The sequence below is a fragment of the Malaya genurostris genome, chromosome 3 (assembly GCF_030247185.1).
Source record: "Malaya genurostris strain Urasoe2022 chromosome 3, Malgen_1.1, whole genome shotgun sequence".
In the NCBI taxonomy this organism is placed as follows: Eukaryota; Metazoa; Arthropoda; class Insecta; order Diptera; family Culicidae; genus Malaya; species Malaya genurostris.
In genome coordinates, this window is record NC_080572.1 from 89,845,161 (window position 1) to 90,096,872 (window position 251,712).

The 251,712-nt window shown below is 36.6% G+C and overlaps 5 protein-coding genes across 14 annotated transcripts; 2 read left to right on the forward strand and 3 right to left on the reverse strand.

Moving 5' to 3' along the window:
• Window positions 1-23,745: 23,745 nt before the first annotated feature.
• On the forward strand, window positions 23,746-217,410 carry LOC131438203 (uncharacterized). 3 transcript variants are annotated; one of them, XM_058608059.1, is made up of 7 exons: window positions 23,746-24,513; window positions 50,698-51,352; window positions 194,046-194,248; window positions 194,321-194,735; window positions 194,790-194,893; window positions 194,963-195,398; window positions 206,555-217,410. In XM_058608059.1, exons 2-7 carry the CDS (start codon window positions 51,203-51,205, stop codon window positions 206,678-206,680), a joined length of 1,434 nt encoding a protein of 477 aa, XP_058464042.1. In that variant the 5' UTR covers window positions 23,746-24,513; window positions 50,698-51,202; the 3' UTR covers window positions 206,681-217,410. The 3 variants fall into 3 exon arrangements, with proteins under 3 accessions (XP_058464042.1, XP_058464041.1, XP_058464043.1); XM_058608058.1 differs by having other exon boundaries at window positions 23,746-24,050; XM_058608060.1 differs by lacking the exon at window positions 23,746-24,513 and adding an exon at window positions 36,460-36,726.
• Window positions 64,197-154,073, reverse strand: LOC131438204 (phospholipase A1). Of its 8 annotated transcripts, none has more exons than XM_058608069.1 (6): window positions 153,897-154,073; window positions 139,828-140,002; window positions 84,472-84,571; window positions 84,135-84,292; window positions 83,678-83,932; window positions 64,197-64,771 (listed from the first exon to the last, which is right to left on the reverse strand). In XM_058608069.1, exons 2-6 carry the CDS (start codon window positions 139,880-139,882, stop codon window positions 64,314-64,316), a joined length of 1,026 nt encoding a protein of 341 aa, XP_058464052.1. In that variant the 5' UTR covers window positions 139,883-140,002; window positions 153,897-154,073; the 3' UTR covers window positions 64,197-64,313. The 8 variants fall into 8 exon arrangements, with proteins under 8 accessions (XP_058464052.1, XP_058464046.1, XP_058464047.1 ...); XM_058608063.1 differs by lacking the exon at window positions 153,897-154,073 and adding an exon at window positions 145,097-145,377; XM_058608064.1 differs by lacking the exon at window positions 153,897-154,073 and adding an exon at window positions 145,097-145,377 and having other exon boundaries at window positions 139,828-140,089.
• A 3,688-nt stretch (window positions 217,411-221,098) lies between the features above and the next one.
• LOC131436633 (lysozyme-like) lies at window positions 221,099-232,124 on the reverse strand. Its single transcript, XM_058605462.1, has 4 exons — window positions 231,914-232,124; window positions 227,315-227,491; window positions 221,723-221,796; window positions 221,099-221,419 (listed from the first exon to the last, which is right to left on the reverse strand). Exons 1-4 carry the CDS (start codon window positions 231,993-231,995, stop codon window positions 221,273-221,275), a joined length of 480 nt encoding a protein of 159 aa, XP_058461445.1. The 5' UTR covers window positions 231,996-232,124; the 3' UTR covers window positions 221,099-221,272.
• A 6,248-nt stretch (window positions 232,125-238,372) lies between these two features.
• On the reverse strand, window positions 238,373-240,406 carry LOC131438787 (mini-chromosome maintenance complex-binding protein). Its single transcript, XM_058609051.1, has 3 exons — window positions 239,126-240,406; window positions 238,813-239,059; window positions 238,373-238,759 (listed from the first exon to the last, which is right to left on the reverse strand). Exons 1-3 carry the CDS (start codon window positions 240,298-240,300, stop codon window positions 238,388-238,390), a joined length of 1,794 nt encoding a protein of 597 aa, XP_058465034.1. The 5' UTR covers window positions 240,301-240,406; the 3' UTR covers window positions 238,373-238,387.
• A 5,291-nt stretch (window positions 240,407-245,697) lies between these two features.
• LOC131438227 (ubiquitin carboxyl-terminal hydrolase calypso) lies at window positions 245,698-247,463 on the forward strand. The gene is made up of 2 exons (XM_058608099.1): window positions 245,698-246,318; window positions 246,378-247,463. The coding sequence occupies exons 1-2, from the start codon at window positions 245,813-245,815 to the stop codon at window positions 247,318-247,320; spliced, it is 1,449 nt and encodes a 482-aa protein (XP_058464082.1). The 5' UTR covers window positions 245,698-245,812; the 3' UTR covers window positions 247,321-247,463.
• Window positions 247,464-251,712: the final 4,249 nt, after the last annotated feature.

The following is a 251,712-nucleotide window of genomic DNA, read 5'->3' on the forward strand; positions in this document are numbered from 1 at the left end:
TGCATGAATGACGAAAATTTCGGAAATTCCCTTCCAAAAGCGACGAAAATCCGAGAATTTCAGTTGGTTCAGTTTGCCGTGCACTATGCCGTGGATTATGCCGAGATTCGGAAAGAAAATGGAAGTGTGCACAAAAGAAGTTAGTAGGTTAATAGAGACACTAGGTGACGTAAATACGAATGAAAATGACACGTTTCTCTCACATTTCCGGTGAAACTTAGGAGAGCAGTAATAATACTATTAATACTTTTAAAAAATTTTCTTCGCTGATCAATTTGTTATTCAAATTTTCAAATTAAAAATAATCGCATTGTTCAACTTATTTCATGTTCAACACGCTCGATTGTCCCTAGTGTAAATCCAGGACGGCTACTCCTGGTTGCAAAAGCAAAGCTTAGTTTTAGCATTACATTTCTTTGGAATTGTTTTTTTCTGTTTCAACAGACTTCGTAATCGATTCTTAGCGTACAGAATCATTGCATCGCTAGTAAAACGATCATGCTTACACTAAGAATCCTTCCAGGTCGGAGCTCGAACATACGACAACTGACTTGTAAGACCAGCCCCCTATACATTGAACCGTCAACCCGGGCTCCTGCTTGTAACTTATTGTATTAAACTGCTGGTGCTTTTCCGTCTAACGCACAAGAACACCATGTTTGATCGATCGAATTATTCGATTATGGTGTTTATTTAATGCTTGAATACAATTAAACAGTACTTAAATACAATTTTCAAGTTGGACATCACAACTAACACCCGAATGCGACCGAAAAGTAAACAAGAAAAGTTAGTTTTAATTCACGTTCATTCCGAAAGTCCAGGGAAGTAAGACATATTCATATAAAAAATGCAAATTTTATGTTGCAAAACATACATGTCGGATAATGTCATGATAATTATTTTCCGAGTAATGCAGATATTTGTAATGAGATACGAAGAGATCTAATCGAGTTTTTAGTGTCGTGGCAACATCATTGCGATAATTTTCGAAAACTAATTCTGTTCATATTCACAACACAATTCTTTCTGAACCCGGATGTCAATCTGTTGATTAATATTTCAACACCTGAAAAAATCCAATTTCATATGCAATACCAGGACAACGACAGGAAATTTTCATCCTCCTCGTCATCCATCGATCCATTCAACGGTTTCATACGCTAGCTATTTTATCCGCCCGCTAGTGTGACTTGACCGAAAAGGCCCATACAGTGCCAAATTCAATTATCTGTTATAGGATTTAGGACTCTGGCGGACACGACCAGTATGTCGGTACGACTTGGTTAGAATATACCTCACATGTAGTAACGAATGATACAGCTTGTGGACTTGTCCTATCCTCATTCCAGAAACCTTGCTAGTTTCATGTCAGATGTTGTGGAAACTGATTTGCCGGTATGCATCGAACGGAGAAGATTATACTCTGCATAGCACCGCACTGTACAGCATGGCTGTCAGTAGGATTCCATTTGTTTTATATTACATGTTTGTGCATACCTTTAGTTCGTGCGCGATGTGTTTATGCAGTGGCAATGACAACAATTGCTGCAGAAAAGCGACTAGCTTGTATCCAAAGAGCTCTAAACTTTACAACAATAAAATTTCTACAACAACCATTTGTGCATATTCTTGGCAATAAGATTTAGATAGCATAAAAAGTGGGTTATTTTTGATAAAAATACATATTGATTTTTCAATTTCTCTTTTGCGTTTCGTCTTCTATTCATCAGTGCACTAGCACTATTTGTATCGGTTAGCATCATCGTCACTAATTTACATTCTAGTGTAGTTTATGTGTCTTCTTTGCAATTTAAGAGAAGTTTCTACTGTAAAAAATGATTTTTGCAAAAAATACAATGATTCAAAGTGGGATAAAATGTTTTTGGCATTAAAAAATGCCTTACTCTTCACTATACGGGGCCGGGTGTCAATGAAAAGTTTCAGAAATAGTCGCGTAACCTTTTTCTGTCATAATTTTGAGCGTTAATAACTCAGTCATTTGTTGATGAATTGATATAATTTAACAACCAATCGATTCGGTAACTTTTAACTTAACCATGTATGGCAACGTCGTTTCAGTATTTCAATAACATACTATTGAAAATCAGTTGGAATCAACCTATGATTTCATCCGCCAATCCCAGCTGACCAAAATGATGTCATTTTATTAATTTTTCGTGCACGGTCGACGGTTCTGATCATTCCCTAAAAATATGCTATCTAACAATTTTAACTTCAATTCGCAACCAGCTGTCAACGAAACAGGTGCTTGTCGCTCGTTGGATGTTTGCTTTTTGTTTCCATCTGCTGCACACCGTGTTCGCTTGAGTACGTTGAATCTGTTGATTCTACGGGAACCCGCAGACCAATTCACAACTTTCGAACCTAATTTGATGCGCTTGTATATATCTCGGTAATTTATTGATGGATTTGCCACATTTAACATGTGTACAGTGCGGCGCTGTATGCCAAATATGTGCTCGTTTATGTGACTGTTCACTGCATTTGATTTACCGGTGAGCAATTGGGTTGCTAGGGTTACCACCATGTTGACTTCTCTGGCCCGACAAGCAAAATAAACAATTTGCATGTGAACTGGAGAAATGTTTTTTTTTCTATTGCGTTTATTTAAGCCCGGTTTTAACCATGCAAGGTCGTTCGCCGGGAGAAATGTTGAATGAGTTGAGGAAAACTGAAACTGAACACCAATAAAACTGTTAACAATTAGAAATGGCTTGATACTCAACACGGAAAATCTAATTGTACTTGAATGACTAGGTGATTTGAAGATGGAATTATATGATTTCTCAATGAACATTAGTTTACCCAAGTAACAATTCGAATGCCTTATGGTTTTGATTATAATTTATAGGAGTTTTGTAATTGATTTTTCAATCATTACCTGTTTTATGACAACTATAATAAGTGTCTCTTTTGAAAAGTAATATCATAGTTTTTAAAGCTTCTTCAAAACCCTTTACCTAGACTAACAACTTGACTGAAAATAAAACAATTTGCACTAGAATAAAACCATGCAAACGCTCTTAATATTGCTTTCAAACATTTTCGTTAAAACATTATTGTCAGTTAAATTCTTCCATAAATCTAGTCTTGTGTGTGTTCATTGAATGACAGTTTCACTCAGAGCAAATTTGAGGGTTCTAAAGTACATTTATGACATATTTGTTGTGGCCTATTTGATTTATTGCATCTTACGTTATGTGTAATTTGCATTGAAGGAAATTTCATGGCCGCCATTATGATGTTTTTTGCCGTAGCTTTTATTGTCATCAAATGAACTTCGAAATGCAAAAAAGAAGGAAATATGATGGACTTTCATGATTCATTTCCAGGACGTATGCACAAGTTTTAACGCCACGAAATAGTTTTATACAAAAACGACGATGAATCACAGAAATTAATGTTAATAAATTATGGAGACTTTCGCAAAAACCGCATTTATCTCAAGGCGATTAGTTATAATTCATATTTTTATCCATACATTCACGATAAAAATAAAAACGCATGAAATTTCTACATTCGGAAAAAGCCTCAAACTCGTAAATAAAATCTAATAAATTCTTACTGATTGCATTCAAAGCAGACATGACAAACACATAGTCAAGAAAAATATGATCAAAACGACAGTTTATTCATAGCGGAATTCATTCCATCCGAATAAATTTAATATTGATCGTAAAGCTGGTTTCAAAATTTTCTTGAATTTGGAATTTTAACGCAGGTTTATGCTGATTCTTCACTTTGCTTTATAAACCTCATGAAGAATGGTCCACTTGGCAGGAACATGCTCTTATAAAGGTTTTCAGTAGGCTTTCGTGGAGTTTAAAGTTTTAATGCAAGATTTATTATGAAGCATTGAAGACAGCTACAAGTATTTATTAATATTAAAAATGTTACTTGGGTTAGCAATCCTTCACTCCATCGTCGTTTTTGTATAAAACTATTTCGTGGCGTTAAAACTTGTACATACGTCCTGGAAATGAATCATGAAAGTCCATCATATTTCCTTCTTTTTTGAATTTCGAAGTTCATTTGATGTCAATAAAAGCTACGGCAAAAAACATCATAATGGCGGCTATAAAATTTCCTTCAATGCAAATTACACTTAACGTAAGATGCAATAAATCAAATAGGCCACAACAAATATGTCATAAATGTACTTTAGAACCCTCAAATTTGCTCTGAGTGAAACTGTCATTCAATGAACACACACAAGACTAGATTTATGGAAGAATTTAACTGACAATAATGTTTTAACGAAAATGTTTGAAAGCAATATTAAAAGCGTTTGCATGGTTTTATTCTAGTGCAAATTGTTTTATTTTCAGCCAAGTTGTTAGTCTAGGTATAGGGTTTTAAAGAAGCTTTAAAAACTATGATATTACTTTTCAAAAGAGACACTTTTTATAGTTTTCATAAAACAGGTAGTGATTGAAAAATCAATTACAAAACTCCTATAAATTATAATCAAAACCATAAGGCATTCGAATTGTTACTTGGGAAGAGTACCGTAATAATCGAAAGGGAAAGTAAACAAAGAGAATTTCTCATTGTTACATTCGTCGTTTTGAACATTTCATACAGAATTATTATTTGAAACAAAACAACAAGCGTCGTAACTATGACAATATTTTTTTCATGTAGAATTAATCCTAAGCTGCAATATGAGAGAAATCGCGGTATTTTGCTACATATCGAATGGATCTTGAAACTTGAAAAATCAATTAAATTATTATTAAGAACATATTTAATTTATTATAATCTTATCTTACGAAGCATTAAAGTTAATGGAAGTAACAATATATTTTGTGTGATATATTTACATAGGTTTACTTCCCTCAAAACTTGTATTGTTACTATGGTATTTTACCGTCATTTTCAAATGTTTACGCTATTAAAAATATCGGATCAGTAATCGTGAACCAGTGATTATATATACCATTAAAATATGACCCCTCGAAGAAATCGGTTCACCGTCAGTCGCAGTTCAATGATTAGTTGAACCGAAACAACCAACGCCCAGTCGCTCTATGCGTCGTAACTCTGATGATGTTTGTTTTCATGTTAGTAACAAATCGTGTTCAAATATGCATAATATCGAACAATCTCTGTACTAAAAAACAATTCATTTGCATTCGATAAAATACTCTCTCAGTGCTTTGACGTAATTATTCAGACCGGTTACTACCCTGATTGCCTCAAGGTGGCCAAAGTCATTCCTGTGTTCAAATCGGGTGACCGTTGTGATTATAATAATTACCGTCCTATATCTACATTGTCCGCATTTAACAAAATATTTGAAAAACTTCTAGTCACTAGACTTATCGAATTCCTAAGTAAGCATAATATCCTCTTTAAATTCCAATATGACTTCAGACAAAGTTCTCGCACACAAACCGCTATAATTGAATTAGTTGAAGAAATTATAAGCGAGATCGACAGTAAAAAATATAGTTGCTGCATTATTTTTAGACCTTAAAAACACTTTTGACACATTAGATCATAGTATACTTTTGGACAAACTCGATTGCTATGGTATCAGGGGCATTGCTAATTCAATTATCCATAGTTACTTGACTAATGAGCAATTCCAGGAAAGAGTAGACGAAAAAGTGACAAAATCAGAATCGACCTTCTCCGATTTGGATGAAACTTTGCACATGGCTTCAGTATGGCAAACCAAAAGTTTTGAACAGATTTTTGCATTTCACAAAAATTGCCTTTTTCAAATCGTTGTAACACGGAAACAAAAATGGCGTTCAGGAAGAAGTTCTAGGGAATCGATTGGGCCCACTAAAAAAATATACACCGAAAAAAATTTTTGATTTTTTTTCTCAATAATTACAAAATAATCCGAAAAAGTTATTAAAAAAAAGAATGGTTTTAATTTTTTTCTGATAATTTCTATTTTAAAGCTGTTATTAAAACCTACAGATTGATGGCTATCCCATCCGTGCCTTTTAAAAAATGAATAAGTTACAGCTAAAACAATTTACAGATATATTCGAAATTTCAAGTTCTCGTTGAAAGATAATCATTTAAACAGTAGAATATTATTCTACAGGTTAAAGGCAATAAATTTGTTCATGATATCTCGACCTCTCTGCTCTGCCCAGTCATATAATTGTTTTGCAGATGTGATTGGGTGTTCGTGTAGTTTAGCCAAGCTTTCACGTCGTGCCATTCGCTTTAAATTACCCCCGAGTGCATCACATGGTCCTTTACCATGAGAAGTTGCAAAAAATGCCACTCAGCATCAATGTTATACATTGATTTAAATTTACAGAGACTTGCCAATTTTTTTAAGTTTTAGTACTGCGAGGCAGCTCCATCAGTCATAAATAAAACCTTAAATATAATTAAGAATTATTCGTGTACATATAATAACTGTAGATATAGCAAGCAAATAAACAATTCAAGGAAATATAAAAAATGGTGATATAATTAAATATCCAAGTATCTCAAGAACAGCTACTATTAGAAGAAAGGATATGATGAACAAATTTATTACCTTTAACCTGCATAATAATATTCTACTGTTTAAATAATTATCTTTCAACGAGATCTTGACATTTCGAATATATCTGTAAATTGTTTTAGCTGTAACTTCTTCATTTTTCAAAAGGCACGGATGGGATAGCCATCAATCTGTAGGTTTTAATAAGAGCTTTAAAAGAAAAATTATAAAAAAAAATGATTTTTTTTAATATAATTTTTTTTGTTTATTTTGAATTTATTGAGAAAAAAATCAAATTTTTTTTCAGTGTATATTTTTTTAGAGTGCCCTACAACTTCTTCCTGAACGCCATTTTGGTACAATTAACGGTTTCCGAGTTACAACGATTTGAAAAAAGGCAATTTTTGTGAAATGCAAAAATATATACGCCCTTTTTAAAAATCAGTCGTGAGTCGGATTGACCTCTCCATCGGTTCAAAACTTATGGTTTGCCATACTGAAGCCATGTGCAAATTTTCATCCAAATCGGAGAAGGTCGTGTCTGATGATCTGCTAAGCATTTCTAGAATTGCTCATCTGAAAAAAAATCGAGGGAAGGTGTTCTTATTACTGTTTTAGCAGAATTTGACGCCGAAATGATAACCACTACGAAATTTAAAGAAGAACAATGTATGGAACACTTGTAGAACTAATATGATACTATTATTTTGCTGAAGGAAGTATGTTGATACGTTAAGGCGTTTAAGAGTTATGTAATGTTTTTGAGATTTTTGAAGGTAGGTGACTATTTTAAATAAGATAAAAAAATAACACCCTTCCAATTTTCTCTTAAATTTTTACCTATATTATGAACTTTCAGGAACCGTATAGGATGCATTTTTATCGATATGGCATCTAATGAATATTGATATTTGAAGCTTGACTAGTTTTTGATGAAAAAACAATCATAACATTTCACTGGAAGCTCATATGAAAAAGCTTGGTTGAGCAAAATTGTGCGCAATGATTAGTTCAACAACTTTTCTGAAAACAATTTTTCCGTAGAACGTTTCACAAAAAAGTTAGAACAAAAAAAGTGATTTTTCAGGAGCCACCCTACTTTTACTCAGGAAAATTGATGTAACTCGATCAAATGAAAAGCTAGAGATGTGCTTTTTACAGCAAAGTAGTTGAAAATAAAATTTTCTATAACGTTATTGTACAACAAAATCATTTTTGAGTTCAATTAAGAAAGTTAGATGGTAGATTTCAATCTAAATGAGGACCACCCTAGTAGCGTTTTTCATCAAAAGGAGCGCCGTTTGATTATAAACAACTTTTGTGAAGACACTAACTACAAAACACTAATATTTAATAGTGAAAATATTTTTGTCACGCTAATTTCCCGTTTCGAACCATATGTTAGTGCAATGCCCAAAAAGACACACATGAAAAGTTTCTGCATATTGCTGATGAAATCATGACTAAGCTTCCATCGGAAGTTAAAGTTCATATATATATGGAGACTTCAATCAGCACAATATCGACTTTATTCCAGACGCTGAAAATGATAGCATTTTACTTCCTCTCGTTGGGGAGAATGAAAAACTTCATTACTTATTCGACAAAATATCCGTTTAGGTCTTAATCAAATTAATCATGTAAAAATTCAGCAAAACTGTTATTTATGATTTCTGTGTAATAGAATCACCAACTCCATTGTGGAAAAATAAAGCTTTTCATACAGCAATAGAATTCTCAATATTTATACATCAGATTAATAGACCCGACGACTACAAGTATGAGGAGATTTTCGATTATCACTCAGCAAATAATGATAGTATTAGTCGTAAGCTACGAGAAATAGATTGGCAAGAACTCCTTAGAAACGAAGGAAATGTCGAAATTTCTGTCGATATTTTATAAAAACTGCAGTACGATATAATAATTGAAGATGTCCCATTGAAGGAAATTTGGCGAAAAAATAATTCAAAGTATCCTGTTTGGTATAACGAGCATAATAGAAACCTAAGAAATCGAAAACAAAAAGCTCATAAAAAGTACAAAAGAGAAAATAACAGTGACCATTTATCGAATTACATACACATCTGTGACCAACTAAGTCCAGCAATTGATACTGCATTCAACGAGTATAACTCAAAAACTGAACAGGAAATAAAATCTTGCCCAAAAAAATCCTTAGTTATGTTAGAAACAAATTGGAATCAGAAAACTTTCCGTCAAGAATGTATCTACAGGAAAACATTGGTAATAACTCACAAGAAATTTGTAATCTTTTTTGAAGATGACCGAGACCGTCAATGTTTCAATTTCTTTCCAGAGTTTACTGAAGATATTAATGTAAATCAGATCGAAGTGCTAGACATAATAGATGCCCTAAACAAATTTTATGTCTCTAAAAGTGCCGGACCTGATGGGATTCCACCCATATTTATGAAAAAAAATAGCATTAGATCTTGCAACCCCTTTGTGCTGGCTTTTTAATAATTCGCTTCAGGTTGGAGTTTTTTCAGATACGTGGAATACTCTTTCCTTATACCAATTTTCAAAACTGGGAAAAAAGCAGACATATGCAACTATCGGGGGATTGCCATTCTTTCTTGCATTCCGAAGCTCTTTGAAGCGATAGTTAATGACAAACTATTTAGTCAAATAAAAAATAGAATTACTCACATGCAACATGGATTTTTCAAAGGACGTTCCACTACTACTAATTTACTTGAATTCGTCCACTATACACTGACCGCTATGGACAAGGGAAATCACATTGAAGCTCTATATACAGATTTCAGCAAAGCATTCGATCGTGTTGACATACCCATGCTTATGTTCAAATTACAAAAATTGGGAATTTTATCAGGTCTTCTTAAATGGTTAGATTCCAACCATTCTAACAAATCGTCGACAAATTGTGAAATTTAAGGGTAAAAAGTCAAGCAGACGATATAAAACTATTTTTAGAAATAGAGACAAGTGAGGATGCGAAGGTTTATCAAGAAGATATTCTTGCTTTTTATACATGGTGTAACAAAGGTCTTCTTCAACTAAATGTGAAAAAATGCAGTAGAATAACATTCAGTAAAAAACGAAATACAGCTGACTTGATACTTACTCTTTGAAGTCAAACAGTTCAAAAATGCGAAAGAATTAGGGACTTAGGAATAATACTAGATTCTAAAATGACTTTTGTTGACCATTATATTACAAGCATAAACAGAGCCAATAACATGCTAGGATTCATAAAACGATTTTGTTACTGTTTTCACGATCCATATACAATCAAAACATTATGCATTGCCTATGTTCGGTCAGTACTAGAAAACTGTAGCTTAGTTTGGTCACCTTACTTAAGCACATGGAAAGATCGAATAGAATCAGTTCAAAAACAATTTTTACTATTTGCACTTCGTAAATTAGGTTGGACAAGACTTCCTCTTCCGTCCTATAAAGCCCGCTGTATGCTGATCAGTATTCAAACATTAAAAGAACACAGAGAATTTTCAATGGTCTCATTTGTAATTGACATTGTATCAAATCGCATAGATTCCAGTGAACTCCTGTCCAAACTAAATTTTTACATACCATCTCGGCCTTTAAGAAATCGAAATATTTTCATTACAAACTACCAGCGAACAAACTATGCAAAAAATGCGCCAATAAATCAATTGATGGCTGTGATTCAGAAGCTGTCGTTTTTATAATGTCAAAATAAAAACAAACTAAAACAATATTTCAACTTCAAATTGAACAAACTTCAATTTCAAAACAATATTTCAACAACTCATGCTAAATTATACATTATTTAGTGATCTATTTAGATTAGTTTACTAATTTAAGACGATTATTGTAATTAATCCTATGGTCTACTTTTGATTGATGACAAATAAATAAAAAAAAATTCATGGACATATTTTTTCGAAGGATATAAATAGCCAGAGAAAATCATGTCATTAATCCTTTATGTTTTTTAGTTCTTCTGAAAGGGCAACTCTAGTTGATCTATACCATTCACAGAAAACCAATTTTTATTGTTCTGCATCATACTTAAATTCTCTTTAAAAATTAAATAATTCACTCCACTACCTCGCGGTTTGCGGTTGAAAATATTAGACCAAAGAAGCATGCGACAACCCGCAGCTAAACATTTGAGTCGTGTTCTAAGCGAACCAGTGACTAAATGTTAAACCCGAAAACCAAGCCAGATCGGTGGGAAAAAAACAAACGTTCGGGAAAGTGGTAACAAGCAATAAAAAGAAAATTTTCCATAGTTCTCAAAAACGAAAAACCAAAACTAATTTGCTTGGAAGCAATCCAAGTCGGGTTCAACCGAACAAATGGTTTACGTACGGTTTTACAGGCTCGAGGCTAACGAGACCGTGGATGCTGCTCCTATGCGGTTTCGCAAGTTTTTCCGCTCCCAATGGCAAAGCAACATTTCCGTTGGTGGTGTCTCCTTCGACGTCACCAGCGTCAACACGTCCGTCCGTCGTCGTTAGCAGGGGACAATATTGGCATAGGTTCAACAGGGAATGGTTTTCCACAAAGAACAAAGGATGGCTTCAGCGTACGCTTCGGTACGTGTTTCCATCAGAGGTAAGCAGGTGGTCTGTGTGGGAACAGAGCGGGTGGCTAGGACAGGAGAGCGCGGTTACAGTTTTCCCACGCTTCATACTGTGCGATTCTAGTACTGCAAAACAGGTACCGAGTGAGCAAAAACATGAAAATGAGACAAAGCTCACTCCAGTCGTCTCCATTCCTGGCACAAATAACTTCGAGCGAGAGCCTTGGAAGGTCGGGTTGAGAATGTGTATAGCAACGAAGATGAGATATGTTTTTAGATTTGGGTTTCGTTTCTATCGTTACGGCATTCTTGCATTACAAAGTTGGGTTTTCATTTCGGTCCAGTGTTGCCAGGTTATCTGGATATTCGACACACATGAATATACAGAACCCAGTGGTATTTTTCGAAAATATTTTATATAATACAATTCACATTCGAACTATTTATTATATCTAAGTCTAATAACAAATGTTGTTAATAACAAAGAATCTTCAATGAAATTTACATATGTTTATCAATTTATTTCATAAGGCAACATACATTAGTTTTTCTTCGCCGTAGCATCCACCATATATAGTATTTAAAACCTAAAATATTTCGAATACAGTCACAACGGTGAGTACTTTATAAAACATATTATTACTAGTTTCCTTAAATATCATATTAGATTCATGAGTTAATCTACTTAAACATTAAAGAAAAATCTCGATTTGCTATTTGTTCGCCGGGATAGCATCAAAGCTGTGTTCATTGCGGACTTAATCCAATCCCGTATTGATTGCGCAGATCTCCTAAAACTGCTGAATTTTGACATCCGTCGTCGTGATTTGCGATTCAATCCTTTTCTCCGAGTTCCTCGCGCTAGAACTAACTACGGTTTCAATGAACCAGTCTCCAGTATGTGTCGCTTATTCAACAGTTATTTATTGGGTTCTTTTCCTGCTAACTTTATTAGTTTTACTATTCGAATACCATTTAAACATACATGACTAACATTAGCGTTGAAGTTTTAGATTAGGTTAGTGATAGGATAAGATAAGATAAGATGATTATCACCTGTCATATTAGGATTTGTCTGGAACCGTTAATATTTTATTTTCATTCAACCCCCATTCCGTTTCTCTATCATCTTCATTTGAAACTAACTAGATTCGCTCGCCCAAATTAACCTGGTGTTTCCTCTTTTTTTCTGGTCTTCCACCATCCATTTTGATCACTAATTAGATCTACATGCCGATTCTAACCTCGTCGTTTTTTCTGTCTTCCACCATCTTTTTGATAACTAATTAGATCTACATGCTGATTTCAACCCCGTCGTTCGTTTTCGCCCGTTTAGCACCCCCTCCACCAACCCTTGTTTTCAATTTACCTAACTACTTTTCTCCTCTCTCTCGCCTTCTAAGTAAGAGTACTAATACTGCTATGCTTGGTGTCATCAACTAGTTATAGTGTTATAAATTTAGTTTTAACTGTTAGTTTTTATTGTAGTGTTAGGCCTAAATTTATCTTTTGGATCATTGTAATCTGTTCATACAAATGATGGGGAGGTTTTATGCCTATGTTGGAGAGAGAGATTGCTAAATTTCATCTCCACTGGGCTTCACGCTGCTCCAAATAAATGAATAAATAAATATTTTAAAAAATAAAAGAATAAATGGTTGTATGCAAGACACGACCGAGCACGATTACATTAAAAATGAAATAATTCTAGGGTATCAATATAAAAAACGATAAAGATGATGGTGGATGCACTAAACAGTGACGAATTACAAACTTACTCTTTTTTTAATGTTTAGATTTTTTTGCGAATGATCAAATTGACAGTTAGATTTATTCACGACAATTGATTCTACTCTATTTTGATGCCTTCCATAAATTTTAAAATTTTAAAATTTTTGAAAAATGTCCTTTAAATGAAAGTCAATTATGATGATTTCAAAGTTACTTGAAAAATCAATTTTGGATACGAACAACCTCAGGATATAAATCTGGACAAATGAAACGATTTTGTATCATAATAATTTTCAAGACAGAGAACGTACAAACTTATTTATTTTATAAACAGCGATTAGAGAAGATTTTATATGTTTTGATCGAAAAGAGTAAATGTGAAAAATGTGAATAACCGTCAACCAATAAACTCAGTGAAAGTGTAATTTTAATTATCCTTCGTTAAAAAGCGTCGATAATCTTCGGAAAGTGTCTGAAAATAGAATGGCAGCAGTGCAAGGAAGAAAATATGTGACACAGTCCGCACAACTTATTTTATCAGTTCGCTTTCATATCTCATCCAAGTCAGTCGATAAAACAAAACCGCTTACGTTCGGGACGAAAGAAACCAAGTACAGAACGACCTCGAAAATGAGTGAACCAAACGAACAAAAGCTACCGCCGACACGAAAGAATACAATTGTTGTTGACTTCAGGCAGTCCAAAATTCGACCTTCGATACGAGAACTTGAAGGTTTGCTTAAGGAGCAAATGCATCTTGACATTAAACGTGTGCAATTACTTCAATGCAATAAGACAAATAATGTTGTTTACATCCAGTTTTATAAAGAGTTGGATGCAATTCAATTCGCAAAAGACAATAAATACATAGCACTATGTGGAGCACGAAAACATTAAGTACAACATTCCAGTATATATGGTAGATCGTGCTATAGAAGTGTGTGTGCATGATCTTTCCTCAAAGCGTCACCGATTCATATATTCGCAAAACTATGTCCCAACACGGAGAGATTCTCTCTATCGAAAAAGAAAAGAGAAAGATTTTTCTCCCCGGTATTCTAAATGGCGTACGTTTGTTACGCATGCACTCTTTCACATTTATACACCACTGTTGTGTAAAGTGTGCACGCATCATGAGTGCGTTTGTTTATTTCCTTTTACCTCTTCCACTGAATCGCACCAAAGTGCTAGAGCATTAGCTAATAAATTCTCTGAGGTGGATGCAGATACTTTCACAGAGGTGTACACGCCGGTGAGCACTCTGCTGTATAGTTTTCGTAGATGAAGCGTGGACACGCAAAATCAGCAAAATAAAACAATTTATCGTAAAATTTTCGGTTTTCCTTGCAAATTTTTCATAGCAAGGCCAGATCTACTCTCTATTAATTGAAGTTCACAGAAGTGTTCGCTCACCATCACGCGCCAGTGGTCACTTGGGTGTATTTAGACGAGAGCGCGTGTGAGCGATTCATGCGAAGAGAATATGTTTCACTCGCGCCAGCTGCTTTAACCACAAGCACACACTCAAATGCTGTCTATTCGACACTGAGAAGAAGTGTGCTTTCCTCTTTGTGCGGTGCTTCGTTTTTTGCATCCTCGGTGTGGCAAAAATCTGACTCTAGCGTGTATCACTCTGGTGAAATGCCATCTCTGACCCCAAGAAACCCCAGTACACCTGTGACAGCCACCAACAACAGTGAAGTATCCCCTTCAACGATACCATCCAACGTATCCTCTATAGAACAAAGTACACCAGCTGCAGTTAACAGCTTACCATCCAATCAACCAGCAACTGCAAACAATGTGCAACAAGGCGAATCTACAGCAACTAGCAACGAAATCAACAACAATACCACTGATGCGGCAATGGATGACGAGACGAAACACGAAGAAAGTGCCCCTCAATCCTCGCAGGATGGAAATGGAAGCTCCTTCTCCCCCTAGAAAAAGGGTGACAGCGAGATCCCATACAAAAATTTTTTTTAGCTAAAAACTCAGCTCAATCGGCCACGTAAAGCTTGTACGCAAATAGGCCTGAATGAAAATATCTTTTATAAGAAAAAAAACATATTTTATTACTTTCATTGATTTCACTTTCGCATATTAAGGAACCAATGCATACGCAACCAAATTTCTCAATTCTGTTCATATTGTAACTTGATGTTATTAATACACGAACGAACATTGCCATAGTTAACGTGGTAGTTGAATTATATAAATCCATCAAAAAGATTACACGGTTAGTTTTGCATTTTTTAAATTGACACCCAGCCTCGTATAGTGAAGAGTAAGCAAAAGCGACAATCTAGTCGTCACCTCACTGGACGAGCTACTTGTTTCATTCACAGTCAAGCATCAACTAGGCAAAGAAATGATTTGCAGCATATATTTATAGATGCCTCTTCATACTGCGCAGAACGATGCGGTGTTTTTATTATGACGCGAAGCCTTCTATGCCAAGAAAGTGACACCACTTTGGACAACTGGGATTGGTTGGAACTCTCAATTAACGAATTGTGGTTAAATTGAATGCAATGTCTTTGCTCCTGCTGAAAGCAGCAATACCGAAGAAAAAATAGTTGTGACATAGACAATTGTGAGATACTGCTGCGAAAAACAAAAATACAAAACATCTACTCGCCAAACGCGTTACCCATAACTTAATATCCAACAAAATAAAAAATTCATTGTTTACGAAATTAGAACTATTACTACATTGAATGTCTCAGATCTCAGAACATAGAGCTAAATCTTAATAATACTTTAGTGGCTTACAAATGCCACCAAGAACTGTGTCGGAGATACTCTTCAAAACAATTCTCATTCCTAGTTATAAATGCTTAGAACTTCATATACTCACCTTCGCTAGATATTATAAGAAATATTTTATCAATCATCTAATAGATCTTGGAACATCAATACACTTTCCCGAAGAAACCGTCAAACTAAATCTGCATAATTTTGAGTTACAGGAATTTCGATTATTTCATTGTACTTTGACTTTACCAAGTAAGACAAATCTCTTATAACTGCTGATTATTAGTTTTGAACGCCCGGAATTGCTTTCGAGAATCGCCGATGTTTTAATCGTCACGTTTCAGAGATACATGGTAATCTAAAAACTTCTATCAAAAATCTCCGAGTGCATTAGCACCACTTGGCGAATGAGTTTTTAACTAATATATTCTTCATAATGTAGACTTTGACATCCCGAACCACTTTCCAGAGAAAAAAAAGCTTCGAAAATTTTAGCTTTTGAATCAGATCACGATTTTAAAATCAAAAATATATGTTTTACCATACCAGTTCCATCTACTATAATGGCTTAGAAAACTTGAGTATTAATAGTTCGATGTTATAATGTTCGAATGCTACAGCTTTGGATATGAGAAGGACAAAGAGAACATGTTCATACTGTACTCAAATAGCCACACTGCAATTCACGGTGGATGCGGGATGGAAGCGACGCAACGAATGTGCACTGACAGAAACTACCTGCATACAACTTTGTGAAACAGCACTACTTGTCATATAATCGAGCATTTTCCATCTTTAGCACTTGCAGTCCATAGCAATCGCATAAAGTTCACATTCTAAAACACCTAAGTTCAAAGCCGGATTTCTCCGTGGTGTGGTTAGTGGGTTGCTAAAAATCGCTTTTGTTTTGTTTGCAAGTAATATCACCTTGATGTATACTAACCCAAGCCTTCTTTGGGCTGTCAATTTTATGCTTATGCTAGCAACGGGTTATTTTTCAGTGATGTCTTTTTGGAGCAAATCATTAACTGATTATACATGCCTTATTTTCGTTGTTTTGATTTCGAGAAAATCTACATCATATTAAGTTTTCAATGTGTTTTCACTGAGAACAAACAATTCCAACAAAAGTCTTTTTGCCAGATTGGGCAGATTCTTCACCAAGTTGAATTCAATTCTGTCCAACCCAGGAGCGATATTGTGGTAAGACAAGAGTGCTATAGGAAATTCCATCATTGAAAAGGGGTTATCAATGGAACCATTATTTGAAAGAGACTCCCGCTCTGCGTAGGATCAGAAAAGGGGCAAACTTTCTTAGCAGAGTGAAATATCCATCGGTTCTAGTATTCATCACTCTCGTTTCCCACATTGAGATTTCTCTTGACAAACCTTCGACAAAATGTCTCCAGTGTAGCTTCTTGAACCGTAGTATGCTCTTGGATTTGGTTTCTAAAACCAAGAATTTTTCAAAATTCTAAGGTGTTTCTTCTTCCCGTTTCAGAAACGTTTTGCAAGCATTAAGTTTTGCCAGTTTTGTCTCTGAGCACTATTTGTCTCACCAAAGGTTGGAAGGCCTGCTGTTAGTCGTCTAGAAATCGTTTGGTTTGGGCTGGTACTGCGGCCTCCAGAATCGAGCGAACCAGGAAGTCATATCCTTCAAGTCGAGGGAGCTCTTTCATTGAATTTGAGATACTTGAGATATTACTTTGGTATTTCATCCAGTCAATATTTTTTGTCAAATCATACGGAATTTTAACTGAATCAGCAATGCAATTGCTACTACTTCTTGAGGTGATGATTGATACATGATCGGTCAGGAAATATTTTCCAGGTGCAATCTAGTCGAATTAAAATCGAACACAGAGATAAATCTAACGAACCTGGACGTGCTGGAGGGCTTGGAATCCGTGTCATGCTACCCATATTCAATACTGTCATGTTGAAATTATCGCAAATATTGTATATTAAAGCTTATCTATTATCATTGTGGAGGGAGCCCCAAGTGATCCAATGCGAGTTAAAATTTCCTAGAATTTACAGTGGAGCTGGAAAGGCTTCTACTATTTCATTAAACTGTCGTTGTCCAACTTGAGCTCTTGGAAGAATATATATATATATATATATATATATATATATATATATATATATATATATATATATATATATATATATATATATATATATATATATATATATATATATATATATATATATACCGAAGCTATACAAATGTCTTTTCCTTTAATGTTTATTGGACAACGACAGTTTAATGAAATAGTAGAAGCCTTTCCAGCTCCACTGTAAATTCTAGTAAATTTTAACTCGCATTGGATCACTTGGGGCTCCCTCCACAATGATAATAGATAAGCTTTAATATACAATATTTGCGATAATTTCAACATGACAGTATTGAATATGGGTAGCATGACACGGATTCCAAGCCCTCCAGCACGTCCAGGTTCGTTAGATTTATCTCTGTGTTCGATTTTAATTCGACTAGATTGCACCTGGAAAATATTTCCTGACCGATCATGTATCAATCATCACCTCAAGAAGTAGTAGCAATTGCATTGCTGATTCAGTTAAAATTCCGTATGATTTGACAAAAAATATTGACTGGATGAAATACCAAAGTAATATCTCAAGTATCTCAAATTCAATGAAAGAGCTCCCTCGACTTGAAGGATATGACTTCCTGGTTCGCTCGATTCTGGAGGCCGCAGTACCAGCCCAAACCAAACGATTTCTAGACGACTAACAGCAGGCCTTCCAACCTTTGGTGAGACAAATAGTGCTCAGAGACAAAACTGGCAAAACTTAATGCTTGCAAAACGTTTCTGAAACGGGAAGAAGAAACACCTTAGAATTTTGAAAAATTCTTGGTTTTAGAAACCAAATCCAAGAGCATACTACGGTTCAAGAAGCTACACTGGAGACATTTTGTCGAAGGTTTGTCAAGAGAAATCTCAATGTGGGAAACGAGAGTGATGAATACTAGAACCGATGGATATTTCACTCTGCTAAGAAAGTTTGCCCCTTTTCTGATCCTACGCAGAGCGGGAGTCTCTTTCAAATAATGGTTCCATTGATAACCCCTTTTCAATGATGGAATTTCCTATAGCACTCTTGTCTTACCACAATATCGCTCCTGGGTTGGACAGAATTGAATTCAACTTGGTGAAGAATCTGCCCAATCTGGCAAAAAGACTTTTGTTGGAATTGTTTGTTCTCAGTGAAAACACATTGAAAACTTAATATGATGTAGATTTTCTCGAAATCAAAACAACGAAAATAAGGCATGTATAATCAGTTAATGATTTGCTCCAAAAAGACATCACTGAAAAATAACCCGTTGCTAGCATAAGCATAAAATTGACAGCCCAAAGAAGGCTTGGGTTAGTATACATCAAGGTGATATTACTTGCAAACAAAACAAAAGCGATTTTTAGCAACCCACTAACCACACCACGGAGAAATCCGGCTTTGAACTTAGGTGTTTTAGAATGTGAACTTTATGCGATTGCTATGGACTGCAAGTGCTAAAGATGGAAAATGCTCGATTATATGACAAGTAGTGCTGTTTCACAAAGTTGTATGCAGGTAGTTTCTGTCAGTGCACATTCGTTGCGTCGCTTCCATCCCGCATCCACCGTGAATTGCAGTGTGGCTATTTGAGTACAGTATGAACATGTTCTCTTTGTCCTTCTCATATCCAAAGCTGTAGCATTCGAACATTATAACATCGAACTATTAATACTCAAGTTTTCTAAGCCATTATAGTAGATGGAACTGGTATGGTAAAACATATATTTTTGATTTTAAAATCGTGATCTGATTCAAAAGCTAAAATTTTCGAAGCTTTTTTTTCTCTGGAAAGTGGTTCGGGATGTCAAAGTCTACATTATGAAGAATATATTAGTTAAAAACTCATTCGCCAAGTGGTGCTAATGCACTCGGAGATTTTTGATAGAAGTTTTTAGATTACCATGTATCTCTGAAACGTGACGATTAAAACATCGGCGATTCTCGAAAGCAATTCCGGGCGTTCAAAACTAATAATCAGCAGTTATAAGAGATTTGTCTTACTTGGTAAAGTCAAAGTACAATGAAATAATCGAAATTCCTGTAACTCAAAATTATGCAGATTTAGTTTGACGGTTTCTTCGGGAAAGTGTATTGATGTTCCAAGATCTATTAGATGATTGATAAAATATTTCTTATAATATCTAGCGAAGGTGAGTATATGAAGTTCTAAGCATTTATAACTAGGAATGAGAATTGTTTTGAAGAGTATCTCCGACACAGTTCTTGGTGGCATTTGTAAGCCACTAAAGTATTATTAAGATTTAGCTCTATGTTCTGAGATCTGAGACATTCAATGTAGTAATAGTTCTAATTTCGTAAACAATGAATTTTTTATTTTGTTGGATATTAAGTTATGGGTAACGCGTTTGGCGAGTAGATGTTTTGTATTTTTGTTTTTCGCAGCAGTATCTCACAATTGTCTATGTCACAACTATTTTTTCTTCGGTATTGCTGCTTTCAGCAGGAGCAAAGACATTGCATTCAATTTAACCACAATTCGTTAATTGAGAGTTCCAACCAATCCCAGTTGTCCAAAGTGGTGTCACTTTCTTGGCATAGAAGGCTTCGCGTCATAATAAAAACACCGCATCGTTCTGCGCAGTATGAAGAGGCATCTATAAATATATGCTGCAAATCATTTCTTTGCCTAGTTGATGCTTGACTGTGAATGAAACAAGTAGCTCGTCCAGTGAGGTGACGACTAGATTGTCGCTTTTGCTTACTCTTCACTATACGAGGCTGGGTGTCAATTTAAAAAATGCAAAACTAACCGTGTAATCTTTTTGATGGATTTATATAATTCAACTACCACGTTAACTATGGCAATGTTCGTTCGTGTATTAATAACATCAAGTTACAATATGAACAGAATTGAGAAATTTGGTTGCGTATGCATTGGTTCCTTAATATGCGAAAGTGAAATCAATGAAAGTAATAAAATATGTTTTTTTTTCTTATAAAAGATATTTTCATTCAGGCCTATTTGCGTACAAGCTTTACGTGGCCGATTGAGCTGAGTTTTTAGCTAAAAAAAATTTTTGTATGGGATCTCGCTGTCACCCTTTTTCTAGGGGGAGAAGGAGCTTCCATTTCCATCAGCAATGCAATTGCTACTACTTCTTGAGGTGATGATTGATACATGATCGGTCAGGAAATATTTTCCAGGTGCAATCTAGTCGAATTAAAATCGAACACAGAGATAAATCTAACGAACCTGGACGTGCTGGAGGGCTTGGAATCCGTGTCATGCTACCCATATTCAATACTGTCATGTTGAAATTATCGCAAATATTGTATATTAAAGCTTATCTATTATCATTGTGGAGGGAGCCCCAAGTGATCCAATGCGAGTTAAAATTTCCTAGAATTTACAGTGGAGCTGGAAAGGCTTCTACTATTTCATTAAACTGTCGTTGTCCAACTTGAGCTCTTGGAAGAATATATATATATATATATATATATATATATATATATATATATATATATATATATATATATATATATATATATATATATATATATATATATATATATATATATATATATATATATATATATATATATATATATATATATATATATATATATACCGAAGCTATACAAATGTCTTTTCCTTTAATGTTTATTGGACAAGCAACAACTTCTATACTAGAAGTCGAAGGAATGTTTAATTTATTAAAGGAATAGCATTTCTTAGCTCCGAAAAATGACTACACCATACGGAGAGTTCCTAAAAGCACAAGATTGAATCATTTACGGCGGATGGTGAATTATTCATCAAATGATACAAACCCTGATAGAATTGGCCATAGAGCTAATAACTGCTTTAAAAAAGTCCTAGCTATTGGAAGGAATGCCGATATGAGGGTTTTTAGGGGTTCAGAAAAAAAACCCACAAGATTATTGTTTTTTTTTGTACTAGTTCCTAGATTGGTTTGTGAATTTTACAAACCAGGAGGCACAGTCTTTGGTTTTGAATTTGACTTTTTTGGTTTTGAAAGTGGGTCTTTTTATGATGGTGAAATTTTAGGTTCCTTTTTGGGTAATTTCTTTCTTTTAACTGACCCTTGAAGTAGTAACAAACGATGTACCTTCACTATTTTCATCAGAGTCGGAGTTTTCTGTTTCTAAAGGGTGGGGGATATCAAAGACAGTTTCAAGCATTTCTGCATATGTACGACTGGAACCGTGCTTTTAAAGAAAGTTTCATTTTGTCTTTGCGCAACTCAAATGCAGCGCGTGCTGAGAGATTATGAGAACTCTGCCTACAATAAACACATTTTTCAATGTCTTTATTGCAAACCTTATCAGCATGGGGTTCTCCACATCTAATACATTTAGGCTCGTTACTATAATAAGTAGCTGTGTGGCCGATTTTTTGACAGTTCATGCAATTCATAACATGCGGAACGAAATGCCGAAACAGAAGACGATCTTTTTCGAATAAGTCTTGTTTCCATCATTAAGGACGATAAGTCTTGTTTTCATCGTTAATAGATACTGAGTACAATTGTTTGTACTCGAGTATCTTAACTCTTCCGAGCATAGAGTTTTTGAAACGACCAGCTTCATTCTTAAGTAAGTCATCGACCTTCAAACTCGCTTCAGTGACAATACCGTGAATTTCTACACTCCAAAAAATCTGAATATTACAGGTGACTTAATCCCTCATACGATGTAATTCATAAAGACCAAATTAGTCAAACGACGGAAAATTTCATTTTTAATGACTTAGATTAGCTTGAATTTTACTGGTTCCGACTGTAACTTGCATTTTGTTAGCACTGTATGAATTTAAATGCACCTTTTACCAGCCAAGCAGTTGTGTGCTTTTGTGGCTCAGTCAATTAACAGACGTGCTTTGCGATCCAATGGTTCTCGGTTCAAGTCGCGGCTCGCTATCAGTATTCATTTTTTTGTTTAAATGAATTTCATGTTATGGAATTTTGGACACAATATGAAATGTTCTTCCACGTAAAATTGCGTGAACTGCGACGCTTCATTTATGTGCATCTAACAAGATGTAAAATCACAGGGTTTTTTCGAAGTGTGTACATATCTCGATGGAATATAAACTTGATATTCTAGAACGAATAATTCACAGATTGCCGTTTGGATATCCTGTTTCAAATCGTTAACAACAACTCGAATTTTATCACTATTAATTTAAGAGATGTTTACGACTTCTGAAAATTGTGCTCTCAGATCTTTTGTAATTGACTTCAAATTCAAAGGCTTTAATTTGCGCCGAAAATAGACTATCCATGGCCCAGAAGTACCCTCCGGATAATGCTTTGCCTGCTTTCAAGTCGGGATCGCCCCGAATATTGGCTTTGCACCAGGGCACCATCCGGTTTTTTACCTGCAGCTATAGTTGTCTTCGTCTCGGTAGCAGCCGCTAACTCACGAGTCAGTAATAACGATACACAATCCCTAGAATGCATTTTACTGAGTGAAATAAACATTTGTTGACAGCAGTACCTGAAGACACCGCTGTGATGAAATGTTATTTTTGTTGACAAAATAAGCTACCAAAGTTCGAACAACTGAGATCAGTAATTCAATGTAGGTGTGCAGATATGAGACATGACCTGTTTAGAAGCACTATTAATCGAGTTTCAAAAATCGTATAGCGTTTTCGTTTTTAGCGGTGGCCCTATACCGTTCTAGGGTAACAAAGAAGCCTTGAATCCATCCAAATTGGAGTGAGTACAGTCGGTGCTACACTACACCATTGCAGCGATGAAAAGAAAAATGGAATGAATCATTTGACAGAACTCTCATAAGCAACTTCGATCAGCTCGTTTAAATGATGACAATTCTAATGTTCCTATGAATAAAATAGCAACACTGCTTCTCACTAGAAGTAAATCCTCATAACGAAATTTCCCGGAATTTCGGTACAAGAACGGAACTAGCATAATCAATAACAACAACAACATCATCATCAAATCGTCGGGAGTTTGCTTTTCGCCGGGTTAAACGTGAGCAGAAAAATTTCCCATGAGAAACATAATTGGCTCTCTAGGTTCGGCAAGCGTTCGTTCGGGTGGCGCGTTTGCTGCCGCTGTCGTATGTTTTCCAGCTCCCGTGACCATGCAGCATAGCAAACCGAGTCAGTTCCCATAATTTCGCGAGTGAACGAAGGTCGACGTCGGTGGCCGTTCCGGCTGTGGAGAGAAAGCGAAAACAAAAAGAAAAAAAAAAAACAAACATACTCAGTGGGTGTCGCGTTTTCCCTGCAAATCCGAGCAGTGTGTGAGTGTTCTGTGTAAATCTTTTCGCAAACTCCCGTGCTTTTATGTGGCAGAGAAAATTCAAAATTCTAAGTGAAAATTCAATGAAAAGTTTGTGCCCAGGCGAAGATTTGATCGCTAAACCAGTAAAGTGATGGAATTTCGGTGCGGCGGAACTCCGAAGGAGAAAATCTAGCAAGTAATCTTCATGCACATTTAGGATAGTTAGATAAACGGAAAATATCTGCAGTGTGTGGGGTCAAATTTGCAAGAGAGAGGCCAACTGGTGCATGACTGCGGGTAATGGGATTTATTGCGTGAAAATGAATATTTCAGTAAGGTGAAAACTTTACGACAGTTCCGTCGGCGGAAAGGCTTGGATAAAGGGCTGCATTCACTACGACGAAAAACGAAATCAAATAGGACTATGTACTCTATCCCCCGGTTGATGCGGATAACGCGACTGACGAGAATAAGAGAAAAGGAACTTGACCTGACTCGTCAGTTCGATGTGTTTGCAAATCGAGTATCCGTTTGATTGAAGGGTGTTGTGTGGCAAGGATTGAATGACAAACAAAACACAGTTCAGCTGTAAATTACGATTTCGTTTTGCTTTGGTAATTAGGAAATAGTTCGATCAGTGTGTTTACTTTTTAAAACAGGTTTGTTGACAATACTTGTTAACAGGGTTTATTTCGTTGATTACTGTGAAGGTGGTTGAGATGGTTTGTCAGGAAATGACGATTTTAGAGTGAAAAAAAGTCAGTAGTAGGCGAGTCGGGTAGCCGGCTGCACAATACGCTGATCTAACAAGCATATATTCGACCCCAAGAAGTCATATATTCGACCCCCGACCTAGAATTTCGCGTACATGCATAGTGTATCACCGCATCACGAACGATGTTAGCTTCTTGGATATATGTTTTATGCGTAAAAAGGCGGGTGGGTAATGTCAGAGACATAACTGGATGTCGTGAATACAAAAAAAACTGGCACACTTCATTCACACTTCCAAATATAAGTTAGTTGGTCGATTGTTCACTACTAGAATTTGAAACGATGCCCACACTAAAGTACAGATTAGTTACATTAAACGGTTGCTATTCCAAAACTGTATATTCTAAACTTGAAACAAAAGGCTAAATTTCATAAAGAATTTTGAAATAAAGCTTGCTTCAGGTAGAATTGGAACAAAGACAATTGCCTGTATTTCAGTTATTTATTATTGAATTCAAGACCTTTTTTTTATACAAATGTAGCATTTTCTTCATACTTTAAAAAAAATACGGATAAAATTATTCGTCACGGTTTCGAAGAAATTCTCGAATTTTCCTGTAACACCAGGTCGTCATCTGATTGGTGTTTTTGACAACCTTTCCCTTTGCCTTGAGTCTCATCTTCATGATTGCCCAGTATTTCTCAATAGGGCGAAACTGCGGGCAGTTGGGTGGGTTAAGGTTTTTCGCAACAAACTGGACCCCTTTCTCTGCATACCATTCTTGAACGACTTTTCTGTAATTACAGCTTCCCAAATCTGGCCAAAACATTACGGGATGGTCGTGGAATCGAATTCGTTTTTAGAGACACTCTTTTTGGTATAGTTCTGATGTCATTGTCTTATTTGTAACGAAAAATTTCGTTTTTTGCCACAGCTGCAAATGCCCTGCCAAATCATAAATTTTCTTGCAAATTTGTCGGCATAAACAAATTTAAATTTGGCTGGAACATCTCCCCGAGCCGTTTCCAAGTTAAATTTTTGATCCGAGATTTGCTCGAAGTCAGTCTTGACATAGGTTTCATCGTCCATCAGAAGACACCCGTCGAACTTGGTCAGCACCGGGTCATATAGTTTCCGAGCACGAATTTTGACCACACTATTCTGTTTTATGGTTCGATTCGGCTGTTTGCTAGCTCGATACGACTTGATTCCTTCCCGGAGTCGAGTTCTCCTCACGGTACTATGGGCAGCACCGAATTTTCTGGCCAAATCACGGTCCGACAGATTAGGATTCCTCTTAATCGTCTTCAAAATCTTACCACGCAGTTTCCGGTCGACAGTTCCACTCCGACGATTGGCTTGAGGCTTCCGAATCGTCGTCAATGTTTCCTGCTACCGTTTGATAACGAGCCAAATGGTATTTCTGAGCAATTTCAGCTATTTAGCTAGCCTAGATGCAGACCACAATGGATTTTCCAAATAACTGTGCACAATTTTTTCCCTTCTTTTGGCTTGCAAGTTGAGTACAGCGCTTACAAACGCAGCGCTACCCAGCGCTTACAAACGCATGGTATGGCTCAAGCTTGTCTTCGATTAAACGAAAAAGGGATAACGCATACAAGACCTTCAAACGTACATCGAACACAGAGAACTGGCAGCGCTACAAATTGTGTCGTAACAGCTACGTTAGAGCAATCCGTTCTGCGAAGAACAATGCAGTGCAGGAGGAACTTGCAAGTTGTACTGGCGATTCGAAACGGTTGTGGAAGCGGTTGAAACAGCTCATCAAACCAGGAGGTATTGCTCGTGAAGAAATAAAATTCGATGGAAATGGTGCAGCGTATAGCGACGAAGAGACAGCAGAACGGTTGAATACCTTCTTTATCCAAAACGTTAAGACTATTTATGATTCTATTTCACTGCCTAGCCAGACCCCATTAGTGTCTGATGCAACAGTGCGTTCTCCAGTTGACGCTGAGTTCCACCAGTTCCAGCCAGTTACCATGCCTCAGCTTGTAAAGGTGGTTACATCCCTAAAGCCTTGCTCTGGAGTAAATAAGGTTACCAAACGAGTTCTCGTCGACGCACTTGACGTGATTGGTGATAAACTACTGGATATTATCAACATGTCTCTGACGCAAGGAGTTTTCCCAGACGAATGGAAGGAATCGATGATAATTCCAATACCGAAAGTGCCAAATTCAACTCGGGCTGAAGATCGCAGGCCAATAAACATGCTGCCTCTCTACGAGAAAGTGCTAGAGATGATAGTGAAGGAGCAACTATCAGCCTACATTGAGGATGCGGGAATAATAGTAGAGGAACAATCAGGATTTCGGAAACAACATTCCTGTGAATCGGCACTGAACCTTCTCCTGCTCAAATGGAAGCAGGCAATCGAGCAAAAGAAGATAGTGTTGGCTGTTTTCGTAGACTTGAAGCGTGCGTTCGAGACGATAGACCGGAGAAAGCTGATTGGAGTGCTACAACACTATGGCATAGGAGGAACTGTACTGAACTGGTTCAACAGTTACCTGGAAAATCGGACACAAGTGACTAGATACAATGGGGCGCTATCCTCGGCAGCAGCGGTAGACCTTGGTGTTCCACAGGGAAGTGTGCTGGGTCCATTATTGTTCGTGTTGTACATAAACGATTTGAAAAAGACGTTGAAAAAGGCACAACTCAATCTCTTCGCTGATGATACCGTAATATACGTCATCTGTGACGGTTTCCGTGAATGCTACGACGTGATGAACGATGAACTAAAAGTGTTCGCTGATTGGCTGAAGTGGAAAAAACTGAAACTGAACGTCAGCAAAACGAAGTGCATGGTGGTGACTACGCGATCAAGGAATGAATGCAACGGAGTGGTACAAATAGATGGTGAGATAGTCGAGAGGGTCGATGCGATCAAGTACTTGGGTGTAATGCTGGACGAAATGCTAAATTTCAATGAGCATGTAAACTACACAATCCGGAAGGCTGCCCGGAAGTTCGGCGTGTTGTGTAGAATCAACCGCTACCTCACATTCGACAACAAAGTGATGGTCTACAAAACATTGATTGCCCCCCATTTCGACTACTGTGCCTCTATTTTGTTCCTGGCTTCCAAGCAACAACAGCGACGTATGCAGATTCTCCAAAACAAGGCCATGAGACTGATCTTGGGATGCGATCGACGAACACCGAGAATTTTTATGCTTGACTCTCTACAGTGGATGTCGGTGAGACAACGCGTGGAGTATAATACAATGATTTTTATTTTCAAACTAACGAACGGAATGGCTCCCCGATACCTCTCACACACAATTGTGTTCGCGAGAGATGCCCATCGCTATGAAACAAGACGAGCCGGAGACCTAAGATTGTTGAATTTCAGAAAATCCTGTACACAGAACTCGCTATTTTACGCTGGATACAAAATGTTCAATGAGCTGCCTAACGAAGCGAAGCGGACCAACAATCTTAGAGTATTTAAAGATCTCTGCAAGACTTTTGTGAGACAGAGACCCTTGGATTAGCGATGGAAGAGAAATGGATGGGTACACGGAAGTGCAGTAGATGAAACTAAAAAAATATCGAAAGATAACAGCTGGTAAACCTTCCCTCTACAAATGAAGTGTATGGGTGTGGGTGGGCCATCCAAAAAAAAAAAAAAAAAAAAAAAAAAAAAAAAAAAAAAAAAAAAAGTACAGTCAATTTGCGGAATGTCAAAAATCATACGTGAAGCTGACAAAATTCCCGACACGTGGGCGCCAAGAACTTCCAAATCCGTTCACCAGGAGCGCCACAATATGAGCAAAAGTTTGTTCCAATTCTAAATGAAGCAAGCTTTAATATAATCAATTATTCAAAATATCGATTATTTAGCGCAGATTCAAGCTGATCAACAAGATGAAAAAGATTCCGTTATCCATAATATTATCACTAGTACTTCATATCTGGCACGAATTCAAAATATAGGAAAACCAACAATGATAACAACAATGATATCTTATGATTATTACTTCATTATTATTACGACTTTCTTGAAAAAAAAAACATCAGAAGTATGTTTAAGATAACTACACAAACCGTTATTATCAATAACTATATTAATATAACATGCCAGACATGATAGAAAAATTTAGCATGAACATACCATGTCGGCTTCTAATCAAAACCGAATTTTGAATCCCGCTCACTCCAAACACTTTTTAAACAAATGTGCATTTTTTGCGTTGTTTTTTATTTCTTTTTTTTCCCCACATCTGAATCTGTATATTTCAGGAGAAATAAAATACAGAATAATCTAAATATGTGGCAACCCTGTTTCGCACGGCATATTTCGAAACGACACCCATACTAGCATAAAGATGTGTTCTACATCAATACTTTCATTTTCACATTGCGTGAGTCGTAATCGTTATTGACGGTGCAACGTTTGTCTACTTCCATTTGGGTGAATCTGATTTGGTACGAAATAGAAAAATTTCAATTAATTTTCAATGATGATCTGTAGCTCTGAAAAGTGATTTGACTTGTCACGACCAACAGGATCTGCATTTAGATCCGAGATGGTTCTTGGAATGTACACTGATGACTTCAGCTGGCAAGCTTCTGGTGTGAGTGCCGCTCGCTGCATTTCAACGTGAAGTCTTCGATGTTGCTCCCACAACCTAACTGTGCAGCTCTCCCTTTACGACTGATGACTTCAGCTGCCAGACTTCTGGTGTAGTAACGCTGTGTGCTCGGCCCGATGTTACTCTCGTGTGTATCTTGCTTCTATAACTTTTGCTAACAAAATGATAGAAAAAGTGAAATAGTCAGCTTTTATATCGCTGAAGCTGCACATATTTTGTTCTCTTCCTCTGAACGCGTTCTGATTGGCTGGTGCTGAAATGGGTCGTATCAGACAGGTTTTTTAATAGTGTACTATAGAAAAACTTCAATGTTGTTGCAATACACGTTCAAGTTGAAAAGTTTTGATTGTATTGGTAGTTAGATCGAGCTGAGCAATGTCTCTCTCTCTCTCTCTCTCTCTCTCTCTCTCTCTCTCTCTCTCTCTGTGAGTGTGTGTGTCAAATAATCTCACTAGGTTTTCTCGGAGATGGCTTAACCGATTTTAACAAACTTAGATTCAAATGAAAGTTCTCACTGTCCCATACTAAATTCCTGAATTTCATCCGGATCCGACTTCCGGTTCCGGAGTTATAGGGTAAAGTGTGTTAAATATTGTACACCGTCACTTAAACCGGCGAAACAAAATACGTAAAAAAATTTCTAAACTGGTCTCAAAACTACACAAATCGATAGTCATTATCAGTAGGCAACTACACAAACTGATTCCGGCTATCCTGGATCCCGGTATCCGGTTCCGGAAGTGCCGGAAATAGTGGTCATATGTACCAAAATGGATCTCACTCACTTTTCTCAGCGATGGTTTGACCGATTTCAGCAAACATAGATTCAAATCAAAGGTCTCGTGGTCTCATGCAGAATTCCTGACTTTCATCCGGATCCGACTTCTGGTTCCGGAATTATAGGGTAAAGTGTGTTCAATATTGTACACCGTCACTTGAATCGGCGTAACAAAATACGTAAAACAAATTCTAAACTGGTCTCAAAACTACACAAATCGATAGTCTGGTTCCCGGTATTCGGTTCCGGAAATATCGGAAATAGTGGTCAAATATACAAAAATGGATCTCACTCACTTTTCTCAGCGATGGTTTGACCGATTTCCACAAACTTAGATTCAAATGAAAGGTCTCGTGGTCCCATACGGAATTCCTGAATTTCATCCGGATCCGACTTCCGGTTCCGGAGTTTTAGGGTAAAGTGTGTTACATATTGTACACCGTCACTTAATCCGGCGAAACAAAAAACGTAAAAAATTTATTGTTTTTACGTTTCGTCTTTGACTCATCAGTGCAGAGCAGTTCAAATTGAACTGCTTAGTGCTAAACTCGGCAGTTCAATTTGAACCGCTAAGCAGACGTAAAGTTTCTGCTACTTACAGAACATTTTTTGTTTTGCAACGGAGTGCAATGTCTTTTCTGACGTGCCGAACGAAAACGTGTTTTCGACTATTTCTGTCCGATGCAGGTATGGTCATTTAGGGGTTATCCAAATTTTGTGCTTGGGCACATATCCATTCTTATTATTTTTACGTTTCGCACTACACTGATGAGTCAAAGACGAAACGTAAAAATAATACAAACGGTTTTGCGCCCTAGCACAAAATTTAGCGAACCCCTAAATGTAAAAAAAATTCTAAACTGGTCTCAAAACTACAAAAATCGATAGTCATTATCAGTAGGCAACTAAACAAACCAAATGCGGCTATCCTGGTTCCCGTTATTCGGCTCCGGAAGTACCGGAAATAGTGGTCATATATACTTTTCTCAGTGATGGTTTGATAGATGATGTGATGATGATGATGATGTGAAGTGAAGCCACCATCAGTTCAAGGACTTGCCAGTGGATGCGGGTAGACTTACAGTAGCCCCGATATGACATCCATTCACCTTCTTACTATAGCTGTTACCGAAAATCGAACAAAAAGGGTTGGGCGGATACGTTAGTAGAGTCACTTACTCGTATTCCGCGGGAATAAAAGATGCTCTTCCAACCATAATATCCAGTGCATGGATGAAGAATATCGCTATACATGCTTGAACCCGCCTGATGGTTTGTTTGAGAAGGGCGCGTCAGACTCATATCAAACCTTCAGAAGGAAACAAGTTTCCTTCAAGCGACTTGGGCTGGCTATCCACAATCCCTCGTCCAGTCATCAATTCGTCCGATGCCCTGATGCTCCCTCCCCTTTACGCCCCCGTGCAAAATGTTTTATATTGATAAATACAATGAAACATAGTGTAATGAAATTAATATAACATAAAATGATATAATAGATTACGAAATAATATAATACAATGTCATACAATATAATATAATATATTATAAAACATGATATAAAATAACAGTTAATGTAGAGTGTCAGTTATGCTCTTCTATCTTCGCAATACTGCAGGAAGTAGAATATTTCTACTTTCTAATAACAATAATAATATCCACATCTATAAAAATAATATATGTTATTATTATTGATGACAAATTAATAATAATAACAATCAATATAATAATGAAAATAACAATAAAAAACAATATATTATAGTACAATGAATTATATAATAAATAATAGAATAAATAAAATGATATGTTGCGATATGCTATGATATTATATTACTTGAATTTATATGTCATTTCTCATCCTCTCATTCTGCCATCAACGCATTCCATCGACCATTTGTCACCACAGACACACGTGTAGGCATGAAACAGGATCCAGTGAGGACCAAGCTCACCTTGTGACGACCTTGATATTTAGTTGAAAGTTACTTTAAAAATGATAACTTATAAGGAAAACAAATTTATATTTTGCGCAGAGGTACGTAGTATTACTCATAATAAACCCTACAATATAATATAATATAATACAACATAATGCGATACAATATAACATAATATAATAAAATATAATATAATATAATACAATATAATATGATATAATGCAATGCAGTATAATACCATACAACATATTATATAATAACATAAAATAGTGTAAGACGATAATATATGAAATAATATGCTATGATACAATATAACAGGAAATGTCGCAGTGTAAGTTACGCTCTTCTAATAATAATAATATTAAAAATAATAATAATAATACATGATGTAATAAACAACACAATTATATGTTGTAATATACTATGATAAACACTGCACTTTAGGATGGGCTTCAACCTACAAGCCATTTCGCACCCTCTCATTCTGCTACTAACGCAGAAGGCGATAGCACCCAGTCGACGCCGTTCTATTGACCAAATGTCATCATAGACGCTCGGGGAGGCATGAGATAGGGACTTGTGAGGACTTAGTTATCTCACCATTTGACGACCTTCTCAGTGATGGTTTGATAGATTTCCACAAACTTAGATTCAAATGAAAGTTCTCGTGGTCCCATACGAAATTTCTAAATTTTATCTGGATCCGAGTTCCGGTTCCGGAGTTATAGGGTAAAGTGTGTTACATATTGTACACCGTCACTTAAACTGGCGGAAAAAAAACCGTAAAAAATTATAAACTGAACTCCAAACCGTTATTCCCAATCTTAGGGTCAATTAAAAGGTCTTATGGTCCTATCAAAAATTACTGCATATTTTCGGATGCAACAAACATTTAAATCGTAATTTAAAGTGCGTACTAGTAGAGTTTATATGTCATGTTAGTTGGTGGCCGTACGAACCGACTTTGATTATACCGGTTCTCGGGTTCCGGTGCCGGAAGTGCATAAAATTGTGAACCCACTTCGTTTTCTTAAGGATGACCTACGCAATCAAAGCACTGTTTTATTCTGTATATTATGCACAAACAATCTCTTGGTTTCTTTCAAAAATCGAAGAGAAAATTTTTGAATAGAATTCCATAATATTGTATACATGAGAAAGACATCATTACACCGCTAGGTGGATAAAAACAGGTTTTTCAGTGTAATTTTATCGAAAACTAAACCGATAAATGTCATAATCGACTAAGAATCCAATTTTTCGACTGCTAGTTGACTGTTTCAAATGAGCGTGTGGTCGTTACTGGTGGACACAATGTGCGTATATGTTCAATCCATGAAAATCTAATCAATCTATTGAGTTCAGGAATTGTGTCACAGGAATAAATAAAAGAAAAAATGCTTTGTGATAAAACTACTAGAACAAGTGATTGCTTTTGAAAAGGAACTGCGAATGCGAATATAATCAAACGATTTATTGTCATAATGGCTGTAAACTGATGGGTGTAATTTGAAAACCATTATTAAGCCTGTTGATAAATTTGTAACCGTGCCTCGTTGATAAAATTGACAAACTTATAACTCATTACTTTATTTACAGAGAACAGTCATCGTTTCTAAGATATAAAAAAGATTCATCGAAAGAAGACTCTTACGATTTGCGATTTTTCTGAAAATTATTGGCGGGTGGAGCAAAAGTTTCCATCTGAGTTCAGAAATAATGTTTTCATCCGATCTCGCTGTGTGAACGGGTACATTATCATACTGAAAAATCATTTTCTCATATCTTGTGGAGAATTCTGATCGTTTTTCCTGAAATGCAGGATTCAATTTTCACAGTTTCTTCTGATTCAAGACGCTCGTAATACTAGACACCTTTTTTGATCCCACCAAATGCACAGCATCGCTTTCTTTCCTGAACGATTAGGTTTTGCAGTTGAGATGTCAATGATTGACCAGTTTCGTCCCATGAGTTTCTGCTCTTGGGATTCTATTTCTTATCTTCCATCACGATCCGGCGCAGAAAAGCCTTTGTTTTATGCAGAGAAAACCAAATTTCGCTCACCGATTTTCGCTTTGAATACTGTCTATCATTGTGTTCACGAGGAACCCATTCTCCCACCTTTCGTAACTTTCCCATGGCGTGTAGACGTTCAGAAAATGTTTGGCGACTAACGTTTTAGTCTCTCACACTGAAATTCTCACTTTTAAATTGTTTAATCCAAGGTTCACTTGTAGCGAGCGCATGTTCTTCGTAAGCCTTAGCAAGAATTCAAAGGGATTCAACATCACTTTCATGTCAATCAAAGTAATGATGCATGGTTTTTACTTGGCAAAAATTTCAACAAATTCGTGTAGTGAAATGTATGTGGTACTAATTTGCAGAAAAAACAGTAAGGGTTTTATAGAACGTGATGTTACTGCAAGATATTGATGCAATAGTTTCAAAGGTGAACTAATCCCTGTTTGCAGAGACATCTCTTGAAAAAAATCCGCATTATTAACTAGGACACCTGGTAAACGAAAAGCGAATGGCCGGTTATCACAAGGCAATTTTCATCTAAATCCTACAGTCTTGATTTTTTTAAGGAAATAATAAAACAGCAGCTAGAAGCATTTCGCTTCAGAGAACGTAGAAAAAAGGGGATATTAGAAAAGGTGAGCATGGTCTCTTGTCTGAACTGGTGTAGCCTTAGATTGCCCACCGTCGAGCCGTCTATTCAGTATTCAAATACGTCAGCCATCATCGGCACGGCTGTTTTCTTTATCGTAGAGCCTATTCATCGCTTCACGTGGCTTATGACTTACCAAAAATAGGAAACTATTTTCCCAAGCCAGCATGATGGAATCTAGCGAGATCCAACGAACGGGGGCATAAAAACTAGAGCTATAGAAATGCCAGTCATCTTTGCACCTTGCCGTTCGAAGTCATTCCCATGGAGGGCGGCTTCATGGTAGAGTGTGGAAAAATCAATTTATACTTATAAAAGTGGCAGAGGTTCTCAGGATCGTGGTCATATCACAAAAGGTTAATTAGTATTCATCAGTTCCATTTCTGAGCTTCTTGAGTCCGTCACAAGCAAAATATTTCATTTCGAATGAATGATGGATTCGTTCGAAATCGTTTCGCTCAAACCATTTTGGAGGTAATGAATCGTAATAGCTGGAAAAATGATGGTACACTCAAACTATTAAGTGAAACCCGTGTAAATCGATAATATTTTGTTTAGTTGATTATTTGGTTCAAGGTCTGCGCCGTATATCAAATTATGTTCTCCAAAAATAATATTCACTAATGGGCGGATTTACATGGACATTGAATGTGATATTGATTTTTCGAGTTTACTTCCATTCGTCATATTTCCTCTTGATTGTCTTACCAAAATCAGGCCCACTGTCAGCTGTACAAAAACTATGCTTTTCAAGCTCTACTAGAGTAACGGCTCCCTATTTCATCTGAGCTCCTATTTCCATCTCATCCCGTCACCTCATTACTTTGAACATGAATAATATTTTACAACCTACCTGAAAAAAAAAGTGAAATGTTTTAAAATGATTATAAAAGCTATTGTCACACTTTCCCATTGAAAGAAATTGTTTTAAATTCTTCGGTGATCGTTTTTTTTTCATATAAAATAAACTCACTTTTCAATTTAGGACACATTTTCGTTTCAAGATTTACAGATCGTTATGTTTCTGATTATCTACTAATCGATTCGCCTCAAAGTATGATCACTATTTCTCACAATTACACTACCATTGAATGCTGGATGACTTCATCATTAGTAATGTTCACTTGCCACTTGTTTAGTTAATGATTAAAAACTTCAAAACTTACCCGACTAGCAATAAAAGTCTTCAAAAATATGAGATGAAAATTTTACACTTAGTTCACTTGATTGCGCTTTGTTTTCATCTCATTTGGTTTCGCAAAGTTGCCAAGTTATCTCATAATGTTATAAAACAAAAATTGTTTTTCTTCTTCAAATTATCATCAAAAAGTATGTTTTTGGTATCCGTGACATTAGTTTAATTATATTATTGTCTATATCTTCTCTATATGTTTTCACTAATAAAATAGTGTTAATCATAATCAATTATCTGCATAAAAGATTTCCACTTTAACATGTGATTTGTCCGTTGATTAAAAAACTTTTAAAGAACCACTGCAATCAAATACTAATAGATAATACTAAACTCAGAGAGAAAAGTGTAATTTTTAAATTCTCACTTTTTATGAACCTGCATTATATATGCATTAAATTTAGGAAATCTGTATAAAATCTGCACATTGATTTAAATCAGTATGCGAACGCAAAAATCTATACAATACAGATAAATCTGTATAAATGGCATCTCTGGCTCTGCATATTGTTTTTAGAAGGGCTATTGCCTAAATAAAAACAATTCCTTTTTTGTTTTGTTGTTAAATTTACCAAATTTACTGTACAGTACAATTTTAAATTTAAAACGAAAGGTAACGAAAACGATACAAAATTTTTTAAACGTGGAAATAATTCAAAACTGATTCTAAAAATATCGTGTGTTGTCTTATAGTTGGCATCAGTTCGGACATTTTGAGCCTGAGAGTGTAATAGTGCAATGTTTTGTTTTGATTGCTGTCGCCATTACTAATTTATAGAATTTGTGACGTTCACTTTCAATGCAATGGATGATGGCATCCGTGTAGAAACATTATACACTGATTTCATTGCAAATGTCAAGGACAAGGATATTTGATAAGATCATATCTCGCCTGCATACGATCGCAGACGAGTAACTCAACCACGGTATGAAAGCTCTTTTGAAGTAGTTTAATAGGTAAGTAGTATCATCTGCACCTTCCTGCGCCTTTTGTTAATAGACAAGTTAAAATTTTATTTAAAAAAAACATGAAAAATTGCTCTATTTCATTAAACTGAAATGATAGCAGCATAGTATGTTTGAGAAAGTTGTGTAGTTTTTGAAGGTGAAAAACTTTGTATAGCATGAAAAACTCATACATATTGAAAATATATGTGTTTTCTTACAAAAACTGTTTTTTGACACCCTTTTCTGAAAATACATTATATCATGAATTACACTCAAGTTGCGGGAATAGTACCTTCAGCAAACTTATTTCAAATAACTTTCTGCATAACTTTGTCGAAGTAACTTAGCCCCTATGTTGGCCCTGAGCTAAACTAAAATTTTTATCTCACTTTTAGGGGAATTAATCACATAAAAAAAATTTGCCAAAAGATGGCGTCTATCATTCTGAGCAACTTTGCTGAAGATACTGTACCTCGAAAACCACGTTTTTAATAAGTTATCAATCAAGAGCGTGAAATTGCACTAATTTGTTTTGTACGCTCTTCGTAGACTAAATTGGACCACATTTCCCCTTCCGCCATAGGGACGCCGAGAATAAGCAATGCTTTATTTCATTACCGACATATTTTTTGCATTGTGTTTAATTAGCAACGTTACTTTCACGAATAAAATTTGTTTGCGCCCATCCAGTAGTTAAGAAATAACATAAGTAACATATTTTTGGAAAATAAAAAGCAAAGTCTTGGCTTTACATTCCTTTTGTGGAATTTGGCCTTTCTGTCTCAACAGACTTCGCAGCCGATTCTTAGTGTATAGAATCATTGCATGGCTAGTACTAGTACTATGGATCCTACTGACACTAAGAATCCTTCCAGGTCGGGGCTCGAACATACGACAACTGGCTTGTAAGACCAGCGTCCTATGCATTGAACCGCCAACCCGGGACATTTTTGGAAAATAACAAATCATGCAAAAATGATGATGCGTAGTTACAATCGGAATTGTAATATAATTGAATTCAGTATATCAATCAATCAGTTAAAATTATAGCTAAATTTTAGAAATAATGCCTAGTAAAGATCAGAGATGCCAGGTCATTTTTTCAAAAATCTGTGGTCAAATCCAAAACCAGTCTGTGAAAATCTGTGACTGTTTTCCGTACCCCGATAGCAGTTCAAAATCAAGTTTGGTGAGCAAACAAAAAAAAAGGTCTCACCACCCTTTTTCCGTCCCCATTTCTGCTGATCGAATTCAATTTAGTGATCAAAAAAAAAAAAAAAAAAGGTCACACACTGTACTCGATTTCCAAAATCTGTGAAAATCTGTGATTTATTCAAGAATCTGTGAAAATCTGTGAACATTTTCAAAAAATCTGTGAAAATCTGTGTCAGTATTAAAATCTGTGCAGAAAACTCAAAATCTGTGAAACACAGATCAATCTGTGAACCTGACATCCCTGGTAAAGATTGTCCCAGAAAGTATGGACGCAACCAAAAACCGCTGCCTTTTCGCAATGGTTCAGAATCTGTCAATTTTTATGGTTGCATCCTGTTGTTTACACTCTTCTCTAACCATTTGTGCAGTTGTTTTTTCGTTTTCATTAGTTTGTGTACAAATGGTGCACAGAACGCGGACTGTCACTGAGAGAGATAGCAAAAATGGTAGGAGTAAGTAAAAAGCCGTGCGAAATGCAATCAGGAATTTCGGTGAGGATAACACCTTTGAGAATAAACCGAAAACGGGTCGACAGAAAGGTCCTGCTAACCCTCAATTGGATAAACGTATACTGAAGGCGTTCGAGCAAAAGAAGGAGGTTCCAGTTCGGGATGTGGCCAAAAAAGTGGGCAATTCGAATTAAAATGTTCTTCGTGCTAAGGAATGTTTGAATCTTCGAGTCGCAGAAACAACCAAAACGTAGTCCGAAACAAGAAGCATCGAACAGGCCGAGGGTTCGAAAGCTGTACAATACGATTCTTGCTGGAAATTTGAATTGCATAATCATGGACGACGAAACCTACGTGAAACTCGATTACAAATCCTTGCCGGGAGCACAATACTATACGGTGCGAGAAGGGCAAGTGTTAAACCAGTCCGAGACATCGATTGAAGTCGAAAAATTTGGTAAGAAAGCTATGGTCTGGCAAGCAATTTGTAGCTGCGGTAAGATTTCGAAACCCTTCATCATCACTGCTTCAATGAACAGCGAAATATACATCAAGGGTTGTTTACAAAAACGACTTCTACCCATGATTCGATGCCACAAGGATCCTGTTGTCTTCTGGCTAGATCTTACTTCTTGCCACTACTCAAAACTAACGGTAGAATGGTATACTACCAAAAATGTCACTTTCGTCCCAAAAGACATGAATCCACCAAATTGCCCACAACTTGAGGAATTTTGGGCATTAACGAAGGAACATCTTAGGAAACATGTCTCGGCAGCCATAACCATTCAACAGTTCGAAAAAGATTGGAAAAAACTTTCTGGAACAGTCTTTATATAAGCAAACATTGTGAATTATTAAGGGTAGTCTACATATGTTTGTCAAGTAAATAAATAAATAGGTAGCTTTCAAACAAGCCTAAGTTTATAAGGCTCGGTTCAGAGTCTCCGAGAAAATTGTGCGGAGAGAAAATCTTTAAAAAAAGTGCACACACAGAAATTTTCTTATCTCGTCGGGCTGAGTCGAATGGTATAAAACACTAACCCGACCGACCAGGGTGTGCTTAATCGTTCAATAGTCAATTTCAACGATTTCGCGATTTCGGAGCCTGACTACTTCGAATTTCGAAGTTGGTTTTCTAAAATCTCAAGACTTCCATCAAGTAAAACATCTCTAAAACGAAACTTTTTCTTCTTATGGTTGGCGTCTCGTCACTTGAAATGACGACGTGCTCACTCGTTGTGAGTTTTGAGGAACGAAAAGCGGAAACATGCACGGAAAGACCGAAATCAGCTCTTTGGCGAAAAAATTAGTTGATTTTCTTATTTTAGTTAGTTAATTTTTGAGACAACTAAAAATATCTTACTTTTGCGAATTTAGATTTTTTAATTCTAATTCCCTAAATAATAATAAAATATTTGTTGAAATCACTATTTTTTCAGTTGAATTCACTAATTAAACGTGCTGTCATTTCTTAGCTACGACACACTTCATTTCCATTCAACTAATTTTTTAGTTGAATTATAGAAATAAAACGTTGTTTTCAACCAACATAAATGCTTCCAAATTCCAGTCGCGGTTGTCTTTCCTATATTGGCAGGTATAAATACGATGTTGTATTGGAGAAAAAGCCATAAACGAAACATAGACTTCTTTTTAAAAATTTTTCTTCTAAATCGCTGTTTTCTTCATTCGACTTCGCGAAATCGATTCATTCACTGAAAACTTCGAGTACTCGGAAAACAAAAATCGAATACAAGTAGTACACCGGACGGCGTCGCCCGGAATGTTAGAAGATACAAAAAAACATCATTTGACGTGTACAATTAGAGTGCAACATTCGAAACTTACTTCACTGTTCCGCGTAAACACATTACTACGCACAATCGCTTCAAGTGTGCACAAATTCTAAATAAATACACTTTCCACTAAGAGCTTACGTCATTTTTACATATCGGTTTAGAAATTTATATATGGATATATCGTAACACATGCGAAAAACTTCTAAACAATTTTCAAGCAGTTTCAACAAGACTGTCCTTTTTAGCTTTTTAATGGAATGTTTTGCTTTGACACGTCTCATGAGTTTTTGGCTAATAAACTTGTTAATAAAACCATTTTTTTGTTCTCTTTGTGCTGTGCTTCAGTAATGATGGTGATAGATAAATAGAAACAAATTTTCGGATTTTAATAACAAAATTTGTTGTCAATGAGAATTTCGTTGAGGATTGAAAAATTGCTGGTTTGTGTCCAGGATATTCGCCAACTAAACACATTCTCTAAAAATAAGACTTTTTTCAGCAAAGTAAATTCTCAATTTTAACTAATTTTATAGTTATTTTGGAAATTTTGTTGTTAAAATCAACTAATTCAAAAACAGTAATACGAATTAGGCGCAGATCTAATTTCGGTCGTTCCGTGTGTCAAATCAATAGCTGTCAAAACATTCCAGATCCGAGAACTAGGAGCACTACAATAAAATAAACTGTGAGCCGTATGGAGCTACTTTTCGCAATATGTTTACTGGAATGGACATTTATAAAAAACGAAATGGAGGCCATTTTTGCTCATAAAATCCATTGCCTATACGAAGATTAAGAAATCTTGAATATTAAGGACCATGTCTTCTCATGAGATCATACCTATTATTATTAATTTTATGAGTAAAATGGTAAATGTAAATGTAAATTTTTATGTAAATCCAGGTCGGCATTTGATTTTTTGGTTCGGAAACGAAAGTATGAAGCACTAGTAGAGCTTAATGGAAACCATAAACGCACTTTCTGCTCCTTTCGCCCCGCACAACACACAGAGCAATCACCGTTAGCTGCTTCCGTTCGGTTCTGGCCAAGGACGATCGGTTCATATGATAAGCGATCGATTGGCGTTTTCAGTGATGGGATTCCATTTTCCCCGTCTTCTTAGGCCAAATTTTTTTTTTCGATTTACTTCAGTGGCATTCTCTTGTTGTGTAATCGAAGTAGTTGTTGAGTTGAATAAGAGTAAAAATAGAAAACAACTATTGGTTGAATGGTTTGACATTGGTTCAAAATTAAAGCATCTGATGATAAAAAATTACATTCCTATATGCTTTCCTCTACGTAAGTTCAACTTTACGGAATCACTTACCAGCTGAAATAAACCGTACGACAAAGAAATTTAACACCATTGAAAACCTACTAAAGTGAATACATCATATTTCCCAGTTTGTGTGCAAAGCAAAAGACACTCAACGTTACACAATTTATTACTCCATTAGCATTCGGAATAGCACGATGAAAAACAAAATCCTCTCGGCAAAGGGAGGACAGAACAGATTTCCTTTTTATCGTTTTCCGTTTTATTCATTCATCGGTGTAATCGTATAAATTCATTCTCTTGACATGAATTGTTTTAGGTTTCGCGTTTTCTTTCTTCTTCATCGAGACGCTAGACCGCCATCCGGTGTATTGTGCCAGTAGTGGGTACCTTGGTATCAGCCATGAATACGACACAGTTTTCCCGATGTCCTTCACACCGTACTGAGAATAAATGTCCCTTCAGTAATCGCGTTCCTTCGTCTAGAGCGGTTATCTGGAACAGCAGTTTTTAAGCCGTTAACTTTTCGAAACAATGTTGTACACTAAAAGTAATAGAAATAATTTTGTACCTAATTAAAATAACAAATGAAAGTCAAAATAAAATCGTTCTAATTGATCAACTATTACTATGGAACGCATGTAACATTGGATATCGCTTTAAATTGACGAGTAGTCGTTAGGTGGTTTCAAGCTAACTGTCTTATGTCCAAAGATTCTCATAATTTGGCATCTTGTACTCTCTCACTCATTTGCATCTTGAGATTGTGAGGGTCGTGACATTATTCCACAATTTCCATATCTTCGCCAGGCGCGTCCGTGTTTCTCATCTACAAAAAGGGAGATAAGCGAAATGTTGCCAACTCTCTCTTTGTGTAGAATCGAAGCTTTTCGAGATCTTAGTAGGTGACGTACTGTTCCGTGAAACAAAAGCTTAAATATCAAGAGATCAAAATGGATTCTTCTCAGGCAGATCAACAATTACCATTTCATCCCAACTCACATCGTTTTGTATCAACGGTTTACACAGACCTTAAAGCTGCATTTGATCGTGTAGATCATTCCCTTCTGCTGGCGAAAATTGATAAACTTGGTGCATCGATCGATTTCATTACCTGATTGAAATCCTATTTGGTCAGTGAAGCTCGGGAACGCAGTTATTAGAGATTTGAGTGTACTTTTAGACTCATAACTTTGAGATCAATATTCATTATTTTTGAAGAAAATACTTACGTTTAGTCTTGCGACAGGATATATTTCAATAGTTTGGCAGGAAATAATTGTCAAATTTATTTCGAAAGGCTGTCGAGACACTTATGAGGAAGCAAAGAGTTTCAGGCCTATCAGTCTTAGCTCATTTCTTCTTAAAACAGTGGAACGCATAGTCGATCACTATATCAGGAATGTTAGTCTGGGCGTGCATCCGCTACATGGAATGCAACATGCTTACCAGCGTGGAAAGTCCATTACAACCCTGTTACACGATGTAGTGTACAGCATTGGAAAAGTTTTCTCACAAAAGCAATCCTGCTTGGGAGCTTTCCTAGATATTGAAGGTCTTTCAATTCATTTTTGAAAGCAGCCCGTGGTAATGACATACCTTCAAGTATACCAATTTGGAAACACGGAATGTTTAGCAATCGACTTTTTTGTTCAGCGCTTGTGCAAGCAGAGATTACAAAACAGAGTGTCGGTGGGTATCCTCAAGGTGGTGTTCTATCCCCACTTTTATGGAACCTAGTCGCTGATGGTTTGTTAAGAAAACTTAATGACCTTGGATTCCCGACTTACGGTTTGGCCGACGATTATCATATATTGATGATCGGTATAAGCATTACAACTCTCTTTGATTTAATGCAGCAAGCCCTGCGATCTGTTGAAAAATCGTGTTGTCAGGTTGGATTATCTGTAAATCCGGGCAACACATCACTCATCGTAGGATAATCACAGGAGCTCGTCCGTTACAGGTTCAAAGGTTACTGTGATTGATCATGTTAAATACGTCGGGATTATTCTTGATTCAAAACTGAATTGGTCTGCAATTTTAGCATATGGATGTCGTGTATGATGGCAGAAAGGAGAAGTTGCGACAGTTCAGTCAAAGCTAAATCATTTTCGAAGGATGGTCCTAATGGCGATGACAGGAGCACTCACGACAACTTTCACTACTGCTCTAGAAGCGCTACTGTGCATTTAACCACTACATGTGTTCCTAAAACAAGAAGCATTATCTTGTGCATACCGTCTTAAGGTTACAGGGCTTTGGAACAGTAACCGTATAGACTATACTATGGTAGATACTGTACTGTGTTCCAAGCAGGAATCTACGCAATTCAGTGTGGAATACAATCGGAACTTCAGCAGAAAATCTGTTGTCGACGAATTTATTTCTGTTCCGACAGTCAGGCAGTCTTAAAAGCACTCAGTTCGAATGATTCTCGGTCGAATCTAGTGATCGCATGTCGAACTCAAATTGAAGACCTCAGCATTTCAAATGTTGTTTACTTCTTATGGGTACCCGGCTATTTTGGTATTACTGGAAATAAATGGGCTGATGAGTTGGCTAGAGCTGGTGCCACGAATGATTTCGTTGGTTCTGAACCAGCTTTACCACTTTCAACCAGTTGGATAAAGCACAAGATTTATTCTTCTGCCGCATCCAAACATGCCAGCAACTGGCGCAGCTTGCAAACTTGCGCTCAGACAAAAGCATTTTTACCAGATGTGAATCTGAAAATGTCAAAATGTCTACTGCATTTTTCCAAGCATCATTTCAGTATTCTGATCAGAGCTCTGACTGGACATTGCAAACTCAATTATCACATGGCTACTATTCAACGTGCTGTGTATTATTCGTGTGATTTGTGTGAATGCAATTATGGTACTTCATATCATCTGATATGTAACTGTTCCGCATTGACGCAACTACGTATCCGGGTTTTTGGTTCTCCATACATGGTTGAGTCTGTGTATGCGGAGCAAAAATAAAGGATATTCTATCGTTTCTCACCTAATGTGGTAAGGAGCTATAGTTAGAAATGTTCATCGTTCTTTCTGGAGTGAATGAATCCTTTCTGTATTGACCTTAAATAGGTTATAGCAGATTATTTGGCATCCTTTATGGGGTACCGAATTCACTCCTGCCCGTACATACTCGTACATTCTTCCGGGAATGCAGAATCATGTCGCTTTTGTAAAACCTCTAAATCCTCTCGGAGGCTGGAGGTTTAATAACTGTGCATTTTTGCACCTGCAGATCGTTCAGCATCCTTTCGGGGATGCAGAACGATTTGTTTCTTTATGTTTTGTGCTATTTTCCCTCCTCATTCACTTCACAGTTCCCTTCCCATCAGAAAACCGATGAAAAGCTATGGCAAGGCACAAATCTCCAAATAATAAGAGGAACTTGCCTCTTGAGCCAATTAGTTCTAATTCCTGATGTCCGAAAAAAAACAGAGTTACGAGTTACGCTATATCTAGCGAATCTCTCGAAAGAGTGTCAGTTATTAGAGATTTGAGTGTACTTTCCGTGTTACAACTTTAAGATCATTATTCACATATCATACAACGGGCAAGAATTCTCCGACCCGTACCGCTTACGAGCTCTATACTTTTCGCTGGTTCGTTTTATCTTAGAAGCATTATGACCCATCTGGTGTCCTTACAGAAGTAATTCGATCGACAGAATCATTTCAGTCGTGCAATCGAGATTCATTGGCTTTGCTCTTAGATCGCTAAGCCAGCTAAGCTTCCACCTTACATTGAGCGTTGTCGTCTCCTAAGCCTTGCCGGTCATATTGATGCTCCTAATATTCTCTCGCAAATCCAAATCAATGTACCCTCACGAATTCTCTAAGATCTCGCAGCTTCTTGCGACTTGATTGGCGATGTGTAAAGTCTTTAACAACGTGTATGGTCATTTTGACTTTGTGACGCATTTAAAAATAGGCTTAGAGTATTGACGAAGTTCAGAGGAATTTTATTGTAAAAATATAATGTATTGTTATTTTTTTGTGCTATGTGAGCTTGTAACAATGTTTTTAAATCAGTACTTTAAAAGATGTGAGGGGTGAACCGGGCTAGTACTGTCATTTACATTGTGTGTACTTGAATCGCAGAAGTTTTCTACGTAATATAGAGCAATATTGATAGGTCGTATTGGATCTGCTTCAATATTGTAAGTCAGAATATCACTTAAAATTGGGTTTAAGAGATAATTGGGGTGAAACGAGGTAGAACGATTCGATCGATCATGAAAACTATCTGTTAATTAATTTGTGGGATTGTATGCAAAACATAGAACTTTCTTGATTAGCCATAATTGGCCCAAAAACCAATCAGAAGAACTTTGTTTTCTATAAATTTATGGAAAAGGAGATTTGTTAGTCAGGAGTACCTTTTGATTAGTCGAAATTATTCTTTTGCAGTTTTACAGTTAATCTTCGAAGTAAAGTCAGAGAAGAAAAAGAAATTGAGCTAAAACGGGCATGATAGGGAATTTTGCAACTATTCTAATTGTCATCAATCGATTTGGCGTTGTTTTGCCTTTTCCATAGAGGAAGGTTATGCAATCACTTGAAAAATCGACCAGTAAAAATGTGTCATATATTATTCAACACAGTTCGTCGAGCTGAGCAATGTCCTTTTATGTACGTATGGATGTATGTGCGTAGGTGTCAAATAATATCACTATTTATTCGAGCGATGACATAACCGATGTTGACATACTCAGGCTCAAATAAAAATTCTTCAAGTCCCATAGGCTGAGTTTTATCCGGATCCGACTTCTGGAATTGTAGGGTTAATTGTGTTTAAAATTTTAAACCGTCAAAAATTCATATTAATTTGACATAAGTCTCCACAAATCGAAAAAGTTATGATGGTTTATTCTCCAAAGAAATTTTCCATTTTTATTCAAGTTTGAAGAGGGGATAAATTTGGTGACAGAATTCTCTAATGATATTTTTGAAAATAGAAGTAATATTAAAAAGGCATCATTACACCACAAGATGGATTAAAACTGTTTTTTGCATAAGAAATATCTAATTCGAAAATATGTACTTGGATTTGTATTAAAACTATTGAGTAAAGTCACGTTTTAAATTCTTTTTTTCCCGCTGTGCATTGTCTTGACAATTTAGGCTATGCATAATATTTACAATGCAATAAAATTCATTGCATGTAATACTCAATGCCGACGAAAAGGATCTACTATGGTCTTAGCCAGCCAGAACAGAATACAAGTACAAAAAAAATTCAATGCACTTTGCTTTGAATTCATTTAATTTTATTTTATACACAGAAAAAAATGTCTTTCCGTATTCCTCTACATAACAATTGATTTTGTCTGAGTTTCACTCGTTGATACGAAAATACAGATTCAAACATCTCAATTCAATTTTACGCCTATGATGATTTTTAATGAAAGTTTCGATTCAAAAATTATTTATGCATTTGTCGTGCAAATTTTCATATTTTTCTCGGTCTAACATTGTGCATCTTAGATGATGTATTTCTACAAGTTTATGTTCCAATTATCAGTAATAATCGTAATCATGTCTGTTCGGTTACGTCTCTGATATTGCCCATTCGCCATCTTCTTTCATTTTTTGTTCTTCCGATTTTCATTGCAAATCATCCTAATTTTTCGTTCAAAGCGAGATTTGCTTTTGCTTTCATAGACTACACATAAGTTAAATATATGTTTGTTCAACTTTATATGAAAATTTCCATGTAAATTGAAATGTAGAACTGTATATGAAAAAAAACATATGTTTCCAGAAGTGTGAAGTGCCCACCCTAGTGCAATGGTGGTGTACATCCGTCGTATTCTTTCTCTCTTCTATCGTCCTGGTCCGACATCCGCGGAAACTACGGGATAAAGAGCGGATAGAATCAATGCACACAATGGGCGTTCAGGTTTAGTTATTTGACAGGCATGAAGGTTTTTTTATTATATAAAGCACGATTCAAAGACCGGCTATTTTTGTATTCGCTGTGTATTGATAAAACTTTGTCTGGATGAGAAAGCTTTCAGTAAAAGCTATGAATGAATGTTTGGTGGATTGAAGGATGAGTACGAGAACACTCGCATTGTTTACAGCTGTAAGCATGTTCTAATACGCTTTCCATGCTGTTTTTTGAATATATGTGAATATTTTGTTACTCGTAGTAAAGTGAAGAAAATTATTTTTTATTTAATAATACAGTTTTAAAGTCACACTGCTTAAGAACGATATCAAACGATGCCAAGGACAGAAGAAAATTATTCTGTGGTGCGCAAAGGGGAACTTTTCATCATTTCTTATTATATGGTTGAACTTCAGCATAATTAATCCGTAATCGTTTTTGGGCCACCCCTGTCATAAGCTGCCAACTCTGTTTACCTCATTGCCACAGACCAGAGATCGCTCCGGAGTTGGTTAATTGATTAATCGCTTCTACACTCAGACAAAATGATCTTCGAATGTCACAACAATTTGTTTTTTAGACAGAGCTTAGAATTTCTATTTATAAGAGGATATAAACATTTAATATATTTATTACACTTTGCCTGGATTCCTTCAATGTGATCCTTAAAAGTGAGTTTTTTGTCATACGTTAAATCTAAGTATTTAGCTTGATCAGACCATGTCAATTCCAAGCCATTCAGTTTGAGAATAGGATTATTGTTTGGTTTAAGAAAAGAAGCTCTTGGCTTATGAGGACAGATAATTAATTGCGTTTTTGCTGCATTTGGTTTAATTTTCCATTTTTAAGGGATAATCAATGAAAATATTTGGGCTTCTTTGCAGACGACTGCAGATCACTCTTAGATTTCTAACTGTGGCTATATTTTGTTACTCCTTTTGTTATTTTGTTACTTATGTTTCTGTTGGGTTTTTATCAGGTTTGAGGATAGGAATTACTTTAGCGTTTTTTCCATCTTTTTGGGAAGTAAGCTAATGAAAAACACTTGTTGAAAATTTTAACCAAGAGTCTCAAGGCAACATCGGGAAGATTTTTAATAAAAATATTAAAGATTCCATCATTACCAGGAGCCTTCATGTTCTTAAGTTTCCTAATAATTGACTTAATTTCATCAAAATTCGTCTCAATAATGTCATTTGGTAATAACACTTGAGTTGAAAGTTCAAATTAAAATTGTGGACACTCTCGAACTGCTGAGCAAGTTTTTGAGCTTTTTCGCCATTTGTAAGAAGTATTTGATTTCCTTCCTTGAGAGCAGGAATTGGTTTCTGAGGTTTCTTAAGAACCTTAGAAAGTTTCCAGAAAGGTTTAGAATATGGTTTAATTTGTTCATTTCGCGAAAGAGTAAATCTATGTTTAATTTCTTTTTGTTAGCGCTCACTATGTTTTTCATAGCTGGATCACGAGAACGTTGATATTGTCGTCGACGAACATTCTTCAACCGAATGAGCAGTTGAAGATTGTCATCGATGATAGGAGAATTTAATTTAGTTTGAGCTTTGGGAACTGAAAGATTTCTAGCTTCGATAATGTAATGATTCAAATTATCAATTGCTGTGTCGATGGCCGCAGAATTTTCTAAAATAGTTTCATGATCCACATGATTTTCAATGTGAGATCTGTAATCCAATCAATTAGCTCTATGATAGTTGAATATAGAACTAATTGGATTAATTAAAGCTTCGTTGGAAAGCCTGAATGTTACAGGAAGATGATCTGAGTCAAAGTCAGCATGTGTAATCGGTTCACTACAAATGTGACTTTGATCTGCTAGAACCAGATCAATTGTAGACGGGTTTTTCACGGAAGAGAAACAAGTCGGATTACTGGGATGAAGAACTGTGAAATAACCAGCTGAGAGTTGATTATGAAGTATTCAACCATTACTGTTATTTTGCCTACAATTCCATTGGACATGCTTAGCATTTAAGTCCCCTATTACGAAAAAATTCGGTCGATATCTTGTTATTATTATTATTGTTATTATTATTATTATTATTATTATTATTATTATTATTATTATTATTATTATTATTATTATTATTATTATTATTATAATTATTATTATTAATATTATTATTATTATTATTATTATTATTATTAGTATTATTATTATTATTATTATTATTATTATTATTATTATTATTATTATTATTATTATTACATTCTTTTATTCTTTCGGTCACAAAAATATTTTTTCATCAACCGCAGTACCGTCTTTTACCAATATCACACACTAGTAGCACACATCCGTAACCGTTTTTTCTTCTTCCACGTTGCACATACCGGTGTTGTACATATTGTCATTCTATATGGCGGTTTGAAAACTTTGACACTCATCGCCCTGACTCTGCGGAGCCGGAAGTCGGATCCAGATGAAATTTCACAGCAGCTTTGAAAATAATATGAGCTTTTATTCATAACAACATTTGTGAAAATCGGTTCAAGCATCGCAGAGAAATCAAGTGAGTTCAATTTTTGAATCTAAATTTGTGAAAATCGGTTCTCTGAAATAAGTGAGTGCACATTTTTTCCATTCTTCTAGTGCATATCACCCTGTATCTCCGGAGCCGGGAGTCGGATCGGGATGAAATCCAATTGTAGGTTATGGGACCATGGGACCTTTCATTTGAATCATAGTTTGTGAAAATTGGTTATTTTTGTTACATACATACACACATACACACACAGACATTTGTTCAGTTCGTCGAGCTGAGTCGAATAGTATAGGGCATTCAACCCTCCGGGCTTCGGTGAAAAAGTCGGTTTTCAAAGTGATTGCATAGCCTTTATATATGAGAAAGGCAAAAATGAAACATCCTCAGATACCATTTTGTTCTCCCTTTTTGATCGGGTAGTGGTATGATCCTACTGATACTAAGTATCCTTCAATGGTCGGGGCTCGAATATACGATAATTGACTTATAATACCAGTGTCCTACGCATTAAACCGCCACACCGAGCGAAGACGAAACATATAAATAAAATCTGTAGGATGTCTCTTATGAATGCTCGAGGAATTTTCTGTTAGTGACGCCATCTGTCTGTCAAACAGGGGATCTATTGACCGACGTGTGTTAGGAGTGAAAAATCGTTTCAAAAAGGAGACATTTAAAACAATAACAACTTTGTCGTGAGCGAAATTAAAGTAATAATAAAACAAACGATATTTTTCTGCCAATTTGATCTGCTTACACACATTCTGTTAATCAAAGTTAGTACATGATAGATTCAATTCTTCTCTTATTTTATTGTTATTTTCAAACTAGGTACGCTGATCCGCAACTTACGATGAAAGCGCTTACATAACAAAAGTAAACGTCGCTAAAGCAGAAATTAGTTCTACTGAGCCTGAACGTGTCACAAGGAATCCAATCTTTTAGTGCACTGTGCTTCCATAGAAACGGCAAGCAGCCGATTTTGCCTCAACAAAAGTGTTATTTTGCTCATCAAGTCCATGTCAACGATCTTCCCTTCGAAAAGGAGTCTGGAAAAAGTAGTGGTCTAATGATAGAAACAAATATCGTAATTCTACTAGTTTCAGCTACATAATAAGTGAGTGAAACGGAAAATCCGAACACTGCATATCAGCAATAGTGTGAATCTCGTGTGTCTGCGTATCTCATCAGAAAATAAAGTGCTTAGAAGGATCGTAAAAAAAGTTATTCCAGTGGTAACCATAAAAAATTATCGAAGAAGAAAAATAAGTAATTCACTGTGTACGCACAGAAGAAAAAAAACGGAGCATTGCGATAATAATAGTGTCCCATTAGGATGCCATTCGGTCGGAAGTCGCCGCTGGAGGCACTGGCCATGCCCGGGGCCATTATCGCCTACAAGTACAGCCAATACCGGCAGCGTCGGCGCGAGGCTGCTAACCGACGAGTCACTGAACGGGAGCTGACGGCGTTGCACAACAAAATTGTAAGTTCAGTTTTTGGGTTGTTGCGTGAAATTGTTATTTTTAGTGTTATTTATTTATTTGTTGTTTTTTTTTGCGCTGAGGAATGTCATCCATATGGCACAGAACACCACCACAGCATATTCGTGAAGACGGTTTTCGTTGATCGATTTCCCAGCGGGCGGATTTCGGGTGTTATGTAAATGCTCGATAATTTCAGCATGGATTTCAATCGATGGAAGCACGTTGAGGTTTGCAAACTCGTCATGCTCGTTTCTCCTTCATTCTAATTGATTGTGATGGAGATGCCGGGTTTCTCATGTTACGTAAACTCTTTTCTACGTCGGACCCAAATTACAACAGCTCCAACTTCCAAACTTCAAACAGCATTTAATTTAATCTTATCCTTGAAATGTACTACCGCATGGATACTTGCCAAAAAGCGGATTTTCCTGGTACGAGCTTGAGTCTGTTAAGAAAAGTTCGCGCGACCTTGATGAAGGATTTTCGCTCCCTCTCCCGACGGTACACCGATTCTGTTGAAGGGCCTCACTGCGAAGCTAGAAACTCATCGTTATGAAATTATTGCTAGCCTTAATGGGCAGGTGAGCTGCGTGATTGTTGTTTCTATTTTAGGATATATTCAACTACGCACCAATCGGTATCGGGTCGCGCTCGGTCTACAGTGAAAGAAATTTAGCAAGTAGCAGTAGTCAAATGAATCCACTGAGATTTGGCAGTGAAACGCTCATTGTCATATTCGAATAATAACCCTGGTCGGTTCTGATCAAAACCTTGAGAACCGGGTCGTTTACGAAAATATTGAATAGGTACTTTGTTTCGATTTGACCTTGCGATAGCATATTGAACAATTTTCCGATGTTTGTGTCAGTTATTACCGAATCAAGATACAATTGCATTGTACATGGAAGCGATTTTACCAACTATGCTAACCCTTTTGTTTTGATAACCCATAAACAATTTTATGAGTGAACTTGTTTGGAGCTGATTTTTATTTCGGTCTTCCAAACAGCAGTGTTTTTCATTCATAAATTTGATCCTAAAAATCCTGCAAGCAAATACACTGTACGGAAGACCGTGGTAAATATGGACATGTTTTGGGAAATTTATAGTGTGTTTCCTGAGGAACAAAACTTGCATTTGAAGTAGGGTCGTATTGGTATTCAGAGAACGTGCAAAGAAATATGCACACCAATCGGAAAAACTTTTTTAAATTCCAGCATATCGGATGAAAGTATTAGGTAACAACATTTCAGACGCTAAATACATAGTTTGACTTTTGCTTTTACGTGGGACTTGGTTTGTATTTTCTATATAGGGGTGCAGTGGGTTTGAATATCTACAGCTAACAAAACTTTATACAGATTTTCGAAATCATTACACCGACGACACGACCAGACACTCCGAATAAAAATCTTCTTTCAAAGTGATCGTTCACGATTTACCGCCAGTTACCAAAATATGAGCGACCCCTTGTTATTGATGAAATTAATCTTCTCAAGCAACACTGTTTAAGTTGTTCGCAAGTTACTAAGGAGCTTGAGAATAAACAAACATTTTGAAAGCGCTCCAGATACGTATAAACAACACAAATTAAAAATGTGAAACAATTTGTATATAGTAGAAAATATTGATTAGTGTTTCAAGAATAGTTGTAATGACTCCAATAAGAAAACCCTATGAAGGTTGACTATAGTTCACTATATAGTTACAAAAATAAAGTTGCAAAATAATTTACACAATACAAGTAGGTTTAGAATTTTCCCTACACAAAAATCTCAGAATTGCGGAAGCAAATGATGTCTTCATGGTAATAACCAAATCATATATATAACAGGGCTGAAAAGTCACCACTTGTGGCTGAACACCCAATTTAAATCTTAATAATTTAATTTTAACTCATATTCCAATAAATAGTTATTTAAAAAAAAAAAAAAAAGTTGCAAAATAAATTTGTGTGTTTTAAAATGTCTCGTATAGGTCAGCTTCTTTATAAATTTTACGTGAACGACATTGACGGTATCAGTTACTGTACTCAAAGCTATTAATTTGCAAAATCCCTTGTAGTATAAATTGGATGATTTGTCCGTTTTGGATGTTCAGCAAGGTATCGAATTTTCTGCGGAGAAAACAGAGATGGTCGTCTTTTTAAAGAAGCATGATTACGCTCATCTTCAACTTCATATAGTATTCGTCCAGATTTTGACTTTCAAATACATCGGAATGTAAATCAATTCCAAATGAATCTCATAATGACTAGGCCCAGCAGATCATTTTTGTCCGGAATAATTAGTTGTAAATTTTGGCTTTCCTTAAAAAAAGTCGACTGCTTTTCTATTATTCATGAAAGATAAGGAATATTCAAGTACACGGAAAAGAAAAATAGCGTACCAAATGATTAGTTTGAGTAAACTCTATATTGTATCTTTTTCATTCTGCCATTTTGGTGCTTTTGGCTCAAACCTTTCTATAAGAATAAATTTCAAATCTGCTGTCAGGTCAGCTGCTCTCAGTGGTGCGGTTTCATGAGAATATTAAATACGATTCCGTCAATATCAGGTACCTATGTAATGAATTACATCTTTGTAATTTTTTACAATGCATTATTCTTTATTTGTAACTAACCTGATTCACCTTAAATTCAATGGGAGCCTCTATCGGCCATCTCATATTTTCAAAATCGGTTTATTGGCAAATTCTACCAGTGGCTTGGGTGGGCTTAGAGTAGGTAGTCCAAAACGGGTTCCATATTCACCGAGTAAGATAAGCGCTTGGCCCATGACTTCTCTTTAAAGTACCTCTGAAACACAATGAGGCTTGAGTCTTTGCAACTTACCTTAATATTCCACTATTCTTTGCAACCTTACTTAATATTCCACTCGATCTAGTGGGAATTAGTTTTGTTTACATTCCTTATGCTTTCCACACGCAGTAACCAAGGTAATAGTAACTGTTATTCGAAATCAATAGTTTTTCAACTTGTGTTGCCAGTTTCTAATTTTTTTAAAGCGATTTCATTTTGACATTATCAGTTATTGAGGGGTAGTTTCGAATAAATAACTTCACGTTATTCATAGGCTTTTCGCTCTTCAGTGCATTTAAGAAAACTTCATCACAAAACAAGAAATATTTTCAAACAGTTGGTATAATGCAAAAGAAAATCTGTATGAAAACGGTTGGGCTGTAGGAGTTTAACACCCAAGTAACAATTTTTGTTACGCTAGCTTGTTTGTGACTAGTTTGCAACCAGATATTTAAGTGATTGTTACTAACATCTAACCACTTGCATGACTCAAAAAGCGCAGTTTCTACTAGTTGTTAAGTCGGTTAAAAATATGTTGTCGTTACGTTGTAATGCCATAATGAAATAACTTATCTTTTCATAACATGAACTTGTTTTCAAGTAAACTAGTTGAAACTTAGTCACCATATAAATATAAATATATTAGTCACATTATAAACATTGAATGAATCCAGAATACTTTTCTATCATCAATAAAAAAGCAGAAGAGTACTTTAAGTCACAAACTTGATACAAGGTACAAATTTCACAACGATCCAAAAACTGTCGAGTGGAATTCAATTTTACTTTACTGTTTTTTATGCGCCTTCAATCAAAATCTGTTTATTAAGATATAAAAAATAAACAACAAAATAACCCTATGTTCAGAATGCTCAAAATTTTTCCAAGTAGAGTGATTTCTCATCATTTTAAATTCATATATCACGAGAACTATAATATTATCACAATCGTTGTTCAATCCCTATATTATTTTCTCCGTGTTTATGAGAGTGCATAGAACAAAAATGACTATTCTGCCTTTCACTATTTTCGGCAAAAAGTAGTTTTGAAAAAAGTAATATCCTGGTTTTATTTACGTTTCATACACCTCTTGAGACTCCATATTGTGTTCGCCATATTCAAGCTAACAAAGGTTGTTTTGTTTGCATTTTAGTTGTCATAACGTTGGGAAAACTTACCGATAACTATCTGAATTAATGAAAAAATTATATGTTATAATCTTATAATATTCAAGTTATTGCTATGTCAATTCATAGTAACGATTCACACATACGTTAACGTATTTATAATGGTTTCGCAACGGAAAATAAACCTTTTTTCAACTAGTAGCTTAAAACATAGCTGTGATTAAAGATATGTTAGAATCAAGTAACGATAACTTACAAATGATAGTTAGTTTAATGTTTACGTTATAAAGAAACACTACTGTCACCTTGTTTTAACCAGTATAACATAAAAAACATGTTCGTGCTCTTGTTGCAACACAATTGAATTAAGTGGTATCAAAACTAGTTATGGGTTGCTAATATTGAAGTCAAATATACCTATTTTCAACTAGTGACTAGAAGCATTGTTGTGATTAAAAATATGTTTGGATTAAGTAACGATAGCTTATAAATTATATTAAATTCAATATGACACAAAGATGTTATGATTGGAAACCTAAATAACTATTTCGTAACTAGTTATGTTATGATAAAACATTGCTGTCACCATGTTTTAACCAGTATAACATAAAACACATACTCGTGCTCTTGTTGCAACATAGTTTGGACTTTGTCGTATCAGAACTAGTTGCGGAATGCTACTTGGGCACCTTCCAATGCCTTACGGTACTGATTATAGTTTATAAAAAACAATTGTAATTGACTATGCACTCACTACCAGTTTTATGACAACTATAATAAGTGCCTCTTTTGACAAGTAATATAACAGATTTTAAAGCTTCTATAAAACCTTCTATCTAGATTGAAAACTGAACTAAAGCAACTTGGACTAGAATAAAACCATGCATACACCTTTAATATTGCTTTGAAACATTCTGTTTAAATCTTTATTGTCAGTTCAATTCTTTCATAAATCTAGTTTTGTGTGTATGCGTGATCAATGGATGACAGTTTCACTCAGAGTAAATCCATGACACATTTATTGTGGGCTGTTTGATTTATTACTTCTTAGGTTAGGTGTATTTTGCATTAAGAAAAATTTAATGGCCGCCATTCTGACGCTCTATATCGTAGCATTTATTGACATCAAAAAAACTTTGATTAACAAAAACGAGGAAACATAGTAGATTTTTAATGCATTTTCAGAACGTATCAACAAGTTTAGACGCAACTAAACATATTTATGCAAAAATGACGTTGAATCACAAATATTAATTTTTATTAATCATGGAGACATTAGCAAAAACCCCGCAAGGCGATAAGCTATTCACTGCCTCAAACTCGTAATTGAAATCTAAGATATTTTTATTGGTTGCATTCAAAACTGACATAACAAGCACATATTCAAGAAAAATATAATCAAAATGACAGTTTATTCATTGCAGAATTTATACCATCCAAAAAAAATTAATGTTGATCGTAAAGTTGGTTCCAAAATTTTCTAGATTTTAGAGGTTTAACGCAGGTTTATGCTGATTCTTCTCTTTGCCATCGATAAGGTGGAAATCGGACGATAATTGCAATATTTGATCATTGATATTTCCGGACTTAAAAAATAGACACTACACGAGCAATCATTAAACAGTTTGGATAAACATCAGTGTTCAAAATTTTGTTGAAAACTTGAGCCAAAATCAATGCTAAAGGCCTTGGATAGCTTTTCAGGAGTTTTACTGGAATATTATCATAAGTGTTACAATTAGTAGAACCTATTTCGTTAGTGTTGGTAATGATTTCGTTTGTAGAGGCTGGGCGAAGGAGAATTGAATTTGTTACATAGGTCACAGTATTGATCGGATTAATATCATTCGAATTCAAAATTGCATCTCCAGTGGTTGAAAAGTAAACGTTGAATGATTCACATATTTCTAAGTCACTGGCTGTCTGGTAATGACAATGAATGACATGTAGTTTTGAGTAGGTTTTTGTTATAACTTTTTGCTGGTTTTCTTTCTGAGTAATGTGTTTCAGTCGAAATCGAAATCGAAATTGAATATAATGGCTTTGTTTTGTAATCCAACGAATATTTAATTCACGGTTCATAATGGTAGCCATAAATAAAATAGTGAAGCGACGTCGAAACAAGGTGCAATTTTTTATAAAATTTACCAGTAAATTCATTCAGTATAAAGTACTTTAAACGTAATACATTTCGAATATCATATTAGTATTCATTAGTTAATCTAAACACTGAAATACATTTATTTTGTACATGATCTTATAACTATTTCAGGTTTGTTTGTATCAGTTCATCACTTTTATTTAATATAAGATAGCTGGCTATTGGTTAAACTCATGGAAGAGAAAACAGACTAACATAAAATAAAATTTAATTTGGAACTCCAATTGACTTAATGAAATAATAAAGAAGTTTCATGTAAGGAAGGTCACGACATGCAAGAATGTCGCGAACTGAGACATTAGATAGTCTACCTTGGGTACGCAAGGAATTTATTAGTTGAGATTAGAGATGTCGGAAATTTCGAATTACTCGATTATTTAATAATCGAGTATTATTTTGAAACAAATCGATTGAAATTTATTCGATTATCTGTGTTATTAATCGATTACTCGATTACTCATTCGATTATTACTATGGGAGTTCTTTATTTACTCGATTAGTTCAATAATCCGATATTAGTTTTAAGCTAATCGATTCAATATAACTCGATTATCTGGGTTATTAATCGATTACTCGATTAATCGATCGATATTACGACATCCCTAGTTGAGATCTGACATCACGATACTCCACGCATGTGCAAACAACATGGTCAATATCGCGGTAACCTTCGCCACAAGCACAATGATTAGTCTCGGAAAGTCCAATTCGAAGGAGATGTGCATCTAACGTGTAGTGATTGGACATGAGTCTGGACATCACACGAATGAAATCTCTACTCACGTCCAGTCTCCTGATCCATGCCTTTGTCGATATTTTAGGAATAGTTGAGTGCACCCACCGACCCAGATCATCTTTATTCCAAGAAGCTTGCCAACTGGCAAGTGTTCTTTGGCGAGACGCGCTATAGAATTCGTTGAAAGCAATCGGTCTCTCATAAATTTCACCCTCAATAGCACCACGTTTGGCTAAAATATCGGCTCTTTCATTGCCTGGAATGGAGCAATGAGCCGGGACCCAAACTATTGTGATTTGATAATTATTATTCAATATGTCGTTCAGGTATTGTTTTATTTTGCCCAAGAAAAACGGTTCATTTCTGCCAGCATCGTTTGAGCGAATGGCTTCAATTGCACTCAGACTATCTGTGAAGAGAAAATAATGGTTTGGAGATAATGTGACGATTAAACTCAAGCTATAATGAACTGCTGCTAACTCTGCTATATAAACAGATGCAGGTTCTTGAAGCTTAAATGAGACCGAAACATTATTGATGAATATAACAAACCCAGTAGCCTCTTCAATTCGTGATCCGTCCGTGTAAAATATTTTCTCAGAGTCAATATGCCTGAACTTACTTGTAAATATTTTTGGGACTTCCAACGAGCGTAGGTGTTCCGGGATTCCACGCACTTCGCGCTGTATGGATGTGTCGAAAAATAAAGTTGAGTCAGGGACATTCAGGAGGCTGACACAAACAGGAATATATCTTGAAGGGTTGATTTCCTGTGACATATGGTTAAAATATACTGTCATGAATCTTGTTTGAGATTGAAGCTCAACTAGCCTTTCGAAGTTATTAATAACCAGGGGATTCAGTACCTCACATCTTATTAGCAGTCGCGATGAAAGCTCCCAAAAACGATCTTTCAATGGAAGAACTCCCGCCAGAACTTCAAGACTCATTGTATGTGTCGAATGCATGCAGCCTAAAGCAATTCGCAAACAACGATACTGAATTCGCTCTAATTTGAGAATATGCGAGTTTGCAGCGGAACGAAAGCAAACGCATCCATATTCCATCACTGAAAGTATCGTTGTCTGATACATATTTATTAGATCTTCCGGATGAGCACCCCACCAAGATCCTGTTATTGTTCGAAGAAAATTTACTCTTTGTTGGCATTTTGTTATCAGAAACCTAATGTGTCCACCCACGTGAATTTGGAATCAAACCACACCCCAAGGTATTTGAAAGTCAAAACCTGTTGGATCATTCTTCCCATCATATGAAGCTGAAGTTGCTTTCTTAAAAAGACGATCAGCTCTGTTTTCTCCGCAAAGAATTCGATACCCAGATGAACAGCCCAAACGGACGAGTTATTTAAGGTATCTTGCAATGGTTTTTGCAGATCAATAGCTTTGGGTCCAGTAACTGAAACCATGCCATCATCTGCCAATTGTCTTAGTGTACATGGGGTTGCTAGACAGCTGTCAATGTCATTCACGTAAAAATTATAAAGGAGCGGACTGAGGCATGAGGCTTGCGGGAGATCCATGTAGCTAATTCTGAATGTTGCCAAATCGCCATGTGAAAAATGCATGCGTTTCTCTGACAAAAGGTTGTGCAAATAATTATTTATAACCGCTGGGAGTCCATGTTGGTGGAGCTTGTCTGAAAGAACATCAATGGAAACTGAATCAAATGCTCCTTTAATGTCTAAAAATACAGAGACCATTTGTACTTTTGAGCGAAGGCAATTTGGATGTTAGACGAAAGTAATGCAAGCAATCATTCGTCCCTTTATTTCTACGGAAACCAAACTGAGTATCTGACAACAAACCGTTCGTCTCGACCCAAGTGTCGAGACGTCGTAGAAGTATTTTTTCGAACAATTTTCTGATGCAGGACAACATCGCAATGGGTCTATATGAGTTGTGATTGGAAGCTGGTTTCCCCGGCTTTTGAATGGCGATAACTTTCACTTGTCTCCAGTCAGGTGAAACAATATTTTGCTCAAGAAACTTGTTAAACAATACCAACAAACGTCTTTTTGCGAGGTAGTGCAGAGTCTTCACCAAGTTGAATTTAATTCTGTCCAACCCTGGAGCGTTATTGTTACAAGACATGAGTGCTATAGAAAATTCCATCATTGAAAAGGGGCTACCAATGGAACCATTATTTGGAAAAGATTCCCTAATAATACTATGCGTAGGAACAGAATCTGGACAAACTTTCCTCGCAAAATCAAATATTCATCGGTTCGAGTATTCCTCACTCTCATTTCCTACGTTACGATTCCTCATTCGTCTGGCCGTATTCCAAAGATTGCTCATTGTGGTTTCTCTTGACAAACCTTCGACAAAATGTCTCCAAAAGCTACATTTCTTGGCCTGAAGTATGCTCTTGTACTTGGTTTCTGAAGTCAAGAATTTTTTTTAAATTCTGAGGAGTTCCTCCTCCTCGTTTTAAAAACGTCTTGAAAGCATTTTGTTTCGCGTGCTTAGCATCTGAGCACTCTTTGTCCCACCAAGGGTTTGGAGGCCTTCTGTTAGACGATGGACCAAAAAATCGTTTGGTTTGGGCTTGTTCTGCGGCCTCCAGAATCGATGTGCTGGTGTTTTGTTCAATTTGGTATAGCGTGCAGCGTTACCACATTTAAATCTATATTTTTCAGGAGAATAATCTGTAAATCTCTATCGGGGGATCGAGATTCTGTATTAAAAATCTGTATGTGAAAATGATAAATTAAAGCGCAACGAAATGAAAAAGTTACTAAATCGAATCTGAAAATGACAGTAACGTTTTGTTTAGAGATATCGAATTGTAATATAATTGGCAACCATTCCTTTTTACTATCCTACATTATGACCAAGGCCACCATCTTTCCAACTTATCAGAAGAAATGTTAGAAAAATTCTTATTAACTTGACATAACTGTTTACAAATGGAAATGGTTATGTTAGTTTATACCCCCTGAAAGTTTCTAATTTTATTCAAATTTGAAAAAAAATTCTTGACTGAATCTTCTAGTGATATTTTAGAAAATATAAATAATGTGGGAAAAGCATCATTACACCACTAGGTGGATTAAAAAAGGTTTTTATGTTATTTATACTAAAATCGAATGGAATTTATTAAACCTTTCTTTACGCGAAAAATTTAGAATAACGTGATGTTTTATTCAATTTAAGCGAAATTTAATTTACGCTCCTTCAACTTTGCGCTTAAATTGAGGTTTCAGTGTACAGTGTAAAATGTAAGTCTCAAAACATATTCAGATATTGTAGAATAACTGTAATTTTTTGCATGAAAGTTCGGATAACTCGGGCAGTATTCATAAAATCTTAAAAACAAAAACGTAAATACTTTTCAGAAAAACATCATCATTTTCAACCAGTTTCGGTCTAGTCATCTCTGAGAAAGCCTTTTAATTTTGCACATACATACATACATACACACACAGTCAATTGCTCAGTTCGTCGAGCTGAATCGATTGGTATATGGCACTAGGTCCACTGGGCATTGGAAAAGTTTTTTTCGGATTTATTCGTGAAAAATCGTAGTTTTGGTTTTGAACAATAACGAAAAATTGAAAAAAATTTAAAAAAAATCAAACTACAATGTTGCGTTCTAGAAAAGCATCTACTCTATCTATGCTGCTTTGATTTGTTAACTTCTGATTAGTCTGCGCTGAGATACAGTGGATACCGCAAATCATGATTTTTAAGAAGCCTAAAAAATACGCAGAAATAATCGCAATATTTTTCCACGAAATAAAAACAAAATGTTGTTCAAATCATGCTTGGTATTATGCAAAACGTTTGAGTTCATTTTGTAGAACGATAATTCTGAAGAAAAAAAAGGCAGGTGGGAAATGTCAGAGACATAACTGGATGTCGTGAATATGAAAACAACTGACACGTTCCTTAACACTTCCGAATATCAATTAGTTGATCAATTGTATGTATTATGCAAGCATTCCCCTTTTCCACATATTTTCGCAAAAACAAAGCAGGCTTCACTTGATCTCGATTACTGTGAATTTCACACAGTGAAAAGTGCACAAATCTAACTAACTGTTCTAGATTTGCACTAAACTGAGGATATTTTCCTTCGATTTGCGAACAACAAATCCTAATAGTTCCTTAGAAAGCTTTTAAAGCCATTAGAACGGCTGATTTTGTGTAATGCTCTCCACCGTTGCTTTTTCACCAATGCAAATGACTGGCAGCTGTGTCGTAATCGCTCTTGCCGGAAGCGAAACTAGCTTTGCAAACGACACAAAATACATCTGCTCGCAGTGGCGATAGAATTCAAACTGATCCAATTTTTGTTGAGAGGTTTGTTTTTACCTGATTCCGTTTGTAGCTTTTTCACTAATAGGCGGCTCATTCATTCCTGCCGGGATTCATTCCTGCCTTTCAGAAGGACAAAATTGTGGAACTCACTACGATATTAAACATTTTTTATTCACGCTTAAGTTAGATTATAGAAATTCTTTCACAGATCACTGAGCTATGAGCTTTTAAAATACGAGAAAGGCAAACGCGCCTTATGAATTATCCTCCTTGACACTCGTTTATACCAAACATTTCAGAGAAGTTTAATTTTGAATTATTTGAGATTATGTCACACAACTGAATATTTTATCATAAAATTGTGATCATATTTTCGATGGCATGTAGCAAAAATTAGGTTGATTCGTTAGATACAACAAGAGATATTCACGATCAAAAACTTATCACTCTCTCAGAGGGTAAATTTTGAAAAGGCACCCCATAGTAAAGTAAGTCGTATTCACGACAAAAAATTTCGTTAGTGCCACATTCCTGCCAGTGTTGAAACTAAGCTGTTCTCATTATATACCACTATCGTACATAGTACGCAAAATTTAGATTTAGTACGTAACTACGTTTAGTATTTTCATCGTTTATGCCATCTCTAAGGCATAAACTGTTTCACTAAACACAACAGAAATACAGGTCTCTATGCCACATAAATAAAAGATTTTGTTTTAAGCAATACAATCAGAAAATGCTTGCATTAGAGCAAAACGGTTTGTTATGGCTTGGATGTGTAGTGACCATGCAGTACTGGTGGAGAAGAAGGGTCAAAGGATTTCTTACCCCAATGCAACCGAAATGCTTTCAAAGACAGCCGACCAATTCAGTCCTGTTTTTATTTTTGGCACACATTCGAAAATTCTCCATCAACAAAGATTTATTGCCTGACCTAGACGGTATTCAAATTAAAGCGTACATTTAGGTATGGATGCCCAAAACCAAATTTTGATGCTGAACATGAGAATTCCCATCATAGACAATTGTGCCGAGACAGGGAAGCGGAGAATGTGACCTCTACTCAAGGGGATATTCAAACGAAATGGTCAATTGAACGTTATGCAAGTGGCATGTGATAGAATTTATTATGACATGCTTAAAAGACGAAATAAGAAATACACGTCAGAAGAGATTTCGTTCGGATTTAAGACTTTTACAGCACAACTCAACAATATTTTACCACGCACATTTCGAGAACCACGCGGTTTCCCAGCAAACATACTATACTAAGTACTGATATAAGGGGTATTGAAACGACAGTCCTTTTTCTCGCACATCGTTTGTTGTGGTTGGAAAAAAATACTAGGCGCGAAAACCACAACCCAAAATCCAGTGGTGAATTGGTTGCTATCAATAAATCATTTCAATAATGAAACCGATTCGCTTCCGAACAGGGGTTACCGTTTCGCCGAGGGTCGGTCGCATTGCGGAGCGCAATCAATACCCGTGGCACGTACATGGCCAAGGACTACTGGATTAAATTGTGGTACTATCTGCAATATTCACAATTTGCGTTTAAAATGCACAGGGTCGTCTCGAATCGACCGAGTTAAAAGATAGCCGTTTTCATTTCGACCGAATCCGAAGTATTATACTTGTTTTTTCGGGTGAATAATTCAGCACAATGAGTAGGGTAACCACAAGCCAGAGGGATTTTCTTTTCGTTTCTTATGCTGATTAAAACGGAACACTGTCACTGTATGTACAGATAAATTTAAAGATTCTACTTAGGCCTACAGCTAGTTATACTATCGCTAGAAGTTTGTACACTTGTGGAACACACGCACTTTTGAAATGCTGGAACTGGCTTAGTCCAACGGCAGATTCTTTCCGAAGGGCGGCTCCGGATTCGTGCTCAGATAGAACTTCCCTCGTAAGCTCTTGTCGATGTCCATTCCCATGTACACCTCCTTCGTCATCGTGCAATTGCTGCCGTCCACACCCGATGAGTCGTCGTCACTATTCTCGCACCGATCACACAGGAAGCTCCTGGGCCTGGACAGGGACTCGGCAAAGTATTGCCAAGCACGTGCGTGGCTGCAACCAATGATTACACCCAACCAACGGTTTTTCGAAAGCTCTTGCTGCGCACATCCCGGCTGAAGCGGAACTCCCCCGTTGGGATAGAAATCTACGTGACCCAGCGGCCACGGATAGCCCAGAAGTCCACCGTCGGTGTGAATAACGTCCACGAATTCGGCATCCTTGGGACTGAGCCTCTGCGAAGCTCGTTCGAACACGTACAGCGGAAAGGCCGGGTCCAGTCCTGAAAAAACGTGAAAATTGCATATGTTTTAGAACTGTGGTTCGTAACTGTCAGACTAATTAATTTATGCAATGCTGAAAATTTCCAATTTCAAATTTTAATTTAATAAACATTAATCAATTTGACATTCAACGTTATGCCCACGAAGGTGGGTTGCTACTTATGATTCAAGTTCCGTTGTATTAGTATGTAAAAACAGACTTCCACAGAATAATTAGTTGAAAGGTCTGTACAAGAATAGCTTAGTTGGTATGACATCTTCTCGGTAAGGAAAAGGTTGCAGGAGGATCCTGCCTCTGGTGCAAATTTTTATGTTTTCGCAATTTCATTCATTTATCTTCCCTCTTGCTACGTTTATGTCTATTTTGTTGATTGATACCCACATGAGCTAAATTCGGTTATACCGATCTTCGATTTCCGGTCCCGAGAGCCCCGGAAGGAATGAATGAAGCCCTAAAAATAAAAATTAAATAGAATTCATGTGAAGAAAAACAAAATACATTGGTGCTCTAATCCGTTTTGTTAACCCAAAATTGTACATCGGAAATTCTTCCTGATACATAACGGATTAAATAATTCTGTTATGGAAGAGTACTCTCTGGATTGAATTTTCTAGATGGTAAATGCTTATTGACCTCACACTAAACATAAAGCACAAAGCACTTGCTTTGGTGTATAAACCATGTAATTTTTTTTGGGTTAAGTACTTTCCCGTGAACTGAGCGCAAATCACAAATTAAATAATGTTGTTTCACTTTATCATTTCGATGTAGTACTACGTCTTTGTTCTCTATATTGGAGTGCGCATTCAAAACTCGGAAAATAAAAGCGTACAAACAGTGGACAGGTGTTGATAATCTTTAGCTCAATCAATTTTGAACAGATTTCCGATATTATTACACCTGTTTCTATTTCTACGCGTCGATTAGATTCAGAGATGCCAGATTTGCAGATTTGTCTGTAAATCTGTAGAACTCGTACATAGTGCTGCAGACATTTTTTGTTGTGCAGACTTTTGCAGACTTTTGAAAATCGAGATTTTCGTCGAAATTTACAGTTTTTTGAAAATGTCACGACCTTTTTGCCTTTCTCTATACACAGATAAAAATATTTTGTGAATTTACATCTATTTTCATGCACATATTTGGAGCAGGGAATTGAACATAAAATGACTTTACAATTATGTACGTGTCAATATAATTTAATCGCAAAATAAGCGTTAATTGAAAGATACAGTTATATTAATTGAAAATTCAATGCAATCCAATTTAGTTTTGCACCGATGAAGGTTTTCAATCAAAATTTCGATTCAACCCATGTCTATTCCATGTTACTAGTGATTTACATCTCGTGTAAATTTCATTATTTCTTTCTGTGTAGAAAGGTATTAGAATTGCTGGAAAACCCGACTTTCGAACGGAGCCTCGGAGACCCGTGTGTGTGTGTGTGTGTGTGTGTGTGTGTGTGTGTGTGTGTGTGTGTGTGTGTGTGTGTGTTTGTGTGTGTGTTTGTGTGTTTGTGTGTGTGTGTGTGTGTGTGTGTGTGTGTGTGTGTGTGTGTGTGTGTGTGTGTGTGTGTGTGTGTGTGTGTGTGTGTGTGTTTGTGTGTGTGTGTGTGTGTGGGTGGGTGCGTGTGTGTGTAATATATTTGAACGCGCTCAATTTTCTCTGAGATGGCTGAACCTATTTTAACAAACTTGGGCTTCTTTGAAAGCTACTGTTGGGCCATTGATCAAGTTCAAATATCAAACGACTGTGACTTTTGGTTCCGGAGATATGATTGTATAATTGACGTAACCGACAAAACGCGTTTTTTTGTCACTCTAATGTATACAATGGTGCCAATATTTTGGGATCACCTCTAATATAGTCAAGCGCTATTGTTCAAAAGTTTAAGTACCTCGAAAAAAGTCCCCATGCAAAATTTGAGCTAAATTTGGCATAGGGGTGCTACCCAGCGGTTAAGGTTTGAAAATTTTCGATTTTGAAAAGTACACGAGATTTCCGAAATGAAAATTTTTTTTTGATGTCAAACGTCTTGAAATTGTATGAAACGTCGAGATTTAGTATCATCTCAAGATTATTTTTTTTCGAAAATATCGGCTTTTACCCCCAAATAGATTTCAGACAAGTGTTTCTTTAAATGTTTTTAAAAAAACTCGATGACTTAGGGATAATTGTCAAACTCAGGAAATTATAATGTGAAACATCGATAAAAAGTTGCGCTCTACTGAAACATGAATAACTTTTTTTTAAAGAAACTCTGAAGAAAGCTAAAGCTAAAGTAACTGTTCAGTCAGTCACGTCGAATGACATTGACAGACTGCCTAAAATCTTCGTCAACTGTAATCTGTACTGTGAAATCAGGCCATTGATCAAGTTCGAAGCTCAAATGATTGCGTCTTTGGGTTCCGAAGATATGATGGTATAATATTCATGAATTTTGTATAGGACCACAAGACCTTTCATTTGAAGCTAAGTTTGTGAAAATCGCTTTAGCCATCTCTGAGAAAAGTTAGTGTAAAAAACGTTACATACACACATACGCTAATACACACACATACAAACACAAACATTTTGCGTACTCGACGAACTGAGTCGAATGGTATATGACACTCGGCCCTCCGGGCCTCGGTTCATAAGCCGGTTTTCACAGTGATTGCATAACCTTTCTATATGAGAAAGGCAAAAAACAAAGAGAGTACTGACAATAAAGTTTATTATTCTTTGCTAAAAGTCATCGGACTAGAAACTTAATGGAGCAATTGAAGATATTTCAATATTTATACTGTTCGATCGTTATTTAGTCATATCGTAATCAAGCAGTGACAAGAGAAATTGAGACAATATCAATAGCATCGGCAATCAATGAGCGTCCTCACGAGTGAAATATCGAGAAAATTTTAGGTTTGACATACCGGCTCTCAGACACTCAATACATGGTAATTTTAAAAGCCTGGTTGGCAGCTGTTAAGTGACTTAAACTATTAAATCTTTATCGTACAACGTTGCACGATAATCACAGATATCAGCTCTGTTCCGAACTCGACAATCGGGTTTGAGCGTGTGATAGCAGGTTTGTATGGATGCTGTCAGAGAGAGCGCGTTGGAGCATCGAATTCGTTCTGACAGGTTTGCTTTGTTCTAATGTAATTTGCTCACACGGGCGTCATTTTTTTTTTTTCATAAATACGTTTATTTCTTAAGGCAGTTTACATAAGTTTTTCTTCGCCGTAGCATCACTTTTACATAATATTCTTATCCTAATTTAATTCTAACATAGTCACAACGTTTTGCATTTATTAAAACATATTCTCTTATTACTTAAATATCATCTTAGGTAACTCGTCATTAATTATGAAATCTACTCGGAAATATTATTTGAACCAAACGATTAACTTCTATAAATTATAAAATAAGCTGTTATTTTCAGACATTTTGTTAATAATTTCATAAACTGTTTCGAGTTTGTTTGTATCGTTACATTATTTTTATTCTAATTTAGCTATTGGTTGAACTCATGGACGCAGCTGGGATCAGAACTATGTCTTGAAAGGGGCCTTTATTAAATTGAAACTCCAGTTTTCTTTATGAAATGATAAATAAGTTTCATGTATGAAAGGTCACGACAAGCAAGAATGTCTCGAACTGGGATATTGGATAGTCTACCTTGGGTACGCAAAGAATTTATTAGTTGAGATCTGACATCACGATACTCCACGCATGTCCAAACGACATGATCAATATCTCGATAACCTTCGCCACAAGCACAATGATTAGTCTCGGAGAGCCCAATTCGAAGGAGATGTGCATCTAACGTGTAGTGATTGGACATGAGTCTAGACATCACACGAATGAAATCTCTACTCACATCCAGTCCCCTGAACCATGCCTTTGTCGATATTTTCGGAATAATTGAGTGCATCCACCGACCCAGATCATCTTTATCCCAAGAAGCTTGCCAGCTGGCAAGTGTTCTTTGGCGAGACGAGCTATAGAATTCGTTGAAAGCAATTGGTCTCTCATAAATTTCACCCTCAATAGCACCACGTTTGGCTAAAATATCGGCTCTTTCATTGCCAGGAATGGAGCAATGAGCCGGGACCCAGACTATAGTGATTAGATAATTATTGTTCAATATGTCGTTCAGGCACTGTTTTATTTTGCCCAGGAAAAACGGTTCAGTCTTGCCAGTCATGTTTGAGCGAATGGCTTCAATTGCACTCAGACTATCTGTGAAGAGGAAATAATGGTTTGGAATTAATGTGACGATTACACTCAAACTATAATGAACTGCTGCTAGCTCTGCTATATAAACAGATGCAGGTTCTTGAAGCCTAAATGAGGCCGAAACATTATTGTTGAACATACCAAACCCTGTCGCTTCTTCAATTCGCGATCCGTCCGTGTAAAACATTTTCTCAGAGTCAATATGCCTGAACTTACTTGAAAATATTTTTGGGATTTCCGTCGAACGTAGATGATCCGGGATTCCACGCACTTCGCGCTGCATGGATGTATCGAAAAATAAAGTTGAGTCAGGGACATTTAGGAGGCTGACACGGATAGGAATATATCTTGAAGGGTTGATTTCCTGTGACATATGGTTAAAATATACTGTCATGAATTTTGTTTGAGATCGAAGCTCGACTAGTCGTTCGAAATTATTAATTACCATGGGATTCAGCACCTCACATCTTATTAGCAGGCGTGATGAAAGCTCCCAAAATCGATCTTTTAATGGAAGAACTCCCGCCAGAACTTCAAGACTCATTGTATGTGTCGAATGCATGCACCCTAAAGCAATTCGCAAACAACGATACTGAATTCGCTCCAGTTTGATAATATGAGAGTTTACAGCGGAACGAAAGCAAACGCATCCATATTCCATCACTGAAAGTATCGTTGTCTGATACAATTTTATTAGATCTTCCGGATGAGCACCCCACCAAGATCCTGTTATTGTTCGAAGAAAATTTACTCTTTGTTGGCATTTTGTTATCAGAAACCTAATGTGTCCTCCCCACGTGCATTTGGAATCGAACCACACCCCGAGGTATTTAAAAGTTAAAACCTGTTGGATCATTCTTCCCATCATATGGAGCTGAAGCTGCGCGGGATCATGCTTTCTTGAAAAGACGACTAACTCTGTTTTCTCCGCAGAGAATTCGATACCAAGATGAACAGCCCAATCGGACAAGTTATCTAAGGTATCTTGCAATGGTTTATGCAGATCAATAGCTTTGGGTCCAGTAACTGAAACCACGCCATCATCTGCCAATTGTCTTAGTGTACATGGGGTTACTAGACAGCTGTCAATGTCATTTACGTAAAAATTATAGAGGAGCGGACTGAGGCATGAGCCTTGCGGGAGACCCATGTAACTATTTCTGAGTGTTGCCAAATCGCCATGTGAAAAATGCATGTGTTTCTCTGACAAAAGGTTGTGCAAATAATTATTTATAACCGCTGGGAGTCCATTTTGGTGAAGCTTGTCTGAAAGAACATCAATGGAAACTGAATCAAATGCTCCTTTAATGTCTAAAAATACAGATGCCATTTGTTGCTTTTGAACGAAGGCAATTTGGATGTCAGACGAAAGTAATGCAAGGCAATCATTCGTCCCTTTATTTCTACGGAAGCCAAACTGAGTATCTGACAACAAACCGTTCGTCTCGACCCAAGTGTCGAGACGTCGTAGAATAATTTTTTCGAACAATTTTCTGATGCAGGACAACATCGCAATGGGTCTATATGAGTTGTGATTGGAAGCTGGTTTCCCCGGTTTTTGAATGGCGATAACTTTCACTTGTCTCCAGTCAGGTGGAACAATATTTTGCTCAAGAAACTTGTTGAACAATTCCAACAAACGTCTTTTTGCGAGGTTGGGCAGATTCTTCACCAAGTTGAATTTAATTCTGTCCAACCCTGGAGCGTTATTGTTACAAGACAAGAGTGCTATAGAAAATTCCATCATTGAAAATGGGTTATTAATAAAACCATTATTTGGAGGAGATTCCCGTATAATGCTCTGCGTAGGAACAGAATCTGGGCAAACTTTCCTAGCAAAGTCAAATATCCATCGGTTCGAGTATTCATCACTCTCATTGCCCACGGTACGATTCCTCATTCGTCTGGCCGTGTTCCAAAGAGTGCTCATTGAGGTATCTCTTGACAAACCTTCGACAAAATGTCTCCAATAGCTACCTTTTTTGGCTCGAAGTATGCTCTTGTACTTGGTTTCTAAAACCATAAGTTTTTCAAAATTCTGAGGAGTTCCTCCTCCCCGTTTTAGAAACGTCTTGCAAGCATTTTGTTTTGCGAGTTTAGCCTCTGAGCACTCTTTGTCCCACCAGGGGTTGGAAGGCCTTCTGTTAGTCGTTGGCCCAGGAAAGCGTTTAGTTTGGGATTGTTCTGCTGCCTCCAGAATCGAACAAATGAGGAAGTCATATTCTTCAAGTGGAGGGAGCTCTTCCATTGAATTCAAAATACTAGAGATACTACTTTGGTATTTAATCCAGTCGATATTTTTTGTCAAATCATATGGAATACTAGCGGAAGTAGCAATGCAATTGCTACTGCTAATTGAGATGATGATTGGTAAATGATCGCTACCGTGTAAATCAGGCAGTATTTTCCAGGTGCAATCTAGTCGAATTGATGTTGAGCAAAGAGATAGATCTAATGCACTTGGGCGTGCCGGAGGTTTTGGGATCCGTGTCATGCTACCCATATTTAATACCGTCATGCTAAAATTGTCACAAATGTTTTGTATTAAAGATGATCTGCTATCATTGTAAACGGAACCCCACATAATACCGTGCGAATTTAAATCCCCCAGAATCAATCGTGGTGCAGGATGGGCTTCAACCATTTCATTAAGCTGTTGCTGTCCAACTTGTGCTTTTGGAGGAATATAAACCGAAGCTATGCAAATATCTTTGCCTTTAATGTTTATTTGGCAAGCAACAACTTCTATACTAGAAGTTGAAGGGATGTTTAATCTATAAAAGGAATAGCATTTCTTAATTCCCAAAAGCACTCCACCATACGGAGAGTCTCTATCGAGACGTATAATGTTAAAATCATTAAAATTTAAAGCTATGTTTGAAGTAAGCCATGTTTCGCATAAAGCAAATACATCACATTTTTGACTATGCAATAATATTTTAAATGAATCAAGTTTTGGCATGATGCTTCGACAATTCCACTGCAGGACAGTGATTGTATCATTTGCGACGGGTGATAAATTATCCATCAAAAGATACAAAACCTGAGACAATTGGCCATTGAGCTGATAACTGCTTCAAAAAGGTTCTAGCTATTGGAAGGAATGCCATTATGAGGGTCTTTAAGGGTTCAGATATATTGAATGCTGAGAAAATCCATTCAACAATTTCCGAAAACTTCAGTAATCCTGTTGGTGGCTGTGAAATGGAGCCCACTGGATTATTATCTTTTTCTGTACTAGATCCTGGATTGGTTTGTGAATTTGACAAACCAGGAGGCACAGTCTTTGGTTTTGACTTTTTTTGTTTAACACGGGGATCTTTTTTTGAAGATGAAATTTTAGGTGTCTTTTTTGGTAATTTGGAGGAAGACTTCTTTCTCTTAACTGACCCTTGGGTAGTGATAAACGAATTACCTTCACTATTTTCGTCAGAGTCAGAGTCCTCTGGTTCCTCTAGATTTGAAAACCCGTTTTCGGTTTCCAAAAGAGGGACATCAATGACCGTTTTAAGCATTTCTGCATATGTGCGCTTAGACCGTGCTTTTAAAGAAAGCTTAATTTTGTCTTTGTGCACTTTAAATGCAGTGCATACTGAAATATCATCATGAGGACTATTCCCACAATAAATACATTTTTCAATTTCCTTGTTGCAATCATTATCTTTATGAGGCCCTTCACACTTAATACATTTTGGTTTATTACTACAGTAAGTAGCTGTGTGGCCGAATTTTTTGCAGTTCGTGCAATTCATTACATTTGGAACAAAAAGCCGAACAGGGAGGCGAATTTTATCGACATAGACATGGGACGGCAACGCAGACCCGGCAAATGTCACTCGAAACGAGTCTGATGGGCGATAAACTTTTTTTTCCTCTTCATGAACTACTGAGTACAGTTGTTTGCACTCCAGTATTTTCACACCCTCAAGCATAGAGTTCTTGAAACGACCAACACCATGCTTGAGTAAATCATCTACCGAAAGACTCGCTTCGGTAACAACACCGTCAATTTCGACATCTTTGGAGGGTATGTAAACTTTATACTCTTTATTGAAATGTTCCGAAGAGACAATATCATTCGCGTGTTTCAAATTATTTACCACAACACGAATTTTATCGTTATTTACTTTTATGATCTCTTTGATTGAAGAGTATCGTGATGTCAAACCTTTATTAATTTGAAAAATGTTTAATGGCTTTGATATACGTCTAAAAAAGACTATCCAAGGCCCAGAAGAGCTCTCCTGATATTTTTTCGTTCGTGGGGGTATCGGATTCATGCTAGGATTTACGTCCATTAAAATTTTTAACTAAACTTTAAAATAAAATTTGAAACCAACACTACACAGTACTCAATCAAAAGGAAAAGAAAAAACTTCTACCTTGAAATTGTTGTCTATCTCCGTTGCACTGCCGTGTAGATCCTCGTTGCTCTAGATGTTCTTGTTGGATGTATCTGGACGTTGATACAATGCTGAAGCTCACTGTAGCGATAGAATATGATGTGATGCTACTGCTACCTGACATCCAGCACCACTCGATTTCCGATTTACTTTTGTCTTCGCCAGCTGCAACCAGCGCAGGTCACCGGTGTATACCTGCGTGTTGTATGGCAGTGGAAAGACCGAGTTGTCTTGTCTCCTTCTTCCTAGTGCTCCGCACCGATATGCTTCTGCACCGAAGTGCCTTCGCACCGGTGTGCCTTTGCACTCTCCTGCTTCTATGTGCCTTTGCACTCTTCCTCTTCGATGTGCCTTTGCACTCTCCTGCTCAGCACTTGTGGCTGTATATTGCGCCCTGGGTAGAGTTTGGGAAACGCCCTTTGTTGTTTCCTTCACCAGCTTGGCCCAGCACTAGGGCTCTCTTATGCAGCACGACTATACGTTTTAACGGCTGCTGCCAACAGGTTTCTACCTGTAGTTCAACCGTTGTCGTATTTAACGCGTGTAAACCAACCAGCGTTATTAAACTGTACGCTTCTATACACAACCTTCTCGGTTGAACGGCTATTACTGAATGAACGGGCGTCATTGTTTATGCTCAAATATGTCGTTCTCAGAATACGTAAATTCAATCGATTTTTGCTAAGTGTGTATAACCGAAACAATAAAAAAACCTTAATACTCAACAATATTCGATTCATGTTTTCAATCTGGTTTAAAGACTGTCCCAGAAAGTATGGAGGCACTTTGATTTCGATGTAAATAATTCACAAGTGTTAGATATTCTAATTTTATTCGATATACTTATAATATTAGGCTACAACAACAGAATATTTTTCTCAACATTTGCTACTTAGCCATTGTAGACTAGCTGGCGCACCTTCTTGCGAACGTTCCTCATTAAATTCCGTACAGACTTCTTGCCGACAAGTTTTAACACTTTTTTCCAATCTTTTTCGAACTGTGCCTTCGTTAATGCCCAAAATTCCCCAATTGGTCGAAGTTGTGGGCAATTTGGTGGATTCATGTCTTTTGGGACGAAAGTGACATTTTTGGTTCTATCGTTGATTTCGAGTAGTGGCAAGAAGCAAGATCTGGCCAGAAGACAACAGAATCCTTGTGGTTTCGAATCATGGCTAGAAGTCGTTTTTGTAAACATTCCTTGATGTATATTTCGCTGTTCATTGAAGCAGTGAACATAAACGGTTTCGAAATCTTACTGCAGCTACAAATTGCTTGCCAGACTATAGCTTTCTTACCAAATTTTTCGACTTCAATCGATGTCTCGGACTGGTTTAACACTTGCCTTTCTCGCACCGTATAATATTGTGGTCCCGGCAAGGATTTGTAATCGAGTTTCACGTAAGTTTCGTCGTCCATGATTATGCAGTTCAAATTTCCAGCAAGAATCGTACTGTACAGCTTTCGAACCCTCGGCCTGATCGATGCTTCTTGTTTCGGACTACGTTTTGGTTGTTTCTGCTTCTAATAGGTTCGAAGATTCAAACGTTCTTTAGCACGAAGAACATTTGACTTCGAAGTGCCCACTTTTTTGGCCACATCCCGAACTGAAACCTCCTTCTTTTGCTCGAACGCCTTCAGTATACGTTTATCCAATTGAGGGTTAGCAGGAACTTTTTTTCGACCTGTTTTCGATTTATCCTCAAAGGTGTTATCCTCGCCGAACTTCCTGATTGCATTTCGTACGGCTTTTTCACTTACTCCTTCCATTTTTGCTATCTTTCTCAGTGACAGTCCGCGTTCTGTGCACCATTTGTACACAATTTTTCGACGTTGTTCTGTTGAAAGTTCACGCATTTCGAAACAAACTAATGAAAACGAATAAACAACTGCACAAATGGTTAGAGGAGAGTGTAAACAATAGGACGCAGCTATAAAAATTGACAGATTCTGAACCATTGCGAAATGGCTGCGGTTTTTGGTTGCGTCCATACTTTCTGGGGCAGTCTTTATCAGACATGTTGGCATTTTGTCGAAGCGTTTCCAAAATAACCGACGTTTAACAACAAAAGTTTAGTGAAGGAATACATTTCAGATAACTGAACAATTTTTGAATGACTGTATGACTGTCACTTCCGATTCCTGAGATTATACTGACAAAACGAGTTTGTCTAGAGAAAATGTGCTATTCGCACAATTTTCCCAGAAATTGACCAATGTTCAATCTCATTATGATCAATCTGAATTAATTTGTGTCAAAAATCAGTCCAAATTCGTGTCAGAGATTATCATAATGAGAAAAATATGTTTCAATGAGATTATTTAAATGACAAGCGAAAGGCGTTCTCACACCATTAGGTGGATTAAGAAGATGGAGTTTTTTTTTATTTTCACTAAATTCTTACTTTTACTAAATTCAGGAGTAAGCTCCAAGAACTATATTTCCGAAAATATTCAAAGTCCGATTTTAGAATACTGCAATTATGTTTTCAGAACACATATCTATCGACTAATGACTGCGGACAGTACGTTTAAGACGTAAGTTTTTGAATCAAATTTCCTTTGAAACGGTGATGAATATCGAAAAATCCACCTGACAATGTCTTTGGAATTCAGTTGAGAATATTCTGTGAAATTTTTAAAATGATTCATTGAGTCTACCGGATTGAACAACTGCTGAAATTGCCCCGCTTGGAATGACATACCTCTACACCCAAACCTCCGTTTACGAACACTTCTTACGTAACTCTTTTTACGGACCAAATTCTAAATAACGTAATCTTTTTTTATGAACCAAATCTCAAATAACGTAAACTTTATTTACAAACTTACTTCGTAAAATGAGGTTTTGGCATACAATTAAAACGATTTCCGGTTCATTTATTTTCCATAGAAATTACTATGGGGACGGCTTTAAAGAGTAGAATTCGGAAGATGATGTTTAAGGTATTTTGGAAATCCAAGATGGCGACTTACGGTAGATTGATATTCCTTGAAAACCCTTACAATATGGGTATTTTCGGAATGGGATTGAAGAGTAGAAAACGATGTTTGAGGTGGTTCAGAAATCCATGATGACGACTTCCGGTTTCTTGATATTCCTTAAAAACCCTTACAACATGGGTATTTTTGGAACGGATGTGAAGAGTAAGTGCAAGAAAATTATGCTTGGGTTCTTTTCAAAATCCAAGATGGAGGCTTCCGGTTTGTTGACATTCCATAAAAACCCTTAGAATATGGGTATTTTCGGAACGATATTGATTATTATATGCCGGAAATTGATGTATGAGATGATTCTGAAATCCAAGACGGCGACTTCCGGTTTCTTGATATTCCTTAAAACCACTTAAAATATGAGTATTTTCGGAACGGGATTAATGAGTAATGTCGGAAAACGATGTTTGAGCTGGTTCTAAAATCGACTTCTGGTTTATCGATATTTCTTGAAAACCTGACAATATGGGTCGTCAAATGGTTAGATAACTATGTCCTTACAAGTTCCTATCTCATTCCTCCCCAAGAGTCTATGATGACATTTGTTCAATAGAACGGCGTCGACTGGGTGCTATCGCCTTCTGCGTTAGTAGCAGAATGAGAGGGTACGAAATGGCTTGTAGGTTGAAGCCCATTCTAAAAAGAAATACTTATCATAGTATATTGCAACATGTGGCTCTGTTGTTTGTTGCATTATTTGTTATATAGGGAATTGAATTATATTACATTGTAAAATATATTGTTGTTATTATTATTATAATCATTATTATTGTTATTATTATTAATATTATTATTATATGTTATATCACAGAGAACAGATACCCAACAGATATTCATACGTGCAAGGTCCTGTGCAACGGTGATTTTCAACGGATTTTCACTTGTATGCTTTACACAGATTTTTAAAAAAGTTTGTACTAGCTTGGATGTCTGTCCTCAGTAGTTATATTATATTATATCATGTTATATTGAACTATATTATATTATATTGTATTATATTATATTGTAGTATACTGTATTGCATTATATTATGTTATATTGTGTTGTAGATTATAATATATTCTAATATATTATACTATATTATATTATATTATATTGTATTATGATCAAGTATATCGACAACGGGGAGGGGCTAGGAGTACATCAGGGTATCTTACAAGTTAATGACTGGATGATGGAGTGGATTACCAACCTGAGTCACGCGTGGGAAGCTTTGTGTTTCTCCCTGAAGGTCTGAAATGAGTAAGACGCACCCTTCTAACAAACAAACCATCAGGCGGGTTTAAGCTGGTACAGCAAAATTCTTTATTATATGGCCATATGTTCTAGCTGGAAGGCGCCGGATCCTCAAAACCCATTTTGGCCTTCTTAACAGTAATTATATGAAAGCTATCTGATAAACAAATTCGGAGCTACTGTAAGTCTACCCGCATACACTGGTAATGCCTTGAACTGAATGTGGCTTCACACATACATACACATATATACATACAATAACCAGTTCAGGGAACACGATAATAACTTTCAAGGAATATCAATAAACTTATAAACTTAATATCTTGGATTTCTAAACAACCCCAAACATTGTTTTCTGGGACGTATTTTTCAAATCCGTTCCAAAAATACCCATGTTAGAACTTTCAAGGAATATTAGTAAACCGGAAGTCGCCATCTTGGAATACAGAACCACCTTAATCATCGTTTTCCGACATCTCGTCGTCATTTCCATTCCGAAAATATCCATATTTTAAGAGGTTTGAAGAAATATCAAGAAATCGACAGTCGCCATCCTGGATTTCAGAGCCCCCTCAAGCCTTGTTTTCCAACATCTACTTATCAATCTCGTTCCGAAAATACTAATTTTCTAAGTGTTTTTAGGGAATATAAAAAAACCGGAATCCGCCATATTTTATTTTGAAACGATCCCAAACATCATTTTTCGCAGTTACTCTTCACATCCGTTCCGAAAATAGCCATATGATTCCACCTTCATTACACAAAACTTTTTTCATCAACCAAATCTCAAATAACGTAAACTTTTTACGAGCTACCTCTTTTTATGAACCCCCGTTTAGTTCGTAAATGGAGATTTCGGTGTTCTGGTTCATCGAGTATCTCGACTTATAAGGCTTATATCATAAATCTACCGTGATTTTGTTAAATTCTGGAGGCCGCAGAACAAGCACAAACCAAACGACTTCTTGGTCCATCGTCTAACAGAAGGCCTCCAAACCCTTGGTGGGACAAAGAGTGCTCAGATGCTAAACACGCGAAACAAAATGCTTTCAAGACGTTTTTAAAACTCCGCCATATTAGAAACCAAGTATAAGAGCATACTTCGAGACAAAAAATGTAGCTATTGGAGACATTTTGTCGAAGGTTTGTCAAGAGAAACCTCAACGAGCAGTATTTGGAATACGGCCAGACGAATGAGGAATCGTAACATAGGAAATGATAGTGAGGAATACTCGAACCGATGGATATTTGATTTTGCGAGGAAAGTTTGTCCAGTTTCTGTTCCAACGCATAGCATTATTAGGGAGTCTTCTCCAAATAATGATTCCATTGATAGCCCCTTTTCAATGATGGAATTATCCATAGCACTCATGTCTTGTAACAATAACGCTCCTGGATTGGACAGAATTAAATTCAACTTGGTGAAGAATCTGCCCGACCTCGCAAAAAGACATTTGTTGGAATTGTTCAACAAGTTTCTTGAGCAAAATATTGTCCCACCTGACTGGAGGCAAGTGAAAGTTATCGTCATTCAAAAGCCGGGGAAACCAGCTTCCAATCACAACTCATATATACCCATTGCAATGTTGTCCTGCATTAGAAAATTGTTCGAATAAATTATTCTTCGCCGTCTCGACACGGTTTGTTGACAGATACTCAGTTTGGCTTCCGCTAACCTGTTGATCTGCAAATACCATTGCAAGGTACCTTAGATAACTTGTCCGTTTGGGCTGTTCATCTGGGTATCAAATTCTCTGCGGAGAAAACAGAGCTGGTCGTCTTTTCAAGAAAGCATGATCGCGCGCAGCTTCAGCTTCATATGATGGGAAGAATGATCCAACAGGTTTTGACTTTCAAATACCTCGGGGTGTGGTTTGATTCCAAATGCACGTGGGGAGGACACATTAGGTTCCTGATAACAAAAGGTCCACAAAGACTAAATTTTCTTCGAACAATAACAGGATCTTGGTGGGGTGCTCATCCGGAAGATCTAATAAAATTGTATCAGACAATGATACTTTCAGTGATGGAATATGGATGGCTTTGCTTTTGTTCCGCTGCCAACTCTCATATTATCAAACTGGGACGAATTCAGTATCGTTGTTTGCAAATTGCTTTAGGCTGCATGCATTCGACACATACAATGAGTCTTGAAGTTCTGGCGGAAGTTCTTCCATTGAAAGATCGTTTTGGGAGCTTTCATCGCGACTGCTAATAAGATGTGAGGTACTGAATTCCCTGCACGGAACGACCGAAATTAGCTCTGCGCCTAATTCGTATTACTGTTTTTGAATTAGTTGATTTTAACAACAAAATTTCCAAAATAACTATAAAATTAGTTGAAATTTAGAATTTACTGTGCTGAAAAAAACTCTTATTTTTAGAGAAAGTGTTTAGTTGGCGAATATTTTGGACACAAACCAGCAATATTTCAATCCAACACGAAATTCTCATTGACAACTAATTTCGTTATTAAAATCAGAAACTTTGATTCTATTTATCTATCACCGTCATTACTGAAGGACAGCAGTGTCAAAGCAAAACAATCCATTAAAAAGCTAAAAGGGACAGTCTTGTTGAAACTGCTCGCAAATTGTTTAGATGTTTTTCGCATGTGCTACGATATATCCCTATATAATTTTCTAAACCGATATGTAAAAATGACGTAAACTGTTAGTGGAAAGTGTATTTATTCAGAATTTGTGCGCAGTTAAAGCGATTGTGGGTAATAATGTTTTTACGCGAAACAGTGAAGTGAGTTTCGAATGTTGCACTCTAATTGTACACGTCAAATGATGTTTTTTTGTATCTTCTCATTCCGGGCTACGCCGTCCGGTGTACTACTTGTATTCGGTTTTTGTTTTCCGAGTGCTCAAAGTTTTCAATGAGAGAGTCGATTTCGCGAAGTCGAAAGAAGAAAACAGCGATTTAGAAGTAAAATTTTCAAAAAGAAGTTTATGTTTCGCTTATGTCTTTTTCTCCAATACAACATCGTATTTATACCTGCAAATATAGAAAAGATAACCGCGACTGAAATTTTTTTCGGTAGTAGTGTGCCATCTAGTGGCTAGTAGTCATTAACGTGTTAACGAGCGCCATATAGCTGCTAATTGCAGAAACCAATTCAACCATTTATGTTGGTTGAAAACAACGTTTTATTTCTCTAATTCAACTAAAAAATTAGTTGAATGGATATGAAGCGTGCCTTAACTAAGAAATGACAGCACGTTTAATTGGTGAATTCAACTAAAAAAATAGCCATTTCAACAAATATTTTATTATTATTAAGAAAATTAGAATTAAAAAATCTAAATTCGCAAAAGTAAGATTTTTTTAGTTGTCTCAAAAAATAACTAACTAAAATCAGAAAATCAACTAATTTTTTCGCCAAAATGCTAATTTCGGTCTTTCCGTGTGGTTATTAGTAACTTCGAAAAATTAGTCGAGCATCAATTTCAAACAAGATTTAAGACAGTATATTTTAACTATATGTCACAGGAAATCAATCCTTCAAGATATATTCCTATCCGTGACAGTCTCCTAAATGTCGCTGACTCAACTTTATTTTTTGACACATCCATGCAGCGCGAAGTGCATGGAATCCCGGAACACCTACGCTCGATGGACATCCCAAAAATATTTACAAGGAAGTTTAGGCATATTGACTCTGAGAAAATGTTTGTCACGGACGGATCACGAATTGAAGAGGCTACTGGGTTTCGTATATTCAACAATAATGTTTCGGTTTCATTCAGGCTTCAAGAACCTGCATCTGTTTATATAGCAGAATTAGCAGCAGTTCATTATAGTTTGAGTGTAATCGTCACATTAGCTCCAAACCATTACTTTCTATTCACAGATAGTGCATAGAAACGTCATATTGAATAATAATTATCAAATCACAATAGTTTGGGTCCCGGCTCATTGCTCCATTCCAGGCAATGAAAGAGACGATATTTTAGCCAAACGTGGTGCTATTGATGGTGAAATTTATGAGAGACCGATTACTTTCAACGAATTCTATAGTGCATCCCGCCAAAGTCTACCGTAACGAAGTGTAGATAATATAGTTTAGGTACAACTGGTACATAAAACATATATGTCGTCGCGATCAAAATTAAGTGTTATATTTTTCTGTCAAACACTGCTTTAATTTCTTCATTGCGTTGGGAAAATGGAGAGAAATGGAATCGACTCAACAAGGTTCTTAAACCCACCGACGCAAAAGGAATTGAAGGAACGCCGTGGTCGATTCAGAATCTATACGTCACCCACTGTCTCAGGCCTTAAAGCAAGTTAAAAACTAATTTGCCATATCAAAGTTTCAAGTTCTCGCATCGAAGGTTGTTCTGCCTAAAAACAATTGCAGTTTTTCATGCTGGCGACAGGGCCGGTAGCTTTTTTTCACTATATTTTGTTTTTGTCATCCCGGCCGTAAACGATTATGTTGTGTTGACGGTTTCGAATGAGATGTGAAAGCGAACTGAACAAAAATTGCTTTATGATTCCGAATGAAATCTTGTGGTTGTGGGCTTATTTTTGCTTGAACTTTCCAAACAAGTGTGTAGAATTGATTCAGTCATCTCAAACACTTTGTATTTATTCACACTTAGAAACATTTTCTCCTCTAATTATAAAAGGTGATTTTTTTGAGGTTAGGATTTTCATGCATTAGTATTTGCTCAGATTTTTTGAGGTTATGATTTTCATGCATTATTATTTGCTCAGTATGCTCTGACATTTCATCATGAATAGACTTACTAACGAGCAACGCTTGCAAATCAGTGAATGGGCCCTAGAAAAGTTGGCAGAAAATCCGCTTTTTTATCGACAAATTTTGTTCACCGATGAGGCTCATTTCTGGTTGAATGGCTACGTAAATAAGCAAAATTGCCGCATTTGGAGTGAAGAGCAACCAGAAGCCGTTCAAGAACTGCCCATGCATCCCGAAAAATGCACTGTTTGGTGTGGTTTGTACGCTGGTGGAATCATTGGACCGTATTTTTTCAAAGATGCTGTTGGACGCAACGTTACAGTGAGTGAATGGCGATCGCTATCGTTCGATGCTAACAAACTTTTTGTTGCCAAAAATGGAAGAACTGAACTTGGTTGACATGTGGTTTCAACAAGATGGCGCTACATGCCACACAGCTCGCGATTCTATGGCCATTTTGAGGGAAAACTTCGGAGAACAATTCATCTCAAGAAATGGACCGGTAAGTTGGCCACCAAGATCATGCGATTTGACGCCTTTAGACTATTTTTTGTGGGGCTACGTCAAGTCTAAAGTCTACAGAAATAAGCCAGTAACTATTCCAGCTTTGGAAGACAACATTTCCGAAGAAATTCGGGCTATTCCGGCCGAAATGCTCGAAAAAGTTGCCCAAAATTGGACTTTCCGAATGGACCACCTAAGACGCAGCCGCGGTCAACATTTAAATGAAATTATCTTCAAAAAGTAAATGTCATGTACCAATCTAACGTTCAAAATAAAGAACCGATGAGATTTTGCAAATTTTATGCGTTTTATTGTTTAAAAAAGTTCTCAAGCTCTTAAAAAATCACCCTGTACTATTGTCTTCTACTTGAGAGAGCCTAAATAATAAAACAACTTCCTACAACTTGGAAATCTCCTGGAAAAGAATAAACGATTACTGGTTCACGTACTTCCGATATTATCGACTACAGTGCCAAGCTACGTTAGAAAAAATGTTGTGCGCCTTGATCAATTCGTCATGCAACCATTATTATTTCTGTTCAACAAACAAGTTCCAAACGTGACGTTGCGTGATTGACAACACAAACAAACGATTTTCCTCTCTATTGATCATCCAGACTATCAATTTCGACCAGATGAGTAACAAGAGGAAACATTTAAAATTAATTGTTTTTCTGGGTTTCCCCAGAAAAGAGGTTCATTCGTATCCAGCTGCAGACCAACTTTAGAGAAGAATCAATCAATATTTTTTACAGTCGACTAGTTGTAAAACTACCGATATAGGTAGAATAGATATATATGTTTCGTATAGCATAATAAATCTTACCCGTTATTCGTGGCAGTTTCATGCCCCATTCGTTGAGAGTTTTCCCGGCAAACCCGGCCACTTCTGCTCCCAGGCTGAACCCAATCAGGTGGATCTGTTGCAGTGGAAAGTTGGATAGCACCAGGAAACGTATGAACCTGGCAATGTAGCGGCCAACACGTGGTCCATTCTGAACGGAATTGACGTACCACGGTAAGGCCGTCAGCGGGCTCCAATCGACCAGAATTACGTTATAATCGTGTGCGTCGAGAATTGCTAGTAGTGGAAAAAAGTGTAAAAAAAAGAAATCCAAGTGATCAACGACGTTGCTCGTAGTTCTAATATTAGGAATCTCAAATTAAAAACAGAGTAATTGATGGATGTTTCAGAGCCTTTAAAGAAAATAAACAGAACCAATCCAGCAGACTAATGATGATAAATGATGCTTTCATCATGCCACACAAAGCTCTCAACTTACCGTCCCGCATCTGTTTGCTACTTTCGCCCTCGCCGCCCGGTGCCCGTTCCGAGAAACCGTGCATATAGATTACCAACGGATTGGTTCTATTCAGGTGAGACTTCCTCAGATGTTTCTTGTCGGAAACATAGAGCACGTCTCCTTTGTCGCGGTTTTCTCTGTTGCAGAAGAATGAAAAATATCCAAACAAATAAGAGAAGAGAAAAAAAACACTAGTTTTATCTTTGTTGGCATCCGGTATCTAGATACTTCACAAAGAAAGTAGATATTTATGACTTTGTGAAAAGAGCGACTGCGACAACAAGTGCTCTTCATATGCATTAAGACGATGACTTACCTTGTGAAGAGGAAAAACTGAATGTCCTTTGGTTCCCGTATGGGGCAACAGTTTTCACAGTCTCCTCTGGGGGCCGGACTGTACATCAGTGGTAGACCGCCTGTGAACAAACGAACGATGTAGGATAATGGTTAGAAGGAATCTGTAAAAATGGAGCCATTTTGCTAAAATTATTATAACAAAAAACCATCTCGCTGTTTGTTATTTATGAATACTCAATGAGTTCAAAATTAGAAAACGAAGAAATAAAATATTTGCCGAACTACCAATTACGTTGATAAAATAATTCAATTAACACGTGATTTTTTTGAAGAACGAGCCTTTAAATGATCGATAAATCGATTTTATCAACATCTCTTATAAGGCTCGTTCCAATTAACTGAGAAATCAAAAACGAACGACAAACAATACTTTCCTTGACTTGAAACAATCCCAGACTCGAGTAGAACTTGGTTCTGGAACTGTCCACTGTAGCCCAGTTTAAACAGTTTCATTAAAACAATTATTCATTGAGCAAATTTATGACTTCCTCTCTTTTCTCAGTAATGGTTTGACCGATTTGTACAAACTCAGGTTAAATGAAATAGTCCTATATTGAATTCCGGAATTGCATCTGGATCCGACTCCCGGCTCCGGAATTACAAGGTGAAGATTGTTCAGTTATTCATACCGACACTAAAAGCGGCAAAGTAAAAAACGTAAAATAATTCCTAAACTTGCCTCAAAACTATTCCAATCGGTAGTCATTGTCAGTAGACGGCCAAACAAATTAATTTTCGACTTTCTTAGTTCCCGGTTTTCGATTAATGACCGAAGATTGTAGCCATAGACTGAAAAATTAATCCCAGTCCCTTTTCTCGAACCGTCTTCGATAATACCGGTTCCCGGATTCCGGGTTCGGAAGTATCTGCAATAGTAGGACTCACTGCGTTTTCTCAGAGATGGCCCAACCGATCTGAGTACTGTTTCACTCTGTAGGTTATACTTGTTTATAGATCAGTGGTTCCCAAACTTTACTGGTCAAATGCTCATTTTGAATATAATATTCGTTCTACTGCCCACCAGATAGAAAATAAATATCAAAATTCTCCGGCAATCGAATCATCATTTTTCATTTAACTAAAGATTAAAATATAAATTACACCAAGGTCTCTTTTTACTCGATTTTTTTTCGCACGGTCAGTACTGTCCTTCATGCAATGCGAGAATAAATCAGCTAACTATTGGTTAGAATTCGATCTTAGCATTTTTTCCTAAATGAGTACGCTTCGCGCCACGAAGCAGTTTTTTTTTGTGCTCGCACCCGAAAAGACCCAAGCTATCGCGGCGAAATACATGTAAAAGTTGAAACAGCTTGTGAGTAAGTGGGTGAATCGTTTTAAAGAGGTGAAAAATGTCAACGACTTTCCAAATCGCGGTTCGGTCGGTGTATCGTCGGAAAAAAATGAAACGGGTGATGCTACCAGCACTTCGTTAGTCCAACGTTCTAATTTGTATCAACGTATTATCGTTCTTTTGAAAACTAGTAATGCATTATGCAAAAGACATGAGCCATTTGGATTAATTCACCTACCAGACAATGCGTCTCCGAAGTGTTCTAATTTTAACTTGTCATCCAATGGGTTTTATCAACGATGACAAGACCATTTTTAGGATGGTTCTATGGATTTCAGTTTTTATTATGAAGTAACAGTTGAGTTTTAACAAAAACAAAACAAACAAATAATCAAATCTACGGTTTTTGGAATTATTAGTCCAATTTTCCACGACGTTTTGTTTTGCACGGTTTCCGCAATTAACACGGTTTTATTTTACACAGATTTTTTTAACACGGTACGTAACCCCCGTGTAAAAACAAACCTTAGTGTAGATAGAAATAGTACAAAATTCTTCCCAATCCCAACGCGTATCGATTGACTTTCATTGGTATTTTTCGACAATAAAAATGCCAAAGAAAGTCAATCGATACAGTGGAAACTAGCGACAATAAAAATAGTGTAACATAATCCCAACGTGGTGAAAATTAACTGTTAATTCAAGATCCTACCGATCAAACACTGGGTAAGCTAAATAGAACTCTATTGACTCTATAGACACAACGAAATTTAACATACAATTTCAGTCGTTCGCATCGCACGCGTATAGCTCTTGGCTCCTGGAAATTTTTTCTGGCTACCTAGAGTTTAATTGATTCAAGGCTTCAGTCTTTTTCAAGGCTACCTGAATCACTAACAGTCTTTTTAAAGACTAACAATTAGTCAGCCTTTCTCAAGGCTGTACAGAATATCACATTCTAATATAATCGGTCTTTGTTAAGACTAAGAAATTAATCAGCCTTTTTTAAGGCTAGCCATTCAAAGTATTAATCTTCGAACTAATCAGTCTTTATTAAGACTACCACAAAATCAGTATTTATCAAGACTTCTCCAAACTAGGAGTCTAATCGAAGACTAATTTAGCCTAGTTAATTTAATTTCAAATTTCATTCATTTCAAAAATGCCTGCGTCCAATCGAAAAGGCAACAAGTGTAAGGCTAAATACGGAATAAATCACAATCCGTTATTCAACATTTTTCTAATAACATTCACGATCTTATAGAATCTGAATGTAAAAATAAAAGACAACGGACGGATTTCCCTTCCGTTGATTCTATGCCGTCTAACCAGATTTACGAGATTCTTCCTGAATCCGATTGTAGCGACATGGAAGAAAATTCTTCAAAAATTCCCAAAATGGACGCTTGTCGTTCTGGGAAGAAACAACAATCTATGCCACCAGTGACGGTGATGATTTCCGACTTCAAAGAATTCCGTACTGTGCTTTCTACTTTTCTCCCGGAAGTAAAAGTCTCATTTCAAATCGGACGAAGAGGAGAATATCGAGTCTTGGTTGATGGATTGGAAGATTACGAACGTCTTATCCGATATTTGTCCGAGAAACTTCAAAAAATTTATTCATATGATATAAAATCAGACAGACCCTTCAAGGCTGTCGTGAAAGGCTTATCAAATGATCAAAGTACTGATGAAATTAAAAATGAACTAAAAGAATTGCTTGGTTTTGCCCCTTCCCAAGTAATACTTATGAGCAAAAGAGCGAATGGTACTTCTAAACCACGCTCTGGAATTTCCCATGAACTCTACCTAAAACACTTCAATCGAAGTGATGTAAACAATTTGAAAACTTAAGAAAAAGAACGTTTCATTTCCCACATTAAAATTAATTGGGAACATTATAAACGGCATAATCGTATAGCAAACTTAACGCAATGTCGTAGTTGCCATGGCTTCGGCCTTGGAACCAAAAATTGTCATATGGATATACGGTGTTTGAATTGTGGTAAATCGCATTCTGAAGACGTTTGTCCAATGAATGAAACCACTGATAGATTTTCATGTTCAAATTGCGATGAAAATCATAAATCCAATTATTTGAAATGTTCTGTCAGGGAAAAAAATTAAAACGCTCGTTCGCTTAGACAACAAGTCAAATCAACGACCTTTAATTTACAGAACATACCTGAAAATTTAAAAAAACGTTACAAATACCACGCCTAATTCTTGTAAGGCACTTATTTCTTCGAATTTAAAACAAAAAACAGGCACGCCTTCCAATACATTTTCTAACGAAAACAATTTATTGACAGGTAGATCGATCTCGTCATCATTTTCTTCTAATGACAGTCACGCTCCATTTTTTATAAATAGAAAATTTTTCCGAGGCCCGGAGACGCATGGTGGATTGGTTATTATTTTAGACAATTTCAAATACTGAACTTTTCCACAATTTTTAAAAATATGAAAACGAAGCTCTTCAATGTATCTAAGAATCATTTATTAACCAAATATGAAGTGAGCGTGTTTTTGTTAAAATGAAACGTTTATTTTGAATGAGAAAAAAAAGTCGAAATAGTGACCATCTTTCTGTCAATTTGTGGATACTCGAGAATCAGACATCCCATTTTCGACTTCTTCGAAGGAATTGATCAAATGCAATGAAAATCCATAGAATCATCCTACCTCGGTAAATATGACAATTAAAGAGTTGAAATTTTGGGAAGGTTGTCTCCAGTCCAAGCTCTTTCAAATATGGTATAACGGTATGAATTCGTTTTGGGGCAGAGTTCAGATTTTGTCAGATCCACAATTTTATTACCAAACGCTTTGTAATCAATTTAATTATCGAACAAATGAACGAACGATAAGCTATTGGAAATTCGGTATATATTTACAAAATCTAGAAAAAAAAATTCAAATAAGTACATTTTCTGTTACCGTTCAGCATTTTTTAATTTGGAGTAGTTAATACTTTTTTCATTAATTCATTATTTAATTTTTCATAATTATTTCATCCAAGTACAAAGCAAAACGTTCCAGTACTATGCTTCTGGAGATCCATTGCACTTTATCGTGAAGGAGGAGCTCGGAAAATTCAGTAGTAATTTCGATTAAGAATTCTACGAAATATGTGATAAGCTTCATTATTTCGACCGGAAATGACGACATTGACAACGCGGTTCGGTGAGAAGTTAGTACACGTTGTTAAGTCTATACAAGTCTATATTGGGGCCCAATACTCGTTAATCGATTTTAAGTACTTTTTTGTAAAATAATATCATATCATATACAAAGAGCCTTGGGCTATTTCCGGCTTCCTGTTCCTGAAATAGTGGTCATATACTCAAAAATGGAACTCACTCACATTTCGTAGAGGTCGTTTGACCGATATTCACAAATTTAGGTTCAAATAAAAGGCCAAAACTTCTGAGCTTCTGAACTTTGTGCGGATGCAAGTGTTTGAAATTTCATTTTAGCCATTTCTAATATTATTAGTATCTAAAATTTAAGCCGTCGTTTAAAGTACGATGGCCGAATCATATAAAATCTTATAAAATTGCCTAAATCAATACAGTTTGTAAGTCATGTTAACAGATGGTCATTGTAGGAACTAATAAACAAAATAAAAAAAAAGAAAAAAAAGTAACGAGCAGAATCCACAATGTGGATCATGAGATGTACACTGAAAATCATTTCTACCTACTTTGAGGAGATATCACTCATTGTCGAGCTCATCTATTCGCTACCCAAAATTAGGTAGTTTCTGCTCAAACTTGGAGTTGATTGGTAAAAAATACGTAGTGTGCTTTGTTATGGCATAATACTTGTACTAAACTTACATTTACCTAAATTTCGAGGTCACCAAACTCGTTACCCAAAATTGGGGAGATACACTATAGTTGATTTTGGGTAGGTTTAATTAATGAGGTAAATTGTACAGAAAAGAACATGTCATATTCAATACATTTTATAACGATAGAGTAAAAATTGTAATATACTCTAACTCTGTATTGTATGCTCTCTGGTTTATTGATTTTGTTATTAAGATAAATGAATGAGAATTTTATACAATTATAATTCAGTACAATATTTGAGTGGCAATATATTTGTATAAAATGGTTATGAAACTGGTACCACTGAAACCGATTTTGGCTTTACCATGGTAACCGTTTATGTTTCCGATAAATAATTAGGCGTCGTTGGTATGGATATGGATTTGTTGATAATCCGTTGGGACAATGTTAAATGATGAAGTACAAGAAAATTTCGATTCATTCTGTGAACGAGTGTTGTGAGAAAAGGTGGTGCAGAATACGACAGTCATTCGAACCGACTTTATTTACACCGGTTGCAGAAGTACCTGCAATAGCAAAATTGTTTCATTTTGTTGGTTGTTGGTTGTGCTAATTGATTTTTTTTTGGTTTTCCTTCAAGAAGCAATAAAATATAATTTCGAAGAATACCACATATATGAGAATGTGAGAATATGAATAATACGAGAAAGCCATCAATACACCACTAGGTGGATTAAAACAGGTTTTTTATTACTATCTGGTTTCTACACATTAGAAAATAATTGATCACGAAACCAACCCTCTTGGGGAAAACCACGTGTACTCACTCCTCACACTGGCACTAGAACGTTTTGCTTTGTGTTTGGATGAAATAAACAAGATTTCGGTTGTCATAGATTCTGTGGCAGATAACTTCTGCACAACAGTTTCAGAAAAAGTCAAATTTGTCTGTATAGTCAACACTGTGATCATATTGTCACAGATACTCTGCACACTTTGACTGCATACAGATGGACAGTCAAGCCGATTTCGACTGCTTGCAGACAACTGCGAACCGATTACACTATGATACAGTCAAACTGCACAAGTTTGTGCAGATAAACTGGCTAATGTAATGTACCTTAAGAGTGATTTCTTAAACCAAATAATAATCACATTCTCAAATTAAATGGCTTGGAATTGACATGGTCTGATCAAGCAAAATACTTAGGTTTAACGTATGACAAAAAACTCACTTTCAAGGATCACATTAAAGGAATCCATTTATCATCTTGTGTTGCCAGTTTCAACATTTTTCTAACTGATTTCGATTTGCACATTACCGGTTACTGAGGAGTAATTAAATTTGCGATACAGTTTTGATAGACAAGTGGCAGGTCGTGTCGTCGATTGCACCACTAGGTGGATTAAAACAGGTTTTAGTTCATTTACCCAAAGTCTTGAATGGAAAGAATAGTAAATATTAAAAATCAGCTCTTGTGGATGGTCGAGTAGCCGAATGCATCATACTAACCATTTTACATTTTTCGGATTTCGGATTCAAAGCATTCATAACTTGAAAACACTCGATTTTACTCAATTCGATTAAACAATAATTTCACTTGTTTAGAAAACTTGACACATCACGTCGTCATGTCTGTTTAATCCTAAATTCCTTGTTTGTCAAAAGCTGGATGGGTGTTCGTCCCTTTCCCAAACTGCGCCCACCTGCCTACCAGAAACTTTTGACCAAGCTTCTCCTTCGAGCACGATCTAGCATAACAATTCTCGATTACATCTGCCACGCTCCGTTCGCCCACCAGTATTTCGTATTCCGCCCGCCATTGAGTCTAGCACTGGCATACTGGCAGAGCTTCATTCGCCTGGCGAGAAAATTGTTTACGGCCACGATGACATTTCCATTCCGGAACGGTAGTATCTCTCTTTTGGCGATGCAGAAAAAATGGCCGGAAAAACAAATGAGCACAGAATATAAATTCTTCATGTGCCAAACAGCTAAACAAACCGAATTAAAAAGCAGGGCATGAAAATATGGAACACAAAAGGCCGGGAAGCGACTCGAAACAGCAAAGCGGAACAAGCAGTTTTTTGGAGGTAAATGAAGTTGCAGGCATGTGTGCTGTTTCGAATGGTTTCACGTATATATCCTTTTGCCTTGTACCGACGTTCAAGTTTGATGTTATTTTTCCTTTCAAGTGTTTCTAACGGTTTCCACCAGCTGATTAGTCAGCAGGCATGCACTGCAGCCCTGGTTGGTCGGAGCAAGCGGAACCGAGCATACAGCGAACGGACGCCCGTTCCGGAAAAGCAGCTTTTCCGGAGGCTTGCATGCACACCTCCGGAGAGTACTACCGTGTAGCAAAATAAGGCACTAAGAGGTACAGACAGTGACGAGACTCTCGTGTGCAGTCTAACGATTTCCGATATGCAAATTAATTGTATTAAATCCGGCCACGGCTCGTTTCATGAGCTCGTGGGTGCTCGTGGCATTAAACTGTTTTTTCTCATGGTTACAAAATTCATTTGTCATTTGTTTAGTTTTCGCCACGAGCAAGCCAGCTGACACGGCCTACCATTGAGATTATGTTCTATTCTGCTTGCTCTAACTGCTCAGTTCGCGGTCTGTTGTCGGTAATACTTAAGTTATTTCCATGACTTTTCTAGGAATAGACCGAATTAATAGAGAAACAGATTCTTCATTTCAGTGAGGTATCAAAGCTTTCTGAATCAATGTCTTCATTTCGAATGAATCCAGTCATTTATCAAAGAGTTTTTTTTTCTGTTCCCCTCAGAGGAAGGATCCCAACAATTTATAACACTAATACCTAACGACGTTTTTCACATTAATAAAATCGTTGCAGCCAAGCATGCATCGTAAACTCTACCGCTCTCCAAGAAGGTGGCCAACACCAGCACTGAGCCAGCATACGAGTTCTGATACACTGCGCGAAGGAAATGATTCAATTAAGCTTAGATTTAGATCAGTGCTTTGTGCCAACGCCTAGTTTTTATTCCCTGTATGGGAACAGCAGCAACATCAACAACTACTACAACAGGAAAGGATAACATTTGCAATCACGCCACCACCTTCAACACCACCTGTTCGGTGCCCTGCTGCCATCCGACGTTCGAATAGCTACGACACGCGATGAAACATAGTGCAGACAGAGGGCGACTAAATGGGCAGATGCTATTTGTGTTCGTCAACCCTAGTTCGTTTAATTATTCTACTCAGCCGTCCCACTAACGAATGGACGCCATCGCCCACCATGGGTGGTTGTATCCATGGGAAAATTTGATTAAAGATCTCTTTCCGTTGTTCCTCACGTGTATGTGGACGCCAGATAGCCCGGTCAAGTCGTGACACACGCACAGCGACGGTCTAAATATCAGCTCCACCTTCTAATTTGCAACGAAAATCGGTGCAAACACGCCACTTTGGTCTGGGAAATTTCATTACTCCCAGCAGCAGTAAATGAACCGAAATGAAACTGGCTGTCATCGCGTGAATAATTTGAGATATGATTTGTGCAAAACGTGATTGAGCATGAACAGCATGATTCTGAATTTCAAGTTTGTTTTGTTGGTTAACTAGTTATAATAAACATTCGTTTTTTCGATCCTTCATTGCTTTCATTTCTTTTGTTTCCTTCGTCTCTTTTATTTCTCTTGTTTCTGTTGTCTCTTTCTTTTCTTTCGTTTCTTTCGTTTCTTTCGTTTCTTTCGTTTCTTTCGTTTCTTTCGTTTCTTTCGTTTCTTTCGTTTCTTTCGTTTCTTTCGTTTCTTTCGTTTCTTTCGTTTCTTTCGTTTCTTTCGTTTCTTTCGTTTCTTTCGTTTCTTTCGTTTCTTTCGTTTCTTTCGTTTCTTTCGTTTCTTTCGTTTCTTTCGTTTCCATTTTGATGATTTTGATCACGATTTCCGATATTCCCTGAATATCCTGATTTTCAACCCTAATCACCCTGTAATTCTGGAACCGAAAGTCCAGATAAAATATAAGAGTTTTGAAATGAACCATAAGACACTTCATTTTAAACTGAGTTTTTTTGGTTCCCTCTTCGAAATCGAATTTAATTCCATTTTTGAATATTTGATCACTATTCCCGGTATTGAAATATCGGAATCTGAAGTTGGATTCGGATGTAATTAAGTAACCACAGAACCATGCTTATGAAATAACAATGTCATGTCATGTGAATGTCTTTATTGCACTCAAATAAAAAATAACGAGAAATATATTGCGAATTGGTTCGAATATAATCCTAAACTTTTCTTCGAATACCACTTGTAGTATTTGGGACACTCTCTTGGCTATCCGATGTGGCCATTTTGTCTCACCATCTGTTCATTTCTGTCACATGTCGACTCGTTTTGCCACTCTTCTCCAACTTTTGTTTCACAACTGCTGAGTACTTCTAAATTTGGCGAAATTAAAAGTAGTTGGGCAGACTGATGTCCTTTTGGAAGACATTCAGTTAGTTGTCTCGTTGCAACAGCTAGCCAAACCAGGCCAAAACTTTACAGGGCAATTGCGAGGCTTAATGTACGGAAGGATATGTCTTTTCCTGATATTTCAGCATGCACATTTCGGAAACCATAGATTTGTTTATCACGAAAGCCTGCAAAAGCAGTTGCAAATACCTTGCCTTGGTGTCCGGGAAGCTGCCCGTAACCTATCTTCACGTACATTTCATCGTTCATGAGGATACAGTTTTCATTATTCGTAAGAACCTAACTGTACAACTTCCCTGGACGTCTCTTGACCACCTGATTGTGTTTTAGTGTCCAGATTGGCTGCATACTGGCAAAGAAATCTTTTGGACGGTCCTTTGCTTGTCTCTTGGCAATATTATAATCCGACAATTAGAACAGACACTTTAATCGTTCTCATAACCTTCATCTATAACTTTCATCTATAACTTTCATCTATAACTTTCGATAGTAAGTCTCTCAAAGAAATGTTTGAGAAGCGCTTTCACCAAATAAATACAACATTGATTTAAATAAGGCTTTTTCGCGTCAATATCTGGTTCACCCCTAAATACAAATATCTCAGGAAACACTTCATCAACACAGGAAATATTTCGTAGACTGTTTATTCTGTAAAATCAATTTTTGGTGATTCTACAGATCAAAGAATGCTTTTAGATCGAAGATGTCGTCAAAAGAAGAGCAAGTGCGAAAAGTAATGCCGTTTTCGTTTTTGAACATACACGCGGACGACTCTGACTCCGAGTCAAACGAACCGTGGTACGCTTCCTAAACAACAACTCATAAAAAAAAAAAATAACAAACTCGCATGGATGCGTGGTGCGACCCGAGAAAATTTTCAGAGCGAAACTACGCGATTGGAGTCCGATTTAGAGCGACCCCAGGTTGCTAAAACAAACATCTTAAAAGTTGTTTGGGCGACTCTGGATCAGCTTTCGGGCTGCTCTGATCAATAAACGAAAACGCTATAATTGTGTGCGGTCGCAGTGAAAATCCGGATCTGTCAGTAATAAAACTTGCTTGATTTTCCTGCAAGCACTGCCCATACTGTTCTGAAATTTTTTCGATACACGTTTGACAACAGCCAGGAAGGCTGGGAGCGGAACACTGATTCTACTGATATATCAGAACAAATAAACATTTGTTGACAATAGTACCTTAAGGCTGTGTGCTGCGATTAAATGTTATTTGCACTGAACAAAAACTAGAACTTTCGTGCATACTTTCAACCACCGGTAAGGTATGAAGCCGTTCAAAGTGAAAACTGTTCCTCACAATAAAGCTAAACATAATGTGGCGGCTAAAACTCGTGCTCGCAAATTGTATCGCAAATATTCGACGATATTTTCCTGTGTTATGGATGGACGATGAAACATATGTACTGGAAGACTTTAAGTAACTTCCTGGAATGTCATTTTGTACTGGCATGCAACGGAACGGCATAGAGGATCTATTTCAGGACGAAGAAAGTATCCCAAAAAAAATATTTAGTTCGGTAGACAATATGCAGCTGTGGTTGAGCAAGCCAAAACTTCATCACTACCGAAACAGTAAATAAGGAAATATACCGTGAGGAATGCCAGAAGACGCGATTGTTATTCATTCCTACGCAGCCATGACGATTCTTAGCTATTCTGATATTATTTGGCATCTTTTCACTTCATCAAAGATGTTTTGGAATGGTATAAAGCGAATGATGTCCATATCGTACCAAAATATGCTAATCCACCTACCCTAACTTCATTATAAACAGCAAACTATAACTATAGAAAATATTCGAAAATCTTGGAAATCGGTTGCAGATAAGTCTGCACAGACCCCGATGGCAGTAGTAAACTGTAAAGGTAGTAGTTTCTTCATGCAGCCTAATCCTAACCTGATTCGATGCCGTAAGCCTGCAAAATATAGTTATATAATGACCAAAACATGAATAGGACCAACCAAGCAAACACCTTCTGGAAAAGGTTAATTTGTCGTTTTTTAGCTCGTCTATCAACAACAGTCCATTTGCTTGATTTGCTCGTCCGTAACATGCCCGAAAAAAAGGTACCGCCTCCTCGGATTTGTAGCACTTTCCTCCGGTGGTCCCTTTGGTGAAATAAAGAAATCGTCACGAAAAGTTCGTGGAAAGCAATAATTGAAATGTCAAGCTTCACCACTATTTCACCACCTAAAACTACTCTAAGTGGAAGTTACCATGTCACATTTTGCTACTCAAGCTTCCCACTAAACATGTATTCAATTAGAAATTTAGTGCTCCACAATTTTTTTTAAAATGCTCTCAACTTTCCAGCTGGAAAATGTCACCCAATATTGAATACTTACTTTGGAACATGTGTCCTTGGATTGCTCATCTTTCCAGTTGCTCGATAGAAATTAGTTGTGTCATATTGAATGACACGGACTGTTTTTGCAAAGCAAGTAATCAGTACGCTTGCAAATACTCAATTATGCCAGAGATACTCCTGACTGGTGACTGTCAGCACTTCCTTCCGCACCTTGATGAAGCAGTCTCGTGGGAAAAGAAAAATGATGCCCCTGCTCTTGCCTTGCTTTTACCCTCGAAAAGAATGCTGTTTCCGTCTGGAATAGGCTTGCTACCATTAATCAGATTTTATCTTTTCCTCGGACAGTCGGGGTGACAAACAGAAAAAAATCGCTGCTCTTCCGGTAGTACAATTAATCGATCAATTAATGTATCTACTTTCAGTTCCCCTTACCCACTTCAAAGAAGGCCATACTCGCATTTGAGTTTCATATTTAAAATCAGTATAATGAGAAAAAGACGATTCAAATTTCATTCTTGAATTTTTTGATTTTTTGTGCTGCAAATCGCTGAATTTCTGTACCGTTTCACCAAAGTTTTTGTTTCGATGAGAATCGCAAAAAGAATGGAACCAAGAACAATCAATCGAACTGCCATATGGGTATCAAACGAGTGAAGTAAATAAACATTATTTCGATACTAAAAAAATCAAAAAAAGTATTGTTATCAAAGCAAAAAAAAAATTAGTTTAAAATAATTTAAATTCAATAAACCAATACCAAATAATTCGCTTCGATGGAACAGAGTCCGGACGACGCTTGTGAAGTCATTGCTGAGCTTGTGCAGTATTTTTTCCATCAAGAAGCAACGATAAATCAACTTAAGAAATTGTTTTGAATGTATTGTTTTGAAAATTAAAAAGCATGTTAACTTGAATGGCTGTAACTTTTTCTAATAAAATCTAAATTTTATGAAATTTCACATATAGTCTTCTAAAAATTTGGAACTTCACAAACGTCATATGGATATGATAATGATTGCGCCATCTGTGTGTCAAACACACGATTTATGTAATGATGTGTTAAGTTTTGATGAGGCAAAGACGAAACAAAACCAAAAAAATCAAAAACCGTCATGTGCGCTTGATACAAACCGATTACATGTAACCGAAATACAAGATGGCTGCTAGCTGAAATTTCTCGAACTCATCCCAAAAATTGATATTTTCTTCCAATGAAATAAACTCTTCTACCTTATGAGTGAAAGTGTGGCAGTTCAATTCGTATTCTCGTCATTCCGATTATGACTCTGACACTACCGACTCGCTTGTTTTAAACTCGAAATGAAAGAGAAAGTTTGACAAAAAATTTGCGCTAGCTTTATCGAAATATTAGAATACGAGTTATATTTGTTAACTGTGTTTAACTTTTAGTAAAATCAACTTCAAACAATCGAAAATTCCTTATTCTTCTCCTACAAAATATAATATTCCTCACAATAAATATTTCAATATCAAAACTTTTTTATCCCTCTATGGCCTAGGGTGACCTTTTTCAATATCAAAACTTACATTTAAAAGAATGGGGTTATTCGAACTGTTGACATGGGACCCCAACACTATTGCCAAAAACTCGGATCGAACGAGTACAAAAATGTTTTGTCCGATTCGCGCTTCGAAGACTTCCTTGGCTTAATCGGCTTCAGCTACCACGTTACGAAGATCGCTGTGTTCTCATCAACTTACCCACGCTGCAAAACCGGCGGATATTTCATCAACGACTTTTCGTTTTTGATTTGCTTAATAATAACATCGACTGCCCCACACTTCTGGCAAGGATTCATATCAATGTTCCGGGAAGATCTTTGCGAAGATTGGACTTCATACGACGATCAGCTCATCGCACACAGTATGGACAAAATAATCCAATGGATGTTTGCTGTAATCAATTCAATAGAGTTTATCATCTGTTTGATTTTACTATGAACAAAGACACATTTAAATCGAAAATATTGTTAAGTTAATGTTTTTAGACTAGATAGATAATAATAAGTCTGTGCGATAGTTTTTACTCTAATCGAAGACAAATAAATAATAATAATAATAAAAAAAAATCACTGCCAACATTTGTTTTGAATATTTAGTTTATTTTGATGTTTTGAATATTTAGTTTATTTTTTGGGAAAATAATTCTTAGAGAATTTGGGATGCCACGAAAAAAACCGTGTAGGTTTTTGGTGTTGTTGATGAAAAGTACTGATCACGTTCACCCAGCACTCCATGATCGAGAGTATTCTGCGTTTTCGTCGAATGCGAAGAAAAAGTAGCATTTCGATAAAGATGTCTCTCGTGCGAAGCTATATCACAAAAAGCCCAGAATCTATTTTACGGCATTATTAATCCGTAGAGTAGATTCTGTGTGCTGGCTTATGTGCACAGCCACCGAAAAAAATACTTTATGAAACAAGCATCCACAAAACTTCACATTTTGTCGTGAATACGACCTACTTTACTATGGGATGCCTTTTCAAAATTTACCCTCTGAGAGAGTGATAAGTTTTTGATCGTGAATATCTCTTGTTGTATCTAACGAATCAACATAATTTTTGAAACACGCCATCGGAAATATGATCACAATTTTATGATAAAATTATCAGTTGTGTGATCTCAAAAAATTCAAAATTAAACATTTCTGAAATGTTTGGTATAAACGAGTATCAAAGGGGATAATCCATAAGAAGCGTTTGCCTTGCTCGTATTTTTAAAGCTCATAACTCAGTGATCTGTGAAAGGATTTATATAATCTAACTACCAATAGAATCGAATTTTTTCAACATAAACGTGTATAGCAAAAGCATTGAAGTATTTCAATAGTACACTATTGAAAACCCTGTCTCATTTGACCCATGTCAACACCAGCCAATCAGAACGCGTTCTGAGGAAGAGAACAAAATATCTGCTACTGCACAACAAATCGTTCGAGAAAAATGTTCCGAAAAGTGGTGAATATCGTAGTGAGTTCCTCAATTTGGTCCTTCTGAATGCTAGAAACGAGTCCCTACAGCATATTGACAGTTTCTTTCAATAAATTATGCAAATCCGAAATGAAATAATCGATATTAAAATTCTGTATGCGGCTATTTTTATAGCCCGTAGGACCGCCCATTAGTGAAAAAGCTACAAACGAAATCAGGTAAAAAGAAAGCTCCTACCAAAAATTGGATCAGTTTGGATTCTATCGCCACTGCGAGCAGATGTATTGTGTGTCGTTTGCAAAGCTAGTTTCGCTTCCGACAAGAGCGATTACGTCACAGCTGCTAGTCGTTTGCATTGAGGAAAAACAACGAAAAGAGGACAACGGTAGGGAGCATTACACAAAATCAGCCGTTCTAATGACTCTAAAAGTTTTCTAAAGAACTATTAGGATTTCTTCTTCGCAAATCGAAGGTAAAAAACCTCCGTTTAGTGCGAATCTAGAACTGTTTGATTAGATTTGTGCACTTTTCGCTGTGTGAAATTCACAGTAATCGAGATCAAGTGAAGCGTTCTTTGTTTTTGCGAAAAATGGGAAAAAGAGGAATGCTTGCATAATTCTTACAATTGATCAACTAATCGGAAGTGTTGAGAACCATGTCAGTTATTTTCGTATTCACGACATCCAGTTATGTCTCTGATATTACCCACCCGCCTTTTTTGTATCAGCGAAACTTAATGACGAATATTCACTCAAAGAAATATCGCTAAAGAAATCATCCGAGAAGAGTCTCCGATGATATTTCGATGCTGAATTTCCACTACGCTTCAGTTCGACTCCGAAGTGATTCGTGCAAAATTTAATTATTATATTTTCGTCAATAAAAAAATTCTGTTGAATATATTCGCAACTAAGAAATAATGACTGCGATATTTTCGATGCATGTAGGGTGGTCAGTATGAACAACAATATATTTTTCACATTTCAAATAGTGATTATTGCGTTGAAAGGCTGTTTTTATTCCAGCTAGTTGATTACGCTGTACTATTTAGATTAAGCCCAATACTACGCTATATAGCATGAACCTGGATTATAGAAGTAACATGAGCGCGGTATTTTGCATGTCTCAAACACACAGCAGGTGCAGCGTTTGAATTGGCGTTGCGATAACCTGCGATCCTGTTACTTCTGCGTATGATATGATAAACCAAATTGAGTAATGTTTTTTAATCAGTTGCATAACATGCTTTGTGACTGGTATTTATTAATGTTTTTGTTATCATTATAACTATTATTAATCACAGAGCTGCTAAAAAAATTTCTGTTTGAAAATCATATCAGATAAATGCAATGTGCGAACTTATCATCTTTGCACAACTGATTTTTTGCCATGTGAGATCAGTTTCAGTGAGAATTGCGTTTTCAAAAAATCAGTAGTAAACTTTTCTTCAGTGAGTTTTCTTCAGTTAAAAATTTCAGTCGCGATTTTTCAAATTTAGAATTTTCCCAACACTTAACTCAGATAATCGATTGATATTTAATCGACTAGTTCGAAACTAATATTCGATTATTAAACTAAGCAAACAATTCGAAAAATCACATAATAATCGAACAATTAATGGAGTAATCCATATATAACCATGGTAATCGATTAGTTAACTCGATTATTGAATAATCGAATAATTCAGAAAATCTGATATCCCAAAGTGTCGGTTCGATACGCCTTGAAATGCGGAAATCTTATTTAAACCATGCACTTATGTATACCAAACTGTCGTCTCTTTTCAAGGAAGCAATGATAATTGAGAAATTTGACGTCTCTATTACGCACACCAATGATGTGTGCAGTGTTGGTGATTGCCGAAAATTTGACAGAAGCTGCTATATTGCTATCTATATTGTATACAACGTTTTCAATTCGGTAGAAGATGCTACAAGAACTCGAGTCTATCAATGCATGAACCTTGAGAGAATTTTGCTACATTTATTCGCTCCACATCATACTCTGAGTATCTCAAGCCCTTAAAAAAAATTTACAGTCTGATAATGATCATTGCTGTGTGGAATTTCTCAAGAGAGAATCGCAAGTTGACAATTATCGCAGAAAATCGAATCGATGATTCGACTTGATGATTCTCATACTAGGTTGCAATATTCCAAAACCATTGTGTGGAGCATTCACAGACATTTTCATAGACACAACTTATACAAAGGTTATATGCACATAGTTAGAATAAGCGGCAATAGTAAAATGATTCTATCGCAATTATCAACTGCCTGTATAGAATCGGATCGCGAAACGAGAATAAGCGACCGTTTGTTGCTTTAGAGAGGATTCCCAGAGCAGTGTGCTAACCTTTGATTCTCAGAAATGTCATCGAGAGAAATTCGCTCTCGCACTGGTGTCTATTCTATGTTAAATGAGCCATGCCAGGTTTTTGTTGTTGCGATGATTTCCGTTTGTCTTTGATGGCACTGATTCAATCGTTGAAGAGTTGCCAGTGAACGTTGTCTTCAATAATTGACACGATGCGGCTCGACAAAATTCACTGGGTATTTGCGAAATACTCACACTATCTTTAACCATGTAACCACTGAAAATACTCACACCAACAGATTCACGCGTGGATTGGACAATGGCATGAAAAACGGAGAAAGTTAAACATTGTCCGCGTATAATTGGCTTTCCGATCATCTCGAATCGATGCGTAGAAATAGTTTCAAACAGCAGGTGTAATGATATTGAAAATCTATTTACATTTTGTTGAGCTGTAGATGTTTAAAACCTGACTACTGTTTTGCTGTTTTATTTTCCGTACTTCGATTTTGCACCCCTATATAGAGAACAAAGATGTAGTCCTACTTCAAAATATGAAGAAACATGGAATGAAAACCCTTGAATCACAATGATCTACTCACACGAACTCATTTTTTTTTACTTATAAGCCATTTTTTGAGGTTTTGTAAAAGATATTAATTTCAGCGAGCCTAATCGAGCCAATAAAGTGGATGAAGAAGAAATTTGAGCTTCATACCCATTATTTAAATTATTTTTTCTATGGTTTTATGTTCAGTGTATAGATGTTCAGTGTACGGTTTCTCAGATTACCCATGAACGATTCCCTGCATCTGCTTCTACGAAATAATAAAATTAGCCATTTGAATAGCATTTAGAAAACGTGGTTTATGATCTTCCCCCAATTCAATCAATTAGTTTAATAAATGTAACACCGATAATTTGAAATGACATAGCCATAAAAAAGTCAAACAAAAACGCTTGACGTCACGTTCCGTTTCGTCGATGATGGAGATAATTCAAGTACGAAAGCAAAATCTCACCCCAACTTTGGAAGTACTCTCCAGCTACTCTTCATAGGGACCAATCAAAGCAACCGTCGCAGCAGACTGTAGACTAACGAACGACAAGGCAGTCTGAAGTACCTACATCGCCGCGAAAAACTTGCTCAAAAGCTCTCCGACCATCGCCCGACCTGACGTCGACGTTGTTGCCCGATGAGGTTTATTCAACTATTTGGAGCAGGTCAACGGCTTGACTGGCCCGGTTGAAGGGTTCTTTATGGGGTTATTTAAATTACCATTACCGTCTTCTTTGACGTCGCCAACACTGTCATCACTGGCCGGTAGGACCAGCGAGTTTAAGTTTGAGTAGTTTTTTTTTTGTAATACCTGATGGATTGGTTGACATTACCAGTATTTGGTATGCACCGTACAAAAGTCATGCATAGATTGCAGATAAGGATATTATTTAGGATTGAACACACGGATTTTCGTTTTCAGTCGTGCGAGTCGTGTTCTGTCACCGCCTTATATTTCAATATTATTGTACGGAAATTTAACTAAATATTTTCAAATGATGCTTTTTAATGTAAATAAAAGTTCGAATTAGTTTGCCTAAGCTGTTTCTCCGTAAAAAATTACAAAAAAGTGTTTTTGATTTAAATTATCCCTTACTCCCCTGGTCGGTGGATGCACTCAATTATTCCTAAAATATCGACAAAGGCATGGTTCAGTGGGCTGGATGTGAGTAGGGACTTCATTCTTGTGATATCCAGACGCATGTCCAATCACTACACGTTAGATGCACATCTCTTTCGAATTGGCCTTTAAGAGACTAGTCATCGTGTTTGTGGCGAAGGTTATCGCGATATTGATCATATCGTTTGGACATGCGTGGAGTATCGTGATGTCAGATCTCAACTAATAAATTCCTTCTATACATAAAACTTATTTATCATTTTATTATGTCCATTGGAGTCCCAATTTAATTTTTATTTTCTTTTAGACTCCTTCTTCTTCCATGAGTTTAACCAATAGCCAGCTATCTTATATTGAATAGAAGAGATGAACTGATACAAACAAACCTGAAGTAGGTAAAGGTTCATGTACAAAACAAATGTTTTTTTATTTAATGCTTGTTAAAAACAGTGTCAAGATTAACTAATGAATACTGACATACTAATATGATATTCGAAATGTATTAGGTTTAAAGTACTATGTATTGTGGATGCTACGGCAAAGAAAAACTTCTACGTAGAAAACATCTAAACGACACAAAATATTGTGTAACTTTCTATCTCTGTTGTCAAATGTCCCAGAGAACCGCATAGCTTTGAAAATTTGCATAACAAATCACATAACTATGAAAATCAATATTAACAAGCCGCACAAAAAGAGTCTTGAATGTAGATCTATTCCCGGCTATTGAATTTTATGCGAATATGACCTCCGGTTCCAGAATAACCAGATGAAATGTGCCTTAAAAGCACTTGGTTTTCTTAATAACCGAGTATTGTATTATGTTCGAATCTGACTACTGGTTCCGGAGTAACGGAGTATAATTTGCTAAATTATGGAGAAAAGATAACTCCATTTTCTCGGAAACCGCTTTCAGCAATTCTCACTTACTCAGATTTCAATGAGAGGTCTTACGGTCCATAACCGGCTATTGTATTTTTTACGGATCCCACTTCAGGTAAAATGGATCAGGATTTGCTAGCTCTAATGGCGTTTTGCATTGAAAAACAATGGTGTCATGGTTTGCTCTCGTTTTTGCTCTTTTGAGCAGAAATGCCAATGAAACACCGTCCAATAATTGCACTTCTGCTCGAAAGTGCAAAACCAGAGCAATCCACGCCACCAGTGTTTTTCAATGAAAAACGGCATAATGAATATGTAAGGTCTAATGATCTTATTACCTGCAATGTTTTTTTTTATCCGGATCAAACTTCTGACTCGGAAATAAGGAGGTGAATCGTGCAGAAAAATTGGATAAAGCGAGTGATGGGGCAATGTCTCGTAGCCTGCTTTTGAACTGTATCAAGAACCGACTTCCGATAGAATGTACTAAAGAATTGACGAACTAGAATGTGCAAAAGAATAAAAACCTAGCTTACGATTTTCTCGGACACCGCTGATTTTTGCCAATAGCCTACTCACTATTGTAAAATTGTATCCGGGTACGACTTCTGGCTCTAGAGTAACGAGGTAAAAATGAAAGAATAATGATAAAAATGGAAAAAAAGTTAACTCCATTTTATTCTGATCCGATTTTCGGTTCCGAACTATCAGGCTGAAAACTGCAAAAGAATGAAAATAAGTGCAGAGAGCTCTCTCGCACACCACTAATCAGTTGTTTGCAAACTTTGATTAAAATACAAGATCATAAGTCCACATAACCAGCTAAGAAACTGTATCCGGAACCGTCTTATGGACAAATGCAAATGAAAGGTCTTATGGTCCCACAACCTGTTATGATTTTGTTTTCAAATCCAATATCTGGTTCCGGATTGACGAGGTGCAATGGGCAAAACTATGAAAATAGGTACACTCGATTTTCGAACACTGTTATTCAAATTTAAGGTGTTATGATCACATGGCCTGCTGTGAAATTTTATCTGGATTTATCTTTCGGTTGCAAAAATGAAAGGTGAAGGGTGTCAAAGAATCAAACCGTCTTTTAAGGTAACGATGCCAAGACAGTAGAAAAATGTGCTAAATAGATCTTATCATTGATGATCAAACAAAAAAGCTATTACTTCACTAGTCTCCGGTTTCCAGTTTCGGAAGTACTGTAAACTCTAAAAAAACGGAACTTGCTTCAATTATTCTGGATTTGTTTAATCGATTTCCACAAACTAAAGGTCGTATGGTCTAATAAGTTGCTACGAGTTATAGATGGAAAGTCTGTAATATGAAACATATGATTTCAAACATGAATTTAAATTAATTAAGCAAAATACGTAAGAAAAAATCATAAAGACTGAGAAAAGTGAGTGAGATCCATTTTGGAATATATGACCACTATTTTCGGTGCTTCCGGAACCGGAGACCGGGAACCAGTCTCCAGTTTTGTTGCCTACTTATAATGACTATCGATTTGTGGTGTTTTGAGTCCAGTTTAGAAAAATTTTTGCGGTTTTTGTTTCACCGGTTTAAAGGACGGTGTACATTATTTAACACACTTTACCTTTTAACTCCAGAACCGGAAGTCGCATCCGGATGAAATTCAGGATTTTTTGTGACACCATGAGACCTTTCATTTAAATCTAAGTTTATAAAAATTGGCCGAGCGGGTTCCGAGAAAATCGATTGCACGTTTTTAGTTTTTTTTTTTTTTTTTTTTAATAACTATTTATTGGAATATGAGTTAAAATTAAATTATTAAGATTTAAATTGGGTGTTCAGCCACAAGTGGTGACTTTTCAGCCCTGTTATATATGTATGATTTGGTTATTACCATGAAGACATCATTTGCTTCCGCAATTCTGAGATTTTTGTGTAGGGAAAATTCTAAACCTACTTGTATTGTGTAATGGGGAAAAGGAACTTATATACTAACTTACTAACTAATACAGAGAGCGAATCGATTCAATTGAAGATTGCATCGATTTTTGTCGGAATTTGCTTATAATATTATGTGACATTACATCTAATGGTTCTATATTTGTGAGTCTGTGTAACTCATTTGTACTAAACCAGGGAGGACGCTTCAGAATCATTTTCAGAATTTTATTCTGAATCCTTTGAAGCGTTTTCTTCCTGGTGGAACAACAGCTTGACCAAATTGGTACCGCATAAAGCATGGCTGGTCTGAAAATTTGTTTATAAATTAACAATTTGTTTTTTAGACAGAGCTTAGAATTTCTGTTTATAAGAGGATATAAACATTTAATATATTTATTACACTTTGCCTGGATTCCTTCAATGTGATCCTTGAAAGTGAGTTTTTTGTCATACGTTAAACCTAAGTATTTAGCTTGATCAGACCATGTCAATTCCAAGCCATTCAATTTGAGAATGTGATTATTGTTTGGTTTTAGAAAAGAAGCTCTTGGCTTGTGAGGAAAGATAATTAATTGCGTTTTTGCTGCATTTGGTTTAATTTTCCATTTTGACAGATAATCACTGAAAATATTTAAACTTCTTTGTAGGCGACTGCAGATCACTCTTAGATTTCTACCTGTGGCTAACAGACTTGTGTCGTCACAGAATAGCGATTTCTGACAACCAACGGGTAGATTTGGAAGATCAGAAGTGAAAATATTATACAAGATTGGAGCTACACTCGAACCCTGCGGAACACCGGCTCGTACGGGTAGCAATTCAGATTTACAATTCTGATAGCTAACCTGAAGAGTACGATCAGTTAAATAATTTTGAATCATTTTGATCAAATAAATAGGAAACTGGAAATCAGACATTTTTGCTATTAAACCTTTGTGCCAAACACTGTCGAATGCTTTTTCTATGTCTAGAAAAGCAACTCCAGTGGATAACCCAGAAGATTTATTTGATTTTATCATGTTCGTTACTCTGACAAGTTGATGAGTAGTTGAATGTTCATGACGAAATCCAAACTGCTCTGGTAAAAAAATTGAATTCTCATTTATATGAGTCATCATTCTTAACAAGATAATTTTTTCAAAAAGTTTACTGATAGAAGAAAGTAAACTAATTGGGCGATAACTTGATGTTTCTGCTGGGTTTTTATCAGGTTTTAGGATAGGAATTACTTTAGCGTTTTTCCATCTTTTTGGGAAGTAAGCTAATGAAAAACACTTGTTGAAAATTTTAACCAGGAGTCTCAAGGCAACATCGGGAAGATTTTTAATAAGAATATTAAAAATTCCATCATTACCAGGAGCCTTCATGTTTTTGAGTTTCCTAATAATTGATTTAATTTCATCAAAATTCGTCTCAATAATGTCATCGTGTGATAACACTTGGGTTGAAATATGATCATACTTCAGTGAGACTTCATTTTCAATAGGACTCACAACGTTTAAATTAAAATTGTGGACACTCTCGAACTGCTGAGCAAGTTTTTGAGCTTTTTCACCATTTGTAAGAAGTATTTGATTTCCTTCCTTGAGAGCAGGAATTGGTTTCTGAGGTTTCTTAAGAACCTTAGAAAGTTTCCAGAAAGGTTTAGAATATGGTTTAATTTGTTCAACTTCTTTAGCGAAATTTTCATTTCGCAAAAGAGTAAATCTATGTTTAATTTCTTTTTGTAAATCCTTAACTATGTTTTTCATAGCAGGATCACGAGAACGTTGATATTGTCGTCGACGAACATTCTTCAACCGAATGAGCAGTTGAAGATTGTCATCGATGATAGGAGAATTTAATTTAGTTTGAGCTTTGGGAACTGAAAGATTTCTAGCTTCGATAATATAATGATTCAAATTATCAATTGCTGTGTCGATGTCCGCAGAATTTTCTAAAATAGTTTCATGATCCACATGATTTTCAATGTGAGATCTGTAATCCAACCAATTAGCTCTATGATAGTTGAAAATAGAACTAATTGGATTAATTATAGCTTCGTTGGAAAGTCTGAATGTTACAGGAAGATGATCTGAGTCAAAATCAGCATGAGTAATCGGTTCACTACAAATGTGACTTTGATCTGTTAGAGCCAGATCAATTGTAGACGGGTTTTTCACGGAAGAGAAACAAGTAGGATTACTGGGATGAAGAACTGTAAAGTAACCAACTGAGAGTTGATTATGAAGTATTTTACCATTACTGTTATTTTGCCTACAATTCCACTGGACATGCTTAGCATTTAAGTCCCCTATTACGAAAAATTTCGATCGATATCTTGTAAGTTTTTGCAAATCGCCTTTAAAGAAATTTAATTGTTCGCCGGTGCATTGGAATGGCAAATATGCTTCAGCGATGAAATAAATTCCATGAATGGTTTCAACTTCGATTCCCAAGCTTTCAATAACTTTAGTATTGAAAGAAGGTAAAATTCGATGTTTAATTTGCCGTTGGACAAAAATGGCAACTCCACCACCAATTCCAGTAAACCTGTCAAATCGATGAACCACATAATGTGGATTACTTTTCAATTTTACATTTGGTTTAAGAAAAGTTTCTGTCACAATGGCAATATGAATTTTGTGAACTTTGAGAAAATTATAAAATTCATCTTCATTCGATTTCAAAGATCGAGCATTCCAATTTAAAATATTCAAATAATTATTTAACATCACTGTTAAATTTTAAATTCATTATAATATTATTTGCAAATTTCCATCCGATTTGAAATGCTTCAAAAAGTGATGAAGTCGAATTCATTTGGATGATCATTTGAAAAAGTTGATCTTGTAGGTAGATCATTTTATTTTCAGTTATATCGCCTAAATCGACTTCATTTAAAGAAGCGAATGGCATTGAAGGAATATTTGTAGGTAGACTGCCATTAGAAGAAGATGATTTGGCCGGTCTACCTATTAATAAATTGTTTTCGTTAGAAGAAGAACTGCAAGGCGGTCCTGTGTTTTGATTATTTACATTAGAAGAAATAGGAGATAGATTTCTACCTAATATACCAGCATAACTGACATTAGAAGAAGATGATGACGAGGTCGATCTACCTGTCAATAAATTGTTTTCGTTAGAAGACGAATTGGCAGGTGCCTTAGAAGAATTTTCAGGTATATTCTGTAAATTTAAGGTCGTTGATTTGACTTGTTGTCTAAGCGAACGAGCGTTTAAAAATTTTTCCCTGACAGGACATTTCAAATAATTGGATTTATGATTTCCATTGCAATTTGAACATGAAAATTTATCAGTGGTTTCATTCATTGAACAAACGTCTTTCGAATGCGATTTACCACAATTCAAACACCGTATATCCATATGACAATTTTTGGTTCCATGACCGAAGCCTTGGCAACGACGACATTGCGTTAAGTTAGCAATACGATTATGCCGTTTATAATGTTCCCAATGAATTTTAATGTGGGAAATGAAACGTACTTTTTCTAAAGTTTTCAAATTGTTTACATCACTTCGATTGAAGTGTATTAGGTAAAGTTCATGGGAAATTCCAGAGCGTGGTTTAGAAGTACCATTCGCTCTTTTTTTCATAAGTATTACTTGGGAAGGGGCAAAACCAAGCAATTCTTTTAGTTCATTTTTAATTTCATCAATACTTTGATCATTTGATAATCCTTTCAAGACAGCCTTGAAGGGTCTGTCTGATTTTATATCATATGAATAAAATTTATGAAGTTTTTCGGACAAATATCGAATAAGACGTTCGTAATCTTCCAATCCATCCACCAAGACTCGACATTCTCCTCTTCGTCCGATTTGAAATGAGACTTTTACTTCCGGGAGAAAAGTAGAAAGCTCAGTACGGAATGCTTTGAAGTCGGAAATCATCACCGTCACTGGTGGCATAGATTGATGTTTCTTCCCAGAACGACAAGCGTCCATTTTGGGAATTTTTGAAGAATTTTCTTCTATGTCGCTACAATCGGATTCAGGAAGAATCTCGTAAATATTGTTAGACGGCATAGGATCAACGGAAGGGAAATCCGTCCGTTGTCTTTTATTTTTACATTCAGATTCTATAAGATCGTGAATGTTATTAGAAAAATGTTGAATAACGGATTGTGATTTATTCCGTATTGAATTATTTTTAGCCTTAGGCTTGTTGCCTTTCCGGTTGGACGCAGGCATTTTTGAAATTAATGAAATTTTTAAATTAAATTAACTAGGCTAAATTAGTCTTCGATTAGACTCCTAGCTAGCCTTAAAAAAGGCTGATTAATTTCTTAGTCACTCTAATATCACTCTTTGTATCACTTAGTCACTCTAATATCACTCTTTGTATCACTTAGTCACTTAGTTAGTGATTCAGGTAGCCTTGAAAAAGACTGAAGCCTTGAATCAATGAAACTCTAGGTAGCCAGAAAAAAATTCCAGGAGCCAAGAGCTATACGCGTGCGGTGCGAACGACTGTTCAACACCGACTGACGTTTTTAGTTAATTTTGCACATCATCCCATAACTCCCGAATCGGAAGTCGGATCCAGATGAAATTCAACCAAGCCCTATTCCACATTCCACTTCTCACCTCCCAGTAACGAGAAAAACCAACACCCTGAGTTGCAAAAAATATATATGGTCGTGAGGTGCTCGTTTCACAGAAAATCAGATAAATCAAACCTTCGACCTCTCTTCTTCCATTGTGAGGTACACTTGCTACATCTTTCTCCTGGAAATACTCTATCTGTACTGGTAAAGAAGTTTTAATTCTCGTAAAATTCGATCAGTTTCACCTAAAATCTTCCCTTATGACTACTTTCCAAGCGCAATAAAAATCTTTACCAAGTTTGGTTGAAATCTGTTGGATTGATCCGGAGTTATGCTGTCCACATAGTTTTTGCTGTCTTAGAGACGCAAAAAATACAAATTTATCACGTTACTAATACATATGTTTGTGGTTATTCAAGCATACAGAAACAAGTTAAAGTAGTTCTCATAGGTTCACATACATATATAGCGCGGCTATAAACTGCATTTACGAATTGTATCAATTTGATACAGAGGAACCAATGTGTGACATTTTTTTGTAGCGGCTTTCGGTGACGTCACAGGATTCAGTAAAAAAAGTTTTATCGTTAATTTTGTGATAACAGAGCATTAGCCAAAAACGCTAGTTGAAATATTTATTACATTTTCTAAAACATTATTATTTTTAGTTGAAGTTGGGATTTGTATTATTTACAAAGAATCGACTCGGGCTAATGCATAATCCAGTAAGAGTTACGTGCTTCATAGATAAAATGTAGTGTAGTGTTCATATTACATTTACCTACCAGTTCATATCACATTTAGGTACCAGAGAATTGTTTAAAGTATTAGTTGAAGTCAGATGGAGATTTCCTCAGATTTTCATTTGAAGCAATTGGATTTTTACGATGAAAAAATAAATATTTACTTCAGAAAATTCAATGGCTAAAAAAATCCCCAGCAACCAAAAACATCGTGGGAGTGTGCTTGTAAGGTTGAACAATTGGCATTGTTGAACAATTATATTAAATCAAAATAGCAATTCATTTTCTTTTGTAGTAAACAATTTCAACTAAAAAAAAGTTATCGCGAATTACGAACTACTTACAATTTATGGACTCACTGTTCGCCATTTTAAAAATCGTATTTTTCATACCGGAAATTCACGATTTTTTGTTTGACGTTTGGTCAATTCACGTAAACGTTATGAGATGATTCTATTTATTTTAGGAGATATTCGCATAATATTCATTTTCGTCATGTAAACTATTTAATATAACATTTGGAACCATTTTACGTAATTTTTCAAGTAAAACGAACGTGAATTTTTATTTTAGTGTGCAATATCTTCTACTACCACTAAATTGACGAAGCAATACAGAAACAATTTAAACAAATTATTACTTTTTATTTTTCTTGTCTATTCACAAATTACTATGATCGATCCCAGAATTACATTGTTTTTACTTACAATAAACTACCCTACATCGTTCTTACAACAATTAATTCTTTGTTCGACCAGTGTGTCTGCAGGTCATGGCTTCTTCCCATACTGAATCACGCGACGATAATATCGAATACGGAACAATCGGAGGAGCTCCGCAACATTGAACCGTATGAAAGGACCGAACGGACAAAATCAACCATGTTCGATTGATGCGCTAATGGGCAATTTTGTCCTTCTTGGTGACACACAGCACAATACAATAAACGGCAACACCCGGGTCCCAGTATTGTTTAACGGTTCTCTCGTGACGCACACGTTTCGGATTGACATACGTAAAACACCGGCTGCTCACGGACCAATCGATCGATCGGACATTGTTCGGTTTATTGAGTGCTACTGATTGCTGATTAAATGTTTGCCTTTGCTAAACAAGCACACTCGCATGCGATAACTTTCATTTTCCAGCTCATCGCTGGATTACGTATTCTGTAGCGATTGGATGGACTTGCTTTGCATGAAATCCTTCCATTGTTCTCGCATATGGAAAAAATCGAGATGCTCATAAAGAGGATGTCATAATTGATTCACGTTTTCACGAAAGTGAATGTAAGAGTGTGCTGTTTCAGTGAATTTTACAGTAAATTTCTATATCGAAACAATCAAAGTATTATGTTTTACTCATCTATACTTGATGAAAGTTACCTATCATTAGATGACAATATATGACATGAATATTTTATGTCATATGAAATTTTCCGTTTTTTAGTGTGTAGCTTCAAACACGGTCATTTTGTGTTTTATAAAGGTAGCTGACAATAATTCTCAAATCAGAGAAAAAAATCGCTTTATCTAGCAACCTGAACGTGTGCTACAAGCACTAGTCAATCGTATTTGCCCACGTAATATGAACCAGCATTAACAACTCTGGATACTTGATACTATTCCTTGGTGTCAAGCTCTCAATCACAGCAAACATAGTTGAAAGATGCTCCACCTAGGTCAACGTAAGGAAGTGTAAGGTACATAACAATAATTGACTTCTTTGTGTTCATCGTCGTATAGAAGAATATTCGAATGAGCTACTAAGATGACATGATTAGCTATAGTTGGTATGAAAATTTTAGAAAATAGGGCTATTGTATCAACATTCATCAAACGGCACAATTTTAGTTTTTATTTTTATCGTGAATGTATAGATAAAAATAAGAATCATAACTAATCGCCTTGAAATACATTCACTTCTTGTAAAAGTCTGCATGATTTATACATGTTTTTTTCGGGAATCTTAATATTTTTGTTATAAATCAGCTTTGTTGCGTCAAAACTTGTGTAGGCGTTTTGAAAATAAAACATATAATTCAATCGTATTTTCACCTAATTGTTTTTAAAGGTATCTTAATGTCAATACAGGCTAAGGTAGAACACCGAAATGTCGGATATGAAATCTTCCTTAATGCAAATTACACAACCTAAAAAGTAGCTTTTTCCTATCCGGGGAAATCGTTTTGCTAATTTAACTACTCAGCATGTGAAAACACACGAAGAAACAGCCTGATAGAACAGATGAACCGAGCAAGTTCAACTGTACTCGAGCGCCATGCAGTTCAATTATAGTCATATCTCTATTTGATATGGGTGAAACTGTCCTCCAATGAACACACACACACACACACACACACACACACACACACACACACACACACACACACACACACACACACACACACACACACACACACACACACACACACACACACACACACACACACACACACACACACACACACACACACACACACACACACACACACACACACACACACACACACACACACACACACACACACACACACACACACACACACACACACACACACACACATTGACACTCTAGTTATTTTAATTTTGATGAAATACCATATGATCAAAAAAGAACCGGAATTTTCATTTTAAAATTCCCGCGCTTGTCCAATCGGTAAACTTTTATTCTCTCAACGTTGGCAACGCTTTTATACACATTCTGTCAAATTTTGACGCATATCGTACGATTAGTTTTTGTTTGGCGTCTATACAAAGAAGTTGAAAAATTTTCGTGTGGCGATTTTTATAATGGATGAAAATTTAGAACAACGTGCGTGCATCAAATTTTGTGTTGCAAATGGATTTAAGTGTTCCGAAACGTTGAAAATGTTAGAAAAGGCCTTTAGTGAATCATGTCTAGGAAAAAAACACAGGCATACGAGTGGTATAAACGCTTCAAAGGTGGTCGTACAAGCTTGGATCATGATGAGATCCCTGGCCGCCCAACAACATCTGTTACTGAAGAAAACATTGAATCGGCGAAGCAAATCGTTTGCAAAATCGTTCTGTACCGATTAGAGAGATTGCTGTATTGTTGGGCATCTCTTATGGATCAACCGAACACATTTTAACTGATGTTTTGGGTTTGAAACGCGTCGCTGATTGGACAAGCGCGGGAATTTCAACAAGCGCGGGAATTGGACAAGCGCGGGAATTTTTAAATGAAAATTCCGGTTCTTTTTTTATCATAAGGTACAATGCAATTCACAATCTAATAGTTGGGCCAAGATCCTACCATATTGTTGAACCATGCAAAAAAAATTATAATAGATTCAAAAACGACTTAATAACTTTTATATTACTTGTCAGAAGACGTATTGATTATATCTGTCATAAAACAGGTAGTTGCATAGAGTGCAAGTCGACTCAATACTATTTTCAATTGTGTAAAAAGAGACTTTATGTCTTTCTCGTATAGAACGGCTATACAATCACTGCAAAAACTGACTTTTGAATAAAAGCCCAGAGGGCCGAATGTCATATACCAAACCAATTTTCACAAACTTAGATTCAAATGAAAGGTCTCATGGTCCCATACAAAGTTCCTGAATTTCATTTGAATCAAACCGGAGTTACAGGGTGATATGCACCAAAAATGTGAAAATATTATCACACACTTTTCTCGGAGATTGCTTAACCGATATTCATAAACTTAGATTCAAATGAAGGGTCTTATGGTCCCATACAAAGTTCCTGAATTTCATTTGGATCCGAATCCCGCTTCCGGAATTACAGAGGCACCAAAAAATATGAAAATAATCCAATGCACCAAAAAATATGAAAATAATCCAATGTGAAAATAATGTCACTCACTTTTCTCGAAGATGGCTAAACCGATTTTCACATACTTAGATTCAAATGAAAGGTCTCACGGTCCCATACACAGTTCCTAAATTTCAGTCGGATCCGACTTCCGGAATGGCAGGGTGATAGGCATCAAAAATGTGAAAATAATGTCACTCACTTGGCTAAACCGATTTTCACACATTTAGATTCAAATGAAAGGTCTTATGATTCCATACAAAGTTCCTGAATTTCATGTGGACCCGACTTCCGGTTCCGGAATTACGGGCTGATATGCACCAAAAATGTGAAAATAATGTCACTCACTTTGTCGGAGATTGCTGAACCGATTTTCTCAAACTTAGATTCAAATGAAAGGTCGTATGGTTACAAAGTTCCTGAACATCATTTAGAACCGAATTCGTGTTGCGGAATTACAGGATGATATGCACCAAAAATGTGAAATTTATGACACTTAATTTCCTCGAAGATGGTTTAACAGATTTTCACAAACTTGGATTCATATAAAAGATCTTATGGTCCCATACAAAGTTACGGAATTTGATTTGGATCTAACTTCCGGTTTCGGAATTACAGGGTGATATGCATAAAAAATGTGGAAATAATGCACCAAAAATGTGAAAACTATGTCACTTACTTTTCTCGGAGCTGGAAGTTCTTAAGATGCCATAAGAATATCACAATTTTCATTCAGATCAAATCCCTTGTTCCGGAGATAGGGTGCTCAGTATGAAAACGTCTATTTCAGGAATACTTTAGTCATAAGCTACCTCTTCATATTGGCTAGTAAACCAGTGTGCCATCAATACATCTAAAATTCCCGTGTGAGTGTGGTCCCCATGGTTATTTCCATTATTTATTTTGTATCACAGTGCTCTTCTGTGAGTGACGATGAAACACCGAGCACTCCTATCGTGCATATTCCACCGGTCATTCTTTCGTTGGCCAACTCGTCGGCGTGCACACTCTTACTTACGCTGTTCCTCATAAATACTCGCACTCTTGCTCCCACTTACAATTTTGTTCTCACTCGTACTCTTATACCGTACTCAAGGGGAACGTGCCATTTGAGCCTATTTGTTCTGATTCCTGAATTTCATACGGCTAGAGAGAACACAAACAAGCTTTCAAACCAGGCCCGTGGCAAGAATAGAGCGTTCTACCAAGTGCTATTGTAGCCATGATTTCGGACGTTCGGCGAGCGATCAGATATAATTTGAAATAGAGTGAGCTGACTCGCAGCAGTAACTCACTCGCTGTATCCAAAAGAAAACACCACTCGTGTTTAAAATGTATCTTTTTGTGAGTGACTCATAAGCGAGTGCGGAGGAGTGCGAGTAAGATAGAATACGCCTCGCACTCGCTCGAGAATGTGCTGCATGCACTGGGTTCTCGCTCTATTAGCAACACTTACTCTGTAACCAAATAAACCATTGATAGTTCCATAAAGGATTTGCTGAATTTTATCCAAGTCCGACTACCGGTACATTTTTCTTTCCAAAATTCAAATCGTCATAGAGAATCGTAAAAAAATGTGTAGGTCATATTAGTGCATGGTTCAATGAACCGAATCCCCGGTAACCAATAAGCACCTACTAATGCCGTATTATGACAGCAAATAATCGCTAATTGGCATTCTAATCGCACGTGAGACTTAATTGAGGCCGACCTTGACAAAATATACGACTATTCATAGATAATGCTTATTTGGTGTGCATTCTGAAAGCTGAATTCTGATTGATTTAAAACAGATGAGCTTTCAGATTGCAAATATAGAGCTTTAAGCATTTTTGTTGCTCATAAAAGGCTAATTTAATGCTATTTTAGTGCTTACTGGTTACCTGGGATGTCACTATGCTGATATCCAACTTTCGGTTCCGGAAGTAACGACAATAATAATCAAATATGATAAAATGTAGCTCACTTCAATTTATCACATAATATTGAATAGATTTTCACTAACTTAAATTCAAATGTAGTGTATCAATGTAGTAGTATTATGCAACAGAACTCTTCAAAACTATTTTCTTGATTTTTTTTAAATTGTGGTATTTCGGGGAAACAGGAGAAAATTAAAATGAGAATGGCATCATTACACCACTAGGTGGATTAAAACAGATTATTTTTTAAAAAAGAAGTCTTATGCGAAAGGCAAAGTGATCTTTTGTATACGAAATTGTTATCTCTGTTAGAGGAAGCCATGAGAACGACCTAGAAAACAGGGAAATTTATACATTGTTCGTTATTAATAGAATTCCCGGGTTGGCGGTTTAATGCATAGGGCACTGATCTTACAAACCAGTTGTCGTATGTTCGAGCCCCGACCTGGATGGATTCGTAGTGTGAGTAGAATCGTAGCACCAGCCTTGCAATGGTTCTGTACACTCTGAATCGGCTTCGAAGTCTGTTGAAACAGAATGTCTAATTCCACTACTGGAATGTGAACCCAAGGCTTTGCTATGGATCCTACTGACACTAAGAATCCTTCCAGGTCGGGGCTTGAACATACGACAACTGGCTTGTAAGACCAGCGTCCTATGCATTGAACCGCCAACCCGGGACTATTGAAGACAGCTACAAATATTTATTAAAATTAAAAATGTCTTCAGTGTATAGATTTTATAAGTTTATTAACTCATAAAACCGATGCCCTGAAAAAGGATGTAAATTACGTTCCGAAATACCCATATATGTATTATAACGTTTATTATACGTGTTTAAAGTGTTGTGAGATACATAATGATGCATAGTGATGTGATATATAGAACAATTCAATAGTAATAAAATGATAGAATAAAAATGTTTTTAACCATTGGATTCTACTATAAGTATATCATAACAGCACTTTTTTTTATTCTATCATATATACTATTCTACTAAACACTCAGACCCTGTTCATTAGTGAGTAATAAAATATTATTCTAGTGAAAAAAGTTATATTTCACAGTTACAATTCAAAAGGACGCAGGAAGTAGTTGGTATCACGCCTTACATTTTTTTTTGTTTATATATTTAAGCATCCAGACTTATTCACAATTAACTACGAGATTCGCAAATTACTGCTTCGCACTTGCACGAAAGACCGGTCCATTGCAATTGTAATGTTTTATGAGAACTTAAAGGTGATTTAATCACCACTCTAACTCACTCGCACTTCCATCATGAGTGGCGGAAAATGTAATGAACAAGCAAAAACATGCATACCGAAGTACAAATAAAATAACCGTTAACACGTGTTCTATAGAAAACACAAACCAATTGGAAATTAGTTGAGGCATGTGTGAACACGACCTATGGCGGCTGGCAGTTCTGTAGCATAAGCTTCCGCAGCAAGGTGAAGGTCTGTAATTGGCTCTAGCTCGATGTTTTCATATGAGTCGCTCAGTTCTCATTTGATTTTATATATGTAGGCTGCATTAGTAGATGACATGTATATGTTTGAACAATATAACTCGTATGTGGCATATGGTGGAAAAAAAGAACTAATGACCAAGGGGCGGACGCTTAGAACAATGTGCCAATCACACATTGACAGAACGCGTTGGTGCATTTATCAATATTGGCACTTTCGTGTTCATTCAGTTGCACAGTTGCGACACACAAAGGGCTCAGTTTTGACAAGTAGCGGTATTCATTGTATTACCTGCACTGCTAAACATTGTTATGCCAACGGTACAATAAATCAGGCGCGGAATCAGAACAAATTGGCTCAAATGGCACGTTCCCCTTGATATTTGGAGATTTGTACCTTGCCATCAATTTGTTTTTAGCATCATTTTTCCGATATATAAGAGAAAAGGATTGAAAGGAAATGGTAAGGTTTGGACTAGGAGGATGGGAAAAATTGACGACACAAAAACACACAAGAGCAGAAGTAAATTCTGCACCCTTAAGGGATGCTAAACAATCTGCTGGGGATCACATTTAGTGGAAGCAGGAGTAAATTCTGAACCTCTACGAGGTCCCGAACAGTCTGCTGTAAAACCTATTTAGGTTTGTTACTATGTGCGTTCTTTCTGATGAACGATGCACAGTTAATAAAACCTCCAACCCCCTAGAGGATTTAGAGATTTTACAAAAGCGACACCATTCTGCACTCCCGGAAAATGGAGAACGATTCGCATGATGTGCGAGCAGGAGTAAATTCGGTACCCCATAAAGAATGCCAAACAATCTGCTAAACCCTATTTAAGGTGAATATAGAAAGGATTCATTCACTCCAGGAAGAACGATTAACCTTTCTGACTATAGCTCCTTACCACATTGGGTGAGAAACGAGAGAATATCCTTTAATTTTAGCTCCGCATACACAGACTCAACCATGTATGGAGAACCAAAAATCCGGATACGTAGTTGCGTCAATGCGGGACAGTTACATATCAGATGATATGAAGTACCATAATCGCATTCACACAAATCACACGAATAGTACTCAGCACGTTAAATAGTAGCCATGTGATAATTGAGTTTGCAATGTCCAGTCAGAGCTCTGACCAGAATACTGCAATGATGCTTGGAAAAAAGCAGTAGACACTTTGACATTTTCAGATTTAAATCTGGTAGAAATGCTTTTGTCTGAGCGCAAATTTGCAAGCTGCGCCAGTAGCTGGCATGTTTGGATGCAGCCCAAGGACGAATCTTGTGCTTTATCCAACTAGTTGAAAGTGGTAAAACTGGTTCAGGACCAACGAAATCATTCATTGCACCAGCTCTAGCCAACTCATCAGCCCATTCATTTCCAGTAATACCAGAATGGCCGGGTACCCATAAGAAGTAAACAGCATTTGAAATGCAGAGGTCTTCAAATTGAGTTCGACATGCGATCACTAGATTCGACCGTGAATCATTCGAACTGAGTGCTTTTAAGGCTGCCTGACTGTCGGAACAAAAATAAATTCGTTTACCACAGATCCTCTGCTGAAGTGCCGATTGTATTCCACACAAAATCGCGTAGATTTCTGCTTGGAACACAGTACAGTATCTGCCAAGTGAATGAGACTGCTCTAGCCTCATTTCACGACAGTAGACACCAGCTGGGAGCGAAATCAATCTTCACTTCAACAACGCCATCGCACGGCATCTCATTCAACATATCATGTCAGTTGTATGGATGCGCAGTGCTGCTGTTTTGACGCGCACGAATTTGACATTTATATTCCCTACTTCTATGTACGAGATTCGATGCGGACTCGCCCGAGGGCACCATGCAAGCAAAAAAGGATGTTGCCAATGATTTGTTTGGTTGATTGAGTACTGTGTAGTGTTGGTTTCATTTTTTATTTAAAGTTTCATTAAAAATTTTAATGTGATGGATGAATCCATGGACGTAAATCCTAGCATGAATCCGATACCCCCACGAACGAAAAAATATCAGGAGAGCTCTTCTGGGCCTTGGATAGTCTTTTTTAGACGTATATCAAAGCCATTAAACATTGTACAAATTAATAAAGGTTTGACATCACGATACTCTTCAATCAAAGAGATCATAAAAGTAAATAACGATAAAATTCGTGTTGTGGTAAATAATTTGAAACACGCGAATGATATTGTCTCTTCGGAACATTTCATTAAAGAGTATAAAGTTTACATACCCTCCAAAGATGTCGAAATTGACGGTGTTGTTACCGAAGCGAGTCTTTCGGTAGATGATTTACTCAAGCATGGTGTTGGTCGTTTCAAGAACTCTATGCTTGAGGGTGTGAAAATACTGGAGTGCAAACAACTGTACTCAGTAGTTCATGAAGAGTGAAAGAAAGTTTATCGCCCATCAGACTCGTTTCGAGTGACATTTGCCGGGTCTGCGTTGCCGTCCCATGTCTATGTCGATAAAATTCGCCTCCCTGTTCGGCTTTTTGTTCCAAATGTAATGAATTGTACGAACTGCAAAAAATTCGGCCACACAGCTACTTACTGTAGTAATAAACCAAAATGTATTAAGTGTGAAGGGCCTCATAAAGATAATGATTGCAACAAGGAAATTGAAAAATGTATTTATTGTGGGAATAGTCCTCATGATGATATTTCAGTATGCACTGCATTTAAAGTGCACAAAGACAAAATTAAGCTTTCTTTAAAATCACGGTCTAAGCGCACATATGCAGAAATGCTTAAAACGATCATTGATGTCCCTCTTTTGGAAACCGAAAACGGGTTTTCAAATTTAGAGGAATCAGAGGACTCTGACTCTGACGAAAATAGTGAAGGTATTTCGTTTATCACTACCCAAGGGTCAGTTAAGAGAAAGAAGTCTTCTTCCAAATTACCAAAAAAGACACCTAAAATTTCATCTTCAAAGAAAGATCCCCGTGTTAAACAAAAAAAGTCAAAACCAAAGACTGTGCCTCCTGGTTTGTCAAATTCACAAACCAATCCAGGATCTAGCACAGAAAAAGGTAATAATCCTGTGGGCTCTATTTCACAGCCACCAACAGGATTACTGAAGTTTTCGGAAATTGTTGAATGGATTTTCTCAGCATTCAATATATCTGAACCCTTAAAGACCCTCATAATGGCATTCCTTCCAATAGCTAGAACCTTTTTGAAGCAGTTATCAGCTCAATGGCCAATTGTCTCAGGTTTTGTATCTTTTGATGGATAATTTATCACCCGTCGCAAATGATACAATCACTGTCCTGCAGTGGAATTGTCGAAGCATCATGCCAAAACTTGATTCATTTGAAATTTTATTGCATAGTCAAAAATGTGATGTATTTGCTTTATGCGAAACATGGCTTACTTCAAACATAGCTTTAAATTTTAATGATTTTAACATTATACGTCTCGATAGAGACTCTCCGTATGGTGGAGTGCTTTTGGGAATTAAGAAATGCTATTCCTTTTATAGATTAAACATCCCTTCAACTTCTAGTATAGAAGTTGTTGCTTGCCAAATAAACATTAAAGGCAAAGATATTTGCATAGCTTCGGTTTATATTCCTCCAAAAGCACAAGTTGGACAGCGACAGCTTAATGAAATGGTTGAAGCCCTTCCTGCTCCACGATTGATTCTGGGGGATTTAAATTCGCACGGAATGATGTGGGGTTCCGTTTACAATGATAGCAGATCATCTTTAATACAAAACATTTGTGACAATTTTAGCATGACGGTATTAAATATGGGTAGCATGACACGGATCCCAAGACCTCCTGCACGCCCAAGTGCATTAGATCTATCTCTTTGCTCAACATCAATTCGACTAGATTGCACCTGGAAAATATTGCCTGATTTACACGGTAGCGATCATTTACCAATCATCATCTCAATTAGCAATAGCAATTGCATTGCTACTTCAGCTAGTATTCCATATGATTTGACAAAAAATATCGATTGGATTAAATACCAAAGTAGTATCTCTAGTATTTTGAATTCAATGGAAGAGCTCCCTCCACTTGAAGAATATGACTTCCTCATTTGTTCGATTCTGGAGGCAGCAGAACAATCCCAAACTAAACGCTTTCCTGGACCAACGACTAACAGTAGGCCTCCCAACCCCTGGTGGGACAAAGAGTGCTCAGAGGCTAAACTCGCAAAACAAAATGCTTGCAAGACGTTTCTAAAACGGGGAGGAGGAACTCCTCAGAATTTTGAAAAACTTATGGTTTTAGAAACCAAGTACAAGAGCATACTTCGAGCCAAAAAATGTAGCTATTGGAGAAATTTTGTCGAAGGTTTGTCAAGAGAAACCTCAATGAGCACTCTTTGGAACACGGCCAGACGAATGAGGAATCGTAACTTGGGCAATGAGAGTGATGAATACTCGAACCGATGGATATTTGACTTTGCTAGGAAAGTTTGCCCAGATTCTGTTCCTACGCAGAGCATTATTCGGGGATCTCCTCCAAATAATGGTTTTATTAATAACCCATTTTCAATGATGGAATTTTCTATAGCACTCTTGTCTTGTAAAAATAACGCTCCTGGGTTGGACAGAATTAAATTCAACTTGGTGAAGAATCTGCCCGACCTCGCAAAAAGACGTTTGTTGGAATTGTTCAACAAGTTTCTTGAGCAAAATATTGTTCCACCTGACTGGAGACAAGTGAAAGTTATCGCCATTCAAAAGCCGGGGAAACCAGCTTCCAATCACAACTCATATAGACCCATTGCCATGTTGTCCTGCATCAGAAAATTGTTCGAAAAAATTATTCTACGACGTCTCGACACTTGGGTCGAGACGAACGGTTTGTTGTCAGATACTCAGTTTGGTTTCCGTAGAAATAAAGGGACGAATTATTGCCTTGCATTACTTTCGTCTGACATCCAAATTGCCTTCGCTCAAAAGCAACAAATGGCATCTGTATTTTTAGACATTAAAGGAGCATTTGATTCAGTTTCCATTGATGTTCTTTCAGACAAGCTCCACCAACATGGACTCCCAGCGCTTATAAATAATTATTTGCACAACCTTTTGTCAGAGAAACGCATGCATTTTTCATATGGCGATTTGACAACATTCAGAATTAGCTACATGGGTCTACCGCAAGGCTCATGCCTCAGTCCGCTCCTTTATAATTTTTACGTGAATGACATTGACAGCTATCTAGTAACCCCATGTACACTAAGACAATTGGCAGATGATGGCGTGGTTTCAGTTACTGGACCCAAAGCTATTGATCTGCATAAACCATTGCAAGATACCTTAGATAACTTGTCCGTTTGGGCTGTTCATCTTGGTATCGAATTCTCTGCGGAGAAAACAGAGTTAGTCGTCTTTTCAAGAAAGCATGATCCCGCGCAGCTTCAGCTCCATATGATGGGAAGAATGATTCAACAGGTTTTAACTTTTAAATACCTCGGGGTGTGGTTTGATTCCAAATGCACGTGGGGAGGACACATTAGGTATCTGATAACGAAATGCCAACAAAGAGTAAATTTTCTTCGAACAATAACAGGATCTTGGTGGGGTTCTCATCCGCAAGATCTAATAAAATTGTATCAAACAACGATACTTTCAGTGATGGAATATGGATGCGTTTGTTTTCGTTCCGCTGCAAACTCTCATATTATCAAACTTGAGCGAATTCAGTACCGTTGCTTGCGAATTGCCTTAGGCTGCATGCATTCGACACATACAATGAGTCTTGAAGTTCTGGCGGGAGTTCTTCCATTGAAAGATCGATTTTGGGAGCTTTCATCACGCCTGCTAATAAGATGTGAGGTGCTGAATCCCATGGTAATTAATAATTTCGAACGACTAGTCGAGCTTCGATCTCAAACAAAATTCATGACAGTATATTTTAACCATATGTCACAGGAAATCAACCCTTCAAGATATATTCCTATCCGTGTCAGCATCCTAAGTGCCCCTGACTCAACTTTATTTTTCGATACATCCATGCAGCGCGAAGTGCGTGGAATCCCGGATCATCTACGCTCGACGGAAATCCCAAAAATATTTTCAAGTAAGTTCAGGCATATTGACTCTGAGAAAATGTTTTACACGGACGGATCGCGAATTGAAGAAGCGACAGGGTTTGGTATGTTCAACAATAATGTTTCGGCCTCATTTAGGCTTCAAGAACCTGCATCTGTTTATATAGCAGAGCTAGCAGCAGTTCATTATAGTTTGAGTGTAATCGTCACATTATCTCCAAACCATTATTTCCTCTTCACAGATAGTCTGAGTGCAATTGAAGCCATTCGCTCAAACATGACTGGCAAGACTGAACCGTTTTTCCTGGGCAAAATAAAACAGTGCCTGAACGACCTATTGAACAATAATTATCTAATCACTATAGTCTGGGTCCCGGCTCATTGCTCCATTCCAGGCAATGAAAGAGCCGATATTTTAGCCAAACGTGGTGCTATTGAGGGTGAAATTTATGAGCGACCGATTGCTTTCAACGAATTCTATAGCTCGTCTCGCCAAAGAACACTTGCCAGCTGGCAAGCTTCTTGGGACAGTGATGATCTGGGTCGGTGGATGCACTCAATTATTCCGAAAATATCGACAAAGACATGGTTCAGGGGACTGGATGTGAGTAGGGATTTCATTCGTGTGATGTCCAGACTCATGTCCAATCACTACACGTTAGATGCACATCTCCTTCGAATTGGGCTCTCCGAGACTAATCATTGTGCTTGCGGAGAAGGTTATCGGGATATTGATCATGTCGTTTGGACATGCGTGGAGTATCGTGATGTCAGATCTCAACTAATAAATTCTTTGCGTACCCAAGGTAGACTATCCAATATCCCAGTTCGAGACATTCTTGCTTGTCGTGACCTTTCATACATGAAACTTATTTATCATTTCATAAAGAAAATTGGAGTTTCAATTTAATAAAGGCCCCTTTTAAGACTTAGTTCTGATCCCAGCTGCGTCCATGAGTTCAACCAATAGCTAAATTAGAATAAAAATTATGTAATGATACAAACAAATTCGAAACAGTTTATGAAATTATCAACAAAATGTCTGAAAATAACAGCTTATTTTATAATTTATAGAAGTTAATCGTTTGGTTCAAATAATATTTCCGAGTAGATTTCATAATTAATGACGAGTTACCTAAGATGATATTTAAGCTATAAGAGAATATGTTTTAATAAATTCAAAAGGTTGTGACTATGTTAGAATTAAATTAGGATAAGAATATTATGTAAAAGTGATGCTACGGCGAAGAAAAACCTATGTAAACTGCCTTAAGAAATAAACGTATTTATGAAAAAAAAAAAAATGATTTGTTTGGGGAATATGAGAGCTAGATATTTTGTTAATATGATGTTTTTGAAGAAAGTAAACGTGTGTTTGCATTCCGCACAAATTTTTTTGTGTCTTCCATTCATTTCAATGCTTCGTGGGATGAGAGAATAACAAACTAAATAAATTCTAAGCAATAATTCTAATTAGTTTTCACTTTCCTATTTCAAGAATCACTGAATATGCAACAGAATTTTTCAATATCGTTCTAATTGTGAATTGATGTTATTGATTCATACATAAACATTGTCATAGCTACGATCCCTGTAGCGATCAGAGACTAGAAACATAATAAATTGTCGACCTCACAAAGGGCAAGTTTATCTTTGGCGGTTTCCCTCTTCTGTTTATTGAGGTTTCTATTCCTGGTGAAAAAAGAACGCAAAAAATTGGTGGCGAACATATTTCGTGATGCAAACTAGGACAGGACCAGACAACTGGCTTCTTTTTCCATAAAAAATATTTCTCTTCTTATTCCGGTTGGTCCCTGTTACAAAAAAAAACATTCCTCGCGATCACGGTTACCAGCAGAGATAATTATTCGTACTGAAAAGCTAAAGTCCTGGCATTACATTCCTTTTGTGGAATTTGGCCTTTCTGTTTCAACAGACTTTGCAGCCGATTCTTAGTGTACAGAATCATTGCATGGCTAGTACTATGGATCCTACTGATACTAAGAATCCTTCCAGGTCGGGGCTCGAACATACGACAACTGGCTTGTAAGACCAGCGTCCTATGCTTTGAACCGCCAAGCCGGGACAAGCTTCTCCCCTTATAACATGCGATTATTTATCATTTGAAAACACTTTGACAAATATTCTATTAGTCAAAAATATAGCTCTGAATTCATTTGGATCAGACGCCTTTTTTTGAAGAAAATGTTTAGTTGAAATAGTTTAATAAAATTTTTCTAAATTATTTATTTTTGGGTAACTAATTTTTGCAGCTTTATTAACTGAAATATCATATATTTAATACTAACTAAATGAAATAAACAAACTAACTAAACTAAACAACATACTAACAAACAGAAGTATCCAAAGGTTAGGTGCTATTGTCAACTACTACGAAAATAATCATATTGTCGTCCATATCTCATTTCGTGATCCAGTGATTATTGAATGTACTCGTATACTTTCAACATTGACAGGACTTGAAAACAAATTGAAATTAAGCTCTATTGAAATTAAAAATTTTAAAAAGATGATCCGAAAAACAAAATATGCAATATCAAACTGCATTGCACAGTGGCCCGAAACGGGAAATTAGCGTGACAAAAATATTTTCCCTATTAAATATTAGTTTTTGAAGTTGGTGTATTCACAAAAGTTGTTTGTAATCAAATGGCGCTCCTTCCCGCACACGCATGGCTGCCAGATGGCTGACTAAACGCTGCCAGCTGGAAAAATGTGGCTGGCAGACATTCTGATGACCGACTGCCTCACCGCTGCCAGATATAAAACTCAAACGATACAACCGTATCCACCAGGATTTTTCCACATTGAAATCTTTGATATTTTCAGCGATGGTGAGAAGATGAAAACGCTCGGCAAACTTTCGGCGACTTTGTTTTGTCAAATTGGATTTGGAAGCCGTCTGGAGGCCATGGCTGCCCAGGTAGCCAAAACGCTATGCGGGTTTTGATGAAAAAAGTTAATAGGGTGGTCCTCATTTAGATTGAAATCTGAAATCTAACTTTCTTAATTGAACTCAAAAATGATTTTGTGGTGCAATAAAGTTATAAAAAATTTTATTTTGAGCAACTTTGTTAAAAAAGGTACTTCTCTATCTCTTCATTTGATCGAGTTACATCAATTTTCCCAAGTAAAAGTAGGGTGGTTCCTGAAAAATCACTGCGCACAATTTTGTTCAATCAAGGGGCTGTCCATAAAAGACGTCACGCCGCAAGGGGGAGGGGGGTGTTTCATAAAACGTGACCTTTTGTGACAGGAGGGAGGGGGGAAGGTTTTCGGAATGTGACGTCCAATATTTTCAATTAGCGCATTTTTGAAATACCTAATTATATTACTGCTTTGCCCTATTTCCTGAAAAAATCTCCACAATAAACGTTTACATTCTATAGGAAAACGTGTATTTGTAGATATAAAAGCTTTTTCTTGTAAATTCGAAAATGAGTGATGCAGGAAATCATTTCTGTTGTGATCAGCAAAAGTGCACGGAGGAGCGAGTAAATTAGCGAAATTTATAAATTTTGCCTAATATGAGTAAAAAAGAAAAATATGCCTTCAAGCAGTTTAACTTAAGATATGCACTGACAATTTTTTCAGTAATTTGATTTTCTAGCAATGATAATAGTATATCATAAAAATTTCTCTTATCTGATTCTGATGCAGTTTATTCAATTATACTTAATTTGAAAAGGGGCGGGAGATCAACGATTTCAGACGTAGACCATGTCATGTCTTATCTTGATCATATGTGATTTTACTCCACCAACATAAAAGCTTATCGAATCATCCAATGATTGAACTTTCACTGATCAACTAATAATGAAAAGATTCTCCGGCAGTGATCTCGTTTTGATGAGGTTTTGGTCTTTATTTTCTCAGCCCTGTAAGCTACACTACGGAAATATTATTCTTTACCTAAAACAATAATATATCTGTATAGCCCTAGGAGGACTAAAACAGATGATTTAAATGTTTCATCAATTCCAACCAAATACTTTTGTTAATTTATATAATTGATATTAATAAAATAATTCCGATGATTTTGTAGATTTAATATTATTATTTTTTAATCGAATGACAGCATGTAATAAATCGATTTTTCCCTCATATTTGTATGGTTTGTCATACATATTGAGAATTTATTGAGATGAGTTTTATTTATTTTGAATTCGTGACACGTGACATAGGGGGGAAGGGGGGTCTTTGCTTCTGTGACAATTTGTGACAAAGGGGGGATGGGGAGTCAAAAATCGTCAAAAAAAGCGTGACGTCTTTTATGGACAGCCCCCAAGCTTTTTCATATGAGCTACCAGTAAAATAACACCCTTCCAATTTTCTCTCAAAATTTTTTACTTATATTATGACCTTTCAGGAATCGCATGTACATGTGCCAAAAATAGAGTAACTATCACTCAAATTTTGAGTGAAATTTTATTTCACATATACCAAATTTGCAAAAAAATTGTTCCTTTTATGAGTGTATTGTATTAAAATATTAAGTAATTGAACTCAATACTATATTAAGTGGTGGTTGCTTGGAGTAGTGTGTCAATCGCAAATTAACATACATGTCAGTTATGCTCAGGCACCAATCATACACTTATTCCTCATAAATTACATTTGAGCATATTCGGTTCTATTCTAAAGCACAACACGGAGTTTAACATTCCGATTTTTGCAGACACAACACCGTTTGTGTTGAGCGACTCACCCTCGAAATACGCGATCTCACTAACAAAATATACAACCTGTTGCTACAAATGGTTATTACAACTTATAGACTGATCTTGCGAATAGTAACAAAAAAAACGAGTTATTGCGTTAAACTCAAATTTAGAGTAGGAGTTACTCAATATCATTGATGATAACTACTCAATTTTTGACGTTTCCATTTATCATTTGAAAATGAGTAACTAGTACTCAAACTCTGAGTAACTTTTTCTAAGCGTGTAGATTAACAATTGTCAGGTCCTGTATTAGGATGCAAACAAAACAATCTGTAAAAGCGAGTCACACGTGGCATCAGCCAGCTATCTCCGGCTGACGTCCGGTACGTGAATAATATACGGCTAAAGAAATTCTTAAATTAATCTTGGCGTTGACCGAAGTTGATTAATCATCTGAATCGTATTTATTACTAGCATCTCCTGATGCTAACAAACCAATCTCATTTGATAGAAAGATTACAAAATACTCATGTTTGGAGATTTATGACGTGTGTTATAGATAAGTTTGTTGCTATGCAGCGCTGTTAGAAAAATTCGCAATATTTTGATTTCATTCAGGAGTTCTTGCGTGAGTCACAATATGAATATTACGCTCCTTTTAAATATGCTGCTGGACGCATACACAGTGACCGTAAATAACCTAATGAAGTACTGGTTTCTCTTGTAATCTTTTTGTTTGGTAATTCATCGCACCCGTATTGCTTAGGTACACTAGCGCCGACCTGAATTCAGTGGAACATATATGAAACAGGCTCATTTCTGTCAGGTTGTGTATGGGTTGAATATACGGCTAAAGAAATTCTTAAATTAATCTTGGCGTTGACCGAAGTTGATTATTCATCTGAACCGTATTTATTACTAGCATTTCCTGATGCAAACAAACCAATCTCATTTGCAGTTGTGGTTGTAAGTGAGCCGTCAGAAAAGTCAATTACTAATACGATTAATTTACCTCTAGTAAACAGGTAAATAAGATCCATGGATACCAACGTTACCACTGAACCATGAAGATATGATTTTTAAAAACAAGACGCAATATAAATGTACGAAAAATATAATACCCAACAATTTGTGTAATCAAAAGGCACTTTCCATGACCAAACCACTTCTTATAATTGTTTTGCTGTTTCATAATCATATTAGAACTGAAAATCTTTAATCTCGAAATTGATTGAAATGACGGTATATAGCTATCGAACACCATTCTCGATAGATATAAGTTTTTTACACAGACCAGCATTTCACGTTCACATAATGAGCCGAGGTAACAGAAATCATTAAAATCTCATGATGAGTTGATAGTTTATTGCTTATGGGCTCAATCCGATTGTCGTGTGAAACAAAGCCTATTCCACCGTTTGCTACCCTTGAAGCACACTCATAAATGCTCATCTGATTGTTTAGTTTCAACTCTCGAGATAAAACATGTCATGAAACCTAATGATTACCCCTTCCTTTGGCGGTCACGTCGCTGTTTCGCTGACCGTGGATTAAGTGACATTTGAGAAATTTACTGCATAACGAATTGTTCTACGTTTGAATTGTTTCAATTTTGAAGGCTCCAGGGATTATACAGAAAAAGAACTGAGAAGCAGAGATACAAATCTACCTTTTTCGGCATAGGATCGGTGGATCGGAACACCGATCGAGACCTTCACATTGAACCTATCACTGCCTTAGCTGTCTTGTCCATCTTACCGGTAGCGGAACGGTCGTTGTTTTTTTTTTCAATGCAAATGGTACCAATAAGAAGTGCACCGTAGAAAACTTGGAACTGACTAACACGGTACCAAATATGTATGCAGTAGTTTATGCAACTAAAGGAGAGAAATTACCAAGCGATCCTGTTCGTCAGCCTGGTTGGTGCATATCTTCTCCAATAATCGTCTGCATACTCAACGGTAATATGCAAAGCATCGTTTTCCGTAGTGTATCGCACTGATTGCAATTGCAACTCAATGCACCAACGTCATTCATTATTCAGTCGCTGAAAGCTGTGACTGTGACGAGGGCCGCGGTGTTGTCTGTTCATCAGTTGCACCAAATTGAGCAGCCGACGAGGTGGAAAAACTGCGAGCTCTGCTGCTGCCGCCCCTGTGTTCACAACTCATTATCTCTAACAACCGATTGTCACCGGTGACGTTTTTAGAATGCAACCATGCGAAAATGGATTTCTTGAGCATTGCGGAATAATATGGTATTTCTTCAGCGATATGCTATAATTATAAGATCAACGAAATAACATTTTATCGAAAGAAAATATACAATTAGGTTAAAGTTGGGGCTTTTAAATCCCTTTATTAAAAGAATGTGTATTATTTATGAGATATTTAGAAGTTTCGGTACCGCATGAGTACCGATTTGCTCTATGTGCACATAACTGTTTACGTATTTTCACATTTCGTCTTCGTCATTACCAGCCATTAGCAATTAATGTTGAACCTAAAACGCCACCTAACGGTTCCACATGAACCGCTAGGCAGACATGAATTTAATACTTTTTGCACCGAAATGCCATATCATTCTGAAGTGCCTTAAGGCCTGAGGACATCCCTTAATTTTTTTGTGTCCTTGTGTTTAGTATCTTTGTTGAGTCGATTTTTTTCCTCTCCTCTCCTCTCCCATTTCCGAACACTACCAGAAAATTAAAGTGGATAAAATGGGGGACGCATTGAAATTGTCTGTATTCACAGAAAAATACAAGATTCAATTTTATCGCAACAACATGTATGTTTTTATGTAATAACCATATCTAAACAAAATTATCTAGACTTTGTCACGGTAAATTGCTGATATAACCCTTAAAAGTAGAGATATTCGATGAACAAGTAGAAATATGCCATTCCAAGCGTTGCAGTTTTCAGCAGCTCTCCAAAATACAACTCGAGCGGTATGAATCATTCTAAAAATTACACAGATTATTCTAAACTAAATTTCAAAGACATTGTCGTCTTAAACGTACTGTCCTCAGCCCTCAAGTTTACCCAATAAAGATGTGTATGAAAATATGTTTAGAGAGAATACATCCGGTATCGTCATACTTATGATAGAAATTTATTGAAATGTTTAACAAGATAATGTTAATGAGCATAATTAAAAATAAAATGAAATATACACGAATACATTAAGTTGTATTCAAACAAACACATTTTTCGGTGTTTGCTAAATGATACGCACTAGCATGCTTAGCTCGTTCATGATCGTATATTCTGTCAATTCTCTATTAGCCGGTGAATTAATAAACATAATTGATAACTAGTTACTAAATATATTCCTAAGAATCAAATAAACAATGCTTGTATTAAACATTGGCTTTCTGCTTTCCATTATTCCATCTGGAATTGTTGATCGTACAAGTTATCATTTTTTTTAAATAACTATTTATTGGAATATGAGTTAAAATTAAATTATTAAGATTTAAATTGTGTGTTCAGCCACAAGTGGTGACTTTTCAGCCCTATTATATATATGATTTGGTTGTTACCATGAGGACATCATTTGCTTTCGCAATTCTGAGATTTTTGTGTAGGGAAAAATCTAAACCTACTTGTATTGTGTAATGGGGAAAAGGAACTTATATACTAACTTACTAACTAATACAGAGAGCGAATCGATCCAATTGAATATTGCATCGATTTTTGTCGGAATTTGCTTATAATATTATGTGACATTACATCTAACGGTTCTATATTTGTGAGTCTGTGTAACTCATTTGTACTAAACCAGGGAGAAGTTATCACTTGATTCGAAGAAAGCTGAAGTTACGAGATCAAAATGAAATATATTTCGCAAGTAACACACATTCCGACCATGATGAATTTTTCTCATGATATAGTTTATTTCGATCTTAAATGATATAATTCATTTCTTCCCGTACAAGGATCAGCCTTTGAGGTCAACCAGTGTTTGACCAATTTTCGCTAATAAACAGTTCAATCTGTTGCCATAATGATTAAGACGAAACTTTGGCCCGGTCTTTGCCATAGCAAATCGTTTATTTTGCAAAAATGGAAAGACCAATTCAACCCAAAGTTGATGTTTAATAAGGGCGGATTTAGTCTGACAGATATTTGTACAGAAATGACACAGAGCCAAGAAAGAGTTAGTTGCAGGAAATCGATTGAACACCCTAAAAAAATAGACACCAAATGAAACGTCTCAGCAAATCCACTAATTTTTGCAAAACTCCAAATTCTTGATCGAAAATACACCGAGCCAGCAATGTATTTATTTTTCATTTATATATTTGCAATAACCAAAAATACTAATTATTAAATAAGTAAAAAATCAATAAATGGTTGAAAAAAAATGAATAAAAATACAAAATGCACTAAATTATAATTTAATAATTGAATAAATAAATAAATAATTTAATGAATAAGTGAACAAATAGATAATTGAGAATAATTAATAAAAAATAAATGGGTGAATAAATAACTAAGTGTAAGAGTTAATAAATTTGCTTATATATTAATTCTTCTAATTATTTCTTTGTTTAAACCTTAAATTTTTTGTTTATTCATTTTAATTAACTATTCATTGAATGCATGAATTTTTATTTTTCTCTATTTATTTTTTCGTTAAATAAATAATTTTTTTATATTTTAATTTATCAATTTATTTATTTTTTATTTACTCTTTTTTTATATATTCATATATTCATGTATTTATTTGTTTATCATATTACTTTCAAAGTATTTATTCATGTTTTTATTTAATATATTTATCAATTTATTTTATTTGCTAAATTTACCGTTTTATCTTTTTATTGTAATTGATTTATTTATTCATTTTCGTTTCTTTATCGCTTTATTTATTAGTTAATTATTTACAGTAATCATTTATTTGGTAATTGATATTTTTACTCATTTTGCTATATACAGGGTGATTTTTTAAGAGCTTGAGAACTTTTTTAAACAATAAAACGCATAAAATTTGCAAAATCTCATCGGTTCTTTATTTTAAACGTTAGATTGGTACATGACATTTACTTTTTGAAGATAATTTCATTTAAATGTTGACCGCGGCTGCGTCTTAGGTGGTCCATTCGGAAAGTCCAATTTTGGGCAACTTTTTCGAGCATTTCGGCCGGAATAGCCCGAATTTCTTCGGAAATGTTGTCTTCCAAAGCTGGAATAGTTACTGGCTTATTTCTGTAGACTTTAGACTTGACGTAGCCCCACAAAAAATAGTCTAAAGGCGTCAAATCGCATGATCTTGGTGGCCAACTTACCGGTCCATTTCTTGAGATGAATTGTTCTCCGAAGTTTTCCCTCAAAATGGCCATAGAATCGCGAGCTGTGTGGCATGTAGCGCCATCTTGTTGAAACCACATGTCAACCAAGTTCAGTTCTTCCATTTTTGGCAACAAAAAGTTTGTTAGCATCGAACGATAGCGATCGCCATTCACTGTAACGTTGCGTCCAACAGCATCTTTGAAAAAATACGGTCCAATGATTCCACCAGCGTACAAACCACACCAAACAGTGCATTTTTCGGGATGCATGGGCAGTTCTTGAACGGCTTCTGGTTGCTCTTCACTCCAAATGCGGCAATTTTGCTTATTTACGTAGCCATTCAACCAGAAATGAGCCTCATCGCTGAACAAAATTTGTCGATAAAAAAGCGGATTTTCTGCCAACTTTTCTAGGGCCCATTCACTGATTTGCAAGCGTTGCTCGTTAGTAAGTCTATTCATGATGAAATGTCAGAGCATACTGAGCAAATAATAATGCATGAAAATCATAACCTCAAAAAATCTGAGCAAATACTAATGCATGAAAATCCTAACCTCAAAAAAATCACCTTTTATTTGTTTATTTATTTAATAATTAATTAGTTCTTTTAAGTATTATTTCATTCGTTTATTTATTTATTCATTTATTCATAATAAATATTAGAAATTAAATATATTTACCATAAACAAAATAATTTTTTATCTACATTCATTTATTTACTGATTTTGTTATTCATATATAAATTAATTTATTTGTTTGATCGTTCATCAATTATATTTCTTATAAATTTGTTTATTTATTGGTATTTATTTATTTACTTTTTCATCCATTGATTTATCTATTTTTATTGATTTACTTACTCATTTATTGATTTATTTATTTATGTTTTTGAATATCGTTTTATTTTTCTACTTATACATTTAATTATTATATTATGCGTTCAAGCATGCATTTATTAATTTGTTTTATTTATATATTTAATGGTTTATACATATACATACTTATTTATTAAAGAATTTATTTATTTATTGTTATTTATTTATTAATACATTTTTATTGATTTACGCCTTAATTGATTGATTTGTTCATTTATGCAATGATATATTTATTTATTTATCAATTCACCAATTAAGGGCTGAGGCCAGTGTGTTTTAGAGTGATTCAGAGGGCTATTTTCTCTTTTTGATTTTCTCAGAAACGGCGACGAATATCAAAAAACCCAACTGACAATCTCTTAGAAAATTAGTTTAGATTATTCTATGAAAATTTCAGAATGATTCATTGACTTTAGCGGTTAAGAAAGTCTTTTTTCTGAAGGAAGAATTACTTAGCTGAAAACACCGTCTTTCAACTTGTTCATTGAATATCTCGCCCTCAAAAGCATGGATCAAAAATCTATCCTGACAATGTCTAGATAATTTAGTTTAGATGCGATTAGTGCATAAAAAGATATATGTTGTCGCGATAAAAATTAGGTGAATGTTATTTTTGTAAAGGTAAGTCCATTTCTATGGCGGCACAATTTTTTTCTGCTCTTGTATCAGGGTAACGTAACGAAACATGAGAGAGAAATAAAATCGGCTCAGTAAGGCTGCCAAACAAGCGGTAGCTTTATTGGATTTTATGTGATGTAGTCAAACTTGTAACCGAAAATATCAAAACTTTCTTGGCCACTCGGCCACATCGAGAATTATTTTGCACATTTGCGAGAGAGCATTGAGGGAAACGTAATACGCAAAGCGAGCCACGTGGTTTTACGCGACCTAGTGACCTCAACCCCTAATCCATCCTTTCATGTATTTTTTCATTAATTTTATAGAACTGTATAATTCTTATGAGTTTCCTTAAGTTTCAGTTAAGTTTCACGGTCAAAGAGAAAAAAATCTTGAGGAAAAAGGTAGATCAATATAATAGTGAAAAATTTTAAATATTGCTCAGAGGTTGGACTCGAACATACAACAACATTCTACTTTCTGTACCAATTCTCTACCAACACATTTCAGAACGCAACCCGAATAAAAAAGTGAGTGTAGCAATTTTATCAAAACGAACTGACAACAGAGAAAAGCAATGGCTATTGCGGTAAAAAGCGGATAGTTATATCCAAACACTTCACAAGTGATCAAGATGAGCCATTTATTACGGCCAACACATAACCCGTATATCAATGACACGTTTTGAATAGATGCCAAAAGTCACCTGATGAATTATTCAATAAGTATTGAAAGCATGTTGAAGAACAGTAGTCCGTTGATTTATCGCATATGCTACTTATGATCGGAATCAACATAATTTATTTCAATTCACTCGGGAAAAAAACCGATATAGGATTATCATCATAACCACCCTAAATTTCTTGAATTAGCACGAAAACAGTAAACAATCCGTGCATGGTTTATTTCCGTTTATCAATCGCTTCCAAGCGAAGCCGTGTGTTGAAGCAGAGAGAAAAATACGGAAACAAAATTAAATCAGCGGTTGCCATGCCACTGACATTCCACTTGTTTTTATTAGTTTATCCTCAAAAGCGCACGAGGGGTGCTTCAACCGTGCTTGGTCCAAGGTTTGGTTTTATTTCAATTTCAAAGTCTGAAGTATTTTACTTCATTAGGTGAACACAGTCTATGAAATTGACAACTTTCAAGCGATTAAAATACTGATGATTCAGATCAAGGCTATTGAATTTGGTCGTTATCGTATCTGCTTATCACGGATAAAAGACTATTTAAGAATTCAATTTCTACTTCGTGAATGTGTATGTCCATTCCTAGCTTGTACAAGCTGCACGGAAACCCTCACGTTCTCAAAACAACTAAAATATTAGTAACATTTCTGATTTCGATTTCGTAAAACCATTGCTGTTTTTTCTAGACTGTGAATTGTGATTTTGATATAAATAGAGGCCAAAAACAACTAATTATCTAGGTGATTTTAAAATACTGCTAATTTGAAAATAACCCATCATCTTCACGACACACGAGTAATGACAGCGACCAATCAATAGCCTATCTTGTAATAACTAATGCTGCTGTTGGTTCGGAGATTGGCAGAAGTTGATTTGATTAATTTTTATTGATCAAACTAAAATGGCTGCTTTGTTTGCAATTAATTATTTCCCTCTATGAAATGATCGTACCAGTAAATGTGATTTTCTAGAGAAATTGAGAATTATTGATGCTAGAAAACCTTTTTTTCTTGTTCAACACAAAACACAACACAAAGTGTTCCACAAAAGAACGTGATACTTTGTTTAAAAGTCAAAACGGGTGGATAACGCCTGGACAATCAAGCGGATGAGGATAGGAGTTCTCGAGTACGATGGTACGATGATGTTGACAGATGTCTGAACTTACACTATGGAATTCCTGACCGGAATCCACTGGTGGAGCCTTTGTTGTAAACGTTAGAAACTTGCTTTACGATGCAAAATACTAATATTTTATGAAAATTGTAATTAATACAGAACTGCGCCAGAAATCAATCATAGTCAAGAAAAACAAATCATTGTTCTCTGTTGATGAAGAAACCAGATGGACTTGAGACAGATTTTCAAAAAGAACTAATTTAATTTTTCATGCACATTTTTTCAATATGTTGTACATTGGAAACTTTTTAATGGACAAAAGTATTGTCTAAGCAGAGATTTCAGAGAACCCTACAACTGTAAACTGTATTTGACTGAAACAACAACACATGGCTAAGCGTTGTCATGACGAAAAACTACGCACACGTGTCGAATCACTTATTCCAGTTCAATGCGTAGAGCGCTGGTCTTATAAGTCAGTTGTATATTCGAGTCCCGAGTTGAATGGATTCTTAGTGTCAGTAGGATCGTAGTACTAGCCATGCATGAATTCTGTTGAAAAAGAAAGACCAAACTCCAAAAATTAACAACAGGAAAGGTAACGAAATCATGATTGACTTACTCCGATTTGGATAAAACTGCACACGTTTCTATTTTTTTTACGTTTCGCCTTCGGCTCATCAGTGCAATTAGCAGATTATGTTCATCTGCTAATACCATCTTGCTAGAACAGCCATGACAGAAAACAGGATCGAATACTGCAGTATTACAGTTTTGTTATTAGCTGGTTCTCCGTGTTAGGTTTAGCACACAACGATGGCAGTAGAGACTGCAATGGGAGCACTCTTCGCTGAAGTGCATCAGGGTAGATGCATTCAATGTGTTTATCGTTAGTCAATTACCGACTAGCTACTGTGACACTGTGATTACTCAATTATTGTTAATTATTTATCTTCTCTCAACTCACAAAACAAACAGCCAATGCAACAGTATACAGAGTGCAATGTGAGCTACAAACAAAAAACAATGTGTGAAATCGACTGAAATGAACAGATTTTATGTTCCATTCATCAACTATGTTGATCGTGATGCGATCATAACACAAAATAATAACATAAAACATAAAACATGAGCAAATTGTTAGAAGTACTTCGTTGTGTTGTTCACAATTTCGTTAAACCATTAAACTGACACCAATGAGAAGTCGGTTCCATTACATTACAAAAAGTTTTTCATAACTGTTTTGAGACACAATTTCTCTGACAGAACAATTTCTGAAAATTAATATTCACACACGAAATTGCAACTGATCCGTTTTATCTCACTTTTCCTTGTTGGTTTAACGTGTTGAACAGTTACCAACTCAATGACTCAGTTACTCAATGAATTCAATGGCCCATTAAATTCCAATGATTCGGCGTAACAAATAAGCGGAATGAAATGCATAAACCATGTCAAGAGCGTTGTCTTTGGAGTTGTGCGACTATAATTCATTATAATATTTTAACTCGATCCCATTTCAAATAAGTTGAAAGGATTATGGGATATTATTCTCTTGGGTACGGAAAATACCGTGTATCTCAGCAGGATGCCGATTTCTGATACCAATGCTGATTAGCAGACATCAAAGTTCTATCGAGAATACTAGGAAAACGGCTATTTATGTACCATTGTTCCATTTTCTTCGCTTCGATAGCTAGACTAATAATGAAACAAAAACTGCCTGTATTTACAGTCGAATTTTCGTTCAGTGACAGTAAAAATTGTTATGACATTTCTCAGCTATGGCTGTTTCCCAATGATACTCACTGTTACTTTTCGAACAAAAACAATCCTAGATAGAATGAAAAAAACAAGAACATACAACAAAGCCACTTTCGATGATGGTACTTACCCAGGTACAAAGTGAAAACTGTACATAACGCTAGTTGACTATCGTTGAGCACCATTTCCTAATCAAGGAAAAATCCTCACTTTTTTCCTGTTCGCCCTTTCGTCGTTGTTGTTATTAAGCACTGCACTTTGTCGCTTCGACCTTATTGGTTAGATATGGCACTACGGAAAAACCTCTGAGAGCGAAAGCGGTTGAAATCGCATGCATGCACCAGCGCACTAAAATTGTGCATCGTATTGTCTCCGATTTTCAAGATTGCAAACTACTTAGGAAAATGGCGGTTGTAATATCGAAATATTTTCGGTTAAATTATGCACAACAATAGTTCACGGACAGGAATGCTTATTATTATTGTAGGTTTATTTCGCCTCGACTCTAACCGTATGGTCTTTCGCCGAGGGGACAGGAAAGCTATTTTCGTGTTCCAGTTCTCATTCGAAACTGACTAGAAATTTTCCACCATCACTTCAACTACATTTGGAGCTGGAATACCTAAAACAAGAGCACGTATAAAACGACGGATGGGAGATGTCAGTGACAAAATCGAATTGACGTTAAGGCGAAATAAACTGATTCCTTGCTTTACGATAGTTATTTGAAAAATATATATATATCCTAAACAGAGAATGAGAAGTTTATTAAGATCAATGTTTTTGGTCTTAAAATTCCCTATTGATCGAACTTCTTCAAATCTCAACAAATTTTCTGATTGGTAATTATTAAATTTTAAATAAGATTGAAAAAATTTAATGATATAAAATCGTAGAACTGAAATTTCGGGGGAAAAATACTACACATACGAAATTCTACGATTTCATTCCCTTTTCCCGCCTGCTATCTCGGTGACTACTGATAATAGTTGACAAGCTCAATACGGTTTAAGTTTTAATAACCTTAAAAATGGTCTATAAAATTTTCCTCGAATGCGAAGGGTCAATTCTCTCACGGTACTTAACTGGCACTGTCAAACTGTTATAGCATGGAAGAGTTCTTTTTCCCAATACAAGCAATACTACATTCTGTGACCAATAAGAACGACTAACGCGAGCGAAAATTTAACAAACTAAAATCGTACTGATTCTTGATTAACTATTTCACTAATGAATTTCATATTCAAATGTATGAAAATGTCTTTTCTATTTTTGGGATCGATTTTTTGGTCCTATTAAGAACCGTTGGATTGAACTTCTTCGTTATATAACGTTGTTGATGTGACTTTCACCGAATGCGAGAGATCAGCAGAATGACAACGAAAACAATTGTTTCTCGTGAGGTGGCTAACAAGCAAACTGCTGACTTGATTGGTATCAATTTAAATAAACGAAATTTGAATTAATTTTCTTCAATGCTCCAAAGTGTAGTCCCTTTTCTTCGTATGGGTAAGGTTTTCGCTCACTTGGCATGCATGGTGGTTTTTCGAATCGAAGTTTTTTTTTTGAAAGTTTTACCCAAAAGTTAACCTCCCCGGCGGATAGGCGTTTTTCAATGATGGATCTCGCTTATTCCCAGAGCAGACCACGTAGAATTCGACAAAATCATAATTGAATTGATGGTCTTCTGATCCTATTGACTGCTATGGAATTGTATTTGGAAAGTACAGGTATTAAATCCTAAAGCAGTGTTGGTGATTGCCGAAAATTTGACAGAAGCTGCTCGATATTTATCTATATTGTATACAACATTTTCAATCCGGTAGACGATGCTACCAGAACTCGTGTCTCTCAATGCATGAACTGTGAGAGAATTTTTCTACATATCTTCGCTCCACTTCATACTCTGAGTATTTCACGGCCCTTAAAAAAAACCTACAATCTGATAATGATTGGTGCTGTGTGGAATTTCCCAAGAGAGAATCGCAAGTTGACAATTATCGCAGAAAATCGAATCGATGATTCGACTTGATGATTCTCATACTAGGTTGCAATATTTCAAAACCCTTGTGTGGAGTATTCACAGACATTTTCATAGACACAATTTATACAAAGGTTGTATGCACATAGTTAGAATAAGCGGCAATAGTAAAATGATTCTATCGTAATTATCAACTGCCTGTATAGAATCGGTTCGCGAAACGAGAATAAGCTACCGTTTGTTGCTTCAGAGAGAATTCCCACAGCAGCGAGCTAACCTTTGATTCTCAGACAAGTCATCGAGGGAAATTCGCTCTCGCACTGGTGTCTATTCTATGTTAAATGAACCATGCCGGTTTTTTGTTGCTGCTATGATATCCGTCCCTTTTTGATGGCACTGATTGAATCGTGTGAAGAGTTGCTAGTGAGCGTTCTTTGATATGATAAAAGCCATCCTTGTCCTGAAGTAATATTGACTGCGTTGGAATGTTATCCGGATCCGACTTTCGGTTCAGGAGTTTCAAGAAGCTCAACTTCAATTAATTTCACACAGTTTTATAAGTAGCCGGTTCCTAAAACAATGGAAATAGGATCCTGAACAACATTGAAATCGATTTCTCAAAGATGGAAGAACTGATTCTCACAAATTTAGATTCAAACGGAAGGTCCTACAGTCTAAAAAAAGGTATTGCTGAAGTCAAGTTCTGGATATACGAAGACGCATAAATTTAGAAATTTTCTTCTGATATGACGTAGACAAACTTGAAACTATTGATTTGTTATGAAACACGTCAAAACAAAACCTGCAAAAAAATACATACAAAAGCTAAAGTATCATAAAAATAATTGCAGAGTGCCGAATTCTAAACCAATTAGGCCTCGTTTCCAATTTATTTTCTACCAAGTTAAGGATCAAAATATGGTTAGCCAAATTTTGTGCTTTTTGCCTTTCTCATATAGAAAGGTTATGCAATCACTGTGAAAACCGACTTTTGAACCGGAGGGCCGAGTGTCATATACCATTCGACTTAGTTCGTCGAGTACGCAAAATGTCTGTGTGTGTATGGGTGTGTGTATGTGTGTATGTAACGTTTTTTTGCACTAATTTTGCTCGGAGATGGCTGAACCGATTTTCACAAACTTAGATTCAAATGAAAAGTCTTGTGGTCCCATACAAAATTCCTCAATATTAGTTGGATCCGACTTCCAGTTCCAGAATTATGGGGTAAAATGTGCAAAAAATTGTGAAAATAAGTGCACTAACTTTTCTCAGAGATGGCTGAACCGATTTTCACAAACTTAGGTTCAAATGAATGGTCTTGAGGTCCCATAAAATTCCTGAATATTATTTGGATCCGACGTCCGGTTCGGGAGTTATGGGGTAAAATGTGCAAAAAAAGAAAATATCTGTTCTAACTTTTCTCATAGATGGCGCGACCGATTTTCACAAACTTAGATTCAAATGAAAGGTCCTGTGGTCCCATACGTAATTCCTAAATTTCATGCGGATCCGACTTCCGGATCCGGAAATATAGGGTAAATATAAAAAAAGTATATAAATATATATTCACTGAAGATTGGTAAAACTTTAACTGAATCATGACAAAGTGAAAACCTTTTCAAGCTCTACAAACTATGTCAGTAAAATGAAAAAGAGTGTTCCGTAATATTTTTACGGGATTTGCTGAAATCCAGTGGTTTGTGACTGTGAAATAAATAAAATTTACAGATCGTTCAGAAAAAATAGTATTTAGCAGATCATAATCGTATTGAGCACCAGAAGAAAAATGTAGTGTGTAATGAAGATTTATAATCAATAATTTTAACTATGTTTCAGTAGACATAGAACAAAAACACACCAAACAATGGATTTTAACAGGCTACCTAATCCCTCATACGGTGCAATTCATAAAGATATAATTTGTCAATTGACGAAATGTTGGATTAGCATGAATGTTACTGGTTTCGACTGTAGTTTACATTCGGTTAGCCTGCTGACCAAACCGCTCCCATTCTTTTTTTAAGTGTTCCAGACTTTTCTAAACAAAAATTTTATCATTTATCACTATCTTTTCGTAAGATTTTCCTGCTATGCATGTTCGGCAGTTGTCTTTTGTTAGAAAAATATGAAAAAACTGAAAATATCATTAGGCAGCTTTTCGATGTAAGGTACTGCTTCGACTAAACAAGCATTTTAACTGTGTAAAACGTCTAATGGTCGGTTGCTACTTAGTAAGTGAGTTATAGCAGTGCTAATGTCTCTACTTACAGTATAAGAATCCAGAGAAACAAATCAATTTCTTTGATATACGACTTTTCTCATCACTTTACGGACATTATGCCCCACCTTCGATTCAACAGTATGCTTCGAGTTAAAATATTGTTTTGAAAAAAATGTCGCGTTGGGAGGATCAAAAATGTTGGTTTCCAATTGTAATTAATTGAATATGCTATTGATTTCTGATGCAAGGAATATCTTCTTTATCTGCTTTATCGACACTTCAAGGGGCATATTGCATCATTGTTGTGGGACGCAATGTCTCTTGTTGTGGGGCATACAACTGATTTGTTGTGAGGCATATTATACGATTGCTGGGGCATCTACGGCAAGCGATAAACTAAGAAAGTGGTCGTTTGGAAAAAAACATGTGTTTGTATCAATCAATTCTCATCACTTCTACCGAAATCATTGAAAACTATATTCCTCGGGCGTCTTTTTTTTCTTTTCGAAGAAAAACATATTATATCACTTTACCCCCTGCTCTTGCATGTAAATTTGCGTGAACTGCGACGTTCCATTGATGTGCATCTTATAAGATGTAAAAACACAGGGTTTTTTCGAAGTGTGTATCAAAAAAGATAAACACAGATTGCTGCTCCAAATCGTTTAAAACCAATAGAGTAAACAAAAAGCGTAAATAAAATAAGTCCGAAAACAACCCGATTCGATCTGAGGGCTTCGATCACCATTCAGCAGCCCTTTGAGCCATCTCTTCGGCTGCCGCTCCTCCACTAAAGGTCGCATCAATTCACGGTCTCGGGTGCTTATCCGCATATTTATCTGTTCTTCACTAAAGCTGCTACGTAACAACCACAACAACAACAACAAGCGAAACCGGTGAATTTCAAGTGCAGCCCGTTAACCGTGACTTTACGCGACATTACCCGCCGAAAATTGCGCCATTTCCTTCACGCACTGCATCATGAATATGCGAAAATATTTCGCAATGTACGATCACCTCAACCTTAAGTAGTTTGCTAAGTTGTTAGCCGCAACGAATTCGCTCTCAAGTTTGAAACTGTTCTAACTAAATAACATTTATTGACACCACCGCGTTACCGTTTGAAGCGTTCCCACACACTAAGAAAAGTTTACATCTTTATAGATGCACATAAATGGAGCGTCGAGATTCACTTACATTCACGATTCAAAACATGTAAAGATAAGTCATATCAGTAACTTCACAGTTAATGTAGCTTAAGCTTACATCGATATAGACGCGAAGTTTATTTTTACATGTTAGTAGATGTAATATTGTGTCATCACCGAAGAAATTATGGCATGTTTGAATTTACGTCAAGCGTAAATTTCATTTTTTCTAAGAGTGCAGCGGGCAAACGTGTGGTGGCGGTTCCTCGCGCGCTCGATACTAATAAGTCATGAACGCGCCGCGATCGATGATCAACTGACGCTTTGGGCCACGACCGTTTGAACTACAATAAGCCGGCATGGATGCGCCGCCGCACCGCTACCACTTCAAATCTGCTGCCGATGCTGCTCCACCGTCGTCCTCCAACGAACCGCACCGCACCTGTTTGACAACTGCCGAACTACCAAACTCGTCAGTCACTGTCAATGGTACAGAACACAAGCAGGCGGTTCACACCAATCAGTCCGGAAAGCTAGGAAAAAAAATGCTCAATATTCTAACACGAGCCTAGCCGCAACATACGCACCATTTGAAATTTATTTGTTTGGCTTCTAATTTGTATGCTGCCTTGCCATGCGGCATCGCACGGACCATCGCAGAGGATTCACCGAAGATGGCGATTGTTTCGTGTCTGAACGGTTTCATCTACGGAATCCGGCTGTTGTTGATGGTGTAGTTCTACTTCCTGGGGCTTGGAGCGGAATAACTAAGTATGAAATATGTTAACAGTCCATTCAGAGTTGTTTGGATTGATAAGGTTTTTCTTCGATGAACAGAATCAGACTACTGAATTGGAAATTAAGTTAAGAATCATACGTGATTTTTCTTACAAAACTAACGAACAATTGATTGTTCAATGATTTAATCGTGAAGGACGAATCATCAATATAGTGCTCAGAGCTCTCTCTTCAGAAGTCAGATATGGAAAACTCATGTTTCAGTAATGAGCAAGTTAATGAATACTGGATACATCGAGTACAAAACGCTTCGTCTGCATAACAGTGCTAAATAGACCAGTAAACATATGGACCTGGTTCGGTATAGAATGAATACTTTCTAGAACGAAAAACAATCCATAGAATTCACTGACAAGATCCTTTAAAGTTTACATGTCTATGAGGTGTATGAAACAGCTCTTATTTTTGATGAGCATCTCTGAATCATTCATCTCATCAGCTCAACTGAAAGTTTGTTCGTACTGTGCACATTTTTTCCTTCATATGATAAAATCATTGAATTGCAAAAGTGGCATCCCTGGCTGTATTCAAGCCTACACACTTAAAACTATCCCTGTGATTTTACATCTTATTAGATGCACATAAATGGAGCGTCGCAGTTCACGCAAATTTACGTCGAAGAACATTTAATATTGTGTCTAAGACTGCATGACATGAAATTCATTGAAATAAAAAATAAAAAGAATACTGGTAAGCAACCACAGCGACTTGAACCGAGAATCATTGGATCACAAGTACGTATGTTAATCGACTGAGCCACAGAAGCATGCATCTGCTTGGCTGGTAAAAAGTGCACTTAAATGTATACAGTCGAACCTGTTAGCAGAACACAAGTTACAGTCGAAACCAGTCAAATTCAAGCTCATCTAACATTAAGTCATAACAAATAAAATTTACCGTCATTTGACATATTAGGTCTTCATGAACTACATCGTTTGAGGAATTAAGTCATCTGTAAAATTCAAAATTTTTTAGAGTGTACTGAGTGACATGTAAGACTTTCAACTGAGAATGTCTCATTGAATCTGTTGAAAAAGATAGATGCACGTTTGGAAGAACGAACGAAGGTTCGTGCACGCATTTCATCTCGTTTAAATTTCGTCTTCATAATGCAGTACACACTTTAAAAAAAACCCTGTGTTTTTACATCATATTAGATGCACATAAATGGAGCGTCGAAACTCACGCAAATTTACGTGGAAGAACATTTAATATTGTGTCTGAAACTCCATGACATGAAATTCATTGAAATAAAAAATAGAATACTGATGGCAACCGTCGCGACTTGAACCGAGAATCATTGGATCGCAAGTACGTCAGTTAATCGACTGAGCCACAGAAGCATGCATCTGCTTGGCTGGTAAAAGGTGCATTTAGATTCATACATTGGCACCTGTCAGCAGAGCGCAAGTTATAGTCGAAACCAGTAAAATTCAAGCTCATCTAACATTAAGTCATTACAAATGAGATTTTCCGTCATTTGACAAATTAGGTCTTTATGAATTACATCGTATAGGGGATTAAGTCACCTGTAAAATTCAAATTTTTTTGGAGTGTAGGTAGCAAATAAAACAGCTGCAGTTCTTTTTCAAAAAAGGCTATGATGGATCAGCTCACTTTTATGTTTAACTTTTGGTTAAAATTTCACATTTCGATAGTTATTTTCTATCCAAAATTTGCCGGAGGGAAAGCATTTCGGATTTATATTGCACTGAAATCAAACATGTATTATAACAATATAATTTTTCTCTATAGAAAGGTATTAGAATTACTGGAAAAACCGACTTTCGAACGAAGCCGTGCGACCCATAGTTTTATATATCATTCGACTCAGTTCGGTGAGATCGGAAAAAGTCTGTGTGTGTATGTATGTTTTATATATTTTCACCGCTCTATTTTCTCAGAGATGGCTCAACCGATTTTAACAAGCTTAGTCTCATTTGAAAACTACTTTTGGGCTATTGCTTAAGTTCGAAGATAAAATGGCTGGGCTTCTGGTTCCGTAGATATGATGGTATAAGTGACGTAACCAACAAAACGCGTTAATTTTTGACTGGTCAATTTTCTCAGATATGGCTCAACTGATTTCAACAAACTTGGGCTCGTTTGAAAGCTAGTACTGGGCCATTGGCCAAGTTCTAAGATCAAATGACTGTCACTTTCGCCTCCGGAGATATGATGATATAAGTGACGTAACCGACAAAACACGTTATTTTTTACCGCTCAATTTTTTCAGAGATGGCTCAATCGATTTCAAAAATTTTACGCTCATTTGAAAACTACTATTGAATTATGGATCAAGTTCGAAGATGAAATGGCTGTCACTTCTTGTTTCGAACATATACTGATATAAGTGACGTAAACGACAAATTTCGATAAACATAGGCTCATTCGAAGGCTAACAATGTCAATCAAATTTGGAAGGGTAATGGCAAACATTCCCGTTTCGAGACATGCAATGTTATATGTGCCGTAACCGACAAATCCCAGTGTTTTTTCAATGCAACAAAATTTCTCGGAGATAAAAGAATCGATTTCGAAAGACTTAGACTCGTTTGAAAGCTACTATTAGGTTATCTGATAAGCTGACAATACGTATGGTCGAGGATGAAATCTAACAAATGTTTTAATGAGACTATTTAAACGGCAAGCAAAAAAGGTATTATCGCACCACTAGGTGGATTAAAAAGGGTTTTTTTCATAGATACGTTTATTTCATAAAGCATTAGTTTTTCTTCGATGTAGCTTCCACCATATATAATACTTTATTCCTAATATATTTCGAATACAGTCACCATGGATAATATTTAATAAAACAAATTATTTAATATATAATTGTAATTCAGAAAACGTAAGAAACTGCTCTCGGGCAGTATTATTTTTTTCCAACAGATTGAATAACTTCGGATTGTCTCTGTCCTATTCAGGATGTTTCACAGCCGTATTATTTTTACTTTTGGTTAAGATCGGATAGTCGAATAGTTATTCAATCTTTTATCACAATATCCCTGCTCCAGAGCATGGTTCGGTTTTGACAGTTTGATAGCTATTCTCCGACACTAAAAAAATCTTGCAACAATCTAACGTTCTCTGTGTTGCAATTATTTTACCACTTTTTAAGTAATGAGAGGAATATGTTTTGATAAATTTAAATCGTTGTGACTATTTTAGAATTATATTAGGATAAGAATTTTATGTAAAAGTGATGCTACGGCGAAGGAAAACTTATGTAAACTTCCTTAAGAAATAAACGTATTTATGGAAAAAAATATTTTACCACTTGTCATCTTTTTCCGGTGCAAAATAAATCCAAATATCTTTTCATATGTGAAATTTTAAATTGCGCCGTAGTTTTAGCTGAATTTAACTACTCGATTACAAACACTATCGAAATCTTAAAACCAAAAGTTGAAATCATTCGCAAAATTGTTCACATTCCTACTAAATAAATTCAAAATCCACAGCATTGGTCTATCGAAAAACTAAAATTACAAAAAACCTGATATACACCGAAACCTCCATTTACGAGCTAAACGAGGGTTCGTAAAAAGAGATAGTTCGTAAAAAAAATTTACGTGATTTGGGATTTGGTTCGTAAAAAAAGTTTAAGTTATTTGGAATTTACTTCGTAAAAAAAGTTTTGTGTAATGAATGTGGCAACCGCGCAGCATATGACTATTTTCGGAACGGATGTGAAGAGTAAGTGCAAGAAAATGATGTTTGGGCTCGTTTCAAAATCCAAGATGGCGACTTCCGGTTTGTTTATATTCCTTGAAAACCCTTACAATATGGGTATTTTCGGAACGGAATTGATGAGTAGATGTCGGAAAACGATGTTTGAGGTGGTTCTGAAATTCAAGATGGCGACCTCCGGTTTATTGATATTACTTAAAACCCCTAACAATATGGGTATTTTCCGAACGGGATTGAGAAGTAGATGTCAGAAAACGATGTTTGAGGTGGTTCTTAAATATAAGATGGCGACTTTCGGTTTGTTGATATTCCTTGAAAACCCTTACAATATGGGTACTTGCGGAACGAGATTAAAAAGTAGATATCGGAAAACGATATTTGAGGTGGTTCCGAAATGTAAAACAGTGACTTCCGGTTTATTAGTATTTTTTAAGTTTTTGCCGTATTCCTTGAAATCGATATTCCTTGGAAACACTATACCGGAAGTCACTTCATTGAATTTTGAAACGAGCTCAAGCATCGTTTAGTGGTATCCAATATGTTCCGGAAATTTCTTTGTTTTTAGGGTTTTATGGCATATCGATAAACCGGAGGATGTTATATTAGAACTCGTGACGACACCAAAAATTGTTTTGCACCATATGTTTATTAAATACTTTCCAAAAATACCTGTATTGCAAAAGTTTTCGAAAACATCAATTCCGTTCCGAAATTACTCATATTGTTAGGGGTTTTAAGCAATATCAATAAACTGGAAGTCGCCATCTAGAATTTCAGAACCACCTCAAACAGAGATGTCTATCTCCTCTGTGTGACGAAGAGCAAGCAAAATTTCTCCCCTCGCACTGACAACTTCAACGAGAGCTCTTCTCTTTCACATTTATACACCACTGTTGTGTTAGTGTGCACGCATCATGAGTGCGTTTGTTTATTTCCTTTTACCTCTTCCACTGAATCGCACCAAAGTGCTAGAGCATTAGCTAATAAATTCTCTGAGGAGGATGCAGATACTTTCACAGAGGTGTACACGCCGGTGAGCACTCTGCTGTATGGTTTTCGTAGATGAAGCGTGGACACGCAAAATCGGCAAAATAAAACAATTTATCGTAAAATTTTCGGTTTTCCTTGCAAATTTTTTATAGCAAGGCCAGATCTACTCTCTATTAATTGAAGTTCACAGAAGTGTTCGCTCACAATCACGCGCCAGTGGTCACTTGGGTGTATTTAGACGAGAGCGCGTGTGAGCGATTCATGCGAAGAGAATGTGTTTCACTCGCGCCAGCTGCTTTAACCACAAGCACACACTCAAATGCTGTCTATTCGACACTGAGAAGAAGTGCGCTTTCCTCTTTGTGCGGTGCTTCGTTTTTTTCATCCTCGGTGTGGCAAAAATCTGACTCTAGCGTGTATAACTCTGGTGAAATGCCATCTCTGACCTCAAACATTGTTTTCCGATATGTACTCATCAATTCCGTTCCGAAAATACCTATATTGTAGGGGTTTTCAAAGAATATCAATCAACCGGAAGTCCCCACCTTAGATTTCCATAATACCTTAACCACCATTCTCCGGAATCTACTCTTTAAACCTGTTTCTAAAATATCCATATTGTAGTAGTTTCGATGTATGCCAAAACCTCTTTTTACGAAGTAGGTTCGTAAAAAAAGTTTACGTTATTTGGGATTTGGTTCGTAAAAAGTGTTACGTAAAAAGAGGTAACGTATAAAAAGTGTTCGTAAACGGAGGTTTAGGTGTAGCGGTCCACCATCTACTTTATCGAATACTTGAAAAAACCTACAGCAGCTACAACTAGGGTAAAGTGTTATAATATTCCCCTCTTAAGGAAATATTGAGATATTTCTAAATGTATCAATATATTTTAATCGAGAATGTCGATATTTCGTTGCAATATGACTGAGAAACATAATTTTAAATGATTCTGGTAGAAGTAATGTCGATTGGTTGAAAAAAAAAACACATTTTTCAAAACGTGTTCTTAGTGTTTTTTTCATTTCCCTAGACATAATGCCCCAACAGTTGTAGAAAATTCCCTTCAACAAATTAACGGTTTTTTCCACAACGGAACACACTGCTGAACCGAGAGTAGGGCATTAAGTCCATAGAGAGACTGTTATGAAAAAACTGATATATCAAAGATGTGGCTTAGTTTCTTTGCATATATAATAGCAATCGACTATTAGACGTTTTATATGGACACGGAACGACCGAAATTAGCTCTGCGCCTAATTTGTATTACTGTTTTTGAATTAGTTGATTTCCAACAACAAAATTTCTAAAATAACTATAAAATTAGTTAAAATTGAGAATTTACTTTGCTGAAAAAAAAACTCGAAATTCTGACATTGACAACTAATTTTGTTATTAAAATCAGAAAATTTGGCTCTATTTATCTATTACCATCATTACTGAAGGACAGCACAAAGAAAACAAAAAAAAAATTGGTTCGTTAACAAGTTCATTAGCCAAAAACTCATGAGAAGTGTCAAAGCAAAACAATCCATTGAAAAGCTAGAATGGACAGTCTTGTTGAAACTGTTTGCAAATTGCTTAGATGTTTTTCGCAGTTGTACGATATATCCATATATAAATTTCTTAACCGATATGTAAAAATGACGTATACTCTTAGTGAAAAGTGTATTTATTCAGAATTTGTGAGCATTTGAAGCGATTGTGCGTAATAATGTTTTTACGAGGAACAGTGAAGTGAGTTTTGAATGTTGCACTCTAATTGTATATGTCAAATTAAGTTTGTAGTTTCTTATAATCTTCCGGGCTACGTCGTCCGATGTACTACTTGTATTCGGTTTTTGTTTTCCGAGTGCTCAAAGTTTTCAGTGATAGAGTCGATTTCGCGAGGTCGAATGAAGAAAGCAGCGATTTAGAAGAAAAATTGTCAAAAAGAAGTTTATGTTTCGTTTATGTCTTTTTCTTCAATACAACATCGTATTTATATCTGCCAATATAGAAAAGACTACCGCGACTGAAATTTTTTTTCGGTAGTAGTGTGCCATCTAGTGGCTAGTAGTCATTACGGTGTTAGCGTTTTTCCGGTGACAGAGCGCCATATAGCTACAAATTGCAGAAAGCAATTCAACTATTTATGTTGGTTGAAAACAACGTTTTATTTCTCTAATTCAACTAAAAAAATAGTGAAAATAAAGTGTGCCTTAGCTAAGAAATGACAGCAAGTTTAATTGGTGAATTCAACTAAAAAAATAGCCATTTCAACAAATATTTTACTATTATTAAGGGAATTAGAATTAAAAAATCTAAATTAGCAAAAGTAAGATTTTTTTAATTGTTTAAAAAAAACTAACTAAAATCAAAAAATCAACTAATTTTTTCGCCAAAATGCTGATTTTGGTCTTTCCGTGTAGTGTATTATTTACACTTCGTGCCTAATGATATAAACTTATCAAATTCTTCGGAACTTGGTCCGGATAATTCTGGACAATTACGAAGACAGAACTTCGCAAACATGCCAAAGCTGTTGAAAAATTACTGGAATGAAAACAATAGGTAGTTCTAAATTTGATGGACGCAGTGAAAAGGGAGGGAGACAAAAATGACACATGCGTAGCTCTTCAATTCTCGAAAACCTCAAGATTTTTGTGCCTTTATTAGATGTAAATACTATTCTTGGACTCACTTCTTCTAACTTATGAATGCCTGATTGCAATCTCACTTACGCTGTCGAGGAACAAAAGTAATTGGTACTTAAAACGCCAGTAAAATGCGACCAAGTGATGCTTCCCACGTGCATCAAATCGCACCAATAGCTTTTCATAGGACTAAATTGATGGTGGTATCCCTCGAACGAGTTTCGATGCAATATACCAGAAGACAACAACTCTCGCAACCAGTGAAACACCTCCTTTATAGACAATTAAAACTTTAGAACCGACCATCAGAAGATTACGTCTTGAATGAGCCAGCGCGCTTCGATAGTTTCATGACTTGCTGAAGAGTAAGGGTCATTTACAAGAGATGGTTGCGGGCCACAGTGGTCATCGAAGGGCCAAGAAGGTTAAGCTTTTCTGTCAACCGACACACTTAGTTACATGATTCAAGACTCTTAATTTCAAGATAGATCGTCCCATCCACTGAATTGGCTTGAACATCAAGGTCCAATCGTTAACGGTTTGCCATTCATCGACGTTTCCAACGATGCAACTTAGTATTGCTGTTAGACTTTCAAATTTCGTTGTTGTTCTTTTGGAATCTTTGTATCCTCATTTATTTCAGTTTTATTCTAGATTTCACCAAAGTTCACCAAAATAACAAATTATTAATCTAACTTTGGACTATCCTACAAGTCTTTCACCAAGTCAATTTACCATTACACACTCATTACACACTAATCCGTCCTAATCTTCGAACCGTTATTATTGTCTGTGCATTACCGTTTCTACCCCGTAAGCCACTGCCCACTGGTGTAGAAAGGCCACCACAATAACGGTTGACAAACACCGGCATCCACTACTAATTATAATCTCCACATATGGCAGCCCGTTTAACGCTACTTATAGCGGACAATGTCATTTAACCTTGGTGATATGATTTTTTCCGTCGTCGCCATAGCAATCGTTCGGTTTTACGATTTTCGTTAGACAGTCCGGCCGGACAGCTGAGTAAAACCGGTCCCAATAGTACCTTTTTCGCGCAAGTTATTTGCATCAGCTGATGGATGATGACAATGACGCTGGCAACAAATTGAATGGCATATCAAAGAAACGATTCGCGTTCGTGTGTTTGAGATGCAAAATCTAACAGCCCGGTAGAGGTGTGATATTTAGGAAGCAGTGTCATATTTTTTTTCGACCGGAACCCGTTAGACGACAGGTACGGTCGGTAAAAAACATAGCAATCCGTTTGCAGCGTTTACTGTTTAACGCGGTAACAATTCAAATTACTAACAAAGAAACCTAGCTTCCGTAGAAAAATGTCAATCAATTCGTATATAGCACAGAAAACAGATATACAGGCTAGAAACTTGGCGAATACTTGCAGATGTTACCTCGATTGACACTACTTTGGGTGCCGCATTCACATCACGCCACTTTTATTTGGGTGATACATTCACTTCACGCAAAATTGTCAAACGATTTTGTGCCGAAAACCATGAAACGTGCTGGGTTACATGTTTACAAGGTGTAAAAAGCTTTTAACTGGAATAAAAAGCAAAACATTACAGCGAAATCGCGCGACTGTAAATTACATTAAGACCGATTTCCGTCAACTTCCTAGACAAGTACTTTCCAAGTCGTAGTTCAACTTTCCAGAAGATATTCGATAGAAGAAATTATTAAGATTTGCATATAAAGCAGGCGATTTGCGGATGTGATGAAATAAGCGCTCACTTCATTACTTCCTGAACAACCAACGATGCGACGCATACGGAAAAGTGTCCTAAGCGAAGGGGGTAGGATCTGAATGATGAAAAAAAATCATCGTTTTTGCAAATTTTTTTCCGAACTATCGTCCAAAAAAATGAATTCAAATGAACAACATTTTGGTATTTTTTCGTGGAAAAATATTGAGTAATAGGGCGGTGAAGAGGTATTTTTGAGGACGTTACTTAAAAATCATGATTTGCGGTGTCCATTGTATCTCAGCGTAGACTAAACAGAAGTAAACAAATCAAAGAAGCATAGTTAAAGTAGAAGTTTTTCTGGACCCCAACGTTTCTGTTTGATTTTTTTGATGTGGAACACATCTTTATTTTCTATATAGGGTAACGTTTCAGTCCTACGCGTAGCATGCTAGAGGTGGGTTGTTGCTAGACATCAAGACAAAAATTGTCATAAAACGATTTGAAGCTTTAATTGGTATGCTCTCTTGTGTCATGCAAGCTTGGATGAAATTCCATGTTCCATGAAATTGACAACTACCCCATAAATAAATAAATGAACTCGATTGATAATGAGAAAAAGTTTTTGGCTTCAACCGAAATCGCAGAATGGTAGAGAAACGTAACGCTATAAAAATAACTGCTTACATACAAAACTTGAACACAAGCTTGGCTAAGAGAAGCTTAAATATCTAAATCGTAAGTATGTATAATTGCATACATTTAGGATATTGGTGTAAATTCTTTGGCTATAAAATAAATACAAATCAAGACAAACGATGTTCGGTGTTGGTTCCTAATCAAGATCAATCTAAGCTGACTCTCGTGCAATTGCGGTTTTAAAAGTCTGACGATTGATTGAACTTTTTGATTGTAGATCATTAAAAATTTTGGTTGCCTTGTTCCACATCAATGGTTCGAACAACCCCATGGGGCTGATCCTTGTAGTTTTTTTTTTAATTTTGTGAATTTTTAGTGGTTTCACAAAAAAATTCGCCAGCTGTAAAACCTCCCCAAAGTAACAAACAACGAAAAGGAAAACTTTGGGGTCTGATTTTTTATATGTAAAGACTGTCCCAGAAAGTATGAACGCAACCAAAAATCGCTGCCATTTCGCAATGGTTCAGAATCTGTCAATTTTTATGGCTACGTCCTGTTGTTTACACTATTCTCTAACCTCGTGCAGTTGTTTAACGTCGAAAAATTGTGCACAAATGGTGCACAGAACGCGGACTGTTACTGAGAAAGATAGCAATAATGGAAGGAGTGAGTGAAAAAGCCGTGCAAAATGCAATTAAGAAGTTCGGTGAGGATAACACCTTTGAAGATAAACCGAAAACGGGTCGAAAAAAAGGTCCTGCTATCCCTCAGTTTGATAAACGTATACTGAAGGCGTTCGAGCAAAAAAAGAAGGCTGCAGTTTGGGATGTGGCCAAAAAAGTGGGCACTTCGAAGTCAAATGTTCTTCGTGCTAAAGAACGTTTGAATCTTCGAACCTATAAGAAGCAGAAACAATCAAAACGTAGTCCGAAACATGAAGCATCGATCAGGCCGAGGGTTCGAAAGCTGTACAATACGATTCTTGCTGGAAATTTGAACTGCATAATCATGGACAACGAAACCTACGTGAAACTCGATTACAAATCCTTGCCGGAACTACAATATTATTCGGTTCGAGAAGGGCAAGTATTAAACCAGTCCCAGACATCGATTGAAGTCGAAAAAATTGGTATGAAAGTTATGGTCTGGCAAGCAATTTGTAGCTGCGGTAAGATTTCGAAACCCTTCATCACCACTGCTTCAATGAACAGCGAAATATACATCAAGGAATGTTTACAAAAACGACTTCTACCCATAATTCGAAGCCACAAGGATCCTGTTGTCTTCTGGCCAGATCTTTCTTCTTGCAACTACTCGAAATCAACGGTAGAATGGTATACTACCAAAAATGTCGCTTTCGTCCCAAAAGACATGAATCCATCAAATTGCCCACAACTTCGACCAATTGAGGAATTTTGGTCATTAACGAAGGCACATCTTAGGAAACATGTCTCGGCAGCCGAAACCATTCAACAGTTCGAAAAAGATTGGAAAAAAGTGTCAAAACTTGTCGCCAAGAAGTCTGTACGGAATTTAATGAGGAACGTTCGCAAGAAGGTGCGCCAGCTAGCCTACAATGGCTAAGTAGCAAATGTTGAGAATAATATTCTGTTGTTGTAGTCTAATATTATCAGTATATCGAATAAAATTTTAATATCTTACACTTGTGAATTATTTACAGCGGAATCAAAGTGCGTCCATACTTTCTGGGACAGTCTTTAGAAAGTGTGTGCAAAAAAATTGGTGCTGTAGTTTTTGAATGATGATGGACACGGACTTTCGAAACCTGCTTTCGAGAAAAATGCTTTTAAAGTTTTTTGTCTATAAAATCAATGGAAACAATTTATTACTCAGAGGAATATTTCAAAATATTTTTTCTGGGGAATTTGTTATAATGAAGCATTCCAAGAATGGTTAGTCAAGTTTTTAAGTCAAACGAAGCCGAAATCTTGGGCATGGTTGCCAAGCTCTCACTTCTTCGCAGTATGAGGTAAGCAAGGATAAAGGCCCATAACTTGTTGAGTTTTGTTCCAATAGGCTTGGAAATTTCACAGAAAATTCTTAAAATGTTTTACTCTTAAAAGATAGAAAGAAAATAATAAATGATTTTTCGAAAGTGTTAGACCCTACCCGCCCCTTAAGAAAGGATCTCAAAGGCGATAGTGTACTAGGAAGTTAAGTCAAATTTCTGGGCAATTGAGAAAACGAAACTTCGCAAACAACTCAAAACTATTGCCACAGAGCCGGAGTGGAAGAAAATTTGAGTAAAAACATTTCAAACTCTGGGAAAATCCATTGTACAAAATTTTATTGCATGGGATGAAAGGAATATGTGGACATTCGGGATGGGAGACGAAATCGAACAAACCTAATATTGTAAATCATAACTCATTAGTAGTTTAGTATTCCCCAGAAATTTCAAGAAAATTCCATAATCAGGTAAATATTGGTGAGTAAATATGTGTGTGCTGATTTTATCGAAACATGTTAGTTTATGAAAAACATGCTAATTAAGATGACCGCCACTCTACTCTCTGGTCAACGACCAAATCCGGGGTGAAATAAATGATATTAATAATAATAACTTACTCTCCGAATTGTGCAGTGGACTCAAAAGTTTACGAGGAGCAATAGATTATGCTAACTCACTAATACCTATATCATATAGGGGTGACCGGGGCTAGTTGGCCGAAGGGGCAGGTTGTCCGGGTGGCTTTTATGAAAAGGGTATTATGCGCAAAGGCGACATCTATTGTGATTTTGATGGAGTATTAGGCCACCCATGTACCGACGTAATTTCAGGTACTTTTGTGTTGTCGTTTGTGCAGGAACCCGTTTGTTCTTTTTTCGGCACTTTTGAGTAAATTTATGTTTTTGTACAATAATATGCGTAACGCGAATCAATCATCATCCGAACTCCAAAAACATTGTACCGCTGGAAAGGGCCTTTAAACCCCTAAAAAATGGTATGAGATATTTCCAGTGTTCTCTTATTTCTGTTAGTGTAAATAGTGGCTGTTTTCGGAAACATCCATTGGGGAAGGTTGGCCGAGTTTTGTACGGGGTTGGTTGGCCGAGTTGTAAATTTAGTGTATTCGTGAAACTTTATTCTGAATGAACTTAAATGTTACGCTAATCTCGATAATTATAAGTGTTGTATTCATAGTTAATTAATATGCATGTACATATTACTATTCGCTCGGTATTATTATTCCCTCATACAAATTACTTACTACGACTTACTACAGTTTTCTTATGAGGAGTGATATCTGCTAGATTCTCTCTTGTTTCTCATGATTCCAATTGATCTGAGTTGATTCCACTAATAAACGCTTTTCATTGATGTGTTTTCATCATACTCGGTCAACCCATCCCGACCCTGGGGTTAGTGAGCCGATTTTTTTCTCTGCGTTTGATTAATAACTTTTTTCCTGATTTTTCTAGAGTTATGAAAAAATTCACAAATGTGTTGAAAAGAATGAGTACAGAAATTCATAAAAGAAAACTCGGCCAACTAGCCCCGGTCTCCCCTACTACTGTGGGCAAAAGTAGTAAGACTTTTAAATCATATTTCGCGTGGAAACTTATCCGTCGAAATTTTTTTTCTAGGTCGGTATGACTGTCAGTGACATCTGTGCCACTTTGATTTCACTGTAAATAATTCAATGTTAGATATTAAAATTTTATTCGATATACTGATAATATTAGACTACAACAACAGAATATTATTCTCAACATTTGCTACTTAGCCATTAGCTGGCGCACCTTCTTGCGAACGTTCCTCATTAACTTCCGTACAGACTTCTTGGCGACAAGTTTTGACACTTTTTCCAATCTTTTTCGAGCTGTTGAATGGTTTTGGCTGCCGAGACATGTTTCCTAAGATGCCTTCGTTAATGCCATGTCTTTTGGGACGAAAGTGACATTTTTGGTAGTATACCACCCTACCGTTGATTTCGAGTAGTGGCAAGAAGACAACAGGATCCTTGTGGCTTCGAATCATGGGTAGAAGTCGTTTTTGTAAACATTCCTTGATGTATATTTCGCTGTTCATTGAAGCAGTGGTGATGAAGGGTTTCGAAATCTTACCGCAGCTACAAATTGTTTGACAAACTATAGTTTCTTACCAAATTTTTCGACTTCAATCGATGTCTCGGACTGGTTTAACACTTGCCCTTCTCGCATAATATTGTGGTCCCGGCAAGGATTTGTAATCGAATTTCATGTAGGTTTCGTCGTCCATGATTATGCAGTTCAAATTTCCAGCAAGAATCGTATTGTACAGCTTTCAAACCCTCGGCCTGGCCGATGCTTCTTGTTTCGGACTACGTTTTGGTTGTTTCTGCTTTTTATAGGTTCGAAGATTCAAACGTTCTTTAGTACGAAGAACATTTGATTTAGAAGTGCCCACTTTTTGGCCACATCCCAAACTGAAACATCCTTCTTTTGCTTGAACGCCTTCAGTATACGTTTATCAAACTGAGGGTTAGCAGGACCTTCTTTTCGACCCGTTTTCGGTTTATCTTCAAAGGTGTTATCCTCACCGAACTTCCTGATTGCATTTTGCACGGCTTTTTCACTTACTCCTTCCATTATTGCTATCTTTCTCAGTGACGGTTCGCGTTCTGTGCACCATTTGTACACAATTTTCGTCGTTGTTCTGCTGAAAGTCCACGCATTTCGAAACAAACTAATGAAAATGAATAAACAACTGCACAAGGTTAGAGAATAGTGTAAACAACAGGACACAGCCATAAAAATTGACAGATTCTGAACCATTGCGAAATAGCAGTGGTTTTTGGTTGCGTCCATACTTTCTGGGACAGTCATTATGACAATTGATTCGAGCGTATGCAAAAGTGTATTGATCATCTAGGGGAATAATTTGAAAAAACAATACAACCATTTGCAATCAAATATAATACTGTTTTCATTTTTAGGCTAAATACACATGTAACAACCCTCGTAATTTACAAACTGTCAATGTTCATTACGATTTTATTTTCATTCAGTCATTAGTCTGGAAGCTTATTCACTTTGAAATGCATTCAATTCTTCAGTGAAAAATAATTTTATTTGTTTGCAGTCGAATAAAACAATATTCGAATATTTAGAATTCTTTATGGGAAAAATCTTAAGGAAGTTCATATCGTTCAAAAATTCGAGCGCGGAAATCACTTATATCGAACGTAGCGTGTTCTACATTTTTTAACGAATTCATCGATCAAAATCAATCAACGCTACCTAATACAGTTTATACTCACTCCCGCCAGCTACAACCCTGTCACAAATTACCCATAATTAACATTATCGATGGTCATCGGAAGCAGCGTCTGCCCGACCATCGATCATCGGCCAGCACTTCGCCACCGGTGTAGAGGCACGAACCACCACCGGCTAGCTGACTCTGGTGTTGCTCACATAACAGCCATCGATTACGACCAACACCGTGTTTACCCTTTCTTCGTTTCAATAATTTACGTTTATTTATAGACCATTCTTCTATTGATAGTTTTTCTCTTGCTTTCTCCGGACTGCTGGGTTCTGTGGAAAGTTGAAATGTTGAATAATTTAAAGCTTGTCGCGAGCCTGAAGTTTAGTCCAGATCCTTTGGAGGTATGAGAGTATAAACAGTTGCAAACATGGTCGACCGGACGGGGGCAAAGGAACGAGGAAGCTTTCATCCGGATAAGCTGTTGTTGTTTTTCAGTGTCAAGGGGTGGCATTTTGCTCAAGCTGTGTCTCATTTTTTATCCCCAATGTTTCGTCCACTCACAGTCGTGTTCCGTGACTTGACCGCTGCAGTCCGTGCTTTATTTGCTCGTGCTGGGACTCGATGGTGGCAGCATGAGGTGAAGCTCAATCACTGACTGGTGATGTTCTACAATTGTACATATCATAATAGTTGAAGGGTACCAACCAACACAACAACACTCGTGTTGAGTATAAGAAAATGTGTACCTGGCAATGTACCAGACGAAGTAACTCCGTGAAGCCGGATAGATCAGTGCGCTCAAGTTCACTTACTATTATTGTTATTATTATTATTAGTATCATTTGCACACTTCAGTTGTTCCCTGATTGGATTCCGTTACGCATATTCATTCTTGTAGCAAATGGTATGGGCTATGATTTACATGTTCTCTTGAGTTATGACGTTTTCAGGGTTTGCTAATGTGTTTTTATAGTGATAAGGATCAGGTGGTAAGCGTACTTGACCGTCATCATTATAGTTTGTTTACTATTTATGCAAACAAGAAATCCACCGATGTTGTTTTATTCAATGTACAGGAATTTTACAAATGGCTTCAAACTGTGTCAAATGACGAAATATTCCTATAGTAAAAATTGAGAGGACGGGTATAGCGTGATGGGTAAGTCGATGCCTTTCACGCTGCTCACCTGGGTTCGAATTCCAACGCCGAACATAGGGTCAGAAAACGTTTCTGGCCCGAAGAGGCGAATGACACATTTCAATAAATTCTACAGGATTATACTATAATTTACACTCAACCAGTAAGGCAAAGATGTCCATCTCCTCTGTGTGACGAAGAGCGAGCGAAATTTTTCCTCTCGCTCTGAAAACTTCAACGAGAGCTCTTCTCTTTTACATATATACACCACTGTTGTATAAAGTGTGCATGCATCATGAGTGCGCGTGTTTGTTTTCGTTACCTCTATCACTGAATCGCACCAAAGTGCTACAGCAAAGCTCCCAAATTCTCTGAGGTGGGCGCAGATATTATCACAAAGGTGTACATGCCGATCGATTTGGCCATCTCCAAGAAAAGTGAGAGAGATCCTTTTTTCAGTTTTTAATCACTATTTCCAATTCTTCCAAAACTGGATTCAGTTGAACGGAATAGCCGAAGTTGGTTCGTTTGCTACCAACAAATATGACCTACAAATTGGAACAGTTTTGAACGTAGTTAAACCTATACTTACTATCTAATGCTCTATTTCGATTAAACCAATTAAACGAAATCTAACAAACGAAACCTGCGTTTCTGTTACTTCTGCATATGTAAGTCAAGCTAAACAGCATGAATCAGCAGCATAAAACATGTAGTATTATAATTATTATTATTATTATTATTATTAATATTATTATTATTATTATTATTATTATTATTATTATTACTATTATTATTATTATTATTATTATTATTATTATTATTATTATTATTATTATTATTATTATTATTATTATTATTATTATTATTATTATTGACATCACTACACAACGTGTACAAAATAGAACAAAGCACGCCTTGTTCGTTTTGTGTTTTCTTCTTCTTTCGGTGTTGTACATTTTGACACTCATCGCCCTGTAACTGCGGAACCGGAAGTCGGATCCGGATGAAATTTCACAGTAGCTTTAAAGATAGTATGAAGTTTAATTCAAATCAAGATTTGTGAAAATCGGTTCAAACATCGCAGAGAAATCGAAGTGAATTTAGTTTTAGGAGTTTTTCTTCTCCACTTTCGGTGCTTTCGGAACAGGAAAAGAGGGGACCAGTAGTGCCGAATTAAGTTTTCATGCCCACAAACTAACAAGCTCTGCAAACTAGAAGAATTTATCAGACAGTTTTATGGGATTTGTAAATGTTTTTAACCATCGTTCGTGGAAGAATACTAATAAAATTGGTAATTTTCCACTTATCACGCTTTAGTTCCGGAACCGTAAGTCGGATCCAGATAAAATGTTCTACAAATTTTCAGGATATTATAAGACCTTTAATTTGAATCTTTGCGAAAATCGGTCGAGTTGTTCCAGAGATAATTGAGTGTAAACATTTTCTCAAATTTTCACATATTACCATATAACTCCTGAACCGGAAGTCACATTCAAACAAAATTCAATAGCAAACTATGGAACCATAATACCTTTTATTTGAATCTTAGTTTGTGAAAATCGGTTCAGCCATCTCTGAAAAAAGTGAGTGCATATTTTTTTCATTTTTTTGGTACATATCATCCTATATCTCCGGAACCGGAAGTCGGATCAAAATGAAATTCAATAGCAGGCTATGGGACTATGAGACCTTTCATTTGAATCTTTGTTTGTGAAAATCGGTTCAGCCATCTCTGAGAAAAGTGAGTGCATATTTTTGTTACATACACACACATACATTTGCTCAGTTCGTCGAGCTGAGTCGAATGGTATATAACATTTGGCCTCTGGGCCTCGGTTAAAAAGTCGATTTTCACAGTGATTGCATAGTCTTTCTATGTGAGAATATGTGAGAAAGGCAAAAAACAATTTATTGTTGAAGTTTCGTTTTTCCTTGCAAGATTTTCATAGCAAGGCTAGATCTACTCTCTATTAATTGAAAATCACAGAAGTGTTCGATCGCCATTAAGCGCCAGTGATATCACTTGGGTGTATTTGGGTGAGAGCACGTGGGAGCGATTCATGCGAAGAGAATGTGATTCTCTCGCACCAGCTGCTTTCAACACAAGCACACACTCAAAGTCTGTCTAATAAACACTGAGAAGAAGTGCGCTTTCCTTGTTGTGTGCTGACCACCGAATGCATCCGCAGTGTAGGAATGAAACTTACGCACTGGTGTATTACTCTAGCGAAATGCCACCACTGCAGCATGGCAACTGTATGAATTTTTGTACCACTTATCTGTCTAGCATTCTAGCGTCTCTGTGGTCAATGAATTAACTCGTACAGTTCGCTTTCACATCTCATCCAAGTCAGTCGATATAACAAAACCGCTTACGTTCGGAACAAAAGAAATCAAGTACAGTATTGTGCAGTGAACAATAGAACGACCTCGAAATGAGTGAACCAAACGATCAAAAGCTACGAAAGAATACAATTTTTGTTGACTTCAGGCAGTGTAAAATTTGACCTTCGATACGTGAACTTGAAGGTTTGCTTAAGGAACAAATGCATCTTGACATTAAACGTGTGCATTTACTTCAATGCAATAAGACAAATAATGTTGTTTTATTCTAGTTTTATAAAGAGTTGGATGCAATTCATTTCGCAAAAGACAATAACAATGTGCACTATGTGAAGCACGAGAACATTAAGTACAACATTCCGGTATATATGGAAGATAGTGCTATAGAAGTGCGTGTGCATGATCTTCCCTCAAGCGTCACCGACTCTTATATTCGCAAAACTAAGTCCCAATACGGAGAGATTATCTCTTTCGAAAAAGAAAAGTGGAAGAATTTTTTCCCCGGTATGGCGTACATTTATTACGCATACACTTGAAGAAGGCTATACCTTCTTATGTGATTTTCGGTCAAGATACAAGAATTCCGTGCAAATCACTTGTTACCTAAGACCACATGTCAATATTGCCAAAAAGCTGTTCACTGCGGTAAGCCATGTGATAAACTGGACAAGGAGACAATTACACCAAAGGACATCGGTGCTTCCTTCACACCAACCCCAAGCAACCCAAGTACACCTGTGACAGCCACCAACAACAGTGAAGCATCCCCTTCAACTAATCCATTTTCATCCCCTATAGAACAAAGTACACCAGCTGCAGTTAACAACTTACCCTCCAACCAACCAGCAATTGCAACCAATGTACAACAAGGTGCATCTACAGCAACTAGCAACGAAAAAAAGACGGAAATCGACAACAACATACCATCGATGCGGCAATGGATGACGAGACAAACCACGAACGAAGTGCCCCTCAATCCTCGCAGGAGGGAAATGGAAGCTCCGCTCCCCCTAGAAAAAGGGTGACAACGAGATCCAACTCAAACAAAATTTATTTAAAAAATCGGCTCAATCGGCCACGTAAAGCTTGTACGCAAATAGGCCTGAATAAAAATATCTTTTAAATAAAAAAAAATCTGACATTTTATGCATTGAAAAAGAAGTTAGCTAAAAACAGATTGAGAAAAGAGTTCATAGCAAAGTCAAAGCAAAGTCTTGGCATTACATTCCTTTTGTGGAATTTGGCCTTTCTTTTTAAACAGACTTCGCAGCCGATTCTTAGTGTACAGAATCATCGCATGGCTAGTACTATGGATCCTACTGACACTAAGAAAAGAGTTCATGTTCGCCCGAATTCCGACCAAAAGTTGTGGATTATTTTCAACGGAACAAATCTTCCTCTACTCGCAATATAGCCAAGAATTTCAGGACCTGCGTCGGAATGATGCAACGAATGAACCGCAGAAATGGCAAATAAGTCTCGTATCAAAGCCAGGGCTCGAAAGCTGCCTAACTGACTTATAGTAAATTTCGACCAGTGTGGCAAATCCACTACCCGTGTGTGTCGGACAGAGAAAAATATCAAATTCTAACAAAAGAATATCGACACACCAAACCGATCTAAGCACAAATCGATAGAACCCTGTGGGACAATAGTCTAGCATATCTTTACGAAGGACAATACAAAGTACAAAGACATGATCGATTTCAAAAACAAATTGGTCAGTGCTTTTAAGTAAGGGTACAAATGCCACTGGGCAGAATTTGAAGTAAGGTGTTAAATCTAAAACTAATTTTCACGATTCGCACTTTTGTTAACATGTTAAGCTATGTATGATATACTGCATATATCTCGTACATATTTTCAATGTTTCAATTCATATTCACTTATTCAAAAAATTATAGCTACTTTTAAATACACCCTTCGATGAAACATTCAATCCATCCGTTCCAAGTTCAATCATTTAAACCTTGCTCACAGTTAGATAGCGTCACAAAAATACATGCATAGTTTAATGATCGTTCAATCAATCATGCAAATACATTCAAAATGCAACGAATTCAGCTATGAATCCAACGCAGCGTGTTCGGATGATATTTATTAACTATGTAATCCATACTTCAAGAGCTGCCCAGTCACTGTCATTCAAATTTACGAGCACGAGTCGCGATAGCACGGAACCCACGAAGCGAATTCACCTTCAGGGCTTCTCCATCATTATAGGACAGTAATTAATCGAGTATGACCGGGTATCATGCTATTTTTTTTCTCCCTAATAGTCGACCTATTGCTCATATTCAACACATTTTTTTATATTTTCAACACACAACACTCTCACTCACGATTATGACTGCGGCGTGCGGTGCGGCACCGGTCGCCAATAACTGAATGAGGAACCATTTTTTGTTCAATGACTGCAGTCTGTTGTGTACAAAAATCTACGTACCGATCTAAGCATTGCAGTAAAAGCCGGTTGTCGATGCTGAACGATCGGAACTTTGATTCGTTCAAATTGTTGGTTATTTTTTTTCTTGTGCCTTCCCCTCCGCAGCTTCCGATTGTTTTGCAGTGAGCAACGGAATGGAAAACATTCAGCTCCAATATACAACACGTGATACGTACCTAAAGCTGATGTTTGAATACATTATCGACTCTGACCTTGGCCGTGGACGATGCAGCAAAATTATTAGAGGAAGTTAAATTGGAATGTTCAACGAGAAACAAAATTTGTCAGAAAATTAGATTGTACGTTTTCGTTCAACGATGAGAACGGCCCGAACCCGGCGGCGCTCCTCATGCTGCCTTCTGCAGAAGACGCAAACTTGTCGGTATTAATTTCGCCCTTCGCTGACAGAAGACGTTTGCTATCGTGCCTAATTGAGTTATCTCGTTCAATTTGATGCTTTCATTTTAGGCGAACACCCTTGCCTAGCTAATAATTCCGGCTCAATGTCAAAATATCGCCAATTTCGCCATGCCAACGTCACCGTCGCATGAGCTTAGGTGGCATTTTCCAGCTCATTTCAGGGTGTGTTTATTTAAAATACAGAACATCACGATATCTGGTCGTTTTCTTCTTTAAACATTTACATACCAGAGATACGCCGGAAAGCATATCATGAAATGGAGCCATTGCTTGCCAGAAGCAGTGCTGTCTGGCTGTTTTTTGCAATGGCAGAGAAAATCACCAACCTGCTGAAACTAATTTCAATTAGCATAGTTTTCCGTTGTCGTTTGCCACGATGAGCTAATAACAGTTCAAACCATATACGAACGGGAAGAATGTCTCACGTCGACTTTTTATGATGATTGCAAAGAATTTTCTTTCTTTATACCAATTTGTATAGAAATCACTTCAATTCAAAAACTTATCGCTTGATGCCGAACCTAACGCAGTTTTGACCGTTAGATTCTGTCGAACCCAGAAAATGGACCTATAGTAACGTTTGCATTTAAAAAATTGACTTTTTTCGGATGGTGATAAAAAAGCTAAGACAGATAATTGCTTTTGATAATTTTTCCCATGGATGGTATTTATTTAATATTTCCAAAAATTTCTACGCCCTTGCGAACGGCCTTCTTGTAGTTCTGGCTTCTGATTGATCCAGAAATTTTCATCTCCTCCAACGATCGCTTCGAGTCGGCACCAAATCCGGCCAGGCGTCTTTTCCCTTATGGTGAACGATGCAACTTCCGACAGGTATTTCGTACTATAAATTTACCCGTCCCGGCCAGTCCGGAGCGAAAAAAGAGCGGCTTTGACATCCCCTTCTCTCTGACTGTCAGCCGCAGCAGCACCATTTTGGGGATCATGATGTGTGGAATGAACTTCACCTTGGAGCTCACTGCCTTCGAGGGAGAAGTAAAATACGAAATTCTCTGCCAGTCGTTGCCGTTCAGGGTGAGATAGGTCCCGTCGTCCATCACCACCGCCATGTCACGATTCGCCGGGAAAATCGAGTTGACCATCCTATTCAGCCGCTGCGTCATTGCCTGCAGCCGTGGACCACCAGTGGACGCGACTTCACTTTTTGGCCAGTTGCACCGACCTCCCGGCCAAGTTCACGCAACGATGTAGCTCCTTTTTCCTCGGTCTTCCTCTTCAGCTTCAGCTTGTTCTCACTAAGGGTCGTCGGTCGTTCGTTATCTAATAGTACCAATTTTTACCTTTTTTTATATATATAAAAAATAGGTATAGAATTCGCTCAAAATTAAGAAAATTTTTCCGAGGCCCGGAGGGCCGAATGACATATACCAATCGATTCAGCTCGACGAACTGAGCAAATGTCTGTGTGTGTGTGTGTGTGTGTGTGTGTGTGTGTGTGTGTGTGTGTGTGTGTGTGTGTGTGTGTGTGTGTGTGTGTCTGTATGTGTGTTGTCAACTAAGAGGTCGAGATCTCAGAGATGGCTGGACCGATTTTGATCAAACTAGTCGCAAATGAAAGGTCTCCCCGTCACCCAGAACGCTATTGAATGGTTTTGAGATCGGATGTTTACTTTTTGAGTTATACTAAGTTTTATGTCAAAATTTTCAGTTTTTTGACAGTATCTGTCACAATTGACTTTGAAAACAGAATATGTTTCCAGACTTAGATTCCGCACGGTAATACCTATCCAACAAGCCATAGATTGTTAAAATCCGTCCATTTTTAACGGAGATATCGAAATTTTTGTTTAAGCGATTTTTACCCTATTCCAGCAGTAGAAGTTTTGAGCGCTATCTGGCAAAGAAATGCTTGGGAGCAACATAAATCACGATTTTTTATACTGTTACATACATTTGTTTTCAGATACCCAAAAGACTGTGTACAGCATGATATTTTGCCTCGGACCGATTTTAGCACGGTTCGTTTTTGGCAACATAATCGTTTGAATATGGCATATATAAACCAGATGATGGAAGAATTTTCGAGTTGAAAGCAATTCCATAATTATATTGATTTAAACTATTTGCAGCAATAAATGCTGGAAGAACATAACAGCCATATACCATTCGAATCAGTTCGTCGAGATCAGCAAATGCGTGTGTGACAAATAATTTCACTCAATTTTTTTCCGAGATGACTCAACCGTTTTCTACAAACTCAGATTCATATAAAAAGTCGTATACTCCCAAACAAGGTTCCTGAATTATGTTTGGTTCCGACATCTGGTTCCGGAACTACAGGATGATATGTGAATCGAAATTAAAACTGTGTCACTCATTTTTCTCGTTGTAAAGTTTTAAGATTCTATAAAACATCTTGTTTTTCAGTCAGATCCGACTTCTGGTTTAGGGGATACAGGGTGATTAGTATAAAAATGTCTATTTCACATAAATTAATCAGGTTTATCGGGTTAGCAGATTTGGATAGTCGATAACCAAATAAACTTATTTCAGTTTTAGTGGTAATGAGTTTTCGATTCGGATTTAATTCGAAATACGATTTCTCAAAGATGTCTCCACTGATTTTCAAATATTTTGAAACAAATGTAAACAGTACTCAGGTGACTTCGGATACACCGATTTTCGAACTCCGGTTCCAGTATCGAATCGTTTCTCAAAGCTCAATCGTTTTCACAAAAAAGCCAAATCGACAAAGACAAAATTAATAAATTTGATCCAATTCTGACTTCCGATTTTGGAATTATAGGATGATGAATTTCTAGAATTCAAACATATAGAAGATGACAATCTCGAAAAGCTTCAAAGTGGGACTCAAATCTATTGCAATTTATTTGTCATATTAATTTATGGCCATACGAATCGGTTTGAGTTATGCTGGTTCCTGAATATCGGCTCTGGAAGTACCTTAAATAACCGTAAACTCTAAAGTTGAACTTACTTCGACATCTCATGGAATGTTCAAACAATTATCACACGTTTAGATTCCAATTCGATCCGATTAGCAGTTTCGACATTACAGAGGAATGAGTGATTAAAATCTCAAATTGCCGCTTAAAACGACGGTCATTAATATACACGGAGAACCCTTCGATCATAAAATTGCGATATCGCAGTTTTTGATTTTTGCGATAGTTGATTTAACTAATTTCTTTTTTATTCAACCAAAATGGTTTTTGATTTGCATATATTCAAGTAGTTGAAAAATATGTTGTTTTGAATGCTGTCAAATGCCGGAGACAGTTGAAAGCAAAACAATAATCGCAATGCAAAATCAACAACTTTTTTAGTTGAAATCTGTTCGCGTCGCTTCAAAATGTCAATGAAAACAACATCGATGGTTAAAGCGTTTGGTGAAATTGTGTTCATTCGATTTGATAATTTTATGATAACAAGTGTTTATCCAACAGCGGTGTTGTGATAAAGTTAACCTTGTTTGAGATGAAAAAGATTTGGTGACAAATTAGAAAATGTTAATGAATGATCATCTCGTAATCTTTCAGGTATGCGCAAAAATTTTATGCTTCAAATTCGATCATTATTTACTTCCAGCAGACTGTTTTACTTCCAGCTGTTTGATACCGATGATGATGTTCATGCATTAGCAATAAAACGCTTTTTGACATGAATTCAATTTATAAAAGTAACAGGAGCGAAGGGTTTCAAACGCACAGAACGCGCTGCGATTGAATGGCGCGTTTGAATTGCCGTCGCAAAATTCCAATTCCCAGCGGTTGATGCACCCAAGCTCATATAAATTGACTAAAATTATCAGTGCATAACTTTAGTTCAACCGTTTGAAGGCATCATCTTTCAATACTCATTTTAGGTAAATTTAATTATTTCGCTAATTTACTCGCCCCTCCGGGCACTTTGGCTGATTAATAACGTTTTTCTACATCAATCATTTCCGATGGAATCAGAAGTATTTTTTTAGAATTTAGATCTTTACTGATCTAAAAACAAACAAACAAATAAAACCGATTTATTTTTCAACTAACAGAATTTTGTTTCAATAACAACACCAGTTATTCCAACTAAAATATTTGTTGAAATTGAAAGGTATGTGTCCTCACTAACTGACAGCATTTTTTTTCAAACAGTTAAATTAGTTGTTTCAATCATCATTTCTGCTAATCGAAAAACAAAAATGACAGTTTAGTTAAAACAACAATCGATTAGTTGTACCAAATTTTAACCAATCGAATTCAGAAAATCAACTAATATTCTGGTTGAAATGGGATCGCGGGTGGTTCCGTGTAATGTCATGAGAACTAAGACACCGAAGAATATTCATGAAAAAAACATATGCGAATTGATAAAAAAAAGGTATCATCTCACTGCTAGGTGGATTAAACTCGTTTTTTTTTAAAGCAAACGCTATAGATAGATAACAATCTGAGAAATCAGGAAATGGATGGTTGAAATATTCAGAGCGAGATTTGATAAACGAGATCAGCAGCAGACAGGGATACTGTATGAACTGTATCCGGCGTGTCCAAAGTATCATTGCACATCCAAAGTATTTCGCGCAACTTTTTCATGTAGGGTAAGATGTTCTGTTACCGGCACCCCACCGTAACTTTTAACATAAAGCAGGTAGCGTCATTCCGACAAATGTCATGTGTGTATAATTGCAGCACGTTCTTTTTGTACCGAATACCAATGCAAACAGAAACAAACTGCGCTCAAAACAAATTTTACTACAAATCAACTCGCTCAAAACAAATTTTACTGCAAATCAACTCAAATGTTTTTTCTAACCTTTTCTATGGTATCATAAATTAGAGGCCATCAATCAAAAAGGTGAGTGGATCGAATGTTTATGAGATGAAATCGTATTTCGTGATTTAATACTGGATGCTACCAAAGTTTCCGCAAAGTTTTTTTTGTCATTTTCAAAATGTCAACCGATCTCAGTTACCAGCACCCCAAGGTGTTCGGTTACCGGGTTCAGTTCGGGTCTCTATTTTTTCAACAAATCGTGAAAAAATGTCAGTGATATGCAGAGATGCAGAGAGACAAAGCAAGCCAAAGTTTTGGCCAAACATCTAGCTACTCACACAACACTTGCTCCGGCTAAGAAAAAACGCGGAAATGGCCGGTCTTATCAAAACCAAAGGCGTCACCATCCAAATCATCGGCCAAGAGAGCCTAGGCGAAGTCACCATCAGACAATGAAGACTTTTGTCCAAAACGCCTCCGAAAAAAAAACCGTGTTGTTTCTCCAAAAAACGGAACTCACTTCGATTTCTCAGCAACGGTTGAGCCGATTTTCACGAATCAGGATTCAAATTGAATCTCTCATTGTCTTTGAATATGCTGTTCAATTTCATCCTGATCCGACTTCCGGTTCCGAAATTATAAGGCGATGAGTGTCAAAACATTCAAATCGTCATGACGATGCATGACGTAATGACGTCAATGACGATGCAAAAGTAGTACGCGACGGTACGTGCGGCTTTGCTTCGTTCGCAGCGTAGGGTAACAGAGGTATTTTGGCCACTTCATATATTTTGGCCCACCTAACAAACTTTATCGATTTCATCGGATTTTATCGATGTTAAGTAACTCATTTTGCATCAATTAAATTACCTATTGCGGAATCTTTTATTCAATTTGTACCAATTTGTTAGTATTATCACAAAATCATGATAACGATGCTTTTCTATAAAAGCACATTTATAGCCTTCCTCATATAAAAAGTTCATGCAATCTCTTGAAAAAATGACTAGTGAAAATTGGCCCAGAAGGCTAAGTGTTCTATATCATTCGACACAGTTCAGTTGAATTTCATCATGCACACCGTCATTTAGAGCGACGATGCAAAAAAAAAGATTTTAAATTCTTCTAGATTTGGCTCAAAACTGATTCAATATAGGCTATATTAGTTACCTACTAAACGACTACACTGGTTCCAAGTAATGGAAATAGTATATATGTATGTATGTATGTATGTTTGAAGCCACAATCAGTTCAAGGCATTACCAGTGTATGCGGGTAGACTTACAGTAGATCCGAATTTGATTATCTGATAGCTTTCATATAATTGCTGTTAAGAAGGCCAAAATGGGTTTTGAGGACCCGGAGCCTTCCAGCAAGAACATCCGGCCATATAATAAAGAATTTCACTGTAGCAGCTTAAACCCGCCTGATGGTTTGTTTGTTAGAAGGTTGCGTCTTACTCATTTCAGACCTTCAGGGAAAAACACAAAGCTTCCCCCACGTGACTCAGGTTGGCAATCCACTCCATCATCCATTCATTCACTTGTAATATACCCTGATGCACTCCCTGCCCCTCCCCGTTGTCTATATACTTGAGCATAATACAATATAACATAATATAATATAATATAATATAATATAATATAATATAAATTTATATAAAAAATATAATATAATACAATATAATATGATATAATGCAATGCAGTATAATACCATACAACATAATATAACATAACAGAAGCTACTATATAATAATATGCTATAATACAATGTATAACAGTTGATGTCGCAGTGACAGTTATGCTCTTATTTCGTCGCAGTACTGCAGGAAATATAATATTTCTTTGTTAATCATAATAATAATTATAATAACAGTAATAATAATAATAATAATATTAATAATAATAACAACAACAATATATAATACAATGTAATATAATTCAATTCAACGTATAACAAATAATGCAACAAACAACATGTTGCAATATACTATGATATAGCACTTTAGGATGGGCTTCAAACTACAAGCCATTTTGCATCCTCTCATTCTGCTACTAATGCAGAAGGCGATAGCACCCAGTCGACGCCGTTCTATTGACCAAATGTCATTATAGACGCTCGGGGAGGCATGAGATATGAACTTGTGAGGACTTAGTTATCTCACCATTTGACGACCCACAAGGTTCCAAGTAATGGAAATAGTGGTCAAAAATTCTAGAAGGAGATTCATTTAATTTACTCAGAGATGATTTGATCGATTCCCAAAAAAAGTTCCTATAGTCTCATAGGTTGCTGTTTAATTTCATCCGGGTCCGACTTATGGTTCTAGATCTATAGGGCGAAGTGTGTTCAATCTTTTAGTGCGACGATAAAAAATAAACAAAACTGTTTACAAATTAAAAAGGTTATGTTAGTTTATAGCCAAAGAAAGTTTCTTATTTTATTCAAGATATAAAAAAAATTCTTGGCAGAAACTTTACTTATATTTTTCCAATTTTAGCGAAATTTCTTGGGGTGCCGGTAACCGAACACCTTTTTTTAAAATGGTCAAAATTTATCACATAAAAATAAAAATTGTGTTCAAAACATTTTCTAAATGTTTTGAGTTGACACTACATTTCGACGTTTCATGTAATTCTAAAACTTTTGGTATCGAATTTTTATTTGATTTCGGAGTCCCAGAAAGTCGATTTTTTCCAAAAAATTGTTTTACTTGGGTACACTAAATCTTGACCTTTCATGTGAATGGAAATCTCGTACCCCTGATGATATTTCAAGATCGAAAATTTTCAAACCTCAACCGCCGGCAGCACCCCTTACCCATATCCGATTTAGAAATTCTGCATGGGGACTTTTTTCAAGGTGCTGAAACTTTTGAGCAGTACCGCTTTACGAAATAAGAAGTGACCTCAAAATCTTGGCACCCTTACATATATTAGTGCGGTAAAAAACAACGTGTTTTGTCGATTACGTCACTTATACTATCATATCTCCGGAACCAGAAGTCAAAACCATTTGATCTTCGAACTTGATCAATGGTACAACAGTGACTTTTAAACGAGCCCAAGCTTATTGGAATCGGTTTAACCATCTCTGAGAAAATTGCGCGGCAAAAAAAATCGTTAAAAGGTGAACACGCACACACACATACATATACATACAGACATTTTCCTATCTCGTTGAACTGAGTCGATTGGAATACATCACTATGGGTTTCTCCGTTCTATAGTCGGCTTTTTCAGCAATTCTAATACCTTTCTATAGAGAAAGGCTAAAAGAAATGCTGAAAACATGTGTTAAATTTAACCATGTAAATATTGCGCAAGTGTCTTGCTTGAATTTAATCGTTTAGCAAAAATTATAGTATGCTCACAATAGTGGGGATATTGAGTGATATGCGGGTATATTTCATGAAGTGAGTGTAATTTGATGTCAACGCATATCACCATTCCTACATGACTCCCATGTATCATGTCGAATTGTCAAAAGTCACGACCAACAACACGGATAATGACATTGAACGCACTCGTATAGGAATGTAACTTTGAGAGTAACTATAAACAATCATCATAATTTTGAACATTCCTACGAGTACCGGCGTTTGGAGACCAATAAATTTGAAACTTCAATTATTGATTGAATTTTAGAATATAAAGGTAATATTATTGATCGTGTTTTCTAATGAGAACATTCGAGATGTCAACTTAATAGTCAAACGATATCACTTCATTGATATTTATTTATATTAATATGAACACTTTGACGTGATATGCAAATCATTTCAGTATGTAAAGTAATATCAGCGCTAATGTGAACATGGTAATAATCTGTGGTCATTTATCAGGCGCTGCTACAATTTTTATATTTGATAACCCGTTACCCATATTTTCTTTCAGACTTAACACAAAACATTCCACTTGCATGTTTTAATGTTTCTATTATTTTCAGTTCTAATTAATAAACTATACGGTACATTCAATAGGCTAGATAGACAACCAATTCAACCGTTAACACGTTCTTCTGCGAACGGTATGTCAATCCGTCATTATTCCATTCAATATTAACCATCAATCATCGATAGCTCCAATTAGGCCGGTCATAACAGCAGTAATCAACACCAATCGACGACATATCGGGTTTAGTAAATCGTTGCCATTAACTGCACTATACTGGACCTCGTAGCGGTATCATTTTATCAAAAATTGAATGAGACCTACGACAAACGATCGAATGGCCGGTCGATGAAAATGTGTCAATTAGCCGACAGGTTATGATTGAATTATGTGCATGGATGGACAAATCAAATTATTTGCGTCGTAATGAAATTACGGTTGATTTGGTTGGTGTAAACAATCGAGCTAATATTTTATCGTCGCTACTGAAGAGCTCTAGAATATGCCAGCGTACTAGCACAGAAAACAGACGCACACATCAAGTTTTCCATATCTGCATAAAGTTTAACCTACAATGTAAATTTTAAAATAAATTGGTCTGAAGAAAACTTCACGCGGCCCAACAAACGTCAACAGATACTTGCGACCAAAATTGCATGTAATTTATGCAAGCAAAATCGTACGCATACCTCAATTTGTACCAATTTTCCTCTGGTATGTGTTATGAGGATGTTTGTTTTACCATGAATTTCTGTTCTCTGTTGTACCGTTATATTTAGAAAAGATTAAACATTTGGGAATAACTGACAAACCCAACATGCTTATGGGACAACCAGAATGAGAACACGGAGCAATACAAAGCTATTCGATGCGATGTACTGTTAGTGCATAGCATTCACTCTGACAGCTTTGCTTTGATTAAATTTATTTATTTATTTATTTATTTATTTATTATTAAATTTATTCATCTGACAATCAAATGGTCTTAATAAATATGTTTAGTCAGGTCATAAAATTGTAGATCGCTGTACTTTCTACACGAATTTGTGTGATGGTTCATCAAATTCAAAAAGGTGTTCAACGGTGCCGACGGTCCTCCGTCGTTCGATGAAATCTGGGTTGAAATAAACTGGTAGAGCGCAGTGATCGTTGTGAAGCACGAAAATCGGGTTGAGACAAAATCTTCGGTGAGTCGATATCCCCGTTAATCAGTTTTGCCACGAAAGTAGTTTGCTGAATTTTCCTGCGTCGTTCCAATGAGTCGAGTCCGATCAGTCGACAGCGATCGTGGTATGGTGGAAGATCAAGTGGGTTCTGCCAGGGAAGGTTTCTTAGAGCAAGACGAACAAATCGTTTCTGAACGCGCTCAATCCGTTAGTTCCATTTAAGTTGATAAGGACTCCAAATTACCATAGCATTTTCCAGTATTGGACGAACCAAAGAGCAATATAACGCCTTCAAACAACACGGATCTTTGAAGTCCCGCCCGATCTTTGCAATAAAACCTAGTTGCCGTGTCGCTTTTGAAATTATAGATGAACGATGCAGATTGAAGGTAAGTTTGGCATCTAACAAAACACCAAGGTCATTAACATGGTCAACTCTCTGGAGCGTTTGTCCATCAATTGCATAGTCGAATCGAATTGGGTTCAGTATTCGGTGAAACGTTATGACCTGGCATTTTGAAATGCTGACAATCAACCAGTTTCTACGACACCAGGCGACAAATGTATCTAGAAGTTTTTGAAGCCGGATGCAGTCGTCAATAGAGCGAACTTCAAGATATAATTTCAAATCATCGGCATATACTAATCTGCAGCCAACTCCGAGCACCGAAACAGCATCGTTGAAGAACAGCAAAAACAAAAGTGGACCCATATTGCTGCCTTGAGGAACTCCTGATAAATTTGAGAACGAAGATGATACACAAGAGCCGAACTTAATTCGCAGGACTCTACCGCATAAGTAAGAGCGTAGCCAGTCAGTAAACTTTTGTGTGGCGCCCAGCCGCGACATCTTGCACAAGAGTATTCGGTGGTCAATTCGGCCGAAAGCTGCTTTCAGATCAGTGTATACTGCATCAATTTGTACTTTATTCTCCAAACTCGAAAAACAACTGGAAGTGAAATCTAAGAGATTCGTGCTGACAGAACGACCTGGCATAAATCCATGCTGATCAATAGAGATGTAATTTTTAGTACGAAAAAGTACCTCAGTGCTCACAATTATTTCGAACAGTTTAGATGCAGCTGATAAATTGGTTATGCCTCGATAATTTCTAACATTTGTACGATCACCGCTCTTATATACAGGAAACATGAAAGACTGCTTCCAAATCATCTGAAAAATGCCTTGCTCAAATGATTTGTTAAATATAGTGCACAAAGGATCGGCTAAAGCAGAAGCGCAATGACTGTACACCGCTGCAGGTATGCCATCTGGTCCGGCCGATAACGATCGTTTCAACTTCTTCGCTGCGGCAACAATCATATCGGGAGTAACCAAAAATGTGTCAATGTGTACTAAATTCTCAGGAAATGCTACTAGCTTGAACGCTCTTTTTGACGCTTCGCGTGACGCTTACACTCTGACACCAACCTGATAGGTTTGCTTTGATCAAATGCTAGGACAGGATCTGACAATTGTTACTCCACTTCGAGAGCCAGTTTCGGACCAGCTCGTGATTGGTTGAAATTAACGTTAGTAAGTTTCGAAGTTGATATTAATGCAGGGTGGTAGAAAAAGGGTTGTCAGTATTGTCGGTAACAATGTAGTTTGATACTGCATATTTTGTTTTTCGGATCATCTTTAAATTAATAATTTCAATAGGATTTTTTTTCCATGAATACGTTTATTTCTTAAGGCAGTTTACATAAGTTTTTCTTCGCCGTAGCATCACTTTCACATAAAATTCTTATTCTAATATAATTCTAAAATAGTCACAACGATTCAAATTTATTAAAACATAGTCCTCTTATTACTTAAATATCATCTTAGATAATTCGCCATTAATTATGAAATCTGCTCGGAAATATTATTTGAACCAAACGATTAACTTTTATAAATTATAAAATAAGCTGTTATTTTCAGACATTTTGTTGATAATTTCATAAACTGTTTTGAGTTTGTTTGTATCATTACATAATTTCTATTCTAATTTAGCTATTGGTTGAACTCATGGTCGCAGTTGGAATCAGAACTAAGTCGTAAAAGGGTCCTTTATTAAATTGAAACTGCAATTTTCTTTATGAAATGATAAAGAAGTTTCATGTATGGAAGGTCACGACAAGCAAGAATGTCTCGAACTGGGACATTGGATAGTCTACCTTGAATACGCAAGGAATTTATTAGTTGAGATCTGGCATCACGATACTCCACGCATGTTCAAACGACATGATCAATATCGCGATAGTCTTCGTCACAAGCACAATGGTTAGTCTCGGAGAGCCTAATTCGAAGGAGATGTGCGTCCAACGTGTTTCAATAGGATTAATTTTAAATTTGTTTTTAAGTCCTGTCAATGTGGTACGTATACGAGTACATTTACCAATCACTGGATGATACAAAGAGAAAACCTGAAATCACGAAGTGTGATATGGACGAGAATATGGATTATGTTGGTTGTACTTCAGAATAGCACCAAATCTTCCAATACTTCTGTTTGTTAGTTTTTCCCTAAATATTTGGATACTTTAGTTAAACGTTTTCTTTAAAACAAGCATCTGATCAAAATGAATTCAGAGCTATATTTTCAACTGATATAACATTTTGTTAAGAATTTATCTACCTCCGTTTCACATAAAAGGAACAACATTGCTGCATTCTTTCCATTTACTTAGAAACCTGATACACTGATGATGAATACAAGTACTATTCGAAATACGTATCGATGATGTGACGTCTATTATACATGTTTTAAACGAGATACATGCTGAATGTGTATAGTGACGTGATATACCGATAGTAGAATTCAATGGTGTAAAAAAAATTTATTCAATCATAAATATTCTACTAAACACTCAGACCCTCTTAATTAGTGATATAACATTTGTCTAAGTGTTTTCAAATGATAAATAATCGCATGTTAACTAGCTCACACGCACTTCCAGACGATTCGCGAGACGCTTTCACTCTGACAGCAAACTTAGGTTGCTGTTAGAGTGCACGCGATTTGCGAAGCGAAGCGTTTTGATGCGATGAACTGATATCGCATCGCGTTCAATGCGACATGTTTGCTTTGATTGAATGTAACAAGCTCACTTACGCATCTTGACACTTCGCATGACGCTTGCACTCTTCCAGCAATCTTAGATTGCTGCCAGAGTGCAAGCGTCACTCGAATCGTCGAGGCGCGCGTGCGAGCTAGTTGCATTTGATCAAAGCAAACCTGTCAGAGTGAATGCGGTGCGAAAACAGTACATCGCATTCGCTTCGCTCCGCGTTCCACGCTCACTCTGACACCAACCTTAGACTGCTGCCATTTGACGTACCGGAACTTTTGGCGGGAATCTATATTTTCAGCAAGTTTAATTAATCATGCAAAAATCGCCATACTCGAGAGCATGATTATACTTAACACACAGATAACTGTGGAAGAAGTCCAGTGCTCAACCTGAGCGTTTAGAAAGTAAGCACTGCACAAAAATTAGGCTATAGAGGTAGTACGTGTAACCTAGCCAAAACTTAAGGACACTTGCCTACCAAAATGTAATACTTGCGGGTATGTTTCTTCTTCTTCTTTGATTTTTGTACGTTTTCGTACTTACTCTAATTGTTCATCAATGGAAATTTAGGTGATAAAACCCCTTCAAATATCCAATCCAAATAACAATCATTTTTGGATGCATAAAGCCATAAAATTATTTACTATCCGTCATAAAGTTATTTACTATCTGGGCACACTGTTTATTATACTGGAGCCGTATTTGTAATGTTTTGATAGTAACTTTCTTTGTTTCTTAAATATTGCTTCTTTCAACGCTTTCGTCACGAGTATCGAGTATCGAGTAGAATTAGTTTTGTGGCGCATGATGAAGCGATGTTTGGGAGCTGAGTGAATCACGTTTTTCAATACTGTTGCATGTAATCGTTTCTAAACACCTTAAACACTGTGCACAGCACTTTTTTTATGACTTACAATTTTAGCATGGTTGAACCGATTTCCTTCATCTAAGATTAAATTAATGGTCCTAAGATCCCATAAAAGCTTACTGTTTTTTAATCAGATCCGATTTCCGGCTCAGGAGATACAAAGTGATTAGTGTAACAATGTCAATTTATAAAAAAATCGAATTTGCAGATTTCGATAGTCGATGACCAAACTAACTTATTTCTGTTTAACCGGTATTCGGCTTTCGATCCCGGAAGGTACCCAAACATTTTATCTGGAACGCACTACGATTTATCATAAATGGCCTAACTGATTTTTAAAAATTTCGAATGAAATGGTTTACAATCTCTTAGGTGAATTTAGCTGACTTCGGTTTCGCCGATTTCCGGATTCCGGTTCCGAAAGTATCGGGAATAGAGGAGCTCAATCGTTTTCTCAAGGAAGATCAAAACGAATTTTTTAAACAAAATTTCAAATTAAAAGACTTATGGCCCCATACAAAATTAAGGAATTTTATCCGATTCGGGGATTACAGGGCGATGAGTTTTTAATATTCAAACCTTCATAGAAGATGACGATACCAAAAATTTCCAAAGTTAGACTCAAAACTATTTCAATTTATTCGGCACGTTAATTCATGGCCATACGAACCGTTTTGAGTTATGCTGGTCCCTAAACATCGGTTTCGGAAGTACCGTAAATAATTACCAAAAACTCTAAAATGGAACTCACTTCGATATCATATGGAATGCACGTTTAGATTCAAAGGAATAATTTAATGATTTCATACAATTACTTTGAATTTTCAAACTGTCATTTAAAACGACGGTTACTAAAATAATTTCATAAAAACTACAAACTCCTAAGAATGTGTATGCAAAAGACACATGCAGACATTGATGAAAAAGATTAGGTACGTTTTTACCGATAAACTCACAAAAAAAAGTTTTTCATCGGGCAGGGTAATTGCAGCTGTGGACAAAAACACAGGTTTTCGTAACAAACAAGACTATGGACTCCCAAATGTTCTAGCGGAGGTGCCCGAAAAAGCGTATTCTTCCGTACGTTAACACTCACATTAGACCTATAAAGATTTGGTCTGATTTGTCGAGTAGATATTATTCTATACTGAATACTAGAATATCAAATAACTAAAAAACTCGCCTTCCATAAATATTTTGTTCTTGCTTTAACAGTATGATATGGCAATGCAATGGCAGAATATGTTTTTTTTGTTGCTATTTTGGATTGGATTGGAATACTCATGCAAACTTTGTTATTGTATTTTAACTCTTATTTCAAACAAAATAGTGATAATTTCTTATTTCAAACCAATAATGTTATTTTTTTGGTTTTGATAATAAAATTTGTTATTTTTTTTTTGTAAATCACTTCTACCCGGAGCAGTGCTAGAGTCGTAATGAGGAAACGGGGTGGATTTCTAAGAAAAGCATATCAATTTTGCCACTGAGGTTTACCAACGGAGTAACCAAAATAAAATGAATGGTTAATGATTCTTGAAGAAGAGTATAATAATACATCAAAACCAAATGGGAATAGTTTTTTCGCATTTCCATTTGAGGGCAACAAATGGCGTTCCTTTTGAGTTTATCTAAGTATACTCAAACCCATTGTAGCTATCATTTAACTCATATTAATAAGATATCCAGCTCTCACATTTAACGAACAAATCATTGGCAACATCTTTCTCACCGAGCATGGCGTCTTCAAGCGAATCCGCATCGAATCTCATACATAGAAGTAGGGGAGAGAAATTTCAAATTCGTGCGCGTCAAAATAGCAGCACAGCACAATTGACATGATATGTTGAATGTGATGCCGTGCGATGGCGTTGCTGGACTGAAGATAAATTTCGCTCCAAGCTGACAGGGTCTGCTTGCACGCTAACTCAATCCTATCGTTATTTGAAACGTCAATGTCAATCGAGTTGATCGAACGAACTGACGAGTGAGAATAGATTACTCAGCCCATCAGAGATGTAATATCACTCCCGAGAGAAAAAATCAAACGGGTGAGCACATCCTCTGGAGTTAATGCGGTAGTAGGGAAATTCCGGTAAAAGATCTCTGTGGTCTATAAGAGACATTTGTAATCGTTAGAAAACAAATTAGAACATTTTACAAAATTGAAATGAACAATTCAGTAAATGACAGTAGTGAGCATCTAATCTCCACCACGGATACAAATCCATTGTCGGTACCATGATTAAGAAATCATGAAAATCCATCCTATTACTGATCATTTTGTTCATAATAAATTATGAAAATGCTGAAACGTGAGAAGACATGTTTCATGATTTTCATAATTTCTTAATCATGCTACCGGCAATGGAGTTTTATCCGGGAACATATAGCAAACTTTAACTTTACTATATTTTAAAATCACTTTACTTCCTGTAATATAACATGTACAACGAAAAATCGGATTTTCATTCAGTATTTGAAACGTAAGGTATACTGTCCGGGTCTGATGAAGAATATTATATAATTTGACTTAGCACTGAAAACAATGACAGCCTAAATGTTGAGCTTTTTTGTTTTTATTCGATTTTGGCACGGAAAAAAGCTGAAGCTAAGAATCTTTCTCGAATTATAAGAATAACCAGAAAAAACGAGAACCAACATTCTTAATTCGATTGCTCAATCTCACTAGTGATCGTCGGTGGCACATGGAACCGTAATTAATCAATTTACATGCATTACCACGCGAATTTCTCGCTATACACAATCCCAGACTAGCTTGGCTGGAAGTTTACCAAAAAAATCAACTGTAGAAGTTTGCCCAAAAGAAACCAACTAATTTACGATTCAGAATTCGTACTTGTTCTAAATCAAACAAAAGTCCCTTCCCAGAAACGACTTCCTTTGTTCCTGACGTCAGATGACTGATTAAAACCCAACGCAAGCCGGTGTCCGATTCAATCCAACAAGGTAGAACGCTGGACCCATGTCCGGGTTGGGAAGCCGGCATTTGCCATGACTTTGGACACCGTTTTGTGCAGGAAAGACCGCATGTGAATGCGCTGTTTCCAGTCGATACCAGAGTCTAATCGTAACTCCGACAGTTCGAAGTTCGATCAGAGGTTTGTGATCAAAATTTTGCCAAGCCCGAAAAGATAGTACGGAAACGATTATACATATATATGTAACTACCGAGGTAACCAAACTGGTAGCCCAAAATGGAGAAAAGAATACATCGAGTGACCGAAGAACATAAGAAATTTGGGGAGTTTTGGCGTTGTACGTTAAAGCCGAAACTGATTGAATTGCAAATTCGGTGACTTAATCAAATGTGCCCGTACTACATGGCTGACTAACCAATCAGAAATAAATCACAACTGATGACGCTACTGTGTGACGACAATCAGCAGACATTGTGACTTCAACTATACCCAACGTTTTTCTCTAGTTCAATTCTGGCATTTGGAACAGAGGTTCGTGGCAGCTGACTTTCAGAATCGATTTTGTAACTAATGCACCGAGAACCAAGTATCTGATACCGTTAGACTTCATTGCATAGGCTATACTCGGTGATTCATCAAAAGATGAATCACCGACCGTTTTCGATTTGTAATCAAATATTTCTTTACTGCCGTGAAATATCAAACCACTTCCAGGTCGACCGGAACTGTGCTGTGGGGACTTGATTATAATGATGATGATGTTGATTATAATGATAGTGATGAATCTAGCGTGATTCTAATGCGATAGAACATGAAGGCCATTACCCATGAGAAAACATATTTTACGATGGGCCCTTACAATCAGGTTTGATAGTTTAGATACTAATCTCATATATATTCATATATTCGAACCTCGATCTGGAAGGACTGATACTAATCTTCACAACATTTGCTCTGCGAAGTCTATCGACGGGGTTTACTATTTCTAAACGCTTGCTTTTACCAATTCCTGGTGTTTTCGGTGATTGTTTAAATTTGTTAGCTACCTTTATATCAGAGGTGGAAATAAGCCCATTTTGCGCACGATAATGTGAATCAAGATTTCTGATTGTGAATCAAAAAACCGAACACCGTGAATTAAACAATTGGCTAACAAAACTAAAATTGAGATTATTTTTTTAAATTGTGGGAATTGTATATTACACAGAGCAATAGCAGACCTTATGCGCTCTTTTTATTGCACTGAGACAAATTTGTTCTCATTCTCAGAAGAAAATCATGCGCAGGCGAAGAGCTGCTCTCACGAAAACTCGTTCGCGCATTTGTGTACCGTGGAAGAAATGAATGTACAACGCTTCATTCGCTCTCGGCGCATTTAGCCAATAACAAGGTGCAGGTCAGTTTAATAACATTTATACAATTTTGTAAGAATATTAAACCCTACATTTTTGGCAGTGTTTTTTGAAACTTGTTTAATTACTTTGTTTGGCGTACGGCACAATTGTAAATTAGCGGGAAAAAGTATCTATGAGTATTCAATCATTCTAAAACTTTTTTATCTACTTCTTAAAAATCCTTGTGCGATCTTGTTCAACATCACCATAAGATTTATTTAAAATTGTTTGCGTGGTCATACATAAAAACTATTCAAATACGATCTAGAATTAAATATAGTAATCTCGTTAGTAACTTCAATTATATTAAACTACTTTTCGAACCTGATAATATCGATAATCGGTGTAATTTTTTACACTTGAATGAAATTCCGAAACATATTTTAATAGACGTATATTATCGAACTTAATCGTGAAATATTAAATTATTAAACAATAAGATTAAAATGAAAGATTCATCATCAACATCCAGTACACAAAAAATCTTTTGGATTTCAAACAACATGTAGGTTGAATAGTGGGTTGCAAGAGCATACGTTTAATCATACAACAAACGACTTTGAACCTGTTAGATAAAATACATAACATTCAAAATGTGGAATAAATCCCGCAGCCGAGGGAAAAACGTAGAAATTTTCCATGCAAAAATCAACACATTTGCTCTGAAAGTACCGGCTAAGGTTTTATCCGGTTATCCTATTCGAAGTTTTTCCCGGTTGTTGCACTAAAAATGACTTTAAACGTTTTCTGCTCTGAAAAGTTCTAGTCCGGTTCTGGCACACAACATATCAATTCGGTTTTCGTATTCAAAACTTCGGCGATTTTCACGAACTTAGATTCAAAGTTTGGATGGTGCGTTTGAATTTGTTGTAGCAAAATTACTTCTGTGAATGATATTCAAGCTAAATATGGTAGCTGCATAGCACGCACAATGATTGGACATGTTTTTCTTATTATTATAATTATTATTCATCGCAACATGCATTAGCTGCTTTTTATGATATTACTCCACTACGACGGTATTGCCGTATAAATTTCAAACACATCACGACACATGGAATTTCGATGCGACCCACGAAATAAACTCACCCCACGAGCCCAAAATCATTGATATCGGATAATCCATATCCGATAGAATTTAGTGATAATCAGCTTTGACGTTTACGTCACTTATACCATTATATCATTGGAGTGACAGCCATTTGAACTTCAAACCTGTTTGATGAACACAGAGTAGCATTAGAACGTGCCTAGCTTTGTTGAAATGTTGATTCTGAATCAGACAGTGATACTGATAACGGTGAAGACATTTTTAAATTCTAAGTAAAACCAAAATTTATCTTATCAAAACTAATTTGTTTCAAAAATATGTCATATGGAAAGATAATACAGACTATTTTCATTTACTGTGAATCAAAAAATTGGTTTATTTCCACCCCTGCTTTATATTATGTTTTTATAAATGCTTACTGATTAAGAGAAAAGAGTATTATTCGATTTCCACCCGAGTTATATGCATTCTTCCTACTTAACTCAGTAAAGATATGCAAATATGGCAGTCAAGGCCACCGGGAGAGGAGGGGGAAGGGGACTTTTCAGGGGGCCCGGAAATTCGAAGACTCAAAATTGTTTTTGCCTTTCTCATATAGAGAGGATATACAAAAGGGTGGGACAAAATATGGATTCAGTTCCACTAAACTTTTCGTGTTCCTTTTGGGTCCCATAAACACCATGCAAAATTTTAGCTTGATCGGAGAAACTATATTTTCGCACTCGAGGTTTAAAGTTTGTATGGGATTTAGTATGGAGAAATTCACTTTTTACTAAAAAAAATCGGCTGGAGATCAACCTATGAAGTCTAAAAATTACTTTCTTTTATTATGCTATAACGGTTGATCTGAGTTGTTCGATATCTTGACGATAGTTACTCAACTTAGAATGAAGAGCCTTTTTAAATGACAAACCATGCTCCAAACCTTACTGTAAAGACACAAATATTTATGTAAATTATGTTTTTGTTTGCATAAAATAGTATCGTCTGTATCTTCTAAACTATAAGAGATATAGAGTTTATATATTCGGCAAAGTTATTGGATTTGAGTTTCTCTAAAATATTGTAGAAGACTCCAAAGACTTATTTCTTCTAATTAATAAGTTAGACTTTTTTTAGTCTTTCCAGCGAGTTTTAGAACATGGTTTGTCACTTAGAAAAAATACTAGTACTCAAATGAAAAAAATTTGTGAAGACATCAAACAACTCAAATCAACCGTTATAACATAATAAAAGAAAGCAAAATCATATTACCACCACTAGCAGCAGTGATGTTAGATATATTAAGGTATGAGCTATTATTCGGACATTGTGTCGGTTTTCCTTTGATAACTTTTTCTACGTTTGTCGGATTGTTTTGCGGTTTTCAAAGCTTTTCCTCCTCGATAAATTTCCTACGAAAATTACACATGCACTGATTTTTAGAGTTTATAAGTTGATCTCCAGCCGTTTTTTTTGTCAAAAGTAAATTTCTCCATACTAAATCCCATACAAACTGTGTGTGTGTGTGAAAAATATTGTCACTCACTTTTCTCGGAGATAGCTTAACCGACATTCATAAACTTAGATTCAAATGAAGGGTCTTATGGTCCCATACAAAGTTCCTGAATTTCATTTGGATCCGACTTCCGATTCCGGAATTACAGGGTGAATTGCGCCAAAGATGAGAAACTAATGTCACGTACTTTTCTCGGAGATGGCTGAATCGATTTCTTTAAATTAGATTCAAATGAAAGGTCTCACGGTCCCATATAAAGTTCCTGAAAATCATTTGAATCCAACTTCTGGTTCCATAATTACATGATGATATGCACTAAAAATGTGAAATAATGTCACTAACTTTTCTCGAAGACTGCTGAACTGATTTCCACAAACTTAAATTCAAATGAAAGGTCTTGGGAATATTCCAATTTTCATTCATTTTCATTGCCAGTATCAAGAATCATGAGCTCCCTTTTTACATATGCTATATTTCTATATTTCTTTTCTTATATTTCTAGTTTGCAGACCATGAGAGTCTGTAACCAAATAAACCATTGATAATCCCATAAAAGATCTGCTGAATTTTATTCAAATCCGACTACTGGTACATTTTTTCTAAAATTCAAATCTTCATGGAAATTCGTAAATAAATTTGTAGGTCATATTAGTAAGGAGTGTATCGATAAGTAGTTAGCAACATTCAAACAGTTATTACTCTGAAATGGCTTAATTTTTTGCATCATGTTTTGCGGTGACATGTTTGTTAACATGTCAATAACAGCTCGATTGGCTTCGGTACGGTATATCGTTTCAATGATGAGTTGAATTGATCCGGAAACGCGAAAGAAAATTCTGCACACTTGGTGCTCAGAAAGTGGTGTCACGTACAACGAAATTGCAAAACGGGTGAAAGTGCACCACACCAGTGTCAAAAATATTATCGAGAAGTTGAAGGAATGAAGGAATTGCCCCGATCCGGTAGGAAAACGGGTCCCAGCCAGCCCGGCCGGACTTAAAAGTGGTTGAGTACATCAGGAAAAACCCAATCGACGTCGACGCGGGATTTGGCCAAGCAGTTCCACACCAGCATCGGGATGATTTAACGGGTCGAAGTTCGGAACTCCCTGAAAACGTACAAGAAACAGAAGGTGCCGAAAAAGTCTCTGGTACAGCAAGTTCAGGCCAAAACAAGAGCGCGAAAACTGTATAACCGCATTCTACAGAATAAAGACGGACGCATCCTGATCAACGACGAAACTTACGCCAAGGAAGACTCTCGAGTGCTGTCCGGACCGCAATATCATACAAAATCGGTGTACCAGGACCTGAACAACGCTGACACCACGGTGGCGATGGAAAAGTTTGAGCAGAAGGTGTTGGTCTGGCAATTTGTACCTGTGGTTTGCGGTAGTCGATTTTCTTCACGACGGGCACAATTAACGCCAAGGTGTACGAGGAAGAATGTTTGAAGAAGAGAATGCTGCCACTGTACAGAAAACACAAGGCTCCCTCTCTTTTCTGATCAGATTTGGCTTCAGCCCACTACGCCAACTCCGTTATACAGGGGTTGTCAAAAAATAATGTACAATTCATGGAAAAGGACATCAACCCACCGAACTGCTCGGATCTTCGGCCAATTGAAAGGTATTGGGCAATTGTCAAGCGGCACTTCCGGAAGGAAGGTACAGTGTCCCAAAACATGCAGGAGTTAAAAAAACTGGACAGCTGCCACCAGGATAGTCACAAAAGTAACTGTGCAGAATTTAATGAAGAATGTTAAGTCCAAAGTGCGAGCGTTTCACAGAAACTAGGATTTTCGTCAATATAATCAGTGAAATGCATAAAAATGTAATTTTTCTACAATATATCGAAAACTGATGTCAAAATATGTTTTTTTTTTTTGCTTTTTTATTCAATAATCAATGTTGCTAACTACTTTTCGATACACTCCTTATATGGTTGATTGCGCCGAAATTCCCTATGCCGATATCGAGCTTTCGGTTCCGGAAGAATCGGCAATAATAGTCAAATGTGATAAAATGAAGCACACTTCACTTTCTCACATTTGGTTGAATAGGTTTTCACTAACTTAAATTCAAATGTAGAGTATCAATGTAGCAGTATCATGCAACAGAAATCTTCATAACTATTTTATGAACTTTTTTAAATTGTAATATTTCGGGGAATTTCTGCTGTGATATACAAGAGAAAATGAAAATGAGAAAGACATCATTATACCACTAGGTGGATTAAACAGGTTTTTTCATTCTTCATAACAAAACAAAATACCAACAATCGAAACAAATTTGGCTTGCAAATTATTTTGTTCAAGGGGCGAGTAGGGGCTAACACTTTTGAAAACTCATTTATTTTTTTCGTTTTATTTTCTTATAATAAACATTTGAAGAATATTTTGTGAAATTTTCAGGCCTATCGGAACAAAACTCAGCAAGTTATGGGCCTTTATCTTCGCTTATCTCATACTGCGAAGAAGTAAGAGCTCGGCACACGGACTCAAGATTTCAGTTTCGATCGACTTAAAAACTCGACAAAACATTCTTCAAATGTTTCAGTATAACAAATTATAAAAGAAAAGGTATATTGTTTTGAAAATGATAGACCTTAGGGCTCCCTTGAGTAATAAATTGTTTCCATTGATTTTATAGACAAAAAACTTTAAATGCGTTTTTTTTTTGAAAGCAGGTTTTGAAAGTCCGTGTCCATCGTCATTCAAAAACTACTGTCCCAATTTTTTTCAAATTTTGCACACACATTTTACATGTAAAAAACCAGACCCCAACGTTTTCCTTTCCGTTGTTTGTTACTTTGGGGAGGTTTAACAGCTACAAAATGGCGGATTTTTTGTGCAAAATCGTTGTTTTAAATTTTAGCAACGACCAAAAAATTAAAAAATCAAACAGAAACGTTGGTGTCTAGAAAAATATCTACTCTATCTGTGCTGCTTTGATTTGTTGATTTCTGATTAGTCTGCGCTTGGATACAATGGACACCTCAAACCATGATTTTTAAGAAGGATTCTCACCTCTTCACCGACTTATTTCCACGAAAAAATTACAAAATGTTGTTCGAACGATGCTTTGTATTGTGCGAAGCGTTCGATCATATTTTGTTGAACGATAGCCATGAAAAAAAATTCGCAATAATTATGTTTTTTTAATCGTTTAGACCCTATCACTGAGTTTTTCAAAATTGTTCGTTCCATGCAATTCTAAGACTTTTGGCACCAAAAAATTTTTTTCGATTTCGGTGTTTTTTCAAGATCGAAAATGTCATGTCCGCTCAATATTTCGACAACTGAAATAAATATTGGAAATGTAGTAGAGATATTATCATACTTTTTTTGCTATAATCCCCATAAATCATCTCCCTAATCGAATACATTAAGGGGTTACTTACCTGTGAGAGTAGAGAAGCCTATATTTTTCGATTAATCTTGGAAATGTCTCCTAGATTATTTTATTGCGATGAATGTGAAAGCATCAAATAGTACATACTTTGTATTGTTATATTGTAGTTATGATCATATGTGGAAAATTATAGATTCTACAGCCCCTGCCCCAAAACGATTTTTTTTGCTGTCATTTACGGTGAGTACGATATCTAAAAAAAAAGAATCGATTATTTCCAAATTTTGGGGCGACTTTTTTAAATGTTATCGCTAGTTCAAGAACGAAGGATTTCGGCGATAAGTGAGAAATGCAAATTCATGAGCATTTTTGCTTTTCTCATATAACGAGGTCCGAAGGGGCGACTCATTCGACTCAGCTTGTCGAGATCACAAAATGTCTGTGTCTGTATATATGTATACGTGCGTATGTGTGTATGTTACGTTTTTTTTTACACCAACTTTTCTTCGGTATGGCTGGACCGATTTTCACAAACTTAGATGAAAGATCTTGCGGTCCCATATAAAAGTCCTGAATTTTGTTTGGATCTGACCTCTGATTCCGGAATTATGGGGTAAAATGTACAACAAAATGAATGCATGTGTACTAACTTTTCTCACTCCCCCGGCGAATGAACATTAATGGTTAAAACCGGGGTGAAATAAAATAACATTATTAATAATGTTAAAACCGTTATAAGGGTTAGATTCTAGCGGTAAACGAGTTACGATGCGTTACTTTTAAGAAAGTGATATGTGTTACGAAGTGTTATATACGTCGCTCTTTTGTAAGTTATAGGTATAACGGAGCCTTACATTTAAGTAAGTTATAAACGTTACGAAGCGTTACATGGGTTACTTTTATGTATGTTATAGACATTACGAAGCGTCACATGTTTTACTTTTTTATAAATAATAGGCGTTACGAAGCGTTGCATGTGTTACTTTTCTGTAAGTTGAAATCGTTACGAAGCGTTACATGCGTTACTTGTGAATGGCGTTATTTTTTGTGAATCATAGGCGTTACTAAGCGTAACTTTTTAGAAAATTATAGGCGTTACGAATCGTTACGCAGTGTTACTATTTTGTAAGTTAAAAGCACTACGAAGCGTTACATACGTTACATGTTTATGAATTATAGGCGTTACGAAACTTTACATGCGTTACTTTTTTGTAAGTTATGTACGTTACGAAGCGTTACTTTTTCGAAAGTTATAGGCGTTACATGAGTTACTTTTTTGTAAGTTAAAAACGATACGAAGCGTTACATGCTTCACTTTTTCGAGGGTTATAGGCTTTATGAAGCGTTGTAAGTTATAGGCGTTACGAGGCATTACATGAGTTACTATTTAGTAAGTTATTGGCGTTACGAAGTGTTACATGTCTTACTTTTTTTTGAGTCATAGGCGTTATGAAGCGTTACCTGCGTTACTTTTTGTGAGTTTTAAATGTTACGAAGCGTTACATGAGTAACTGTTTTATGAGTCATCGGCATTACGTTACGCGTTTTATGAATTTCTTTTTCGTAAGTTAACTGCGTTACGAAGTGTTACATGCGTTACTTTTTGTAAGTTATCGACATGCGTTACTTTTTTGTGTGCTGGCGTTATGAAGAAAAACAAGTGTTACTCTTTTGTAAGCTACAAGCGTTCCATGCGCTACTTTTTGTGAGCTATAGGCGTTACATGCGTTACTTTTTGAGTTATAGACGTTTGCAATACAAGAATTAGAAGAGGGCAAGTTTAAAGTTTCTGCTGAAAACACCAGTGAAAGGCACTCCGCGAATTGGGTACATTAATAATCTCCAGTAACATTATTTTTTTAACTAAGGGCCTCTCCCGAAACGAAATTCTACGTACGGGCCTAACGCCGATTATGTGACATAAATACTGAAGCATGCTTTTGAGAACTACTCGAATCAATCTGAATAAATTGGTGTGCCTTAAAGCAATTATCTCAATAAAAAGGTAAAACATATTTTAATGAGACTGTCTTGACTTTACTACTTTTACTTTTTTGTGTCCTATGACTATGACAGAGAAAGGTATTATCACTCCACTAGGTGGATTAAGAATAGATTTTTAAAACTATTCTTCAGCACAAAAAAAAAACTTACGAATCGTTACATTTGTTACTCAGAAAATTGCTAATATTAATATCTCTATGGTGTTGAAGAATGAAGTAAAATAACATATAGTTTTTTTAGCGTTTTATCCTCCGAATAGTGGTTAAAAAAATTGCAGATACTTTCTAAACTAGAAAATCAATCCACATGGATATGAGCAAAGGATAAGTTCGAATCTCCGCCAGCCAAGAAACTCTCAAAGCGCTCTCCACATGTCCGCAAATAAATTAACGATTGCTTCCGCTAACCAAGGGGCGGCAACAAAAGTCCAGCATAGTTTATAATCATAATTTATCATTTTCCGTGCGAACAAACTACAGCATGTGAACTAGCCTACATATAAACAGCGGGCTCAGAGCACCGGCTCGGAAGTTAAACCAGCAGCGGAGTGTTTACCTTCCCTCTGCTAAGCTCACCATGTGAGCGAACATAGGCGGAAGGGTAGTTCGGGGGCTTTAACGCGACGTGATTATCCTTTCCACCAAACGGTGCAGCGGTGCATGCGGTTTGTGCTTGTATAGGTCTAGCTACCACCTATTCATGAAAACAAGCTCTAAGTACTACAAAACGATAATTTGATGTGACTGCTTGTGGCGGCAGAGACCATACAAACAGGGAAAAAATCTAACCCCTAGAACACTTAGGGGTATCGCAAGATTAATGTCATGTGATAAATAGCAATTTCCTGAGAGCTTCTCTGCCGTGGTGCAGCAAGTCCCATAATGATGATCACTTCTCTTTTGACTAGCGGAACTACGAGGAAACCACCTCTAGAACAAGTGGTTCATCTCATTAATTTTTCTGTTGTTTTAAGTCTGTTTTTTTTTCTCTATCACTTCACAGGAGAAATTGCTCAGCAAACTAGAGGAGAGTGAACTGGAGCCGCCCACATCACAGGAGGATGAATGTGTTATCTGTATTAACGCCAGAGCCACTATGCAAACGTCACCCTGCGGGCACCGAGTGGTCTGCAGACGTTGCTTCGTCAAAACGATTCAGAGTGCCGTTGCCCAACGCCTCCTGCCGTTGCGATGCGTCATCTGTCGGTAAGTATCTTAGTATAGGTGAGTAGTAAGGTCGTAGCGAATGAAAACTTTTTACTTTTTCGCCCAAAAAAGTGCTCGGATCAACAAGCTCACATCGGGATCCACCTCTTGGCGGTTGCAAGGCTCCTCTAGCAGCTATTCAATGGCAAGTAAAAGCTGGAGTGTCCCCGGATCGGCCAGTTCGTACAGCGTTGATGATCCCCGGGTTACCCAATCGGCCAGTCTATACTCGATGAGCTCTGGTTCATCCTGTATGTCAGGCATCTCGAATCTTTCTAGTTGCTCTGGCACTTCCGGTATATCTTCATCTTCCTCGAATAGCGGTACCGGCGATCCGCATCATCATCACCACCATCATAACCCTCAATCAAATCTGGGCCACCATCACAAGCATAGCAATGGTACATGTTCCAGTGGTTGTCTAGGAGCGATTCCCCGGAATCCTTCCTACCAACATCACCACAAGAAAGGACAATATTACTCTAAGGTACCGGCTCGAACGTCCGACATATGTTTGTTCTAATTTACCGTTTCTTGCCAGAACCGATTCCCGGAGATGCCAAACCGTTTGCCACCAATTATCGAATTTAAAAGTCCGACTAGACATCGAACTCCTTCTCCTGCCAACCCGGGTGCAAGGTTCAAGTGAGTCAACTTTGCGGTTTTGCAAAAGATGTTGGAGCGGAAAAATAAGCTAACCCCAACTTGTTTCAGATACTACACCCAACCGGGAAAGCCTGCCAACGCGGTTGTCGAATCGATACCACTGCTGAGCATTGAGAAATCTTCCAAACCGGGACCGTCGAAGTTGGGTCTGAATGGCAAAATTGCTCCAACTGCTTCCAAGTCGCCAATTAATAAAACCAACATGGCAACCGGAAAGCCGGTTACCACCTCCCTAATAACGGCCATCAGAACTCCTCCTAGGACACGAGTAGTTCCAGCAGGGACCACCACAGCTTCCACTAGCAATCATTCCAGCAGCGTTAGCAGTAACATTAAAAGCAATTGCTTCATCAGTAGCAAAACCAACAATAACTTCGGCAACTCCAAGCAGGATGAGAAATATGACAATAAAAAGAACGAAACAATCGAGAAGAATAAGAAAGAGGAAAAACTGAAACTCAAGGCGGAAAAGGACGCACGCAAGGTACACTAACATCAGATGGGTTCTCATACTTAAGTAGTTGACGTTAAAATTTTAATTTCACTATATCCTTCATGAACAACTATAAAACACAGAACTTTTTTTTGTTGTTGTTGTGGGTTTATAAACTTGGTCATATAAATAACGAATTTCACGCTAAATCGTATTCGGAGATGGGGTCATTCTCTCAGATTTTGAACATGTAGACTTTGTCATAAAAACTTCTTTGCACACATTGTTTTTCCAAAATTGATCTTGGCTGTCTTTTGGAAAGAGCCAAACATTTTTTTTACCATTTTTGCCTTTCTCATATAGAAAGGCTATGCAATCACTGTGAAAATCGACTTTTTAACCGAGGCCCGGAGAGCAGAATGTCATATACCATTCGATTCAGCTCGACGAACTGAGCAAATGTATATGTGTCCGTGTGTTTGTGTGTATGTAACAAAAATATGCACTCACTTTTCTCAGAGATGGCTGAACCGATTTTCAAATGAAAGGTCTCATGGTCCCATAGCCTGCTATTTTTTTTTTTTTTTTTTTTTTTTTTTTCAAATAAAATTTTTATTAGGCTCATATGCTTTAGCTTAACGTGGCCGATTGTCTTGTTGTTAGGGGGAGAGAAAGGGATGCCGTATTACGGGGCGGCATACTCCCCAGTTAGTAAGGGGACATAGGGAGGGTGGGACCTACACAGTATTGAATTGAAATTTGAATACATCATTGGTTTGTGGCATACATCTTTTAGACACATTTTGCGTTCGATGAATCTTCATGTTTTTCAGCTTGTAGCAATGAAGAGATTATTCTGGATTGGGATGCTTCGTTGGTGTGTTCTGACGTTGATGTGACGTTTTTGGGTAGCTTCCAGCAACTCAGTCAGTTCAAGGCAGGTGCATGCTCCGAAGCATCGTTTACACAGGCCATACTTCCAGCAACGTAAAGAAGAGTGCGGTAGAGCTGTAGACGAGAAAGAGATAGGGAGAGCACTAAATTTGAGCATTGATAGTTTTCAAGAAGTTATAGATGAGAGTCATATAAGGAAGATTTCGAGTTGCCAAGACGTCGCGGACTGGTACGAAGGGTGGTATACCTCGGGCCCGAAGGGAACCTATGAGTTGGGACCTGGCATCACAATACTCGACACATGTCCAAACAACATGTTCGATGTCATGATAACCCTCACCGCAAACGCAGACACCACTCTCAGCGAGCCCCACACGACGGAGATGCGCGCTGAACATATAATGATTAGACATGAGCCTTGACATTACACGAATAAAGTCTCGACTCACGTCTAACCCCCGGAACCAAGCTTTCGTCGATACCTGTGGGACTATTGAGTGTAACCATCGTCCCAGAGTTCCACTATTCCATGTATTCTGCCAGCTGGCTAGAGTTTTCTGACGACAGCAACTGAAAAATTCATTGAAGCAGATTGGTCTTTCATAGATATCACCTTCTAGTGCGCCCACCTTGGCTAACGAGTCCGCCCTCTCATTGCCCCGTATGGAACAATGTGAGGGGACCCAAACCAAGGTAATCTGGTATGATTTTGCAGATAAAGCACTCAATTGTTCCCGTATTCTCCCCAGGAAATACGGTGAGTGCTTTCCAGGCTTCACTGTACGGAGAGCCTCAATGGAACTGAGACTGTCCGATACAATGAAGTAGTGATCTGTGGGCAGAGTGTCAATGATCTCAAGGGTATACTGAATTGCAGCTAGTTCTGCGACGTAAACTGAAGCTGGATCACTGAGTTTATAGGAAGCGGTGAAATTTACATTGAATATACCGAAGCCAGTGGACCCGTCTAGATATGATCCGTCAGTGTAAAACATTTTATTACAGTCGACTTCTTTAAATTTATTATTAAAAATTTTTGGGATCTCTTGAGGGCGTACAGGATCCGGGATTCCACGAATTTCCTCTTTCATGGATGTGTCGAAAAACACAGTAGAATTAGAAGTATCCACAAAATGAACACGATTGGGAACAAACGAAGAAGGATTTATATTCTGAGCCATGTAGTCAAAATACAAGGACATAAAACGGGTTTGTGAATTAAGCTCGACGAGCTTTTCAAAGTTTTCTATCACCATCGGATTCAAAATGTCGCATCGGATTAGCAGTCGATATGAGAGATCCCAGAACCTGTTTTTCAACGGTAAGACGCCCGCCAGCACTTCAAGACTCATCGTATGGGTTGATTGCATGCAACCCAAGGCAATACGTAAACAACGATACTGAATTCTTTCCAGTTTAATGAAATGAATATTCGTAGCGGAGCGGAAACAGAAACATCCATATTCCATTACTGACAATATCGTCGTTTTGTACAACCTGATCAGGTCTCCTGGGTGAGAGCCCCACCAAGTTCCGGTTATTGTACGAAGGAAATTGATTCTCTGTAGGCATTTTCGTTTCAAATACCTAATGTGACATCCCCAGGTACCTTTGGAATCGAACCAGACCCCGAGATATTTAAATGTGAAAACCTGAGCTATTGTTTCACCCCCTAGTTGAAGCTGTAATTGCGCAGGTTCTCGCTTCCTTGAAAATACAACCAGCTCAGTTTTCTCCGTAGAGAACTCGATACCCATTTGAAAAGCCCATGTCGACAAGTTGTCGAGGGTATCTTGCAATGGTCCTTGGAGATCGGCAGCTTTGGGTCCTATAATAGACACAACACTGTCGTCGGCAAGTTGTCTTAGCGTGCAAGATGTGTTGATACATTCATCAATGTTATTTACGTAAAAGTTGTATAAAAGGGGGCTTAAGCATGAGCCCTGAGGAAGACCCATGTAACTGAATCGCTTTGTCGTCAATTCACCATGCTCAAAATGCATGTGTTTCTCGGACAATAGATTATATAAAAAGTTGTTCAAAACTGGTGAAAGACCATGCTGATGCAACTTCTCAGATAGAACGTTAATGGAAACTGAATCGAATGCCCCCTTGATGTCGAGGAAAACTGATGCCATTTGTTCTTTACGAGCAAATGCCATTTGAATTTCTGTTGAGAGCAACGCTAGACAATCGTTCGTTCCTTTGCCCCTGCGGAACCCAAATTGTGTACCTGAAAGCAATCCATTTGTTTCGACCCAATTGTCTAGACGGAAGAGAATCATTTTCTCCAACAATTTCCGGATACAGGAAAGCATAGCAATCGGCCGATACGAATTGTGATCGGAGGCTGGTTTTCCAGGTTTTTGAATAGTAATAACTCTCACTTCTCTCCATTCGTGTGGGACAATATTACCCTCGAGGAACTTGTTGAATAAATTCAACAAGCGCCTTTTGGCAGAGTCGGGCAGATTTTTCAACAAGTTGAATTTAATTCTGTCTAACCCCGGGGCTCTATTGTTACACGACAAGAGCGCAAGTGAGAACTCTACCATCGAAAACGGTGTTTCGTTTGTATTCAATGTCGCGACGCGGGATATCTTCTGTTCCGGAACAGAATCAGGACATACTTTCTTAGCGAAATCAAATATCCAGCGGTTAGAATATTCCTCGCTTTCGTTCGCGTGATTTCGATTGCGCATGCGACGGGCCGTATTCCAAAGAGTGCTCATTGCTGTTTCTCTCGTTAATCCGTCAACAAACCTTCGCCAGTAACCGCGTTTCTTAGCTTTAATAAGACTTTTCATTTGAAATTCTAACGCCGCGTATTTCCGATAATTATCTGGAGTTCCGTTCTTTCTAAACGAGATGAAGGCTGAAGCTTTTTTCGTTTTCAGCTCTGAGCACTCTTTGTCCCACCATGGGTTGGGAGAACGCATACTAGTTTGCGCGCTAGGTACTCGTTTCGTCTGAGCTTGAATTGCGGTGTCAAGAATCAAGCCAGCCAAAAATGTATACTCTTCCTCCGGAGGAAGCTCCTGTGATGTTTCTAGTTTCTCAGATATCGAGCTCGCGTAACGTTTCCAATCAATGTTTCGTGTGAAATCGTACGAAACATTGATTGTTTCCGATGGTCTTCCACGGTTGGTGATAGAAACTATGATCGGCAAGTGATCGCTACCGTGAGGATCACAGATTACCTTCCACTTGCAATCTAACTGTAGCGAAGTCGAGCAAAGGGATAAATCCAGCGCACTTGGTTGTGCTGGCGGTCTAGGGTTCCGTGTCATTTCTCCCGTGTTTAGGATTGTCAAATTGAAGTTGTCACACAGATCTTGGATTAACGAAGAACGATTATCATCATATAAGCAGCCCCATCCTGTACCATGCGAGTTAAAGTCCCCTAAAACCAGTCGCGGTGAAGGAAGAAGTTCTATGATGTCTGCAAGCCGACGATGCCCTATCGAGACTCTGGGAGGAATGTAGATAGAAGCTATACATAGATCTTTGCCTTTAATATTAATTTGGCAAGCAACAACTTCAATTCCCGGTGTCGAGGGGAGGTTAATACGATAAAATGAATAGCACTTTTTAATCCCTAAAAGTACCCCTCCATAAGAGTCTTCTCGGTCCAGGCGGATTATGTTAAAATTATGGAAGTCGAGGTTGATGTTAGAAGTAAGCCAAGTTTCACTCAAGGAGAATACATCGCAATTATGAGTATGTATTAAGTGTTTGAAAGAATCAAGTTTTGGGATGATACTTCTGCAATTCCACTGAAGCACAATGATCATATCTTCGATTCTCAGTGGTAAATTATCCATCAAAAGATACGATCGCTGCAAGGAGGGGCCATTGTTCAGTCAACTGTTTTAAAAATGTCCTTACTGTTGGCAGTAGAGCAGTTAGGAAGCTTTTCAGAGGATCAGTAATATTGAAGGCTGTTAATATCCAGTCCACGATATCAGAAAATTTCAATAATCCAGCGTTTGTTGGATTTTCTGGTTGTGCTTTGGGGTCATTCGGGTTTTTTGATGCCCCAGGAAGTGCTGGGTACTCCTTATCATCCCTAAGTTTTTTTAACCCAGGAGGTGTTTGCTTCGGTTTTGAGTCAGCACTTTTTGTTTCCGTTTGGTTCTTTTGTGACGAAGAGGACAGTCTGAGGCCTTTACGAGGAAGCTTGGGAGAAGCCAGATGTTGTCTTTTCCTGCTTCCTTCAACCTGTGTGTAGGAAGGTCCTTCGCCTGGGTCGTCAGAGGTATCCTCTTCAACTGGCAAGATTGCAAACGGGTTCTCAGGGGTCGATGGAGTGGTTCTTTTTAAGATTTCCGCATAAGAACGTTTGGAACGTTCTTTCACGGATCGCTTCAATTTCTCCGCACGCTGTATGTACGTAGGGCACACCGAAAGATCATGAGGATTCTCCCCGCAGTAGCAACACTTTTCCACTGCTCTTCTGCAGAGATCGTCCTCATGGGCCTCTCCGCATTTGCCGCATCGCAGTTTGTTGCAACAATAGGTTGCCGTATGACCTAGCTGTTTGCAGCTTGTACAATGCATTACCCGCGGTACATACAGCCGAACAGGTAGACGAACTCCACTCACTACCAAATAATTTGGAAGTGCAGATCCGGCAAAAGTCACGCGAAATGAGTCCGATTGGTAAAATTTACCATCTATCGATTTGGAGTGCAATTGCTTGCACTCCAAAATTTTCACTGGTTGAAGGTCGGGGTTTTTGAAACGGCCTACCCCGTCCTTCATCAGATCTTCGATTGTCAGACTTTCGTCACGGACCACACCGTCGATCTCCACCACATGAGACGGGACGTACACGCGGTACTCCTTCGTGAACAACTCGTTGGTAGCAATCCCGTTTGCTTGCTTCAGGTCGGACACAACAACGCGTAACTTGTTTGGCGAAACCTTATCTATTGTTTTTATTGCCGAGTAATGTTTTTCCAGGTCCCGAGCAATATTTAAAACTCTGAGAGACTTTAATTTGGGCCGGAAGTATACCACCCACGGACCCCCCGAGCCATCGTCTTGGTAAACTTTTTGGCGGGCAGGCAATATCTTAGAGGGAGATGGAGGCATCGGAGAGGGAGATGGCATCGGAGAGGGAGATGGTATCGGAGGGGGAGATGGTATAGGAGGGGTAGATGGCATCTCGGAATCAAACTCAGCCTCTAAATGTTCTTCGTTCATTCGTTCAGCTTCGCCCTCCTCCGAGACACCCCCACTGTCATCAATATTCATATTTAAAGTGCGGGAGTAAAGAAGTCTCCCGCACTTGAAATGAGAAAGAAAGAAATAAAATGAAAAGAAAATATATAAATAGTAAAAGTTGAAAGAAAAAGTTTGAGAAAATACTTAACAGTATGTCACGGTAAGCTGTTAGGTGAGTTGCTCCTTCACTCCTTCGTTGTGCTTCAGCGTGACCTTGACTCAGGATTTGGCTGCTGCGATGCGGGTAGCAAACAATAGAAATAACTGCTGCCCGAGGATAGCACAATAGCGTCTACTGTTGATACCGATACAAAACCGGTGCACAGACAGAACTCACTTGCGGGGATGCTACTTTTTATCACTTTTATTTAATGCCTATACTACAGCCTCTGCTGTGATAGGCACCTTCGTCTTACCGATGTCGATTGTTAAAAAACGCGTGTGCTCACTTCGAACATTCGGTTACGAATGATAGCCTGCTATTGAATTTCATCCCGATCCGACTTCCGGTCCCGGAGATATAGGATGATATGTACCAAAAAAATGAAAAAAATATACACTCACTTTTTTCAGAGATAGCTGAACCGATTTTCACAAACTAAGATTCAAATAAAAGGTATTATGGTCTCATAGCCTGCTATTGAGTTTCATTTCGATCCAATTTCCGGTTTCACAGTTATAAGGTAATATGTGAAAATTCGAGAAAAAGTTTACACTCAATTATCTCTGTAACAACTTAACCGATTTTCGCAAACTAAGATTCAAATAAAAGGTCTAATAGTTTCCTAAAAATGTGTAAGGCATTTTATCCGGATCCGACTTCCGGTTCCGGAACTAAAGCGTGATAAGTGGAAAATTACAAATTCCATTAGTATTTCTCCTCGAACGATGGTTAAAAACAGATACAAATCCCATAAAACTGTTTGATAAATTCTTCTAGTTCACAGAGCTTGTTAGTTTGTGGGCATAAAAATTTAATTCGGAACTACTGGTCCTCTCTTTTTCCGTTCCGAAAGCACCGAAAGTCGTGAAGAAAAACTCTAAAAAATAAATTCACTTCGATTTCTCTGCGATGCTGGAACCGACTTTCACAAATCTTGATTTGAATTAAAGTTCATACTGTTTTTAAAGCTACTGTGAAATTTCATCCGGATTCGACTTCCGGTTCCGCAGTTACAGGGCGATGAGTGTCAAAGTTTTCAAATCACCATATAGAGTGACAATATATACAACATCGGTACGGGTGGTACGGTGGAAGAAGAAAACACAAATCGAACGATGCGTGCTTTGTTCTATTTCGTACACGCTATGAAGAAAACGAAACTAGTGTGTGATATTGGTAAAATATAGTACTGCGATGGATGAAAGTTTTTGTTATTTAATGATAATTGTGACTGAAAGTATAGAAGAATGTCGATGAATTGAAATTTATTTGGAAAAAATATGCAATTTACACAGCGATGTAGTGATGTCAATAATAATAATAATAATAATAATAATAATAATAATAGTAATAATAATAATAAAAATAAAAATAAAAATAAAAATAATAAGAATAATAATAATAATAATAATAATAATAATAATAATAATAATAATAATAATAATAATAATAATAATAATAATAATAATAATAATAATAATAATAATAATAATAATAATAATAATAATAATAATAATAAAAATAATAATAATAATAATAATAATAATAATAATAATAATAATGATAATAATAATAATATTAATAATAATCCTACTACATGTTTTATGCTGCTGATTCATGCTGTTTAGCTTAACTTACATATGCAGAAGTAACAAAAACGCAGGTTCATTTTGTTTGTTAAATTTCGTTTAATTGGTTTAATCGAAATAGAACATGAGATAGTAGATATGAGTTTAACTACGTCCAAAACTAGGTAGGTCATATTTGTTGGTGGCAAACGAACCTAAACATCATTTCTACGATTTTTTCCAGAATCATCGTTCAACAAAATAAATTCAAATGTTTTGCATGATAAAAAGCATCATTTGAACAACATTTTGTAATTTTCTCGTGGAAAAATATTGAGAAATAAGTCTGTAAAGAGATATTTTTGAGGACGCTTCTAAAAAATCATGATTTGCGGTGTCCACTGTAGCTCAGCGCAGACTAATCAGAAGTGAAATAATGAACGCATCATAGTTAGAAGTTTTTCTAGACCCCAACGTTTCTGTTTGATTTTTTTTTTGTGGTTGTTTAAAGTAGCGGATTTTTTGCCATTTTGTAGCACCATAATATTTTTTTCTTTTATAATTTATTATAATGAAACATTTCAAGAATGTTTTGTCAAGTTTTAAAGTCAATCGAAGTAGAAATCTTGGGCCTGTGCGCCGAGCTCATGTTTCTTCGTAGAACGAGATAGCCATAGATAATGGTCCATAACTTCTAGAGTTTCGTTCCAATAGGCTTGAAAATTTCACAGAATATTCTTGAAATGTTTTACTATAAGACAATATAAAGATAATAATAAGTGATTTTTCAAAAGTTTTAGACCCTACCCGCCCCTTAATTTGGACATTTACCTCTAATCTAGTGTTCATCGAGATTGATCAACCAGTTTAAATCAAGCAAGCATAGCAAAAGTATTTGTTATTTATCATAAGTACTTTTAATAAATTGGATTGAATTGACTTATGATTGAACTTGTAAATCAGAGCACGTCAGCTAGTTTGATGAGTGGATGTCAATGATTATTGTTTGAAGTCTTGGTCACAACTAATCTACTGCGGTTTATCGAAATTCATTTAAAAGTTTACCATATGGTAATCAAACATTACCATAAACATAGCTTTTGAATTGAAATAAACCCGGAAAATACAGCACAATAAAATGGTTCGTCATGTGCTACTTATTTCTAAGCGATGAATGCAGTTTATCAAGAAGTAGATATAGGTTTCAATTAGATTGTAGATTTATGATAAGGAAAACCGAGAAAAAAATATATTCTTTCTTTAACTTTATTATTGAATGATTCTCAATTTCAGTTTTATGCAGATTTCTAAAGTAATAAGCAAAAAAACATAAGTTCTATTAAGTAGATCCGTAAAGAAAGCAAAAATCTGTGAATTCACATCAGGCTTGTCGGAAACACCAATATTCAACGTTACCCAACAACATGCATCAAACATAGCAAACAAATCAGCGGTGACGCTTGCCTCGTACAGAAATCTCTATTTACGAACGAAAGCAAAAACAGACTTTTTGAACGCACTTGACAACGATATATTAGTAATTGAAAGTTCCTAAAATCCTAACAGTAACATTAAAATTCTAGATAGTGTTTCACAATTATTTGTATATTTTTCAAATCTATATCTTTTGATGAGAGAGTTTGGAAATTACATTTTTAATGTCAGCATGATCGGTCGCGCCTCGTACACAATCCTGTAATCTTTTGTTTTGTTTCGTTCAAGAAGCAAAATAATGTTTTTTGAACAATACCACATTATTATTTTTGATACGATAAAATCATCTAAAACAGGGTTTTTATTTAAATAAAACGTGCGTAATTCAGCTAGCAGTGAGATGTTACCTTTTTTATGAATCCACATAGGTTTTTTGCGTGGATATTCGATGTTTTTATTTATTTCAAAGATGCTTCTATTTTTAGTTTATGTTTGTTGATTGCTAAACGAACCAAGTACAATTATACAGATCACCAATTCCGAAAGTACCGAGAATTATGGTAAAAACCATGAAACGGAAGTTCAAATCAAAAGGTCTTAAGCAAAAAACGTAAGAAATCACCAAAACTCGCTGAAGTCTCTTTTTACGCGGGGGATACGTAGCGCGTAACTTCGTAAATTCGCGTAAAAAATCTCAAAACTGAGCATGCATGAAATGTTGAGATCTGGTGTAACAAAAAAACTCGTTATTGTACAAAGGGATTAGTTTTCTCAATTCGATACCAGGACGAATCAAGCGGGTTGTAACATTAAGGGAGTTCAAAAAATTGTGCATTTCACACGTAAGATCTATTCTGTAATTAGATCTTAAATGAATTGTGCAATTTGATTTTTTCGAAAATTGTGTAAAATGACGAAGATTGTATTTTATTTTTGTTTTTTTTTTTTTCAAGTAAGACGCATTAGGTTGTGACGTTCTGTATGATGATGGATTTTTAATAGTTTATTCAGTTTAAAAAAATTGAGTTGTCTACAAAAGTATGAGCCTCGTGCGCGCAAAACAGGTAGAGGCAATCTGAAAATTGAATATGACTGGAATTGAATATGTTCTCTTTTACTTTTGAGAGCTTTAGCATTCTACGTGTCAAGTTCGAATCTTGACTTTGTAAGATTTGATCAATGATTTATTGATTATATTTCGGAAATAATCGGGATCGGAAGTTGTTGATGGAATTAGGCTTGGCTCTGCTCATCCACAGTCTTGCTTTCAAAAACCGCGTAACTTCGAAAATCTGCGTAAAAAAACACATAAAAACCGCGTTAAAAACAGACCTCAGCGTATAGCAAATTAGCAACTTGAACTTGCAGTTTGCCTGTATGTCAGCCCTTTACTTTGCAACCGAAAGTTGGATCCGGATAAAATCGAAGAGTAGATCTTTGGCCTTACAGGGTTACAGAATCGGTATGCACAGTGATTTCATAGCCTTTCTATACTGGAAAGACAAAACGTATTGTATGATTAAAGAAGAACTACACAACAGCCTAATTTTAATGAATAAAAAAATACACAACAACCTAATATCACAGAGAACATACATCCAAGTAGAAATTTTCAATTTGTGTAAGAAATTTAACGGTTGCTGTAAGAAGCAATCACCAAGTAGCAATTCTCCTGTAGAGGCGCTTCGAACAGCCCGGTAATCCCTTATGGGCTCTTGCGTTCGAGCTTTCATACTATGATAATTCATGCGTGCAAAGTCGCAACGGTGATTATTAACGGATTTTTACTTACACAGCTTTTTTGAAAAAGTTTATACTAGCTTGGAAATCTGTCCTCTGTGCCAATATATATTTGATGTTGAAGAAATATATAAAAATCAAGTTCCCCCTTTTGAAATTAATCTTTTTTCTTCTTCTAGGAGGAAAAGCGCGTCGCTAAAGAAGAGGAGAAACTCGCAAAAATGCTCGCAAAGGAAGAGAAAAAACGTGGAAAAAGAGAAGCTAAGGAGTCGCTCCTGGCAAACGAAGGTGGAAGTCAGAAATAGGATTTTGTCTCCCGATGGGGGTTTAGTTTTGTGAGAAAAGCCTAACTGCCAGAAATCGGCGAATTCAGACGCAAATCGGTAAATTTTTCTCGAAAAGCACTGGCAAGCACATTTGCAAAGCAAACTAGCTGCCGAGAATCACTATGGAGTAGTGCTCTAACTATAAGAATAATTTTAACTTTTCACACTCCTATAGGTTGTATGTTAACATGCTATTACAAAGTAATACTCCACCGCAGCAGTAAGTTTTAGCTATTATTTTCATAGAAAGAGTGCATATTGTAGAACATGAAAACGACATATCAAACACATCAACTTCATTCCATGTGTACATAATATATACATATACATACAAACACGCATACTTCCATCGTAAAGATAGTGATTCCAGAAAAATAATAAACAACAACTAAGAGGCCAATCCATACAATAAGTTTGCATTGTTTAATCAACTTACAGTTCAGCAAGCTATGAAAAATCCACTAATCTGGCAACGATATGCGCATCAGTTTATTTTACTTTCAAATTTCCATGTCATGTTGGATTTTTATATCAGGTTTCAAAATAATTAATTAATAGACCGTTTTGTTGAATCAATTTTGACCATCTATCTAGATGCAGCAGCAACTTCTGGTCCTTGTTAGAGGAAAAACAGTGTAATTTACATACCGATCTCAATCAAATAACCTACAGTTCAAAGAATTCTGAAAGAAGCGATACAAAACCTCAATGTGTCAGGTCGGGATTATACAGTGGAAGTGGCATAACTTCCTAGGGCTACTGCAACAATATTTGACGAGTGACCAAGGTAGGATATATGTGGTCGAGCGATTCTTCAATCTTCCGTTTCAAATTCATCGTCTAACTAAGGTATCCGACGACAGTACGCTTCCGATATGTGGGGCGATATCTCTAAAATTCCACCAAATCACTAGGAAATTGTGCTTCTTTGTTTTCTTTTACTAGTACAATGACACAATAAAACAAAATACTTACTGATGTTGTTCATTATTGTTCATACTAGAAAAACTAATGACTGAACTTTGTCTGAACTCGTACAACGTGTAGCCGTTTAAGACAAGTTGAGGAGGTATTGGGAGAGATCCGGGAAGATTGTTGTGGGATTGGGAAAGTTTAGGAGGAATTGCGCGGGATTAAAGAGTTTAGAAAAGACCAGAAAAGAATGTGCGGGATTGGGTGAGATGATAACGGATTTGATCAGTTTGTTCATCTGAGCTAGAGTATCTCTCTAGCTGTTAATCGGAACAGAAAAAAAACTACCTGTTCGAACAATCATCTATCGGAAATACAACAGGGCTTCCTTGCGAGCCCTATAGTTATTCATAATGCTTATTTTTCCACAAATTCTCTTGAAGTGAATCGATCTAAAATTAATTTTTTTTTACACCTAAATCAAATTTTTTCAGATTGTATCGCTACATCTTCAACTCATAGTTTCAATATTAGATTAGATAATTCATTCATTGTAACATCAATTTTTATTACAACGGCCAACAGGCCACATGTCAACATGCACTTCTGCTGCACTGCCCATACTTGCATACCTAATGCTAAATTATGGTATTATTACATGAAATATCGGTAATACACCTTTGCTATTCCATTATTATATATTCCAAATTATTGAAATTTACACTGAACGGGACTGATATGCGGGTACTTCACATATGGGACAGACATGAGTTGATATTTTTTCACATTTTACTGAACAAACCATCAACTTTTATTGCAATTTCTGAGAGTATATTGAGGATAGTTTGCATTCCTCAAGCTAACTTAATATTGGCGAAAATCGATATGGGATCGATATGCGAGTATGGGCAGTGCAGATGAACCATAGTATTAATTTTAACATCGGACGAAAGAGAAAACTTTCGACGAGAAACGAATTTTTCCGAATTCCACTACAAAGTGAACGTCGTTAGGTGGCTTTTCGATTGTTGTCAAAAAAAGAGACAGATGATTCATTTAGTTATGTTTTGTTCAATGTACGCACCACTACTCAGTTGCATTAAATGCTGTTTCACTGAATATTAGGACCCTATTAAATTGATTGATACAATGTCTGATGACAGTGCCGCTGGCTTTCTAGCTTCATTTTTAATTGATTTAATTCTATGGCAATGCTCTTTCCAAATCAAAGTTTTTTTCAAAAGCCTGTGTAAGCTTTATATTTACTATACGTTGAAAATAAGAAGCTCACCACTGCCACCTACTTGACTGTTTCCAAACGTTCCACTTCGTTCCGAGACGATAACAAAGTTCTCTTGCGTATTACAGAGATTTTCCAACTAAGACAATTGAAACACTTCTCACGCGATTTCCACAAATGCAAAACGTATACACGGATATAAACCGGTTCCATTAAACATATCTCCTTATTGGATCACGCCTATTACTGATAATTTTATGAGCAAAATTATCCATATCATTTATTGCTCATGATCATTTTGCTCATAGAATCATCAGTAATAGGCATGATCCCATAAGAGGCCTTCATGTTTCATGATTTTCATAATTTCTTAATGGTGGTACCGGCAATGGATTTCTTACCGTGTATTCAATCGAAATGAGTTAAAAATAAACTTGATTGTGATGTGATTGATAATTGATAATATGAAAATCACTCGTTACGCTACTTATTCCAGTTTCATGGTTTTCGATAGTAGTATTGATAAATTGTTTTGATGTAATTCCAACGTTTGGCAGTATTGCAAGCCTCAGGAAATTTCGACGCCCTCGTATTGATAAATGAACAACTGTAGATGCCTTGCCAAATCATTAACTTGAGTACAAAATAAAGTGGGTTTAAATTTTTCCTGAAAACTCAATCCAGCAAAACCAGAAGATCTTGGGCAAAGTGAATCTCAGCACAAGTGAGCGCAGATCTGTGATTAAAAACTAAAGAAAACAATCTTTCAATGTTTCAACAGATTTCCGAAGAATAACCGCCGACATTTGGATATCATTTAGCTTGAATGTGATTATCAGTACACCGTATAATCACTTCATTTCAGCAAGGTTTAATGAAAACCACTGACAAATCGTTCTTAGGAATCTAATTACATCAAAATAAAAAGCACTCTCATGGTGACGAGAGATCTAGAAAGAGCTAGAAAAATATTATCTTAATCAACAGAGGCATGCAATCTATCCGAAATTCGGATTGACAAATATTGTTATTCATCGCTCTAACCCCGGGTCAACGGTTCAAACTATAAAACGCTGATATAACAAGCCAGATATCGTATGTTCAAGTACTGACTTGAAAGGTTTCTTAGTGTCTGTAGGATCGTAGCACTGACCAGTCATGTACACTTACGAGTCCAGTGCGAAGTCTGTTGAAACGGTTGGTCAAGCTCCGCATAGGAATGTAATACTCAAATCTTGATTTACCTTAGCTATTCATCGCTCATTTAAAACATCATTTGTTCTTCGACCATATGATCGAATATACGAATAATCGAGTCAATATTATTTGCCATTTCTTGGATGCACACTCCTAAAATAATATTTTCTCACGGATTCTTTCATTACATAGTCGTATTCGCATGTCAATTTTCTAATCTGCTTTCCACGTTAGATATTCATCATATTTAAAACAAAAACTAAAGAAACACAAATCCTTGAACATATATTGCGTTCGAGATCACAATCGTCACTGTTGCTATCGCATATTGGCTGAGATCGTCACGCAGATGTATGATGCTGGTGTGTACTCCGATAGGCAGCAAAATAGACAAAAACAAAATCGCGAATCAGTGTCGGCGGCAAAGTAGAAGTAGGGTTCGAGTCCCGTCTCTGCGGTAACATTTTCGCGGTTTTCATTACATAATTGCATTCCCATATCAATTTTCAATCTGTTTTCCCCGTTAGATACTGATCATATTTGAAACAAATAGTTGTTTTCAATAGAACAGAATCCGGAAAACACCTTCGAAGCCATGGTTGATCTTTTGACGGATTTTTTATCATCAAGAAGCAATGATAAACTAACACATGAAATAGTTTAGAATCCATTGTTTTGAAAATGACACAAGTAGCTTCTTTTAAATGCTTGTCGCCTTTTTTCTGACCAATCGAAATGTCATGAAACATCATATAGATTTGACAATGATAGCGCCAGCTGTGTATCAGTCACACGGCTCACAGTGATGTGTTAATACACTACAAACTACAATATTAAAGTATAGGTTTCCTACCCCAATGAACTTCTCGTCGTACAAATCTTTTTCATCCTAAATTTAGAACAATTTCAGCACATTCCTACTTTCTGAAACTTACGATTACGGGCGACTTTAGAGAACTGAAACTGAATCAAATGTATCCGCAGCAAGCCGTTTTAATTTTATTCATTCTAACAGTGCTACTGTCAAATTTAAAACTGGTATATGCTGCCATTCTATTTTGTCTACATCGGTGCTTACATTATTAGGGTGATTAGGACATATCGACCTTTCAAAATTTACAAAATATAATACTCATTGTTCTGGTATAATTTCGTAAATTGTGTTTTCATCTACAATATCGTATCGATTATTGTGTACATGGAAGTTACAGAGACGCTGCCGGGGCTCGGTAATCGACTCGGTAAAAACCTTTTTTAATCCATCTCGTGGTGTAATGATGCCTTTCTCATTCTTCTTATATATTTTAGAAACTTAACTAGAAGATGCTGTCGAGATTTTTTTTTCAAACTTGAATAAAAATTTTCATTGGTATAAATTACCAATGTATACCTTTTCAATTTGTTAACAGTTATGTGAAGTTAATATAGATTTGAATGTGGCAACTTTGCTCGGTATACAAAATTGAACAAAGCACGCTGTGTGTTTTCTTCTTCCGTACCAGTACGTACCGATGCGTACTGGGTTTGCATAATTTTGTATTACAGTTTGAGAGTTTTGATGCCCATCGCCCTATCATTTCGGAACCGGTAGTTGGATCTGAATGAAATTGCACAGTATCTTTTGACATACGGAGAACTTAAATTTGAATCGTGATTTGTGAAAATCTGGTAAACCAATGATGAAAAATCGAAGTGAGTTCCGTTTTTGAAGCTTTTCTCCACTATTACCGGTGCATTCGGAAGCGGAAACCGGGGACTAGTAGTCCCAAAGTAGATTTATATATCCACTTACTAACAAGGTCTGTTAACTAGATGAATTCACAAGTAAGTTGTATAAAAATTCGCACCTTGTTTCGCCATCACATTTGAAAAAATACTCTTGAAATTGATTTTTTACTTATTGTGTTGTGATCAATTTTTCGGGCACTTTTTAAAGAATTTCAAGACCTTTCAGTTGCATCTTGGTTTTTACAAATCGGTTAAGAAATTATGATTAGATATTCAGAAGTGTGAAGAAACGTATTAGTCTCGTATCGTATTCATATCATCTAGTTATGTCTCTGACATTACCCACCCACTTTTTTCGAAGTACTTAGATCTACGCAGAATTCCGTAGATCTGACGTTGCCAAACACAGTAGGCGTGTGATACTCATTTATAGTGGCCGTTTGTTGGCCCATTTAAAAACAGATTCATTGAGCAGCTCGAAGAATAACCTCCTATCCGAGTTTCATCTGGAGTCACAAATTTAAGAGATTTTTGTTACATACCGCTCAAACTCCCTTACTGAAAAAGGTCATATCAAACGAAAAGTACACCTGGAAAAAATGTGAAAATTTCAAAAATAAAATAATTTTGCTGTGATTAATTGTGATTAATTTTTTAATTGGAAGTGGTCAATTTTTACTTTTTCATAATAAATTTAATGACTATTTAAAGGTAGTGACTAAATTTTACTATTTCAGATATAGAAATAAGCTATCACACTATTATTAATTACATTTTTCGTTTATAAGAAGGTAAAAAATATAACTTGAAACAGAGAAAGCTAAGGGAGATTAACCCGCACGCACGGATACAAATCCATTGTCGCTACCACGATTAAGAAATCATGAATATCATGAACCAATACTTCTCACGATACCATGCCTACTACCGATGATTTCGTGAACAAATCCCATGAAAATTTCCATTTTCCTCATAATATCATTAATAATAGGTATGATCTCATGAGAAAACACGCTTCATGATTGTCATAATTTCCTAATCGTGGTACCAGCAATGGATTTTTATCCGTGCGAGGTGAAAAAATCCGAACGAGGACTGGGAATGAGGTGGTAACCCGTAAAATACGTGACTTGATACATTGAAATCGAAACTTAGAAATATTTCCTATGAATTAATGACATAATATTAATAATTGATACAAAATATACTAAGCTGTAAGTGTTTAAAACCTGACCACATTTCTACGTGTATTTTTCATTAAGTTTCTGACTTGCACCCCTATAGAGAAAATAAAGATGTGTTTCACATCAAAACAAGCATATTTCGTTTGAGTTCTCGATAACTCGATTTGAATCAACTATTTTTTTTATAGTAAACTAATCGTTTAGTTGTTTTGAATAACCAGGATTTTTCTTCATACAGAAGACCATTGTTGATCAATTTTCATAAGTGGAATCGGACCAACCTTGAACTAGTTTTACGACAGGATTTTTTAAAGTTTCCAATCACATCTAATTTTATTAAGTATCATCATAATCTCAATATGAAGGAAGCAGGAAGCTTTAGATCACTCTGTTCAATCATCACCGATCAGCACGGAGAAATAGCGTTACGTTTTGTAATGATTGTCGATGTTCAGTTTAACGCCCGTATCGCTGCAGCTGAACGTGGTGAATATTTGTTGAATTTCGTTTTCATGGTGGTTTATTGGTACCGTAGTACGGAGTGTCTTCTGTTAGTTTGTCCATGCGTAAATACAAGTCATTGCATTGCACATATTGAATCTTATTCTTTCGGATTTGGAATTAAATACATCCGCCACTCCTGAACATGTGCTTAGGATTCTCATTTTTCTTATCAACTAAACTAAACACTAAGAGGTGGTCATAACTATTTGTTCAAAAATACGCATAGATTAACAGTTATAACCCATAAGAAGTTGGTTCAGTCGATTATATTATTAACTAAACTGAAATTCGGACTTGAATTGGTTCAAACCACAGTCTTGAAAGTAAGCTTCATGAACAAAATTAGTAACCACAATCAAAAATCTTTTTATTTGTCTACTATAACAATGACTTTCGATCGCGATTTGAAACATTAGATTTGACCTGTTTGCTGATACAACCGAACAGATTTTTATTTATTTTGCTGTTTTTATTCTGAGGTATTCGACAAAATGACAACAGGGTCAATCAACGGAAATGTTTGTTGAATTAAATTCATTACATGCAATTGTTTATTTATTGTTTTTCAAACAAAAAACATAGTTACAAAAAACTCTTGTTGCGGTAAGATTCAATTCAAACGAACTGTTCATGACGTCCATAATTGGAGAGCCTACCAAATATTTTTTGCAAGCCTTGACAACACGCTTAGATTTAACTTGACATTTTCGTACCTTTCTTGTAAAACAAATCAAATGCAGGTACGATTTCAATTTATTTTAATATATTTTAAATTTGAAATCTAAAGCCATTCGTAGCCCACAAAAATAGTCAGGCTGCCAGGGCAAATAACAAAAATATCGTTCAATGGCCGGGGCACCGCTTAGCGCAATAATCGAGTACATTCCAATGACATGGACAATGCCGAATATTGACAATAATATTGTCTCGTGTAAGGATCAGTTAACGCATTTCGCCTTTCGCATATAGAAAGGCTATGTAATCGCCGTAAAACCATCTTTTGAATCAAGACCCGGAGTGCCGAGTTTCATATGTCATTCGAAATAGTTCGTCGAGATCGAAAAATGTAGGTGTGACTCTGAAAAAAAAACAATCAAAATCCTTTGAACTAGCCATATAATTCTTCTACTAGGCAGATCAGGTTAGTTGATGGCCAAACAAACCGACTTCGGCTTAACTGATTCCCACTTTCCGTTTCCAGAAGTTTCGGAAAGTCATCAAGATCTTCACAACGGAATTCACTTTTTCCAAGAAATCGATTTTTACAAACTTAAGCTAAAATTATAGATCTTATAATCCAATAGGCTACTATTGAATTCCATACGCATCTTACCTCACGTTCCGGAATTACAGGGTGAAGTGTCATTTAGAGTGACGAGGCAAAACACGTAAAAAGTCAATCGTGTTTTAATTGATATGATATATTAGTTAATGTTAATTCTTGTTTTCATCCAAAGTGCGATGAAAAGTGTTTTGTTTCCCGCAGATCGGTTTTCGGCGGAATTGATTCGGAATCGGTTGTTGCAGTGGAATCCGCGTTGATTCGGAATACATACTGAATTTCATATTTCATATTTGAATGAAAGTTTTTCGCTATCTCGGATTCGGATTTTTTTTTCGAATTGATAACGTGGGAGAGCATAGTTATTTTCCGACACTGAAAAAAAATCTTGCATAAAAATTCAATTTGCAGAACTTTTCTAAAACTTATTTCTGTGTATTTTCATTTTATACTTTCAGTAAAAGAAAATACCGTAAAAAAGTTTCAATACATTGTTAAACGAAGTAAGTTTTCCTCGAAGTTGTTCTTACATTCTCTGTATTGCAATTGTTATTCCACTTATTTTCATTTTATCTTCAGGGCAAAAAAACTTTCCATCCGTCAAATTTTGAACTGGGCGTAATTTTACATAAATTTTAGTGTATTAAAACAGATTTTTAGGTTTAGTTTCTTAGATACATGCGCCAAACTTTTACCATACACATCATTTTCTTCGAGAATTTAAAAGATCTAATCATAGCTTACTGAACGGTAGATAATAATAAAAATCTGACACTCAATTCAAATCAAATTTTGAGAACTCTCGGTTTTTACCCTCATTTGTTGCAAGTCTCAAAATTGAAATGTTCAACGTATTCATAATACCAGAAACATTATAAAAGGTAGAGAGTTCGCTGTGATACAAATTCGTATAATGAGAGAACACAAACATAAAGAAATTCACAATAAAATGTTGAAAAAAAACGAAATCTAGAGGTCGTTTGATCGTGTACTATTTTCACAACATAGTTAGACAAGAAACTGTCGCTGCAACATAATACATTGGTGTATTGTGAGAAGCAAATGAGTGGATCGCGACGATATCAGCAATGTTTCAATCAGGAAAAATAGTTGTAATAGCTTAGCCATTGAAGTGTAATTAAATTAACAAACAAAAAAGAATCAATACACAACCCAAAACAAAACATTAACACAACATAGATGCATAGAATATAAGCAAATCAATGATGTTACAATTTTTCACACGAAAATCAATTCGAAGCCCTAGCCCTGCATTAGTGTATTGAATAATTCACGTCCCAAGTGAGCAATACTAAATATTATACGGTCGAACCGTTCTTGAACGTAACCAATTGTCAGGCGATAGAACTACCATGATTTTTTTCCATTTGAACAATACACATGAAAAGATTATAGTTGCCAAAGATGTAAAACTCGGGAAATGATTCGTTGTAACAATTTGAGATGTTTTCAACGTGAGATTTGAGTGGTCCTATACAACAAACACTAGTTTTGAAAGTGTACTCCTTTATCTTCAGGGCAAAACAACTACTTGATGGAAAATATTAGTATTTTTTTTGCCCTGAAGATGAATAAATAAACCTCCGAAACGCTAGACCGAAAAAATCATCTTTCGAAACTAGCAAAAACGAAGTGGTCGTATACAATTCTAGTAAAATGATACTCAGTCCAGTGTACAAAAAAATCGCATGTTGATCTGATTTCAAATTTTTCACCGAACACTGAAACATGTACGCAAATAGTTGTCAATTCACGAAACTAATATTTGAGAATTAAATAAATAAAATCCATTACCTCCCTCCAAGATGATAAAATACATAGAACAGAAACCATACTAACAGGCCCCTCCTACCAACAAATAAATGATACCACTAATCTATCCAATAGGAACAAAGATTTTAATCAGAACCGAATTCACACTCAAATTTAAACAGAAATAGAAACGGAGTGTGACAGCACTCTATTGTCTATTGTTTTAAAATCAATTTACTAAATTTGATTAAATTTGTTAGAAATTTAAAAAACGCAAACTATAATGTTCATACTACGACCTAACGATAAGTTAATCATTAAATAGAGACTGGACGGTGTAGCGATAGCGATTGTTAAATGTTCCATGCGTAAACTGTAGAAACGGTCGGAACGAACCGGAGATGTTGTAAGTTGTTGAAAAATAAAAATTAATGATAGAGTCACCGCTGCAGAACATTGTGAAGTAAGTAGAATTTTATTTTGAAACTTTGTTGCCGGACATGCTGGAAATAAATCCGAAGTATTGCGAAAAAAAAATCAATCGTGTTTCTTGTTTTTTTTTTAGTATAGAAACAACACTTTTCTACGTCCGTTGGGAGTGATGTATGAACGGCTTCAAAAAACATGTTCCTGAGAACCTAACAGGCAAGTGCAAAAGTTGATTGCTACACACTTAGAAAATTTCGCAGAATTCGGTAATTTTTTACCGAATTTTCAACAGCTGAACGTTCGGTAATTAAATTGATTACCGATCGTTCGGTAATTGCTGAACTGTCAAACAACTACCGTAAACTGTAAACCAAATGAATCTAACTGATTGTTCGGTATTTTTTTGTTTGTTTGTTTTCCTTTGGTTAAAATTCTGGATTTTCGAATTTTAAAAATCGACACAAATTCACATAAACGAATGCAGTAAATTCCCACCTTTCACCTAGTTTCACGACAATCAGTTTTCACAGAAGTTCGGTTATTGGAAGATAATTTTACCATACGGACGGTATGGTTTTTACCGTACTCGGCGACTATTCAGATTTACCGTATGAATTGTATATCTATTTACAGAATTCTGTAATGAAAACTTGCGTAAAACTGATACCGGTAAAAATTTACATAATTGTTGTAAAATGAAGTTCATGTACCGAAATATCGGTAATTTCTATTGATTACCGAAAGTTCCCGTCAAAACAATTACCGAACATCGGAATCGAATCTTAGTGTGTACGATCAATTCGGTTAAACAAGAATATGTAAATCAGTTAAGTTTTTTTATTAAAAGATGTTTCTTTTTCAAATTCAATTTATCTATATATAAAAATGGATGTAAGTTTGTATGTTTGTAACGCCATAACTTCGGAACTACTGAACGGATTGCCACCAAACTTGGCACAGGTACCTCTAGAATTTTAGAGATGGTTTAGGGTGTATATTTATAGTGGAGGGAGCGTAGCAAGTGTCATTAACAAGAGGGGGTCATGAAAAAATTCATATAAGTTGAAGACCATAGAAACATTTTGCATACCTTAGATATGACTAGAAGGGGGGTTGATGTAGCAAGTGCCTGTAAAAAGGGGGGTGTAATGTTCAAAACGGCATAATTCCGAAATTACTGAACGGATTGTCACCAAACTTGGCACAGATACTTCATGGTCTTCTGAGATAGTCATAAGGGTATTTAATGGGTGAGGGAGCGTAGTAAGTGTCCTTAACAGGAGGGGGGTCATGAAAAAAATTGTCTAATTTGACGAGAATCTATACTTTTTGAAGACCATAGAAACATTTTGCATATATTAGATATGATTATATGGGGGGTGGATGTAGCAAGTGCCTTTAAAAATGGGGGTGTAATGTTTATAATGGCATAACTCCGAAACTACTGAACGGATTGCTATCACACCTGTCACAGATGCCTTTTGCTCTTCAGAAATTTTTGTAAGGGTTTTTTTATTGGGGAGGGACCGTGGCAAGTGTCCTAAGCAGTGGTAATGAAAAAATGTGTTTCATTTGACGATAATCGATACTTTTTGAAGACCATACATACTTTTTGTGCAACTTAGATGTGATTATAAGGGTATTCGTGTGGGGTTGATGTAGTACGTGCCTCTAAAATGGGGGTTGTAATGTTTGCAACGGCATAACTCCGGAACTACTGAACGGATTGCTATCAAATTTGGCACCGATACTTCTTACTCTTCAGAGGTGATCATTAGAGAATTTTCAGGGGGGAGAGTGTGTAGCAAGTGTCCTTAACATGGGGGGAGACGGTCAATGACGAAATTTATATAATTTGAAAAAAATCTACATTTAGACTAGAAGAAGGGTTTTTGAAAATAAATGCTCATCTCCATTTTTTTGTAAAACAAGAGAGTGAAAAAAATTTCAAGATCGTAGTAGATAGTATCACTGTTGCTAATTTGAATGCAAAGCAATTTGCAGGGAATTCAAAAAACTAAGGGAAAATAAACTTTATCTGCCTATGAACACGAGTGTATTTAAGTCTCAGCATAAATACGAAACAACTAAACGAATCGCCACCAAGTTTGGCACATGTAACAAAGGTGGGAATCGATATTTTTTGAAAAGCATAGATAGTTTCTACACTATTCAGAGTAATCATGGAGAAGATTAGTAGTAAGTTCACTGACAAAAAAGGAATTTAAATCAAAATAGATTTTAATATTATATTGAGGGTGAGGGAGTGTAGCAAGTGCTCCGAACATGGAAAGTGGAAGGGAAAATTGATCGGATTTTACGAAAAATTTGTGCTTCTTTAGGAGTACAACATTTTGATGGTTCGTTTGAATGTTACCATCAAGTTTGAAGATCAAATGACTGCGACTTTTGGTTCCGGAGATATGATGGTATTAGAGACGTAACCGACAAAATGGTTTTTTTTTCTTTACCGCGCAATTTTCTCAGAGATGGCTAAACCGATTTTAAGAAGCTTAGATTCGTTTGAAAACTACTATTGGGCCATTGATCAAGTTTGAAGATCAAATGACTGCGACTTCTGGTTCCGGAAATATGATGGTATAAGTGACGTAACGTTTGTGCTCAAAAGTTTAAGCACTTAAGTTTGTGAACACAAACATTTTCTGATCTCGTCGAGCTGAATCGAATGGTATTTGGCCCTATGGGTTTCCCAGGATCCATTCAAAAGCCGTGTTTCCAGTAATTCTAATACCTTTCTTTAGAGAAAGGCAAAAAACGATCGGAAAAATAGTTTTTTTTTCATAAATACGTTTATTTCTTAAGGCAGTTTACATAAGTTTTTCTTCGCCGTAGCATCACTTTTACATAATATTCTTATCCTAATTTAATTCTAACATAGTCACAACGTTTTGCATTTATTAAAACATATTCTCTTATTACTTAAATATCATCTTAGGTAACTCGTCATTAATTATGAAATCTACTCGGAAATATTATTTGAACCAAACGATTAACTTCTATAAATTATAAAATAAGCTGTTATTTTCAGACATTTTGTTAATAATTTCATAAACTGTTTCGAGTTTGTTTGTATCATTACATTATTTTTATTCTAATTTAGCTATTGGTTGAACTCATGGACGCAGCTGGGATCAGAACTAAGTCTTGAAAGGGGCCTTTATTAAATTGAAACTCCAGTTTTCTTTATGAAATGATAAATAAGTTTCATGTATGAAAGGTCACGACAAGCAAGAATGTCTCGAACTGGGATATTGGATAGTCTACCTTGGGTACGCAAAGAATTTATTAGTTGAGATCTGACATCACGATACTCCACGCATGTCCAAACGACATGATCAATATCTCGATAACCTTCGCCACAAGCACAATGATTAGTCTCGGAGAGCCCAATTCGAAGGAGATGTGCATCTAACGTGTAGTGATTGGACATGAGTCTAGACATCACACGAATGAAATCTCTACTCACATCCAGTCCCCTGAACCATGCCTTTGTCGATATTTTCGGAATAATTGAGTGCATCCACCAACCCAGATCATCTTTATCCCAAGAAGCTTGCCAGCTGGCAAGTGTTCTTTGGCGAGACGAGCTATAGAATTCGTTGAAAGCAATTGGTCTCTAATAAATTTCACCCTCATTTTTTTTTTTTTAAACGAATTTCAAAAACATATCCGAAGTTCGGAAAAATAGTTAGAATAAAAATGAAATTCACCGAATCATCCGACAGTTTTCACAACGTTTACAGAACTGTTTGGTAGTTTTTGACAGTTTAATATGGCAAGATGATTGCCGAACGCTTTGTAAGCAATTCAGTAATGGAACTGATTATCGAATAGTCAGCTGTTGAAAATTTGACCAGTATTACCGAGTTCTGTAAAACTTTCTACATGTGTTAAAGTTGTCTCCCCCATCGCTAGATAAATTTTGGTGAAAAAAGACATCACTTTATTCAGAAAAACTTAATCAATGATCTTTTGAATTTCCACTCAATAACACCGCAGAAAACTGTTTCTGCATAATATAATGTCTCAGCGATTTCGCTAAAGACAGTTAATGAAAACTTATTTTATTTCACAGAATCGAACCAAGAATACTTTGATCGTCAGTAAGTTGTCTAGAAAAAAAACGATTCAAATTTCGATGAGTGCTTTATTACATGCAAAAGAATGAATTAATGACGCCTCCAATATACGGATAGTGCTCGGCACGAGAATTTAAACACAGATTCCATTACGATGATCCGTCGAACGGTTAATATTCTAACACAATGCATCTGCATGAGTAACTACCATCATTCAACTGTCTAGATCTGTGTACTCGCAGCGTAGTGAATGCACTGATCGATCTTACTCTGGTAAGCAACCGGGACCGCACTTTTGCAGCCATAGCCTCCCAGCTTGTGAATAGCGGCATGATCCAAACAGTCAATGATTCCATCTCCGTTGCAATCCTACAAAAAAGGTAACGGGATACGATTATTATTCTCAACACGTCATCATCATCATCATGATTAAGGTACTGTTCCATTTCGAAAACCGGACTGCAGTAAAATTAAAATATTGAAATGTTTAAGAAACAGAACCGGTATCGTTCAGAATTCGAAACGAAACGGTACAGATCAGTCAACTGCTGCATCCAACGGTCATTGATCTATACGAAGAACCCCAAACTGGTTTAATAAAGCAAGTCCTGATCGTTGTTGTTGATCTTACATGGTCAAGCGTATTTAAATTCCATATATCATCTTCCTTACCTGGCCAAACTTCCTCATGTAACCTTGTACCGTCCGAGCAGCACATAGAGCATCATTGGCGCAATTGGCGTATGCTGGAAAATAAAAGTCAATGTTTATTCAATACGGGTTAAGGGAATAAAATGAAAAATGGCACGACTGAACGGAAAAATCAAGAACCATCACATACATCAGAAGGTTAAAATAGTAGTTGACTACGTAGCTAGTCACGATAGTGCCTACTGAATCATCTACTGGAAATAACCATGTGCACAATGACAAACATAAAAACGTCCGATTCAAGATTTCAACGTAGAAGAGTAAATAGCTGACTTAACCTAAGTCTTATTTTCGAAATTTCATATCATATATTACAAAATACGACGAAAAGATGTCGTCAATGAATTATGATTTATGTCGTTCCTTGCTGGTTATTAGTAGGCTGTGCCCATAAGTCTTGAAAATTTCTACCACGTCTTTTCTGTCAGGTCGTGTATAAAATAATCAACATATAAATTAACAACAAAAATTATAATTAGACGGTCTTTTGCGGTTCAGTATATAACATGCCCATCAATGAGTCCCCGGGCTGCAGGATAGATAGCGTCACTGATTAAAAATTCCTCTAGCAATGTCATCTATCGAAATTGCACGATCTTGAGTTCGTTAGTGTATTAGTTATGGTGCTTTCAGTGACGCCACATTTGTAAAATTGGGAACAATGGAGAAAACAGGATTTCGTGTGTTGATAAGACACTGCTCTTAATGAAAAAAAAAACTGCAAGTAAAAAAGTTACTTGATAAGCACTACCCGAGCTCTACTATAAGCAAGTAAACCAATCTTGACTGGTATGCAGAATTTAAACGTGGTCATGCAAACACCGACGATGCACCACGCTCTGCTATATTCCTTGAATTGAAATTCAAAATCATACCGCATCCACCGAATTCGTCAGATGTAGTTCTCGACAACTATTTCCTGTACATATATCTAAAAAACTACAAGGATCAGCCTCATGGGGTTGTTCGAGCCATTGTTGTGGAACAAGACAACCAAAACTTCTAATGATCTACAATTAAAAAGTTCAATCAATCCGAACCAACACCGAACATCATTTGTCTTGATTTGCATTTGTTTTATTACCGACGAAATTACACCATTACACCCAAACCTCCATTTACGTACTTTATATATGTATATTTGTATTCTTATACGTACGCATGTGAGCAAGGATTTGTATTTCTTAATACATATAAATATTGGTGAAGTAAAAGCGATCATTTATATGTATAAATATATACACATATATGCAGACGGGTGAGTTTGTAAGCATACATACATACATATATAAGGTTCGTAAATGGAGGTTTGGGTGTATCAAAAATGCATGCAATTATATCTTTGTGCATACTTGCGATTTCGATAATTAAGCTTCTCTTCGCCAAGCTTGTGTTCAAGTTTTTTATGCAAGCAGTTTTTTTTAGCGTTAAGTTTCTCTGCCATTCTGCGATTTCGGTTGAAGCGATAAACTATTTCTCATTATCAATCGAAATCATCTAATATAAATAAGAAATTAATCTTTAGCATCCAAAATTTATCCAGGGGTAGTTGTCAATTTCTCATGAGGAAACGACATAACATGGAATTCCGAGCTTGCATGACACAAGATCAGAGCATACCAATTAATGGCTGAGGCCAGTGTGTTTTAGAGCGTTTTAAAGGGCTATTTTCACGCTTCAAATCTGATTTTCTCAGAAACGGAGACGAATATCAAAAACCCAACTGACAATCTCTTAGAAAATTAGTTTAGATTATTCAGTGAAAATTTCAGAATGATTGTTTGACTTTAGCGGCCGGGAAAGTCTTTTTTATGAAGGAATAATTGCATAGCTGAAAACGGTAACTTTCAACTTGTTCATTGAATACCTCGCCTTCAAAAGCATGGATCAAAAATCTATCCTGACAATGTCTAGATAATTTAGTTTAGATGCGATTAGTGCATAAAAACATATATGTTGTCTCGATAAAAATTAAGTGAATGTTATTTTTGTAATGGTAAGTCCATTTCTATGGCGGCACCATTCTGCTCTTGTATGCTGGTAACGTAACGAAACATGAGAGAGAAATAAAATTGGCTCATCAAGGCTGCCAAACAAGCGGTAGCTTTATTGGATTTTATGTGATGTAGTCAAACTTGTAACCGAAAATATCAAAACTTTCTTAGCCACCCGGCCACATCGAGAGTCTTTTTACACATTTACGAGAGAGCAGAGAAATCTAATACGCACAGCGAGCCACACGGTTTTACGCTAACAACTGGCCTCAGCCCTTAAAGCTTTAAATCGTTTTATGGCACGTTTTTATCTTGCTGTCTAGCAGCAACCTACCTTTAGCATGCTACGAGTAGGACTGAAACGTTAGCTTCAATTTCGCTTCTATTTATAGATTCGCGTACTTCCAACAGCTTCGCTTTTGCATCGATTGACCAATCAGAGCGATGCTCTCTCTTTGATACATCGCTTACTCCTTCGAAACCGTCGTCTATGGCAGGGAAATTTGGTATGCCGGAGATTTTTAGCAGTCAAATAAGACACTGCTCGCTACTAATCAAAATTTCAGTCATATATAATTGAAAATACGTGGCTTGATACATTCAAATCAAAACGTAGAAATATTTCCTATCAAATGATGAAATAATATTAATAATTGATACAAAATACACTGATCTGTAAGTGTTCAAAACCTGACCACATTTCTACGTATATTTTTCCTTGAGTTTCTGATTTGCACCCCTATATAGAAAATAAAGATGTGTTCCACATCAAAAAATACTCGCTGAAAGCAGATTTGCCTCGAATGATGAAATCATCGCTGAGACTGAAGCGTATTTTTAGGCTAAGAAGCAGAGCTTAAAAATGAAAGAATCCAATCCGAAAGCCTCATTTTCAATATTATACTGTGTCATTCGTAAATGCCGAAACCAGAACAAACGAAGAGAGGCGAAGCATTTTCATTTCTCATTGAAAAAAGAGAGAATATATTTGTCAACGTCACTTTTTCCTCTATGACAAGACGAAACCAAACTATCGTCAGCTAACCAGGGATCATCGGCAGAATTTCAATTCTCATTCTTTCATCGATGTATTGAAAATCTGTGACGCTTGGCTATCAAGAGTGACTAAAATATGACAAATCGAAGTAATTACACCCCAGAACCACTTTGGAAATCAAAACTACCACAGATTCGAGCACCAACAGGTAAAAGTCATTGTGAAACCTTTTTCTGTCATTTTCGATTCTCAAAGCTTCTGTTGAATAGTTAAACGTTGTTAGTTAAACGTCAACAGTATTATATTATTCAATTTTAGATATTAAACGTGGATCCCTTAAAAGGAAACTTATTTCCACTGGGATTCCACACCAATAAATTAGTTAATTGCACATCTTAGAATAAATTGTTTTAATCTCAGTTTTTCCTATTTTTTTGTTAGTTTTAAAATTTTGCCAGTGTTAATGAACTGAGATTAGTTGCGTCCATTACCAGGGGGCTCCTTGTTGAGCTTTTTGGTGTGGGGCAATTAAACAAAAAAGTTCGAAAATTCGTGAAGGAATAGCTTAAATTTCAACCGATGTTCATTATGCTCAAGTTTAACCTCGTAAAATAAAGGATCAATTTTTAGTTTGAATAAAATATCGATTTTTATCATAACTTGAAAGAAAAAATTGTGGATAGCTTATTTTCGATACACTCCTTACAACAAAAGATTTGTTGAATCATTAGTTTGAGCTTTGAAGACTGAAAGATTTCAATCCTCAAAGCTCAAAGCTCAAACTAAATTCAATTCTCGTATCATCGACGTCAATCTTCAGCTGCTCATTCGTTTGAAGAATGTTCATCGAAGACAATATCAACGTTCTCGCGATCCTGCTATGAAAATCTCGCAAAAGAAATTGAACAAATTAAACGTACGGTGGAAAAGCTCAAAAACTCGCTCAGCAGTTTGAGATTGTTAACAATTTTACTTTAACGTTGTGAGTCCTATTGAAAACGAAATCTCACTGAAATCTGAAATGATCAGTCGTTACAAGATGACATTAGTGAGCCGAATTTTGATGAAATTAAGTTAATCGTTAGGAAGCTCAAAAACATGAAGGCTCCTGGTAATGATGGAATGTTCAATATTCTTATTAAAAATCTTCACGATGTTGCCTTGAGACTCTTGGTTAAAATTTTCAACAAGCGTGTTTCATTAGTTTACTTCCTCATTATCGGATCCAACTTAGACTCTACTGGAAGGTGATGGAAAATTCTAATTAAATGGTACTAACATATCAAACGAAACGATTCGTAGTTAATGGCTTGGAAAAAAGCTAAATAACAGGATTACGTTCAAACTCGCCAAGATAACCTCCATTAATAGATTGCTCCAATGCACAGTGGTCCCAATCATGTAAAAACACGTGTTTTTTATTTGCGCTTCAGGGGTTAATTTTGGAGTTTTCATAGCTTCAGAAGAATTTCTGTTTGAAATAGTCCGCTTCTTTTAATATAATCAACTTTTTTGTTTGTGAACTTAAAAATATGCTGTCTTTGACAAAAACATTTATTTTAAAAAATAAAATATAGTTGTAGAACATCCGAAAATTCCAAAAATTCATTTAAAAAAAGTTATGATGGAAAAACTTGATCTTGGGGCTCTACAATAAAAAATGCATCATATCTCGACACCAATGCATTTTAAAGTGTTCATGTCTTCGACATGTTTTCTTGTTTCAATATGATCTACAACTTTTTCAAAGACATAAATACTCTATCTCGTATTGTATGCAAAATATTTTGTTCAACTCACTTGTGGATTAATGACAACTTTGATTATATTGAAAGAAGCGGACTATTTCAAACAGAAATTATTCTGAAGACATGAAAGCTTCAAAATTAACCCCTTAAAGCGCAAAAAAAAACGCGTGTTTTGACATGACAGACGATTTGTTTCTTCTAATTAATGATGAAATCAGGTTACATTTATGTGCTGATACATAAAATTATGTTATTATTCGAAACTATTTACCATGTCACTTTTCAATTTACACGGAATAAATTTCGAATCGTGAATCACTTGTACCTCAGCAACGAGGTAATACGCTCAGCAATGTCATTTGAAAACGCATAAAAAAGGGATAAAATGAAAAACTTTGTAACACTATAATTTATATGCAAATATTTCAGCTCCACGAGCACCAAAAATGACATATTCACCAAAATTCTACATTTCTACCATGTACTGATAAACCTTCTATGAAACATTAGTAGCGAAGAAAGTTTGTAGCGTCTGATAAAAGTAAAGAAAAAGTTTGCGCCACAAGTGCGCTCTACCCCATCTTATCCTTCAAACTCTCAAAGCAGTTCTCACCTATGGGGAAGACGACGGCAATTTTCATATGATTCTGTTGCCTCTCAATAACGGACATTATCGACAATCAATATACTTTAAAATATTACCGTGATAAGATCTATTAAATACTAGTTTTGTCTGTCCGCACGTGAATGTATGGCCATTAATAAGTATTATTAACTGATCCCGGATTACAGTGCTCTAACAGAGGCTACTTACCGCCTTGTGAATCTGGAACATCGCCCTGCAGAACCGGTTTGCCAGCATCGGCCCAGTAAGCCCAGGTGATTCGGAACATCCCACAAGCGTCTCCGGTGCAGCGAACTGATGGATCACATCCACTGGATGCTTCGCAGATACATCTCAGGCAAACTTCGGTTACCGGGTTCTCCTCCACTGTAGCGACACATAAGAAACTTAGTAGGAAATCGTTTGTTGTTTCAATGAACTCTTAGGTCATAGTTATGGCTGACGACGGTAACATTTTTGGCTTGGGGAAGGCCACCGATGTTCAGGATTGATTGCTATTATAGCAATGAATTTGTCAGCATATGTTACGCAACCAGGATTTCAAAGATTCAAGTTTGAATCATATCAAAGATGAGTTTTGAAAATAATTATATTACTGTATGAAACCTCACACTACGCTACGATTTATAATTTGTGTTGTTCATTTTTATATTAGCTTTTGTAAGATGACCTCGTGATAAATTAAGTTTATGTTTGACATGTACCGGTGGTTTGTTTCATTTCCAATTACGTTTGTTAGGTTTTTTATCGTCAATGCTAATTTCAATCTTCTTCTTTTTCTTCTTCTTTTTCTTCTTCTTCTTCTTCACTTCTGGAGGCGTCACCTTACTTGAGATAACACTGATTGATGGCACAGCGACTTACAGTTAATTTTCGTTTATAGTCCAATGGACTTTCTTTTCACTGGACTACTGATGAAAGCCTCGCTATGTGACAACGTGGAGCCGCCAAAGTACGGATGAAAATCCTTTCTTTCTCGCGAAATACTCAAATTTTCATCGCACTAACACGATGCAACGTGTTCATTAGTTGAGGGTTTCACCGGAAGTGCTTATCTCAATCGGATGAACACATTTTGACAGTTTAGCAGTACTATTTGTAAACATAGTTTTTTTTTTGTCTGTTAAGAAATTGGATGAGACCCCGTATTGGTCCGTATAGTCCAAATAAAGTTTTTAAACATTTGTTCACGATTGAATACGGTTTGTTTTTGAGATTTATTAAATAAAGGTGGTTAATTAGATTTTAGAAGTCGAGGAGCCCATCTCAAATAATCATCTTTACACTTTACGCAACTAGCCTCTTTTATTTAATAAATCTCTGAAACGAACCGTATCTCGTATTTCGTAAGATCTCCTCAAAACAAACATCTAATCAAAATGAATTCAGAGCTGATATAACATTTGTCTAAATGTTTTAGAATGATAAATAACCACATGTTACAAGGGGAGAAGCTTTTTAGAATGAAATGAATGTTAGGTCCTGTCTTTGTCATTACTCAGAACTTATTCCTAAATTATTTTTTCTGCGTGTTATAGTATCATTCCTCGCCGAACATACCTTACATATTTGCTAAGCAGATATGCCAGGTAAAAATTTCAAATATCTTCAGACAGGGATATTTACTTTCGTCAGAAAAAAACACATTTAAATATGAAAATGTTCACACCTCTATAGCGGCCCTTACACGAGTCATTAAAAATGTCATTACTAAGAAATAATATCATGTTAATGAACGTGTATGGTGCAGTAATGACGAGTTTTCTATCAAATTTGAAATACATCATTACTTAGTCATCATTAAAAATGACAAAAATAATTCTCGTGTAAGGGCCGCTTATGTGGGCATCATGCTCAATTATTTTTGACATTTCACTACTGGGTACACGCTAAACGCAAACTATTAAACATGACTGAACTAATAGCCTTTTCCGTCACGAGATGGTGTTACTGTGATGTCTTTTTCGATTTGTATTGAATTCGTTAAAGTGATCCATATTGATATACAATATATTTGGTTTATTATTATTTCTCTTTGAAAAAGGTATAATACTAAGTGTAAGGGAGAGTGTTCGGTTACCGGCACCCTTTTCTTTTAAGCTTATAACTTCTGACTAAGTGCACATTATGGAAAGCTAAAGTTCCTAGTTAACAAATGAATAAGATACTAAGTTGATTCAATCGATTGAAAAAATTGATTATCAATTTAGTAAAGTGATAAATTTTGGCCATTTCAAAAAAGGTGTTCGGCTGGAAGAATATATGTAAAGACTGGAGTTATTAAAATAACAGTTTTTTTCGTTTTGGAAGCGTTTTGGACAAAAATCTTCATTGTCTGATGGTGACTTCACCTTGCCTCTCTTAGTCGATGATTTGGATGGTGGCGCCTTTGGTGTTGATTTGGCCGGTCTTTTACGTTTTCTCTTAGCCGGAGCATCTGCTGTATGACTAACTAGACGTTTGGCCGAAACTTTGGCTTGCTTTGTCTCGACAGCAGTCTGCATATCACTAACAATTTTTCACGATTTGTCGAAAAAAATTAGGTGCCGGTAACCGAAATCGGTAGACATTTTGAAAATGACAAAACAAATCTTTGGTTTCAAAAATTTTGATAGCAGCCGGTATAATATCGATTTCACCTCATAAATATTCAATTCAATCATCTTTTCTATTGATGCTTTTCAATTTATGATACCATAAAAAACTTTTGTGTTGATTTTCACGCAATTAAAATTTGTTTTGAGCGTAGCAAAAAGTACAAGCGTCTGTTTGCTTTGTATTCGGCACAAAAAGAACGTGCTGCTATTACACACACATGACATTTGTCGGAATGCGGCTATCTGCTTTCTGTCAAAAGTTACGGTAGGGTGCCGACAACCGAACATCTTCCCCTACTTATATTCTCAAGTCAATTATTGAATCATTTTCTCGAAATTAGGTAATGATTAGGGATCGCAGCGTGGCTCTGATTAAATTCATGCAATTACCTGTGAGTAATATTGCTGAGATCAAAATATTGAGCTAAAGTTAAATTTATTGAACTTAGGAAGCATAGCCTTTCGTAGAATATACTCGGTGGACAGCTAATAGATAATGTCCTCAAAATAAGCTAACGGTCGCTGAGGTGGCTCTTGGCTAATTGTTCTATAATTTTAGGAAATTTGTAACAGTTGGATGAATAAATTAAATGTTTACAAGTATTACACGGTTTACGAATTCAAAAGGCGTTCCAAGTGAATCCGGTGAGTTTACAATATAGGATACACAATTGACGGATGGAAATTTCAGACAGATGGTCACACTAGGAGCCGCGCTGTTTAAAAAGTCCTGGAACTTTCGAATTGTACCTTGTATTTTGTTTCAGGCATGACGTTTTTCGCTCATTCTAACTCATGTTGTAGTTAATTAAGTGCTGGAGTCCACTAAGAGATGGCAATACCTATTATCTTTCTCTGGACAGGACCAGCCAAGAATACAACGGAATATAAACTTATCTAAGAATAAATTCACTTGGTTCCTGCTTCCATGTCGTAAAAGGCGACAATTGCAGGAGTTTTTTTCTTTCTTCAGTTATCAGATTTTTTCAACGTTTTACATCTAGTCGCTCTACTTTGCTTGATTATCCCTACTTATGATTATGCAACTAGATACCGAAGAATCCTCTGCATGACAAAAAGGGATAGTTAGTTAGTAAATGTCCTAATAATATAATCATGAGTTTTACTCTGTGCACCCCGGTGGGCGGTGGCACGATTGTCATCTGCATACAATTGGCTTGAAGCCGAAAATTTTGGTTCTTTGGTTCTAGTTCGCTGTCAAATGCTGTGGTAAAGCAGTGTTCACACGTTCACATTTTTCTTCATCGAACCACATTCGATCGAAAAACCAATACGTCGTTATGCAGAATAAGGGCGATAGTCAAACTATAATAAACCCATTTTTTCCTTAATCAAAAAGAGGTCAAATTATTTGTTTTATAGAGAATACTAGACTAGAGTTATATTTATATGGCTTTTGAAGAAATTAACTTTTGACACTAGTGTGCTTTGATTGTATGGTATGAACATAGCTCAACATATTGTTGACAACAACGCCACCAAAACAAAATGCGTCGGTTTCAGGAACCAGCTTCCATAGCAGGGGGGTGACTCTGTGCAGCCGGCTGATTCCAGAAACGTTAACAAAAATCTGCACGAACATAGACTTTACGCGCACGGTTTTTCAATATATTAGTTCTACGATTATCCTAATAATCTCTATCTACACCGATTATGTTATATGATTATGTCAATATCCTGCGTATGCAATTTCATATCAACAAAATTAATGATTAATTTATACTCTTATTTCGTTGTTGCCAGAACAACATAACAGATATTGTTTTGACTCGGTATCTAGCTGATGTCACAAAATATTTTCTGTGTGAACACAAATTAAAATGAATAAGGCACAACTATTGTCTTTGTAAACCATCAAAACATTCATAACAAAATCACCAAGCGCTTTGACTAAGTGCAATATAACACATGCAGCTTTTAAACCTACAGAGACCGGTTCATCGAAACCGAATAAAAAAAGCCGGAACTAATCCTCAGCGCAAGAACCGTTAAGTCCAATCTCAAGAATTTATCGAAAAAAAAACTTGAAAATCAAGATCGTTACGTCTTTTACCGCGCCTTGACCTTCAGTGCTTCACTGTTCACCATTCCAAGAATGTTCGACCAAAATTCTCTGAATACGCTGAATAATACTTGATTATGCTATTATTGCTTCACGGCAGTAACTCACCGATGTGTGACACATCTGCATTCACTACAACGATTAAAAACATTGAAATACCGACAAAACAAACGACTGACTTAATATTCATTTTCACACTTTACAGTTTACTGCTAAATGTTTACTATTCAACAGATAATCTTCCTGTTTAATCTATAATACAACAAGCGAATGTACAACCATTCGTTCTGATGCGATGTCCGCGACTGGTTCACGGAACTCGATTTCCACTAAAAGTAAGCTGACTAGAATCTCAAGAGTCATCATCTTCATTGTCGTCGTCGTTGTGGCTGTTGTCGCGATCGCGATCGCTGGTGCCTATCAGCTGAAATGAACCACAAACCGAGCCATAAATAAATGGTCATGACGTCATTCTTGCATCGCAACATTCTCTAAGCTTTAGTGTAGGCTGCCAAGCTTCGCGACTGAGGCAACTAGAAATTGAACTTTTTAGAGATTCAAGCGATGGTTTGGGTTTCTTTGGAAAATATTATACAGGTCCTCCATAAAACTTTTCATTTTTAAACATGCAATAAAACACAAACGGTTCATCCGGTTTCAATTTTTTTTCATATTAAAGTACAATCCTTCCGGTTAATTGTGTAATATAATTTCATTCAAATGGCCTTGCAGTACGCCATACGGTCGGTCCTGTTTTTTAGTACATTTTCGATTGTATGCAGCTTTATTTCAGCTATGGCTGCACGAATGTTGTCCTTCAAGGCTTGAATTGTCTCTGGCTTGTCCACATAACACTTATCATTGACAGCCTCCCAAAGATAATAGTCTAACGGCGTCAAATCACAGCTCCGAGGCGGCCAAACGACATCCGAATTTCGACTGATAATTCGATCTTCAAAGACTGTGCGCAGAAGATCGAACGTAGCGTTGGCTGTGTGGCACGAAGCGCCGTCTTGTTGGAACCAAATGGTGTCCAAGTCTTCCTCTTCAAGTAACGGGAAGAATCAATCGCTAATCATGGCGCGGTAGCGCTCGCCATTGACCGTGGCGGCGGCTCCTGCCTCATTATCGATGAAAAATGGCCCAATGATGCCGCCAGACCAAAATCCGCACCAAACCGTCACTCTCTGAGGATGCATCGGCTTCTCCATGATAACGTGCGGGTTTTCCGTCCTCCAGATGCGACAATTTTCCTTATTAACATACCCGCCGAGATGAAAATGTTCCTCATCCGAGAAGATGTTTATTTGGCAAAAATCGGCGTCTTCTTCAAGCTGATTTTCAAAATAAAACTGCACTATTTTCACGCGTTCCTCAAGCGTTTACACAACCATTTTCGTTCAGCAGAAGGATAAAACTAAGTTTCTGTCAAATCAGAAGTGACATTAAGGTTAATAATTTAATTTTCATTACACATGAATAATGAGAAGGATTGCGTTGTATTATACACGAAGAGAAGTACCAATTTACAATAAAGATTCTGTCGAAATTATAATATAGGCAATTAAGTTATACTTGATTTCTTGAAAATGGCAATTGTAACGTAAGACAACGTCTTTCTTTCGGTGAAACTCTCACCATCGTCTCGTGTGAGTGCGATAAAAGATGGAGTATTTCGTCAGAAAGAAGGAATTTCCATCCGTATTTTTGATGAACCTTAACCCCATCGAGAATCTCGTTGCCAGATTTGAACGGATATCATCAAGAAAAATAGCTTTTTTGAAGCACTGCACACTTCATTTTCTTTACCGAACTCAGTAATATTTTTACCGACTTTTACACAGTACGTACCGCAATCAGTTCAGTAATTTATTTATTGACGAACGTTCCGTAAAACTGAAGTTTGTTCGAGCTGTCATTTTTCACTAAACTGATCAGTAATTTGTGATGAGGGTTCGAGAAGTCGGATCCGGATGAAATTCAGGAATTACGTATGGGATCACAGGACCTTTAATTTGAACCTAAGTTTGTGAAAATCGGTCGCGCCATCTATGAGAAAAGTTAGAACACATATTTTCTTTTCTTTGCCCTTTTTACCCCATAACTCCGGAACCGGAAGTCGGATCCATATAATATTCAGGAATTTCGTATGGGGCCACAATCGGCTCAGCCATCTCCGAGTAGAAGCTAGTGCAAAAAACGTCACACACAGACATTTTGCGTACTCGACGAACTGAATCGAATGGTATATGACATTCGACTCTCCCCTCCGGGCCTCGGTTCAAAAGTCGGTTTTCATAATAATTGCATAACCTTTCTATATGAGAAAGGCAGAAATGTCCAAATCCTGCCAGAGATGCCAGATAAAATTATTATGTCTGCATAACAGAAATCATCCAATGCAAGTGTTTAAATTCATAAGTATGACGACAAAAAAAATTACAAAAAGTCCAACGCAAATTCAGACGTTTGTAAATTGGACGATTGTATATAAAAATTTCAAAAGCTTGAGCTTGAGCGACCACCCCTGGTTGCTACTCCGTTACTGATCGGGATTAGCTGAAATTTTACAGGGAATTTCTAGATGATCCGACCTGGGACTGGTAAATCATCCTTCAATGTACATCTTCTGGTAATCCTAGAATTCATTGTTCAGTACCGGCGCCGGCCAGGCCCGAACGTAGATCGTCTAAGGAATGGGAAGGGATGTTAGTACAACACTTGTTGTTACTAGAGGCCGTATAAACTACTGCGCAGTCCACAAATGTCACGGGAGAAGGATATTTGTTAGTAAAAATTTCAGTATTGGTATTATTCGCGCGTGACTCAGTATGTTTTGGTTTCAAGATGCTCGGATGCACCACTAAACTCACTGACTTCCCGAATGAACGTTTCAACAATATCCGATACTGAAGTCCCGAGGAGTCTTGATTCACAGTTCTTATTCATGAAAACTGAAGGAAAACTTGAAATACTATCGTGTAACGAAAAAAACTTCCCTATTTTTTTCTAAATGGAAATTCCTACTGCAAAAAAAAACGAGTGAATAGGATTTAGACAAAATAGTTAATTCATTGTAGTGACATATTCTAAAAATTGTTATAAAATCATTTTAAATCACCGAATAAAAGTCAACAAATTTCAACATCGCGTCTTGATTCTGTATTATTTCCGCTTTATTACTTTAATTATTTATTAAAATTATTAATTGGTTATATTGGTTGATCTGGCAGCCGGCTACCGAGAAAAATATTATTTATTGTTTGACATAATAATATCAAGTGTTTTTGCCTTTCTCTATAGAAAGGTATTAGAATTGCTGGAAAAACCGACTTTCGAACGGAGCCTCGGAGACCCAGAGTGTTATATACCATTCGACTCAGTTCGACGAGATCGGAAAATGTCTGTGTGTATGTGTGTGTGTGTGTGTGTGTGTGTGTGTGTGTGTGTGTGTGTGTGTGTGTGTGTGTGTGTGTGTGTGTGTGTGTGTGTGTGTGTGCACTTTTCGAAGATTTTTGAACGCGCTCAATTTTCTCAGAGATGGCTGAACCAATTTGAACAAACTTAGACTCGTTTGAAAGCTACTGTCGGGCCATTGATCAAGTTCGAAGATCAAATGGCTGTGACTTTTGGTTCCGGAGATATGATTGTATAAGTGACGTAACCGACAAAAAGCGTTGTATTTGAACGCGCTCAATTTTCTCAGAGATGGCTGAACCGATTTCAACAAACTTGGGTTCGTTTGAAAGCGACTGTCGGGCCATTGATAAAGTTCGAAGATCAAATGGCTGTGACTTTTGCTTCCGGAGATATGATTGTATAAATGACGTAACCGACAAAAAGCGTTGTATTTGAACGCGCTCAATTTTCTCAGAGATGGCTGAACCGATTTTAACAAACTTGGGCTCGTTTGAAAGCGACTGTCGGGCCATTGATCAAGTTCAAAGATCAAATGGCTGTGACTTTTGGTTCCGGAGATATGATTGTATAAGTGACGTAACCGACAAAAAGCGTTGTATTTGAACGCGCTCAATTTTCTCAGAGATGGCTGAACCAATTTGAACAAACTTAGACTCGTTTGAAAGCTACTGTCGGGCCATTGATCAAGTTCGAAGATCAAATGGCTGTGACTTTTGGTTCCGGAGATATGATTGTATAAGTGACGTAACCGACAAAAAGCGTTGTATTTGAACGCGCTCAATTTTCTCAGAGATGGCTGAACCGATTTCAACAAACTTGGGTTCGTTTGAAAGCGACTGTCGGGCCATTGATAAAGTTCGAAGATCAAATGGCTGTGACTTTTGCTTCCGGAGATATGATTGTATAAATGACGTAACCGACAAAAAGCGTTGTATTTGAACGCGCTCAATTTTCTCAGAGATGGCTGAACCGATTTTAACAAACTTGGGCTCGTTTGAAAGCGACTGTCGGGCCATTGATCAAGTTCGAAGATCAAATGGCTGAGACTTTTGGTACCGGAGATATGATTGTATAAGTGACGTAACCGACAAAAAGCGTCGTATTTGAACGCGCTCAATTTTCTCAGAGATGGCTGAACCGATTTTAACAAACTTGGGCTCGTTTGAAAGCTACTTTCGGGCCATTGATCAAGTTCGAAGATAAAGATATTCTGCGGCGATACCGTCACATTCTATGCCCCTCTGAAAATCGCAATATGATATTACAACGATGTTTTTTTTCCTACAAAAAAGTGTTCAATATATATATATATATATATATATATATATATATATATATATATATATATATATATATATATATATATATATATATATATATATATATATATATATATATATATATATATATATATATATATATATATATATATATATATATATATATATATATATATATATAACTTTTTGGATCTATTCTGGAACGTTTGAGTCCGTTGTCTCTATTGATGTTGCTGACATAGTTTCTAATGCTATCGGGCTGAGAACAATCATGATGGAATTTGACTCAATTGGTGTTTCTGTTGTTGCTTGTATTTTATCCTGACTCTGAACATCCATTCAACCATCTTCATCTTCACTATTTAGTAATATTACTTTCTTTCTGTGTGATCTCGGCAATTTTTGAAACAGTTTTTGAGAAACACGTTTACGCAATCCCTGTAGAATTTTGTACTTCATTCCCTGATTTTGAGTTATTTCTTGTTTTCACTTAATTATCGCAATATCGAATTGTTTTGTATACAAACATGGGTACTAGTAATAACCAACAGATGCATTTTTGTAAAATCACGAAAAATATAACAACAGGCTTACCCTAAGAAAATAACAGTTATGTTTATGTCAGGAAAACATATTTTCCGATTCTTTATGAAAAATAGATATTGCCTTTCTATTATGGTTATTATTTTTACTATGGTTACTAGTTTTTGTTTAACAATTTATCTACTGTTTCAAGAAAATTTACTTCAATGTATACAAAATTCAAAAATTACCAAAATCGTTACAAAAACGCACTGTGGAGGTTTACGCACCCTTGAGCATTACGGGTGACGAGAGAGGAAGAGAGAAGTGAACACAAGCGACGAGAGAAAAACAGGAGAACAAAATGGCGGTTGGGAGAGTCACCCAAGCTAAATCGTGCTGAATAAAATCGTTGAACACTGTTCAATCGTCGCGTTTATTTAATCGACAAAACACGTCCGTCCGGTTCCACACGTGTAACGTGTAACAGTAACTCGGCCAATCAGACGGACCCGACACCGACTAATTTCTACTTCGGCTATGAATTAGCCGCACAGTGCACATGCACACAGCACACAGACCTTAAAGCACAGGAAGAAAATAGTTTCGATTACGAAACACCTAATTGGGCGTGTATTTTTATAAAACGCTTATGTTGGTGCAACCGCATGAAGATATGAACACTGCATAAACACAGTCACCCCTATTCTGTTCGTCGATCGATTCGAAATATTCCGATCGAATGTGCAATTTCCATTATGCATTCCGTTCGAGTTGGGTATGAACTCGAATATCATTCGTTCGAGTTGTTAAATTTTCGAACATTACTCGATCGATTTGCTTACGTATTACTTCTGTTCGGTTTAGAATCGTTCTAATTTGTTTATACGAGTGTGACGGTTTCGTTTACTAAGAAATTATTAATATAAATAATATAGAACGTGTAAATAGAGTGTGACAGCGTTGATGGTTAGTGTTCGAAATTTCAAGTGTTTCCGAACGAGAGTCTATTGAATCATACAAGTCGAACGGAATAAAGAATGTGAAATTCGAACTCGAACGAAAGTGTAGATTCGTTCGTATCACAAATCCGTCGGATTGCAGAATCGGGCTGAGTATCTCACAGCGGAATCGAACCATACAACCAACAATTTCGGCACAAGGCAATTATATGCAGATGGTTATTATGCCACCACCGGGGTGCTCTCATCACCATAACCAACTTTAAAGGGATGATTGCCTTTAGTGCGGCTTTTGAAGTTATGCAAGAATTATCAAATTAAAAAAAAAACAGAACAAATTAAAAAAATATTTCATGAAAACTTATTATTAATTAAATTATTGATACAACAAACAAACACTACAGTTCATTTTTCCGCTTGGTTAATGTGTCAATTCTATCTTTTCGCTTACACTCTAGCTGTTTGGCATATTCCCAGCAGTCCTGATCCAGCATTCGCTTGCCTCGGGATAAACCAATAAGTCGAGCCAGTACCAAGAGCGAATGTAAATCCTCCGCGGAAGCGTCCGATTCCTTGCGCATCTGAATAAAATCGTTCTGGATAATTTCCGGATCGAACGATTTCATGTTAAATTCTAGAATTTTCTGTTGAGTGAGAAATTTACGCATTTCATTCAGCTTAGGTTGAATGAAATGTTTGCCAGCTTTGATGGTCTCGGCAATGAGTTTGACTGCGTCTGCATCCGATATAATCGGCAGATAGCAGTTGGTCTGAAATTGAGCGATTAAAATTTATTTTGCGATGGATTGGTCAATCATTTTACCGCCGGTAGCATGCTCTTTCCCTCACTCAGTATCAGCACGGGGACATCAGAATTGAACTCCAGTTGATAGAACTGGAAATTATACTTGAGTTTCTGTGTTTTTATGAGATGAGCAATACTTTGCACTGCCTCTACTCCACTAGCTTCGAGTTTGCCCGTTTGTAGTCGAGTTTCATCTAACAGTAGATGTGTATGCGGAGCCAACTGAAGCAATCCGCTGGTCAGTTTGTTCGTAGTGTAATCCTTTCTGGAAAATGGAAAGAAATGTTGATAAGAATCTTCACGATTATCACGCGAAAGGTAAAATGTGTACTTTGGCACAAACTGTATTGTGTTCATGTTCTCCAACGTCATTGGAAAATAGTGACTGGCCGGTAGTAAAAGTTCAAGTATTTCGTAGATCCAGTTCGTATAATCAGGCAACGTCTCAGCCGGAATGTTTCCCAGGTTCAAACTAAACTGACCAAGAGACTCCAACTCGTTACGAATGTAAACGGTCGATATCAAATGACACAGTAAATAATCGGCTGCCAATTTATCCTCAAACAGACACTGTGTCAGTAAATTATGAATATCTTTCCAAATGATGCTATCAGACAACGAGCCGTCGAAAATATTTGGCAGTAAGGGATTGCAGTGCTTGAGATTTTGTACACTAACCGCGTGAATCCGGGGAATCAGAGACGGTGGTGGGTGTGTCGCGTGATGTTCTGACATGTCATCCTCAAAATCTTGCACTAGATCAGTACTACCATCTAGAGCAGGATCTACTGAAAGAAATCCTACAACATCTACCAGAGTATTCAGAGTAGAATCTTCAATGTTTGAGTACAATTTTACCAAACAGGCTTTTCCCGATCTATCCGAGATTGGGGAATTAAGCAGATATTCGGCCGAAAGCATTGTCTTATTACTAGGCGGCACCGAATTTTTCGAAGAACCGCTCTGTTGCGTATTACATGGAACTGATTCGGCTGGAGTCAAAGTTTTCTTCGAAGGAACATCGTCTGTGTCCATAGCTTCGTCAGATTCTAGTGTTCGTTTATTGCGAGGTGAGCAGTGAACTTGCTGACTTAAATTTTTTCTCTCATTCATTTGCCTTTCATGATTCTTTGCCCAACTGTTGTAAGCAGGAATCGAAATGACAAACATTGACCTGCGTTCACCGAATTGATTATTCGCGGCCTTAAAATCTACTGTTTCGGTATCTTTGTTCATAACTAGAACATCTCGATATTTGCCGTTCTGTACGCGTAAAAGCTCATTGCTATCCTTTGCCCGAACTTCGTATTGCTCTAGGTAGCACTCGGGATCCTGCATGTCTTGAATCATTCCACGGAATCGAACCAAACTGTTATCGTGCAAATCATGAAGTTCTGAACAATTCAAAAGTGGAATCTTATCGCGAACCTCTTGCTTGGATAAATATTCCACACATTGCGCCATGTTAGCGACAAAATACTCCGGTGTCCAGGTATGAAAATCCATAATTAATGAAAAAACAGAGCACCAAAAATTAGATATCTCCACAACTAAAAAATGTTTTAAAATTAGATTACTACCACACCATACGCTATATTTCCGCGCTTATTGAAAGAACCAGAGATGCCAGGTAAAATTTCAAATATCTTCAGACAGGGTTGCAAAAAGCGGACCGTACACGATCATTAAAAGTGTCATTACTAAAAAATAATATCATTTTATTGAATGTGTATGGTGCAGTAATGACGAGATTTCTATACAAATTTGAAAATTTCAAAATTCACAAATACTCGTATCATGAATATCATATATTATATGATATTCAAGATACGAGTATTTGTGAATAAGCGTGTACACTGAAAAAAATACTATAGTAGCCATAACCTGTTTGTCATGGTCATTTCAACTATATTCTTAAATAGTAACTACGACCATGATATGAAATTATTCACTATCTGTATTGTATAAAGTACTAGATAACAAAGACTATAACTTGAGAAGACTATTTCTATTTATGACTTTTCTGGAATGGTCATTCTAACAATGGTTGTCATCTCAAAACTAAGAACAAATAGCTAAAATAACCATTACAAGGAAGGTGAAATCGCTCATGATAAATTTGAGAAGCGAAGTAGTTACTGCTACCATGTCAGTATGTTCTTCTTTACAATGTACAAATGTTACCATGAGTACATTATAGTTGGCTAGAAGATTGTGAAGTTTGAAAACACTATTCATATTGTTCATATGAACAGAATCCATGTGATAACTACATGATCGTATAGTGTTTTTCAACCGATTGAGAAACATATTTTATTGAGACTGACTATACAAATTGTCAATAAACGCATCTATTTTTTCATTGGCATAAAAAAGTTTCAGTATGGTTGAAAATTTTGTAAGTGTATAACATAACTGGAGTGATGGAAGCAAAGTTTTTGTATTTTGTGATTGTGCATAATTGCATTTTTTCATTTACATTGGTCTTGAAGGTAATTAATGTAAGTTTTATAGTCATACTCGTTTCCGTAGTTGAAATTGAACTTTCAACTTGTTTTCAGTCAAGTCGAATCGTTATGTAAATGGACGTCTTGTATACGAAAAATTAGTCAATCATAGGCCGCGGGGGAACAACATAAGCTCTTTATGACGGGAGAAGTAGCAAGATATCTCAGTGCGGTAATCTAACAGGTATTGAGGTTTACTTCTTGACTCGGCTGGTGATATCGTTCTAGATGCTCATTCTTGTTCCGGGAAATACTTCACCGGATAGTGATCTAGATTCCTGGATCAGCAACTGCAACCAGTAATGCTTCTACGTCAATCATCAACCTTTCAACAGACAACGGCGTATTGAGTGATGCAGCATTGAACTGATGTCACCACATGAGCTGAAGTGACAGTTCCCAGTTCCAGACGGTTTATGTCGACCAGCGGACGTGAAAACGCACCGTTCCTGACTAATACTCGATGTACCTGCCATCACAGCATGAGGAAGGCCCTTGTGAGGACCCTGAGTCAAATATCGTCATTCCCGTTGGAAGCATGCTATCTGAACTGGGAAAACATCAGCAGTGGTATCAGTAGGTGGCGGTACGACGGTCCGTTCCGATCCACACCTCAACATGACTACTACGATGCTCGATGTCACTCCGATGCGTCCACGTAAGCAGTAACACGTTACTTCAACATGGGCAATATTATAAAATTTGATTCGAAAATAAAACAGATCATTTTTAATTTTCTTATTTTTCTAGTACTTAGTAGGATTTTAAATTAATTTTACTTTTAAACATTTGTGCATATTTTTCTGACATTCAATATTGTCGAATCAACCATTATCTGGTTTCGAAATAATCAGAAATGAAAAGTCAAAAATACCATGGCTCTGGTTATAACAAAAAGAAAAATGTGAAAAAATGCAATCGTGGTTACGCTAACCATCGTATTCATAATAGTTATTCAGACAATATTCTGTTCAATATTACTGCTCAAGAGGCAAAGCCTTATATAGTAAAAATGAACTTGACCATTATTAAAATCACCTGATTGAATTGTCGGTTGTAAACCACTATACTCGCATGGTCAAAATGATCCCTGATATAGTAACTGGTACCATAACATTTTTCTGAGTGTAAGTTCATTTTAATCGCCAGCCAGCGTTGCCAGGTCATTTTTCCAAAAATCCGTCAGACTCAAAAATTTGTCTGGATTTGTCTGAGTGTAACTATATAGAAGGAAATTGGCGGTTGATTTTCCAGAAGGCCGTAAGAGCAAGTGACAGTTTCTCTTTGTTTACTTTCTCTTCTATTAATTACCAAGCGGTTTACACCTTTATCACTTAACTCTTTGCATAGAATGATGGTCGAAACGTTCGACTTTCAAACAGAATTGTGAAATCCAAGAAAATCTTTTTAAATCACATCACAATAATCGAAAGAGAGAGTGAATAAAGAGAAACTTTTACTTGCTCTTACAGCCTTCTGAAAAATCAACCGAGAATTTTGACCGGCCTTCATTCGCAGTCAGCAAAACAAAAGTCTCATCATATATCGTGAACAGCGTGAAAATCTGACGAAATCTGGGAAAATTCCACGCGTTTTTTTTTAGAACGGCTAATAAGCCACCTGTCAACTTCCACTTCCGAAAGAAAGTACAAGCGAGCTATGAAAGATAGAGCAAATTTAACACCAGACGAAAGAGAAAACTTTTCTCTGTCGTTTACTATTATGACTTACTCTCAGCGAGTGCCGAGTCATTCGAAATTACTGTTCAAGGTGAATGTTGATGGATGGCTTATTGGCCGTTCTCGCGTTTTTTTAGAACGGGCTATAACTCGAATAAAAAATATTGTAGAAAAACAATACGATTTGCTGTTACAAAACCTTCCAAAATTTTGCTTTGACCATTGAAAAATATTTTAATATATTGTTATACACTCACTACTCAACTAATTGTGAACATGCTTTTTACAATAGAATGTATAGGTTGTTAGGTATCGTAACAACTCAAATCATAAAATTTTCTCATACATGTTTTCTTGGAAAACAATTAAATGAACAGTTTGCATTTAGCTTGAAACATCACGTGTACAATAAATACAATTGTAGAATCGAAGAAACAATACATTGAATCGTTGGAAACGAAAAAAATCTTGTCAAGAGACAATAAAATGTATTGTAACAAATAGATCCAATGTTGTTTGTGATGTAAAATCAATGGTTTATTTTTTTACGGGAAGCCACCTGTCAACTTCCACTTTCGAAAGAAATTGCAAGCGAGCTATGAAAGATAGAGTATTAAATTTAACACCAGACGAAAGAGAAAACTTTTCTCTGTCGTTTACTATTATGACTTACTCTCAACGAGTGCCGAGTCATTCGAAATCACTGTTCAAAGTGAATGTTGATGGATAGCTTATTGGCCGTTCTCGCGTTTTTTTAGAACGGCTAATAAGCAACCTGTCAACTTCCATTTTCGAAAGAAATTGCAAGCGAGCTATGAAAGATAAAGTAATAAATTCAAAACCAGACGAAAGAAAAAATTTTTCTTTGCCGTTTACTATTATAACTTACTCTCAGCGTGTGCCGAGTCATTCTAAATTACTCTTAAAAGTGAATGTTGATGGGTGGCTTATTGCCCGAATAAAAAATATTGTAGAAAAACAATACGATTTGCTGTTATAAAACCTTCCACAATTTTGCTTTGACCATTGAAAAATATTTAAATGTATTTTTATACACTATTCAATTAATTGTGAACATGTTTTTTACAGTAGAATGTACAGGTTTTTAAGTATCGTAACAATTCTAATCATTAAATTTTTTCATACATGTTTTCTTAGAAAACAATCAAATGTACAGTTTGCATATTGTTTGAAAGACCACGTGTACAATAAATTCAATTGTAAAGGGTGATTTTTTAAGAGCTTGAGAACTTTTTTAAACAATAAAACGCATAAAATTTGCAAAATCTCATCGGTTCTTTATTTTAAACGTTAGATTGGTACATGACATTTACTTTTTGAAGATAATTTCATTTAAATGTTGACCGCGGCTGCGTCTTAGGTGGTCCATTCGGAAAATCCGCTTTTTTATCGACAAATTTTGTTCAGCGATGAGGCTCATTTCTGGTTGAATGGCTACGTAAATAAGCAAAATTGCCGCATTTGGAGTGAAGAGCAACCAGAAGCCGTTCAAGAACTGCCCATGCATCCCGAAAAATGCACTGTTTGGTGTGGTTTGTACGCTGGTGGAATCATTGGACCGTATTTTATCAAAGATGCTGTTGGACGCAACGTTACAGTGAATGGCGATCGCTATCGTTCGATGCTAACAAACTTTTTGTTGCCAAAAATGGAAGAACTGAACTTGGTTGACATGTGGTTTCAACAAGATGGCGCTACATGCCACACAGCTCGCGATTCTATGGCCATTTTGAGGGAAAACTTCGGAGAACAATTCATCTCAAGAAATGGACCGGTAAGTTGGCCACCAAGATCATGCGATTTGACGCCTTTAGACTATTTTTTGTGGGGCTACGTCAAGTCTAAAGTCTACAGAAATAAGCCAGTAACTATTCCAGCTTTGGAAGACAACATTTCCGAAGAAATTCGGGCTATTCCGGCCGAAATGCTCGAAAAAGTTGCCCAAAATTGGACTTTCCGAATGGACCACCTAAGACGCAGCCGCGGTCAACATTTAAATGAAATTATCTTCAAAAAGTAAATGTCATGTACCAATCTAACGTTTAAAATAAAGAACCGATGAGATTTTGCAAATTTTATGCGTTTTATTGTTTAAAAAAGTTCTCAAGCTCTTAAAAAATCACCCTTTAGAATCAATATATTGAATCGTTGGAAATAAAAAAAATCTTGTCAAAATACAATAATATGTTTTTGAACTCATAGATCTTATTTTGAATCAATTGTTTATGCTGTAAAATCAATGGTTTATTTTTTTACGGGTGGCCGTTCTAAAAAAAAGCGTGATTTGTCAAACCTAGGAAATTTTGTAAAATCTGCAAAACATTTATGTCGTTTTCGTTTTTAAATTGCACTACACCGGTGTAGCGAAAGCTGCACCTAAACCGTTCGTTTTTACCAATTGCACTACACCAGTGCTACACTTTTTCTGCCCCGATACCACTGGTGTAGCACTCATTAAAAGTTTGGTGTAGCTCTGTGCAATGGAATCGTTTACTGTAGTCAATGGTTACTGTTTATGTTTTCGTCATTTTTGTTCGTTTATTCATGCCTCAGTGTAGCACTGCACCGGTGTAGTGCAAATTAAAAACGAAAACGCCATTAGTTAATTACAGTGTCTGATTCTGCGAGAAAAATCTGACAACCTGGCAACGCTGTCGCCAGCTGTCAGTTTTTTTTTCAAAGATGTCAATATTCGCTCGCTTTTAGAAGTTGTAAACAAACGGTTCTCTCGAAAAAAAATCGGAACTATTTGTTTGTGAGACAAATTTGTCCAAATTATATTAGATATTTGATCTGCTACCAGCTTTAGAAATGCCGGTGGATATCAACCGGCTCACAGATGGTTGGCTGGAATTAGAAAGCGACCCAGGCTTATTCACTCTTCTGCTGGAGGACTTCGGTGTCAAAGGTGTTCAGGTGGAGGAAATTTACGATCTTCAGAAAAACATTGAGGGCCCTGTCTACGGTTTTATTTTCCTATTCCGTTGGATAGAGGAACGTCGCGTACGAAGGAAGATTGTGGAGACAACTGAAATTTACGTGAAAGATGAGGAAGCGGTGAACAACATATTCTTCGCTCAGCAGGTGGTTCCGAACAGTTGCGCTACTCATGCATTACTATCTGTCCTACTGAACTGTTCCGATATCGATCTCGGAACGACACTCAGTCGTTTGAAAGTGCACACCAAGGGAATGTGTCCGGAGAACAAGGGATGGGCGATTGGAAATACACCGGAACTGGCTTGTGCACACAATTCTCATGCCATGCCTCAGGCTAGACGAAGAATGGACCGAAACTCTGGCGTCAGCACCGGAAGGTACTTGGTAATCAAATTTGTTGCCGGCTAGTTATACTATTTGATTCTACTTATTCCAGATTCACCGGGGAAGCATTTCACTTTGTAAGTTTTGTACCGATCAATGGTCATTTATTCGAGCTCGATGGACTAAAACCATTTCCAATGGACCATGGTCCATGGGGAGAGAAGGAAGCATGGACTGACAAGTTTCGTCGAGTAATGTCCGAGCGACTGGGTATATCCACTGGTGAACAGGATATTCGTTTTAACCTGATGGCTGTAGTCCCTGATCGACGTATCGCAATTACGCACAAACTTAAAATGTTGCGAACAAATCAGACTATTGTTTCTGCCGCTTTAGAAAAGCTGCTCAAGAGTAAGCAGCCGGAATGTAAATCGCAGGCCGAAATCAAAGAGACTGTTGATAATATTAAGAAAGAAGAAGATTCTCCCGTTAAATTAAGCTCGGAGTATTCTCAGCTACTAGAAATGAACGAAAAGGACGAGTCCACGGTTCCTATGTCAAAAGAACTTGAATCTCTAGTATCGCTGAATAGTTCTTCTGATTCGGTTGAAATAATCGGTGAAACAGAAATCAAGAAGGAAAATCCACCTCCATCTCCACCACCCTCATTTATAGGAGCCGGAACCTTCTCACCGAAAGATTTGCTATCACTACTCAAAAACCTTGAATCGGAAATTAACATTACCGAACAGCATCTTAGCGATGAAAACGAGAAAAGAGCCATGTTCAAAGTAGACGACTGTCGACGAACTCACAACTACGATGAATTCATATGCACCTTTCTTTCAATGCTGGCCCATCAAGGAAAGCTGGGGGAACTCGTTTCGCAGCATTTAATCACCAATCGGAAACCCAATATGGGGAGTGTTCAGAACAGTGGTGCCCGAGGAGTCGTTCGAAGCTACAACAAGAAAAATACCACCAACGGTTCGTCACCCAAAACACCGAACTCGAAGCGAAGACGCGGTCGGACCAAGTACCGCAAAAGAAAGTAATGCAATGCGCAGAGATCTAAGACTTAATGGTGTTGTCCACGGCAAAGGAAGGTGAGTGTGTGCATTTTGAGGTGGCATTTTATTTATCTTCCTACTGATCCGCAATACGATGAAGATACAATAAAGCTAATTGCTGAATAGAACAGGAATCTTTTAGGCTCGGTGAGTGATTGTATCACAACCAACGAAATATTGAACATCGGACAAGTCGTCAGCATATTAGACATATTGACGTGAATACGTTTTACGTTACTATAGGGCACCTTTTCAAAATTCGCTGTGTACAAGAATAGGCAAAACTTAATCGTGAATATCTCTTGTTGTATAAAGCTAATTTTCACAACCTTAGATTCAAACGAAAGGTATTATCGTCCCATAAATAGATGTTGAGTTTTGTCCGGATCCGGTTTCTGATTCAGTTTTCAATGTGTATGAGATTTCGCTCAAATTTGTTTAAATTTTTAGCTTGTGTTAGTTGCTAATCGAACGAACCGATTTCAGTTATGCCAGATCCCGGGACTGTTTTTATAAATTGAAAAGGTTATGTTAGAGTATGCTCGAAAAACATTTTTTTGTTCTTATTCTAAATTCAAACCAAAGTTTTTCGAAGAATCCTTTAGTAATATTCAGAGTTATATGAGAAAGGTATCTTTAAACATCTAGATGGATTAAAACAGGTTTTTTTATACGTGATTATGCGAATAGAAACGAATTCCTGTTAGTTTATGGCCAAACCAACTTTTTGGTCATATCGGTTCCCGATTCCAAAAGTACCGAAAATAGTGAACAAAAACTCCAAAATGGAATTTACTTCAATTTTTCGGAGAGCTCGTATTTTATTCGTATCCGACTTTCGGTTTCGGATTTATAGGATGAAGAAAATTAAAAAAGTCCATCATAGTCACTGTACAGAACGCGAAAAATTTGCGAAACTATTCATTCGGAAATGTAGGTCTTGTTATCGGATAGTTGAACGAAATCGATTTCTTAGAGACAGTTAAACTGAGCACATAGTCAAATGGAGTAGCTCAAGATTACGCGCAGCAGTTGGCAGTGGCACTACCAACGGAAGAGCAGCTTGGTGTAACTACGCTTGAAGATGGCTGGAGAGATATCCGTTCTGTCATAGGTAAAACTGCATCAGCAGCACTAGTTACGGTGGCTCCTAACGTAAGGAATGACTGGTGGCCGATAAGAATGCAGTTGGGCGGGCAAGTTGCATACCAGACGAGAGCCAACGAGAAGCGATACAGACAGGTGAGAAACAGATAAAACTGGGTATCCCGTAGAAACAAGCGTCAGCAGGAAGACCGAGATCGCGAAGCAATGGAACAGCTGTTCTGAGCTAATGACACGAGAATGTTATACTAGAATCTTCTCACGAACGACTTGAGGTGATCGAGGGAGTAATACGACGAGCGTCGAGGGGGCGATAAGACGGTGGTGATGCATTAGTGAAAGCACTGCATCACGTCATTAAGGACTATTCACACATATCCGATCCGGTTCAGTGTCGGCACAACACCGTGCACGGATACTGATATTATTTCATTCGTTTTCTATGCGCGCATTCACACCTATCCAGCACAGTGCCGTTTCAGTGCAGCTCGCCGTCAGTGTCGCGTCCGTCCGGCAAACTCAAATTCGTCGTCACCGATATTTTTCATTTTCACTGAAGTCTGTATGTCATTGCATTGGCTGTGCCGGAACGGAAACAGCACGGAAACGGAACGGAAGGGTACCGATAAAAAAGAACACTGACGGCGCACTGAAGGCACTTTCACTGAACCGTCACGGAACTGAAATGTGTGAATAGTCCTTTACCAGGAGCACGAAATTTTATCGGATGAGTGGATGGAAGTTTAATACATGTAGTATCTAAAATAAACGTGAATCTTATTGATTGTATTAAGGAAAGCAGTACAGTAGAGGTAATCTAATTATATTCCGGAGAAAATGTAATTATTGTTAGGGTGGCGGTTCTGGTCCATATAGAGGGCACTTATGCCCCCCACTGAAAATGTTCACCCCTATTCTGTACGTTGATCGATTCGAAATATTCCGATCGAATATGCAATTTCCATTCTGCATTCCGTTCGAGTTGGGTATGAACTCGAATATCATTCTTTCGAAACTGGATCGACTTGGTTTTGGTACAAACGTCCTTTGATGGATACAATCATATCTCAAGAATCGTCATCTTGTGGTTAAAATTGACGATTGTGCTTCGGAAGAAGGAAACCCATCTCGGCCCTTTGATCTTCTTGCTTTACTTTAACGACGTTAATTTTTCTCTGGAAGGACCGCGCTTATCTTTTGCAGATGACCTCAAGATGTACCGTGTTATTCGCACCTCAGATAATGCAACGTTTCTTCAGCGACAAATGGCAATCTTTTCGGATTGGTGCAAATTGAACCACATGACCGTTAATCCAGAAAAATGCTCGATCATTACGTTTACGAGAAAAAAGTGCCTTTAAAATTCGAATACTTCGTTGAGCGATTCATTATTGGTAGATCGACGTGCATCAAGGACCTCGGCGTTTTTCTTGACGAGCAGTTAACATTCAAGCAACATACCAACTACATTGTGGCTAAAGGTTCTCGCTGCCTTGGATTCGTGATAAGAATGGCTAAGCATTTTACGGATGTCTACTGTTTGAAATCCCTATACTGTTCACTCGTTCGCTCTACTCTGGAATATTGTTCAGCTGTTTGGAACCCTCACTACCTCAATGGCGTTAATAGAATCGAGTCGATTCATCGTAGATTCGTTCGATTCGCTCTTCGCCGTTTACCTTGGACCAATGCTCATCAACTACCGAGCTATGAAAGTCGCGGATTGCTAATCGGTTTAGACACACTGCAAGTAAGACGGGAACTATCGCGTGCTTTAATGATAGCAGATGTTTTGAATGATAGGATCGACTGCCCCAACATCAATGTTCGTCCTCGAGCTCTCCGCAACAACGCTTTTCTTCGACTTCCTTTACGCCGCACTAACTACGGGATAGACGGTGCGATTATCGGCTTACAACGGTCATTCAACCGAGTGTCATCTGAGTTCGACTTCGATCTTTCACGGCATAAAACAAGGACCAAATTCTTACATAGTATTAGAATCAATCATTAGGACCACATCGTGTCTGTTGATTTTACAATAAATAAATAAATAAAACCCATTATGTCCTAGCGTATCATATATCATACGCAGAAATATCTATTTTTCAAAAATTGTTCACTGTGGAACTGCACTACTAAACAGCTTCATGATAACAAAAACAGGCAAACTGCACTACGCAACTTCTTTGTGTGTTAAATCTGCTCTTTGTTATTCAAAATTTTATTGTATTTTGATCCTTGACTTTTGACTTACTAACGACTAGAAATGGCAGTGCAAAAGAAAGTTTTATATTGCTTTGTATTTTGTGGTCCAATTATGCGCTAATCCTTGTATCTTGTGAGAAAGCATTAGCAGAGGCTCTAAAAAGGTTATATCTATGAAAACAAATCCCAAATAATGTAAAATTTGATGCTATCATTTGTGTGTATGATATATCATACGGTGGAATAATTTCGTTTAGAAAAGTTTTCTAACAGTGGTTTTGCATTTCCCATAATCTTCAACAAATAATATGACAGAACTGATGATATCAGTTAATTTGATTCAAATTTTAAAACCCTCTGGTTATAATGGGTTAAAGAGCAAATGCATCTTGACATTAAACGTGTGCATTTACTTCAATGCAATAAGACAAATAATGTTGTTTAAATCCAGTTTTATAAAGAGTTGGATGCAATTCAATTCGCAAAAGACAATAACAATGTGCACTATGTGGAGCACGAGAACATTAAGTACAACATTCCAGTATATATGAAAGATAGTACTATAGAAGTGCGTGTGCATAATCTTCCCTCAAGCGTCACCGATTCTTATATTCGCAAAACTATGTCCCAATACGGAGAGATTCTTTCTATCGAAAAAGAAAAGTGGAATAACTTTGTCCCTGGTATTCTAAATGGCGTACGTTTGTTACGCATGCGCTTGAAGAGGCCTATACATTCTTATGTAACTTTCGGTCAGGATATAAGAATTCCGTGCAAATCATTTGTTACCTATGACAATCAGATGGCCACATGTCAATATTGCCAAAAAGCTGTTCACTACGGTAAGCCATGTGATAAACTGGACAAGGAGACAACCACTCCAAAGGACAACGGTGCTTCCTTCACACCAACCCCAGTACATTTGTGACAGCCACCAACAACAATGAAACATCCCCTGGAACGAAACCATCAGTATCCCCTATAGAACAAAGTACACCAGCTGCAATTAACAACTTACCCTCCAACCAACCAGCAACTGCAACCAATCAATGTACAACAAGGCGT

What these genes read in the sequence shown, in the direction of transcription:
- LOC131438204 (XM_058608069.1), bottom strand. Translation starts at nt 139,882, where the DNA reads ATGGTGCTCAACGATAGTCAACTAGCGTTATGTACAGTTTTCACTTTG. An exon ending in AGTTTTCACTTTGTACCTGG is followed by an intron (nt 84,572 to 139,827) that starts GTAAGTACCATC and finishes GTTTGTTCACAG; the next exon opens with GCGGTCTACCACTGATGTAC. An exon ending in CAGTTTTTCCTCTTCACAAG is followed by an intron (nt 84,293 to 84,471) that starts GTAAGTCATCGT and finishes CTTCTGCAACAG; the next exon opens with AGAAAACCGCGACAAAGGAG.
- LOC131438787 (XM_058609051.1), bottom strand. Translation starts at nt 240,300, where the DNA reads ATGGATTTTCATACCTGGACACCGGAGTATTTTGTCGCTAACATGGCG. An exon ending in ACAATACAGTTTGTGCCAAA is followed by an intron (nt 239,060 to 239,125) that starts GTACACATTTTA and finishes TCCATTTTCCAG; the next exon opens with AAAGGATTACACTACGAACA. An exon ending in GAAAGAGCATGCTACCGGCG is followed by an intron (nt 238,760 to 238,812) that starts GTAAAATGATTG and finishes GCTCAATTTCAG; the next exon opens with ACCAACTGCTATCTGCCGAT.
- LOC131438203 (XM_058608059.1), top strand. Translation starts at nt 51,203, where the DNA reads ATGCCATTCGGTCGGAAGTCGCCGCTGGAGGCACTGGCCATGCCCGGG. An exon ending in TTGCGATGCGTCATCTGTCG is followed by an intron (nt 194,249 to 194,320) that starts GTAAGTATCTTA and finishes CGCCCAAAAAAG; the next exon opens with TGCTCGGATCAACAAGCTCA. An exon ending in AACCCGGGTGCAAGGTTCAA is followed by an intron (nt 194,894 to 194,962) that starts GTGAGTCAACTT and finishes AACTTGTTTCAG; the next exon opens with ATACTACACCCAACCGGGAA.
- LOC131438227 (XM_058608099.1), top strand. Translation starts at nt 245,813, where the DNA reads ATGCCGGTGGATATCAACCGGCTCACAGATGGTTGGCTGGAATTAGAA. An exon ending in TCTGGCGTCAGCACCGGAAG is followed by an intron (nt 246,319 to 246,377) that starts GTACTTGGTAAT and finishes TACTTATTCCAG; the next exon opens with ATTCACCGGGGAAGCATTTC.
- LOC131436633 (XM_058605462.1), bottom strand. Translation starts at nt 231,995, where the DNA reads ATGAATATTAAGTCAGTCGTTTGTTTTGTCGGTATTTCAATGTTTTTA. An exon ending in TGTTCCAGATTCACAAGGCG is followed by an intron (nt 221,797 to 227,314) that starts GTAAGTAGCCTC and finishes TTTATTTTCCAG; the next exon opens with CATACGCCAATTGCGCCAAT. An exon ending in ACATGAGGAAGTTTGGCCAG is followed by an intron (nt 221,420 to 221,722) that starts GTAAGGAAGATG and finishes CCTTTTTTGTAG; the next exon opens with GATTGCAACGGAGATGGAAT.